The following is a 243,547-nucleotide window of genomic DNA, read 5'->3' on the forward strand; positions in this document are numbered from 1 at the left end:
GGAAATATGGTGTAAATGATCAGGCAAGAACAAAAAAAGTGGTTTTCATATGATACAATGTTTAGTTTCTTCCGGAGATTTGTAGCTGTCTTTTCTTTCGGTTAAAGAGAGTGTCTTACTCTCCTGAAGAAACAGAACCAATAGTATATATGGATCAGCAACAGCAAGCTGGAGACCCAGGAGAGTCCACAGGATAGTTCCAGAATGAAGACCAACAGGCCCAAGACTCAGGAAGAGCTGAAGTTTGCATTTGAGTTCAAAAGGCAGGAATCTGTTCAATGCCACACTTGAAAGGGTGGCAGGCAAGAAGAACTCTTTCATGTTCAGAAGGAGGTGAACCTTTTTAATTCTAGTAGACCTTCACCTGATTGCATGAGGCCCACCCACATTAGAGAGAGCAATCTGCTTTACTCATGTACTAACTCAAATGTTAATCTAATCCAAAAACTTTACAGAAACACCCAGAATAATCTTTGACCAAATATCTGGACATCCCATAGCCCAGTCTAGCTGACACATAAAATTAAGCAGCACAGGGAGCCATGGCTAGAGAATGCTATCGCTGAGAAAGCCCTTGGGTTGCCGGAGTACTGAGTGACCACCCTGTCCTGAAGGGGAGAGGAACCCTGGCTGAGGTTGGCTCTCTTGATGGAATGCAAATAGTCCTGCGGCTCAAGCCATTCCAAAGACATGTTTTTGTTAGTTTATACAATGTTTTGTAAATTTATGCCAACATTTAAAGATTAAAAAGTTCACTCTAGAAATCTGAATATCCAGCTTCTCATGAAACACTAGAAGTGGGCCTGTGGGGCTTAGGTGTCCATTTTTCCATGGCAACCATCAGCAGAGGTGCCTTGAGTCCTGGTAGGAAAACTCGTTCCCCTCCAGCTAGGGAGGCACTTCCTAGACCATGTCACCCTGTCCTGGATGCTCAGAATGAAGACTCAGCCTGCTCCTTCCAACACCTTCCCCCTTACAGGACAGCCATGCCCCACTAACCCCAAGACTGTGACCAAGTCTGATCACCTCTCTGAGATTTCACATTCAAAATCTCGTGAAGAACTAGAAGTGGTCACATGGAGTTCAAGCATCTTTTTAGGTCCAGGTCCTATCTTCTTCATGCTTGACTCTCAGAGATGGGCCTTAAATGAGATCTGCTAGAGCATGGAATCGCAAAAAGCTTGATTCTCAACTTCTGGGGCACAAGGAAGGAACTGGAGGTGTTTAGACAGGAGAAGACATGCCCCTAAGGGAACCGAGAACTGCTTTGAAAATAGCTGAAGGGTTGTTATATTGAAGAAGGAAGGACTGAGCTCATTTTGAATGTCCCCAGAGGCCAAGATTCCAACCAGGGGCCAATAGCTGAGAGAAGTCAGGTTTGTGGTGAGCATAACACAGACTTTTCTAGCTCCTTAGAAGCAGAGAAGACTGGTGCCTAAGGCAGTAAGACCCCATGGGCTGAGGGGGCCGTGGGGACCGTGAGGGTCATTCCTTTGCCAGACTGGAAGTTGACCAGGTCAGGGTTTCCAAACCTTTCCTGTGGGAGGTATACACAGACAATGAATGTATCTGTACATCACATGGGAGATAGACTTCCGGGGACGTGAACCCCAGAAGGGGTTGCCCAGGGGCCTGGAGGTAAAGACCACGGCAGACCTGATGTGAGGAGACTCAGGATTTGTTTTAAGCAGAATTTGTTTGGTACAGCTTGCAGACACTGAGATGATTCTTGGAGGAAGTTTATACTCACGAGTCCCAAGAAACAGGAGGCAGAGCATACAAAGTAGGGGGATCCCATTGAGAAGCCCCAGTGTAGGTCAGGGGCCACAGGGAGAGGGGAGAAATGTGGCCATGAGCCTCTAAGGTGTTTTCCTTGGGAAGGGATGGTGAAGCAGGGAAAACAGGTCTAGAATTATTAGCTGGTTGGAGTAATTCCAGCAGGCTCTGGGGCACAGGGACTGTCCCTAGTTGTCCCAGGGACAGGGGTGATTAGAGCAGGTGGCTTGGTCCAAAGAGCGAGAGTCCAATAAACGAGGTGATGGGTGGTGGAGCTCCAGATTAGTTGGTTTGCAAATGAAAGTCATGCTCTGGAGAACTGGCTAGCACAAATCCCTCCAGAGTCAGCAGGGCCCCGGAGGTCAAAACGCCAAGCATAGAAACTAGGAAACGTGGTTAGGACAAGGCCCAGCCCACACACCCTGAGGGGATCCTTTTCTCCAGGTGTGCCAGGAAGAAGTTTCCATGGCCTTCCAGCCCCGAGGTGCTATGGTCAGCACCTCCAGCCAGAAACACCCTGAGAGTTCAGGCTTTCTCTCTGTCTGTACAGAGGGGACTCTAGGCTCAGAGAGGTGAGCAGACTTAGTCACAGTCTCGGGGTTAGTGGAGCATGGCTGTCCTGTAAGGGGGAGGGGACTGGAAGGAGCAGACCGAGTCTTCATTCTGAGCGTCCAGAACAGAGTGACATGGCCTAGGAAGTGCCCCTAGCCTGCAGCATTGGAGTTCTGGGGCAGTGGGAAGGGGGGAGCACTGCAGTCCCTACCAGGACAGTTCTTCTGGTTCCCCATACCCTGCCCCAGATGCACAAGGAAGACTTAGAGCCAGAAGCAGCCTGGACAAGGACACCACAGCTCAGTCCCAGCTTTGTCTGCCGGGCATGGAGCATTGGACTTGAGCAGCTCATTTCCTTCCTTACATCAGCCTCATCGGCTATGATGCATTCCTTCTCAACCTGCAATATAATACCCTTCCTACTGGAATGAAGATTCCTTTTCCATTGTGTCCTCCCTGCCCCAACACACCATCATTTATTCTGATGGGTGGATCTTGAATAGGCCTCCTGTATTTGCATACCCCTGGAAAGCAACCAGGGTTTGGAAACCACCAGACTGGGAGATCTCCTAGACCCCCTCCAACGTGAGATCCCACCCCATCCTGATCCTCTGGGCTGGTCCCTGTGGGGCCATTCGGAGCACCATACCGGGGAGGTAGTGGAGTAGAAATGACTTTCGGGGTTCACAGCTACCAGTTAGGGGAGAGGAGGAACCAGAAGCCAGATCTCCTGCTTGTGTCATGCTGACAAGATACCACTGCCTCGGTGACATCAACACCAGAACTTTGTTTCTCACTGTTCCAGAAGCTGGAAGTGCAAGATCAAGGTGTCCGCAGGGTTGGTTTCTCAAGAGGCCTCTCTCTTGGCGCACAGATGGCGGTCTTCTCACTGTGTCTTCACCCAGGTCTTTTCTCTATAGGCAGCTGGTATTTCTCTGTGAGTCCAGATTTCCTCTTTTTATAAGGACACCAGTCATCCTGGATTAGGGTCCACCCGAATTAGGGCCTCCATTGACCTGAATCACCTCTTTAAAGGTCCTATCTCCAAATATAGTCAGTTCTGCGGTCTTGGGAGTTGGAACTTGAACATGCAAAGCCCAGAAGCCTGCCTGGTGGGGTGGCATTCTTTCCTCTGCTCCTCACACCTCTCCCCTAGCGGGCCTCTTCTCCCCCACTCCATGGGATGCGCTCAGTGCTGCAGGTGCAGGTGAGCCCTGCATTTACTGAGTGAACTGTGCCCATCCACATCCAGGGCCGTTCTACCCATATGACCTGTTGGTTCCCAGCAGGGCCATGGGCCCTGGCAGTGAGCGGGGCAGCCTGTGCTCGGGGTTCATTCCCTTCACCTGGCACATGGCCATGTGCAATTAGACACATGACAAACAATGGTGATGCTGATGGCGGTGATGCTGACAGCTGAGAATAGAACCCAGGAGTGGGAGGTTAGTCTGCTCCGCCCATGCTATGGGGACCAGCCAGCTCAGCACAGGGATGAGCAGGGACTAGAGTTCAGAGTAGACTCAGTGGCCAAACAGGAGGCACAGTGGTGATTGTAAGACTCTAGGAGAACATCTTAGGGGATGCACCTTCAAAGCCTGTGTGCAGCTCTAAAGTCCGAGGAACCTGAGACCAGAGCCAGAGAGCTGGGAACTTCAGGACTGACCTGGGCCAGCTTGACTGCCCCCCTACCCAGTGCCCCTGCCGAAAGACTGAGTGGCCTCTGGGGGTGTCCGCTTGCCATCACTGATGTCAGCCTGGCTCGTCCAAACTCATCCATTGAGGTGGGCGTTAAAATGTATATGGACAGCAGGCAGTCCTGGTATGAAACGATCTAGGAACAGCCCACCCCACCTCAAATCGTCATGTGTCTCTGCAGTCTTGTGCTGAGAAACAGGACTGGCCGTGCAAAGAAGGGGTGAGGGGGTCGCGGCTCGGGTGAGGCAGCTCCCCAGGCAGCGCCGGCACCTGCCAGGAACAGCTGTAGGAAAATTCCTTGACCACATCATAGAAAGGGACTCTCTGGTACTAAAAATGCCCCAAACTGGAACCAGCGGGTTGCCTTTGACAAGACTGAATCACTGTCTTTGAAATGCTTGCGTAGACGCTTGAACCAGAGGAACACAGATGAGTTGTGATCGTGACCAACCCTTGAAGTTAGGGGTTCCAGGTTCACCAAGTGTGGTTCTATACGTTATTTGTGTTAATCTTCCTAAAGGTTCTAGGGAAGATAGCGTTCTTACGTCCAACTTGGGTGGGTGAGCTCGCTGAGGTTCAGGTTGATAACAGGATTTGTTCCAGATGTGTTGACTGGGGAGGAGAGACCTGGAAGTTGTGCTTCTTCTGCTCCCTAATGTGGCACAAACCTGCCCCTCCTGGAAACCTCCTTTGGCTGCCAGTTGGGAGGCCGTTATTCTGACCCTTTTTCTGCATTCTGTTGAGCGTGGGCCTGCACCCTTTCGGAGCCAGCATCCCCTGCCCTGTAAAGGGACCAGCACCCCCTCTAGAGAGGAGAGAAAGGAGACTGGGCAAGTGCTTTGTGAACTGCCTCTCGGTCCTCCACGTGTGAGGAAAGAGTCCCTATTTAAGGTCACCTTTGAAAGTAGATGCCCTGTCTACCACATTCTGGGCAGGCAAGCACCTAGGCTCAGGTTGGAAGAAGCTTCTCCCTCATGGTGGGCAGGGTGAGGTAACCATCAGAGAGGTATTGGGTTTCGGTATGGAAGGTTCTAGAGAACAAAGGCTTCCACCCGTGTGTGACTCTGTACCTGACCTGGCTGGTGTCATCTGCATGGTCGGTCTGTAAGGGATTGCTCGGTCTCTTGTACTTGCCAGGGCATTCACCCGGGTGACATGGGCCTCCCAACAAAGGTTTCAGGGCTGTGGTTTTACCCTTCAGAGGGCCTCTGTGCTCGTTCCCACAATCAAGAGTCCAGCTCTGTGTCTTTGGGGAAGTCAACATCTCTGGTCTCATCTACAAAACAAAGGAGGTAAAAACCCGATTAATTATAAGGCCCTTCACAGATGATTCTCATCACTGGTGAGTTTATCATTTTAGTTGATCTGTTTTGCCTGATATCAATATCCCAAGTCATTCCTTTTTTTTTTTTTGGTCTCTCTATTTTCCCATCCCTCACATTTTTTTTTCTCAGCCTCTCATTTCCCCTGCAAAAACCCAGGAGATTTCCTGTAGCTAATGATTTTAGCTCCCAGAATTTTAGATCCAAGAGGGCACTTTGGGAAGCATCTAATCTGGTCCTGCAGCTTTACCCTGGAGTTCAGGGCCCCTGAGAAGTATTTTGGGGGTTCCGCCAACATTGAAGCATTTTCCACCAGACAATGAGGAGTTAAACTGCCTCAGGAATCGGGCTATCACTTTTAACAGTTTGAAATATTCATGCTTTCGACTTTGTTGGAAACATGTTCCTGTCCCCTAATCTCTTCGCTTTCTCTGATGAGAAACCTGAGGTCCCCACAGGTGAGGTGAGTTGGCCACGTTATCAAAGGATCATTCTGGCTTTGAAGTTGAATGTGATTCAAAAGACTTAAACATTATTGTTTTTTGTGTGTGCATGTAAAGGATGAGAAAATTCTCAGTCAACAGAAGGAAAGAATAGAATGAGGGGTGGGGGGGGCTCTGGAGGCTCTTGAAGACCTCAGTGTGGACAGAACAGCCACCATGAGGGGAAGGGCCCCAGGGCTCGCTCCTCTCACCCCCTGCCACAGAGCACTTTCTGGGTTCGGCTGCGCTCTCTCTCTCCCCCGCCTCAAGTCTGTGGTGAAGCTGTGGAGAAGTGGGTTGCTGTTCTTTTTTCTGACTTCCTGTGTGCTTCGGAAACCTCAATGAAATAAGAGCTAAAGGCAGAAAGGGCCAAGCACTGTTATGTCAAACATAGACTTATCCCTGGCATGGAGGGTGGGGGGCCCAGGTTTGTGATTTTTACTGACCAGAGCCCAGGATTGTAGCCTCTGGGCTCCCCACCAGGCTGCTAGGGAAGTCGCCTGGGGCTGGTAGTAGGTGGTGGGCACCTCGCTCTTTTCAGGTGTGGCTCCAGTATAACTATACAGATAGCCCAGGTGATTTTTAAGAACTATTCATCATTGAGGCCAAACCCATTAAAAAGGAAAACTCAATTACCTTTCCAGTACAGCTGGTGCATTTTCTCCGTGTCTCCCTTTCTGCCTACAACCTACTTGAAACCATGGCAGCGTGTTTGTGTAGCGGGTATGCGTATAGTTCTACGAGTTTTTAATATGACCTTGATTGCAGAAGCCTAAGTGGGTTCCTTATCAGTTACCTTTCTGGGCAGACAGGAATCAATGAATGAGTACAGTTCTGTACCTCCGTGAGAAGGACAGAGCTATGGGGAAACACCCTGCATTTCTTTTCTCTTTCTATTCCTTCTTTTTTTCTTTTTAAAGATTTGTTTATTTGTCAGAGAGAGAGACGGAGCACGATCAGGGGGAGCAGCAGGCGGAGGGAGAAGCAGACTCCCCACTGAGCTGGGAGCCCCATGTGGGGCTCCATCCCAGGACCCTGGGATCATGACCTGAACCCGAGGCAGCAGACACTTAACCAGCTGAGCCACCCAGGTGTCTCTCTCTCTCTCTCTCTCTCTCTCTTTTTTTTTTTTTTTTTTGATGACATGTTGCTGAGCCCATAAACCCCCATTCTCAGGGCCTCCTATTCAAAAACAGTGTCCCACAGCAGACCCTATGGGTCAGTTCTTTCTTGGCCTAGGCTGGACACCTGGCTTAGTTTCTATGCCTGACGTGGGATCCATGAGACCTTTCCCTTCCATGGCTCTTTTAAAAAGGTAACGGTAATTTTCCCTTCCTTTGGGCTCAGAAAATTTGGGGTTGGGTTTTCCCTTTGTGTTTTCTTTTGTTCTTCTAAGCAGGGAAGAAAAAGATCCTTCCCCAGTTGGAGTAGTGTTTGGGAAGATGACTCTAGGCTGGGGGTTTTTCTCACCGCCGCACTCGGCATTCCCGACCATGGCTGGAGTTTTAAAAGACCAGGGTTCCCTCAAATTTTCTGAGCTCTGAATAACTGAAACCACCTGTTTCTTCTCTTTCTGTCCATTTCCCAATAATGGGCTTGGGTAACAAGAGACTGAAACAGAAACCACTCCTGTGCTCTGAAGTAAAGTCTCAGAGACACCCAGGAAGTTCGCATGTTTGAGAACGAGTTCTAACTATAGGACCTGGCCTGGTAATGAGAGGCCTCCAGACAGGGAATCAGGAGACCATGGTCCCAGCCATGGTCTCCTGACCAAAGAGTTTCAGCCTCTTTGAAACTCAGTTCTCTCCAGTGAGACAAGGGCCAAACCGCTGTCCCACCCGCACCTCTGCTGCCTGGGGGTGAGTATCAGAATCACCTGGGATGTCAGTAAAAAGTACCGTGGCTGGACCCAGCCCCAGAGGTCTCTACTAACTAGGGTGGGACTGAGCCTTGCAACATGTCCATCTATTTCTGTCTACATTGTTACCGAAAAATTATTCAGATCCTTGTTAAAGACGGTAAGGAGGACTTTATTTAGGAGGATATAGCAATGGGGTTTTGCTGTAGGGGAAAGTCATGAAAATAAAACGAGGAAGAGTAGGGATTGATAGCTAAGAAGCAGGGTGGGGAATCAGTGGATGGAAAATTTGCTCAGAGTGCAGGGTCATTCTTTTCTGAAGGGACGGAATAGGATTGCTGCTGACGGTGGGGCCAGGGCCATCCGATATTACCTAGGTGATGGGGATGGACGGGGGGCGGTGGGAAATTCAATCAGGTATCAAGAAAAATCAGCTGCAGAAGGTGGGGAGTTCTGGTTAAGGCCACCTAGCAGGAGTCTTGCTGAAGACGGACTCCATGAGGACAGAGACGGAAGCCGAAGCTCAGGGCTGGTCGAGCGGAGGGCTCAAAGGAAGCCGACTGAAAGGTGGCCAAGGAGAGAGTCTGTCAGTATACATACCGACATGTGCGCACGCAGCCAGGGTGACGCAGCCGTGGGACCAGGTGCTGTCTGAGACCGTATTGTATGTCCAACAGTCTGGCCTTGTCACTATTAGGATCCAGAATCCAAAGGACAGTACCAGGAGGTGTCTATGGGCTGAGCAAGGCTGCCTTCACAGGCAGCCCAGGGCCCTGCATCACTGCAGGGTGTGGAGGTAAAGAGCCCCAGCTCTGCTCTCTACTTGCTCTGTGGCCTTCCGGAAGTCACTTGGCTCAGCCTCACCTCCCTCGTCTGTGGGATAGATGATAACAGTATGTTATGAGTGTATAACAGTGTGTTATGAGCACTGAATGGGCTCAGTGTGCATGTGAGGTGTGGGCCTAGGGTCAACCTAAGGAAATGCTATTAGTTCTAGGAAGTGAGCTCCTTGGTGTGCATGCAGCGATGGAGGAAGGAAGAGGACACGCAGTCAGGGTCCCAGGGGCATGGGGCTCCCTGCCGTGCGGCCCACGCTCTGCTCTCTCAAAGGACTGTCTGCAGTTGCAGAGAACTGTCTAGTCCTAGGGCTCTCTCCACAGATTATACCGGGCTATCTCTTCTCCCTATTCACCCCCGATCCTGAGTGTAGAGAAGATCCAGAAATCTGGATTTCCAGGGCCTGTTTGCTCTCTCTAGTCTCGCTTTTGAGGCCAGGGATTGGCCCCCCATTCAGGGCTACATGCAGAGCTCAGAAAGGAGGGTTGTGTCACAAAGGCAGGTCGAGGTGGACAACGGAGAGAGGGCTGGCTCCTCTCCCTGTGGAAGTCACTGATTTTTTTTCACATAGTTAACCAATTGAACAGTCGAGGAACTTAGGATCCTTTATCTGTATGTCATTCTAAATCTAGATGCGTTTTTATGTCATTATAATCAGGATGTGAACTTCGTTCCCTGTCACTTCGCATCTTTATACAAGTGTTTTCATGTACTACCAGTGCTCATATTTTAATCGAGTTTATTGTTATCGATAGTGCCTAGAATGCCCGCACCCCCCAGGCAGTGCTCTGAGGATTTTGTTCTGATTTTACGATCTCCCTGCTATAAATAGTACAGGTGTGAACATCTTTGTGCACATGATCCATGCTCTCCCCTATTGGGGATAAGGGGTGCGTTTCCCCAAGTTGGGGGACCAGATCTGTACATGGGACTCGCTTTATATTTTAATCAGCTTGCCTTTAGAAAGCCAGTTCTGAATCACCTGGCAATTGTCCCGGCTTCCTTTCAAGGCCGTAAGCATAAGATTTTATTCTTTTTCTCTTGGTTTCTTGGCTTATATAGCCGATTTGTAGTGGTGCCTCAAAGTTGTCATTAGCATTTTTCACTGCTGAGGATTTTTCCATCTATTTTTAATTTCCTCGAGCCTCACACACAGGTGGCATCCTGTTTGCTTGACGGGGCATCTAAATTGCCGTTTCATCCAATCCGCATTAAAACGAAAGCTGATGGCTGCAGGGTGCACGTGGGGGCCCGTGTCATGTTTAATGGCTTTGATATCTGTTTACATAAAGCAAATTTGTGTCCCAGTTGTGCAAAGAGGAGCAGATCGGGGATTGGCAGGTGGGGAAGCTTTTTCAAGAGGATGTTTTAGCTGTTTTCAAGGTGGTACTAGACAAGGGGGCCAACTGTTAGCACTGACTTTGTACTTTCCCACTGGAAAATAATGTCGATTTTTTTTATTGTCCATTTTTATGGTCGTTTTTTTTCCTGTTTATTAAATGTGTCCCAAGAGATAACTTAAAAATAAAAGTGGATGTCGCCATCATTATTACACATATTAATATATCAAACACTGGTGTTCCTTTTGGTGCTGCCTGGCTAGAAGGTGATAGGCTTACATGTAAGTTTCTGTTTGGGGCCACACAGAAAAGCAGGATTCACCGGAGCTGTCATCTCTGGCGCAGAAATACCCTGGATGTGAGGAGACAAAGCCAGAGTGGGGTCGGGGGGGGGCATGGGCTCCCAGCTGGGATTGGAGCTGTCAGCGCCAATTTGCATTTGTTGGGTCAAAATGGGAAATCCGAGTTCTGGTCCTGCCTTTGCCACTTAATAAGGGTGAGCCGAGGCAAGCTGCCCAGTCGCTTTTCCTCATCCTCAGAATGGGAATGACTTCTGCCTTGAGAGATGTCAACAAGATAGCAAGAGGGCAAATACCCTGGAAAGTATGTCCTCTGCACACGCAAAGACCCTTTTCCCTCCTGTCTGTCTGTCGCACATCTTTTAATCCTTGACTTGGATGAAAGAGTGGGGTCCCTCTTTTTCATTGGCAGCCCTACAACCATTTGAAACCAGCAGTCCTGTCCTCACTTCCCAGGACTCCACTCTCTTGTCCCTCCTGTGTCATGAGACAGAATTCCCAGGCTCCCAGGGCTCTGGATGTCCTCCTCCTAGAATGTGGCAGCCTATCAAACCTCAGGGTCCCTGGGCCAGTAGTGCTGTTGATGTGGTCATCAATGCAGAGCCCCGGGAAAAATCATCGTCCTTATTTTAGGGATTTTTCTAGTAGCCCCAAAACTGCATTGATTTTTCTGGCAGCTGTATGTATCATAGTGACTAACCATGAGTTCACAGACAGCTTAAACCCCATTTTTGTTTAACCCATGCTATTGCTAAACCACATCTTCCTCACCCCAGATTGGGGAAGTTTTTTGTTGTTTTTTTTTTTTTAATCTACGCAAAGAACCTCACGTTTATCCCATTTCGCCACTTGTGTTTTGTTACACTTGGCGTGTCTTACCAACCTGTTGCAGATTTCAGGAGTCCTTTGTAGCCGGCATTGTAGTCATAGTCTCTCCCCATCCTGTGCTTTGCTTGGAGCTTCTCGCCCGATAACCACAAACTCTTTAATGTCAAATTAACAGGTGTGAACAAAGGCCAATTAAAATAGCAGTCAGTCCCCAAGTGAATACATACACTTGATCAGCAGTTGATGGAGAAACCGCTTATGAATTCAGCTGCTTGTCATCTGCCCCCCTCATTAACCACTCAAGAAAATGGGGAAGAACTCAGTCAAATGCCTAACTGAAGCATCGACTCGTCACGGCACCAAATTTCCCTGCTCAACAACCAACTCTGTAATGCACGCAGCCGGGGAAATGAGATTAGCTGGCTTCATAGGCTGGGAGAAAAGGAAAGAGTTGAGATCATGACTCAAAAGTGGAGAAGCTGGGAAAGAATTTAGTTTGGGGTTAGAGATGACAAAGAATGTGGTTTTGAAAATTACAACCTTTAGGAGATTGGAGAATAACAGAAGCTCCTTGGAGGGAGAAGCACATCTTAAAACTCCAGGCTTCTGGGCACCTCGTATGTTGCCATCTTGAAGTGCTGGATGTGGGTGGGGGAAGCCTGCAGGGCCAGATGTGGAGGGTTGAGGGTCGGGTCAGAGCCGGGCTGGAGGCTGGTCCTCAGAAATGTGCCCCTGCCCCAGCCCCTGCCCAACCAACTCTCACAAGCTGATGGCACCCATTTCTCCCCCAAAGCCACTTCAGCAAAGTCACATAGGCAGCTTGAAATCAGCCTTGGAAGCATTTACACCAGGGACATTGGCAAAGGCTGCAGATCGGGTCCCTCTTCCCCTGCGTCACCAGTTGGGGGGTCATGGCCCAGGGGCTGCATCATCAGAACTGCCCCGCAGCCCCCCAGCTCACACCTGCGATCTGTCCTCTAGCCTGAAGTAGATCTTTTTTTTTTTTTAAGATTTTATTTATTTATTTGTCAGAGAGAAAAAGCACAAGCAGGGGGAGTGGCAGGGAGAGGGAGAAGGTGGCTTGCCGCTGAGCAAGAAGCCTGATATGGGGCTCGATCCCAGGACGCTGGGATCATGACCTGAGCTGAAGGCAGATGCCCAACCACTGAACTACCCAGGCACCCCGAATTATATCTTTTAAATGAAAATCTGCTTCCCCACAGGGCGATGTTCAAATTCCTTAGCGTGTTGCCACTGTCTTGTCTCATTTCCCAACACCCCTCACCACCCTTCTCACCAGCCTTATGCCATGTCATGTGGTTTCTGATCTTGCTGTGTCACCTCCCGAGATCCTGGGGCCCTAAGCCAGTGCTCTTCCATGCTCCTCAAGCTCCAAGCGTGGACCCTGTTAGATCTCATCCCATGCTGTGGCTAGATCATGTTCCTCTTTTTCCTCCTTTTTTTTTTTAAGACTTTATTCATCCATTTGAGAGAGAGAGAGAGAGAACAAGCAGGGGGAGAGGCAGAGGAAGAGGGAGAAACAGACTCCCTGCCGAGCTGGGAGCCTGATGTGGGGCTTGATCCCAGGACCTAGAGATCATGACCCGAGCCAAAAACAGATGTTCAACCAACTGAGCCACCCAGGCGCCCCTCATCTCTTTCTTCTTTACTGAATTATGAGTCTCTGTTGGACAGGGACCCTCTTCCCCTCTTCTGATTAGCTGTGTATCTCTGGAGTCTGGCATGCCTCCTAAAACATAGGAAGTCAGACAGGCGGGGGAGCGAGAAGGAGAAGAAGGGAAGAACAGGAGAGGGGAGGGAGGAAGGAAGGAAAACTGGGAAAGGAGGGAGGAAGGAGGGGCAAAAGCAAAAATCACTCATGACCTGGCAAATAAGGAGCAAGGGGCCGGGGATTTTCTCAAGGGTTGGGGGAACAGTGGAGCCCAGAGGGCATGCAAGAAGTCTGCCTAGCTCTAGTAATCAAAGTCCTTGAACTAGCGAGGAGAAGAGGAACAAGGAAGGACAGCCTCACGCATCTCCGTTGCTCCCCTTTCCCCCCTGCCAGCCAGCCCCATGTCAGCTGGCCTCCGGGTTAGTAGGTGCTGGCAACAGAATGATCCCGAGTGGGTGATGTGCGTGGGCATGGCGAGCTGAAAATGTGCTAGAGTCTCAATAAATGCTTTTTGAATTACATTGAATTCTAGCTGGGGGATAATCACCACCTTTCTGGTTCCTTCCTTCCAGAGGTAATGGGGAGGGATGCTCGGAGCGGAGGGGAAGGGATTAACCCAGTGATGGACTGGGGGGCCTGGAGCGGGCACCATGCTGGCCCTGTGGGAACTGGGGGCTGAGAGGGCTTGGGCTGGGGGGTGGGGTACACCGAGTGACCCCAGCAGGGCACAGCTCACCCAGAAACACAGGCCTGGCTCCCTGAGATGGCAAGGTCACTGCCAATTAGTTAAGTGGCTGCTCCCAGCAGGCTTTTGCAAAGGAAAGGCATGTGTTCCCCATTTCGTTGGTGTGGAAACAGCAAGAGGAAGTGAGTCAGAGACAGAGTGGAAATAAAGCGTGTGTCTCGTGACATGCCGGCTTCTGCTAGATCCAAAGGGCTTATATTGTGGCTGTCTCGCGTGAGGCTTCCTTCCACGCTACTGTGATATTCTCAGGACAGATGATGGCCCTGTGTGTGTGTGTCCAGAGTGGGAGATAGGGCTGAGCTTTCCCGGTGGGCAGGCGGGTGGAGGAAGGTGGGTGTGGGCGCAAAGGTGGCATCAGAAAAGCGGGGACGGAAGGAGCTGATCCTGGACTCACTGGGCTGGTCTAATGTTTGGCAAGTAGGGACTGGTATGGAGTTTCTGGTTCTTGCTTCTGCCAAGTCACAGGCACTTAAAAAATACATGTACCAGGGAGTTTACAGATCAGTCTTCCAGAAAAATCTGTAGGCCAGATAGTGTTAGCCCAGTCCCCTGAGAGAGGAAACTGAAGCTTAGCACGGTGAACTTGTCCAGGTCACACGAACAGTCAGCGGCCAAGGCTTGAAGGCCACCACGTTGCCTGACCCCGAAGCACACGGTGGGGAAGGCCCCAGACTTACGTGACAGGGCAGCCCAGGGACAGGAGTTTGAAACCCGGGTTTGATGAGTCAGGCGACTGACCTCGTCACTCAGGTGAGCGCACCTTCTCCCTGACAGTGCCCCCTCTCTGAGTAATGGTCCCTCCCCGGGCTCCCTCAGATCATGGGCAGAACTTTCAGCCCTCAAGACAGTGCGTTTTATACCCAGGATGCCCACCTCCACTTCCACATCTGACTCTCTGAGAGGCCCAGCTTCAAGGTCATTTGCCAAAGACAGTCATTGTCGCTTGATAAACAAATGAGTGCTGGAAAACCAACAAAGGTCAAAAGACATAATGTTAGAGTAAAAGCCTGCCCTTCGAAAAGAATACATTGAGCTTAATGACAAATTCCCTGTAGCACCTGTATTTTTCCCATTTTGCCGCAGTCACTGGAAAATATCCAAAGCTATCATCCACATACCAGCCGCTGTTCGAGAACTCTGATCCACCTGGCCCGATGTCTCCAGGCCTCAGAGCCAGTTGATGGCAGAACTGGGTATGACTCCCTAAGCATGGTGGCAGGACACATCACCAGCCCCCTCGTCTTTGGCAATTGCTTACGCAAATTCCTGGCACAAAGGATGTGTTCAGTTAAGACATAATATTACCCGACATTGTCTTCAAATGCAAGATTGTACTTTTCTGTGACGTCGACGCCCGTGACCCTGTAATCTTCCTCTGCCGGGAACCCAGCCCTAGGCCCAGAGGTAACCCAGAGGATCCGAATGGGACTTAATTCTGTTTTAGGACTCCCTCCTTTCGGCAGGTGAACGTCTTGCCATTCAGGAAGAGTGTCATTTATTTTCTTCCTGAAGACTTCAGGGACTCTGAGATTGTACAACCTCCCTTATTACCCTTTCCAGGTTTTGGCTGAGACATTCTTATAGCCAATCAAAACTCTTCCTGTTTTAATTGAAGCCCATTTCCTTGTGTTTGTTGTTCTTTGATTTGGACTTGGGCAGACCTGGATTGGGAAGCAAGCTGGAGCCCACGATGGCTCAGGGCCAGGGTTTCCACTGGTGCTGTGAGAACTTCTCTCCTCTGACACTGTTTGAAGGGGCTAGTGCACGCTGGGATGCAGGGAGGGATCGCCAGGCTGGGGGGCTCATGGTCTTGACTGGAAAAAGGAGCAGCATGCTTGGCTCACAAGTTGAGAGTCAGAGGATTTAGGGATCATCAAAACACAGAGACAAGCCAGTGATGAGAAATTCATGTCGTCCAGCAAAATATGGAGAAGTAGACAAGTTCTGTTGTCAGAAACAGAAGCTAGAGGCAGCGGATTGTTTTCCTACCGCCCGTCTCTGTGCTCAGTGATGGATGTTGGCGGTTTGAAATCAGCCATAGTGGGAATATTTACACCACAGAAATTGGCAAATGCAGCCAATGTGACCTTCCCCTGCCCCACCCCCTCCTCCAGAGGGCCATTGGCAGGGGGCACAAGATATGGGGAATACAGATGGTCAGACAAGATTTTGGAAAATAAGCAAGTGCTAACCATGCTGATAAAGCCTTTTGTCGGTGTTCTGCTTTATTGCTTACAATGAATTTTCACTTGCATTTTTGCCCTTCGTCCTCACAAACCAGATTCTATAAGGAAAACAGGGTGAGTGTCATTACCCCCATTTTACAGGTGAGGCAGATGAGGCCAAGAGAGGTTAAGTAACTGGCCCAAGGTTTTAGAGCTAGCCAGAAAATGAGCTGGCAGAGGGACAGTGAGAGAAGCCTGTGAGTGAGGTCATGGGCTGTGTACTCCTTACATCACACCTTTCAGTTACTCTGCTCCAGAGAATTTGGGGGGGATCCCATGGCAGGCCAGTGCTGACAGGTGGGAGTTCAGGGTGCCCTTGAGGAAGTTGCTATGTACCCGTGGAGACAAGGGCCCACCTTTCTGGGCCCTCGTCTTTGGTGGGCCCTCATCTTTTAACCAAACACATGAATCCCTCCGCACCAGCACCCTCCCTCCCTTGACCAAGTCCTAGCGCAAGGAGAGTTACGCTCCCTAAACCAGAAGACCTTGGGATTCTTCACAGACTGGGGATAGTCAATGCCAAGTTGACACTTTCCTCCTTCCGTGGAGTCTATGCCAGCCTCAGTAGTATCGAGAGATACCACCTTCTTTGAAGGCAGATGGGAAAGTGGGAAAAACTTGGCACTTGGATTCAGATATGCTCTGGGATCCAAGCTGACTGCTCAATAAGCAGGAATCCTTGACCAGATGGCTTAAACCTTGTTTTCTCATCTGTATAATGGGCATACTCATCCCTGCCCATCTCCAAGGATGGTGGTACAAAGCACTTACGTTTTTGGAATAAATAGCCAGAGGTTACTGCTGCAAAGGATTAAAACAGACCTACAGGTCTTACCTCAGGCTGAAGGTGAAGTCCAGCTGGGATGCCTGGGTGGTGCAGTTCGTTAAGCAACCGACTCTTGGTTTTGACTCATGTTGTGATCTCAGGGTCATGAGATCAAGCCCTCTGTTGGACCCCACACTCAGCATGGAGTCTGCTTAAGAGTCTCTTTCTCCTTCTGCTCCCCCCCACCCCCACCCCCACACACGCACTTTTTCTCTCTCTCTCTAAGGGAAATAAATAAATCTTAAAAAAAAAAAAAAAAAAGTAGATCCTGAGTGAGCAAAATGGTTTTGCAAAAATATTTCAACTGGAGTCGGTCATGTTGACCACTAGGAATGATAGCCCCCGAACCAAGGGCCTGGAAAAACTGATGAAGATAAGAAACCAGGGTCTGCCAGGCATGTTGACATCAGTTTGGGTGGGCTGTGCTCCACCCGACGTACACTGTGAATGCTTTATTTGCTCAGGGTAGAGGTGGGTGCTGGCTCCTGAGTTCCTGAGTGGGCTGGAGAGGAGGTCAATGATCCCACTGTGGTTTCTCATTACATTTTTTTCTTTCTTTTTTTAATTATTATTTTATTTTATTTTTTAAGATTTTGTTTATTTATTTGACAGAGATCACAAGCAGGCAGAGAGGCAGGCAGAGAGAGGAGGAAGCAGGTTCCCTGCTGAGCAGAGGATCGATGTGGGGCTCGATCCCCGGACCCTGGGATCATGACCTGAGCCGAAGGAAGAGGCTTTAACCCACTGAGCCACCCAGGAGCCACTTTAATTATTATTTTTTATTATGTTATTTTTTTTTTCTTAATAGACTTTATTTTTTGGCCCAGGGTTCTGTTCACAACAAAATCCAGAGGAAAGTCTGGAGCTTTCCCATATACCCCCACCCACCACATGCGTGCCCCCCCACACTGTGGACACCCCCCATCAGAGTGGTACATTTACTATGATAGATGAACCTACATTTCACATAGCTATCACCCAGAATCCATAGTTTATGTTAGTGTTCAGTCTTGATGTCATACCCTCCACGAATTTGGACAAATGTGTAATGACGGGTATCCATCAGTATATTATCGCACAGGGAGCATTTACAGTGCCCTAAAAGTCCTCTGTGCTCTGCCTATTCATCACTTCTTTCCCTCCCAGTCCTTGGAAACCACTGATATTTCTACCGTCTCTGTAGTTTTTCCGGAATGTCATGTAGTTGGAACCATATCGTGTGTTGCCTTTTCAGATTGGCTTCTTTCAGTTAGATGCATTTAAGTTTCTTCCCCGTCTTTTCATGGCTTGATAGAGCATATCTTTTTAGCACTGAATAATATTCCGTCGTCTGGATGTACCACAGATTATTTACCCATTCACCTACTGAAGGACATCTTGGTTGCTTCTAAGTTTTGGTGTTATGAATAAAGCTGCTATAAACATCCATGTGTAGGTTTTTGTGTGGACATAAGTTTCAGCTCCTTTGGGTAAATACGAAGGAGCACTATTGCTGGATCGTATGGTAAGAATATGTCTCGTTTTGTAAGAAACCGTCCAACTGTCTTCCAAAGTTTGCACCAACAATGAACGAGAGTTCCTCTCTCTCCGTGTCCTCATCACGTGCTTACATCCTCTTGGCTGATCAAATCTGAAAGCGCCACGTTTCGTGGTGCCACCGGCTGAAACTGCTGAAAGTACCTTGGGGACCTAACCCCTTTCCCCCTGCCAGACTTGGCCCTGGCCTCTGTCCCCAGCAAAGATTTCTAACTCACCTGCTCTATCTCTGTCCCTTGCTCTGCCTGCCAGAAAGGGCTTACCTGCTTCACTCCTAACTTCAGCCAATGGCACACAGAATTTGGGCAGATGGGGGTTCTTGGGCTGCCCCAGATCTTTCGACTTTTACTGACATGTTATTTCTACTTAACTCTTCTCTCTCAAACTCTTCCCCAGTGTGCGTGGGGCGTCCTGTGTGTGCTCACTGGCACCAGCACTTCAGATGAGAATGCAGTCTGGGTGGGGAGCATTTCATCCCATCCCCTTCATCATGGATGCCCAGAAGCCATGTGGTGTAACAAATAGATGTGGGCATAGCTCTTCTTCCCAGCTCTGAGTCCACGTCCCCGCTGGTCAGCATGACAACACCGATTGTGCCCTGGTTTCTACATGCCTTCGGAATGATGGGCCCTGTGACTTCGATCTGGTGTATGGGGACGGATGCCATGTGCTACTCCATTTCCTTCCTACCCCAACACCTGTTTTATAAAACTGCTTCATGAATCCCCTGCCTGAAAACGAATTTATACCAACAGATCCCCAGGGGTCGTGGACCCGTGGCTCAAAAGACACAGCAATTCCTAAATCTGGGACTGATTTATGTGTATGTCTGGTGCAGTGCCCACACACACACACGCACACGAGTGTGTGTGTGCATGCCTGTCTCTACAACCAGAGTGTATACTCTTTAGGAGCAAGACACCCTACCCTCATCTTCATTCATATCCTATAGCAGATCTGTCATTGTCCCATCTATTACCCTTGGGGCCTTAACGTTCCAATATTCTCCTGCTTACTTCTATCTACCAGCATCAGCATCTTTGTGCCTGAGGACTTTCTCTGGCTCCCGAGTCCAGTCTGCCCTTGTGCAGAACTGGCTGGTAGTGCTGGGAATGATGGCTGTAAGAGGGGCTGTGTAAATACCCCGGCACGCGGCACATCCTGATTCCCAGAGTTCCCAGCAGGATGGCCCTACAGCTGCCCAAGCGATAAGTCTATTGATACCCCTCCTTAGGCTGTCTTCCCTTCCCCGTCACACATCTCCCCCTCCCTCAGTGGGCTTCCTGGGCTTGCTTCTCAAGCTCTTTCCTCTAGACTCCTTCTTGAAGGTATGGGGAAACTGAGGTACACACTCAGCACATAGCAGAGTATTGGCGCACAGGACATGTTCAGGCGATATTTATGGGGAAATGGCATGGATGCTTCTAGAATATACATATTAGCCTCTAAACTAAAGCAGGCTAGATATTCTTTTCTCCATCTGTCTTGTCCCAAATTCTGGATTCAGACTGGTGCTGTGCCCCTTGTCTGCCTGCCCCTGATGGAAGGGCCTTGCTCCTGCCCTGGCCCTCACAGCATTTCCTTTGTGCCCTCGTAATACATACTGCCTCTTGAAAAGGAACAGCTCCTTGAGGCCAGTGACTGTCTCCATCTTCCCTTCTAGTGTCCAGCACAGTGTGAATGGGTAAACGTAACTTTGGTTCCACTTCTAAAATACTTGCCTCTACAATAGCCAGTTCCATCCTTTTTGCTCCCAACTCCTGGTCTAACAGTGTCCCCCTAGAATCTGAGTCTCTTGTTAGAAAAGAGATCATTTTTCTGTAAGAATGGACTTAGAATGAGAGCTAAAGTTAGCCTAGAAAGGTGGCCCCCAGGCCACGGCTATATGTTAGAAAAATCCTTGGAAACTTAAAAATACCAATACCAGGGGTGCCTGGGTGGCTCAGTGGGTTAAGCCGCTGCCTTCAGCTCAGGTCATGATCTCAGGGTCCTGGGATCGAGTCCCACATCGGGCTCTCTGCTCAGCGAAGAGCCTGCTTCCCTTCCTCTCTCTCTGCCTGCCTCTCTTGTGATTTCTCTCTGTCAAATAAATAAATAAAATCTTTAAAAAAAAAATTTAAAAAAATACCAATACCAGGCCTCCCCATAGGCCAAGTCAGAGGCCATCTCTTGGCACAGGGCCTTGATTTATGCTTTTTTAAAAGCTTCCCAGGGGGTTCTAGTGGAGCCAAGGTTGACACCACGAGTCATCAGATAAAACTTCCTATTGTTTCCTTGGTGTGATCCTGCTTCAGACCAGTGGGAAGTAAAGTCCATGGGGTTGTGTTGGATCAAGAAGACAGGACCCGGGGCGCCTGGATGGCTCAGTGGGTTAAAGCCGCTGCCTTCAGCTCAGGTCATGATCCCAGCATCCTGGGATCGAGCCCCGCATCGGGCCCTCTGCTCAGCAGGGAGCCTGCTTCCCTTCCTCTCTCTCTGCCTACTTGTGATCTCTCTCTCTGTCAAATAAATAAATAAAATCTTTAAAAAAAAAAAAAAAAAAGAAGACAGGACCCATTTTGTGGAGACTCAGGGAGAACTGAAGTTTCCTGGGATTCTTATAGTCTATGTAAGTGTCAATCAAACTGTCATCCAAACTGGGCTGGGTGTTCTAGGGGCCCAGCCCAGCCCTCTCCCACCTGGCAGAAAGACCTCCCAACTGGGCTGTGAGAGTGCTGTTCTTCTCGAATTCTCCTGTGCACCATGAACAATGTGTCGTATGATGAGTTCCTGTGGGACTGAGGCCTCCTGCCCAAAAGTTAGGGCTGGCAGTGGCAGGTGGGGGCAGACAAAGCCATCAGCTGATGGACTGGCCCCCCACCTGGGCCCTTTCCTGCCTTGTCGGTTCCAGCTCCCTCCAGGCCACCCATTCTCCCCTTCTGCTTCTTCTCTTGTCCCTGTTTCTCTCCTGCTATTTTCTAGTGTCTAACTCTTTGCTTTTTCTGCTCAGCTGTGCCTTGGAACCATGCTGCGGCCGCCCCCTCTCACAGCTGCCTTTGCAAAGTGTGGGCCTCTTGCCTCGGAGCCCAGTGTGGGAGGAGAAATGTGATGGAGAGAGGGGGCTTCTAGAAAAGAGAGCTCACAGCCTGGGAGCTCGAGGGCCGGGTTTCAGACCCGGATGTTTATACGAACTGCTCCTTTGTGCTTCTGCTTCCCCCAGTCCATAAAGCTGGATGCCTTGAAGGGGAGTTTTTGAGAATGGGGGGATGTGTGGTTTGCTAGGTCCTGGAGCTCAGTGGGAGCCGTCCCTGGCGCACAAGGCATGTGGGCCTCCTCGGACTCATTTCTGGGCTGTCCCTCTGCTGTCTCCACAGGACTGCGATGTACCGGTCCTAGTTGCCGTCCGAGAGGATGTCTGGGGTGTCCGAGCCCCTGAGCCGAGTGAAGGTGGGCACATTACGTCGGCCTGAAGGCCCCCCAGAGCCCATGGTGGTGGTGCCAGTAGATGTGGAAAAGGAAGACGTGCGGATCCTCAAGGTCTGCTTCTACAGCAACAGCTTCAACCCTGGGAAGAACTTTAAACTGGTTAAATGCACTGTGCAGACAGAGATCCAGGTGAGTGTGGCAGGCAGGACCTGCTCTCTTGATGCGTCTGTCTCTCCCTCTCCTTCCTGGGCAGCTGAGCAGCCCTCCTTCAGCCCAGCAGGCTGTCCTGTAGCCGCTCCCTGGGCTGGAGACACCTGGGAAGACGTTCTCAGCCTGCTGGGCCAGGCCTCCTCTCCAGGGCTCTGCAACCAACCTCCTGGAGGGTGGGGGGGGGGGGAGGGATAGATTTTAGGGGCTTCATGTGAACCCCAGATCATTTGCCTTGTCTTGGATTCAACTCATTTCAGCTCATTAAAGATTTATGGCATTTGGAGCTCCGTGAGGGATGTAAGAGCCTTCACCCTCAAGGAGTATACGCTCTGATAGAATTGGGATTCGAGATATACACAAGTGATTGCACGGAAAACAGCGCAAAAAAAATGTTGTAAGACATGTGCTTGGCACTTAGAGAAAGGAGGTAGGAGGATGATAATGAACTAGAGATGCCCTAGACCAGGTGGATGGTCACCAGGTCCTTTATGAGGCAATACTTCCATTGGCTTTTTCTCGTCCAAGGCTATGGAATCTGTTTTGTGGGTTTGGGTGGTCAGTATCATCCCAGCACCCAGACACCAGAAAGCTAGTTCACCGTAAGCAAATGTGTAAGAGCTTGTCATTAAAAGCAGAGTTACAATACACTGATTGTTTATTATTATTATTTATTTGAGAGAGAGAGAGCATGAGTGGGAGGGAAGAGCAGAGGGAGAGAGACAAGGAGACTCCCTGTTGAGCAGGGAGCCCAACATGGGGCTAAGTCCCAGGACCCTGAGATCATGACCTGAGCTGAAGGCAGATGCTTAACCGACAGAACTGCCCAGGCACTGCTACACTGATTTTAAACACTTATTGAACAATTACTCTGTACAGCCTGGATCCAACCCTCAGCACACATTACCTTCTTGACTCCTCCCAACAGCCCCATGAGATAGATATAATGAGGATATCCTTTTCCACTGCCCAGAGTATCCCTTTCTGATGATGTCCAAGAAACCCAAACTGGTTTTCAAAGGGTGGCTTTTTCATTTGAACAAAAGAAGCAGGGGACTTTTGGGAAAACTAACCACATTTGAGAAAGCTGGATGAACCATTTCCAATCCCTTCATCACCTATCCTTCCTCTGTCCCAAAAGTCAGTATTCCTCAAATTGAGTGAGTGTCTCTTCTAATTGGTGCTGGTAGCAGCCTCTCCACCTGTCCATCTGTCTCCTTAACCATCTTCCATCTATTAGAGTGCCTGCTGGGCTTCAGTACACCAGAGCAGAATGTAGTTGATTATGTCGCCGCCTTAGCTGGTCATTACAATTGATCATGGTTTGGTTACTCCCTCTGTTTCCAGTCACTGATTTGATAAGGGTATTATTTGTGTATCTTATGGTTCCAGATGTGTAGGTAGAGTTGTGCCCTGAGGGTGAGCTCTGGGCACCTTCTTCCTCCCTTCCAGGGAGGTGTTTTCATATCTTCTTAGCTCTCTTCTTCTTGAGACTGACTTTGAGTGTATCAACTTCACAGATAGCTGATGCCATCCACTGTGGGTTTTACTAGTTAAATTTTCAGAAGTTAACCTGCTTTCCAAGTTTGGAGGCATCTCCCTGACCTTTTCTGCTGAAAACCTGCGAGCATGCGATTGGTCCTGATCAGGAGTTGTTCAACGGAATTCAGTGTGAAGGGACCCTAAAGGATAGGTCCTTTCCAAGAGGAGGGAACATCAGGAACAAAAGCAGGGAGACTGCTAAATGCTGAGTAGTTCAGGTGGGGTAATATGAGTAATATTTAGAGAAGCATCAAAGTCAAGATCAGAAGGGAACGTTGAGGGCAGATAAGAGAAGGCCTAGAAGATTAAGCTAAGAAATTTGGACCTGGACAGGCACTTGGGAAAGACATAGTTTTTAAGCAGGAGAGAGGCTTTTCTGGAACTGATGACTTGCTCAATGCATAAGGGGGAAAAATACAGTGGGCCTCCAGGAAAAGCAATGAGACGCAAGCTTAGGAAGAATGGCCATACTCAAGGCATTATCTGGGCATGAGAACAAAGGCGAAGAAGAACGAAAAAAGAAATGATGGCCTTCTAAGAATTTATGTCCTTAATAAAAGGCTTAGACTTTCCTACTTCCTATCTGTCCTGCAGGGAAACAGCCATGGCTCTAGAGTCACCTAGACCTTGAGCTGGATACTGCTCCACCCTCATTGGCTACATGACTGTAGGAACAATACTTGACCACACTGGCTTCAGTCCCCTCACTTGGGGATTATGCCCACCCATAGCCATGTTGTAAGGGTTAGAGATGAGAAACACCTAGCTGATCGTAGGAGCTGGATCATTGAAAGCTATTGATTGCCTGAATGTTAGGTCATTTCCCCACTTAGGAATCTCCAAGGATTTTTCATTGCTCATAGAATAAAGTTCAAATTGTCTTCCATTAGTGTTTAACCACATATCTTTCCTATTTTTCAAATAGAGCAGAAAGATGACCAGACTGATGTTTTCAAACAGTATATAATGTTCTGCAAGATATTAAGAAGTATGTCCAGGAGAATGGGTTTTAGGGTCAAGGGAGTTTGGGAAATACTTGCTTAAACAATTCCAAACAGATCCTCTGTGACAGGACTTCTCAGAGCCTTAAATATGCTGATATGCATGGGATATCACTAAGAAAGGGCTACAGAGGGGATGTTTTCAGAACTAAGCCGTTTCTTATTTGCAAAGAAACCCTTCTTTTGAAAGGTGGACCACTAGTCCTCTCGAAAATCATTCAAGACTCTGTTTTCCCTAAACTGACAGCCATACAGAAAGGGCAGGAGAGAGGAAAGGCTGGAGACAGGAGATGGATTAGGGAGCTGTGGCCATAGTGCAGGCGGGAAATGATGAGGGCCTGAACTAAGGGAGTGGCATTGGAACAAAGACAAGTCAACACATCTGAGTGCATCTAAGGAGGCAGAGTTAAGAGAATTTGATGATTAACTGGAAGTAGGGAGGGAGAGAAAGGAAGGAGACAAGAATGACTCAAGTTTTGCTGGGGTAACTGACTGGTTATTGGGGCCACTCACTGAGATACCAACAGAGACAGGAAGGGCGTTGTGAGATTTCAGCTTTACAAGTGTTGTGTTTGAAGTGTTTGTGAAACACCACCATGGAGGCACATGGGCCTGGAGCTCGGGAGGGAGGAAGGACCCAGTGAGACAGATTTGGGAGCCATTATGCAATGGATACCATGTGAATGGATGGGATCACCCATAGAAGCATGAATAGAGCAACTGAAAAAGAGTTGCAATTTGGAAAGCCTGGGAAAGCATATTCTAAAAGGCTGATAGAGACAAGGGGGCAGATGAAAGAAAAAGAAGAATTATCCAGAGAAAGATGAAAAGAACCAAGAGAACAGGCAGCAGACACAACTGCAGAGGAAATTTTGAGGTAAGAGTGGTTAGTAGTGTCAGACACTCAGAAAGGTCAAGTGAGATAAGGCTAAAAATAGGTTCACTGGCTTCAGTAACAGGTGCCATGATCTTTTGCGGGCCAATTTCAGTGAAAAGTTGGGGGAGGGGGACAGAAGCCATTGTAAAGTTGGTTGGACAGTGGAGATGGAGAGTATAACCAACACTCCAGAGAGGTTTTTATCATAAAGGGAAGGAAAGAAGAGAAGGCAAGAGGAACAGTGTTAACGGCAGAGGGAACAGCAGAGGAATATATAGGCAGATAACCAAGAGATGCCAAGGTTGGCTATTTAAACTAAGCTAAAAATTTTTGGTTTTATCCCATCTCTTGTGGAAAGCCAGTGACATAGTTTAAACATATGAGTGACATGAGATTGCATTTTTAAAAGATCACTTGTGTTACATAGTGGAAAATAGATTGGAAGAAGGCAAGAATGATTGTGAGGAGATGTTAGGTGGCTGTTGCAGTGATCCAGATAAGAGATGATGGTAACTTAGACATGAAGGTAATGATAATGATGATCTTAGTGATGATGTGTTGATGGTGATGATGGTGACAGTGATATCAATGGTGATGGTGACAATGAGGATTGATGATGGTGGTGGTGATGGTATCAATGGTGAGGGTGATGGTGATAGTGAGGACTGATGATGACGGTGGTGGTAATGATGATGATGATGGTAGTGATGATGGTAGTGTTGGTAGTGGTGGTGATGTTTGTGATAGTATTGGTGCTGAGGGTGGTGGTGAGGAGGGTGGTGGTAATGATAATGGAGATGATAGGATTGATGGTGACAGTAGTGGTGGTGATGGTAGTGTTGATAGTAATAATGATGATAGTGGTGATGATATTGGTGGTGATGGTGGTGGTGACAGTGAGGATTGATGATGACAGTGATGATGTGTTGATGGTGATGGTGCTGGTGACAGTGAGGATTGATGATGACAGTGATGATGTGTTGATGGTGATGGTGCTGGTGACAGTGAGGATTGATGATGACAGTGATGATGTGTTGATGGTGATGGTGCTGGTGACAGTGAGGATTGATGGTGACAGTGATGTTGTGTTGATGGTGATGGTGCTGGTGACAGTGAGGATTGATGATGACAGTGATGATGTGTTGATGGTGATGGTGCTGGTGACAGTGAGGATTGATGGTGACAGTGATGTGTTGATGGTGATGGTGCTGGTGACAGTGAGGATTGATGGTGACAGTGATGTTGTGTTGATGGTGATGGTGCTGGTGACAGTGAGGATCGATGGTGACAGTGATGTTGTGTTGATGGTGATGGTGCTGGTGACAGTGAGGATCGATGATGATGGTGGTCATGGTATCGATGGTGAGGGTGGTGGTGACAGAGAGGACTGATGGTGAGGGTGGTGGTAATGATGATGATGATGGTGGTGATGGTGATGGATGGTGTTAGTGATAGCAGCTAGAACTTTTGAAAGCACATCACATGTATTATGTCAGTGACTTCTCAAAAGAACTCTATGAAGCACATACTAAATTATCTCCAGTTTGTATATAAGGAAACAAGGTGCCAAGTAGTACAGCAAATTGCTAGTACGTAGTGGAGGCTATATTCAAACCCAGTCACCCCACTTTCAGAGCCTGCACTCCTAACCACCATGATGTATGGACAGAATGATTATAATCCAGAGAATTTGGGAGATGTAAATGAAAGGTTTTGCTGATGGACTGGAGATGCAGGAATGAAGAGGAGGGAGGTGTCAAGAACCAGGCAGCCCTGGTTCAGTCGAACAGGGTCTCACTCCCTAAGATGAAGAACATTTGAGGAAAAACCAGTTGGAGAGGGGGTAGTTCACAAGTTCAGTTTTGGACCTGTTAAGTACAGTGTAGATGCTCTAACATTTTCACTTGAAAACATGGAGTAGACTTCTTGATACAGGATTCTGGAAGAGAGAACAGGGCTGGAGATGGACACTTGAGTATTGTCAGCCTCTGGGTGGGGGTTGGAGCCCCAGCTATGGGTGAGATCATTAATTCAGCATCCCAAATAATGTCATGGTCCATTCCACAAATATTTGTGGAGTACCCCATGTACCTGGCACCATGCTGGGTATGGCCTGGGGTTATCATCATACTCAAAACAGAATAAGCTTAACATTGACTCACACTAATGAATGAACCTTTACAAGAGGCAAGTGCTCTGACAGGAAGAAGGAGGGCCTGGGAGAGCATAAAATACAGAACAGTTTGGTCTAGATGTCCAGGAACAGCCTTGCTCTTCCAGGCCCGTTTGTGAACTCTGTTTCCAGCTACATAGAGGTCCAGACCCAGCTTTCCTGCCTGAGACTCTTGGGCCCCTCTACCCTCTGCTCCGACTACTTCCTGCACCCTCCTTCCCTAGGGGGGCTTTGTGCTTTGAAGGGTTTTTCAAAACCAGCTCCTGTCTTCTTTCACCAGCCTCCCTGTGCTCAGCTAGCCAAGCACTTGTCCTTCCATAAGAACACGTCTGAAACGCCAACACCCCCACTTAGCTGTGTCTGATTCAGTAGAAGCAACGGAGAATCACTCTGGCACAGTCCAGAGGTGGTAACACCCCTCCCAAACAGAGTTACTGCATGAGCACTTGCTGATTTCATGTTTTCCTTCTTATTCTCAACGGCTTTCTCTGAGACTGTAATCGCCTCGTGATGTGTTCTCCAGGCTGTTAAAAGTCCTGTAAACAACACTGGCCCTTGGGCCGAGGATCCAACAGAAATCAGACAGGTGTTGAAGGGAACTGGGCAAATGCTGGATGAGAAATGTATTTTGCTCTTCTTGATTTTCCATTTCCCTTTTGTTTGATATTCATAGGAAACTGTGTTTGTTTGGGAGCTCTGAATCTCTGTTGCAAGTGGAGGCTTAGATCATTATATCCTTCTCTAACATGCTAATTTGCTTGTCTGGGAAAGAGGTTAAGATAATACTTCGTAAACAACTTAGCAGAGTGCCACCCAGACGTGCCCACACAGGGCGTCTCTCTTTGACTCTTAATAGCTTCTCCTTCATTCCCATTCTCCCTCTCCCTCTCTCCTTCTCTCTCTCCCCTGCTCTCCCCTTCCCTTCCCCATTCTCCTCCCCCTCCTCTCTCATTCTTTTCTGTGTAGGTTGACCTTACATGCTGATTTGTCAGACAGTCCTGGTTTACACACCCTGTCCAGAGATGATTATGGACGGTGCCCCTGCCAATCTCAAGAGCATCGTGATTCGGAGGATAAATTACATGGTCACCTACTTCTAGGTGCCATATTCACTCCTCTCTTTGCCCGATATCCTGACTTGTTGGCTCATGGTGTTTTTCTCTCTCTGGCTGATGTCGGCTGACCCATTCTGTTCATGGGCCTATCTACTCATCCTGGGATTTCTGTGTCTCACACAAGAGGGCCTCAAGCAGAGAATTAGGCACTTGTCTGTAATGGGGTGTGGTTAAGAGTGTTGGGGGGAGGGGAACCCCACATCCAAAATCCTCTTCCTCAGCTGGACTTTATCCTGCTGGAAAGACCTGTTCAAGTTTCATCCTTGTTCTGTCCTGAAGCGTCCCTCTACTAAGAATCCACATTGATATCCCTAGGAAGGAGAGAGCCTGAGCCAACCTTTTCCCTGCCCTTTGCCCCTGGTCCGGCTAAGTCCCGTCCCTTCAAAGCAAGGCTTCCCGGCTGTGGAGTCAGCCTGTGGTGCTTCTTCCCTGGTGTGTGAGCAAGGCAGAATCCAGCCCCAAGTGCAGCCTGCTCTGCACACACTTGTACTCACTGACCTCCGCTAGAAATCCAGGACTCATTTTTTTTCAAAGATTTTATTTACTTGAGAGGGAGAGAGTGTGTGTGTACACAAACAGGGGGAGGAGGGGCGGAGGCAGAGGGAGAAGCAGACTCCCCACTGAGCAGGGAACCCCCTGTGGGGCTTGATCCCAGGACCCTAGGATCACGCCCTGAGCAGAGGGGAGATGCTTAACCATCTGAGCCACCCAGGCGCCCAACAGCGGTCATTGTATATATGATACATTCAAGAATATTCCCAGAAAGGCACATTTCAGATATCGAGACCCATTGTCCCCGCCCGACACTTGTTAGTTTCAAGTTTGAACCCATCCATTAACCAGATACGCAGTGCTATGGACTGAATGTTTGGGCTCCCCTGCCCTCCACACATCCATATGTTGAAGCCCTAAGCTGCAGCAGGATGGTATTAGGAGATGAGGCCCTGGGGAGGTGATTAGGTTCAGATGAAGTCAGGAAGGTGGGGCCCCAGGATGAGATCAGTGTCCTTTCAAGAACTGGAAGAGAGCAGAGCTCTGCCCACCATGCGAGGACTCTGCCCTCCGTCTTCGAACCAAGAAGAGAGCTCTCACCAAGAACCAGATCTGCTGACACCTTGATCTCGGACTTCCAACCGCTGGAACTGTGAGACCTGAATGTCTGTGGTCTGCAGCACTCGGTGACATCAGCCCACACTGACTACCACATGGAGCCAACAGCTTCATGCAGCCAGAAGCTCATGGTCTCGGTTCTTCGTTTCCAGAACAATCCCTGCTGCCCTCCTTCAGAAGTCTCTAGAGGCAAGACCACAAAGTCGACATGCGAGAGAAAGGGATTACCTGTCCTGGGAAGTTGCCGTTTCTCAAAGAAAGGTTGCTCTAAGAAGAAGGAACGAAGCCACGCAAGGCGAGCCCGCCACGTGTGAGGACTGTCCCTGAAAACCCAAGGGGAAGGGTTTCAGCTGGGAAACCAGATGCTTCCCACGGAGCCACTCATGGAGATATAAGAAAGAAGGCAGGGACACCTGGGTGGCTCACATGGTTAAGCCTCTGCCTTTGATTCAGGTCTTGATCCCAGGATCCTAGGATCAAGTCCCACATCGGGCTCCCTGCTCGACAGGAAGCCTGCTTCTTGCTCTCCCTCTGCTACTCCCCCTGCTTGTGCTCTCTCTCTCTCTGTCAAATAAATAAATAAAATCTTAAAAAAGAAGAAGAAGAAAGAAAGAACAAATTTGTCTCTTTTATTAAAAAAAAGGAAGAAAGAAAGAAGGCAGTTGGAGAAGCCCCTCCCCCTCTCTGCACCCCCTCCCCATTTCCTGTGCAGCAGGCCTACCGGAGGCCCACCCACCCACCCACAGACGCCTGCAGAAGTGAACTCCGGGCCAACACACGGAGTTCTCAGCTTCTCTGTATTTATCTGCAGGCCTACATTCATTACATCGACAAATTAGCAGGCAGGTGCCTGTGCTTACGTTTCTATTTTTAATCTGCCGTTGCGCTGCTGAATGTCCCTGTTAGAGAGAGGCTTTTGTCGCATCAGAATGAACGCTCTCAGAGTGATAAGTAATGCTAACTTTTGTTATTTTGTTCTTCAGTCCCTCTTTTTAAATTATCCCTTAGTTGTATCGAGAACTTGGGACTGGTAGAGCTATTGTATTTGTTTCCGAGGGCTGAGGCAACAAATCACCGCAAACTCTGGGGGCTTTAAATAACAGAAATGCGTTCTCTCCAGGTTCTGGAGGCAGGAAGACCCATATCAAAGGGTTGGCGGGACTTGAAGGCAGACCCTTCCTTCGCCTATTGGAGCTTCTGGGGCTCCAGGCTTCCTTGGCTTGAGGCTAGAGCACTCCAGTGTCTGCCCGGGCCTTCTTTATTTACTCCTTCTGCTCTCCGTGTGCTTCTCATCTGTGTGCCTTTTAGAAGGACACCTGTCATTGAATTTAGGAGCCCCCAAGAGAGTCTAGAATGATCTCCTCTTGAGATCCTTAACTTAAATACCTCTGCAAAGCCCCTTTTTTCCAAATGAGGTTCCATTCACAGGTTCTGGGGACCAGGGCAGGGACATATCTTGGGGGGCGTCATCGTTCAACCCTGTGCATCAGGTAGGATCATAATGTCTGTCACTGGTACCTCCGACCCATGTGTACAGTAAGCAATTGACTATGAGCACTTGGCACACATACGCACACCCACGCTGAAGCAAGGCTAGTTGTCGGGAAATGACACAGAACATGGACTGATGCCACCTCTCCCCACTGCTGTCCGGGGTCCTCAATCTCTGGGCACCCTGCGGCCAGCCTGTGCCCTGGTGGGATATTTCCTGTGACACTGTCAGGCTATGTGACACCACAGGCTGGTCGGTCCCTCGCCCGGATCTCATCCAGTCACACAACTTGAAATTGGGGACCAACTTTGTAGCGCTAGCTCCGTGACCTCCTCCTGTGCCTCCAGCTCGAGCATCCACCTGGTTCCTTGCTGTCTCCACAGACAGCTGATCTCCTCTTCAAACTCTGCTTCCCTTCCCATCTTTCCCAGCCCCATAACTGTGGCTCTGTTCTCTTAGTTGACGGTGTCTCAGGCTGTAGATCTCAGAGTCCTTCTTGAGTTCTTTCTTTCTCTCACCCTCAGTATTTAGTCCATCAGGAAATCCTGTCAACCCTGCCATCAAAACACATCCGGGTTCTGACCACTTCCTTCTCAGCACCTGCCACCTCAAGTGACACACTTGCCTCCTGTCTGCTTCTGCCCGTAGCCCGTTGTGTTCCATTCTGCAAATAGTGACAGCGGGGAGTCTTTAAAACATTGCTCAGCTAGAGAGATATATTTGAGGTCTAAGTTAGAACATATCCACTGCTCTCCTTTATTTATTTTTTTCCCACCACTCTCCTTTAAAGATTTGTTTATTTTTGAGAAAGAGAAAGACTGAGAGTTGGGGGGGGGGTGCGGAGAACAGAGCAGGAGGGAGAGAATCTCAAGCAGATTCCCCGCTGAGTGCAGAGCCTGATGGGGGGATCAATCTCATAACCCTGAAATCATGACCTGAGTCGAAATCATGAGTCCAGTGCTTAACCAGCTGAGCCACCCAGGTGCCCCTCACTGCTCTCCTTTAAACTCTCCAGTCTCTGGGCTCTCCAACTCTACCTGTCTCACTCATAGTAAAATCTATAGTCTTACATCAGCCTACAACAGATGTTGGCAAGTGATAGCCTGCAGGCCAAATATGGCTGACCACCCATTTTTGCAAATAAAGTATTATCGGGACACAGCCACACTCACTTGTTTACATAGTGTCTACGGCTTTTGAGCTACAACAGCAGAGTTGAGAAAGTGCAATAGAAACCACATAGCCCTTAAGCCTAAAATATTTACAACCTGGACTTTTACAGAAAAGGTTTGCCAAGGCCTGGCCTAGCTCTCTCAGGCCTTTCCTCCTGTTACTTTCCCCAGGCCTCTCCACTCCAGCACCCTGGCCTCTTCACAGTTGCTCAAATGCAAAACGCTCTGGGGCTGCACACCTTAGGGGCTCCATGTGGTACGGTTTCTTGGGCCACCCCCCTCTCTCTCTTATTTCCTTTGGGGATCATTCAAATGCTCTTTATCAAAGAGGACTTTGCTGGCCATCCCCATGTAAAATAGCAGCCCCCTCTCATTCTGGTGCCTGTATCTTCTTTGTCTGTCTTCTTAACACTTAGTAGAACCTGAGATATTATTATATGTATTTTTTTTTGTTTAACGCCCCCCCCCCCCCGTAGAAAATAAGCTCCAGGAGAGGGGGACTTGTTTTTGTTTCCCCAAATAGAATTAATTAATGAGTAGTTGTTTAACAATGGATGGATGGATGGATGAATGGATGGATGGATGGATGTGTGGAAGGGTGGATGGATGATGGATTCCAGTTATAAAGCCAACAGAGATTTATTGGCTAGAATTCCACGTCTCACTTCCAAATTCCAGCAGAGAAGAGAGAGTTTCTCATTGATCTGGTATTTCCAGGGGGTAATGTCTTTGGTCTGTGGCAGTATATGCCCAAGAGGTCCTATAAATAGGGCTGGAAGTCTGGTTTATATAACCACTACCACGATCTTCCTATGTGAGAGATGATCCGAGTCACAAGGGAGTTTTTAAGTACCAGTTTTCCAAATCCCATCCCAAATTCACTGAATTAGAATCTTGGGGTACTGGGACTGGTCACGGCCTCAGAGGACCTCTGCCAGCAGAATACCCATCTGGCTCTCATTCCCTAAAGGAGGATTATCACAATCACTTGGATGGTGGTGAGCCCCAGGGTATGAGGTCATGTTACAGGGTTTGAGAATTCACAAGATACTCAGCGTGTTGAAGAGTCTATGAAAGAGTGACAGGAGACAGCTGGGTGGGGCAAAAGAGAAGAGAAAGCCTGTGGGTGCGCATCAGGTGGTTGGAGGTGACTCCATAGCGGCCATTTCCCCTATCCACACTTGACAGGCTATATAGTAACTGCCTCTTGTCCATCCCTAAGGAAAGGTAGCCTCTTGGAGAGCAAGGACTATGTCTTATTCACCATTATATCCCCAGTGCCTAAACAGAGCCTAATATAAAGTAGATGTTCATGGAATGAAGGAAGGAAGGAACACATGAACTAATGTCTAGAGAGTACTCAAATGAGATCCATAATCTTCCAGATCACTTGACATAGAGACCAAGTAGGAAGTTGACTAGAAGGAAGATTGGCATTCGTAAATAATAATGTGTAGGAGGGGTAATAGAATTTCAGCTGGCTTAAAACAGAATTCCCTGTATCATCTTGGGCAAGGCTCTTGACCTGTCTATGTCTCACTTTCTTCTTTAAAAACAGAGACAAAGTAAGTGATCTCTAAATTGACCTAAGGCTCCAGAGTTCCAGCCTAAGGTTTATAAGCTTAATCATCATTTCAATGTTTGAGTGTCTGTATAATTGGAGATTATATTTTTGTGGCTATATCAGTGAGGTCTGCTTTCTAGGATCTAGAAGCCAAAATACCTATTCAAATTCATTTTCATCAGGACCTGAGTGAATTTTGGTCATTCTTCTTCAGTCTGGCTCTGTGGCATTTACTGTCTAGCCAGCATTTTAATTTTAGAGTTTTATATTTTACAAAAGTTTATACAAGTGCATAAGTTTATACTTATATTTATATAAGTATAAATATTTATATATAGTATAAATATATATAGTATATATAAATATATATTTATATATAAAATATATATTTATATATATAAATATATAGTATAAATATAGTATAAATATTTATATAAGTATAAAATATTTCTATATAGATATATGTTATATATATCTATATATAAATATATCTAATATATATTGTATTTATCTATATATAAGTATATCTATATTTATATAGAGAGTTTATACAAGTGTATAAACTAAACAAGTTTATACAAATGTATAAACTCTTGTAAGGGCATGAGGTCTCCACTTGGTAATGCATGAGCCAAGCATGTAGGTATACACTACAGCATTTGTCTTGGGCTCGAAGATGATGTCTGCTCTCACCATTTAAGTATGACTTTGTTATGCCTAATCTGCATAACTAAGTCTATTATAACAGTGGAACTAAAACATTTATTTTTGAAGAGTTTTTTTTACAACTCTATAATGAATTTATGAACAATATATATGAAACGAAAGCCATTGACCAGCACCTCTCATGAACATAAGTGCAAACATTTTCAACAAAATGTTTGCAGATGGAATCCAACAATTTATAAAATGAATGCACATTCATCCAATATTAATAATAGCTTTTTATTTAACACTACTGTGCACAGGCACTACACTAAACTCTTCATATATATTGCCTTGTTTAATCCTCACGAGAATTCCAAGAGATAGGAAAATGTTTACATTTTACAAATGGGAATCCAGAGCAAAGAAATTAATTTGTCCAAAGTAGCAAAGTGAATCAGAAATGAAACAGTTTCTGACACCCCTAAGGCCATCCTCTGAACCACTACATTGCATACAAAAGGTCGAACACAGGAAACCTGGAAGAATAAAAACATATGTGTGGCCATGCTGATGTGCCTCACCCCAAGACAGCACTGTTCACATTTTGATGTACCTCATTCTGGATTTGTTTATTTCAGTTTCTAGCCACTACCATTCTTTGTATGTGATTTCCTATCTTATACCCCCCTTTTATTACAATGGAAGCATTTTCCAAAAGTTTTCCAAGCTCTTTAGACAGTTTTTTTTAAAGATTTTATTTATTTATTTGACAGAGACACAGCGATAGCAGGAACACAAGCAGCGGGTGTAGGAGAGGGATAAACAGCTTTCCTGCCAAGCACAGACTCCCACACAGGGCTCAATCCCAGGACCCTGGGATCATGATCTGAGCTGAAGGCAGACGCTTAACCTCTGAGCCACTCAGGTGACCCTCTTTAGACAACTTTGAAAACCAGCAAGTAAACCCTCCGTGGTCCCCCTGTTATTTCCAGGGCTCTTTTAAACTATTTCCACTGACTGCTTGCTGGGGGGATTTTGCTACTTAAAAAATGTCCACAAGTGAGTTTCTTGGTAGAACAGGGTTTTTCTGTATTTTGAGTCATGTCTTCAGTACCTGCTTTTTCATGATCTGCTCTAGCCACAGTAACAAAATACCACAGACTGGGAGGCTTAAACAACTGGAACTTCATTTCTCACAGTTCTGGAGGCTGGAAGTCCAACGGCCTTCTTCCAGACCTGCAGAAGGTCACTGTCTTGCTGCGTCCTTACATGCCGGAGGGAGATAGAAAGATCTCGTATCCCTTTTGTCTCTTTTAAGGGCATTCATCTCATTCATGAGGGTTTTCAGGAACAGAACCCTTTTTGGAGTGTCACATTGTCATTATTGTCAGGATGACCAGGCCACGGTGGGGGGGAGGCGTGCCCTGGGTGGCAGCCACGGGTGTTGAATGGTACCACACTGCCCAGAACCATCCAGCCCTGAGGGCCAGCTGCGCCCGCTGAGACTCATGGATGTGAGCTATGAAGCATTACCATGACGTGAACGCCCAGAACCCATCCCCCTGTGTGAGAAGTAAAATGTCGCCAGTCATGTTGAAGTGACCCGTGTGCCACTACATGCCACAGACGTGAATCGTAAATCATTCCTTAAAGGGGCATTTTATGAGGGATGTTTTCGGGGAAGTACGTGGAGTCCTCCTGGTCCTTTCCTGTCATGCTCTTCACTCCTCCCAGACCTCAGCTGGGCACCAAGAGCCCTTCCTCCCTTGTGGCTTATTAGTAAATCCAAACATTTGACCCAACAGTTTTCTTTTTAACAGAGTATTTTCATTACTCAGAGACACCTCTTATGTTCTGTTCAAGTCATTTAAAGAGAAGGTCTCTTGTTGCCCTTTTGACCCATTCTGTGCACTTCCCTAGAGCTTTACTTCCGGCTCTACATGGAGCAGGCAGGGAAAAGGAAGGAACCTGCTGTAGTGAGCTCTCACCCCCGGAAACGTAAAACCCTCCGTGGCTTTCTTGCCCCAAGCAGAAGGAAGTCATTTTTCTCTGCATTACTTCTTCCCAGCCAACTTCTTCATGGCCATGACCTGACATCCTGCAAAGTTCATTTATCACACATTGGCCTCTGGCTGCTGCTAATACTGGCTTCAGCATGAAACAGGATCAGGTCCCTTTTCCAGAAAGGACTTTCTTCAGTCACCTGTGCTCCTTGTACAGAGCTCCGTCACTGTCGGCATAGTGGCAACCGTGGCATCCTTCTCTTCCCTCCGCCATTACCGTGGAGGTGGGTTTCCAAAGGTCCCAGTTCCCATTCAGGCAGTGGCATCTGAGGAGCCTCTGGCCCGTGCATCTTTGGACTCCAGTTCAGGCTCTCCAATTTATATCTCAGTTACAGACTTCTTGAGTTAATGAACCCAACTCTCCAGGTTGGCTTGCCTCTTCTGGTCCCATGTGTCTCCCTTCTCCTTTGCCTGCCCGTCATGATCATGGTCACCATCTATTAAGACCTACTGTGTGCCAACCCCTGTGCCAAGTTCTTGAACCCACGTAGAGCTGGCCAGCTTGCTTTTTCCTTGAGGCCAGGCTCAGTGCAGTGTCACGTTCCAAACGATATTAGTCTATCCTCCAAAAAGCACTGAAAATCAAGTAAAAATTTTATTCTCTTCAGGAGGAAAATATCATTGGGGTTTCACTTTCAAGATAGCAAAATTTCTTAAAATTCTAACGCTTATTTCTTCATATCCATTTGGTTGTCTGCTGTCCAGAAAAACCTTTACTTGCATTTTCGGATTCCTAAATTCTGACCCATGCAGGCTCTTCTCTTCCTCCCCTCTGTTGTTCATTTCAAGATCTATTCTTGTTCTTCCTTCAATCATTCTCTGCTTCTTTCAGTGTAAGTCAAATCCAAATGGATTGAGACCTCTCCACTTTTACCCTCCCCATCACCAAGTTTATGCTACAGACGTGCAAGAGTTGGGTGGTGCACAGAAACCCCTTAGAAAATGAAGGAAGGGACAGTTAGCATGCTTATAATTTAATATCTGCTCTTTTTATTTATACCACTTTCTATCTTATCTAGTCCCACCCAAAATCCCACAATGGAAGGGGTTCTTTCCCATTTTACAGATAAGGAAATGAGGTTAGGTGACCTGGTCAAGACCACACAGCCATGGCGGGATCCATGGCCTGACCCAGACCATGCTCCTGATCTCTCAAACATTTTGAACCATGGGTCACTGTCCTTTGTAACCCCAAGTTGTTATCCAGAAAGCTGACTCCTGTTCATTTACTCATCCATCCGTTCTTCAAGTATCTGTGCCAAGCACTGGGCTCAGAGCAGGGGATGATATTGCATGTCAAATTTGGCTTCTGACCTTGGACTTAAAAGGCTAGGAAGGCCAAGATGGACAAATGTCTTAGTTGTAACTAGAAAATGTCGGTGTTAGTTCCTTAGGACTGCCATAACCAAGTCCCACAAGCGTGGTAACTTAAAACATCAAAAAGTCATCATCTTACAGTTTGGGAGGCTAGAAGTCCACAGTCAAGATGTTGGCAGAGCCATGCTCCCTCTGAAACTTGTATGTTCCTCCTTTTAGTTTCTAGTGGTTTGTGGGCCATCTTCTGGCATTCTTTGGCCCATAGACGTATCATTCAAATCCTCCACCTTCATATGGCCCTTCTCCCCGTGCGCATGCCTCCCTTCATGTCCAAAATTCACCTTCTTATAAAGACACCAGTCCTGTTGGATCAGGGCCCACCCTAATGACCTCATTTTAAACTTAGTCTGTAAAGACCCTATTTCCAAATAAGGTCACATTCTAAGGTACGGTGATTAGGATTTCAACATATCTTTTTGGGGCCACACAATTCAACCCGTAACAATATCTGACTATATGGGTGTGCACAGTTCTTTGGGGACCCAGGGAAGGAAACAAGCCCTATCATTGCAAGTCAGGGAAGACCTCACAGCGCTGACTGTCCCCAAAGGCTCGCCAGGAGGAGAGCACGGAGACAGGGGAGCCAGGGGTCCTCCAGACAGGAAGAGCATGCTGTGCTTGGCAAGGGAGACTGGAGCTGACAGCAAATCGTGGGTGAGGTGGGAGATGAGACTTCGATGCCTCAGGCTAAAGAGTTTGGTTTTAAACCAAAGTCATCTGTTTAACTTTGCCCCAGTCTCAAAGTGGAGCCTTTATAAATAGAATTTAAGCAGGATTTTTTCAAACTAAGGCTTTAATTTATTAAAACTGTAAATTCAGTCATCTTTAAAAAGAGGAACATTGTGCCTTTCTTAGGGATGCCTGGGTGGCTCAGTAGGTTAAGCGTCTGCCTTCGGCTCAGGTCATGATCCCAGGGTCCTGGGATCCAGCCCCACGTTGGGCTCCCTGCTCAGTGGGAGTCTGTTTCTCCCTCTCCCTTTGTCCCCGCCCCCAGCTCATGCCCTCTCTCTCTCTCTCAAATAATAAATAAAATATTTAGAAAAAAAAAAAAAAGGAGCATTGTGCCTTCCTTAGAACAAAGAGTAAGGAGAATGAGTGAGGTCAAGATGAGAAAGCAGCTTGGAGGCCGGGGCCCCAGGTGGGGTCCCTGGAAGCCGAGCGTGCCCTGTGCATTTGCACGCAGGAGGTGTGTCAGTGCGTGCTCTCGTGAAACTCACCTGGGGAAGTGACTGAAACTGGATTGGGCAGAAGGAGAGAGGGTGGGCTGCGAGGTGGCCACCCCCCAGGGAGCTCTGGTGTTCGGATGAAAAGACAGGGCCTTGAAGTCCCTGAAGTGACCAGTCACCAAATACAGGCTGCACCCAGTAAGGGCTGTGACCCGAGACGGGGTGTAGGTGCTTTGGATGGGGGTGCCAGGCTGTCTGCTCAGTTGTTTCTAAAAACTCAGCCACTAACGTGAATATATTTAATAAGCTCAAACAACAACAACGAAAGTAGGTGTTTTGTGTAAAAAAAAAAAAAAATAGGTGAACCTGAGAAAGTCATGGGACTACTAAAGAAGTGATAAAAACCATGACTGAGGTATAAAGATAGACCTTTAGATGAAAGGAACAGAAAAAGACACAAGAAACAGCCCAGTACATACAATCACTTAATGTTAGACACCCTTGTGAAAACAAGTTAACTTCAAGCTGTGTACCTCACACTATATACAAAAATCTGTTTCAGATAGGAAAAAAAAATTGTGACCAAGAACCAAAAAAGAAGAGAGAAAGTGGCCTGAGTACTCGATTGCTTGGGTGACTTTTTCTCTGGGGAAATAAATGTTCCTGGACATGGGACAGCATTCAGTCCTGTCCCTGCTTTGTTGCTGCCTTACAAGAGGAAATGCCAGAGAATCGAGAGGCAAAGGTGATTTGGGGTCTTCACACCTATTTGATAAAGCAAATAAGTCAATGGCAGCCAAGCGGGAAGAAAAGCCTTAGAAATTCCACTGTGTGCAAGAAGGTGTGAGCCAACGGCGTTCCGAGGGCTTATTTCTCAGTCACAGTCAGAAGGGCAGAGGTAATGTTTTCCCTATCGCAAAAAAAAAAATGTGTGTGTGTGTGTATAAATACATCCTGGGCTTATATCAATAACAAGTGATAAAATTAAGACAGCTTTTTTTTCTGTTATGTTACATATGGCAATTTAGTGACTAGGCAAACATCTCAAACTCTTGTTCCTAAAAAATGATTTATTAAGAGAGAAAAAAAATACTGACTCATTAATGGCAATTTATGAGCCATGGGCAGTGGGCTGCTTTTACGGCTCCCACCGTTTGCTGGAGAAGCCGTGTGAAGGCAGTAAAGGGGAGGGCAGGGCTGATACAAAGGCTCCCAGTGTGAGATCATGTCAAAACTTGAGTTTTCTCTTCTTTTACACGGATTCCCCACCCCCAGTCTGGGTCCCCTCAAGAAGCTGCTTTCTTCCTTTTACCCTAAAGAGAAGCTCCTTGAGTCCAGAGTTGGAGGGTGCTCTGTGTGTGCACTGGGGCTCCCCACAATGCTTTGCAAAGTGGGTACGTCATAGGAAGTTGCTGATGGTTTGAATGAAGGAAGTGTTCTGTGGCTTCATATGACAAGGGTAGTGAAGAGCAGGAAGGAGACTGACTCCGGGAGCTTGTCATCCTACTAGAAAGTGTATGTCAGAACTGGGTTGTCGTGACTTCAGAATGCGTGCTCTGTGTCCCCCCGGGGTGGGCAGCAGTGTTTCTCCTGCCTGACGGATCTGCACACTTTGCAGTGCAGTTTTGACACGAGGCAATTCTGGAACTGGCACAGACTTGGCAGGTTGAGAGCCCGGTACCCCCACCAGACACCCCTCCTCAAAACCCAGTCACAAGCTCCCGGCTTCCCAGACCACTGGCACTTTGGACCAACTGGCTACCAACTTGGGAGTTCCTGCTTACCACCCTGCCCCAGTTTTGTTAATTTGCTAGAATGACTTGCGGAACTCAGGAAAGTGCTATCCTGATGATGACAACTTTATTATAAAAGAAGCAAACCAGGATCAGCTAAATGAAGAGATTCATGGGATGGGCTGTAAGAGGGTCCCAAACATGAAGTTTCCATGTCCTTAGGATTAAGGGTCACCCTCTGGGCACGTCGACGTGTATCACAAACCAGAAAGCTCATGTGAACTGGAGTTTTTATTGGGGTTTTGTTACATAGGCAGTCAGTTGATGGATGGATTGGTTGAACCATTGGCTGTGTAATTGGACTCTCCAGCTCTCCTCCTGTCCCTGGAAATCAGGCTGATATCATGTGGCTCAAAGTTACGAACCTCTAATCACACAGTTGGTCCTTCCAGCAAAGCGGGCCCCCATCCTGAGACTATCTAGGTGCCCCACCCTTGACTCACCTCATTAGCATAAACTCAGGTGTGGTCCAAGAGGCCCACCATGAACTACAAAGACTCTACCACTGAGGAAATCCCAAGGGCTTAGAGGTTCCCACCCCAGAAACAGGGACAAAGACCCAGCCAAGTTCTTTATTATCTAACATACTTTCATTAGTAACCAAGGAGGTGATGGTGGTGGTCGATGGAGGTGCCTCTCTCTAGGACCTTCTGGTTTGCCCCCTGGGAAAATTGCTCCCCACATAAGAATCTGCCAGCACCAGGCAACCTCACAAATAATGCACTTTATGTTTAGAAGACACCCAACTTCTTCCTTACCACAAGATGAAATCTAAATTCCTGTGAAAATCTGTTGGACAGAGCCTCAGTGAGTTTCAACCTCAAAGACCTAAAATGATCCCACCACCCTTACAACAGAAATTTGCTGCTTTTTAGAAAGCAACCTAGGAAAATGTCTTGACAACCTGTGCCTTGGAGAGTTTCACCCACCACAGAGCGAAGAGCAGGATTCAGTCCGGCCCCTCTCAGAGACTGTGAGTGCAAGAGAAGGAGTGAGACCTTGTCTGGGCTGAAAGAAATCTTACTCATTCATTTGATGTGATCCCTTTACATATCGTCTGCCTGGGGGTCGCCCTCACCAGAACTTCTCTGTTTATTCTGAAATTATTTCAAACTTTAAAAAATGTTGAAAGAACAGTACAAAGATCTCCCATAATGCCTTCACACAAATTTCCGCAGGAGTTGTGTAGCTGGCGTGCCTGGCAGTAGGAGCACCTGGCTCCAGGGGCCCCACACAGACCAGGTTTGGTCCTTTGCCGCCCACTGACAATATCCAAAGGTGGAGAAATAGTGGTGGCGAAACAAGGAAGGGTTTTATTTCAGAGAGGCCAACACTGGGAAGACAGCGGACTAGCATCTCTCAGACTGCCCTCCAAAGTGCTGAAAATACTTCTGGGTTGATGTAAGGAAAATGTGGGGCAAGGTAGATGGGTACCGTGCAGGTGGGCAGTGAAGGTCAAGTGGATCACTGTCTTGGGGTCAGTTAAGGGTCTGGCTGGCTCAGGGCAGGTCCTGTTGCTTAAAGGAGGTAGTTTCTCTTCCCATCAAAGGATGCTTTGCCCACAGAGTCTTTTTCCCGAGTTAAGAGATACACTGGGGTGGGGGTGGGGGAGCCGTGGGTCGAGATCTGCTGGGAAGAAAGACTTAATTTAAAAGTTTGAAGTCACAAAGAAGGAAGTCCTTTCTCAGTTTAGATCTATCACATGCCATATTTAGTAGCTCTGTCTTTTCTGACACACACATACCCATTGTCACTATTCTTTTCTGATTTATTTGAAAGCAAGTTGCAGCAACGCTACTGCCTCACCCCAAATACCCCAGTGTTTGTTTCCCCACAAGGACACTCTGCCACAGAACTAGCCTGCAGCCATCCAAAGGAGAAAGCCAAGACTGCTGGGATACTTGCCTTTGCACCAGAATATCCATTCAGATTTCACCACCTGTCCTCCCAGTGTCTATTTTTCCTGTCTAGCCCAGAAGCACACACCGCATTTAGTCATCATGTCTCTGTGGTCTCCTCCAGTGCAGAAGAGTTCCTCGGTCTGAAAGATGGCAGGCCTTTTCAAGACGATGGAACAAAGGGGACTCCCCCTCCCCCCCTCCTTAACATTATTGACAGGAATGCAAGCTGGGGCAGCCATTCTGGAGAAAACAATATGGAGCTTCCTCAAAAAGTTAAAAATAGAACTACCCTATGATCCAGCAAGCCCACTCCTGGGCATTTATCAGAAGAAAATGAAAACACTAACTCAAAAAGATATATTCATCCCCATATTCATGGCAGCATTATTTACAATAGTCAAGATATGGAAGCAACCCAAGTGTCTGTCCATAGATGAATGGATGAAGAATATTGTGGTATATATACACAATGGAATATTACTTAGCTGTAAAAAATGAAATCTTGCCATTTGCAATGACATGGGTGGACCTGGAGTGTATTATGCTGAGTGAAATAAGTCAGAGAAAGACAAATACTATATGGTTTCTCTCATATGTAGAATCTAACAAATTTAACAAACCAAAACAAAACAAAAGGTCAAGCTTATAGATACAGAGAACGGACTGGTGGTTGCCAGAGGGGAGATGCAGTGGGGAGTGGGCAGAATGGGTGAAGGGGGTCAAAAGGTACAAAATTCCAGCTATAAAATAAATAAGTCATAGGATATAAGATACAGCATGATGATTATAGTCCATAATACAGTATTGTATGTTTGAAAGTCACTAAGAGATTAAATCTTAAAAATTCTGATGGCAAGAAAAAAATTTTTTAATGATGTGTGGTATTGTGGTAACTAGACTTTTGTGGTGATCATTTCACAGTGTGAACAAATACTGAATCATCTATATGCCTGAAACTAATATAGTATTATGTCAATTACACCTCAGGAAAAAAAAAAGGTAACAGTTACCAAAAAAAAAAAAAAAAAAAGTATACAGACCTTTTATTTTAGAGGTCTCTGGGAAGACCCCTCACCTCGGGTCGTATAACTTGACTTGGCCAGGAACTCTTGGCAGGAATCTCAGAAATCATTCTGCACTCTTCTTGGTGCATCAAGGTAGGAGGCATGCTTTGTTTACCTGTCCTATCGATGATGTTAACCTTGATAACCTGATCATTTGCGTCTGCCAGGTGTGTGTGTGTGTGTGTGTGTGTGTGTATGACTAGAGTCTGAGGGAAGAAGATACACTGAGACTATGTCAATATCCTATTCATCATCAGACCTCCACCCTCCAGCTCTGTCATCCATTAATGAATCATGCCTAAACCAACCAATACTGTTTGTTGCCAAATGGTGATTTCCCATTTCCATCCTGTCTTCTACTACATTTACTAGTTGGCATTCTACTTTAATGAAAAATAGTCCCTTCTGCCTCATTTATTTATTTGTCTGTCTCAGATTCTGTTTTATTCAGTGGGATGTAATCCATTCCTATCATTATATTGTATTATATATTTTTGTTTTTAGGTTTTTTTACTGTTCTTTATTTAAATTCAATTAATTAACATATAGTGTACTATTAGTTTCAGAGGTAGAGTTCAGTGATTCATCAATCTTATATAACACCCAGTGTTCATGACATCACATGCCCTCCTTAATGTCCATCACCCAGTTACCCCATTCCTCTCCAGCAGCCCTCAGTTTGTTTCCTTTGTATTCCTAGCATTAGATATTTTTGTACTTAGGTGTCCCAGATCTGTCCTATGCCAGCCCCTTTAAACTAATACTGTTTCCTTGTTATATATCCCAACATTCTCTAAATACTTCCCTTTTTTCTAGGACAAAAAGATATTCCAGGCTTATTTTGTACTTTCTTTGCCTCAGCCTCAGCCCTGGAATCAGCCATTTCTCCAAGGATACCTGGATCTTCTTTTTATTTTTTTTAAACATTTATTAATTTATTTGAGAGAGAGGGAAAGAGAGAATGCACACAGAGGGGAGGGGCACACTCCCCACTGAGTGCAGAGCCCGACACTTGGTTCCAGCTCAAGACCCTGAGATCATGACCTGAGGCAAGATCCAGAGTTAGATGCTTAACCAAGTGAGCTCCCAAGAGCCCTCACACTCCCACTGTCATTGTAGTGGAGAAGGGTATTTGGAAACTAAGACTCAAAGTTTGGTCTGCAAATGACCATCTGGGTTCATTGACTTCAAGCCCTTTCAGTACACATAAGACTCTGAATGGTGCATGCTCACGTGCCCTCTGTCTCCAGCCCTCTAAAACCATGAGTCCTCACCAATTCTTTCAATTCCGATCCCTCACCCAAGGGTCCACTTTAGCCTTCTCCTCTCCATATTTGAAGTACTTTCTCCATCATTAAGAAGTCCATTTCCCATTATCTTTAATGTATTTACTCTTTGGCTGGATCCCCTTATAGGTAAACATGGTCTTCACTGCACCAGCATCTCTACCCCTGGCTCCACCTCCTCCTTTACTCTGTTCCTGGCTTTGCAGCCATTGCCAGCCCCTCTGCCTCTCGACTTTGGCCTTGGTCATACCATGTGTTCCAAGAGGAGGAAAAAGTAAAAGAGACAAAAAAAGTAGAAGAGGACATCAGGGTTTTGTTCTTCAAAGCTTTCTTTGTCTTTACAAAAGCACCAGAATCACCAGTGGAGGTCTAAAGGGAGCTCTCTGCCTCCTAACTCTCTTCCATTTGCAGAAAATACAGATTTATTCATTCATTTAATTTTTTAAATTCATTTATTTTATGTTACTCATTTATTCACTATTTTGTACGGATACTTCAAAAATGGTGGAAGCACTTGGCTGGACTGATCTTCCTGCAGATGACAATGATGCAATCTGGACAAAATAACAAGGAAATGATCTTGAAAGCCCTGAAGAGTGACTAGAACCAGCTGAGACTAGAGAGAAGACTGCTCTTGAGAGCAGAATGTCTGGCTTTTTGCCTGAGGGCACTTTCCAGTCTGGGAGGGTTGGGAGGGGCAGCAAGCTTCAGCCTTATGGGCTTGAGGCATCATAGGATATAATTTAGGGCTGACTGAACAGCCAGAAGATGTAGGAAAATCCTGGAGAAGAGGGAGCCACCAGAGGAGTGAACCCTGAAATAGAAAATTAATTTTAATTTTTAAAATTTTCAGAAATATCGAAATACTTAAACTATTTAGAAATAAATGTAGCAAAAGACTTGCAAAACTATACACTGAAAAGTGCAAAACGCTGCTGAGAAAAATTAAAGAAGAAGAAAATTAAGTGGAGTGGTATAACATGTTTGTGGTTTGGAAGACTCCACTCTAAGATGTCAATTCTTCCCCACTAAGCTATATATTTAACACAATCTCAATCATGATTCAGCAGGCATTTTAAATAGAAAGTGACAAACTGATTCAAAAATGTATATGGAAGTGCAGATACCCAGAATAGCACAATAATCTGGTAGAGGAGATGGTAAAAGGTTTGTGCTATTTGACTTTAAGATCTCCTCTAAAGCTACAGTAATGCAGGCAGTGTGGTAGTGGCAGAGTAAAAACAAAGATTAGTAGATCAGGATTGAGAGTCTAGAAATAAATCTAAACTTATATGGCCAATTGGTTTTGACAAAGGCAGCAAAACAATTCAATTGGAAAATGAAAGTCAACAACCACTGCTAACAATCATAGATCTTTAAGAAAAAAATAAATTTTGACCCCTACCTCACACCACATATAAAAATTAATTCAAGATCGATCACAGACCTAAAAGGAAAGTGAAAACTATAAAGTTCATAAAAGAAAAATAGGAGAATAGCTTCATGATCTAGAGGCAAGCAAAGATTTCTTAGACAATATGCAGAAAGCACTGACCATTAAAGAAAATTTTGATAAGACTTTACCCAAAAAAAGTGACAAGGAAGTTAATAATAGGCACAGTACAGACCTGGAAAAAGTATTTATGAAACACAAACAAAGTACTTTGATCTAGAATCTATAAGAATCACCTACAACTCAATAATAAAAAGACAAGACAGAAAAATGGGCAAAGGTTTGGAACAAACACTTCTCAAAGGAAGATACATGAATGGCCTTATGAAAACGTGCTCGATATCGTTAGTCATCAGGAAGATGCAAATTAAAAGAACAATGAGATACCACACATAACCATCAAAGTGACTAATATTAAAGAGATATCCAACACCAAATGTTGGTGAGGATTTTGTGTAATGAACATCTCATATATCCAGTAGAAATATTAAAGAGAATGATCATAGCAGTTTCTTAGAAAGTTAAACATACATCTACCTTTGACACAGTGATTTCCACTTCTAGGTATTTGTCCAGAGGAGATGACAGCATATATACACCAAAAAACCCGTACAATAATGTTCATAGCACTTTCATTCACAGTAGCAAAAAATAAGAAATAGCCCAGGTATCTAGAAACAGGGGAATGAATTATATATGCTAAATGTTTCCATCATATGAAGTTCTAGAACAGGCAAAACTAAGCAAACCTGGGAGGAAAATTGGTTGCCTGAAATTGGGGTGGGCATGGGCATGAGAGTTGACTGAGAAGGGATAAGAGGGAACTTTCTCGGTGTCTTGAAAAGTTCTGTATCTTAATTAATGGCATGTGGTTTACACACAAACTGTATAATTGACATGTGTGCATTTTAATGTCCATAAATTCTACCTTAAAAGAACTGTAAAAAGTGGTAATAGTTGAGTGGCAATTGGGTGTCAGAGGCAGAATGGATGAAGCAAGAGTGGTTGAATGTTGATAATTGTTGAAGCTGGGTGTTGTGTACGTTGGGATTTATTATACTCTTCTCTCAACTTCAGTGTACTTAAAATTTCCAATAACTACAAGGGTTCCCAGTCCTGGAGAAATTAGACATAGACCAGTAAGTTTCATGTGGGGCAGGGAAGGCTCTACATTTAAAAACACCAGAGGTTGGGACTCCAGGTGGGGCTCAGGAGTGACGTAGGGGCTCTGGATAATATAATCATATGAGTGGATAGAGCAGTACAGAGGGTCAATGGCAGGAGAAATGGGTGGAAATAATAACAAAATGGTCAACTTCCCATCTGTGAGCTCTCCTTTTGCCTGTGTCCCTCTTGCTATAGGTCCCATTGATCACAGCCTTCTTCCCCATTCCAAGACCACAGTTCTGATTTCTGCACTGACTTGTAGCAACTGTTACCGTGTGCTTTCTGTGCCTCAGTTTCCTTATCTATCCCACAGAGTAAGAGCTGACTGCTCTGATGGTCATTTGCTTCCCTAATGGAGAAGGGATCTTTTAGCTTGGGGTCATTTAGCTTCTTCACTGCATAAAGTTGAAGAGGGCTGGCAGGAGGCAGAGTTGGACCAAGGCATGTGGGTACCCAAGCAGACTAATAATTTGGCATTCCTTCAAAACAGCACTATTTAAATATGAGTTTAACATTTTATTGGTGAAAATTCAAAGAGTTTTTAAAAATCTTCCTTTGATGGTACTTTCTGCTTCATTGGGAATGGGATCAATTCACCAGTTACATGTGCAACCATACGAGAAACCTGAATTAAACTGAAACTAATGTGATTTCAGAATGAGGCGGGACCTTATAGATGGGCTTCTAGGCGGCTGCCCAGTGGGCCTCTTCTTGATCCAGCTCTGTCTTGAGGCCAGGAAATGATGGCTTCAGGCTATGGGCAGGCTGACTTCTACCAACAGGAAAGCAAGAATAGTAGGCTTCCCGATTTCTTCCCAACACTCTGTTTCCTGTGGCCATGCTTCTTATGTGTAAACTGGGCCACTTAATCCATAATGGGAGTCTCATGTTCTGGCTTGCCCAGCCCCAGGACCCCATGAAGCAGCCTGGCCTAGTAGAAATTCTCAGAGTCCACTGGCCCTGGGTTCAAAATCCCAGGTTAATTCCATGAGTTGTGTAACCCACATTGGTTTGATCATCAGCCAAATGGAGTTGTAACACCTACTCCCCTGTGTTGTATGGGATGTCATGAAATAATAATGTATGCAAGAGGTCTGGAGTGCCTACCACAGACCCTCAATTATGCTGAGGGCAATTTTACATGGCGGATGCTCATTAATTATTCATCGGTTTGGTTGGAGTGGGCTACAGAAGCACAGAGTCTGTGCTCTTTGCCTCAGCTGCATTTTCTCCCACCCTGGTGAATCATACTTCTGGGGACTGCATGAGGACTGTGGGAACCTAGCAGGGGGCATCCCTGAATCATGTCTCTCTGTTCTCCTCCCCAGGATGTCATCGCCTCCATCCTGATGAGCGGACGGATCGGGCCCAACATCCAGCTGGCTGAGTGCTATGGGCTAAGGCTAAAGCACATGAAGTCAGATGAGATCCACTGGCTGCACCCGCAGATGACAGTGGGGGAGGTGCAGGACAAGTACGAATGTCTACACGTGGAAGCCGAGTGGAGGTAGGAGAAGAGCCCTGGGTTCTCAAATGGGGGGAGAGGAGTACGGAGTGGGGAGGCCCTGGGAAGTCCTTCCTCAGAGCACTTCCCAACGTCTAAGAATCTTCTAGAAAATCTGAGTGGCATTTTAGGCCTAGTCCTCTTGCAGCCTCCAATGCATGTATTGGCCAAGGCCTAACATGGACTCATAGCACTCACCCGGCAGATATCAGGAACAGGCAGGATGCTCTTAGAACTATGGAGAAGGAGGAACAGTAGGGCAGAGAGGATAGAGAACCAGGTCAAGTGCTGATCTGCAAACCTAAGGAAAACAATTGCCACGAGGGGAAAGAGTTGGAGAGTCAGGATTAGCGTTGACTACCACCTGCTGGGCTCCATGGTCCTCCACGCTCCTCCATCCAACCACAGAGGAGGGAAAGAAGAAGCAAGTCCTGAATGGGTGGTCATCAGCCTCATGGGCAGACCCATACATGACTAGCTTCCCTGTGTCAACCAGAGAGTCTGAACTTCCCGTCCCAGGTATGACCTTCAAATCCGCTACTTGCCAGAGGACTTCATGGAAAGCCTAAAAGAAGACAGGACAACGCTACTTTATTTTTACCAACAGGTAGAAGTATTTTATTTTTCTGTTCCCAGGATCCTATTGATCATCTTCTCTTCAGGAGATAGAAGGACAAAGCCCAGATATGGGAGGTCCCAGTCTAGGAAACTTCTCGTGGAGACATACATGCCTTGGTCCCTGGTCAGCAGTTCCAACCCTAGTTCTCTCATGGCTCTTTGAGGGCTGGCTCACCCTGCCCCATGTGCACAGCTTCTTTTGGACTTTGCTGGTGGCTATTTACTGCCCAGGAGACCTGGTGGTGAGCAGACAGTGTAGGTCCAAAGAAAAGGGATAGTCTTAGCACACAGACTCTCGCACACCTGGCTTCTAGCCCAGTTCTGCCACCTACTAACCCAGGATCCTCCCAGGGCTTAACTTACCTGCCTGAAACTGTTTCCTTTTCTAGAAAATGGAGGTGATAAGAATAATATTTACTTTATAGGGTTGTGGGGAGGGCCAAATGGTATCATTAGCAGGGTGCTAGTGAACCAGCTCTCTGCAGAAAAGAATCTCTGATTTATAGCACGTGCCAATTTCCATGGTATAAATATTGCCCCACCATGGGTGGCATTTTGAAGCTACCGGTATGATCATACAGCTTGCAAAACTTCAGAAGCTTTAATACCTGGCTTTCATGGGCTGTTTGGAGCTGCTGTAACACGCCACTGCCTGTAATAATGCAGGTAGCATGCCTAGCACAGGACGGGCCACAGTGAGCACTGAGGATGTGTGAGCCTGCTGCCACTGTAGTCTGTCTGGTCCCTGGTTTGCTGGACACAAAGCAAGACCCTGATTGTAGAGTGGATGACATCTGTCACTATTTACCAACAAGCTGTGGAATAAATGATTGGCTCATACCTGAATGCCAGTTTCTTTATCTCTAAAGTTAAGAGTGGAGAGAAGAATTTGAACTCCAGCCTCATAAAGCCGTGAGAGCATGTGTCTGGAAATGCTTCCAAAAATTGGAAGGCCTTGGCCTGTAGGGACATGATTCTAGAGGGCTCTGGAGGGATGCAGAGGCTACACGTTTGTGCATGGTGGGGTGTGTGTGTGAGAGAGAGAGAGTGACAGCTTGGGGCTGCAAGATTGCATTCAAAGCCCCCACCATCTCCTGGGGCCTCTGTTCAGGGAAACAGGGAAGGAGGGCGTGACTCTCAACCTTGGCCTTTCCCCTCACCAGCTACGGAATGACTACATGCAACGCTATGCCAGCAAGGTCAGCGAGGGCATGGCCCTGCAGCTAGGCTGTCTGGAGCTCAGGTATGTGGCCTCAAGGATCCCCCAGGGACTGGAGTTCTTGGCCGTCTTTGCTTGCATCCAGGTTGAGAAACAAGAGTGGGTACATGAGGGTGGGGTGACAAATGGTGGCTGACATAGGGTAAAGTGCTCACTGTCTTGTCCTTAGAATAGAAGGGCCAGTCCCATCTCTGGTCAGGGTCCCCTGCTTCCTTTGGCTGCCACTGCTCTTGCCTCCAGGCTGCCTGTTTCTTCCATCTATCTGCCATTCCAGTGATTCAGTAAATGTTTCTTTGAGCAGTAGGCAAGGTCCTGGGAGATATTCAAATGTTGGGTTTCCATCTGTGTTGTTCACTGCTATGTCCTCAGTGGCAGTAAGCACCGATAAATATGTAAAGAATTAGCAAGCCATGCAGAGGTGCCCTCAGACTTCCAGGTCTGGTCCAGGAGGTGACAGGTGTGTCCACGGTTGCTTATAATACAGAATGAAACAGGTGCCAAACATTTCTCTCCTTGGTTAAAGCTTGCAGGATTTCTCCATCTCAGCACTAGGGACATTTAGGGCTGGATAATTCTTTGGTTGGGGGACCATCCTGTGAATTACAGTATATTTAACAGCATTCCTGGCCTCTACACACTAGATGCTGGTGGGACAATCCTCCTCCTAACCCGATGTGACAACCAAAGATTTCCAGACATTGCTGAAGGCTTCCAGGCTGGAGAGGGAGGTGTCAAATTGCTCCTGGTTGAGGACCACTGAATTGGGCCATATACCCGAGCCACCGAATGCTAGACATTCCAACAATCAGTGTTGGCTGCCTTGGGTCATTTATTTTTAGAGGACACAGATAGAACTGCCATCTTCCTCCTCTGCCCCAAAACTGGGCAGTCCCAGAGCTGGGTCTCCCAAAACATAGGGCAGGAGCCCTTCTTAGGAATGAAATTTGTGGGTTTTCCTTTTCTTCATGGTTTAGTAAATAACATTTTTTTAATTCTCATACTGTTCTCCTTCCCATTGTTTACCACATTTGGCAGGGGAAAGAGAGCTTCTAGACCATTGTGTTGCTTTGGGTGGCCTTGTACTCCAGCCATCAACCTATTTATGACTTCTCTCTCTCCAGGCGGTTCTTCAAGGACATGCCGCACAACGCACTTGACAAAAAGTCCAACTTCGAGCTCTTGGAGTAAGTTTGACACTGGCCCTTGCCTCTCCTGCCTTCCTTCCTTACTGCCCTGCTTTTCCTATTCACTCCCTACCTTGTTCATCCCCAGACCAGAGCCAAGCAGGACCCATCTCCCTGTTCTTCAGGCCATCTTGCCTCTTCCTGATTGGACTAAAGTCCTGAGTTGGGGGTGAGCGGGAGTCAGATGTCACTTTTCCCCTCCTTCTTTCAGGAAAGAAGTGGGGCTGGACCTGTTTTTTCCAAAGCAGATGCAGGAGAACTTAAAGGTGAGGCAACCACTGGGCAAGGGGCCTAGAGCGACCCCCTTTGTGTTGGCCTCCAGAACTGGAGCTAATGGCACCGGGCTGGGGGTACTTGGGAAAGCCAGGGTATCTGGGCTGTCTTGGGCCATCTGGGCATAGGGCCACTGAAAGCACCTAGCGGGTCCTTTCTGTGGCTGGCCATTAGGAAACCAGGCTCTGTTTCCACATCAGAGGCCAATTAGCTTTGTGGCCTGGGGATGCTACTTCCCATGCTTCCCTGCCAGGGCTACGGTGAGCCTCCCTTGACAGAGTAGGTGTGTGTCTTAGTCATAGATCGCTGTTGCTCTCATGGCAAAGGCCTGAGGACCATCCTCTGGCAGCAGACAGGCTCTTGGTGAGATCAGGGAAGGCATCAGAGCCTGGAGGAGCAGGGCCCGCTCATCACTGGCCATCCCCCCACCCCCCAGCCCAAGCAGTTCCGGAAGATGATCCAGCAGACATTCCAGCAGTACGCCTCGCTCAAGGAGGAGGAGTGCGTCATGAAGTTCTTCAACACCCTCGCGGGCTTTGCCAACATCGACCAGGAGACCTATCGCTGTGAACTCATTGTAATGACACGTCCTCTTTGTTCTCTCCCTGACCTGAATTCCAGGCCTCTCAGGGAACCGGCCCATGAGGCCAACATGGGGGGCAAGGAGGGGTGTGCTTACTTGTAGCAGCCCACATAAGCCAAGCTCCTCGGGCAACTGGGCCTCACCAACATACCGTCAAACACAACCAATGTTGACCTACTTGCCGGAAGCAGGGAGTGGAAATCTTGGCCACAGATCTTGGAGGTGGGCAGAGTAGGCAGGGTAGGCAGGGAGGACGGTAATCTGTTGGAAGGGTTTTAAGACTGAAGGAGCTGGAGGGCCCAGGAAACAGTGGCCTGTGTCTGACTCAGTGAGCTGTTTTGCAGATTTCTGAAATAGGAGGGAGACAGAACTGAAGCAGCAATCTTCTCTCTCCTTTTATTCCAGCAAGGATGGAACATTACTGTGGACCTAGTCATCGGCCCTAAGGGCATCCGCCAGCTGACAAGTCAAGATGCCAAGGTAGAGGGAGGCATGGGGCAGGCTGCACCCAGCACCGGGCTAAGCAGTCTTCCCCTCTCTGCTGCCTCCTGCCTTTCCCTGCGTTTCAGTTGCTCCTGCCCCTTGCTGAGAGCAGAGAGGCCCTTGGTATGAGAAGCCGAGAGAGTATTTGGAGCCTGGGGCAGATGGTTCTTTACTTTCCTGTGATGATCCCCTGCACAGAGGCTGGAGGGGTTGGGGTGGGGAGAGAAGACAGAAGGACACTATCACTGCACTTCTGGCTTAGATTAAATTGTTGCTCTTGTAATGGCAAGATGGGGCAATCATTCCCCTGGGAGTCAGAAGACCTGGGTCCGGTCCTGGCTCTGTCACCATCGTGGCATATGACTTCGGGCCAGTCCCTATTCCTAGATTCATCTTCTCTTCTGCAAAGTGAGAAGCTTAGACCAGATGATGCTTTCAGTCTTCACTGTCTTTGATTCTGTCTTCATCCCATGGAGAGGCTGTCGGTGCTTCCTTGCAACCCCAGACTGGCCAATCTTCACGGCCCCACCCCAGGAGTGGGAATGTCTGAAGGGCCCCCTCCTTTCTTACAGCCCACCTGCCTGGCTGAATTCAAGCAGATCAGGTCCATTCGGTGCCTGCCCCTGGAGGAGGGCCAGGCGGTTTTGCAGTTGGGCATTGAAGGCGCCCCCCAGGTGAGCATCTCTGGGCACCTGGGAGCTCTGAAACAGGCAGCCCCCGAACGCAGTCTTTCTTGCTTAGGTCAGCCTGGCTTTGGGGATCTTGCTAAGAAAACTGCACCTATTTCTCAGACAAGGTAGCAGGTTGACAGTAAAATTGTAAGGGAAATGCATCAGGAAGCAAAGCTGTCTAAAAATGTCAAGAAATAAGTTGGGGGTGTTTTTAGGGTGGGTGAAGTGCCCGGAATTCAAGGTACATAGGAGAGCTCTAACTTTGAACAAGTGAATGATGACTCAGTAACAGGATCTCCGGGGACCCGGGTGGGCTTTTTGTGGGTGGAAGAATCAGATAGAACTCAGACAGCAAACCGATTGTCTATATCCCCTTTTATCTGTCTGTCCCAAGCGCACTGCCTCTTCTCCTAGTTTCTGCTCTTATCTATGGAGGTACAAGGAAGGCATTGTGCTATGCACTGAGAGACCAAAATAAGTCCCAGCAGACACTGGCCTTCCTAGGGTTTAGGGTCGCCAGGTGGGGAGGGATGACAAGTGCGCCCCCTGGTGGTCGTGGAGGAAGGCAAGCCAAACCCCAGGACAGGTGCTGATGGATTCTATCATGGGAATGGGTGGGTTGCGACGTCAGCCCCTTCTGAGGCAGTTTCTTCTCAGGTCTTGTGGGGCAGACTCTAGCCAAGGCTCTTGGGTCTCATCCTTGGCTGGTCTCTTCTCTGCAGTCCTTGTCCATCAAAACCTCCTCTCTGGCAGAGGCCGAGAACATGGCTGACCTGGTGGACGGTTACTGCCGGCTGCAGGGGGAGCACAAAGGCTCTCTCATCATTCATCCCAAGAAAGGTGAGTTTCCATTCAAAGGCACACAGGCCCAATGGGCAGATGTGGCACAAGCCCCCAGAAGCAGAGCAGAAGAAGCGAAACCATTGACCAAGATGGAAAGGAAGAGGCTCTGGAAGTGGGACCAGGTGCTGGCCCACCTCTTCTTGGGTGCTCCTTGGAGATCTGTCCTGGGTCCTTCACTGCAGGCCCTGGCCGAAGGCAGCTTTGGGGGCTGGCTTCTGGAGTGGTGGTGTTTGTAGCCCCAGGAAGAGCAAAGATAGTGCTAGAACACGACTGGTCCTTCCTCTTAATATGTGTCTGTTTGGGGATGGGATCAGGAAGCAGGGGTCCAGTTTGGAACGTGTGGGTGGTGGCAGAAAGACACTTGAGAATTTCTTCCACTAAGAGGACTCTAATTCAGGCCAGCTTCCACTCCATATTTCAGAGGATACATAGCGGGAAGGGGGTCTGCCTTTTGTTGGCTCACAGGAGGTGTGAGGTCAGCCATCCATCCAGGACTCTGTGTCCTCTGGCTCCAGCTCCCCCTCTTTCTGCCCTCTCCCCAGATGGTGAGAAGCGGAACAGCCTGCCCCAGATCCCCATGCTGTGAGTACAATGGGAAGACGGGGAACAAGGACTGCACTCAGCCTATGTCTTCCTGGGAGGAGGCAGAATGAATAGGGTACCCCACCGCCTGGTTCCTGGTTTCCAGGCCCCCGGGGGAGAACATGGGAACCCTGGCAATTTCTCACCAGTAAATTTCACCCCATCAGTTCCTGCAAGGGTAGTCCCGCGTCCTAATGCCATCTGGCCTCATCTTAGGGAGAATGGCTGCTGTCCCCTCTTCCCTGGCCCCTGGCAGCGTGGGCTGTGCTCCCAGGCTGGTATCATCGGGACTGTCTGCTCCTCCCTGGGGCAGGCAGGGATACCAGGGCAGCTGGCCTCCGGGAGAGGCGGGTGGGAGAGGGTGGGCTGCCAAGGCCATCCTGGGGCCACACTGCCAGGCTCTGAGTTCACCAGGCTCCTGCCCTTTCGTCTCCTCCTACAGCAACCTAGAGGCCCAGCGGCCCCACCTCTCAGAGAGCTGCAGCATAGGTAAGCCTGCCCGTGTCCAGAGTCTCCCTTCTGCCCGCTCTTGTGCTGTTGTCAAGGATGCCCTCAAAGCTATGCAAAGACAGATTTCCCCTGTGGCTTCACTGTGACAGCTTAAAGCGTCATTAATCCTAATAGCTAATGTGTGTTCGCCAGTTATAATGCTGGGTGCCATGTTTGTCTGAGCTTGGGCCACCCTAACAAACACCACAGCCAGGGGGCGCCCTACTCCTGCCCTCATCTAACCCTAATCACATACCCCCAGAGGACAGGCCTCCAGATACCTTCCCACGGGGTGGGGACGGGGGGTGGGGGGCTGGGATTTCCACATAGGAATGTGGGGGAGATACAAACATTCAGTCCACAGCAGGGTCAAATATATAATAGGAATTATTTTATTTGATCTTTATGACATTCCCTGGAAACATTCCCTTCATAGAAAGAAAAACTGAGGTTAAGGGAGGCTAAGGAACTTGCCCTAAATGATGCAACCAGGCAGTAGTGAGCAGGAATTCCAGTCAAGGTGCCCTAGGCTCTGTGGCCACGCCAGAACATGGGATGGGAGCCCTGTTCTTGCCTGGCTCCCCCCACACCCTCACTCCCCTCCCCAGGTCATCAGGCTTGGTTTTGCTGCCTGCATGTGGGAGCCCCGTGCCCAGTTCCTGGAAGTGCCCACTGAGGCATCTTACCCATAGGATGTTCTCTTTCTGTCATTCCAGAATCAGACATCTATGCTGAGATTCCTGATGAGACCCTGCGAAGGCCCGGAGGTAGACCTCTGGCCCCACCACAATGGCCACAGCTAGGGCCTTATGAAGTGACATTGTGGGGACACCTGTGACACCCTGGGGGGACTTTGTTTCCTTCCTTTGTCCTCTTCCATGTGTGCCTCAGACAGGGACAAACCGAAGCAAACCACCTTTGATTTGAAAGCTGAGACCATTCTTTTATCCCCACACTATGGACCTTTTGTGTGCCTGTGTTGTGGGGGGGGGGGGATCCTAAGAGTTTGGATATGAGGCCCGGCCTTCCGAGGGAACAGGGTGATGGTTTTCCCCCAGGTCTGAGACGATGGAACCTTCTAGAACCCCTTCTCCAGTCCAACTCTTAGATATTAGCGAGATGTTGTTGAGGGGTCTGGTGGTGCCTGGGTAGGAGGGGAGCAGAGCCTGGCACTGGGGCAGGCAAATACCCAGATTCCCAGGGGCAGCAGTGGCTTCTGTGCCCTGAGACTATCTGCTCTCTCCATCTGCCCAGGTCCACAGTATGGCGTCACACGGGGAGATGTGGTCCTGAATCGGATTCTTGGTGAAGGCTTTTTTGGGGAGGTCTATGAAGGTGTCTACACCAATCACGTGAGTTCCAGACTCTTCGCGGAAATTCCTCTCCTGCTTTTCCATAGGACAAAAGGGGAGTTCGTATATTCTGGGTTTGGAGTGGCCCCCATGATATGTGGGTCTTCCCCCACTCCACTTGGCATTTGCAGTATTTATGAAATACCCAGGGAGTGACGGGAGCAAGAGTCATTGCCCAGAAGGCTAGCAAGCCCATGGAGTAGAATGGAGGCAGGACCTGGGGAAGGGCTGGCTAAATCTTGGAGGGCAGAAACGTGAGGAAGTGTGAGAAAATGCAGCTCTGAGATGAGGACAAGCAGTATCTGGGGCAGGGACGGGTTTTGAGGCCCCAGTAGGGGCAGGAACCACAGAAAGGGTAGAGCCAGAGAAAAGAGGCAGCAAATATGTAAAAGCCAACAATAAAAACGGAGAACAGTAATGAAAAGAGAGAAAGAGACCAGAACGCCGCATTGGATGCCATTGCACACACTCCACCATGTCCACGAACATGGGCAGAGCACAGGCGCTGAGCCTCAGTGTCCCGATCTGGAAGGCCAGAGGCTTTTCGTCTCAAAGGTTCCTTCTGACATACCCCAGTCAAAAAGCAATAAAGTCAGGGGGCGCCTGGGTGGCACAGTCGGTTAAGCGTCCCAACTCTTGGTTTCGGCTCAGGTCCTGGTCTCCAGGTCGTGGGATCAAGGCCTGTGTTGGGCTCTGCACTCAGCATGGAGTCTGCTTGAGATTCTCCTCTTGCTCTCTTCTGCCCCTCCTTCTCATGTGTGCTCTCTCTTTCTGTCTAAAATAAATAAATAAATCTTAAAAAAAAAAATGAAATCAGGTGTCAGGAGTGGAGAAAGAGTCGGGGGAAGAAGGAGGAAAGGGTGAGAGGTGCTTTGTAGAGACCAGGAGGCCCAGACGTCACCTGTCTTCTCTCAGCTGTGAGTCACGCCTGTGGGATGACTGTGGCAACGCCAGCCAGGGGACCCTGTCTTTTGAGCCCCAGGCTGGCCCAAGGGGCTCTGAATAGACTTTCGTTGCAGAAAGGGGAGAAATTCAATGTCGCCGTAAAGACCTGTAAGAAGGATTGCACTCTGGACAACAAGGAGAAGTTCCTGAGTGAAGCAGGTGTGTGTCCCCTGGGAAGGGACCCGGCCTCTGTGAGAGGGAAAAGACCCCCCGGGAAGACACAGACCTCCGAGATGGGAGAGGAGCCTGGAACCCGGGATGGGAGGGTGCCAACAGCACAGGGAGCCCCGACAGGAGAGGGGGTTTCCCTCCACATTTCTCCCACTGGGGACAGCCTAGCCTGTTTCCCCCACGTTGGACCTTAGAGTCACTCGGGCCCACATCCCTCTTGCCCCCAATTTCAGTGATCATGAAGAATCTCGACCACCCGCATATCGTGAAGCTGATCGGCATCATTGAAGAGGAGCCCACATGGATCATCATGGAATTGTATCCTTATGGCGAGGTGAGCTGGGGATGGCAGAAGGGGAGCCCCGTGGCGACAGCTAGGCCACGGTTGAGCAGGGCCTCCAGCTGGGATGCCTTCAGAGCCTGGGCCCTTAACTCCCAGCTTCCCACCCCCTGTATTCAGCCCAAACAACCCCGAGATCGGTCGTGGGGGAAATTTCTGGAACGTCTTGCCAATCTGGGTTTGCCGGGAAGGGCTTGGCAGCTGCCTGCAGCGGCTGTGCCGGGGTCTTGAAGGCATCTTCCCCCTTCCTGCAGCTGGGCCACTACCTGGAGAGAAACAAGAACTCCTTGAAGGTGCTCACTCTCGTCCTGTACTCGCTGCAGATCTGCAAGGCCATGGCCTACCTGGAGAGCATCAACTGTGTCCACAGGTGGGCCTGGGAGGAAGCTGGGCTCCTCGAGCTGACCCTGACCGTGCAGAGGCTGGGGTTGTGCGGGCTTCGGAGTGCCACAGACGAGTGTTGAGACCCTAGCGTTGATCCTGGCTCTTGTGACCATTCGAGCACATGCTAGGAGCCCATTGCTTCATATGAAAGGTGGACTCGCCATACATATGTCACGGCGCTGTTATTAAGACTAAATCCAAAGTGCGGGGCATCCAGCCCGCTTCACAGTGGGGTCTGGGAAATTGCTCCCCTACTTTCATGGACCTGGCTCTCCTCAGGATCACTCATTTGGTGGCACACAGCCCAGACAGGAGGACTGGACTGGGGCATGCCGGGAACATCCTGGGGGCTGGGCCTTTCCCAGCCTGAGCAGCTGGCCCCTCACTGGTCCCTAGCACCCCTGAATTCTCAAGTCCTCTCTTCCCCCTGGCTGTGGAGTGGGCCCCTTCTCCACAGGAAATGTTCCCATTCCCTGAAAGGAGGTTCCAGCCACAAGGGATGGAATCCCCTGGAGGAGACAAAGAGGTGCTCCCAGAATATTGGGGTGACAGGTGAATGCTTCCATCCAGCACCAGGGACGTGGGATATGTGGCCTTGTGGGCGATACTAGCAAAGCCGTGGTGGGGATATAAATGTTCATTCATTCGTTCCAGTCACTCATTCAGCACATCTGGAACTTCTATCCTGTGTTTCCAAGTGCTGTCCTCGGCTCTGGGATCAAGTCGTAGTTAAAACAGACCCAAACTCCCTTTCCTTATGGAGCTTACTTCTAGCATCGGGGTATGCTAGAATTTGAGATATAAACAGTCATGAGAGGAAGGCGATCGGATAATCTGTTTCCCTTGTCTGTTTGGGTAAAGTTGCCTTGCTCTGATGTCAGCTTTTTCAGTAATAAGACAAATGATAGGGCACGGAACCTGCCTGTAAGAAGCGAGCTGACAAACCTGGGGTTAGAAATGACGCCAGGAACATGAGGTAAACTGAGTCAGTGAGCACTTCCCCAGAGAGGGGTGAGAGCTCAGCTCTGGATTTAGGCTGCCTGGGTTGACCCCAACCCCCGCCCCCACCCCTGGGGAACCTACTGGACAATCTCCTTCAGCTCTCTGTGCTCCCGTCTCCTCTTCTGTGGGGGTCTGAGGGTCTCTCTGTCACAAGGCAGAGTGTGTAAAGTATTTGGGTGATCCTGACCATCCTAATGCACCCTGGAGGGTTTCTGGGAGCTGTTGCTCTTGGCCATGACAGAAGCCTACAGTCCAGTGGAGTTGCAGAGGCAGGCGAGAATAGTGACTGGGAAAGTTGTTGGGGCTGTCCCTTGAAGAATCAGCAGGGTGACAACATGCCTGGCAGAGGGGAGGATACAGCCCACAGGGCAAGCATGTGGAGCGAGTCCTGGGAACCTGAAGTTGGCTTCACACTGGAGAAGGGGTGATGGGAGATAGAGCTCCCCAAGGAGGTGGGAGAAGGTGGCTGAGGGCCTGGGGCAGGCGGACCTGGACGGCCAGCCCAGCCTCCTGGGGCCCTGGCCAGCACTCTTCTCCTTTATTTCTCTGTCCATTTGTCTGTCAGAACAAAACATTCTGAACCTTCGCATCTCTCTTCCAGGGACATCGCCGTCCGAAACATCCTGGTGGCCTCCACTGAGTGTGTGAAGCTGGGGGACTTTGGCCTTTCCCGGTACATTGAGGATGAGGAGTATTACAAAGGTGAGGGATGTTCAGCCGAGGACCTGTCCCTGGAGGGGTCGCTGCAGCCTCACCCCACCCCCATAAAGAAAGAAGAAAACACTACAGTTGGTCAAGCCCAGGCCAAGAGTCTCTGGAGAATAGGCTGTAATTCTGGATAATTCTGGATCTTTCTTTGCTAAATAACCCCTGTGAATCTCTTTGCCCACCCAAAGCCTCTGTGACCCGTCTCCCCATCAAGTGGATGTCCCCTGAGTCCATCAACTTCCGCCGCTTTACGACAGCCAGTGACGTCTGGATGTTTGGTGAGTGGAGTTTCCCGAGAGTATTGGAAAGGGTTCTGATTCTGGAACCCACCCCTCGGTGGCAAGGGTTCTGTTTTGCTCTAGCCACTGAGCAGTCCCAGAAGTAGGGGGGCTGGTGGTGTGTTGGGGACAACATGGGCTAAGGGCCTTCCTGGGCAGTATTGGTTAATCTTCCTGGCAAAGTCTCCTGAGGGGGGCATGCACTCCAGCAACCAGTCCCAGGGACTGACGTGGGGTCCCCCGTCCTAGAGGGGATCAAACTCTGAGGTTGGTTCTGAGGAGGCATAGGAATAGATGACAGGTGATAGATGGACAGCCACTTACAAAGCACACAGCCATGTAGATTACACCCCTCAGTTCTCCACAGCAAGCCCAATAAAAAGTCATTATTATTATGCCCATTTTCCAGATAAGGACACTGAGGCTCAGGCAGGCCAGGGGCTTGCGTAGGCAGCAAGTTGCTGGTGCTAGGCTTCAAACCCCAGCTTTTCCATGGTCTTCACCCCCTCTTGAGGGAAAGCACTGGTGGTCCCAACAACATGCCTTTGACAGCCCCCTCCTCCTCATCGCACAAAACCCAACAGCTCCATGTGGAAGGGGTCTAGGGAGGGGACCCTCCATTCACTTGCAGATGTAGGTGGTGGGTCCCTCGGTGGACTCCCCCCCCCCCCCACCGAAGTGAGCAAGTCCCCAGGGATGGTAGGGGTGAAGACTGGAGAACTCAAGAGGACCCTGGCAGGGTTTTCACCGGGGAGAGTGGGCTGGTGTCTCCAGACAGGTGTCCTCCCCAGTGCGGGTCCTGAGCCCTTTCTTCCTGCCCTCAGCTGTCTGCATGTGGGAGATCCTGAGCTTTGGCAAGCAGCCCTTCTTCTGGCTGGAGAACAAGGATGTCATCGGGGTGCTCGAGAAGGGGGACCGGCTGCCCAAGCCCGACCTCTGCCCACCTATCCTCTACACCCTCATGACTCGCTGTTGGGACTATGACCCCAGTGAGCGGCCCCGCTTCACTGAGCTCGTGTGCAACCTCAGGTGACCATGGAGCAGGGGTGGGGGGCTGCCGGCGCCAGGATCCCAGGCAGCAAGTCTCCTCTCCCACTGCTCTTAGGGGCTTACAACAAGCGTACGCCCCTGAAAGGGATGCAGTTGGTGTCCTCGTAGCCACCATAGTGATGGGAGAATTCAGGCTCAGAGCTGTGGCTATGACGGGGTGGGGGGATGGGCCTTGCGCCAGGACCTCCCCTCTGACCAACATGGAGCCATGTGTCCCAGTGGAACTGGCTGACCCTCCCAGCAGAAGCACAGTACCCTGCATGTCACAGAGGTTCAGTGGCTCGGTCAGAGGACAGGGGATTGAAACCGAGCTCATGTCACATAAGAACACACAGACAGTGAGCCTGCGTAAGCCTCACCATCTTGGTATCTGTCAACCCGGAGCTCGAGGTGTTGCTCCTAGTATGCACTCCAGAAATATTTTTCAGGTTTGAGCCCAAAGTCTAAAGCAGATTTTCACCAATGTGCCTGTGCTCTTTGCACAGAGATTGGGGGTGTGCCTTACAAGTGGGCCAGCTCGGGCATGGGACCCGAATTCCCAGCAGGACCCTTGAGCCTCTGTGCCTTTCTTTGATCCTTCCTCCCAGATAGCAGGGAAGGGGTGATTGATGTTTGACCATTAAGACAGCGACCCGGGGGTCACCTCTCCCTTCTGAATGAAACATTGGCAGCCTGAAGTTCTGATGTTTCATCCAAGAGCCATTGTTCTCTCCTGGTGAAGGGTGCTGTCAGATCACATTTTAGACAGTCCTCCTGTTTCCTTGGTGGCTTGTGTGCCAACAGCTCCTCCTCGGGTGGTCTGACTTTCTTTTGGCCTCCTTTAGGGCAGGGATCAACAAACTTTTTCTGTAAAGGGCCACTAGTAAATATTTGGGGCTTTGCAAGCCATATATGGTCTCTTGTTAAAACGACTCAACTCTGCTGTTGAAAGTTAAGAAACATCCATAGACAATGCGTCAACCAATGTGTGTGTTGCTGGGTTTCAGGAGGACTATTTAGGACTATTTGGGGCAAGAGGATTTGAGTTTTATATAATGTTCGCATGTCATGAAATTTCTTCTTTTCATTTTCTTCAATCGTTAAAAAAATGCAGTAGTTTGCTGACCCCTGCATTCGGGAATCGAGTGCTTATTTAATGTTAAAAACACTGACTTTAAACACTGCAGTCAGTGTGTTGACATTTTTTTAAAGAAAGAAAACAGTCCCTGGCAACTGCTCTGCGGGGAGGTACCCCAAGGGGCAAGCTGGAACTGGCCATGCTGGAGCAGTGAGAATGATACTGAATGTGCTTGTGGAGCCGGGGTTCCAACACAGTCTGCAAGAGCTTAGACCTCTCTGTTCCTGTCTCTCCCTTTGTTGGCCCCCAATTAACTCTAGTCTCATCTTTGGCCCTTCGTATGGGAAATTTGAGAAGCCAAAGGGTTCCAAGAGAAGTATTTCAAAGATGTCATTTGAAAGGGCCAAAGCTCTGGGGTGTTAAGGGGAGAGGGAGACCTTAATTCATTCAAGGGTCTTAAGAACCATGGGGAGTTGTGACAGGTGCTTGTCTGTGGGCTGAGAAGGATGCCCCATTAGAGGAACCAGACCAGCCCCCACCATGGATGGAGTTAGGAGCAGGCTTTCTGTGTAATTGTGAAGATATCCAAAGACCCCCCCCCCCAAGGAGCCCAGGATACCCGCCTCAAGCTACAGCCTGGCAGTCCTCCATTAGAGCTAAGAGAGGATTTGATGAGTATTTCCTAATCATGTAGGCATAAGAAGGGCCCTTTTAATGTCAAACTTTGAAAATTCCTCCCTGTGACAATAGTTACCTTTTCAGAATTTATTGATTGGCAAAATGTATTGAGCTACATAATGACTTTCTTATATGGTGTACAGTGTAATTCATGTACACTTGAAAATCCAATACAAATATCATATGTTCAGTAGCATACAATACCTGGTCTACAGACAATGAATACATGTGAATATAATGAATATAGACTATGAACAAGTGAATTCAGGGACCCCCTGTGATCATTCCAGAGTCCTCTAGGGTCTGTGACTCCCAAGGTGGGAAACACTGGGTTGAATAAGAAAGGCAAGAAGCACATACATAGCTAACCTGGGAGTTGAATCCACAATCATTACTCATTAGTACACATGAGGAATGTGTTGGTGGGTGGTTTAATGAAAAATAGGAGATGCAGAACACAGGCCTTGGTCATGAAGTTGGCTGGGATTTCAGATCTCTCCATAGGGGGTTGGTGCCAACAGCAGGCACAGGAAGGCAAGATGCATGGGGAGGTGGTGGGGAACACACTTACACTACCCTGTAGGACTGACTCTCCAGGGACTTTTTTCCCACCATAGATCCATTCCTGTGATTCTCCAACTTCACTGTTGGGGAAGCAGCCTCAGGGTCCATCTTTTAGCCTTCTCAGGGGGGGTTCTCCCCAGCCACTCTTCTGAGGAAACAGAAATGGGACCCAGCGGTCCTTCTTTGGGCCTCTCCAGGCTTCAGAGGAAGGAGTACAGAAAAGAGGCTCCAGGAGCATCTTTAACTTTGTTCCTGACCTGACTCCTTGGCAGTGACATTTATCAGATGGAGAAGGACATCGCCATAGAGCAGGAGAGGAATGCTCGCTACCGACCTCCCAAAATCTTGGAGCCCACAGCCTACCAGGAACCCCCACCCAAGGTAAGCCAACCCCTGGTCTCAAGGATCCTATGAATCAAGCAGAGCTGGGCCTCCATGTGGCCCACTCCCGGCCTGACTATGGAACTCCTCCGTCTTCCCCCAGCATAGGCAGGATGTGTTCCTGTGGTCCTCTTGGCCCTCAACCCAACTGTCCTTCAGCACTAAATTTAGGCTGCATCACCTGGGTGCCCTGGCAGGTGTGATCTGAGGCCCCAAGAGAGCAGACCCCTCAGAGGGCAGCTAGGGCGGGGAATCACCCTGAAAACTCCTCTCAAGGATCTAGAACACTTTCCTTTCTGGTGTTTTTCACGAACAAATTAGATGTCCCCGAGGGCACATGAATGGGGAATGTCCCATGATCCCTTCTGGCCAGCCTGTATGTCCACACCCTCCCTGGCATCTCCGGACTCAGAATCCAGTGCCCTGCTACCATGCCATTAGGTGGGTGGGTTCTGAGGGACCATATCCATATTAGGCAGCTCAGACTGCCCTAACAAAATCCCATAGACTGGGTGTAGAGGCTGGGAAGTCCAAGATCAAGGCACTGGCAGATTCATTGTCAGGGAGGGCTCTCTTCTTGGCTTGCAGATGGCCACCTTCCAACTGTGTCTTAGCACAGCAGAGAGAGCAAGAACTCTGGTGTCTCTTCTTAAAAGGACACTAATCCCATCATGAGGGTCCCAGCCTCATGACCTCATCTAACCCTAATTATCTAGCGAAGGTCCTACTTCCATATGCCATCACACTAAGGGTTGGGGCTTCAACATACAAATCTGGAAGGCGGGGGTACACAGAGAGTCCATAAAAAATTCCTGTCTGCTCCAAGGCCTTTTCTCACTGTCCCTCCTTGCTTGGCATACCCTGATCCTTCCCTCAGTCAGAGCCCACCTCAGTTTTCACCTCCTCCACGAAGCCTCTACACGTGCCTGAGCCCTCGGTGACTCGTTACCTATGGAAGTATGTGGCTCTTGACAGCTGATTTGACAGGTGTTCCCATATCTAAAGAGGTTACACACCAAAGTTCAGTAAACCCCTCCATTGGTGATGTACCCCAGGAAGGCAGAGAGACTGGCTTCTTGTACCTTCTCATCACTCAGCATATAATGGGTGCTCAGTAAGTGAATACAAATGATTTCAATGATCACTTTGCCCCTCATCTCTCCTACATTCTGAATAAGCCTGACCTGTGTCCAACCCAGGATTCCCCTTGGTGAGCTATGCTCACTCAAGGAGAGAGGCATGGCCTGACTCATCTCTGTGTTTTCTCTCCAGCCCAGCCGGCCCAAGTACAGACCCCCTCCACAAACCAACCTTCTGGCTCCCAAGCTGCAGTTCCAGGTAAACATGTGACCAGAGGGCTGGGAAAGTTTGGGGCCATTCCTCATCTCAGACCTTCCTGAATTTCCATTCTTGTGCCTTTGAGGACTAGCAATGACCTGCTTGGGTTATGGGGATGGCATGCACTGACTCTTTCTTGGTACCTACAAGAGAATTTGAACTCAGAGTGCCCAGAGAGCAAAAGAATCAAAATGTAATTCCACCAGGCTGTCCTCAGCTAAGACTCACCTTAAGCTCAGTCCATCTCTCCATAGTGTTTGTTGCTCCGTGTGCCTGCCTATAGCTACTTCTCTATGCCAAAGGCCTTCCTGGCCCCCTACCCAGAGCAGAGCTTTCTGAGAAGGAATTTCGGGCAGTTGGGGACAGTTGGTGTTCTCCAGAGAATGGAGCTGCTCCCCATGAAGACTATAGGCAGGACCCAGATGGCTAGCAGCTGAAAACAAGTTTCCATCAGAGCTTTCCTTGTGCCTCCGTCATTACCAACCACAGGATCTTCCCAAGATGTTGGTCCCTATCTGAGAACGTCTCTGTCTTGTGTCTCTGTCCTGCATCTCAGTCATAGGGAGCCAAGGCCCATCTCTTTTCCCTTACAACCCTCAGTTCAGAGTCAGTGTTCAACAGTGGAGCATCTCAACCAACAGACACAATGTCTGTTCATCTGGTACTCCTTATGGAAAGGTGGTGTCCCGTGATCATATATTTCTCAAGGAAATGCTCCAGTACCAAAATAAGGCTAACCAAGAACTAAGAGCTAAATCCCTGTGTGTATGAAGGAGAAAACCCATGCAGAAGATAGAAGCAATATTCCTAAGAAGAATCATACCTTTCTTTGATGTTTAAAACAGTGATTAAATATAAACACACACACATTTCTGTGGGCTAATCATATCTCTCAGTTTGTGACATGCTTATGTAATGGAACTCCTTTCTGAAGAGTCCTGATGGGAGGAGACAGGGACTCAGTGGGTCAGTAATGTATGTGGACCCCATTGTATGCAGAGCTTCATCTGGCTGGCTGTCAGATGAATGAGAGGCCACAGGACCCATGGGCCCCCACAGGGGCTGCACTGACTCCCAGCCAAGAGTCATGTGTGTCGCTCTGCCACGTCTCCCAAACAAGACCAAGGAAACACCCACATCACATTCTTTGTGAGCTCCTGAAGAGCAAGTACTATGTCTCCAGTGGTGCCCATGATTGTTTCTCTGTGCTCATGTTTGTGGCAGCTAATTGTCTACCTTCTTGTCTTGTCCCTGTGCTGGTGCTTCCTTGCTTCTCCTGAATAGGTTCCTGAGGGTCTGTGTGCCAGCTCACCTACGCTCACCAGCCCTATGGAGTATCCATCTCCTGTAAACTCGCTGCACACCCCACCTCTCCACCGGCACAATGTCTTCAAGCGCCACAGCATGCGGGTAAGAGGGCTCTGCATGCTGGGTCCTAGCCCGAACTCAGGAGGCTGCTATAGGGAGGTGTCTGGGACACCAGGAACCCCACATCCTCCAGCTCAGCAGCCCACCAGGAGGCTCTGTAACTTCCTCTCCTTTGCAAAAGCATTGGAAGTTGGGGGCCACGTCAGGCTGTGCTCCCAAGGACACTGGTTGGACCTGGACCTTCCCTGTCCATACTTTGGTGCTATGTTTCCTGAGCCCTGGGGAGGGGGGGGTAGTGTGGCAGCTTGTGGGCAGAGGGCAGCCAAGCTTGATGGTGCCAGAGAATAAAAGATCCTGGAGGCTCTGCCCAGTTCTGCCCTTCCTGCCTGATTGTTTCGGTTGCTAAATGTCTCCACGGTCAAAGGAAAGGTTTCCTTGTGACTGGACTCCTGCTGCTATTGTAAAAGCTGATGTTGTGTGGGAAGGAGCTTTGGGGCTAGTGTGGGGCTAAGCCACTCTTCCCAGTCATGTCTTTGTGTAACTGCCAGTGAGGCCCTGAGTACTTCATGGACTAGCTTCTCATTGTCAAGTTTTATTGGGGGAAAAAAGGGCAGCTTTTCTTGTCACACTTCTCAGCACCCATCTTCTCTTTCAATGGAGCGGTGGTCATCTGGCATGAATATCTGATATACCTTACTAAACTGAGTCTTTATATGTGACAAAACAAACCAACGGCATTATTTTAGTTCTAACTCTAAATATATAATATATATTTATATATAAATATATATAACTCTAATATACTAACTCTAGTATATATGCATGATATTTCAGGCTCAGTATACAGGACTCTAAAATCTTTTGGATAAACTCCATGTTTATTATAATAGATTTGAAAAATATGGGAAAGTTGTGTTGATATATTCTGTACCATTATTTTTAATTCAGCAAAATTTTGAAATGTGTAAGGTAACTTAGAATTCTAGGCAGTGAGATCTATTGTCGGCTAAAATTTCCCCTAACCTAGCTCATTTTCCTCTTTCAAATTAATTTAACCAATTTATATCTTAACATATACTTAACAATAATAAAACTGCATTTTAAAGTACGCACTATAATTTAGGCAACGTGCACTTCCTCCACCTTCCTGTCCTTGACTCTGTTCGTAATTGAGTTTTAGTGAGTTTTGCTTTAAAATGTGTCCTTTTAGAAAAAAGCAATTTTTCACATTTCCAGGGTGGCACTGCCTTTGTCTAATCCCTGCTTCACCATAAGACTTTGTTCAGTTCCATAAAGACATACTGTGCAGTAGAAAAAAAAGGATCTTTTGTGTCAGGGATTTAGAAGTACTTGTCGTAAGGAAGGTCTGCCTAAAAGAATATAATGAGTGTTTCTTTAAGTAAACAAAAAAAGGTAAAAAATATAAAATCCATTCTATGATGTACATCAGAAAGACTGAGAAAACCTCTTTCAGGTAAAATGCTGAGGAAATGTATATTAGGCTTCCTACAAAGCATCTGAAAGCATTTAACACAAATCAGAAATGGTTTCCCCACAAAAACAATTTTTCTACTGACTGACTCTCTTGCCTGACTCATCTGGGAATCTGGCATTCCACACAAGAGTCAGGATGGCAGCAATCTCCCTCTTGAAGACCTCACAACTGAGGTTTAAAATAATAATAAAATTCAGTGAAGGACCTTGTGCAGGAATGCTTTTCCCGGGCACTGTCCTAGGTACTGAAGAAAGAACGATAAGGTTCTGCTTTCAGCGAGCTTCAGGCAGCTAGAAGGAAAAGGGCAGGTGCACACTCACCTGTACTGCAAGCCGTAGAGCGGTGAGTGGCACACAGAGTTAAAGCGAAGGTGCGATGGGAGTTCAGAGAGAAGAATGGCTCTTTTTAGCTTCTGTTTTTTCAGCAGGGCCTCAAAGGGTGGGGAAGATTTGAACAGGAAGAAACAGGGGTAAAGGGATAAAAGAGGCAGAGGCATTAGTAGGAGCCAAGACTGAGCGACGGGAAACCACAGGGCAAGTGTAGGAGCTGTTTGGCTAGCAGGATGCATTTGGAGGTGGAAATAGAGCTGGCAAGATGGGAGCGGGATACTCAAATTATGGAAGGAGTCACAGCTTGCAAGAGTCATTTTAAGACACCACAGAAAGTTGATTCCTTTTTAAAGTGACCGACAGTCTAAGTATCCATTGCCTAAAGGAATATCTGAGGTACCTTGTAGACAAGTAAGCTTTAAAGTGACCAATGTTTTAAAATCTTAATTTCTCCTTGAGTTTTATTATGAAATGGTAAGACATAGGAAAACATTCCCTACCCAATACACGTTAAAATATTTGGTGAGATGGTGATCGGGCCTGGGGCATCCTAGACAGTTGAGTAGTGGGAATTTTCCTTTAACACTTAAAAAACAATACGGTGTTTTCTTTTCTTTTCTTTTTTAAAGATTTTATTATTTATTTATTTATTTATTTGACACACAGAGAGAGAGACAGTGAGAGAGGGAACACAAGCAGGGGGGAGTGGGAGAGGAAGTAGCAGGCTTCCTGTCGAGAAAAGAGCCCAATGCGGGGCTCGATCCCAGGACCCTGGGGCCAGGACCTGAGCCAAAGGCAGATGCTTAACGACTGAGCCACCCAGGCGCCCCATATCCGTGTTTTCTTGAGTCTAATAACTTCTTCTACCAGTGTTTAATCTTCTCAGTCCGGTCTAGACTCACCTGGAGATTCCTAGCTCAGTATTCAGAATATTTGACCCTTAGTTCCCATGTGCCACTATTTGTCAGTAGCCCGGGGTAGCCATACCATTGTGTTTGGAGGTTATCGACATTCCGTAGCAGATATTTATAACCCTCAAATACCCTCATTTTGGAGTATCAGCCTCTGGGAAATATATCTTGTTCTATAAATTCTATGGTTGTAAAAGACTCTTATGTCCTGCAACTTATTTTTTTAAAAATAAGATCTAACTCAGTAGCCTTCAGCTAAGAAGATCTTGCCTCTGAGAGGACATTTGCTGAAGTCTGGAGGCATTTTGTTACAACTGGGGAGATACTAAAAGCCTCTGTTTGTGGACCTGCTGCTGAGTATCCTACAATTTACAGGACATCTCCCCCAATACAGAATGATCGGGCCCCACATGTTCATGGTGCTGAGGCTGAGAAACCTGGTCCAACTGTTGCTTACTTCACCCCATGAGAACAGGGACATTGCATATTTTGTCATCAGTGCCCTCCCAGCATCCAGCCCTATGCCTGCCACATGGTAGCTGCTAAGAAGTAGGTGTTGAACAGAGTAACAAAGAATATTTCAGCAAGAAATCTAACTTGGTTGGGGGGCGGGTTGTATTGTTAGAAATCGAGAGCCGTGATTGAAGCTCAGTGAGCACTAGGCAAAACAGCCCAATATAACTAATTTGGAACGGTGTTGTTATAGTCAAGTGTGTTTTAAAGGGTTTGGTGGGGAAAATCTTTTTTAGAGGCTTGGCAGAGATGATGGCTTGCTAAAGTAGAGAGAGAATAATTTTTAGCATTCTGTGCTAGTGACTTGTATGTAAAATGCCCATTTTAAAAGCAAGGATCTGAAGAGGCTGCTGGTCTGGATGTCACAGAAGGGTCCTGCCCCTGACAAAGGTCACCCAGGGCCATGCCATCAAAAGAATGACAACAGCACACTTGAGTCCAGGAGGCCAAGGTGATCGTGTGCGGCAGAAAAAAAAAGCCAGAGTTTGAAGGGACGAGCAGATACTGATATAAATGAACTCTGGGGAAGACTGAAGGGAAAGGAGGAGTAAGAAAACATGTAACACCTTCTGTTTCAGAACCCCCAGAGGAAACTCTAGCTCCAGAGCCCTTCAAATGAGTTAAAAGGAGGGTTAAGTTAAATAAAGCTAGGGAAGGCGAGTGTATACTGCACATCCATATGGCTTTAAATTTCATTCTTCACTCTGCTCTTAGCTTATGCATTTATTTTAGCCTTTGGTTCAATCACCGAAGCTCCTACTAGCTTAACAAAGAGTACGTTTTCATAAAAAGGCTCCATCACATGGGTGCGTGCTGTCGCCCCTTCCCTCAGCCTGCGTCCAGTCCCTCGGTGGACAGCTCTGCGGGATGGCACACCAAGAGACTAGAGGGAGCACCGCGCTCCTCAATGCTCCCAGACCCCCTGCCGCGGGGTTCCAGTGGCGATAAGCGCTCCAGGCTTTCCAGGGGGCTGGCTTTGCGTTTTTAAATGTATGAAGTGACCATAACGTGCCAACTGAGAAAATACTGTTGGGGCAGGAATTTGAAAATGAAATCGTAGGAGCAGATCCTGGAATGGCTTAAATACGATGCATGTTCAATTGCCATGCTCTCGGGTTTGACACGACACTGCCGCACAGCCACTTGCTCAGGGCTGGGAGACCCCGTAACCGTCTGCGTACAGGGCTGAGGATTTTGGAACAAACTTCGCGAGAAACCAAGCAGCCGTGGAGGCCGAGGCCCATGGCTCCTCATCCTCTTTAGAGGAGTGCCCCCCTGGGTGTGGGCCCTGGACTCATCGTGTCCTCTCCTCTCTCCCCGCGGTCCTCTCAGGAGGAGGACTTCATCCGACCCAGCAGCCGAGAGGAGGCCCAGCAGCTGTGGGAGGCGGAGAGGCTCAAGATGCGGCAGATTCTGGACAAGCAGCAGAAGCAGATGGTGGAAGATTACCAATGGCTGAGGCAGGAGGAGAAATCCTTGGTGAGCAGCCCTGAGCCGTTGGGTACCAGGGGACCTCACTCTGCGGCACTGCCCAGCACCGTGTGGTAAAAGTGCCTGAATGGGAGAGAGGTCCATAGCACTGTGTCCTCTTGTGTCCCCAGCTGATGAGAGGGAATGCTCTCCGGGCATCCTTAAGGTTTTCAGTTCTAGAATCCTAAGTATTTGCTTCGATTTCCTCCCCTGCAGGACCCCATGGTGTACATGAATGACAAGTCCCCGCTGGTGAGTCATCAAGAAAGACCTCTGCCTTAAAGTCAAGGCCTGGGAAGGCGTTGGAGACAGCGGGACCCCAGCGCTGGGCTCCCTGCCTGTCCATCCCTTCCCTTTTGGCCTCTCCCCCTGGAGCTCGACTTCTCTCTTTACTTTGAGCTCCACAAAGCTCTGCTCCTGGTTCCTGAGCTCCGGCTGGATCTCCAGCCATAGCACACGCCCTGTCTGCCACCGGGCCCTTCAGGCTCTGAGACGGGGCGGGGGGGGGGGGGGGGGGGGGGAGCACCGGCCCCCTGGCCCCCGACCTCTGAGTGCGAGTACGCAGCTGATGGTGTGGGGAACAGGTCAGGGTGGGGAGCGGGGTGCCTCCAGAGGTGGGCTGGTGACAAGTTCTCTTTCCTGCCTTCCAGACCCCAGAGAAGGAGGCCGGCTACAGTAAGTGTCTGCGCCCTCCCTTTTGGTGGGAGTTTGCTCTTGACCGCTCGTGCGGAGCCACCACGCATGCTCGCTGGTTGCCCACGGCAGAGGCTGCAGCGTCTGTTTGCCGTTTTCAGAAACTCTGTCTGTTCCAGTTCAGAGGGTGCAGGGAGGGCCCTTTTGGAAAAGGATAGCTACCCTCTGCTCCGTCTACCACCCCCGCCCTCTCCCTCCCTCCCCCTGTCTCTCTCATCTCTCCCCCTTGCCGGGTCCGCAGCCCTCGCCTCCGTGTTTCTCCTCTTGCCTTTGGAGACCTTGGTGGCTCTTCCTTCCTGTCCCCTCTCCCTCTGTTGAAGGCTGTCTGTGGGAGAGCGTAGCTCCACCCGCCTCTCCCAGCTGGTACCTGTCTTCCCTATGCCCGGGGGGATGGAGGAGAGAGGGCAGGCAGGGGCAGCTGAGACCACAGGGCCTTTCCAGAAACTGCTGCTAAAGGGGAGCAGGAAAAGCCAGCAGTGAGCCAGGCTCACCACCCTCCCTGTAGGGAGGGTGCTGCTGATGGTGTTGGCAATGCGGATGATGACAGTGATGACAAGGACAGCGACCAGTGACAGTGACAACAGTCACAGGAAACTGAACACTAGACAAGCATGGGCCCAAGTTGCTTGCAAATGTCAGCTCCAACCTCACGGCAACTTGATTGGGTAGATACAATGAACCATGTCCATTTTACAAAGAACGTGAAACTAAGGCACAGAAAGTTCAAGTAATTAATCCAAAGTCACACAGCTAGTAAAGAACAGAGCTGTGATTAGAGCCCAGGCCATCTGGTTCCAGGGTCCCTTCTGAGCGAACCCTGCTGTTTAACAGATGAAAAGGGTAGGCCAGGGAGTGTAAGTGAGCTGCTCCAGGTCATACGGCTGTCTGGTGGCAGAAGGTTAGAAAGTAGAACCAGTCTTCCGGCTTCCAGTCCCGCTCAGTCTTCCAGCAACTCCACAGGGCTTGCGCGTGCCTTTGCTTTTCAAAATGTGGAGTGAATAGAGTGGCTTCTCTGCTGTTTCACTTGCGGACCCCCAGATGCTCCAAGTGGACCATCAGCCCCCTTAGCTGCTCTGGCACTGGTGAAGTTCCTTCCCCAGGATGTCAAAGCCAGAGTTTGTGCTTGGGGCCTCGATGAACCCTGCAGAAGCTGGAGCACCTTCTGTAATCATCCCATCTCCACCGCAACTGTGGCTTTTTCTGTCTATCAGATGGACAGCAGTGCTTAACTGTGGGGGGGCCAGGGAGCCCAGAGGTTATTTTCCGGAAACACCTTCAACCTTAGTTTCCCTGGGCCTCCTGGTAGCTTAGGAGAGGGGATTGGCTTGGTTATCAGCCGGCAGGAAGGGAAGGGCCAGGGTGCCCAGACCTCCCCACCACACTCACTCTCCCTCCCCCTTGCAGCGGAGTTCACGGGCCCACCACAGAAGCCACCCCGGCTGGGCGCGCAGGTATGTGTTGGTGGGGCCAAAGCTGGTAATGACTCTGAACCAGGGATCCCCAAGACACAAGGCCAGGGGCTGTGAAGATTTCAGAGGCCCTCAGAAGTAATCCAGTCCAGCACCCACATTACATAGCTGAGGCCCAGAGAGAAATACCTTGTTTAAGGGCATATAGTGAATTCGTGAAAAAGCAAGGAGAAGCCCAGTCTCCTCATCTCCTGTGCCCCCTCCCTGACCTGGAGGAAAGCTCATGGACCCCGCCCTAGGAGCGGGAAGTGTGGACTCCCTTCCTGTCTCGGGCTGTCCCCTTGGCTTCCTGCACCCACACTGTTCTTGCAATAGCCTGAGACTAGGTGCTGGCTTTCCTTACTCTGGAACAGTGGTTGTGAGCCTGGGCTCCCATTAGAATCATCTGAGAAGCTTCGAAAACCGCCCGGCCCCCAAACCCAGGAACCCAGGTAATTGTCTCATTGGTCTGGTGTGAGACCAGCCACCAGTACCATTTCAAGGCTCCCTGGCTGACTTGTCTGAGAACCACTGCCCTGAAAGCAGAAGGGAGGGATGCACCCGCCCAGGACAAGGCATCATTATTTCAGAGAAGAGTCTTTTCAGATTGGGCTGGTGGCTGCGTTGCATCAGTAGTGTCTGCCCAAGAAAGAATCTCAGTGTCCCCCAGACTCACGACCCTCCCCTCTGGCCACTTGCTTTCCCCTCCCCCCAGTCCATCCAGCCCACAGCCAACCTGGACCGGACCGATGATCTGGTGTACCTCAATGTCATGGAGCTAGTGCGGGCCGTGCTGGACCTCAAGAACGAGCTCTGTCAGCTGCCTCCTGAGGGCTACGTGGTGGTGGTGAAGGTGACCGCCGTGGACAGGGCGCGTGGAGGCTGCCCCTTCTGGCCCCTGGGTGGGAGGAAGTGGCACTGGGCTCCCTTGTCCGCCCAGCAGGTGCCTTTCCCAGAAAGTCTCCCTTTCATGCAAAGTGGCCGGTGGGAATTTAGTGCCAGGGAAGTGAGGGGGGCAGCTGCCGTCCCAGGAGTGTTCCCCCCAGGGAAGCACAGCTTTCTCCGAAAGCAAGAGGTGATAGTACGCCCACCCTTCTCTCCCACAGAACGTGGGCCTGACCCTGCGGAAGCTCATTGGGAGTGTGGATGATCTCCTGCCGTCCTTGCCGTCATCCTCTCGGACAGAGGTGGGTGTATGTGTCCCAGACAGTGCTGTCCGCAGTCACTTCTGCCCTTTGCCTTCACCTGCGCCAGCCACGCTTCACACAGAACACTCAGGAGGACCACAGGGCGGCCTCCTTTCTGTCTCCCCAGCCTTCCGCACGTGGCTCTGCACGGCAGATCTGAGCGGGACCACGGGGAGGGCGGGGGAGCAGGGAGGGTGCAGAGCCGGTGCCCAGGAACCCAGCCAGCCTCCTAGGGGGAGTCTCCCCCTTTAAGTCTTAGACAGTTGCAGTGATTCCGTAATGCACGAGGGTGTGCAAGGGAGGACAGACCTTCCCTTTGCCTTTTCCCTTCCCATGACCCTTTCTCTAATCACCTGCCACACTAAGGCTAAGTGTGCTACAGTACTGGGGTCCTGCACTTTGCAGGTGTGATTAACTTAAGGATCCTGAGATAGGGCAATCGGACTATGCTGCATTATCCAAGTGGGTGCAATGAGGCCCAAGGGTCCTTGTAAGAGGGTGTCGGAAGCGGACATCCTTTAAGAGTCAGAGAAGGAGATGGAATGACAGAAGCAGAGGTTGGGATAACGTCACTGCTGGAAGGATCCACAAGCCAAGGAGAGCAGCAGCCTTTAGAAGCTGGAAAAGGCAGAGAACGGATTCTCCCCTCGAGCATAGGAGGAGCGTGGCCCAGCCATCCCCTTGACTTTAGCCCCATAGGACCCATTTCCAGCCTTCTGGCCTCCAGGAGCGGAAGAGACTAATCTATGTTGTTTTGAGCCACCCCACTGGTCCACGGGCTGTTACGGCAGCCATAGGAGACTCTGAACACAGTCAAAAGCTGAACACTAGCGTCTCGGAACATGGGTTGGTTGTCTGCCTGGGAAACCAGTCATGGGGCTCAGCAGAACCCACGCCCTCCCTCCAGGCTGTGTGAGCCACTGACTCCTAGCGACACAGCTCAGGGGACGGCCGCATCCCATCACTGTCCCCACAACATGTGAGTGTCAGAGACAGGACACAGGAGGGCTTGGGCATTTCCCAGCCTTCCTCTGGGTGGCAGTAGCAGCCCATAGAGGAGCCCCAGCGGGTGCTGTCCCTTCCCTGTTAGAGGTCCTCACCCTCCACGTGATGGCTCCATCGTTCCTTGCACTGGGGAGTATCTTGGGAGCTGAGTCTGTGCTCTTAGCAGTGTGCTATGCACTGGGATGTGGTGGTAACCCAAACCCTACGGCTCAAGCCACAGTCCCGGGTTCTTAGTTGAAGGTAGACAGCTAACTAATGAATAAGGACACCTGTCGCCCGACGTTCACTCTACCCTTGGGTCAGCAGGAGGGAGTACAGCAGTGAAGGGACGGTCTGTGGGGCTGCATCAGGTGGAGCTAGGATGGAGTGGGCTAGGGTCTGGGGCATCTGAACTTCTGTCTCCAGGCCACATGGGGCCTTGGATCAGACTTGTCCCCCAGAAAGCTTGTGACTGCCTCGGCCAAGCCCAAACAGGATACTTGCACGGCTTCCCCATTCTCCAAGCTTAAACGTCATCGCCGCTCAGGCTCCCAGCCTCTCAAGCATTCTTTGCTTACAGATCGAGGGGACCCAGAAACTGCTCAACAAGGACCTAGCAGAGCTCATCAATAAGATGCGCCTGGCCCAGCAAAACGCCGTGACCTCCCTGAGTGAGGAGTGCAAGCGGCAGATGCTCACGGCCTCCCACACTCTGGCCGTGGACGCCAAGAACCTGCTGGATGCAGTAGACCAGGCCAAAGTTCTGGCCAATCTGGCCCACCCACCCGCAGAGTGATGGAGGGTGGGCGCCACCTGCCTGCATCTTCTGCCCCTGCCTGTAGTGTTCCCTCCCCTGCCTCCCCCCCGGCCCCCCGCCTTGCCTTCGGTCATGTGGGTCTTCTGGGGGAAGGCTGTGGGGAGGCCTCCCCTTGCCACTTTGCACGACCCCCTCCCCCCACCCAACGCCAGACTGGGCTGCTCAGGCTGCAGCTGGACAGAGGGGACTCAGGGCTCTAGATGCCGGGGGGCGGGGCAGGGGTGTGTGACCAAGAGGGCTCAGAGGGAGCCCTGCTGCGGCTGGCCACTCCCTCCTCACACCCACCTGCTCCGCTGTGGTCACACTGGTGCCCCTATTGGTCACGATGGCTTTCTGCAAGGACATGGCAGGCCTATTGGAGCCAAGCTACTCCTTCCTCTTCCGCCCACGGAGGTCTCCGGATGGACCGAGGGGCTGGGGAGGGGCCTTCCTTTGGAGTTGGGCGGCTGGCGAGATGAGGGATGGGCCTGGCTTTCTTGTACAGTGTATATTGGAATTTATTTAATGTGAGTGTGTTCTGGACTAACAGCCGTGTGCCCCCTCCGAGGGGGGGCCTGGGACCCAGTCCAGGAACAAGCTATTGGGAGTCTGGGCACAAGGCGCTGTGTGGTCTACACGCCAAGCTTTGGGGGGGAAAGGGGGAGATGAGGCCAAAACAGGGCTCGGACCACAATCTGCTCTCTTCCCTGTGCCCTTTCTCTCTTCCCTGACTTGGCCCCTTCCTTCTCTCCCTCTTTTCTTACTTCTCCTTGTTTCCCCCACCCCCACCCCGCTTTCCCGTCGGCCCCACCCCTCCCTTGTGTTTGTGCAAAACACTCTTCTACCTTCTTTCTATTTGACTTGTGGATGAATTAAAATTGTACCATTTGCTTTGTGGTTTGGTTGTTTTGTTCGCTTGACCTGCTCTTTGGAGGGAGGGTGACGTTGACCTTGGGCCACTGCCCTGGAAGAAATTGATTGTGCTCTGTTGGGCACAGGTCAAGAGCCGACGCCAGGCTAGAGCACGGAAGGGTGCGTGGTGACACTGGGGGCTGTAGGGTAAGGTGTGGGCTCCAGGCTCTTCACCCCTGCGCCCAACCCAAGGGTGACTTTCCAGTGGGGACCCAGAGACCCCCTCTTGTGCCGCGTGAGGAACACCGATGGCACTCTCCCAGCTGGTGTGGGAGCCACTGGAGTGCAGGGGGCTTTAATGGTCCTGGGAATGCTGAGGAGGGGTCCCGCAGCTGAATGAGCACCAGCCTTAGCTTTATTTCATCTTTTTACTCACATGCAAGGTGGGTGGGAGATGGAACAGCATGAAGGAACAACACTGCACCAGGAGATGGGGTCTGGGAGAGCCAGGATGGACCAGAAAGGAGGCTGGGAAGCTGCCCCTGTAGGAGTCGGGGGAGACGGAAACCAGATGGGCCGCTGAGCAGGGGAGTCTTGGGAAGAACTGAGTAGGGGCCTGGCCTGGGTGTTGCACGTTTTCTTTGTGTTTGTCAAGGAGAGGTGAGTGGAGTACCCCAAAGGCCCAAAGAAACCAGAAGTTCACCCCACTCGTCTTCCTATCTGTGATCCGCACACCATCCAGAGAGCCAGTGTCCGCTTCTGTTAGTGGCTGAGGTTCTGCTCTCTGAGGGCTGGATAGGCAGGGTGAGGCCTGACCCGGGGGCAGGAGCTCCCCCAGGCTCTGGCATGTGCCTGCTGGCTGTGGATTGCTGGATTCTGAGGTGTGAGGATTCCCGGGCTGCCCAGAGAGTCTCAGAAGCCACTGCTTTAGGAAGGACTGGGAGGCCAGGCTGGGAAGGGAAGCCGTCCCGCAGCTTCTGTATTTCCACAGCAGTCGAGGTGCAAAGCAACCCAGCTCATCCACTTCGGTCACTCCGAGCCAAAGTCCTGCGGGCTGGCCATCACTTGCCCCGTGAGTGGGTGGAGGAGCAAGCTGCAAGCTTGAGTCAAGGATGGCCCAGGACACCTTCCTGGTTTGTCAACGTGCATTCAAGGACAGATGGCAGGGACCGCAGAGTGGCCAGACCTCTTGGGACCAGCTAGTGCGGAGCCCGTTTTCTGCGGGAAGGTGAGGGGGTGTGCTACAGGTGAGGGAAAGCAAGGGGTTCAAATGAGCTTCTAGGCAGGTGGGATGACCCAGCTACTTGCATCCAGCCACACATTCCTCTGCCACCCAAAAGGTCTGACCTGTACCTTTTACCCCACTGGGGCCCTGCTTCCCCCTTTCCTTCTAGAGAGGGTCAACCAACTTTAGACCTGCAGGATCAGACTCAAGATACCCGAACCTGCCTTTCCAACCTCCTCCCACGGCTCCCACACTGGAGCTCCATCTCAGCCTGCCTGTTCTAGACACCTCGGGCTCATCCTTGAGTCCAAAATGCTGTTCACAGTCCTTCCACCCCCTGAAGCACCCTCTCCTCTCTTCCCCATGCACCCATCCCTGGAGGTCTGTGCATCTGCCCCCTGGATTGCCCCTCGTGGTCCTTCTGTTACTCAGCATCTTCAGGGCTCCTGCAGGAGAAACTTACATGGTTTCACATTGTCATCACCTTCTGCAGAGCAAATTCCTCACTTGCTAGTTGCCCAGCATCCAAAACCGGGCTCTGCGCCCGGCAGATTCTCGGCACATAGTACAATAAGGTCAGTGAATTGACCCAAGGAGTCTTCGATGATGGGGCCAGTGTAGGGACTCCACAGAGAGGCGCTTGTAGTCGGCTGGCCTTGAACCCGAAGCTGTACTAGAGGGGAAGTGCTTAAAGATGGTCAGCAGGGTCACCTTCGGGTCCAAGCAAGGGACAGGAGATCAGATCATTCCAGCCAGGAACGGAGGCAGAAAGAGTCCAACCGTCCCCAGGAAGCAGACGACGATAAACAACCAGAGGAATATCCTATCAATGACCATGGCCACATACTTCCAGTCTTCCTTGACCTGCACGTGGAAATGAGCTCACTGTGACAGAGGCCAGGCCTTGGGAGAGGGGACGTGTCCCACCCAGGCACAGCCTCTGCACGGATGACACCGGGGGCAGCCGTGGCCTCACCGAGACCTGGGGAACCTAAGGTGGTCTCAATACCCAACCAAGCCTCTCCTAGTGATCCCTGCCCTATCCCACTCCTATGACGTGACCCAGAGCCTTTCCATAGACTCTCAAATTTCAGATAAGGGAGGCCAGATGTTCTAGAACCACCAAAGGGCATGGACCTTCCGGGGGGGGGGGGCGCAGTGATTTAAACTCAATCCCTGGCAGTTACAAAATGGGGGAGACTGTGCCCCCCACCACAGATTGCCTCTCCCCCACCCCACCCCCAACCCCCCACCCACTGCAGGAGGTGGAACCATGGAAGTAGGTGAGGATAGGTGTGGCCCTGGGGAAATCTGGGCCGGTCAAGGGGCAGGGCTTTGTGGAATTTGGCCTCGTGGCCCAAGCAAACAGGCGGGGATTCCTCCTGCTCGCTGGTGAGATAAGGATTAATTTTTCCTAACCACTCAACACCGCCACCCACAGACCTTCCATCCTTCCCTAGGTTGGTAAGAAGAAGTCCGTGATCCCGAGCGGTGCCTGCTGACCTACCTGCTAATGCTGGGCTTGACAGGGGCTGGGGCGGGGAGCCCACCAGGTATAAACAAGGTTCCTCAGGCTTTGTGGGTGAATAGTGACTTCTACAAAATGCCCAGAGCCCATAAACGAATAGAATCGGGAGGAAACCATCAGGACAAAGAAGGAAGGCTGAGGATGCAGCAGGCTAGCTGACTTGGTTTATCGTCTGGTGATACTCCCTTTGCTTCCCTCTGTCCCCTTCCCCCAGCACCTATAGGGTGACTGCCAAGAATGGCATGGGGAATTTCAGCCTCTGAGATTCCTCCCTCTCTAGCTTGTTATTAGCTGGGGTGTTCTTGGCTGCTGTTCTGCCACCTGCCAGCTAGACGTCCTTTATCACAGTTTAGTCTAGACTCCTGAGGGCCACAACAGAGGGAAACGGGCCCCCATGGAGTGGTCTAAACACCTTGGGATGAGGGACAGCCACCCAGAGGAAGAGCCCCTCTCCCAGCCAACTCACCGAAGAGTCAGCATCCTCAGATCGCAGGTGATCGGCGATATAACGCACACCTTCCAGCGCCTTCTGTATGCGAGGTGACAGCAGAAGCCCACCCTGCTGCCACCGGGAGTCTGCCTTGGGACCCAAAGCCCCTTGGTGCCGACCACTGTGGCCGCAGAGGACACCCAGGCAGGGCAAGGACTGGGCTGCCCACACCCATCTTTCTTCCTCCTCTTCCTCCTCTTCCCTCTCATCCGCATCCACGTTGGTCTCCAGCCAGCGGTAAGAGGAGCTGGGCTTCAGATCTGGGGGGTCCTGGGGCTCCAAGAAGGGCAGGGGCCGGCTCATTAGCAGCCACCGGGGCACACAGCCCAGAAAGGCCACCCGCACCCAGTGGGGCATCGTGTGGGTGCTGGGGGAGCGGTGGTGGACATTGAGGACAAAGACCGTGATGACAATGGAGAGCGTGACGAAGATCATGGTGAAGAGCAGATACTCGCCGATGAGCGGGATGACCAGGGAGGTGGAGGGGATGATGTCGGTGATGAGCAGGAGGAAGACGGTGAGCGAGAGCAGCACGGAGATGCAGAGCGTGATCTTCTCGCCACAGTCTGAGGGCAGGTAGAAGACGAGCACGGTGAGGCAGGAGAGGAGCAGGCAGGGGACGATGAGGTTGATGGTGTAGAAGAGCGGCAGGCGCCGGATGACGAAGTAGTAGGTGATGTCGGGGTAGATCTCTGCGCAGCAGTCGTACTTCTTGGTGTTGTAGGTGCCAGTGGCGTTGATGATGGCCCACTCTCCGCTCTCCCAGTAGTCCTTCAGGTCCACTGTCTGCTCCATCTGCTCCAGGTCGATCTTGGCCTTGTCGTAGGTCCAGGAGCCAAACTTCATCTTGCAGTTCTGCTGGTCGAAGGGGAAGAAGGTGACGTCGATGCTGCAGGAGCTCTTGTAGATGGCGGGGGGCACCCAGTGCACGGTGCCCGTGGAGAAGACGTGGGCCTTGGTCATGTGGGTCACCGCAAACTCCCCATCTGCACTGGGGAGAGGAGAGGAGCTGGGGGGCCCGGCTCAGCCCACCTGCCAGGGCCAGGCACCCGAATAACAAAGCCGGACCCGGCTCAGTTGTCCCGATCTGTGCAAGTGCAGGAGGCTCTCCCAGCACACCCACGCTCAGAGCTACCTGAGTTGTCTTTCAAACACTATCCTTTCAATGACAAAAGCAGGAGTTTTGAAGAATATAGGAAAAGAGCAAGAATTTTAGAAACAACCGCTATTAACATTCTGATGTTTTATATATATATATATGTCATATATATTTGATTGCCATGCACATCATATATATAATTTTCTACATATTTATAAACACATGGGACAGATAGTCGTAAGGCCTGTTTGTGCTCACTTAATATTTTTGGGTGATTATTTATATTTTCTCCCCACAGCAGATGGGGAGCAAGGCCCTCGTCTAGGGCCTGAGATCCTTAGCTCCTGGCTCAGAAGAGACCTAACACCTTTGCTGGTGAAGGAAGCAAGCTCCTCGGCTCCGTCTGTGTACTGGGCGTTTCTGCACCAGCCTCATCGGGTAGGGCCTCTACATGAGCTGTGGGAGATGGAATGTGAGGCACAGGCCTGCCCTTAAGGAACCACAAGGAACCACAAGGAAATGACATGCAGCCCAAAACACCTATAACCCAAGGGAGTGGCAACAGCACCCCAAGGCAGCCCCCTTGGGGTGGGGCAGGGTAGGGGCGGACATCCCTCCTGGCTAGAGTGAGCAGGCTCACCCTTAAAGTTGCCAGTGGGATGGGTGGAGAGCTGGCATGGAGAGCACACTGGTGGAGCAACGGCAGGGAATAAGGAACAGAGGAGGGGAGAGACAAAAAGTGTGTGCTCAGGCTGGGGGTGGCAGGGGGAGGGGGCAGGGCATAGGAAAGGGTGGTGGGAGATGACATTGTGGCATCATGGGGCTAGGCATCCAAGGGCCCACCAGGGCTCTGGAAAAACTGGGGGAATAGTGACCATTCGCTGGGACTTCCTGAGAGCCTGTGTCCCTGATTCCCCCCAGGTGGGATGGTGCTGTGGGCTCTGGGCCCTAGTGTTCAAGGAGCCTTCCTTCTCCCTCCAATTCCTTAAAGTCAAGGGAACCAGAGGAATACACGGAAAGACAGACTTCTTTTCTATGGAAAAGTGCCAGATTAGGGATTGGAAAACGGGAAACTCAGAAGGTTGGAAACAGGAACTTTGACAAACAGGAACGGATCAGGCCAAAGTTTAACCTTTTTATTGTCACCACACAGATCTACCACTAGATGGCGACATGTGCCCCATTTGGAGGAAAGAAAGGGGCAATTTCTTTGATCCTCCTATTTAACCTGGAGTGGAATGTCTGGATGAAGGAGACCCTTCTTTAAATGTCTGCAAGAATTTGGTTTGGACTTTTGTCCTAGCCAAAGAATCTCCTGTTATTATCAAGGAACACTGGTCGAAGCTTTATTGACGGTCCAAACTTCAGGTTGTATCTGATGATAGGACTTTGGTCCTGACTTTCCTGCCAGGTGCAAAGGGAGCAGAACTAGAAGGATCTTGGGTGCTGGCTCGGAGTTATGGCTCCGCATAAAGATATGCAGGAAGGGGTCCGCGAGTCCAGTGACAGCTGCCAACACCAGGCACCTGCAGCTAGACCTTCTGGTAATCCGTGCTGTTCTGTGTGTTTATGGACGCAGCTCAGGAAAAAAGGGCTTTGGGTCTGACCAGGACTGGGCTGTATAAAGGAATCATTGTCATGACTTTCTCCGAAGACACCAAAACTCAAAAATGGGTCTGTCTCCCTTTATTTTTTTGTTTAAAGATAGTTCTTCCAAATTCAGGTCAAATGAATTAGAAAACCTAGACTGCATGTGTATCTTGGCAGCACAACTTCCAACAACATTGAAAATGCTGTCTTGTGCTCACAGTTTCCAAAGGACTGGGGCTGGGGTGGAGGAGTTATGGACATACAGTCCATATCTTCCAAAATTATTTGACCACACAACTGTTTTTCGTATCTGCTCGTAGATACACCGTCAGACAAGCATAACATCAAATACCTTTTAGGTTTTGCTTTCTAAGTGAGATTACCTGACACGAAACAGACAAATGAAAGACTAGGTCTCTCTATCGTTTTTTTTTTTTTAATTGTGTTGTTGGTGTTCACTGGGACTCTCTTTCGACTCCCCTGCCTTTTATCAATGTCTCATCATTGTGCTCAAAGATGGCTCTTTTTTTGGTCCTGAATGCAAGACAACTATAAATAATGTGAGTTTTACAAAATTCCCATGCCAAGTGAGTTCGCCCCTTGAGGGTGCTCCCTGGGGATGCTGCTTAACGGTTCAACAATACCACCATCCCGCAAAACGCCCACCCCTTGGCATTGCTTTCATAGTCTACACCACCCGATTTTTCAAATACCACTTCATGTGAGCAAATCCGTGTTCCATACACACAGCACCATGTGCTAATTTACACTGGGGGCTCAGTAAGTTTTGGTGGACGAGTGAGAGAACAAAATGGAAGAAACTAAGGAATCAAGAGGAAAGGAGGAGGGGTGAGGATGAGTGAGAGGATGAGTTGAGAAGGAGGCAAGGAAGCTGAGACACAAGGGGGGACCCCCACGTCCAACCCAGCCAGGCTTTATGATACCCGCCCTTCCCAGGAGCCTCCACCCGGCTTCCTACTTGTTGTAGAGGACAATGTCAGGGATCCAGATCATCTCCGAAGGGACCCGGAGGGATGTGATGTTGCCGAAATCAGCCGGGTTCCAGTGCAGCTTGTAGTCGTTCCACTCCTATATGTGGGGAAGGAAGTCCCGTCACCTGGCACCGCCTGGCTTCGGGAGCACCACCCCCCACCAAGGGCCTCCCCATACCCACAGAGGAGAAAGGGCCGTGAGGCCAGGACAGGGCTCGGAGCTGGGAATAGGGAGTCCAGTCTGGGATAACCAACCCTGTTTTGCCCCAGCTCTGGTACTCAAAGTCCTGGGAACACCTGGACAATAGGTCCCGCTAGTCCCGCCTCCAGTCCTCCTTCTGCCCCCCTAGTGGGATGACGCTGGAGACCCACCTCACTCATTTGTAGGAACAATGTTTTTTAATGCCTCACCATTTACAAAGGATTAGTACACCCTCCATCTCAGAAGGGACTTTATGGGAGAGCTGGGGAGGGGGTGCTGGGCAGGCCGGAGTAGTTCCCATTTGAACAGGTAAGGAAACTGAGGACCACAGAAGTGAAAACACCCAGCTGGGGTTATGTGGTTGAGACCGGGGAGTCCAGACCGGGAAGTCCACAGTGACTGATAAACTGTGTTCCAGAGCGCCCCCCTGCCTTGGGAGACCCAGCAGGAAGGGGAGGCTCTGGGCCCCAGTCTTGGTTCCAGTAGCAGGTCCAAATGAATTTCCTCCCCAAAACCAGGATAGTATTATTCACTCTCTGAAGTGTTCCTTCTCGGCATCATCACAAGTGGTGATCAATGTGGATTTGCCTACATATTTATTTAAAGCTTCTGTAAGTTCTACCAGCCAGGCACAACAGCTGATTCACTCTGGCTCCCTAGCACCAAGCCCCGGGGAAATGCTCAGGAAACAAGCCCCAGGGAAATGCTCAGGAAACGGTGTAGCTCATCAGTGAAAACAATGCCTCCTCCCTCTAAAGCTGTCTGGTTCTAGTTCCGGGACAGAGGGCTTCCCATCTCCCTTCTGGACCTGAAAGAAACAACCAACCCAACAGATAATGACTGGGGTTGACCCACAAGTCTGTCTTTGCCTCCAAGGGACTTTTCATAATTAAAATAATAGCTACTAGCATTTATATAGCTAGTTTTGTTATAGGCCCTTCAGATGGTTCTTTCCAATCTTCACAACAACCCTCTGGATAAGGATGAAGAGAGTCAAGTGTGGAGGGTACGCTGCTAATAAGTGGCAGCACGGTACTTGAATCCTGGCCTCGCCAACTCCAAGCCTGCCCTCATTCCAGGGGCCATTTTGCTTTTGCACATCTTCACTAAAATAGTGCCGCAATGCACCCTTGAATAGGATTCCACGATGGAAGCCTTTTCCCTTCCAAGGATAGTTGTGTGACGTTTACACAAAGCATCAACCTGGTACGGGTCCAGGAAGGAGTAAAGGGAAATAGCATTTTCAGGAAGCAGATGCATGCGAGGAAGACCACTGGTCTAGCTCAGTGGTGTGGTTCCCAAACTCCAAGCACTCAAGTCCCAGGTTCATAATGTTTGCCAATATACCTGTGCTGTCTGTATTATCATGTACTCAGTTTTTTCCTTCAAATTTGTTCATTAATTTTAAGATCACCTGAATTTTGAAATTTTACATCAGGGACTTCACTAGAAAATCAAAAGCATTTGGAAATATCCACTAAAATATAAATGTAAGATGATTACAAAAGGATCAGCAAGGCAAGTAAAACCATGTCACGGAACACTGCTCTTGGTACCCAGACCAGGTTTGGGGAGACACTGGCCCAGCAGTGGTATTGACCGCTCACCTGTAGGGGGAGGCTTAGGTGCGCAGAGGACCCCAACTTGCAAAATAAGGAAGGTTTAAAAATTTGTAAAATTGTCAGGACTTCTCAGGACATTGACGAACAATTTTGAAAGGGATTGGGCCTCATCATTATATTCCCTTTTCCCAAGTCCGTCATCTCTCAAGCTTTCAGGCTTCAACCAACATTTGGAGGGCCTCTGTACCCATGGGTTATAGTAATTGACAATTAGTTGCCCATGCAGGCAATGGAGGACACTATCCGCATTTAACAGATGAGGAACTAAGACTCTGATAGGCTGAATAACTTGCAGAACATCACAGGTTAGTCAGAGGGGCTGCTGGTTGGCCTGACTCCAGCTCTCACGCTCCTTCCTCTGCTCTCCATCCCAGCCCTTGAAGCCAAGGACACCAGCCCCGGGGGGTGGGGGACAGGATAGCAACCTATCCCAGAGCTGGTCCCTGCACTGCAGAACAGTGTGGCTTCTCAAGTCCCTTACCGCTCTGGGCCTCAGTTTGCAAATCTGTAAAGATGAGCCGTGTGACCCCCTGGCAGCTGCAGGGTGAGCAGTTGTCAGAGCGATGGGCTCCATGGCCCTCTCCTAAGCATTCAACTATAAACTCCATGGCCAGTATACAGCCCTGGGGTCATGCAAAGCAAGGCGTTCATTCAAAAGACTCAAGATAGTGATGACAATCCCAGTTTCTATTGCCGTGGTTTTCTGAGTGCCAGCCTCTGAGATAGGAGATGGTCAGGTTTCTAGCGGGGCAGGAAGAGGAAGTCGCGGGGGGAAGAAGAATGAGTCCTCTTTCTCATTTTCTCCCACCCGTCTACGTTTCTGGGCCTGGGGAGGGGCTGGGCAGAATGTGAACAAGGTCAAGTGGAAAAGAATATATTCAGCCTCTAATAAAGCCTGTGCCCCCATGAGCTGCCCCCGAGAATGGTACATCAAAAAGGGCCACACATTCTTTGCCAGGAGTGATGCTGGGCCAGTTTTCAGACCTTAAGAAACCAGCAGCTTAATTTCCTATCTCTTGGGACTCTTGATCTGGGGTCTCTGAGCTTCCAGGTGAGGCAACCAACTCCCCTGCTGGAGAAAGACACTGAGTATGCCTGAAGAGGGTGAAGGGCCCAAGTGGGCCCAGCTTCCAGAACCTTCCAGAGCCTTCCAGACATCCCCACTAAGGAATGGACATAAGTGACACTATCTTAGACCCTCCAGAGCAGACCAGCCACAGGTTAAATAGCACCAAGTAACACCAGTAGTTGCCATGCAAAGCGAAAGAAAAGGCCCAAACTCCTCGCCATAAAACTGTGAGATAGGATAAACTGCCACTTTACGCCATTATGTGTTGGTTTGTTAAGCATCATAGACATGGAACACCCAGCATTCTCCTGCAGAAGGAGCCTGGGGTTCCGAGTTGAACACAACTGGGGCCCCCCTTTTCTAGCTGAACTGCACTCTGCTTCAGGCTTTCCTTAGCTATAAAGTGGGCAGAATGAAAACTTCCCTGGGTTTTCAGTGACTACTCAGAATGAGCTGATCCGCAAACAATGGCCGGCATGCAGGAAACGCCTACCCCCAGAAAGGGGATGCCTAGGATCTTGTAGGTTACCTTCATGGGTGCCAGACTCAGAGTCTCAGGGCACACCCCCTACCAAAAGCCATCGGCAATCAGCCAGCTTTGGGAACGTTCCAAATGACAACTCTCCTCTGAAACGTGAAACATGAATTCAGAATCCCTCTGTTTGTGAGACAGTCCTGGGAGGGTCTGGGGTCCATGGGTTCCCACCACGACTCTTGCCTCAACCAGGGAAGCGGTTCTCACCTGCTTTAGCCAGACGTTGGTGGTCATCATTTGGTTCTTCTCATCCTGCCCAGTGGAAAGAGTAAGAACAATAGAGAGATGGAGCCAGACCCCCAAAACAGGGTGGAGTGGGATGGGCTGATGCAGATCCCCTATACCCCAGAAGGACCTCTCACATGACACCCCCCCCAAGCCCAGCCCAACCCTCCACCCCCTCCTGACCCTGCCATCCTATATATCCTTCAGGAGCACATGGGCCCCTTGGGTCCTCTGGGTTTGTGTTGAGTGGAACAAACAGGGCACCCAGACAACCCATTGCTGTGGATCTGCACCCTCTCAGGAGGGTCTCCAGGGCTGGCACAGTGGGACGGAGAAGGGCTGGAGCTGGGAAGGAGGGGAGAAAGGACTCCAGGAAAGGGACCTGTGGTCTGGGGGCTGATCCCAAGGGGGAGAAGCATGGGGGGACAGGCGCACCACATCGATGAGCTGGGCAATCGACAGCCCAAAGCGCACGATCACCACATCTGAGGTGTTGGGCACTGGCCGTGCCCAGCGGTTGTAGCCCCTGAAGAGGTGTTTGAAGAGGCGGTCCTCAGCTTGGGTAGGGGAGGCTCTCTGTGCCGACCCTGTGGATGGGAAGGAAGACAGGGGTCTCCGGGAGTCCATGGTGGTGAGTACCTGGGTCCCTCTCCCGTCAAATCAAAGCCACTCAATCTCAGTTTCCTCATCTGTAAAATGGGGATGCTATCCAGAACCTGTCTATCTCTAAACACTGCTGAGGATTAAATATAACAGTATCTAGTGGAGCTGAACAAAGCAAGTGAGGCATGCTTGGAGCTCACGAAATGGCGCTTACTCTGTGACTGTTAGGTAAGAAGGCAGGGGGAAATGCTGGAGAGGGAGGCAGAGGAGTGGGGAGGACCCAACCTGGAGACAAGATGCAGCCTTGAACTCAGGAGCCCCAAGGGACAGCAGTATGGCGGAGACACCTGGTCCATGTGGGGTGAGCAGAGGGAGAAGGGCTTCACGTGTCCCAGTGAGCCCTTCACTTCCATCCACTTGCCAACAGACTTCTGGCTAATGCTAACCACAAAATCCTCTGCCACTTCAGGTGTCTCTCGCATTTTTGCTGAAGCTGGAGAGGTTCAAGGCCACATGCTCAGAGCTGTGATTGCCCGGCCACCTTCCCACGGTGCAACGAGCTGCTCGGAAGTCCCCCATGGCTTTGGCAGCTGCTGTGAGGTCCCTGCAGGAGATTCCCCCATGCTGCCTGAGAGCCCCCAGGTGTGACGTGATGTCCTTGTGACGACACCCACTCACCTGCCGGGATCAGAAGGAGCCACCACAAACCCAGCTTTGTCATGGACAGGACCGCAGAGTGGGAGGGGCCCATGACTTCCGAGGATGGGTCTGGCTTCCCCTGGACATCAGAAGGAGGGCAGACAGGGCTGCACTGGGGCTTGAGGCTCAGACCCTCTTCCCCAGGGAGAGTTCCCGGTGCTAACACGGCAGAGCTCCCGCTGGATTCCACATGGCCCCTCTCACTGTGGAACCTGAGCAAGCCAGAGAAAGGGTCTTAGGGTCCTGCCTCCTTGACACACACGTGCTTTTGTTCCTCATGCTTTATAGAGCTGAGAAAGGCAAGCAAACAGGCCTCCCGGGAGTAGAGGGCTTGGGGCTCAATGAGGAGCTAACATCTCCCTCTTCCTCTGACCTGACCTGCTAGACAGAGGAAGGTGCAAAGGAAGGTGCAAATGGAGTCCCCATCGTTCTGGCCTGGGTGCGGTATCTCTGAAACGGAGATGATCTTACGACCGAGGGTGGTCAATGGAAGAATTCAGGTGCTGTTTATAGCAGCCCAAATTTGAAAGCAGCCAAATGCTGGTCAGCTGATGAACACACACGTGACAGATGGGCACGTTCATAGGATGGAAGTCCAAGTCATGAAAAGGAACATAGTGCCGACACCGGCTACGATGTGGACCAACCTTGAAAACCTGCCAAGTGCAAGACTCCAGACGCACAAAACTACACGTTGTGAGATTCGATGTGTATGAAATACCCAGAGTAGCTAAATCTGTGGGCTCAGAGGGCAGATGAACTGTTGTTGGGGGGGGGGGATGGGGAAGGGAGAAGAGGGAGTGATTGCTAATGGTAGAGGGTTTCTTTTGGGGGGGGGATCAAAATGTTCTGCCGTGATGTAGTGGTGTTGGTGGGACAATTCAGCAAACATACTAAAACTCACCAAAACGTACATTTTTCAAAGGACGACTTTTATGGTAATGTGAACTGTCTCTCAAAAGAGCTGTCATTAACAAGATAAATAGGCATCATCTGGATTAGTAAAATAAGTAAGTAAGTAAATAAATAAATGGCCAACTCTCTTTAGTCTCTAGGGACAATGATGAAGGCCAGAACATGGATAGGTAGGGTTCCAGTGGCAAGAAGGACAGTGATGTGGAACATGGGAGGGGAGGGTTGAATGTTCCGTAGCAGAGAGAGCTGGAGAAAAGGGCGGTGCCCTCACGGGTGCGATCTGTGCTCTTACGAAAGAGATCCCAGAGTGCTCCCTCTCCCCTTCCACCACGTGAGGACGTGGCAAGAAAGCATTGTCCATGAACCAGGAAGCAGGCTCCTATCAGACACCGAATCTGCCAGCACCTTGGACTTGGACGTTCCAGCCTCCAAAACTGTAAGAATAAATGTCTGTTGTTTACAAGCCCCCCAGTCTCGGTGCTTTCATTACAGCAGGCCCCATGGACTAAGACAACCAAATTGCTCTTTTCCCATCTTCTGTTCTGTGTATATACAGATCACCTGTGTTATCTCCAGGTGCAGAAATTATAGGCAATTTTTCCTCTTCTTTTTTTTTTTTAATTTTATTTATTTATTTGTCAGAGAGAGAGAGAGAGAGAGCACAAGCAGGGAGAGCAGCAGGCAGAGAGAGAAGCAGGCTCGCTGCAGAGCAGGGAGCCCCATGTGGGACTCAATCCCAGGACCCTCAGATCATGACCTGAGCTGCAGGCAGATGCTTAACTGACTGAGCCACCCTGACGTCCCAATTTTTCTTCTTTTTCATACTTCGCCATATTTTCCAAATCTCCTACCATACGTACCCACTGGGTATTTTATGTGCCCTCCCTGTATCTCATGGTGGGGGGTGGGGAAGCAACTCTCATCCCCAAAGTATGTGTAGATTTAAGACTCCATTTCTCTAGCACTGGGTGTTGTATGTAAGTGATGAATCACTAAATTCTACCCCCAAAGCCATTATTGCACTGTTAACTAGCTAAAATTTAAATTAAAAAATTTCTTTAAAAGACTCCATTCCTCCAACTGAGTGGAGCGCAAGTCATCAAAATCATCTGTGAAAAATGTGGAAGCAACCCACATGTCCGTCTTTGGACAGATGGATAAATGAATGTGTTGTATACATATAGCGAAGTATTATTTAGCCTTAAAAAGTGAAAAAAAATTCTGACACATCTACGGATGTGGATGAAACTTGAAGACTTTATGCTAGGTGAAAGAGGCCAAACACCAAAGGACAAATCTTGTGTGATTCACTTATTTGATTACTGGAGTAGTCCAATTGATAGATCCAGGATAGTGGCTGCCAGAGGCTGGGAAGAGGCGGGGAGGAGAGCTAGTGTTTAATGGGAGCAGAGTTTCAGTCGGGGAAGATGCAAAGCTCTGGAGACGGGTCATGGTTGCACAGCGAAGGGAATGTTATCAATGTCACTGAACTGTGTACTTAAAAATAGTTAAAACAGGGGCGCCTGGGTGGCTCAGTCATTAAGCATCCATCTTCAGTTCAGGTCGTGGTCCCAGGGTCCTGGGATTAAGCCCTGAATAGGGCTCCCTGCTCAGCGGGAAGCCTGCTTCTCCCTCTCCCACTCCCCCTGCTTGTGTTCCCTCTCTCACTGTGTGTGTCTCTGTCTGTTAAATAAATAAAATCTTAAAAAAAAATAGTTAGGGGCACCTGGGTGGCTCAGTGGGTTAAGCCGCTGCCTTCGGCTCAGGTCATGATCTCAGGGTCCTGGGATCGAGCCCCACATTGGGTTCTCTACTCAGCAGGGAGCCTGCATCCCCCTCTCTCTCTGCCTGCCTCTCTACTTGTGATCTCTCTCTCTCTCTCTCTATCAAATAAATAAATAAAACCTTAAAAAAATAGTTAAAACAGTAATTATACATATTTTGCCACAGTAAAAAAAAATACTTGGGGAAGAAAAACAGGTAATAAATACTCAAAACTCACCCCAAAAAAGAGTCAGCTATGTTCATGGGAATCACCTCAGGGCTGAGATAAAAAAGAGAACAGGAAACAGATCCTAGCACTGAACTGCCCCCATGGGCTCGGAAGTGAAAGGTCCCCCAATAATGGGTCCGTGATTAAAGGAGCGGGACTGATACAAAGTGAAGGTCAAGCAAAGCTTTATTTTGCACCAAGCACCAAGAATCAAACCGAACATTTAGGGCCGCGCCTCTTACAGAGAGGGCCACCTCTCTCTGCTTCACAGACTAGCTTTTAAGGGCAAAGGCCATGTGGTTGGGCTGGCCAATGAAATTGTAACACACAGAGAAAGCTACACAGTCATGCTAGGTCACACATAAGTGACCAATTGAATTACAATTTACCCTAGTAGACATTTGAACTAGCCTATCACCTTGGTCAGAATTGGCGCCCAAATGGCGGGGGGGGGGGGGGGGGGGGGGGGGGGGGGGGCATACACCTTGGTAGCTAGGGAGACAGTATGCGCCCCCACTGATTGGATGTCTCCACCTGGTCTGACCCACCCTTGTATTTGGGCTTTGTTACCTGGGACTAGTTTCCTGGGCTTGTTTTAAAGTAAGTCCCCTGGGGGAAAGGGATCAGGGACAGTTTAAGTTTTACTGTATTGTGGGAGGCCGCGATATGGCTTGAGACGAGGACCAAACCAGGCCCTGCCTTGTGTCTCCTTTAAAGTCTGAATAGCCTAACAAAAGGTTTAGGATGGAAAAGTTGAGTAGCACTGAGAAAGGGTCTGTGCTATGTGTTGTGCGCTCGCCTACGCGATTTCCCACATGTTTACTTGTTAAATGAGAGCAATTTGGTTGGGGTCATAAATTCATAGCTGGTCCTTGCTGTTCCAGCACAGCTTATGAATCACTCTCAGGTTTGTTGTTACTTCTTGTATGTTTTGAGTTACTTTGGAGTCAGTGCAGCTGGTGAAGGAATTATCTGAAGACAGAGAGCACTGGCCTTGGAGAGTCTGCATTTAGACCGTGAGAAGTAGATAATGGGGAAGTCTGGAGGGTTTTTTGTGCATGTAGTAAGTTCTTTTGTAATCAGTTAAAAATAGTTATTGTTGGCTATATAATACCTTGCTGCCTTGAATAAACTCGGCATTTGGTGGAAATCATCCCCTATGCTCCTCTTGCCCCCATCTCTTTGTCTCTTTAATTTTTTTTTCACCATCCTCTTACCGTCGCGCTTCCTGGTCGATTTGTCATGCGGGCCGTGGCACTGTATAAACAACAAAATGACTGTTTAATCCAAGATGGAATCGCTCTGGCTAAATAGGCCCTTACAGGAAGTTGAGACGACAGTTGACGGGGGCTTGGGAAAAGAAGCAGAGGTCACTACTGTGAGCTCCTTGTGGATGAGAAGCTGTGTCTCATTCACCTGTTATCTCAGCCCCAAGTACAGACCTTAAAACAGGGGTTTGCTTTGCGGGTTCTAGGTACGTAAGATCACCCATGAGTGGTGCCCAGGAGTGGAAGAGGGTTCTGGAAGAATGTATGAGGGAGACCCAGGCTCATGGCTTAGTTAAAGGAGCAAGATGACATTGAACACTTTTTCCATAATCTGATTATTTATTCTTTTCTTTCCTCATTCATCTTTCCACTGCCTCTTCCATGATGGAGACAACAATGTGCCGGACATTAAGGATGAAGAATTGAGAATGTGTGGCCTTGAGGGGGACACAGTAGAGAAGAAAGGAAAGAAGAAAACTTCTGGAATCTCATCTGCTCACCCACCCCTGCTGTAAGTCATGACTTTACTCATTTCATCCCATTGGTTTCAACGCCATGCAGAGAGACCCCAAGTTCCCGGAAGTCCCTTCTGGACTCTTTCCAACTGCTCACACTGGGAAGCTGTTCCTTGAGTCAAAGGTTGTGTAAGCACCCAAGAGCCGCTTGAGTTGAGTTGGGTTGAAGACCCTGGTGTTGCCAGCAGAGAGGAATTTCATCAATCCCCAGGGGAAACTGCGGAAAAGGTTTGTTTGTGTTTGTTTGTTTGCTTTTCCTTCTACACTCATTCAAAACCTTTTCTGGTTCCTTTTCTCTTTCATTCTCTGCCCGGGATGCTTTGGGATTCTCACGTGTCCCACGCCTCCCTAACTGACCTGGAATGTCAGTGACAAATTATTACGACACTGTCTCCACCATCTAGAAGTTTCATTTGCTTGTTAAAATGAAGGGGAGCTAGAAAACTGAATTGTTCCTCTCCACCAGGACATATCTGTGAAGATTCACGGCTTTGTTTTTGGTTGGGGTGAGAGAACAGGACAGGCAAGCATAGGGAACGAAGATGCCAGGGTCCCCTGTGATGTTAACACCTAGATCTTTCTAAGAACAACTTGCACGTGTGCGATTTTAAGGTTTAGAAGGCACTTTCACACCTTTGACCTCATTGGAGCCTCATATCACCCCAGGAGGGTAAGGGGAAGAGATTTTATTATCTCTTTTGTATAAATAAAGGAAATAGTGACGTTCAAAAAAGATTTGCTCAGGGATGTATAGTTCAAAAGCGGTAATAGTCGGGATTCAGACTCAGGTCTTCAGCTTCTAAACTATAATCTGGTAAAGTGCTACCCAGTGCCACTGGCAACTGCCACTGGGCAACTTATGCCCATACTTAGATCTACAGATCCTTGCACTGTTGACTGTCACTGCTGAGCCACTGTCAGGACTGAGGTCGAGGGCAGGAAGGTGGTGAGAAGGCAAAGGTATCCCACCCCACACCCATGTTTGCCTGGATCTAGGGTTCTGAGAATTTCCTCTATATGCAGACCTACTCACTCCTCCTTCCAACCCATATCATGGTCACAAATCCCAAGGCTATGTATGATCTGTTCCACCTTTCAACAAAGTGCACTAAATAAAAGATTTTCTTTCCCTATTAGTGACAAGAGGAGAAAAAGAAACAGAAATCCAAGCATGCTGAAATTACATGATATAAAAACCAATCGGAGATATGTCAGACCCTCTGGAAAAATGCGCAAATAAAAGTCAATCGATCCTAGAGGATACAATCCTACAAGGTGCCTCAAATTTGCATCCTTTGTAATTAGCCCATGAAGATAATTTCAGTACTTTGTCACTGGAAACCAAAGGAGAAATTATCCCAGTTAATTGACAGTAATTAGAGATACCTTCTGCCTAAGAAAGATATTAAAAGAGAAAGAACCCTGGAACCTTTGATCTTTTAAGTGGCTGGATTGGCAGATTTGGGGGAGGGGATGCCTGTGGTGTGACTCTCTGTAAAGTGGGTCTGGGTGAATGGGACGCAAGGGAAATCTACCCAAAAGACACTGCGTATGCAAAAGGCTCAGACACCAACATCCCCACTATTGTTGTTGATGCAATCAAATTACCAGACCACCCACCCACCCCTACCCCGACCTCCTGAGTCCAGGTCCCCTGAAGTCAAAGGAATTTGACCTCTTCGTCCAAGTTCCTACTGCAGCTGACTTTCGGCTTCCCACCCACCAGGTCCCATTCTAGTCTTTTCACAAACATCACCTTCTCCAGGAAGCCCGCTTAGACCCCACCAGCTCCTCTCTGCCATCCAGCACCCCGTCCCCCCACATGAGAGTCCCAGCTCTCTCCCCTCTGTCAATACCCCAACAAAGGCCCCTTGATTAGAGGAAATGATGCTGTTTCTTCTTCCAAATAATTTCATGCCAGGGGCTTAGGGGGAAAAGGCCATATTTCTAGCTTGTGTATCTGCTCTGCTCCATACCCTGATCAACCACAGAAGCCTAACATCTCAAGGTCAGGTAGAATCTTAAAGGTCATCTGGATTAGCACATCAGCCTGTGTAGGAAACCTCGCTGACAAATTCCAGCCTCAGAAAAACCCCAGCAATGAAGCACTTGCTACTTTTGCAAGTCAGTGAGTACCACTGATGTCTGTTAGTCTTTACTGCAAGATACAGAATGTTTACTTCATGAGTAAATAAAGGAAGGAATAGTACATAGAAGCAGATTTGATACAGTAACACCACTAACCCCTGAGACTGAGCTACCCCAGTAGAAGGGGTTGACTGTCACTGGGCTGTGAACTGCCCTCTGAGGGATAACCGGAAGATGAAAATTCTTCTAGAAGCAGGTGACTTCCAGCATTCTGACATGCTCCCCTCCCAAAGTACCTGGAAGCCACTCATCCGCTAGTATCCCCCTGGACCCCACCCCCACAATGCCCTACCCCACATTCCCCGCTGCAAGCTTTGGGGGCACCTTTCTTACCGGTGGTGACAGAAGAAGAAAGGCCTTTGAGAGAACACAGAACCAGCCTGGCTTGGAAGTCCCGGTCAGCTGACAAAAGTCCCCCCCAAATGGAAGGGCAGGTGCAAAGCAGAGCAGGGCAACTTCATTTTATGGTCACACTGATGTGGAACAGGACCCACATTGGCAGACGAGGGCGACCTGACTCTGAGGGTCAAGCTGGCTTCCTGGGGAGGGCTGGGTAAGTTCTGCAGGCTGGTCAGTTTGCCTGGGCTTCCTGCTCTGGCGGCTGGAGAGGGAGAGGCTCCCTGCAGGTGCTAACGGGGGAGGGCGTCACGGAAAGCCCGGCACAAAGGCTTCTGCAGGTAAAAGCCAAAGCCAGTCCACAGGAGGGACTGCTGACTCGGCCAGCACACAGACTCATGTTCTCATTCTCTCTCTCTCTCTCCCCCTGTCTAACACACACACACATCTTCTCTGGAGGGAAGAAGGAGGAGCCTGTACTATTCAGCCTGTGTCCAGTGGGGACAGATAACAGATTTGCTCTTCTCTGTCCAGTACTTAAGATGCGTCTCTCTTTGCTCGGAAGGACCCTGTGCCCCGGGATCACTGCTGGACCCCCTGACCTGACAGATGGGGGGATCTCCTGTGTCCTGGGCCTGGAGGTCAAGAAAGCAGCATAACTGCCAGTGGAATAGGAAGGAGGATAGAGCCCTCAGCAAGCCAGCCTATAGATCTCTCCTTCCCCTTATCCTCTGGAGGAGAACCCGTCTCCCCCCGCCGGCTGTCTGCAGGACGCCCCGCTCACTCGTGCCCCTGCCTGGTTTGGCTGCAGCTTGCCTGTCCCTTCCTCAATCTCCTTGCCAGTGACTTTGCCTTCAGTTCCCAGAGAAGCAAGGTCATCCTCCAAATCATACACAGACCCGTTGCCTCCTTCTCTGATCAGGAGTCGTGTTCTTCCTCCCCTTCCTTCCCGCGCAGGGAAGCTTGGCCCCTGTGATTTTGATGGAATCCCCATCTATTAAATATCCCCAGGCTTTCTCCTATCTTCACCACTTCTCCTGCTGGATCCTTTCCCTCAGCCCATAAATAAGCTCATCCTCCATCCTAAAAACACCCTTCGAGGTCTGCCTCCCATTCAAGTTACTTGTTCTCTCATTCGTCTCCCTTATTGTTAAAAGCAAAGGCCCCTAAATAACCATGAGGATTTGATTTCTGATTTTCTCCTTAAAAGCTGTGTGGGTTTTTTTGCACAGTGAAGCAAACCATCAACAAAATGAAAAGGTAACCTACTGAATGAGAGAAGATATTTACAAATGATATATCTGATAAGGGATCCAAGATAGATAAAGAACTCATACAATTAATAGCAAAAAATAAACCAACAAAACCCCCCACAAGTAATCTATTAAAAACAGGAATCAAATAGAAATTAAAAACAGAAATCAAATAGAAATATTTTCAAAGAAACATATAAATGGCCAACAGACACACGAAAAGATGCTCATTATCACTCATCATCAGGGAAATGCAAATCAAAACCCCAGTGAAATATTACCTCACACCAATCAGTATAGCTAGAATCAAAAAGACAAGAATTAACAAATATTGGTGAGGATGTGAAGAAAAGGGATCCTTTGTGCACTGTTCGTGAGAACGTAAATTAGTCCTGTGGAAAATGGTATGGAGTTTCCTCAAAAAATTAAAAATAGAAATACCTTACAACCCAGCAATTCTGATTCTGGGTATTTACGAGAAACAAAAAAAGAAAACACGAATTGGAGAAGATACATGCATCCCTATGTAGCCTTACTTACAATAGCCAAGAAATGGAAGCAACCTCAGTGTCCATCAATGGATAAAGAAGATGTGATATGTCCATACGATGGAATATTACTCAGCCATTAAAAAGGAATAAAATCTAGCCATTCACCACAACATGGATGGACCTAGAGGGATTTATACTAGGTGAAATAAGTCAGACAGAGAAAGACAAACACCATGCGATTTCACGTACATGTGGAATCTAAAAAAATGAAACAGACGAACAAGCAAATGGAGAACAAAACAGAAACAGACTCATAAATATAGAGAAGAGACTGGTGGTTGAAGGAGGGGTGGGATGGGGGATGGGCGAAATAGGTTGAGGACGTTAAGAGTTACAAACTTCCAGGTATAAAATAAGTCGGTCACAAAGTACAGCATAGGCCATAGAGTCAATAATTTTGTAATACCTTTTATGATGACAGATGGTGACAGATGGTAACTACACTTACTCTGGTGAGCACTTTATAATGTATATAATGGTCTAATCACTATGTGGTTCACCTAAAACCAGTATAATATTATGTGTCAAATATACTTTTTTTAAAAAGGCTGTATAGTTTTCAATAGGACTCTAGAGATTTTTACTTTAAAAAAAAAAAAGGCTGTGTAGTTTTCAAAAGGACTCTAGAGTTTTCAGTTTCTTTATACGTAAAATGAGGATGTGGCTATTGGTCCCCACTTCACCTGCTTGCGGTGAGGAGTGAATAAGTTAGCATAAATAAAGGGCATAAAATAGTGAAATAATGCATGATATATGTGTGTGTGCGTGTGTAAATAAATGGGACATTTATGTGTATAAATACATATATTTATACATATATACATGATTGCTAGTATTCTAAGAAAATTGAAAGGCATAAAATACAAAAAAAATTCTCTAAACACCTATGTTCTCACTACCCATAATTAACAAAGGTTAGAATTTCACCTTATGTACTTGCATATGGAGGGGTGTATGTGTGTGTGTCTGTGTGTGTGTGTGTAAGGAAGGAAATAATCATAGCTTATACCAATAGGGTTCTTGGCTGCAAGCAATAAAAACCTATTAATGAATTTAAGCAGAAATGGCTTTTATTAAAAGACAATGGGTGGTTCATAGCAGCGCTTAAAAAGCCGGAGAAGCCGCTCAGGGCACAGGTAAAATCAAGGGAGACATCAGCCAGACGAGAGCCAAGATCACAAGTCATTCACCTGCAGGGAGGGCCGGGGGCTGCTGTGGGACTGGAGGGAAAACCTCGCAACGTCTCTCGCTGGGACTGCTGTCACTGCTGTCCCTGGAAACCAACCTCTCCTCCTGCTGCCAGAATTCATCCTCCTCTGTCCCTGCTTCTTTGTGTCACTAGCTCCCAACACAAAGGTGGGGACAGATGCTTCAGATTAATCGTGGGCCCATGAACGAAGTGCAAGGAAGGTTGAGGAAGCAGGAATCTGGTGTTTGATCTCCTGGTAGAAAGTGGGCTCTGCCACCTTCAAAGTGGGAACATTCCCAAAATATTGGAAAGAAGTTTAAATGCTGGAAAGCTCCCCCAAATCTAGCTTTTGGGCTCCTAACATCAGTGTACACCCAGCTTTCCATAATTACACTTCCCCAAAAAAATTGTTTACGTATAACTGTTCTAGAAGTTGTCCCTAGAATTTGCTTTAATGCGGCATGGCAATACATACGGACACGGGAATGATTGTCGAGAAGGAAGAAGTTTCTACTCACAGATCCCTGGAAATAAAAATCCCGGTGGACCATGCAGGGCCACAGAGGGAAGCACCAGGGTTTGGCCAGGGTGCAGAAAAGGCAAAGAAAAAATCATTGCCCAGAGTATTTTTTTTAAAAGATTTTATTTATTTATTTGTCAGAGAGAGAAAGCACAAACAGGGGGAGTAGCAAGGAGAGAGAGAACTGGCCCCACGCTGAGCAAGGAACCTGATGTGGGCTCGATCCCAGGATGCCGAAGGTGGATATCCAACCGACTAAGCCACCCAGGCACCCCATGGCCCAGGTGTTTTTTGGCGTTTCTGCAAGAAAGGCAAGGCAGGCCAGGGTAAGCAGCTTAGAATTGGATAGTTTGAGTAATTTTGGCAGGCTGTGGATATAGGGACAGTTTCTAGTTATCCAGTACATAGCCATGGGGTGTTTTTGTGCAGGAGAACGTTGGCTTGATATGCAAGAGATAAAGGACGTGGTTGGGGTTATTGACTGGGGACTGTTTGGATGGTTTGTAATATGATCTTTGTACCTCCTTGAAAACTGGATCACAGAGATGATGTAGATAAGTGTGGCCATTAGTTTGGCCCAGTGAGTATTGGTTGCCAACTAGACAAACACAGAATCTAAGAAAACACATTTAGAACACTAACATGAGGCAGCCATTCCTTACAGAAATAAAAGTCTCATCCTCACCTCATATCCCTAGGGCTCATCAGTTACTCCCTCCAGCTCCATAGCTAGCCTCCCTGGGCAATGCCCATCCCTGCTCTCATCCTGACATGACGCCACCTAGAAATTCTGTCTCCTATGGAATAAATCATAAAGCTCATCAAAAGCATACTGCATGTAAAATAATAGGGTGGTCAGAAAACAAAACAAATTAACCAAGTAAAGAAGAAAATATTGCTGGTACAGCCCTCATTGTTTTAAAATATCATTAGGTTAGAGTTGGTATTTACAACTTTCCCCTTCCCCCATTCTCCAAAAGAAGCATCTATTCCATAAAAGACAAATTGCTACCCCCTCTGTTATGGAAGGAGCTCAATGTAATCAGATTGCCACCAGGGGACTAATTTGAGCCTCTGGGCTCCAGCACACTATCTAGGAGCTCAGGATTTGTCACTGCTGTTGGGGAGCTGGGCATTTGGCAATGGTAGCAGTAGGAATCACAGTGGGAATGGCATTTGCAATGAGAATCACCTAATTAAGTTTACAAGGATGACTTGACACTTGGCAAGACCCATCCATCTTGGGTAGAGTTTGGTGGTAACCAGAAGTTCCTGCATAATTCTGGTCTTCGAAGGTTTTTGATGGTGATTCTAACCCTTGGGATTCTCCCAGAGACATAGGGATTTTATTACTTTGTTATAGAGGCTTCTTCTTGGTTCTTCCTCTCAGGACTGATAATGATGTGTCATGTACGGAGAAGTTGCCTTAACAAGTCTCATCACCCAAGGTCCAAACCACTTCCCACGGCCCCTATAATCAAGATAATAGTCTTCCCAAATAGGAGGCCTATCTAGGACTATCTATTAAGTAGGAACACCAATGTGTTTCTCAAAGCCTTGGAGGAGAGTCTCATGAGTTCTCTCACATGAGGAAGAAGGTGGAAGGTCAAACATAAAAAAATCCATTCCAACATTTGCATTTTGCCAAGTCTTCTCTTCCCCTATACTAATGTCTGGTTGTCATAGTAACTTTGCATGGGCTGCCATCGAACAAACTGTGAATACCACCCCGTGATATTTAATTTTTTTTAAGCTTTTATTTATTTATCTGAAAGAAAGAGACAGAGAGAGAGCATGAGCTGGTGAAGGGGCAGAAGGAGACAGAGAAGCAGACTCCCCACTGAGCAGGGAGCTCGATGCCAGGACCCTGAGATCCTGACCCGAGCTGAAGGCAGACACTTAGCCTACTGAGCCCCCAGGCACCCCTGACAATCCATTTTTATCTATGATCACCAAACTGTGGATATCAATGAGTAGAATCTTGCAGTTCGGTAGAGTGTTTTTGTGTCCTCCTAGGTTTGTCCCTGGAACCTGCCTGCTGGGACACGTGGGGACCTTAACCTGGTTCAAGTCTAGAGGCAATGGGAAGGTATTGGGTGGGGCATGAAGAAAGCTGGCTTATCTGGCCGGTGATAAGTGCTTCAGGTGAGGTAGTTGTGGGAAGTTCAGCAAAGGTAGCAGCAAGTTTATCAGCTAGGGAAAGAAAAACATCTTCTGCTTTCTGGCTTTTGTCATGGGACTGTTCCCAGTTCTTACAGTCTCACGTCTTCCCCATCAGTGCTGTGAATTGAACTGATGCAATAATGAGGCAAATCACAGAATTTTGAAATCAGTTTCTTTTGAACTTGGATTGGAGCCGTCTTGTCGGTTAACCATTGATTGCCTGTCAACTTCGACTGTACCATCAATATATGCTTTTCTAAGCATTTCTTCTTCTTCTTCTTTTTATATATTTTTAAGGGTTAGATCTCAAGTAGGCAGAGAGGCAGGTGGAGAGAGAGGGGGAAGCAGGCTCCCTGCTGAGCAGAGAGCCCGATGCGATGTGGGGCTCGATCCCAGGACCCTGAGACCATGACCTGAGCTGAAGGCAGAGGCTTTAACCCACTTTTAACCCGCCTTTAACCCAGGCGCCCCTAAGCATTTCTTCTTTACGGTGCACACAGTAGTAAACGTTCTCAGTGAGAAACACCAGAGGGACACTGCAGGAGGATGAGAGAGAGGTTTCCTGTGATTTGTAGCACAGGTGGGTGCACCTTTCAGCCTCAGCCTGGCAATCGCATCTCTGCAGCCATTTTGACACACAAACCCGGGGAGTCTGCATGGAGCCACCTGTGGCAAGCCCCCACAAGGACTTCGTGCAGCCGACTGTGGCCAGAGGATCCCACATGAGGAAGACTGCAGGACAAATAATTTCATGAAGAGAAGGCCAGTTGAGATAAGCAAGAGAGTGGTTGTAAATAAAGAAGAGAAGAGGCCCAGGACTGACTTCAATTTAGAGATGAGGAAAACGAGGAGGAGCTAGGAGAGGAAACCAAGCAAGGACAGTTTGCAGAGTGAGGCTCTGAGGAAGCTTGGAGAACCGAACTTGGAAAACTAACAGTAGAGAGGGCTGACACCAAAATCATGCATCAGAACCAGACTTGGGAACACACCACTCTTCCTGTTGCTGAATGCTGAGACCTGCATCGCCCCAGCCAGCTGGGAACCCTGGATACTGCTGCTGTCCCCAAACCGTCAACCCGAACTCTCTCCTCTGTCCCTCCTCCCTTTACCAGCTCCCACTATCACGTCTGGGCTGGGTGCATCTGATTTGCTGAGCCTAACTCGCAGACCTTCACCCTACCTCAAGGTAGGCTCACAGAATCTCAGGGAGGAAAAGGGAAGTAGGCTTCAAAATGACACAGCCAAGAACAACGAGGTGACAGCAAACCATGTCGTGGGACAGTTTTTATGAAGCCATACTCCCATCTCCAGCCAGGGGCTGATGGGCAGAGTCCAGCATTAAGGAAGCCCAGGAAAAATGGTGTTTGTAGAGTCTAGCTTGAGAAGTTAGCATTCTGAATGGGAGAACTATCAACATAGATGCTTGAAGGACACTGTGCATCTCTGAATGACAGATGTCCACTGTACAGTAGAATTTTTCAAATATACAAAGAAGTTACAGATGTTTGGCAGTCAAAAAAAAAAAACCGACTAAGAAGAATGACAAGTAGCCTCCATAAATATTTCTAATGTCATTCTTATTGCCACAGAAGCAACTAGAAATTCCTTGATTTCATCATTCTGCTACAATGGAAGCTTCTTAGTCCCCATTTTTGTCTGTTGCATTTACACAACGAATCCCAAGAACCCAGAATGTGCTTAATACATAATTTTCTGATTGAATTGAAGAAATTCATTTGCTGCACTACAGAAAGACAAAGTTTCAGGTGGAATGTGGGTTTAGAAAACTTCCAGAGCCAACTTTAATTTAGCTTGATTCAAACACCTACAGCAGGAGAGGCAACCATGTTGAGATCCTTTCTCGACCACCAGGAATTAAATCGAGTTTTAAAATAGGGTTGGAAAAGCAAGGTCTAGCAGGTGGCCGGAAAGGGTGTCCATGGCAGGAAACCCCAGACAAAACCAAGGTAAGTTTACTGGTCATTGCAGATCGCAATGACTGTAATCTGCAGATGGTTCACTGCACATACAAGTTCAGTGCAGATCTAGCGATTGACCTGAGGTGTCTTTCTGCATTTGGACCCCTACATTCACCATATTTTCATGATTCCTGCTATCACCTCCAATGCATTTTATAAATATTAAAATTAGCAGACATAAGGGTTGTGACTTACATTTCCAAAAGATACCCCATTTCCCTAGCCCAGCTGAGTAAGCTCTTACTTTTCTCCAGGTTGGCTGGCAGAAAACCTAGGGGAAGCGTGACCCATGAGAAAGAGCAGAGCACAGTCAAATGCGACTAAAACCTCTAAACCTTGCCTAAGCAGTTTGGCCAGGAAGTTACATAACTGATAAGGCATTATAAAATACTCCAGACTAGGTCAGGTTCCCAGTGTAACCGCCATGAATAAACAAAGGGCCATGTGAGAGCTTCATAGTTTCCTCTTCACACGCAATGATCTCGATCTTAAGACAGAGCCTCATGTTCTGTGTTTCTTACTTTCCTTCCCGAAAGGGGGATTTCTCCCATCCAGCTCTGTCAATGTGTCCTTTCTCTTTGCTTTGTTATGTTTACAAACACATACATATATGCATTCCTAAGTAGTCCCATATCCGTCAGCCAGCAGAAATCCCTTTAGTTATTAAATAGAAAGAGATTTAATACAAGATATTAAGAACCTACAAAACCTTTGAAAGTAGTGGAGAGGGGAGCTCCTGGGTGGGCCTTTAAGAAAGACTCCCCCAAATCACCACTGAACCAGAAGCTATTACCTCTGCCCTAATCCACCAGACTCCCCTGGGATTGAGGTCAAGAACACACAGTTTCATTGGCAATGGGGAATCCAGGAGTGACTCCAAGTTCTTTGGGCTAAGTTACTGAGTGAATGAGTGCCACCGACTACGACTGGGAATGTACTGGAGAGAACAGGCTTGAGAGGTGGGAACGCAGCAAGAGTTCTGTTTTGGTCATGATACATTAGAGACCCCTGTCAGACATTCACGAGGAGATGTGGAGTAGGAGGTCGGATATGCAACTCTGGAGACCAAAGGGAAGTCTAAGTTGGAGATTGAATTTATTTTTTATTTTATTTTTTTAAAAGATTATTTATTTGACAGAGAGAGCTGCAATGAGAGAGGGAACACAAGCAGGAGGAGTGGGAGAGGGAGAGGAAGGCTTCCCACCAAGCAGGGAGCCCGATGCGGGGCTTGATCCCAGGACTCTAACACTGAAAGTATTCTGAAAGAGGTCGCCCAGGGTCATCCAGGTCCAAAATCAAACTGCTTTTTCCAGTTCCTCTGCTAAATTTGGCTCCGTTGACTACATACTTCATGCTTCCTACTTTGTAGGAGTGGATTTCAGAAAGCACTAGTAACAACAGCCTCAGGGAGATCCCAGAAGAGGTTATGAGGCAAGAGACATAAGCACGGTCATAGTTCGCCGGAGCAAAACACCCAAAGCAGACTCATTTTCTTCTTCACCAGACTGATGATTGGTAGCTACAAAGAGTTATAGATGAATACTTCTTGATTTCAGTAAGGTATCTGATGATCTTTCACAACATTCTTCTAGCTAAAGGGGGCAGAATATCCTGCATAAATTCACAGAGGACACATTCCACAGAGAAGTCTCTGGGGTCTGTGTCTAGCAACATGGTCCTGGCAAGCTGGGACACTGAGCCCAGAGCATGTTTTAATTCACAGAGCTACACTGCAGGCATGAGAAGCCTGAAAACCCTTTGGCAAATACAGCTCAGACACTCCTAAGCAAACTCCAGAAACAAAGGAGTCAGCAGTGTGGAATCCATGATTTAAAACAAAGCTGTGGAGTGCCTGGGTGGCTCAGTGGGTTAAGTCTCTGCCTTCAGCTCAGGTCATGGTCTCAGGCTCCTGGGATCCAGTCCTGCATCAGGCTCTCTGCTCAGCAGGGAGCCTGCTTCCCCCTCTCTCTCTCTGCCTGCCTCTCTGCCTACTTGTGATCTCTCTCTTTCTGTCAAATAAGTAAAAAATCTTAAAAATTTAAAAAAAAAAAAAGCTGGAACATTTTTAGGCAGCATTAGTACAAGGAGAAGGTACAAAGGGGTAGTAAGTACTCCAAATTTCCTTCTAAGCCTCATTCCAACAAAAGATTAGAATAGATATAGTCTGAATAGGCATACGATATCCGGAGTGTATTTTACTCTTGAAACACATTTTGCCTTGACAGGTAAGTGTGTGATGAGGGGAGCGTGGACAGGACAGCATCGGATCTGTAAATATACGCACTAAAAGGAGGGGCAACAAAGCTATTAGTTTAGTAGATATGCCCACCGCAACAAACATGAAAGGATCCAAACACTGAATGAAGCTTTTGGCCACCCACACTTTAAAGGGTCAGTGGTCCCTGGTTCCTCCTCAGCCCCCTTCTCTGAGGCCCGCCCCCGGACCGGTGACAGTCTGCCAAGTTTTCAGGAAGCGGTCAGGACACTAGCAGGGCGACGGGATACCTGGAGGCCATGGAGACAGGTGGGTCGCGGCCCCTGCTGGGCCCGGACCGGAGCGGGGCGGGGCGGGGGCGGGGCGGAGGCGGAGGCGGGGGCGGGGCCCGGCTGGACCTGGGCGAGGGAGGCCCCGCCGCCCGCGGCTCCCGTCGCGCTCCGGGCCTCCGAGCACCGCCGGGAGCTTTGGGCCTCGGTGGGCCGCCATGGCGCTCCGTGCGGCCGTGCTTGACCTGGACGGGGTCCTGGCGCTGCCCTCGGTGGCCGGCGCGCTGGACCTCACGGAGGAGTTGGCGCTGCCCAGGTAAGGAGGTCAGCGCCCTGCCGAAGCAGAGGTGGGGAAGGGGGGAGCCGGCGCGCCAGCGGGCGAGCCCCGCACTGAGAAGCGGCCTCCGGGCTCCCCCAGCCGTGGTTTCGCGGTGCTGTGGGGCGAGAGCCTGCAGAGGTTAAGACAATTACCCGGCCCTAAAAATACCCGTGTACGCGACTAGACCCATTGTCTTTGTAAACGCTAAGTGATTAAATCTCTAAAGACTCCCAAATTGCCCTCTGTGTTGGATTCTTTTCCTAAAGTGAGAGGAGCTGCTCGCCGGGCTCACTGCTGCCCTCTAATTCTGTGTGCTGGAATGGATCCGCCGCCGCCCGAAGTTGATGAGGGAACAAAGTCCTGTGCTTTGCGGGCGCACTTGCTCTCAATCGCAAACTAGGGAAACAGCCCCAAAGCCTCGTCGCTGGGAAATGAACTAGGAAGCGTCACCAGGAAGCCAAGAAACAGGATGTTCAAAACGAGATTTCAGGTCAGAAAAGACCTGCAAATGAGAATTGAAAAAAAGAAACAAACCCACCAGAATGTAAAACAATTTTTTACAACATGGTTTCAATTATAGCGGGGTAGGGGGGAAGCTACCTGCAGAAAAATGTGTGGAGGAAATATCCCAGAATATGTTTGGGATTATTAATCCCAGATGAGATTATGAATGATTTTCTTCATTTTTCTACTTTTTGGCATTTTCAGTTTATCTCTTTATGAACATATGCTTCTCCTATAGTCAGAAGGAGGGAAAGCATATTTGTTTAAAAGTTAAGAAAGAGGGTCGCTCCCGTGGCCCAGTTATTTAAGTGTCCGCCTTGGGCTCAGATCATGATCTCGGGGTCCTGGGATGCCATCCTGCTTTGGGCTCCCTGCTCAGCGGGGAGTCTGCTTCACCCTCTGCGCCTCCCCCCACTTGCCTACCGGCCCACGCTCACTCTTTCTCAAATAACTAAATAAATTTTTTAAAAATTAAGAAAGAAAATAAAAGATCACCCTGGCAACACCCAAAGAAGACTAAATTCTAAATTCCTGGCAAGGATAAGGAGCCCGAAGGAAGCTTTGAGAGTTCTGTCCATATTGTTTCAAGGCAAATTAATGCTCAGAGACTGTTTCTTTTGGCAGCAGTTTCTGTAACCTAGGTTCACTGCGGGTGTTTCACAAGCCAGTAGCACACAGAATAACGGCCTTCATAAACCAGTACACTACATACTCCCAAACAATGATAGATTGATCCATTATTGTTCTAGTCAAGGGGGATCTGAAAGAAGTAAAGCCCAAATTTAGTTGAAGTGTACTTTCCCTTATTTTTTAAAAGATTTTATTCATTTATTTGAGAGGGAGTAAAGGAACGAGCGAGCCTGAGCTAGGCTTAGGAGTGGGGAACGGTGAAGGGCAGTGGGAGAGGGAGAAGCAGACTCCCTGCTTAGCGGGGAACCTGACAGGGGCTCCATCCCCAGATCGTGGGATCATGACCTCAGTTGAAGGCAGATGCTTAACTGACTGAGCCACCAAGGCGCCCCTCTTTGTATGTTCTTGATACAAGTCCTTTGTCATATGTTGGTAGTTCAGGCATATCCATGTGTATGGCTTATTCATTCACTTTCTCAGTGGTATCTTTGATAAACAGAAGGTACTGATTTTAATGACAACTGATTTATCTTTTTTTACTGTTTTATGGTAGCGCTTTTTTGTGTCCCTTTTTTTAAAATGGGCATGAACCCACGATCCCAAATCAGGACCTGAGCTAAGATCAAGAGTTGGACACTTAAATAAAAATACAATCTTGGGGCGCCTGGGTGGCTCAGTGGGTTAAAGCCTCTGCCTTGGGCTCAGGTCGTGATCCCAGGGTTCTGGGATCGAGCCCTGCATCGGGCTCTCTGTTCAGTGGGGAGCCTACTTCCTCCTTTCTCTCTGCCTGCTTCTCTGTGATCTCCATCTGTCAAATAAGTAAATAAATAAATCTTTAAAAAATAAGTAAAAATAAAATAAAATCTTAAAAAAAACTGGGTGGCTCAGTTGTTAAGCGGCTGCCTTCAGCTCAGGTCACGATCCCAGGGTCCTGGGATTGAGCCCCACATTGGGCTCTCTACTCCATGGGAAACCTGCTTCTTCCTTTCCCATTCCCCCTGCTTGTGTTCCTTCTGTGGGCTCTCTACTCCGTGGGAAGCCTGCTTCTTCCTTTCCCATTCCCCTGCTTGTGTTCTTTCTGTCACTGTGTCTCTCTGTCAAATAAATAAATAAAAATAAAATCTAAAAAAAAAAAAAAAAAAGTCGGACTCTTGGGGGGCCTGGGTGGCTCAGTCGGTTAAGTATCTGCCTTCGGCTCAGGTCATGATTCTGGTGTCCTGGGATCAAGCCATGTGTCAGGCTGCATGTTCTGCAGGGAGTCTGCTTTTCCCTCTGCCCCTCACCCTGCTCTCGTGCTCGCTCTCATACTCTCTCTCAAATAATCTTGAAAAAAAAAAAAAAAAAAGAGTCAGATGCTTAACTGACTGAGCTGCCCAGGTATTGCTGCCTTTGGTGTCCTTTTAAGAAATTTTTGCATTCTTAAAGATCATGAAGATATCCCACTTTCTTGGAGAACCTAGATCGCTTTAACTTTCACATTTAAATACATGATCCACCTCAAAACAAATTTTGTATATGGTGTGGAGTCTCCCTGCCCCCTGTGGATATCCAGTTGCTATAATGTCATTTATTAAAAAAAATCTTTCCCACATTAAATTTCAGTGGTGCCTTGTAGAGAAAATCAAATGGACCATGTATGTAGATGTCTATTTCTGGACTCCTTATTATGCTAAGTTGATGTATATCTCCATGCAATAATATCACATTGTCTTAATTTATAATAAATTTTAAAATCTTGTAATATATATCCTTCATATTTATTCTTAAATATTTGTTTGGCTATTCTGTGTCCTTTAATTTCCAGATAAATTTTGTAATCGATGTGTCGATTTTCACACTTATACACAAAATCTGCTGGGATTATGATTGGAGTGAATTAAATCTTTATATCCGTTTGGTGAGAATTTTTTCCCAAACCATATTGTCTGCTGATCCATGAACTTGATATAGAGATCTTTCTTAGTTTTGTAGTTTTCCAGGCAGAGGTCTTAGACCTCTTTCATTAGATTTATTTCTATTTTTTCTAATGCTATGGAAGTGGTATTTTAAAAAATTTCATTTCCAATTTCTTTTAAACCACATTTGTCCTGTTCCCAACATTTTATTTTCATCTATCTTTAAGTTGACTGGAAATCTTCCTTGAATTTTTTTTCTTTTTCAGGAGAGGCATGTGATGGTAAACATTGGTTTTATATGCTGAGACTTTCTGTTGCCTTGAAAAATGTATAATAAGTTATCTGGGGACACAATTTTGGAGCCATTGTTTCTTTTTCTCTCAGTGTCTACTGAGTATTGTTCCCCAATCTTTGACATCTAAAGTTGCAGATGAAAGACTAATGTCACTCTGAATTGATTTTTGTTTGTGTAGAACCTGTTTTTCTACACAAAAGGTTGTTACCCTTTGTTATCCTAGGAATTGGCACAGTTCCCCCACATACGCCTGTTGTGGAGGTTTGTTTGTTTTTTTTGTTAATTTTGCTTTGGTAATTGGTATGCTTTTTTTTTTTAATTTTTTTTTAATTTTATTTATTTGTCAGAGAGAAGGAGAGAGAGAGAGAGCACACAGGCAGGCAGAGGTGGAGAGAGAAGCAGGCTCCCTGCCGAGCAAGGAGACCATGCGGGACTCGATCCCAGGACCCTGGGATCATGACCCAAGCCGAAGGCAGTGGCTTAACCCACTGAGCCACCCAGGCGTCCCGGTAATTGGTATACTTTTGATCTAAGGTGTCGAATCTTTCTTCGGTACAGAGAAGTGTTCTGTTATTCCTACTGCTTCTCTGATCAATCCTGGATGGATTTTTTTTTAAGATTTATTTATTTAATTTGGAATTACTAATAAATTATTTATTTAAATTAAAATTTAAAAAATATTTTTAAAGATTTATGTATTTAATTTGAGAGAGGCACAGAGCACATGAGTGCACACACATGTGCATGCACACATGAGTTGGGGGGTGGGTAGGGGCAGAGGAAGAGAGAGAATCCTTCGAGCAGATTCCTTGATGGGCAAGGAACACAATGCAGGGCTCAATCCCACGACCCATGAGATCATGACCTGGGTAGAAACCAAGAGTCGGACACTCAACCGACCGAGCCACCTAGGTGCCCCAATCCTTTTGGAATTCTTACTGCTTGTTTATTGAAGGAATTTGACCTCCCTAGGTCTTATCATTTTGCTCATTAACTTTAATTGCTTCCTTGTTTTACTCTTTGTTCTTGAAAACTGTATCGTGTCTTTTGATTCACTAATTTCATTTTGTGTGATAGCCATTTCACTGCTCACTGCTTTTATTAGCCCCCTTAAAATTTGGAATTCGTGTTTTCCAATCCAACAGTGTTCATATTTCAAATTGCTTCTTCTGTTATTATCATTACTGCCTGATTTGCTTTATAGATACATTGGTATCTCCTTTCTCTGTAGTTCTAATCTTCCCTCAGTTAACCCATTCTGCTAGCAGCCCTCATTCTCCAGGCAGAAAAAATCATTTTCCCTTTGCTTTCTCCATCCTACTCCAGCATGTTATAGTTACTTATGTGTTGACTCCCTTGTTCCCCTGTGCACTCCCGAAAAATACAGTCACATTTTCCTGCCTTTGTATCTCAGCACCCAGTGCAATGTCTTGCACACCTCAGGTGCTCAATACAAGACGGTTGAGTCGAATTGTGTATTGATTCTTAAAGCTGGAGACCAGCTGCCAAAGGGCATGAGGAACCTTTGGAGGTGATGGAAATGTTCTAAAACTGGAATGTGCTGATGTTCGCATTGATATCACAGAATTACACAGTCTGTAAATTTACTACAAATCCTTGAATCATACTCTTAAAATGTGAATTTGATGGTATATAATTACAACATAGTAACCCTGTTTAAAAAAAAAAAAAAGACAACCGGCAGGGCAGTGCCTGGCTGGCTCAGTCAGTGCAACATGTGACTTGATCTCAGGGTTGTAAATTCAAGCTCTAGTTGGATGTAGAGATTACTTAAAGATAAAATCTTCCAAGTAAATAAATGAAAGACAAGTGATGCAAAGGTATGGCAAAGCCGTTGCTTTTACTGGAATGTTGAGCAAGGCTACAATATTAGGTATGTATCTTTTTGCATGTTGTGTGAAGTTGATAATCGTTACCTGCAAGAGAGTTAGTTGGATAGAAGAGAGTTGCCTGTTTTCAGAAGTGGAACTCCCAGAGTAGAGATATTTGTTGTCTTACTTGGGAATGGTAAACCATTTTAACTGGCCTGCTGATTCCCATCCATTATAAATATTTGCCCGGGGCACTGTATTAAGAAGGATTGCACATCAGTGCCTGGACTGAGTGGACTCGGATGTGGGGATGGGTTGTCAGGGGTGCGAGGGAGCAGAGGTGTGTGTGCCTGTCACATGTATGCCATCCTTTATCCGTCTCATGTCTCCTAGCCAGCCATGTGAAGGTAGCTGATCCACCATGGGGGTTGGGAAATTACCAAGAAAGCAGAATGGAAACTTTAATTTTGTAATGTAAGGAACTGACAGGGTGATGAGCTGCTCTCTCCCTATGTGGGTGCTATTCCTTGGGATGAGTATGAGCTGAGGTGTGTTCGCTGGCTAGGGCTGTCATAACCAAGTACCACAGACTGGGTGGCTTTCACAGTAGTTCCAGAGGCTAGAAGTCCAAGATCAAGATGGCGGCAGGATTGGTTTCTCTGAGGCCTCTCTCCTAGGCTTGTAGATGGCTATCTTCTCCGTGTGTCCTCACATGGCCTTCTCCTAGTTCAGTGTGTGTCCTGATTTCCTCCTCGGGACACTGCTCATTAGATAGGGACCACCTTTATGACCTCATTTGAATATAATCACCTCTTTAAAGGCCCTATCTCCAAATACATATTCTGAAGTACTGGGGATTAGGACTTCAAGATATGAATTGGAGGTGGGGCAGGGGGTTACAATTTAGCTCATAACCTGAGGAAACTTTTTAAAAATTAAATATGGTTAAAATGAAGTAGAAGCTGTATGTTCAGAATCAAAACCAGGAAAAAATATTTCATTCCCTCTGAAGAATATGTACTAATAAAGCAGTCCTTTGGAGCAATGCCTTGTGCAAATGAGCTGAAGACGGGAATGAATGTGTATCCAGTCTTGAGTTTGTCTCTTAAGTGGCAAAGCCAGAAGTACTGGCAGTTGAAGAGGCTCTGCTGGGTGGTCCCCGTGAGCTGCTTCACCTGCCAGCATATTCGTCATTTAATTTGTGGTCTCTCATCCAGGTTCGATTGCTCTTATAGCCTACGATCGTGGCTCGAACATTGCCTTTCCCCGTCCATGGCAGAATGCCCTTAGAACAGCAGTTTGTCTGTGGATAGGAATAGTGGCTGTCCCCGACATGCTGCTGTGATGAAGCCCTCCAAACATCCATGCTGTTGTTTCTTTGTGTCTTCCAGAGGCTTTCTGAGAGAAGCTTTCCAGAGAGGAGGCCCAGATGGCTCCAGTGCCCGCCTCATGAGGGGAGAGATCACATTTTCCCAGGTAAGGGGACACTTCATAAACCCCCTTAAGAAGGCATTCTGTGCCCACATGCCCATCTCCCGCACTGACTCGAAGCTCTCTCAGGGCAGACCCACCATGTTTGCCTCACCTAGTACTAGTACTTTCCTCCCAGGACTGGGATGGAGGCTTTGAGACACACAGAGGGATATTTAAGACTGGTTCATTATCTCTTTGGCCCAACCCGCAGGATTCGCCCCGGGAGTGGGAAATTACCAATTTCTTGCCAGTCTGTGCCGGGCAGAATAGCCTGTTTTTCCTCTTAAATTGTGGTAAAATACACATAATACAAAATTTGTCATCTAGATCACTTTTAAGTATATAATTTTGTAATGTAAAAGTATATTCGCATTGTGAAGCCATCACCACCGTCGATCTCCAGAACTCTTTTCATCTTGCTAAAGTCCTATACCCCTTCAACAAAAACTCCCCATCCTTCTTTTCCCCCAGCCACTGGCAACCATGACACTACTGAATTCCTGTCTCTGTGTATGAGGCTACTGTAGCCACATGAGATAAGTAGGATCCTGCAGTATTTGTCCTTTTGTGCCTGGCTTATTTCACACGTGATTTCTCCAAAGATCATCCGTGCTGTGACCTGTGAAATGATTTCTTTCCCTTTTAAGGATGAATCGTTTTCTGGTGTATGGATAGATCACATTCTGTTTATCTGTTCATCTGTCGATGGACCCTGGGTTGCTTCTATCTTTTGGTCATTGTGAATAATGCCACTGTGAACTTGGGTGCACAAATATCTGCGGGACACCTTGCCCTCAGTTCTTCTGGGTATAGACCCAGAAGTGGGATTGCTGGGTCATAGAGTAGTTCTTAATTTTTTTAAGGAGCCTGCATCCTGTTTTCCAGAGCGGCTGCCCCAGTTTGCATTTCCCTGGGCAGTGCACAAGATTTCCATTTGATCCATATCCTTGCCATTCCTTGTTAGTCTTTGTTTTGTTGCTTTGATAGTGGTCATCCTTACTCTAGCTGTTTTCGACAGGACCAGTTGTGGGGAGAGGTTGTTAATTAATAACTGGATAACGGATGGGCTTTGGAGGCAGAGAGCAGGATTTAAATCACAGCTCCCACTTACAGACACAGGTTGCTTACCCTCCTAAGGGCTCAGTCTTGCTATCTGTAAAATGAACGTGATCTATTGTCTACTTCATGGGTTGTTAGGAAGCTAAGAAACTGTCTCGCACGGTGCCTGGCACATAGCAAGTGCTCAGTAAATAGTAGTTATCGTTGTGACTACAACCTCCATTGGTTTTTAACAAAGCAGTGATCTGAAACCGCTTGGATTCTCAGTCAGTGTCTGCAAGAAGAAAGGCTACTAAGAATCTATTCTATAAGCACACCGAAATCCGCAAGTAATATTGTCAGACGAGAAGGAAAGAAGGGAGTACAATGTACTTTCAATGAACATAGGAATTATAGAGTGAATTTCTAGTAATTGCTGTGAAGACCCTGTACCCATTCTGACTTTCTTCGTCTGTGTACCTTCTAGGTAACTTGAATAGTTAGCAGATGGGGTCTGAAAAAGCACATTACAGTTGATCCTTCAACAACATGTGTTTGAACTCACGGGTCGATTTTTTTTTCAATAAATACACATACAGTGCTGTAAATGCATTTTCTCTTCCATAGGATTTTCTTAATAACATTTTCTTTTCTCTGGCTTACTGTATTGTGAGAATATAGTATATAATACATATAATAATATATGTTACATATAAAATATGTGTTAATTCTGTGTGATTGGTAAGGCTTCTGGTCAACAGTAGGTTATTAGTAGTTAAGCTTTGGGGAGTCAAAACTTACATGTGGGTTTTCAACTACGTGGGTGGTTAGGGCTCTCAACCCCCACATTATTCAAGGGTCACCTATATATTATGACAAAGGCTACTTAGGTTTAATTTGTCTTCAAAAATTATATCCTGGGGGGTAACAAGATGGCAGCGGAGACGGTGAAGCTCCATAAACTGAAGAGCACTTCTTAACCTTTTGGAGGTCACAGATATCTTTGAAACTCTGATGAAAGCTTGCTGAACTTAAGCAGGAATGTCTTGCTCGTGGTTTGGAGACCAAGGGAATAAAACAAGATCTCATCAACAGGCTCCAGGCATACCTTGAAGAGCATGGAAGAAGAACCAAAGCCCATAGAACTGCCTGTCAAAGAGGAAGAACCCCCCGAGAAAACTGTTGATGTGGCAGCAGAGAAGAAAGTGGTAAAAATTACATCTGAGCTACCACAGACGGAGAGAATGCAGAAGAGAGCTGAACGATTCAATGTACCTGTGAGCTTGGAGAGTAAGAAAGCTGCCCGGGCAGCAAGATTTGGGATTTCTTCAGTTCCATCAAAAGGTCTGTCATCTGATGCCAAGCCTATGGTTAACCTGGATAAACTAAAGGAAAGAGCTCAAAGGTTCGGTTTGAATGTCTCTTCAATCTCCAGAAAGTCTGAAGATGATGAGAAGCTGAAAAAGAGGAAAGAGCGATTTGGGATTGTTACAAGTTCAGCCGGAACAGGAACCACAGAGGATACAGGGGCAAAGAAGAGGAAAAGGGCAGAGCGCTTTGGGATTGCCTGATGAAAAGCTCTTAATGCTTTCTCTTCTCCAGTGGTTTCCATCTCTCTGACTTTTCTTGGTTATATATATACCTAAATGCACTGTCATGTGCCTAGGTCCTGCCTTGCAATGAGATAGCATGTACCCCGGGTACATCCAGGAACTTCAGCAGCAGTTTGACTCATTGCTGTTCCAACTTTAAGGTTGTTGTTCTTGTGTTGTTGTTTTTTAATTATTATTTTGCTTGTTAATAAAAAACAAATAGAAAAGAAAAAAAAATTATATCCTGGAAGTGAATGTCGTCTTTTAATTTTTTATTTGTGTATTCAAGGCACCTGGATGGCTCAGTTGGTTAAGTGTCTGACTCTAAATTTTTTTTTCTTTTCTGTATACAGTACAGACAGAAAAGTGCACAAAGTATACAGTTTAATGAATTTTTGCACAAACTGAATGCACTCAGTTCACCAGCACCCAGAATAAGAAATAAAACATAATTAGCACTGTAGGCACCCCACCTAACACCCCTTCTGACACTACCCCTCCAAGAGTAACTAACCATCCTGATGTCCAACCTTAGAGATCACTTTTACATATTTTGTACTTTGAATGGAACTGCACAGATGAATCTTTTCTATCTGGACATCTTTTCCTCAACACTGTATTTGTGAGAATCATAGATACCATTGTGCACAGTCCTAGTTTTGTTCTCATTGTTGCATGATACTCCATTGTATGAAGATACTCTGATCTCTTTATCTTTTTTTTTTTTTTTTTTTTTTTTTTTTTTTTTCCCTGAGATGGAAGGGCATTGGGAGACTTGGAGCAGTGAAGTGACATTATGTATATATATTTGCAGCAAGGGAAAGGTTTAGAGAGTGAGCGAGCACAAGCAGGGGGACTATTAGGCAGTGGGAGAAGCAGACTTCCTGCTGAGCAAGGAGCCTGATGCGAGACTCAATCCCAGGACACTGGGATCATGACATGAGCCAAAGGCAGGGAGACTTAACCCACTGAGCCACCCAGGCACCCCAAAGAAAAGGCTTATTCAGGAGGCAGCCAGCCAGATAAGGAGATGGGAAGACAAGCCTCAAATCCAGTACCTAACTGATATTTTTAAAACCTCACTCTTGCTGCCGCATAAATAGACGAAAAGGGCAAGGATCATTATAGACTAATTAAGGAAGCTGTTGGGAGATTAGGTGAGAGATGGTGGTAGCTTGGACTAAGGTAATATTGGGGGAAGTGGTAAAAAGTGGTCCAAACCTGGAATATTTGATAGTAGTTTCCTCAGGCTTTCCTGATAGATTAAGTGTGACTATGAGAGAGGAGTGAAGGGTAACAAACATTTCTGACCAGAACCAACTGACAGTATCAGTTGCTATTTGCTGCTGTGGGGCTGGGAATCATGTGCCTGACTTGGGGTATTTTAATTTGAAATGCTTATTTTTTTTAAGATTTTATTTATTTATTTGAGAGAAAATGAGTGAGAGAGAGCATGAGAGAGGAGAAGGTCAGAGGGAGAAGCAAACTCCCCAAGGAGCTGGGAGCCCGATGCGGGACTCCATCCTGGAACTCCATGACCTGAGCTGAAGGCAGCCGCTCAACCAACTGAGCCATCCAGGAGCCCTTGAAATTCTTATTGATCTCCAAATGGAGAGTGCAATAGGCAGCCTCATATACAAACCCAGAGTTGACGGAAGATATCCAGGCCGAACACACACATAGCATATAGATGGCATTTTTATGTGTCACTGGACTCAGTGTGATCACTGGGAAAGGGAATATAAATGGAGAATCCAGAGTCCCAGGTACTCTAATATTAAAGATGGGGTTGATGAAGAGGACCCAGATTGAGAGATGGAGAATGAATTTCGACCAGTCTGAGAAGAATCAGGAGAATGTGTGGACCCTGGCAGCCAAGGATTTATCAAGTTTCAGATGAAGAGAGTGGCCCTCTGTGTTGGTGCAGCTGATGGGTCAGGCAAAACGAGGGGCAGTGAGTGCCCATTAGATGCAGTAACACAGCATGGAGGTCATCAAGAACCTTGACAAGAGAAGGTGGAATGTGGAATGTGGAGATAAAAGCCTGTCCGGACTATGTTCAAGAAACAAGGAGAGAAAAGGTTTGAACACTATATGAAGTTTTGATACAAAGTGGGACTGAAAAATGGGGCAGTAGAAGGTGGAGGGGATAAGGTCAAGAAAGAGGTTTACTTTATGGTAACAATGTGCTTGCACGCTGATGGCAATGATACAGTAGGGAGGGAGACTGCTGATAAAGGAATAAGGAACCCCCTGGAGCTATGTCCTTGAAGCAGAAAGGGATGGAGTCTAGATGGAGGGGTTGAGCTTTGGTAAGAGGAACGGACCATTATCTTGGCAACAGAAGGGAAGATGGAGTTCTTGGCCACTAATGCGGGTAGGTGGATAGTGAAGGTGGAACTTGTGAAAATTCTCTTCTAATTATTCTCCCTTCCTCCAATCCTTCTCACTGTTTCTGGGATGACCTCCCTAAAATGGAAATCTACTTATGTAACTCTCCCACTAAACTATATTTATATATTTTTTACTTGTGTAACAGTCTAAGGCTGGAAATGTTTTATTGTTTTTATAGAAAGGTGAATACTTCCATTATTTTTCCAATTTCATTAATGTTTTTAGTCTACTCACATTTTATATTTTATCTTGCATCAATTTTGGCATTTGTATCTTTTGTTTTCTTTTTATCTTTTGACCCCCTCTTCACCCATTTCTCTCACCCCACCGCCACCATCTGCCTCTGGCAACCACTTTCTCCGTATCTATGAGTTTGGCTTTTTGGGGGGGGGGAGTTTGTTTTGTTTCTGTTTTGAATTTAATTTCCACATATAAGAGAGATCGTACAGTATTTGTCTTTCTCTGTTAGACTTCTTTCACTTAGCATAATGCCCTCGATGTTCATCTAGATTGTCACAAAGGCAAGATTTTGTTATTTTTTATGGCCAAATAATATTCCATTAAATTTATATACCATATTTTCTTCATCCATTCATTCATCCATTGATGAGTACCTAGGTTGTTTCCATATCTCGGCTATTATAAATAATGCTGCAGTGAACATGGGGGGGGTGCAGATATCTTTTCGAGTTAGTGTTTTTGTTTGCTTTGGATAAATACTGAAGTGGAGTTGCTGGATCATATGGTAGTCCTATTTTTAATTTTTTGAGGTATTTGCATACTGTTTTCCATAGTGGCTGCACCAATTTACACTCTACCAACAATGCACAAGTGTTCCCTTTTCTCTACATCCTCACCAACATTTGTTATTTCTTATCTTTTTGATAATAGCCAGTCTAATAGCTGTGAGGTGATATCTCACTGTGGTTTTGATTTGTGTTTCCCCTGATGATTAGTCATGTTGAGCATCTTTTCATGTGTCTGTTGGCCACCTGTACGTCGTCTTTGGAAAAAATGTCTTTTCAGGTCTTCCATACATTTTTTTAATCAGGTTTTTTTTTTCTTTTTCTTTTCTTTTCATTTTTTTTTTTTTTTGCAGTTGGGTTTTATGGGTTCTTTATATATTTTGGATATCAGCTCCTTATCAGATATCATTTGCAAATATATTCTCCCATTCGGTAGGTGTCTTTTTGTTTTGTATGGTTTCTGTTGCTGTCCAGAAGGTTTTTATTTTGATGTAGTCCTCATAGTTTATTTGTGCTTTTGTTGTCAGATTCAAAAAATCATCACCAAAACCTATGTTGGAACTTAACCACCTACGTCTTCTTCTAGGGGTCTTATGGTGTTAGGTCTTGTATTGAAGTTTTCCATGCATTTTAGTTGATTTTTGTGTATGGTGAAGATAGTGGTCAAGTTTCATTGTTTTGCATGTGGCTGTCCAGTTTTCCCAACACCATTTATCAAAGGGATTGTCCTTTCCCCATTGTATATTCTTGGTTCCTTTGTTGTATATTTACTGAGCATACATGTATGTGTGGGTTTATTTACGATCTCTCTATCAGTCTGCTATTGGGGTTTGGATATTTTTCAGTTGGAACTACTCCAAATAGTGCTGCTATGGTAGTGTGTAAACATGTCACAATCCATTTTGCTGCTATCAGCTAGGGCTGCCATAACAAAATACCACAGATTGTGCAGTTTAAACAATAGAAGTTTGTTTCCTCATAGCTCTGGAGCCTAGAAGCCCAAGATCAAGGTGTTGACAGGATTGTTTTTTTCTGAGGCCTCTCTTCTTGTCTTGCAGTGGCCATTTTCTGTGTCTTCACAGTCTTCCCTCTCTGTGCCTGTGTGCGTGTATGTCCTAATCTCATTTTACAAGGACACCAGTCAGATCAGATTCGGGCCTCCTCATGACCTCATTTTACCTTAATCACCTCTTTAAAGACCCTATCTCCAAGGACAATCGCTTTCTGAGGTGCCAGGGCTTAAGACTTCAACGAGAATTTTGGGGGAACACCATTCAGGCCATAAACAGGGACATTTGTGTAGTTTGTAGTTTGGGGCTCTTGGAAATAGTGCTGCTGCATGTGCATAGACAAACATGTCTTTTTGGTGAACATATGTGGACATTTCCGTTGGGTGCAGGTCTAGGAGTGGAATTGCTGGCCCACAGAGAATGCATATGGTCAGATTTAGCAAATGCTGCCAGAAGCTTTTCTGAAGGATTATACCAGTTGATCATCCTCATCAATTCCTTTCCACAGTGGGTGCCACTCATGGAAGAAGAATGCAGGAAATGTTCTGAGGACTCTGGAATCCGCCTCCCTGAGAATTTCTCTGTAAGTCAGTTCTTTGGCAAGGCGGTTGCAGCAAGAAAGATCAACTATCCCATGCTTCAGGCAGCTCTTGCGCTCAGAAAGAAGGGTAAGGAGTCAATACTGGCTGTTCTCTCAATCAGCCGCACTAGAACCCTTGGGAGGGTTAGGTCAGAATACATCCAAATGTGTTCTGAGAGCACAGATCTTCTGGACTTTGATGGAAAGCCATTCTTAAAAACAGCCCCGAAGTAAGTTTTATCAAATGGCCAAAAACAGCACTATCAGAATAGTTGGGGAAAAAAATGAAAGTATTTTACTTACTAGAGCAGTTTGTGCCAGAGACTGCCTTGTGAGCAAAATTCTCTCCCTCTGGTGACACTTAGTAATGACCAGAAGGACCCAACCTCTTGTCACAGTGATTGAAAATCAAGGCCTTTAAAGCAACTGTGATGGTCTCAAACTCTAAATGTCAAAGCAACTGAGCTGTGAGCTGGCTGACATGAACCCAGAGGGTGTCAAATGGTCTGGGACGTGAGATCAAGTTCATCCAGTAGTCATTTACATAGTGTCAGAGCCCAGCTCTTTGTCACCGGCATATTTGAAATCATTCTACCCACTTAACAGTAGACTTACAGGGTCATGGCTAAGCCGCCCCATGTCCATGTTTCTCACTCATGCAAAGGGTCTCACCACTGACTCATCAGTGCCTTATTTCCAGCATCCCCTGCTTCTTCCCCTTCTTGGTTAGGGAGAGAAAGCCGGAGGAGTAATGCTATCTTTGCCAACATTCCTCTAGTTTTGAAATGGGAATGCAGTCTCCAGAAGCCAAGGCAGGAATTTTGAAAGAGAGTGGAGCAGAATGTTCAGTAACACCGACTTGGCAGGAGCCCTGGAGGGCCAGTCCAAAGGCAGGATTCCGAGCCTGGTCTGGTTCTGCCTTCACTGTGTAGCTCTGGGAAGCTCATCATTGGTCCGAGCTTCTGTTTGCTCATCTGTAAAAGTGGATGGTGAGGTCTGTCCTGCTTACTCCCAAGGTGGCCAGGAACATATGAGCTGATGAAGATCACAATCTCTTGCTCTACGGTTGCAAGGAATCAAGAGATGTTGTGTTTCTATCAGTGCTTCTGAAATCCCTTCACGTACCTGGTTTGCTTACTCTCCTGTCTCAGTGTCAGGAGGTGCTTATGGATAAAAATGGTTCTTGTCCTGCATGTCAGTTTAGAAGCTGGGCATCGAGAAGTTGATGCAAAGAAGAACCCTGTGTGGCCCCTTCTTTGGGGTTGCCTGTGGGGGTATCTTGAGCTTCTCGGAGCAAAGTTCTGTATCTGGTCCAGTCACTGGTGACTTCTCATTCAGGCTACACCACCTGCGTCCTCACCAACAACTGGCTGGATGACAGTGCTCAGAGGGGCAGCCTGGCCCAGCTGCTGTGTCAGCTGAGGCCGCACTTTGACTTCCTGATAGAGTCGTGCAGGATTGGAATGACCAAGCCTGATCCTCAGATCTACAAGTTCGTGCTGGAAACCATGAAGGCCAGCCCCAGTGAGGTATGTGGACACTTCCTTTGAGTGAAAGAGAATGTTCTAGAGATAGTGCACGTAAGAAAAATGGAGGAGCAAGCAGCTGGAGGACTTCTGGGGCCTAGTGGTTTGATTCTAGGTCCAGCGGCAGGTTCCCATTCTCCCAGGCAGGACTTCCATGAGCATGGGCTCCTCTCTGTGGCTTTTATAGGTCAAAACAGGTATTGTCAAACTGCTAGACCAGCTGCCTTAGTTTGCCTATAAAGAAGCATAGACCCTGGGAGATTGTCCCAAGACCACAAGGCTGGTAAGGGTCACCCTACCAAAGGGTGAGTTCCAATATTAGAGCTGCCTCCTCTAGGCACCCCGAAGTTCTGTCTCATACTGTCTCTATCTATTCTAAAACTTTGTTTTCCTTGTATGCCCCACCTCCAGTTTTCAAAAAGGCAGTTAGACCATCCTTAAATACCTTTCCCTGATGTTTCTAACCCTCTCTTGTTGGCTCCACCCCCTCCACAAGCTGGTGGGTAGAACCCTGAACTCCCTCATGGGGAATCCTTACAGGAATCCCTACCAGGGTCAATCCTAGAACCCGTCCTCTCTCCTTTTAAACTTTGCTCCTGCTCTTCTCAACCCCTGGATTAAGCCTTGCCACAGTGCTCTGAATTTTAGTATGCCTATTAAATAAAGATCATCTCACTTCTGGCTTTTGGGTTGGATGAGCTTCTTAGAAGTCTGGGCCTGCACTAATCCAAGATGATAATGCACTTCTGATTTCCTCTGTGGCTTTAAGGATTTTTTTTTTATTCTAAAATTTAAATATTTGATCGGTTCAGAGTTTATTTGTGGGGAAGACGATGTGAAGGAAGCATCTACTGTATTCCCCCAAGCAGTTAAAATAATTATATAATCTTTTAAGTACCATTTTTCCTCACGGGGCGGACAACACAAATTGTCATTTATAATTGGATTCATTCCTCAGCTCTCTTCTATTTAATTGATGTGTCTATTTCTCTTCTAGCACCCCACTTTTTAGTTTTACCTTTTGTAGCTTCATAATTTGTTTTAGTATCTGCCCTTATTACAGTGCTTTTCCAGATTTGGGGGGGTGGTTCTTTTCATACATGTTGATTCCCTAGATGAATTTTAATGTCACCCTGATAAGTTTATATCCATCCTTAATTTTTTTACAGTATCAGAATTTAGGCTGAAACCCACACATGTCTCTGGGAATCTGTACATCTCTCTATGTGTTTATGGATATGTTGATGTAATTCAGTATTTTTAAGAGTAAACAAAGACATGAAGGAAAAAGTAATTCTTCACCTTGTCATCACAAAAAACCCACTATTCCCATTTTAATGTGTGTCTTTCCGGTGCTATCCCTCCCGGGTGAGTTTTGCTTTGGATGAGAGTGATGCTAGCGTCCCTGCTATTTGGATTCAGGTTGTGTTCTTGGATGACATCGGGGCTAATCTGAAGCCGGCCCGTGACTTAGGGATGGTCACCATCCTCGTCCGTGATACAGATACAGCTCTGGCAGAACTGGAGAGAGTAACTGGGGTGCAGGTAACTCTTGGGGTTGTGCTGGGTTGGGTTTCCCGCCCCTCTTCCGTGTTGAGGGGTGCAGGAGACACAGTGAGTGAGAGGGAGACCATTTCCAGGAGTTCGATGCTCCTGGCGCAGGATCCTAGCTGCTCACCTCCTGGGTGGGTGGCCACTCCCCACTGGGCCATCAGCACTGCTGTCCTTGAAGAACTTCTTTCTCTGCAGACATGAGCAGAGACGCAATGCTCTGAGAACAACAATCTGTACTAGTCAGAGTCAGAGGAACCAAGACCCAAGGGAGGAGCGGAGCCTTTGAAAGCCTCCAGACTTCACTGTATTTATTTATTTATTCTTACTTTTTTGAATTAAAAAAAATTTTTTTTAGACGTGACCTTTTAGAGTAAGTATTGAGAATTTAGCTATTAGTTCTGCCCCAGTGGGGATAGGGAGCACAGTCCCCTCCTGGTCTGGCTGGTCATACTGCTGGTACACTTGAGTGGTTGAAACCATCTGTCACAGAGAGGATGGGGTGCCCTTCATGATGCCACAGGAGGGCTGCCTGGGGATTATCCCCTTCTTTTATTTTGAGTTTGCCTGAGATCTCCATCCCACTGGATCGCATTGAGCCCCAGAGTCCTGGTGGCGGTTACACAAGGCTTTTGCAGGAATGCAGTGCTTGGGAGAGGGGTCATACACATGGCTGAGACAGCTGGATGGCCCAGCCTTCCCAACGTGCTCTCAGAGGGCACTGTGTCCACCTCCCTGAGCTGCCGTAAAGTACACAGACTGCGTGGTGGAGACAGCAGTCTCACCAGGAGGCCAGAAGTCCAAGATCAAGGTGTTGGCAAGGGCAGTTCCTTTTGAGACCTCTCTCCTTGGCTTGTGGATGGCTGCATTTTCCCTGCATCTGCACATGGTCTCCCCCGGTGTGTGTCCAGATGCCCTCCTCTTTTATGAAGACACCAGCCAGGTTGGATTTGGACTCCAAGAGGCTTGCTCCAGTGACCTCTTTTTTTTAACTTTAATGACCTCTTTTAAAACCTTATCTCCAAACACAGTCACATTCTGAGGCCCTGGAAGTTTAGACTTCAACAGGTGAATTTGGAGGGGACACAGTTTAGCCCCCCACGGTAGGGACAATTGACTTTTCATCTTCTTTTTTTTCCTAAGATTTTATTTATTTATTTGAGAGAGAGGGCAAGCATGAGTGGGGGAGGGACAGAAGGAGAGGGAGAAGCAGGCTCCCCACTGAGCAGGGAGCCCACTGCAGGGCTGGATCCCAGGACCCTAAGATCATGACCTGAGCTGAAGGCAGAAGCTTAACCAACTGAGTCACCCAGGTGCCCCTGACTTTTCATCTTTAATGAATAAATAAAAATGTCTGTCTAATGACTTCACAGTCATAAAGTGTCTTGTCCAAGCTCCATCTGTCCTACAAGCCTGGAAGTCTTGTGCAGCAGAGGAGAAAACGTCCCAGACTTAGAATCCCAGCGTCCACCTGCTTGTCCCACTTACTAGTTGTCCCCTCGTCGTACGAGTCACAGATAACTGTCCTGTAATTGGGAAAGTAAGCCATGCCTCACCTGTCTTCTCCAAAGTAGGGAGAAGCTATAAGGAAGGATGAAAATTACTCCTTTTTATTAACATATAATGTATTATTTGTTTCAGGGGTACAGTTCTGTGAATCAAAAGTCTTACACAATTCACGGTGCTCACCATAGCACATACCCTCCCCAGTGTCCATCACCTATCCACTCCATCCCTCGCTGCCCCCCAGCAACTCTCAGTTTGTTTCCAGAGATTAAGAGTCTCTTATGGTTCGTCTCCCTCTCTGGTTTCATCTTGTTTCATTTTTCCCACCCTTCCCCTGTGATCCTCTGTCTTGTTTCTCAAATTCCTCACGTCAGAGAGTAAGACATCCATTAGGAAGCCAGGGATACCTCAGCAGAAGGGCCCCAAGGGACTCTAGTCTTTTGTCCATGTCTTGGCTCCCTCAGGCCAGACAAGGCTCCTTGCCATCAAAGGACACCCAGCTGCCCATCCCTCCTGCCACACCCTGAATCCTCTCCAGGAGCCACGGTCATAGGGGCTTGCCTTCTGATTCCCCCACTGAAGACGTCTATGCAAGCTCTTCCATGTTTAAAAAAGGAGGTACATTTCATAGTTTATTTCTCGTACCTAAGAAGTCGGAGCTGCTTCCTTAGTTCACACCTTTGGGACCAAAGATGAGCGATCTAGCAGTAGGAGTCGCTAATATGTCACTTCCTGTGAATAAGTTCACTTACTGTCCTTTGTCATTTCTCAAGACACCTCACATGGATAAGGTAAAGAAGCCCCTTAAGGATCCTTTGTTCAGGGATTTTGTTCTTTAGCTAGATGTCATATAAGATGTTATCTGTCCTCCTGGGACTCCAGACAACCCACCTGGGGCCTTCGGGCAGAGGGCTCTTACTGGCTGACCTCTGCCCCTTCCCACCCCAAATTCATTCATGTTAAAGCCTCAGGACCTCAGAATGTGACTATATTTGGAGATACAACCTTTAAAAGAGGTGATGAAGATAAATGAGGTCATTGCAGTGGGCCCTAATCTAGTACAACTGTTCTCATAAGAAGAGGAGATCAGGACACAGACATAGAAGAAAGACCACGTGAGGCCCAAGGTTGGAGGTGCAAAGCCAAACAGAGAGGACTCAGGAGGAACCAAGCCTGAACCAACCAAGGTGTTGGACTCCCGGCTTCCAGAACTGGGAGACGTAAACATCTGTTGTTTCAGTCACCCAGCCTGTGGCATGTGGTTATGGCAGCTGGAGCAGCCTAATACAAAGGCCCAGAGTCAGATTTTGGCTGGCGTGAGGGAGGGACCCTTCAGCAGAGCCATTCAGTGATGCTCCGTGAACTTTGCATTCCCGATGGTGTCCAGCATGAGCCTGGGTGACTGCTTGAGGAACTGCCATAGGGAAGAATTATAGTTGCTGAAGTACGAAATCTCAGCGTTTTAGAGCAGGTGGTGTTTATTTCTTGCTGATGTAAAAAAGTTCGGGTGGTGGTGGCCAGGGCCTTTGCTTCAGGCAGCTATTCGAGGACCCACTGTTCTCCCCCTGTGTTTTCCTCAGTCGCACCAGGCTCTCAGCCGGAAGCGGGGGCAGTGGAGAATACAGAGAATCGTGTGGGGATTTTAGTGGGTGTCCGAAGGACTCGATCATGGGCTGCACTGAACTGAAAGGGAGGGGGAGATGAATACAGCTGTGTGCTCACAGGAGAGGGACGGGGCTGGGCAGGGAGGACTCAGGAGCCCACGGCACAGGCGCCTGTGCCAGCACTCCGGACTTCTGGAAACTGTCTCTGAGAACGTCTCACAGAAGGAGGCTGCCGCCTCTCTCACTGTCCGTGTTTTCCCTTCCAGCTTCCCCGCACCACAGCCCCTCTTCCGATCCCATGTGGTCTAAGCGACGTGAGCCATGGGTATGTGCCGATAAAGGTATGTGAGCGCTCCCTCCCAGTCAGCTGAGGCCTCCCTCACCAGCCCATCTACAGTGAGCTGCAGAGACATTTGTTAAATGTCAAGGGTAGCTGAACACCCACTGTTTACAGGGAAATAATATTTCTCCATCTACTCATTCTTTAAAAATCAGAAGACAAGGGTCATGCCTTAGGATATGCAAAGCAGTGTACAGATGTGGTCAGACTCCCGTGGGAAGACAGGTCACGTGGGGCCTTGAGTAGCCCAGAGTGCTAAAGTGTGTGTCTGGCCTGTGTTCTGGGGAGAACTTGTTGTCATCTAGCAGATACTCATCAAGCACTGCCTTGGTGTCAGGCTTGGACCAGATATGAGGGAGGCAGTGAGGAATAAGACAGACCCATCCTCAAAGAACCCATAGCCAGGATAAAGAGACAGAAGTGGTCATTAAAACATCCAGTGGTCAGGGTTATGGCAAGGCCACGTGCAGGGGGGCCCTGACTCCTGATCAAGCCAGGATACAGAGTAGGGTGTTAGAATGTCTTCATGGATTCACCCTGGAATCTTTCTTCATTTGTCATTGGTCCCATTTAAATGGGAAGCGACCTAGAGCTACAGGTCAGCTCATACACAAAACAAGATGGGATGGTTGCTTGGGGCCGGATGGAACCAATGTGAATCCTGGCTTTGGCACTAAGTTTACAGATTTGGATACGTTTTCGTCACTCTGAATGTTTGCGTACACAGCTTTATAACGAGGTGATGCTGATATGTCCCTTCTGTGTTCTTGTGTGGAATACACTTGACCCTTGAACGACATGGGTTTGGATGGCGTGGGTCCACTTCTCTGAGGATTTAGTAGAGTGCAGTGCTGTAGATGTATTTTCTCTTCCTTGTGATTTTCTTTTTTTTTCCCCCCTTGTGATTTTCTTAAGAACATTTTCTTTTCTCTAGCTCACTTTACAAGATTATAGTATATAATATACATAACGCAAAACAGGCATCCCTCACCTGCCATCAGTAACACTGCCAATCAGCAGAAAGCTAGTAGGAATTGAGTTTTTTGGGGGGGTCAAAAGTTATATGCAGTTTTCGACTATGCAGGTGGGCGGTCAGTGCCCCGTATCCCCACATTGTGCAAGGGTGGACTGTCATTGAAGTACTGCGTACGGACCACAGGCATTGTACCTGGTGACTCCATGCTCCGTCAACTGTAGCTGATGAAGAGGAGAGCTGGTGGCGTGAGCGGGCAGGTCTGCAGACCCAGGGGAAGCCCTGCTGCCTGGAGGACAGCCCCTCAAGGATTTATTGAGTATTTGTTTGCGGGGCACAGAGAGAAATACCGAGATGAGTGGAGTGTCTAAGACCTCAGGAATCTTGTAGTCTACATGAGATACACGTTCCCAGCTCCTGCAGTTCCAACCAACCCAGGACAGGGTCCTTGTCTGGTAGCGGTGCCCCCGGCGCTCTTGGGATGGGCTCCGTGAGGGTGGAGGCTGCACCAGGGAATGTTCAGTGGTAATGGTGAAGTGGGCGGGAAAGGATGAATGGGAACTGGATAGTAAGAAAAGCTGAAGCTACAGCGAGCATCAACCCAGCCCCTCCTGTAACCCTGGGTGCTGCTGAAGGGGTGAACGCTTCCTGAGGTCCCTTAAGATCTCGTCCCCAGTACCAGTGAGGATCGGGGGCTCTAAGCCTGTGGCCTGGGGTCTGGCCTGTGGCCTTGTTAATCCTCTTGAGCTTGTAGGTCTGGTCAGTTTCAATACATTTCTCATTTGACCTTGAAGGAGGGTGGTCAGAACCGCTTTATCACCCCCTCTGTCCTCACCCCAAATGAAAGGCCTGGGGCAGTGACCTCTGGGGAGTCCCAGCCGAGCCCCACTCTGCAGGGTGCTATTCCATCGATCTCCATGGAATACTAATGCCACCCAAGCTGGGTTAGGGCTTTCTCGTTTTCTGGCTTTATGGCAATTTTATTAACATATCATTTAAAGGATGGGAAAGTACATGCATTTGCTGAGCTACTCGATGCTGAGCAGCAAAAAGGAGTCTCTTAGTTTAGGATCCATTTAGAGCAGGGGCAGGTTAGGATCATGTCACCAGACCTCAGTACTGCAACACTTTGCAATATAAGGAATAGAATTAGATCCTTCCTTTGCCAAGTACTAATAGACGATGAAACAGATTCTGATAAGACTGTAGACCACTATAGAGTTTGTGAAATGTCAGCCTCATGTTTTCTCGAGCAGAATAACTCACTGGAAATCATGAATGAAACTTCCGGTTTGGAACACGAGCTTGGAGTAGTCTGAGATGCAGCTCCGTAGAATTCTTCCAAGTGAATTTCCATATGCAAAGCTTATTTCTCCCAGTTATTTCCATTAGAAAGTTGGAGATACATACTTTTGAGGGAAAATAGGGCACTCTGATTGGATACTGCTTTAGTTCGTGTGCTTAGACCACATGGTAATAATTGGAGGAGATTAAGTACTAAAACAAACCATCCCCAGATTCCGTTGGCTCAACATCAGGTTCATTCCCTGCTTGCCAAACAGTCCAGTGTAGGGTAGGAGTGGGCTCTCTCCATGCAGTCGACAAGGAGCCCGTTTCTTTCTGCTGTCTCTACCTTGCCCAAGGCCCAAACTCTCCAGGGACAGATGGGAAAAGAGGGAGGGCCACCCGTGGGAGGTTTATGTGGGCCCAGTTGTAGCATACATTTCTTCATTCTCATAGGCCATTGGCCAGAACTCTGTCACATGGCCACACCCATTGCAAGGAAGTGGACGGAGGTCTGGAAAATGTTGTCATGGGCCAGGGAGGGGAGAACACAGACATTGAGCTCTTAGCAGGCTAGGCCCCACAGCCCAGAGCACTAGAAATGTAGCAAAGCTTGGAAAAGATTTTGCATTCAAGAGAGAAACATTTTTTAACAAAATAATCCTAATATTCTACATGTTAACATGAATATTGCCCTTCTGTGTTCCTGTAAAAGGCTTTATTGCAGTTTGGCCAGTGTGTCTTCTTGAACATCTTCTGGCATCGGGGCCTTGAGCTGAGAAATTATGAGGTCCGGCAGTACCCGGAGGTGGCCCAGAGCGGTCTGTGGAAGACAAAATGGTTCTGTCCAGCCTGGCGCTGTGGTCACTTCCTGTTCACCTCTCTTTGCTACAGCCTGGGGTGCGCCTGCATTTTGTGGAGCTGGGCTCTGGACCTGCCATATGTCTCTGCCATGGATTTCCCGAGAGCTGGTTCTCTTGGCGGTACCAGGTAAAGGAAACTGGGGGAAGGTCTGCTCCAGTCAAGGTGAAGGGAGAGGAGGGTATAGATGGTGTGGCCCAGGGTAGAATGCCATTAGGAAGCTGAAACCTTGGGGCACCTGGGTGGCTCAGTCCGTTAAACGTCTGTCTTCAGCTCAGGTCATAATCCCAGGGTCCTGGGATCGAGCCCTGAGTCGGGCTCCTTGCTCAGTGGTGAAGCGGCTTCTCCTTCACCCTCTGCCCTTTCCCCAGCTCATGCTTGCTCTTTCCTGTGCTCTCTGTTTCTCTCTCTCAAATAAATAAATAAAATATTAAAAAAAAAAAAAAAAAGAAGAAGAAGAAGCTGAAACCTTACAGTGGAGCTTCATCTCCAATGATGACTGTGATACCTCAGAAATGTTGGAGCCAGAGATGGGTCCAGACCTCAGAGCTGTGCTAGACCACATGCCATCTTTGCAGATGAGAAAAAGGCAGATTCTTCAGTACACTTTATGCCACCTGCTGGGAAGTCTTTGTAATGAATATAGAAATCTCCAAGGTCTTTGCTAGGAAACGTGCTCTCTTAGATGTAGTATTAGATGCAGTACACAGACCCTACCAGTGTCCAATGCAGCCCTGTCCAGGTGGGCTCATTCCAGCCTCATGGCAAGGATCCCAGATAGTGCTATGTGGCACTTTGAGTTGAGTCATTTACAAGACCGTAGATAGGAGGAAGCAAAGGAGTGTCTGTAAAAGACTGATGAGACCACTCTTGAGTGTCCCTGAACTGTTTGTTTTCCAGATCCCTGCTCTGGCTCAGGCGGGTTTCCGGGTACTAGCTCTGGACATGAAAGGCTATGGAGAATCATCAGCTCCTCCTGGTAGGTTAGCTTTCTCACAGCTGCCCTGTGTTGGTTATTCCCTCTGACTGTCTGAGCTCTCCAACTGTACTGTCTCCCCCTGGTCCCAGGTCAGAGTGGACAGCCCTTAGAGGGAGTCTGACTTTGCCCTTCCACTCTCCTGTAGTGACCATTGTCTGTCTGGCACTTTGGGCTCAGATGTCTCTGCTCCGTACTCTGAATGAATACAAGAAACCCAGTTGCCTGTGCCTTGAGGAAGTCTTGTGCTGGATGTGGAGTATAGGATGTACCATCCAGCCACAGAACTTTTCCTATCCTGCAGAACTCTGTACCATTAAGCACTAATTCCCCATTCCCCTTTCCCTAGCCCCTTGGCAACTACCCATCTGCTCTCTAGGAATGTAACTACTCCAGGCATCTCTAAGTGGATCATAGAAAATTTATCCTTTTGTGACTGGCTGATTTCACTTAGCATAATGTCTTCAAGATTCATCCATCTTGTAGCATATATCACAATTTCCTTCCTTTTTAAGGCCAAATATTATTTCATAGTATGTACAGATCACATTTTGTTTATCTACCCATCCACTGATGGGCATTTGGGTTTCCTCCACATTCTGGCTGATGTGAATTATGCTGCTATGAACATGGGTGTGCAGATATCTGCTTGAGTTCCTCCTTTACAATTCTTTGGGCTGTACACCCAGAAGTGTAGTTGCTGGATCTTATGGCAGTTGGTAGGCTAGATTCTTTAACCCAGTGTCTGTGGATCCCAAATGGTGTCTATCCAAGGATGGACATTGGGGACCGATGAACCTAAGTCCAGGTGTAGGTTTACAAGCACTTTCCTGGGGTGAGGGAGTCTACTGCTTTTATCGGTTTCAGAGAGGGTCTCCGTCCCAAAATTGTTAAGCTCCCCAGGTGGAGAGAGGAATATGATGCAATCAGACATGCAACAGAATCCTAGTGTCAGCCATGCTGCTGGCAGCGGTGCCCAGAGAGCCAGACCATCTGCTCACCACCCCTTCTCTGAGCTGCTCCCCCCATGTTTAGGGCAAGCCTGTCGAGTTTGAAGCCAGCTGATGGAAACTGGCACTCTGGTAACCACCAGCCAGACCATTCAGCCTGTCATGACTGGGGAGTGCCGCCATGACTGTTCCCTAATTGTCATGGTTCCTACTCTGCGGCTGCTTACTACCTCTTCCATGGTGCATAGGCACTTCAGACAAAAAGAAAGCTTCTCGTCCAGACAGCCAAGAAAGACAGTGAAGGTTTTTTTTTTCCCCCAATTTAATTATTAAAATGTCTATTTTCATTCATCTAGACTATGATCTTCCCTGAATCCCCGAGGGATAACTTAGTAATTAATTTATCATTCAAACCAGAACACCATTAAAAGCAAAAGGAACACTATGAGTAATAACACACATAAACAGAACTGTTCTGGATGAACTTAGACTTATAGTTATCTGTACTTTAATTATAACTACTTTTTAAGAAAACAATTTACAGTGTGCCTTGTTGGCTCAGTCAGTTGAGTGACAGACTCTTGGTTTTGGCTAAGGTTGTGATCTCAGGGTTGTGATCAAGCCCATGTCAGGTTCCATGCTCAGTGCAGGCTCTGCTTGAGATTCTCGCTCTCCCTCTCCCTCTGACCCACCCCCCATCCCATGCTCAAGTTCTCTCTCTCCCCCTCTCTAAAATAAATAAAATTTAAAAGAAGAAAAAAATAATTTACATGTTAACTATTGCTGAAGGTTATATGTAACATGAGTTCTAAAGCCAAGCATGATGATTTGGAATGCATTCATACACACTACAGATCATTTGTGTATACATTTTCTATCATTTGGCAATACATTTTTTTTTCTTTTTTAAACAAGTCTTAGTACATTTAAGATTTTTATTTATTTATTTATTTGACAGAGAGAGATCACAAGTAGACAGAGAGGCAGGCAGAGAGAGAGAGAGAGGGCAGCAGGCTCTCTGCTCAGCAGAGAGCCCAATGCGGGACTCGATCCCAGGACCCTGAGATCATGACCTGAGCCGAAGGCAGCGGCTTAACCCACTGAGCCACCCAGGTGCCCTCATTTGGCAATACATTTTAAGTAACAAATTGTTTCCCCTTAAAACTGTGAAGCTGTTGTCCCACTATTTTCTATCTTCCCTTGTTGCTCTTCAAAAATCCCATGCCATTCAGATCCATGAGGCTTTCTATGTGACTGGTTTTTTTTTCCCCTGTACCCTCAGTACCTTTAGGATCTTTATCTTCTTGTGTTATAAAAGTTTATGATCTTGTGCTATGACATGGGTTTCTTTTTATCCACTTCTCTGGGTACATTTATCTTTCAGTTCTTGAAAGTTTTCTTGAATTATTTCTTTGATAATTTTTTTCTTCTGTTTTTTTCTTTTTTGCCTCATGGAATTGCTATTATTGTTAAAATAGTCATACTACCCAAAATGATCTACGGATTCCAGGCAATCCCTATCAAAATCCCAATAGCATTTTTTACAGAAATAGAAAAAACAGTTCTACAATTCGTATGGATCCACAAAAGACCCCATATAGTCAAATCGATCTCTAGAAAGAACAAAGCTAGATGACTCACATTTCCTGATTTCAAAATATATCACAAAGCTACAGTAGTCAAAACAATGTGTTATTGGTGTAAAGACAGACGTATAGCCAATAGAACAGAGTAGAGCCCAGAAATAAATCCACACATGTACAGCCAGTTGATCCTTGACATAGGTGTCTAGGACATACACTAGGGAAAGGACAGTCTCTTCAATAAATGATGCTAGGAAAATGGGTATCCACATGCACAAGGATAAAATCAGACCCTTACCTTACACCATACCCCAAAATCAACTTAAAATGGATTGAAGACTTAAATGTAAGACCTGAAACTAAAATTTTTAGAAGAAAACAGTCTCATGACATTGATTTTGATGATGATTTCACAGGCATGATACCAAAAGCACAGGCAACAAAAAAATAAACAAGGAGACATCATCAATCTAATGATTTAAAATAAGATACCTATTTTTGGACAAAGGGGGCCCTTTTAGTTTGTTGATAATTTTCAATCATGTGAATTAACTATATTTCTTTTATTTTTAATTGCAGAAATAGAAGAATATTCCATGGAAGTGTTATGCCAGGTAAGATAGATCTCTGGGTAACATTTGTGACATTTTGTCCATCCTGGTGTTTTTACTGATGTAAGATAGAAGTGTGGGTATTCATTTGCCAACCTAAGAAAGGATTTCACCGCATTTGGGTATAAAAGTGTTACTGTAAGTTAAGATGGCATTTCAAAATGATAGCCAACATCTACTGTCTATCAGTTACTGTTCTAAGCCATTGGATGGAAGAGGAAACTGAGTCATGAGGAGGTAAAGTAATTGCCTGAGGTCAACAGCTAGTAGAGCCAGGTCTGAATCCTGAAAGAGCTCCCATGTCCCTCCTCATGGCCACTCCACCATCTTGCCTTTCTGTCCTGAGAATTGCAAAAATCACCTTATTTTGGTAGAGATGTTGTTGGCCAGAGTCTGGGGAGTGTGTGGCTTGGCAGCTGTGATGGCGCTCCCATTCTAAGTGAAGCATGAGCACCATCGGGAAGGGGCCCTCATCTCAGAGCTTGTCACAGCTGAGGTGAGGAGACTGGTAGCCAAGCCTCCATCAGCCAGGGGACAAAAGCCAAGACTGGAAGGGCCAAGGGGAAGGAACAGTGTCTTGGTTGGCCATAAAACTGGCGATGCTGGGGACGCCTGGGTGGCTCAGTCGGTTGGGCGCCTTCAGCTCCAGTCATGATCCCAAGAGTCCTGGGATCGAACCCCACATTGGGCTCCCTGCTTCACGGGGAGCCTGGTTCTTCCTTTCCCTCTGCCCCCTCCTACCACCCCTCGTACTCTCTCTCGTTCTGTCTGTGAAATAAATTAAAAAAAAAAAATCTAAAAAAAACCCTAGCGATGCTGCTAATTATGCTAAATGTACAAAAAGTCTCCTTGTAGGAGTCATAGTTCTTTTCGGACTGCCCCCCAACCAGGCCCACACATAGGCTTTTGCGTCTTATAAAAGGAGCCTTGATAAAACCTGACTTTCCAGTTAGGGTCTTTCCTCAGTTTCCACGTCCTTACCTCTTCTGCTCTGCCACTTCTGATCTTGCTCATATCTCCCCTGAAATCCTGCCAAGATCTCACCAGCAACCCTGGGGGGGGGGATCTCTCCATCCCCCTAACATTCCTTCACTGGACCCCTGCTTGTTTCAGTTCTTAAGACAGGTAAATCAGGTCACTTCAGGTCACTTGACATAACTTCCCTGCTGAAGAATGTCCTTATACTAAGACAAGCAAGATAAAACTGTGATGCTCCCGTCCTCCAGCTCCACTCTTGAAAGTGATTGCTATGTCCACTACTAGGTAGGTGTTCACCCAAAAGAATTTAAAAACTATGTCCACCAAAAGCCTGGACATGAATGTTCATTAAAAAGTGTAAACTGCCTCAGTGTTCCATCAGCTGATGAATGGATAAAAAACGTGTGGCATATCCATGCAGTGGAACATTATTCACCATAAACAGGTGTGAAATCATGACGCATGCTTCAACATGAATGAACCTCACAAACCTTATGCTAGGATAAGCCAGTCACAAAAGGCCACGTGTTGTATAATTGCATTGTTATGAAGTTTCCAGAAGAGGTCAATCCATGGAGACAGAAATGAAATTAGTGATTGCCCAGGGCTCGGGGGAATGAGGAACAGGAATCCCTGTTAATGGGTATAAGGTTTCCTTTTGGCGTGATGAAATGTTCTCTAACTATATAGAAGTGATGACCTCACAGCTCTGACCACAGTAAAATCCGGTTTTACTGTGAATCTGAATTACACATTTTAAAAGGGTGAATTTTATGGTATGTGAATCATATCTCAGTAGTGCTGTCCTTTGAAAAATTAGTACAATATTTCCATGTAGAATTTTATTTTAAAATACCCTATATAGGGCGCCTGGGTGGCTCAGTTGGTTAAGTGACTGCCTTCGGCTCAGATCATGATCCTGGAGTCCCAGGATCGAGTCCCACGTCAGGCTCTGCTTTGCCCTCTGACCCACCCCCTTTTCATGCTCTCTCTCTCTCTCTCTCTCTCTCATTCTTTCTCTCTCAAGTAAATAAATAAAATCTTTAAAAATTTTTTTCTAAAAAAAAAATAAAATACCCTATATAATCTTTTCTTTAAAATAACCCGTAATCTTGAAATGGAGGGTTATAGGAAACTGAATGAAGAACCATAATAATACTTATCCTCAAGCATGCACAAAAACCCTTTTCTCAACTGTCCCCCCAAAGATATTGAACCCTCTTTTTTCTCAACCATAATTCCGTAATGTTGTGTGCCAGTCCATCATATAGCTGTTACTTATTTTAGAATAGGTACCTTTAAGGAATCATGAACCTGTTCTCTGTATGTCTGTAGTCTTAGGATTCCAACTTAGGGGTGTTGTAATGTAGGGCAGAGGTTAGGGCTTCCACATGGGAGCTTGGGGAAGACCCAGTGCAGCCCCTAACAAAAAAAATATAGGAATTCGCCTCAGGAGGCAGCTGAGGTGGGTGTGTACAATTTCTGATTGTTTGGCCTGTTTTCTTTCTTAGGAGATGGTAACCTTCCTGGATAAGTTGGTGAGTAATTATTTGGACCTGATCTCTGGAGACTTCTGTTTGGGTGGGCAGTTCAGGATGCAGATTTTGAAGGTGTCCGCTGGTAGAGCCCCCGAGGAAAGTGGCGAGGGCAGGAACGAGGACACTCTGGGGCAGTGGGAGCCAGGGTCATTGGTCAAGAGGAATTACAAGCACAGAAGTCTCAAAGTGTGTTGAGAAGAATGTAGTCCAAGTTTGTTGTGTTGGTTTGTTTCATGGAAAGCATTTTCCAGGGAACAGGATACCTCTGTCGGCTTTGAGTCAGGGTAAAGAACTTTGCTTGTGCCCAGAAGTTTGGAAACTACCCTATATCTTATAGGCTAATATGTCCCAACTTTTAAAGATCAATACCGCTTTAGAAATACCTCAGATCAAATGCCTTCAGGTAACCTTGTCTGGAGTGACAGTGCCAGCCACAAAGCAGGTCAACTATGGTGATGGGAGACTGTACTTTTGCTTTTTACTTATAGGAAATAGAGATTGCAATGAGGTAGTCCACTTCTCCCACCCTGAGTTAGGTCACGGTGGTGGGGTGAGGACACAGCAACCTGAACTGAGGGGGAGAAGGGTTAAGCCAGGATGGTGACAGTGGAGGGACAGCTGAGAGAGAACTGAAAACTGATATGGCACCTGTTCATTGGAGGTGAGGGTCAGGAGGAGAATTCCAGATGACTAAGGGCTTCCATTCAGTGGCTGGGCATGGGGGTAGACACTGTAAGAAATGAGGCAAAGACGTCACGGTTCTTGCCCTCTCCAGATTCTCAGTCCCACAGAATTGGCTTTGGACCCTTTGAGAATGCTAGGGACATCTAGGAGGACATGGCCCGGTGTGACCACCACAGTTCTGACTCTAGAGTGACCTCCATCTAGATTTCCAGCTGGCTGAGACAGTCTCTGACTCTCTTGGAAAAGAGCCATTGGGGTTGCTGGCAGGCTGGGGTAGGTTTTGCCCCATGGCCCAGGCACTCCTGGGACACAGGGGGAGGAAGCTGGGCCCGTGATGGGTGAGGTGGCCGTCCTCCACCTGGAGGTGGTGGCTGAAGCCATGGGAGTAGATGACAGGACTGAGGGCTGCTGAGCCCTGAAGTGCTCCCATGTGACAGGAGAGGAAGGAGTGGACTCACTGAAGGGAGAAAAGAGTCTAGAAAGAATACTGTCACAGAAGCCCAGGGAAGAACATTTCAAAGGAAATGTCTGATGCTGCAGGATGGTCAGAAGAGTGAGAGCTGAGGTGGCGGGGGGAACTATTCTAAGTGATGAATAGCCTTTATGAGGAAGTTTCAGTGGACTCGGGTCACAGGGAAAAAACCAGGCTGCAGGGACTTAGGAAGATTGCCAGAGAGGCCACTAGAGTAGATCATTGTGAGAAGCTGGGCACAGAGAAGGCAGAATCATGGCAGGGACTGAGCCAGGGAGCCACTTTTCACGGTTGTGTGGCGAGACTGACAAGGCCCTGAAAGGCTCTGGCGTGGCTGAATGTGGTCAGCAGGGTGGGGTGGTGGTCGGGAGAGCCTGATTTTAAGTTGGAGAGGCCTGGATCTGAATGACCATCCACATGGCCTTGGGTAAGTCGCCTAACCACTGCGAGCCTCTTTCTCTACTGGTGAAGTGTGTGAGAGAAGGTTATGGAGGAATTCCAGACAATCTCAGCCCAGTGCCTGTGACATAGTAGGGCCACTACAAAAGGGAGCTGTTGTCATTCATTGTTGGCAGCAGCATTAGAAAGGAGGCTGCAGGTAGAGAGGGAGGGGTTAAAGATGCCTTAGAGGTGTCACTGGTTAGTTAAGGGAGGGAAGATCCCAAAAGAGTGGAGAGTAGAATCATTATCACTCAATGAAAGACGGACATGGAACACAAGGAGGTGAGTCATACCAACTTTAAGACAAAAAGTGGAAAAAGAGGTGAAATGAATTTCGATTTGAGGGAAGGTAGAGAAGAAGAGGGAATTTGGAGTCTGAGGCCTTAGGCTTCTGAGAAAATAGAAAAGATGAATCATCTGTAGAGTCTCTGTGGGGCCCGTATGTGTGGGAAGGGAGGCTTGAAGAGGGTGGACATTGTAGTGTAGGTTGATGGAGGAGGAGGAGTCCTAGGAAGTGAACAAAAGGTTTGCCGACTGAGGGTTTGGGCCTACAGGGAGCACAAAACCTCAGGGCTCTCAAAATCCCATCTTGGAAGCCTGCCCACATTCATCTCCCATCTCTGTCCTTCTCTAGGGCATCCCTCAAGCAGTGTTCATTGGCCATGACTGGGGAGGCATGCTGGTGTGGAACATGGCTCTCTTCTACCCTGAGAGAGTGAGGTAATTAGGCCTGAGGCACCAAGAATTTGGATTTGAATTCCTATTAGTATTCTTCCTCAGGTTTTAAACTCCAGTAAACTTCTTGAAAACATACAGGTTATCTGGGAAGGCAACAAACACCTAGCTTCTCAGTGCCTGGTGACCCATTAATAAGGAGAGCTTAAGGAGCCAATGTCTTAGGAAGCAAGGCCTGTCCCAGGTACTGGTATTGGGACAGCTAACTCAGGGCCTGGGTCGCCAGTGGAAATGCAGGAGAATGGTGGTAGACTTCGTGGGGAGCGGGTGAGGCAGCAGGGGTGGTGGGGTCATAGAATGGAGTGCCAGAAGAAACTTCGGTCCTGGGCTGGGAGTCAGGAAACATGGCTTTCAATTTTGCCCTGAACTGGCTTTGTAACATATCACTTCATTCATTAGGCCTTGGTTTCCTCAACCACAGAGCAGTAATGGTAACTCCTTTCAACTGTATGGCCTGCAAAATGCTATGTCAGATTAGGATGGCATTTTGTGACTGCCGTGATATCATTCCTAATCATTCTTAGCATGGCATCAGGGCTCTGGCAGCAGCTTTCAGACCCAGAGAGGCAGGTGGTCTTCGTGGCTGGCAACTGTGGTGGAAGCCTGCATCACCTCCCATTTCAGCCTGGGATCTTAGCAAATTAAATAAATACCATGCTTCCCAGCCACCAAACTAATCCAGTTACTTTTTACCTGGTGGCATTTATAAGAGCAGAAACACTGGGGATCTTGGTTCAGCCCAGCATCAGTTCACAGAATGATATCAGAGCCCAAAAAGACTCAAATACCTCCCAAAATATTTAAAAGTTTTTAAAACTTTTTTTAAAAGTTGTTGCACTCTTGTGTGTCTGATCTCTTTAGCTTCTCTCTCTGTCCTCTCTTTCATTCAGAGTTGACATAAGAGCCCAGCTCTTAGGAATCAGGTCACTAGAAAGTTACTGTACAGACTGTATTAGATGCTTCTTGAAGGAGCAAAGGGAAGTAGAGCAACACGCTTATGATCTCTACTTTGAAGGAAGTGAAATACCTTCTTGGTTTTTTATGAAACCTTGTCTCTGTCTCTCCCGTGAGAATCTGAGAATATTTAACATGAGCCCAGTGAAGTTGTACCCAGGGTAACATTAGGTCTGAGACACGCAAGTGTGGGGTGCATTCCTGTTCCTCTTCTCATTGTTCTGTTTCTGTCCCTTCTGCCATTGGTTTGGTAGTAGTTGCTCCTTCTCCATCTGCACTCATCAAAACGACCCTGTTACTGCCTTCCTGGGGGACAGAAGGAAGCCAAGACTCTCTTCCAGGGCTGTCTGTGGTGGGACACAGCATCTCTCGCCTGGGCAAAGCTGATTCTAAGAATATTGTTGACGTTGATCTTCACCTTTCTGGCCAGAAAATGAATGAAGGGGGGGGGGGGGGGAAGCCCACCTTTAATGTGGACTATTTCTTTAAATCCTTGGTTTTGGCATTCTACTGAGATTAACTGCAGGGACCTATTTAATGTAAGGGTCTACTCACGTGTTTGGCCAAGAATACCTTTTTTATATCCTTTCTTCGACAGTCATCTAGAGATTCTGTTTCCAAAAAGAGGCTGTGGTTTAGGATTTTCCAATCTTAATGCTGTTGGCAGCAGCATTTATATGCTAACATCTCTATATGCTAACATGTGATAATTTTCTTATACATGGAATAAACTATGTCAAGGCAATCGAAAAGAAAACTGTAGTCTGCTCAGAATATTTAGAAAAAGCTAGAATTTCTTGAGTTGTGATTTAAGTAATGCTTAGAATAGGTTCATTCTGGTAACATGAGAAACCTTTAGGTATTGGTATAACTTACTTTATAGCCTAATTTGCACTGTCTAATGGTGGCTACTGAACATTTGAAATGTGGTTGGTTCAAACTGAGATGACTATAAGTGGGAAAATACCTTCCAGATTTCAAAGAGTTAACACCAAAAAAAAGTGAAATATCTTATTAATACTTGTTGAATTGATTACTTGTTCAAATTATTAATATTTTAGAAATACCATGTCAAATATTAAATTATTCAAGTAACATTAGACTTTAGTATTAATTAACATGTAATTGATATTAAATACTCTTCTAGATTTCATCTCACATGTTTCTTTTTATGTGTTTTAATTGACTAATGGAAAATTTAAGTGATATGTGTGGCTTACATTATGCTTCTGTTGGTTGGCACTGGTTAAATCTCAGCACTTCTTTCCCTGATGATTTCATTTGTCCTTGTTATCCCATCCCTCCTAGTTTATGTCTCCCCTGGACATTCTCTTCTCCCCATAATTATCTCTTGGGAAGGAGTTTCGCTAGGATCAGAGTGGGCATGGGATCCCTTACTGATGAGCAAGGCTAACCATGGTCCTGGTTGACTTCTGTCATCCCTGCCCCCTCTCAGATATACCCTTCTTTCGTTTTCCTCTCACTGCCATTCTCTTGCTCTTGGGTGACTAATGCAGCAGTGTGCTGGCCCTCTCCCTGCTTCTGGTGTCCCTCTCTGCCTCCATGTCATGTATCACTGCTTGATACATCACTTCCTGATTGCAACTTCAGTCTGCTTCTCCCTTCTTCTCAGAAGCCCTCATGGTTTTCTTGGTTGTCTGGTAGCATCTAATCCAGACTCGGGGCCCTTCATGTCCAGGCTCCCACTTGCCTCACTGGCTTTATTTCATAAGATGCCCCATTAAACACTTGACCTCTGGCCATATAGATTCTTTGTGCAAACTTAGCTGCAAGCTTTGCCCCCTTCTAGAATTTCTTGTACTACCCCATGATGTTTCCCTTACAGTATAATTTCCACTTCACTCTACTCTTCCACCCCTAAAAGCCAAGTTCTCTCTTTTCCATGAGATCTTCCATGATATCCAAATCTAGAAAATCTTGGTCTCCTTGAACTCCCATGGTACTTAGGCTATTCTGAATGGCTCATATCACAGTCTGTCTTGTAATATAGTCACGGGCATATTTGTCTAACTTTTTAAAATTATAATAAGCTCTTCAAGTATTGATTTTTTATCTTCTTTCCCCTAGAATATAGCATGGAATCAATTCAACACAGAGTTAAGTGAGGGAAGGAAGGAAGGAAAGAAGGAAGGAAGGAAGGAAGGAGTGAATGCATTTTTAGAAACTATAATCTAATGAAGGTTGATCTACTGCACATAATGTATATGTTTGTGTCTATGTGCCTTTGTCTCAGACAAGAAGGTGAGAAATGCTACAGTTTATTGTGAAAAAACCACTGGGCTAGGAGTCAAGAAATCAGAGTGTTGACCCCCTTCTCGCACACGGCTGGTGTGAGACCTTGTGCACATCCCCTTCCTGCTCTGAGCTTCCTTTATGATTCTTACAGACTGTCTTCTTACAGGGTCTGTGTCTTGGTGTCTTTTTTCCACAGGGCAGTGGCCAGTTTGAATACTCCTTTCATACCAGCAAATCCCAATGTGTCCCCAATGGAGAGAATCAAAGCCAATCCTGTTTTTGATTACCAGCTCTACTTCCAAGAACCAGTAAGTTTGGGACCCTGAGCACAACAATCCCAGCAAGGTTTCTGTTCTTCTTTCCCCTTTGTCTTTCCTTCTCCCTATTGACTTGATTTTCTCCATGCCCTTTAATTTTCCGTGGCATTAGTCAGAGATCTTACACATGGGCTCAGGTGAAAGGCACTCCATAGCTCAGCTGGTCCTTCCCAGGTGACGAACGGTTTCTGTGTGTGCATATTTGGGGTGGTGAGGGGAAGGGAGTGGGGGTGATGGTGCGGTGCATTCTCCTGTTTCTCCAAAATTGTAGAGTGGGAGGCCGAGTGCTGGTTTGGAGCTGTTCTCCCTCAGTTCTGTGGCTGAGAGGCTGGTGAAGCCCACCTCTGGTTGGGGACAGCTCCTGGACTCTTGCTGGAGACCTGGTCCCTCACTTGCTGAGGAGTGGTTTGTGATTACAGGAGCACCAGAGCCTAAACACCCTATTCCAGGTCCCATGTGTGCTTTGAGATATGTGGGAGATTTCTGGGTATCACCTCATGGGACACAAAGCCCAAGGTGCCCCTCAAAGATTCCCCCTGGACCTTGGGTTGACACCGTGATGGGGTGTCATTGTCATCTTCAGGGGGATTTGCTGAGAGCAGCACTGGGGTAAGCATCATCTGGCCTCATTGGGGGAGGACACCTGCCACTCATTCACTCGTGGACTCTGGACCCTAATACCCAGCTACATCTGCATAATTCCAGAAAGGATAAGAGATGCTTCCTTCACACACCTAAGAGAGAAGGATGAATTGAGTTAATAAAGAACACAAGAGCATCCCCCCACTTCTCTCACCCAGACCGTGCCCTTGCTGCTCACAGGAGGTACCATCCCCAGCGAGGGCCACAACCATCCCAGTTATAATTTAGGAAGTAACTGTTCTCTAAGAATGATTTCATGGGCGCCTGGGTGGCTCTGTCGGTTGTCTGACTCATGATTTTGGCTCAGGTCACGATCTTAGGGTTGTGAGATTGAGCCCCAGTTCAGGATCCATGCTCAGAGTGGAGTCTCCTTGAAATTCTGCCTCTTCCTCTGCTCCTCCCCCACTCTCTCAAATAAATAAATCTCTGGGTGCTTGGGCAGCTCAGTCGGTTAAGTGTCTGCCTTCAGCTCAGTTATGATCCCAGGGTCCCTGCTCAGCAGGGAGTCTGCTCCCTCTGCCCCTCCCCCCACCTGGCTCCTGCTCTCTCTCCCCATTTCTGTCTCTCAAAAATAAATAAATAAAAATTAAAATATAAAGAAGTAAATCTTAAAAAACAGCACACACATACACACAAAGAACAATTTTAATTGATAAGATGGTGCCTTCGAAGAGAAACATTTTTTAAAAGATCTCATTTATTTATTTATTTATTTAAGAGAGATAGAGAGATCACCAGGGGAGGGGTAGAGGGAGAGGGACAAGCAGACTCCATGCTGAGCACAGAGTCCGACACAGGGCTGGATCGCACAACCCTGAGATCATGACCTGAGCCATAACCAAGAGTTGAATGCATAACTGACCGAGTCACACAGGCGCCCCTGGAAGAGGAACTTTTTGATGCAGCAAGACTCACTCAGTAAGACACCAGAAGCCCCCAGCAATGTCATGCACCGTGTAACACATCCTTCACTGAGGCCAGCCCCTACTGTGCCCAGAGTGTGGGAAGTGGTGAGCTCCCTCCGGCTTGAACTGAATCACATGTCTTTAATTAGTTCAAAGTCATCTTGAGCTTGAAGGATGGATTAGGTGGTGTGTTAGTCACCTGGGGCTGCTGTAACAAAGTACCATAGACTGGTGGGCATAAATAATAGAATTTATTGTCTCATTGTTCTGGAAGCCAGAAGTCTGAGATCCGAGTGGCTGCATAGTTAGTTTCTTCTGAAGTCTCTCTCCTTGGTTTGTAGATGGCCCCCCTCTTGGGGTGTCCTCCCAAGGCATTTCCTCTGTGTCTGTGTGTTCCTGTGCTCAAATTTCCTGTCCTTACAAGGACACCGGTCCTAGTGGACGAGGGCCTACCCAAAGACCTCATATTAATTACCTCTTTAAAGGTAGGATTTCTTAGGAATTGGGAGGACACATGGTTCAGCCTATAAGAGATGGGTAAGGGGAAAAGGAACATTGCCCCTGGTGAGAGAAATGGGAAGACGGGGACAGGACAGTGAGGGGAAAAGGGTGGGGACTATGAGAAGCACCCTCTTTGGAAGGCTAGGACAAGCAAGAAAGGAAGGAGGTAAGTGTCCCTGTGGCTTGGACACTAAGCTCTGGGCCTGTAGTTGATGTCAAAAGTAGTCGAGTAGAATCCTTGTAGGTTCACTGCCTGGTCAAAGATGGCCCTGTGAAAATTCTTCCAGCTGGACTGGAAGTCAGAATCCCAATGTCAGGTGTGACGTACTGTCTGCCACCCTTTCCCAGGTGCTTGCTTCACCCCTTCTCACACTGGAGAAGCCTCTGGTGGTGGGGAGAGAAACAAAGTCTTGGTGCCAACTGTCTTGGTGATAGCTGCCTTGGCCTTTGAGAACTGGGAAGGGAACAGGGGCCCATCCAAAACTGGGAAGCTGGTGTCTGGATTCCTTTTACTTCTTATCTGGCCCTTTCTCAATCTCTGCCTCTGCTTGGCCCCCACCCACCAAAAGCCCAAACCCCACTACCACCCTCTATGTGCCCAGAGTACACCCTTCCAGAGGAATCCCCCCATAGACACTTCCATCACCAGCACGCCATGCTTCATAGTGACTTGTCACCCTCTTCCCTCTGCGCTCACCCAGCCCCCATGCCCCAGGTATGGGCAACAGGCCCTCCATGCTCAGGCCCCAGCTGCCAGGCTGCACCGTGTGGGGGATGCGGAGGGCAAGGGAGGGCTCGCGCTTTCACGCCCGCTCCTTTCTCTTCCAACCTTTTTTCCTTTTTCCTTCTCATCCCTTCTCATCCGTTTGGAGTCAACATTCGTAAGAAGACTCCTGTCTACTGCAGAACAGAGGTGCCCCCTGATGGGGCTGATGGGTTGAGCATGACAGTGTCAGAAATATCAAGAAAAGACTCAGTATCCGTGAATTCATCCAGCACATGCTTCTGCTCTTGCGGTGTTTGCCAGTGTCAGAGCTGAGGAGCGACGTCTGAGGGTTGGAACAGTTCTCGGAGAAGCAGGCCGGTAACACGTCCCTGGAGAGGCAGGCAGCCACACAGGACCTTCATGCATACTCTGGGAGCTCATAAGAAAACACAGTTCATTCTTTTTTTTTTTTTTAATTTTATTTATTCACTTGACAGAGATCACAAGTAGGCAGAGAGGCGGGCAGAGAGACGGGGAAGCAGGCTCCCTGTGGAGAAGAAAGCCCCATGTGGGGCTCGATCCCAGGACCCTGGGATCATGACCTGAGCAGAAGGCAGAGGCTTTAACCCACTGAGCCACTCAGGCGCCCCAACACAGTTCATTCTTACCAGACAAGAGATGTTTGAACCAGCCCTCGAAAGACCGATAGGATCCGTGTGGGTGGCTCGGGGAGGGAAGGGCATTCCAGCCTGAGGGGACAAAGGGCTGAAAAAGCAGACAGAACTTGCTTTAATGCAGGCAAGTTATTTATCTTCCATAAATACCATGGGACATAGGAGAGCTCCTAACAAAATACTCAGTGATCCGTACGGTGGGTTTCAGAAGGTCTGGAACATCATGAAATTGCCTGCACCATGCACTGTGTGCACGCATTTTCCCAGGGCAGGAATTCCTTCTTCATTTCCTTCAGAACCGTTAAGTGTTCAGTACAAGCTAGGAGCAGCTGGAGCCGAAGGGCAGGACCTCAAAGAGCTTTACTTAATGTGGGTTGTGTCTCTTGGTCTCTACCATACTAGATTCTGAAATTTTAAAATATTATTTCACTTAAAAATAATAATATGCCCAAGTTGATGTAAATAACACATTTTTAAAAAATAATATCTTCCTTTAAAATTTAGTGAGGGGGGAGCGCCTGGGTGGCTCAGTCGGTTAAGTGTCCCGCTCAGGTCGTGATCTCAGGGTGGTGAGATGGAGCCCCATGTCGGGCTCTGCGCTGAGCGTGGACCCTACTAGTGATTTTCTTTCTCCCTCTCCCGCTCTCCCAGGCATATTCTCTCTCTCTCCCCCACCCCTCAATAAGTAAGTAAATAAATATGAAATGAAATGAAATAGGAAAATAAAATAAAAGCCACAGGCTCAAAATGGCATCACTCAGGTGAAGGCCCCAAGTCAGTAAACCAACACTCAGTGCCCAAGCTGAGTGCAGTTTCAGCCCCCCACAAACGTAACCTGTAAGCGGTCAACATGGGGATTTCCTGGTCGGCACGAGGAGATCACTGAGGGGCCCCCTCTGTTCCTCCTATGGGCGATCTTGCCTAGAACAAGGGCTTCTCTGCCAATCATTCCCAGCTTAGCACTCTGCCTTTAAAAACCTTGCCTTTTCTGTAACCCTCGGAGCGCCCTCTACTGGCCAGACAGGGTGCTGTCCGACTCAAGAACCGATTAATAAAACCAAATAGATGTTCAAAACATAGTTGGTTGAACTTTCGTTATATAACAACACACATAAAATTTATCATCTGAACCGTTTCTAAGAGTACAGTTCAGTGGCATTAAGTACATTCGCTTTACTGTACAGCCGTCACCCCCATCCATCCCCAGAATGTTTTCATCATGCGGATCCCCAGCTGTGCCCAGTGAACACAGACTACCCCTTCCCTCTTTCCTCCAGCCCCCGGCATCTAGCGTGCCACTTGCCATCTCTGGGTCTGACTACACCAGGTACCTCCTCGAAGTGGAGTCACCCAGGATTTGTCTTTCTGGGTCTGGATTATTTCACTATATACAACATTCTATGGCTGTTCCATGTTGTAGCATGTGTCTAAACTCCCTTTTTAGGACTCAGTGATGTTCCATTGTACGTGTGGACCACGTTTCTTTTATCCATTCATCCTTCCTTGGACACTTGGCTTGTAGCTACTACTGTTTTGTTTTGTTTTTTAAGATTTATTTATTTATTTGGCAAAGAGAGAGTGAGCACAAGCAGGGGCAGCAGGTAGAGGGAGGAGGAGAAGCAGGCTCCCCACTGAGCAGGGAGCCCGTGCAGGACTCTATCCCAGGACCCCGGAATCATGACCTGAGCTGAAGGCAGACTTAATGACTGAGCCACCCAGGCACCCTGCACCTGTTACTTTTTGTGAGCATGGTAAGCCAAGTTCTGTTCACAGGTGCACTTTGGTGTCCTCCTGTCTTTCAGCTGAGCTGAAAGAGACAGCGCCTCTGGGGGGGTTCACTCACTGGTCCAAGACCAGGTACTGATTGGGTTTGACCTAGCTTTGACTTCAAAACCTATGTGCCGCCCCCTAAGCCAGCCACACTGTGGGGGGTGGGAGTGGGGGGGCAGTTTGGACTTTGTGGTGTGTGCCCTGCTCATCCAAACAGCTGAAGAAGGAGCAAACCCAGATAAGCTCAAAAGCCGGATAGACAAAAGTGACCTCAGGGGAAACTGCTTATTAGCTGGCCCTAGCAGGATGACTTTTTTTTGGTTTCAAAGGTTATTATAGTCATTGTAGAAAAATCAGTAACCCTATTGTTATGTTGTAGCTGCTGGATTTAAAACCTGCAGGAAGGGTTGGGAGAATGGTTTTGTTCTTAAGAACAAAGCCTCTTGGTAGAGAAATGTTAAATATTCAAATGAGCAAAGACTTGGTGGGGGATGTGGATTTGGGGCCAAGTCCACCGCTGAGGCTGGTCTGGATGGGCGCAGGGCTGGGTCTCATGGGGAAACCGTGCATAGGGGTCCTGCCAGCATGTCTGCTTCCCACTCATCAACAGGGCAAGTCCCTTCTGACCTCGGGCACTCAAAAGGGTGGTCTAGTTGGATGGTTTTCAAATAGTAACAGCTTCAAACTGAAGCTGAATCCAGGTCAGGAAACACAGCATAAGGTGGAGAGCACATGTTTCATTCAGGGCTGGGTGCTAGAACCCCCTCCCACCTCCCTCCTGCCTCCCAAACTCATCCCCACCACTCCCCAGCCAGGAGGAGGCACCGTGATCACACAAGGTCAGGGTGGATAGTGGCCTGTGACTGTCCCTCCCACCTCTCCTTTACATTTGCTGAGCCGGACAGGGTGTGGCTTAGGTAAACCCCAAGTTTAGATTCTGTTCCTCTAGCTCTTTGAACTTTGAGCCAATGTGTTCACTGTCTCGTCCTGCAAATTTGCCAAGTCTGGTGGAAACTAAAATTAAAAGGTGTGTGTGTGTTCTAGGCAAAGAGATGACAGGCTTTGCATTTGTATAGTAGGAAAGAGGAGGAGGCAGCTCTGGGCTACAAAGACAAGTAGAATTGGCTGGGTAATTTGTCGGACAAGTTCCCTGTTTTAATTCTTAAGATTCTTCACGTCCTTGCTTAGCCTCGGGAGATTTCATAGCCCCTCCGCCCCAGAAATCAGAGCATAGTTAGTGCACTCCCTCCTCCCGTGGCCCACACCTGTCCCTTTTCACTCCTCCTCGGTAGTATGTGTGTATTGTTACTTCTTGGGAGAAGGGTGTGCGGCGTGTACCTGTGTGTGTGGCATGGGTGTCTGGAACTGTACAGCAAGCTATCGGCTGTATATACCAGGGCAAGCCAGAGCCCACTTTTAAGTAATTAACCAGCTGAGAAAGGAGATAACAGAGAAAATGTGGCCAAAGGAAATTACAGGTAGCAGTCAAGAAGAGACAGTTTTACCAGTGGAAGGGCCCCCCACCCCAGCCTGCACAAAGGATTTTCTTCCTTCTCCCTCACGGTGTTCCGAGTCTCCCTTAATCCCCAGAACACCCTAGTAATGCATCCCCCCGCCCCCCATCAGGCACCAGACTACGGGACAGCTGGTGACTTGTTACTGCCTGTATTTTGTAGATGATTTATACTTGGTGCTTTAAAAAAAAAGTACTCACTTGTATGAGATAGAACGTTGGCTCCCCCTTCACTCATCTAGAAGTAGGTACTATGAATAGTTCTGTGAGTATTTCCCAGACGGTTTTTTATAAGATGCTTTTAAGTGTGGCAGGGACGGGTGTATGTATGTGCATATGGGCGGACAAGTAATTTTTATAGAACTGGAGTCGTGCTGCCTTTCCATTTACTAGAGCTTGGACAGATTTTCTCTCCAGTATGTACAGATTTACCTCACCCGTTGTAGTGGCCGCTCAGTGCCCCAGAATATAGGTGGCCCATCAGTTATTGAGCCAGTCCTCTCCCGAGGACATTATTCTGGTGGTCTGTCCCAGTGGAACAGTACCTTTTAAAAGACAGCCCTGCTGTGTGCTTCCTTTCTCAGCCAGCCTTCCCTCCCGTGGTCTGAGTGTCTATGCTGCAGAGGCAGGAACCCTTCTCATTTTATTTGTGTTTTCTTACATGCGTAATGTTACGTTCTAGTAAAAAGAACCAAATACTAAGGGGTTTGAAGTCGAGTTCTCGTCTCCAGCTTGGGTATTTATAACACCCGACTTTGAAGGAGGTTACACTCCCGCCCGAGAGTCTCCATCTGTAAGGTGGCCTCCCCAGCTCAGCGCTGTGGGAGAGCAGAGGACCCCCCACCCCCGGAGGGAGGTGGCGTCAGAGACCCTCAGGTCTCCTTAGGGACCTCCCGTGGGACCTAACTCATCTCTCTCTCTCTTTCTCTCTCTCTCTTTCTCCCCCTCCCTCCCTGCCTCCCTCGTGTGTGCATGCCTGGCTGAACACTGGAAAGTAATCAACCATTTTCTCTTTTTGCCCAGATTTTGGATAACATTTTCCACTTCCAGGGACAGCCCTCCCCTCCTCCCCCACCCCACCCCCAGCCGTGGTTTCTGGCCTATCTTGAGAAAACTCTGCCCCAGAGTTTCAGAGGAATCTGAGTATTTATGATCAAGATAGACAGAACATGAAGCAGCATTGCTGTCCCCAAGCCCCTGAGGGGAAGGATACTTCCTTCTTCTCTTCCAGACGCATCTTCTAGGGTTGGCCGGAGGGGGACAGAGGTGGCCCGAGCGCCTGCTTTGATGGACCTGCTGTTTGGTTAGGTGGCTGTCTCCACGGTCTTAGAAATGAAACCATAGACCCAGTTAAGTGCCTCTTCTGAGGCAGACCTGTTGTACATCTTGGAAGGAGCAAACTGGGAGATGAGTGAGGAGAAATCCCATTGCGTAGGAACGTGGTGGGAGGATGCCTCTAGGAAGAGGTCTGAGTTCGAGAAGGTGGCTGCTGTGCCCTCCCAGCTGGGGAACCTCCCTGGCAGGTGAGGTGACTGACGGTTCCTCCCCTGTCCAGACTCTGGGTGAAAAGTGTACACAAAACTTGGTCTTCTGGATGGTCTCAGATGGTCTTAGTTTTGGTCTTGGATGCCACATTTCTGGGTTTCCTCAGTGAGTGAAATGTGTGCCTGGGGAGGAAGCTGGGCTGGGGGACATGTGCCGAGATTCGGGAGCCAGATCCCACACCCTGTGCCCAGCACACCCGACAGCCTCCTGGTGGTGGGGAGGGAGGCAGGTGCACGGCCCCCCTGAACCCGGAGGCTAGGTAGGCCCTAGTCCCTTTCCCTCCTCACCTACCCTCCAAATCAAGGAGACTTCCTGAAGTGGTATATTATTTTTCTAGGGCTGCTGCAACAAATTACCACATACTTTGTGGCTTGAAACAACAGAAATTTAGGCCCTCAAGTTCTGAAGGCTAAAGTCCAAAATCGCGGTGTTAGCAGATTTGGTTTCTCCTGGGGGTTCTGAGGGGGAATCCGTTCCGTGCCCCTCTCCTAGCTTCTGGTGGCACCGGAAACCCTTGGCCCTCCTTGATGTGTAACTCGTCACTCATCCGAGATCCTAATGGATCCAGCCACAGAGACTCCATCGCCATACAAGGTCACATTCACAGCTGCTGGGCATTAGATCCTTGGACGTGCCTTTTTGGGGACCACTCTTCAACCCACTACAGTGCAGTGTGATAGCGCTGGGGTAGGAATGAAAATAGATCTCACCAGAAGCTCCATTTCCTTCATTGGTTCCTCTTCAGATCAGTTTTAAGGGTCAGATTGAGGAGTGTGACAAGAGCCGCACAGATTTGTTTAGTCAGCAGTTGGAAATAGGTCTGAGGAGTAAGGGCAAAGTGCAGGGTACTAATCTAGAAAGCAAGGAGAAGAGAATTAGAAGTTTCCTCACAGCTATGAGCTTCTGTGGTTTCAGGTTTAAAATAGAGGGAGGGAGGAGGCAGAGGTGGTTAGTTGGAAAGGCCAAGAAATTCTGGTGAATTCTCCCAGGTGGTTTTCCTTATACTTCTAGTCATTCACTCTATTAAGTCCTTCTTACACAGCCTCTGAGTACTCTGGAGACAAAGCTCCAGGATTCATGGAATTCCAAAGCCTTTGTTCTAGGGGCTTCTTTTTGAACCCAGAGCTGTCTTCAGTTTGCCTGCCCCAGTGAGAGCTTTGGGTCCTAAGACAGCAGATTCCATCATTTGTCTCTCTTCCATAGGTTACTGCCCACCTCCAACTTGATCCAGCTGGGGCTGACTTACCTTGTCTGGTGACTGTGAGCTCATGGTGGGGGGGGGGGGCGTGGAGGCAGAAAAATAAAAGCCACAATCATTAGAAGACACTTCCACCAAAGTCTTCCTCTCCTCTTCCAGTCTCCCTTTTTCCCCTCTTCCCTTTCTCCTTCCCACCACCTGGGTGTCCGCTATTACCATGCTGTGGCCATGAGAACAAGAACAGGAATAAGATACACTGTGTGTCCATAAGAAACTCACAGGCTGGTGAGGGTACCAGATCCCAGAATAGACATTTCAGTTGCAGTCCAGTAATTTTAACAATAGGGATCCTAATAAACCAGTAGTTACCACTTACTGGCTTTTCTCCCACATGTCAGTTATTGTAAGAAACAGGCATTATCATTCTTGTGGAATCCTTGCAAAACTCCCATTTCATAAATGAGGAAATTGAGGCTTGCCCAGTTGAGTATCAGGAAAGGGGCTTGTAGCCTTGTTGGCTGGATTCCAGAGCCCGTCTCCTAAGGGCTCCACTTGGGAGCACAGAGGGAGGAGCCCCTTCCCGCTGGGGCAGACGGGAATCTTGTCATTGGTCTGCGGGACTTAAAAATACGGTATCACCTTTGAAAACTTAGAGTCGGGTGATAGCAGCAGGGCGCGGGACCAGAGTACAGATGTTATCATCCTCTCGGCTTTCTGGCCCTCACCTTTGTCCTCGTTCTCCCTGTTGATCCCTTGTCCTTTCATGTGGGTGTACAGACTTGTTTACCTTTCTGATCCCTCTGATTTTTTTATTGACCCACCTGGCATCCATCATCTCTTCTAAGGACCGTTTGCAGGTCAGAGCCCTGTCCAGACCTCTGGGCCTGTGGAGACTCTTCTAGGCCCTGGGCTGGTGACCTGACCGGCAGCTCTTTCTGGATGAGGACGCTCCCAGTAAATAAAAGCCCTGCCCCATGTGACAGGTGGGGCTGACCACGGTTTATCGATCAGTTAAAAGGCACTTCCTCCTGTGGCTTTTTTCTTGCCGGGGTTCATCACAGAGCAGAGGGTCACGACCGAATCTCCATCATAATTGAATCTGACCAATGGGAGGGGGGTTGTAATGAACTCTTCGACCTTGCTCGCTGCAGAAAATCTCAAACTGCAGACCCAGCTGCCAGTGATAAATGTTTCCTTCCGTGCCTGCTGCCGCCTCATAGATCAGAGCCCTCACCGTGTCGATGTGCAGAACACACAGAGTGGGCTATCCTGGGGCCTCCTAAACATGAGCAGGACGGAGAGAGCGGCGGGGCCCTGGAGAGACCTGGCCTATGGCTCCCTCCTCTCTTGAGAACATGAAGAGGAGGAAAGGACCCAACATCTATGTTCAGCCCCTGCTCTGTCCTAGGACCAATCACAGAGGCCCCCAAGTGGATGCTCCCCTGTCCTCAGGGTGGCCCCAGGAGGGCACGCTAAAGCGCTATGGGATCCTACAAGAATACAGTTAATTTAATGGGATGCCCAAAGGGGGACTTGGTTGACAAGGCAATTTTGGGGACAGATGTTAAAGATTCTTTGAAGGCCGCACTAAGGGAGCTAGGTATCCTTTTTTTTTTTTTTTTTAAGATTTATTTATTTTAGAGAGAGTGTGTGGGAGGAAGGGCAGAGGGAGAGAATCTCAAGCAGACCCCCCTCTCCCCACCCCCCGCTGAGTGCAGAACCCCACCGGGGCTCAGTCTCAGGATCCTGAGATCATGACCTGAGCAGAAACCAACAATCCCCCAGGCGCCCCCAGAGCTAGGCGTTCTTGATGGAAGTTTCTGGTCTGTTAAACCAGGGAGTTGAGAAGGTCAGGACGCCTCCTCAGAAAACTTCCTGTAATCCATTTCAGCCTGTGCCTGGGTACGTTCAGGTGAGCTGCTGGAAAGGAGGAGAAAAAAGTAGATTGGCACTGTGCTGTAGACCGAATGTTGAAACCCTGATCCTCGCTGTGGGGGTGTCAGGAGATGGGACCTTTGGGGGGGCGAATAGGTCATGAGGGTGGCGCCCTCGTGAATGGGAGGAGCGTCCTCTTCAGAGAAAGCTCTGTTGCCCTTCTGCCATGTGAGGGCCCGAGTCCCAAGACAGGGAGTCTGCAGACGCCTTGATCACAGACTTCCTAGCCTCCAGACTGAGGAATGAATGTCTGTTCACAAGCTCCTTGATGTATGGGATTCCGTTCCAGCAGCTGGAATGGACTAAGACACTGCCACACTCTTTCTCTGTGTCCTGCTGTAGCCTGGCCTCCTCGGGGCTGTGTTGGGGAAGGATCTTGATTCCTTCCTAGTAGTTGCCCTTGGGAGGTCTCTGCCCTGGGAATGGCTATATTTCTTTACACAGGTTTTATAATAGCTTTCAGGTCCAAGGGCTTTCAATTTCCAGAAAGGAAAGACTGGATTAAAATGTTCCTTTCATGCCCTAAAAAATCATGTCCCAGGAGACTAGCCAGTAAATTAGCATCCACTGATGGATCTCAAAGCCCCCTGCCACCCTGTCTTAGTGTCTGGACGTGCTCCTGGATGGGGGATTTGGTAAGAGGAAGGGGAGGTGGGGAGCTGAGGTATCCAGACCCTGAGTTTCCAGGACGAGAAGGGGCCCAGTATCTATGGAACTGATGAGGCAAATCCAAGTCGGAGACCTGGAAATGACCCAAGAACCGTGTGGATGAGTCATCACATGGAACAACGCTCCCATGAGCGGGGAGACCCGGTAATTTGTCACCATAAAGGATTTAGGTCCCAGCTCTTTGCAAGGCAACCTTGCTGCCCTGTTCTTTGGGAGATCATCCATGGGCATGGAATAATAATCGGTCTATAATCATTTAGGCTCAACTCAAAGAGGTTGGGTTTGAAGTTACCATAGCAAAATGAGATGCGTGCATGGAACACCTTTTGGCTTTTCCACTTGGAATCCTTGGAACCGTTCCCTTCTCACCAGCAATTAACTACTACTGTCCAGCCCCCCACCCCCACCCCACCCCCCGCCATTCCCTTAGAGGGCTTATTACAAGTAAGACATTCTCACTGCAGGAATTTCGAAAAACAGAGAAGAAAGCAACATCCATAAACCCACCTCCCAGGGAGGGACCACTGTTAGCATCTTGTGTTTTATTTGAAGCTTTTTTTAAAAATGTGTGTTTTCAGTCGAAAAATCCAGACTGATGCACTTCTAACAAAACGTGGGCTGAATGGGACAGACGTTGGGGGCTTTCAGCTTTCGGTAAGATTTCTGCAGAGTCCTTCCTTTTGCTTTCTTGATTTGTTTTAGGGAGTGGCTGAAGCCGAACTGGAACAGAACCTGAGTCGAACTTTCAAAAGCTTCTTCAGAGCAAGTAATGACATGGTGAGTGTTGGAGAGGGCAGGGTAGTGGGGGGCACAGGAGGGGAGGAATGGGGAGCTGCAGAGGCTGGAAGGTCTCTGGAATGTTTCCGTGGGAGGGGAGGCTCCTGGAGTGTAGCCGGGTCTGGAAATGAGCACGTGGCCTTCTTTTTTTTGACTTCTGTAGTCAGGTGCTGGAGGTCCTCACTCCGCCCTCTCAGCCGATCCCCTCGTCGTGGGGAAAGCTTACATCCTCCCTGACCCACACCAGTAGGGCTTTGAGATGAAGATCAAAGACGGATTATAAAGGATTTTAATAGCAACAGTTGAGAAGTTGTGCTGTGACTGCTGCTACCATTGTCACATGCAGAGTTGTCCAAGTCTCAAACCAGTTGAGATCACTAACGCTTGTGTTGGAAAGGAGCCTAGAACGCTTTAACTCCATATTTGCAGTCTGCTGTCTTTTTTTTTTTTAAGATTGTATTTATTTATTTGAGAGAGAGGGAGAGTACTCGGGGGAGGGGCAGAGGGAGAGGGAGAAGCAGCCTCCCTGCTGAGCAGGGAGCCCTATTCGAGGCTCAATCCCAGGACCCCAGGATCATGACTCAAGCTGAAGCCGATGCTTAACCAACTGAGTGACCCAGGTGCCCCGCCCCACCCCAGCCCACTGCCTTATGTATAGGTTGTCCTGTCATTGCCCTTGTTCATTCATACAGTCAGTGCTGCTGAGATGTCCCCATGTTTGCCAGCATCCTTGCTGGTCACACCTGGCATCTTGCTTCTTTCTGTTTCGTGCCATTTTTTCCTTCCTGAAGTACCTTCTTTGGTAGTTCTCTCCATAAGAGTCTATTAATAATAAACTTACAATTTTTTGGCCTGAGAATATTTTCATTTTGATCTTCAGTCCTGTAGACTAGTTTATCCAAGTATGGAATTCTAGGTAGAAGTTTCCATCATTGCTTATGAAAAACCAGCCCAAGATCTGCCCTTCTCCTTGTATACAGTGATGTCTGATCTGCCATTCTATCCATCTTCGAAGTTTTCTTTTTTAATTTCCAGGAACAGGGTTTTTGTTTATGTATGGACGTTGTAGTTGGTTCTTTTCCAAACCATTCTAATCTTTTGGATTCTTGTGTTCTTGTTCCGTCTTTTATGTCTTTAATCGTGTTAAGCATACTTATTTTTTTCATTCTTTCTCTCTCACTCTGAAAGTCCTATTATTTGGTATTCTTGGGAGACTGGGATTTTACTGTTTGCTGCGTTTGCTGTCTCACGGTGGGGCCTGTGTGTGTGCGTGAAGGGGGTGGAGGTGTGGGGGAGTGTTCTGTAGTTTTGCTTTGTGAGCTCATCTTCAGCGGCACTGAAACTGCACCAATCCGCTTCTGCCGGGCTTGAGAAAAGACCCTCCTGTGCTTTAGCATTTGCTGCTTCTGCCTGGCGTCCATGGGCGTGACCAGCCCAGGCCTGCTCTTCTTGTTGTTTACCTCGAAGCTTGGGGGTTTCCAGAACCCGCAGAGAGAGTAGGCTTAAACCTGAGCACCTGTGAAGGCAGCCTTATGGCTGTGAATTCCTAGAGGAGCTTTCTGTGGTTTCCTCTTCGTACCAGACTGAAATGAAACAACTCCTTTGACATTGCTCTGCCATGACATCATCCACCATGATGGGTGGATTTTTTTCTAATGCACCTGCATTAGACTGCAGATTTTCTGGGTTTCTGGTAGAGGGGCAGGGAGTATCTCCTGTTTAACTGCCCCCCCCGCCCCCGCCATAGGTCTAAGGTCTCATCTGTTCCCCGTGGGTTGTATCCACTCAAATTCTTATGTGACTAAGGCCTGCAAGCACCCAGGAGCAGCCTTGGTGCGGAGCTTTGGTTCTTAACTGCTTTCTGCTTTGACCTCCATGCTGACGTCTCTAGCTTTCTTGGGAGTTGTGCGTGTTTGCGTAACCTGATGGCACTCATAGACCTTTGGTTGTGACAGGGTTTGCACATGACCTGTTTCAACATTTTTCCTTTACTTCACCCAAGACAACATTTCTAACCTTCCCTTTTCCCCACAGGCTTTTCTCAGCGTGAGCAGAGTCCGTGAAATGGGTAAGAGAGGTTCTTAGGAGGGAAGGGGGATGGGAGTGTCATGGCAGAAATCAGCTAAGGGTTAAACAAGTGTCCATCTGACTGCTCTGAGCAGAAGCAACACCCCCACCGCACACACAACCACTAGCTCTGAACTGTGATTTAACAAAACACCCCCCATTCCCCCCTCCTCCCCCCTCCTCCCCCCCTCCCCGGCCCCCGCTGGTGAATAACCAGCCCTCACCCTAGCCCTGGGCTGACCTGACGACCTTGGTTCCTGCCCCCTCCCCTAGGGAACTCTGGGTCCAAGATCTTAAGCGGTAAGAGCTTAGGGGAATCTTAGAGCTTGTCAGGGCAATCCCACCCTCTGCTGATAAGGACCAAGGCCCAAGGTAGGGACTAAGGCCCAAGATAGGGACTGACCTTTGCAGTGTCACCTGATGCTCGAAGAGCCCAGGTCAGCTAGACCTCAAGCCAGAACTCCTCTGTCATAATCCACTGGCCTTTCCTCCCTCCGAACACCTCGTTCCCGTTCTTTCCAGTTCCTCCACATGAAGACCATCCTTGTTCTCCCTCCTGGGTTGGATGTAAGTGCAGAGTTGAAGCCCTGCACATCCCCACGGCGCACAGATCCAGCACAGCTCCCACGAAACCTTGCTTTTGCCCCCGCCTCCCCCATGGAGGCCCTGCCAGTGTGCACTTATATTAATAAGGATTGTTGCCTCTCCTTTGAGCACCTGCTGTGTGCATCAGACACGGGCCTCACCCCCTTGAGATCTACTCTTTATCATCCTCATGACATCCTTTAAAAATCCCATTGTTACCACTCATCTGCGGAGGAAGAGAATGGATCTCAGAAGAGTTAAGGAACTCATTCAGAGGGACAAGGCTGGACTTAAACTCCTCCTACCCTAAATGTCATACTCCTCTCTCTGGTCAAGAAAGCCTCCTCCCTCCCTCTTTCCCTTCCTCCTTCCTTCTCTCCTTCCCTCGCTGTCTTCCCTCTTCCAGGCAGTCACTTGTTTGTTCCTTCATTCCCCGAGCACGTGGAGCTCACACTTGATGTGACACAGGGACAGCCAGTCAGATACACGAAGCATGGCCACTGCCCTCAGGGAGCCTACAGTCTTTTCGGGTGGTGGATTGCAGTAGTCACAGGAGGAGAGCAGGTGGGGGCTCTTACAGAGAAAGCCAGGAGCCCCAGGTCAAGGGGTCTTGGGGAGGCACCCTGATCACATACCCCTTTGATAACATCTCACGAAAGTCAGCCTCACCCAGAGAGGCTTCAGGAGCCTGAAAATGGTGAGTCAGCCCTGTTCAGGCACTGGCGTCACTAGCCCTTCTGGCTGTTCCCTGTGAAATAGCAGCGGTCTGCAGGCTGCCCATTGTCATCGCAAGGTGGATGCCAAGGGGACTGGGGACTGCCAGGACACAAGGTACACCTCTGAGGACAAGCTAGGATTCCACACTGTGCAGAGGATCACGAGATCATGTTGTAGAAGGCAACAGAACGCGTGCTCCCTGTCCTGGATTTTCCTCTAGGCTAAGAGAAAAATCAGAGCACACTCTTATGAAAATTCTGAGTCTCAGAGGAGGTATCTAAAGAGGGATGTTATTAGTTAAGCTAACAGAGGGGTGAGAGGGGTAGCCGGAGGGCTGATGGGGCCTGGTAAACAGTAAATAGTGTCCTGGAATTAAGTCGTGAGTTTTGAGGAAAGGGATAATTTTTGTCCCCAAGTTTGTCCTGGAAGGGGAGGTGCATGTGCATGATATCACTGGGTTCCAGAACGACAGCAAGGGCACAGATTCACAGCTTGAGAGGAGATGAGCTCGTTGTGCAGAGAGAGAGAGAATGAATGAAGGAGCACAAGACCCTTCCCCAAGAGTTAAATGGGCCAGGGGAGGCAGTTTGGTGCCCAGCCTCAGCTGGGAACACGCCAGAGTCAGAACTCCGGCGCCTGGCCCTGGGCTGGACGCGAACAGGTGGCTGTTTGCAGGAGGACTCTTGGTGAGGGCCCCGGAAGAGCCCAGCCCCAGCAGCATCGTCACCGAGGAGGACATCGGGGTCTATGTGCAGCAGTTCCAGAAGTCCGGTTTCAGGTAAAGACAACAGTGCCCCAAACGCAGAAGAGAGACGATTGGCCAAGAGGGGCTCTTCTGCTGTCAGGGTACAGGGTGAGGCCTGCTGTGCTTCCTGGGGACACGTGACCAGCTTCTGCTTGAACTCCTCTGCTGTCCGGAGGCTCACTCCTGAAAATTCTTGGCCTGCTCTAGTGTGGGGTAGATAACCCAGCTTGCTTCCCCCTTGTGCTGATGGGCCCCCTCGGAACAGACGATTAAAAACATTCTTTCAGTCATAACTCCTGAGAGGATCAGAGGACAGCTCTGGGTTCTTTCTCAGAAAAATACAAAAGCCTAGAGACACTCAGAAGTTGCATGTGTCTTCAGGGGAGGGTATCAATGTCTCCTTTTCTTGGTGTTTGTTGGTTGGTGGGTTTGTACTGAGGACTGGGAGAGTGTTCAGGTCCAGCCCCTGGCCATCCTTACCTGTCCCGAGAGGCCTCTTTGAGCCACCTGCCTATGTCCCACTGGAAGGAGGTCACCTCCGCACCACAGCCACTCCCCGAGTCCCTTTCCAAGAGGTTCCGGGCAGAGGAGTGTCTTCTGGCTGGCGGGGGAAAGAAACAAAGCTCCCCACCCTCCGAGAACATGGAGTCCTGTAGGGCCAGCATCTGTGTGTTTCGGGAAGCCCCCTCCAGTGGCTGTCTCGGCCAAGCCCTGAATGCCCACACTAGGCCTCGCTCGTTAACGCATGGCGGGTGTGTCAGGCAGCCAGCTGGGACCCCTGGGCTCTGTTGGGCTCTTCCCTGCAGACACCTTTGCTCCCACTGGGAATAGCGGCTCTGAGCAGAGCTGGCTCCCTGTGAGGTCTGCAGCGTGGTCCTCTCCTGAGAGCTTTCCTGTTCTTGTTCCCTGATCTCCCCCGCCCCCAGAGGTCCCCTGAACTGGTATCGAAACATGGAGCTGAACTGGCAGTGGGGCTGCAAAGCCGTGGGATGGAAGGTGAGTGCTGGTTCAGTGTGGTTGCCCTCCCCTGTGAGCCCCTCTGGGGACTCCTCATTGGTTCAGTGAGTCTGGCTTGGGGTCAGAGCTGGGGGGGGGGGGGGGCGATGGGCAGGCCAGTCTGACTTGCCCTCTTTCTCCTTTCTGTCCTTTCCCTCCACTCAAGGGGGTCCTTGGAGGACTTTTCCTGATGCTTTCCTTGGAATGGCTGAGAGCGGCTTTGGGGCAGGGCAGGGGTCTAGCAAGGTGACCCCAGTGCCACCGGGGAAGACCCCAGGTCTACTGACTGTGCCTCAGGTCAGGGCAGCAGAAAGTCCCAGAAGACTCCCAAAAGGGAGAAGGATCATGGAGCCCCCATGTCACAGAGCAGCATGAGGTCCTCTCAGAGACACCTCTCAGAGAGCTTTAGCCGCTGGCTACGTCAAGTCACCCAAGTCAATCTGAGCCTCCATGTCCTCATTTGCCGAGCAGAAGATGCATTTCCAATCTCTGGGTCTGCAAAGGGAGTAGAAATAGACCCTGCTTTTTTGAAAGTTCACTTTTACAGAAGACCTACATTAGTAATAGGTTTTCAGTGACTGAAAGAAATTGAAAGAGGATTTTCGCTTTTAGGGGAAAAAAAGGCAAAAAAGCAGAAAGAGCATTCAGCATTTCTTTCACAGTGAATCATTAGAGAGAGGTGGTTCACAAGCCAGAGGGCCCCGCCACACCCCTTCCCCAGGAACTCCCCTCTGTGCCTCTGCGGCAAGCCGCCGTGGCTTTGAACCCCGTCTCTGAGTACTTGGGCTTGACATTGCTCTCTTTTGTGCATCCATTAGCAAGATGTTTCCTAAGGTATCAGAGAAGCCAAAAAGAGGTTATTTGGGGGGTCTGGGAAAGTTCAAAACTGTTTTCATATAAATTAATGGTGATTGCTTCTTCACCTTTCACCGTTTCGGCTTACAGCGGTTTTCACAGGAATGCTGTACATTTGGGCAGCCGGGGAAACCTGTGACAGGTGTCCAGGGTGCATTCAGAATGTGAAGAAAACCTATGGGAAATTTCATTTTCACGTTCCTCAGCTCAGTCAACTGCCGTGGTTATTGTTGAATAATAGTGAATCTTATTGATTCACTAAAGCGTGAATGCCCTCTGTGTGCCAAGCACTGTTCTAGACCTCGGGGATCCCGTGGCAGTTATAAAGGATGAGGTCCTGACCTTGTGGGGTCAGGCAGTAGAACATGGAGCATGTAGTTAAGAGCAGGCTGGGCAGCAAGTTGGCCTGGGATCTAATCCCTGTGTGACCTTGGGTCAGGCACCTAGCCACTCTGTTCTCTGTTGCTGCTTCTGTAATATGGGAATGACAAGAACAGTGCTTACCTCCTGTGTGAGTAAGGATAAAATGGATTGATGCGCACCAAATGCTTAAACCAGCGCCTGGCACATACCGGTCGTTCCATTAAGGCTCATTATCTTTGTCTCTCTCATCTGTGATTGACTGAAACGACAAAACCACAGTTTGATGGGCAGACATCTCTCCCAGCATGGAGGGGCATGATGACAGTCTTTGGGAAGGTGACGCCAGAGGCGCTAACGTTGGAAACCCCATTCTTCTACAGCTGCCTCTCAGATCTCCCTCCTCCCCCACCTCCTCTTGTTTCCCCATAACCAGTTTACATTGTGACTTGGAATATTCTAGAGTGTACAGCAGCCCCACAATGGGTTCCCACAACAAAATCACATCCGAGTACCCCCTGGTTCTTCATCGTTTGGTGACAGGGCTGCAATGAGAAGCCCCTGGTTGTGCACATAGGGGAGGAACAGGGCAAGTCCCTTAAATGGGGACAGACCGAAACTCTTTGAAAATTATAATGGTGGAGGGAGAACGAGACACGAGAGGAAGCCAGTATCCGTGGTAGTATCTGCCAGCAGGTGAAAGCAGAGCTGATGTCACGTTAGTGGCAGTTGTGGCTGACCCATTCACTCTGCAATCCTGGCTGACCTTCTTAGGCATTCATTGAATGCAAAGAAAAGGAATATTGATCTCCACTCAAGGGCATCTTTCCTCCTTCTTGGTGTCATCTCTTCCGTTCTGTTAAACCCCAAAATTCAGCTGAGTAAATTTGAAGACCTAATTGGCTTTATTCAGTGATTCCTGAATCAGGCAGCCTCCTGTCCAGCATGGAGAGGGGCGCTCTGAGGAGCTGTACCAAGGGGAAGGTTTTAATAGGAAGGAGGGGGTGGCTAGAAAGTTCTAAGTGAAAGAAAAGGGAGGATTGTTTCTGGCAAGGTCACCTTCCCTTAGGGGAAGGGTCAGGGGTCTTAAGCACATTCCCTCACCTTCCTGTGGGGGGACAGAAAGGGCCCGTGTGACAGATGACCTCATCAGTGCCAATCAAAAAAATTCCTGCCTGGTGAATGAGGCATTTCTGGGGGAGGTCGAGATGCAGTTAGATTAGGTATTAAGCTCTGGTTTAGTGGCTTGACCTGGCCCAAGTGACACCATTTGGGGCCTACGGTTTTCTTTTTACTGTTCTGTGAAATATCAGTCACGTAGAGTGGGTCAGCACGCATGTTCTTACGTATACACACACACACACAACACCACCCCTCTGACACTTCTGGTCGCCAAATATCTGGGGGGTCCCCCCCCCCACCAAATAATTCTCTGCCACACCAACTGAGTGTGCTGCAATTCACATCCATTCTGACACCGTCTCCCCGGAGATGGCGTTGGGTCCCACACACAAGGGTCCCCCCAAGACTTTCCCCACCTCAGATGCCAGTCAGCAGTCCAGCTTGTCACCTGTGCTTCTGGTGGACCAGTGGTCCTTCCGCGGTTCCCGCAACTCCCTGCTCAGGTTTGATTAACTTGCTGGGGTGGTTACAGAACTCAGGAAGGCGCATTTGCCGGTTTATCAAAGGAGATGGCAGAGGGCTTCGCTGCCTGCAGAGTTGGGGGGTATCGCCCACCCAGGGTGGATTGTATTCACCAATGTGAACACCCCCCATACTCCAACCTATAGGGATTTGGGGGGTTTTATGCGGGCTTACTCATGTAGCCACAATCAATTATTAACTCCATTTCCAGCCCCTCTGCCCTCTCTAGAGAATGGAGGGGATGGGCTGGAAATTCCAAGCTTCTCATCATGGCTTGGTCCTTCTGGTGACCAGCCCCCATCCAGGAGCCGGCCCAGCGATGCCTCAACAGAAAAAAGATGGTCCCAGTGCTCTATCCCTTTGGAATTTACAAGGGTTTTAGGAGCCCCGTGTCAGGCAGGGATGGGGTCCAAAGACCAAATATCAGAACAAGATGGCTCACGATGTCCTTATCGCTTAGGAAATTTCAAAAGGGTTTTAGGAGCTCTGTGCCAGGAATCAGAGCCAACACAAATACACATATTGTCTACCCTCTCACACCACCATTTTAGATCTGCAGTAATAGCGATGCCTTCTTCCTTCAAAGCCTGGGGAAACAAAGCCAGGACCAACAGCAGTACCATAGTGGGCCCTTGTGGGGGTGAGGGGAGCAGTGTTAATAGTGGAGGAAGGCACAAAGCATGAACATGAAGGTACTGTGTCCTCGCCCTGGGAGAGGGGGCCCTGAGTGGTGGAGGGGCACGAGTCGGGTACATTTCCTCCCTCCTGTGGTTGCTCCCACTTCCTGTGACCCTTCCGCAGATCCTGATTCCAGCCCTGATGGTAACCGCGGAGAAGGACCCTGTGCTTGTTCCTGAGATGTCCAAGCATATGGAAGACTGGGTAAGGGACCGGTCCTGCTCTGGGGTCATTGGTGCTTCCCAGCCGAGGGCACAGGCGTCATGGAGAAAAGGTGGCAGCTGAGGACACAGCAGGAGATCTTCTTGAATCATGGGCTCCACCGGGTTCCCTGTCAGCATCACTGTCACCTCTGGGGGGCAGCAGTCATCACTGGGGCTTCCTTTCTCCCGCACCAGTGTAGCCTGTCACTCACGCATGCGTGCATGCATTTAATCATTCGTCATTCGTTTCATGGGCTTTTACCATGCACCTGAGTAAGTGGGCACAGTGCCAGATTCTGGGCCGGGAAGGATGGATAAGAGACAGAGCCCATCCTTGGGGAGCTCACTGTCAGCAGTTCATCCTGAACCCAGGAGAGTTAGGAATGAGGTCTTTGCTGACCTTGGTGAACAGTAGGCTTGCCTGGCAGAGAGAACAGGAGACAGGGTGAGAGGCAGGGAACATGCAAGGCATGCTGGGAGAATGGCAGGAATTCTGTAAGCCTGCAAGATTCTGTGGAGCCCACTGCGCCAGGCTGAGCTTCGTACGTCCATGGGCATAAGCCACTGAAGGGAATTGGCAGGTGACAACCTTGTGGGTTGGAAGCTCATTCTGCTACAAACGTGGAGGCTGGTAGGAGCTGGGGAGGCTTCCAGGTGGGGTGACTGTGGGCTGGCTCATTTATCCTGCCTAACTGCTGGGAGCAGTCTGTCCACACTTGACTGTGGCTTTGTGAGCCTCAGCAGACACAGCAGACAGTGTGTTAAGTGGGATCCTGCCAAGGACACTCTCTGTGGGTCCTAGAGCCAGCTGACCAAGAGCTACAGAAAGCCGTGAGCCTGTTGGGAGGCCAGAGGAGGGACTCATTCTCTCTCTCCCTACCCTTTGAAGGTTTCTATAGAATTTCTAGTTCTTTGGCCGGCCCTTTCCAGCCCTGGCAACTGACTGCTAGCCTCATTGAGGTTTATGCTTGGAAGGGGTTGTGCTTGGCTCTGGGAGGAAAGCCACATTTTCCCCCCAGCGTTTTCTGCATTGTGTTGCACAGTTCAAGGCTTGTGTCGGGAGAGAGCGGAGGACAAAGCTGCCACTTCCTCCCTGTCCCTGGGGCTTGTTGCTGTGACCCACTGTGGGGGTTCAGAGTCCAAAAAAGGGAGGCTGAATAGCCCTGCATGCAGACCACTGGGGAGAAGGGAGGCAGCCTGCAAGGGTGCGGGGTGGCGGGGGTGGGACTCAGTCACGTCTGTGTGCACTTTCCAGACCGTGGGCAAGCTGCTTCCTAATAATTCTGAAGCGAAGCAATTTGTGGTATCAGGACAAGTCAGCCCTGAATTAGAATCTTAGCTCCACCACTGTCTGTGTGACCTTGGGCAGGTTACCTAACTTCTCTGTGCCTTCATCGTACCCCACAGGATTACAGTCAAGGTTAGAGAAGGCAAGGCACGTAGACTACCTGGCACATATGAGGAGCCCCATAAAAGCCCCTTCCTTTCCTAAATGATGCATGGTCTTCAGGGAGTGGTCTGTGGGGAGCGCTAACCAAAAACCAGACCCATTTGCATTCTGCCATTGACTTTTCTGGGTGGGGTTTTCTTGCAGATCCCTAACCTGAAAAGGGGACACATTAAGGAGTGTGGACACTGGACACAGATGGAGAAGTAAGGAGATGTTGGGCGGGGGGGTGACCCCTGGGTGGAGGAGATCAGAACTTCTGTTCACCTCCATTAGTAAGGCCTTTCCCGGCTTGGCCATGCCCTTCTTCACCTCTGCTTTTATGTAGGCTGAGTAGGTCTGGACAGGTGTGAATTGCCCTTTCTTCCCTTTCCAGGCCCACCGAGTTGAATCAGATCCTCACTGAGTGGCTGGAGACTGATGCCAGGGACCCACCAGTGGTCTCGAAGCTTTAGGCTGTGGCTCATGCCGGCCCCCAGCAGGTGTTCAAGCCCTTCTTCTGTTGGGCGCTGCCCTTGGAACCCAGGCAAGGCCTTGCCCACAGCTCTTAAAACCAGCAGCGTCGTCCCAAAGGGCTTTACTCCAGAGTGGTTTTCTTTAAATGAAGGGAGTCAAATCTCACGTAACTACAGATATAGGAAAAGTCGTGTATGATTCATTCTCTAGGTATAAAGGTGTTACTTTATCTCTAAGAGTGGTTCGTGTTCTCTAGGGGACAGCATAAGACAGCCGGGGGTGGGGGGGGGTGATTTCTCTTTGACTAACCAATTCGCAGTTTGGCGGCAAAATCAGCAGCTGATTTTGAGGCACATCTGACGTTGGAGCTCGTTTGTTTAATAAAGGCACAGCCACAGTGGTGCTTGCGTCTGTGTTCTGGGAGGAAGGCAGGGTCAAGGGCTGTCACCTTTGAATGCGTGTGTTTCCCTCGGCTCTTCAGTCTCCAAGGCACAGCGTGATCTGGACCAGCACTGTCCAGTGGAACTTTCTGTCCTGTGCTATTCGATGGAGAAGCCAGCAGCCCCATGGAACCGCATGCCCTTTCTCCCTGCCGCCCCAGAACCCTATGCCCACATACACGCATATGCCCTGAGCACCTGAATGGGGAAAATGGGCATGAGGATGTGAATTTCTCATTTAATTTTAATTTATATGAGTCTGAATGGTCCTGTGTAGCAGTAGCTGCCAGGGCAGACCCAGGGCACACTCAGGGCAGACCCAGACCTGCCCTCTAGCCATACCTTCCCCAGCCATGTCCAGAAACCACGTCTCTCTCTGGGTATGGCACCTCCTCTGGGCTTCAAGCCCTCCTCATCTTCTGCCCAGAGCCCCGAAGCACTTGGGTGGGCAATGTCATGCCTCACTGTTCAGAGGAATCCATCTAGCCACAAATGGTAAAATATTTTCTTAGCAGCTGTAGAAGTTTCTCCAGAGTTGGCTACCACACTCAGTTAACCGTCTGCCCCTCGAGACAGGAGGGCCCGTGAGAGAGGCAGCTGCCTGTTTAGGTGATTCATCCTTGATCCTAACTCAGCAGATGCCTGCCATTTTGCAGAGGCTCATTAGGTGTTTGCTGAATAAATCAGGATGGAAGCATGGATGCATGGATGAATGGGTTCGTTTCAGATTCTTGATTTGGTTGTCCTACCGGGTGAGGCAGATGGCCAATTGCATGACTGTGTCCATCATACCAAGCCTTCATGGAACAAGACTCTTGGGGCACCTGGGTGGCTCCGTCGGTAGATCCTACGACTCTTGATCTCAAGGTTGTGTGGTCAAGACCCATGTTGGGCATGGAGCCTACTTAAAAATAAAGAACGTGTAAAAAAAAAAAAAAAAAGATTCTTACTGAGACTCCTGACTTATCTGTTATTAGAACTAAATTCCGAAGGAGAAGACCTCCAGAAGTTAGTTCTCTACGAATCTTAGCATTAACTGGATAAATTGCAAAAATACACTAGTGGGTTTCTGCTGCATGGACTAGAAATGCAATCATCTTTGTAATAACACAGCTGAAGTATTTACAGTTAACTGTAGATGCTTACAGTTTTAGTATTTATGAGTGGAATCACTTCATCAGTTTATCTCAGTACATTTTGTCATGTATGTACAAGGGTTCTGAGGCTGGGTTCTACATTCAAAAGAATATCAATGATGTCTGTACTCCTGTAAGAGCTCTTTTTTTCACTGTGGTAAAATATACGCAACATGAAATGTACAATTTTAACTGTTTCCAAGTGTCCAAGTTCAGTGGCACGAAGTACACTCACTTTGTTATGTGACCATCACACCATTTCCTCCAGAACGTTTTCATCGTCCCAGACATAGAACATGCCCATTGAACACTTAACTCCACGTTCTCCTCCCTATCCCACGGCAACCCCCATGCTACTTTCAGTCTCTATGAATTTGACTATTCTAGCTAATTCACATAAGTGGAATCATATGGTATTTGTCTTTTTTGGGAATGGCTTATTTCACTTAGTGTAAGATCCGCAAGGCTCATGTATGTTGTAGCCTGTGTTAGATGTTCTCTTTTGAAGGCTGAATAATATTCCATTGTCTGACCAGGCTACATTTTGTTCATCCATTCATCTGTTGGTTGACACTTGAGGGGCTCCTGCATTTTGGCTATTATGAATAAGGCTGCTATGAACATGGTGTACACATACCTCTTTGAGTCCCTGCTTTCAGTTCTTCTGAGTTATATACCCAGTGGTGGAATTGCTGGATCATAGGGCAATTCTATGTTTAATTTTTTGAGAACTACCGTACTGTTTTTCCAGAGTGGCTGCACCTGCACCATTTTTCATTCCCATCAGTGATGCAAAGAGTTTCATTTTCTTTACATCATCACCAGCACTTGTCATTTTTTGAGTTCTTGATCATAGCCCTCTTCATGGTCAAGTGGTGTCTCACTGTAGTTTTGATTTGCGTTTCCCTCATACTTAGTGATGGTGAGTGTCTTTTTCTGTGCTTGTTGGCCAATTGTATGTCTCCTATGGAGAAATGTCTAGTCAAGTCCTTTGCCCATTTTAATTCATGTCTGTTTTCATGCTGAGTTGTAGGAGCTCTTTATATATTGTGAATATTAATCCCTTATAATACAATTTATAAATATTTTCTCCCATTCCATGTGTTATAAACCCACTTTTTTTTCCCTAAGGTTTTATTTATTTGGGAGAGAGAGATCACAAGTAGACAGAGAGGCAGGCAGAGAGAGGGGGAAGCAGGCTCCCCACTAAGTGGAGAACCCGATGTGGGGCTTGATCCCAGGACCCTGAGATCATGACCTGAGCCGAAGGCAGTGGCCTAACCCACTGAGCCACCCAGGTGCCCCCATAAACCCACTTTTAATCAATTAAAAAATAACTCCCATATCTAAAAGGTCTTGCTTAAGACCTAGCTTGTGTTTCTTACGCACATCATTGTTTTCCATGTTCGTGCCAAACCCCTCAGAATGGGACGAGATGTATCAACGTTGGGGAGTAGGTCTGACAACTTGGCTTATGTCAGAATTTCAAAGATAAACAATTCTTGTTTTATGCAACTCAGAGTAAGAAAATTCCAGAGAAAGCCCCCCAAGCAGTAGTCTTTTTTGCCTTTTGAATAAATTGAGGAAGATGAATTATTTGGTCTTTCTCTTCATTGATTTTCCTGGATTCAGATGGAAAAAGGACTCAGAGAAGCAGGGGACAATTTAGACTGTGTGCCATCCCTCTTTGTCTTATGTATTGAGTGAACTTTATGCCCCACATCACATTTTAAAGAGAATGAGTAGTACAAGGCAGTAATATCTGCAGATCAGAAATCATTAAACACACTTCCAAATGTTCACACTATTTCAGAGAAGTGGTCAGTTACCACGTACCAATTGTGTATTAAGGAAATCATTCTGATTGATGAACAAGTATGAGGGGAGAAAAGGTCAAAAAACAAGCTTCAGTGACTATTGAAACAATCACATTAATTTCCCTTGCCAACCAGTGTTTGAAAAAATTAAGACTCAGCGATTATTGAACTAGCAGAGCCTTTCAGGCAAGAGGAAATTAGCAATAAACCATCACCCTCAACCACAGATTGGTGGCAACGCAGATTGAATTAATTGACACACACACTGTTTTTGCTGATTTTTATATTCCATTCCTATACCATTTTATGTTTCTCAGTAAAGGCAAATTATAAGATTGATGTGACTGGCTTGTGGAGTGGGGAGAAAAGCCTTCCCTCCAAGGGCAGTTAGCAAGAGACGAAGAAAGAAAACTGCATGACTCTAGGCTCTGGGAAATCTCAGCACCGTGTGTGTGTGGGGGGGTGTGGGGAGCCCCTGGGCAGTTTGGGGCACACTCCAGGCCCATCCTGCACTCCATAGCACCTGGGTTCCAGAATGTCTGAGAGCAGAATGCATTCACCAGAAGGAGAAAGCATGAGTCTGACTGGGATTGAATGGGGACATTTGTGGTGGCAGCAGGACACGCTCAGCCTGAAGTTGTGGAGACACGGCTGAAGGGTGAGTGGGAAGCAAGTTACTTATTTAGGGTGACACCCGGCTGACTCTCAGTGCTCCCTCTCCTCCCTGCCATGGGCCTCTCTGTCTGTCCCCCCAGGCTTGATACTCACCCCATCTGTGGGCCGAGGTTCCCAGGCCTCCTTCCAGGGCTTCGGGACAGTAGCCAAGCCAACCAGGAGCTTTCTCCACCCCTCAGTGCCAAGGCCTCCAACCACGGTGCCCCTCACCAAGCCCTGACGCTCCCAGGCGGCAGTCTGAGGTTCTGTGGGAAGGCCTCCAAGCCCAAGTTTGCTTCTCTCAGACAAAGAAGCCGCAGCCGTGGAGGGTACAGGCCCTACCGCTTCCCTCAGGAACCACCCAAATGAACGAGGCACACACGTGGGAGCCAAGAGCCGGGGCTTGCTCTTCTGTCTCGTGAAGACTGAGTGACTTCGGCAGCAGAGACTGATGCTCTCACGTCCCGGAGGCCTAGAGTCTGCCATCAAGCTGTCGGCAGGGTTGGGGTCTCCCGCTGGGAATCCTGGTTTGGGAGATGCAGGTGTGACTCCGACACTCCCCCTCTCCAGGACTTTTCTCCAGCATCTCTGACCCCAGTTCCACTCCTTCAGCCCGGCCTTTCCCCCTCCCCAACCCCAGAGCTGTCGCTCCGGCTTCCCGCTAGACCCCAGCCCTTGGTTTGGAGATATCTGATCAGCCAAGATGCTCAGTGGCCAGTCTGTTTGTTCACTGCACAAATGTCCTTTGGGTGCTGGATCTGTGCCAGACACCAGCTAAGGGTTGGCAAGAAGACAGTAGTGTCCCCAGAATCCCGCCACCAACAAGCTCACTGCTGGGGCAGGTGCAAGAGTTTGTGGCCCTTTCAAGCTCCCATGGCATCCCGATGCTCCTTATCCGTCTGCTCTAACCTTTATATACACCTAAGGAATTAGGCCAAAGTGCCCCAACTTTATTGAGGAAGAAAACAAGACGCGTGGAGATGAACAGGCAAAGCGCGGTTAACGAACACGGGTCTATCTGCCCTAAAGCCCGGGAAAGAGAAGGCCCCTGCTAGAAGACCCTGCCTGGGCTGAGTGGCTTTTGTCTCCCCTCCCCCAGCCTGTGCTAAGCCACCAGCCTCCTGTCCTGTCTCCCTACGGCGGCGATGGGCGGCTTGCTGTATTCATGCCCTAACCCCAACGGATGAGCTAAGTAACACAGACGCAGAGCCCATTCGTCCCAGGATGCCACATGGACCTTCCTCCAAGTACAGACCAAGGGAGTCCCTATTTAAAACCCCCACAGGTCCCCCACATCACAGCCTCCCCTGACCTATGGAATTAGGGACCCAGCTTTGAAGCGGCAGGGTCCTCTGGTTCCAGAATGCGTAGAGCTGAGTTCAGAGCCCAAGCAGCCTCCAGCGACAGAACAGCAGCCTCTTTAACTCAGCTCTTCGCGTCCCTCGCTAGGAAGTGCCCCCCAGGCAGGGGGCAGGCCTGAGCTGCTGTTTGTCTGGGTGGAGCCTGTCGCAACACTGTTTACCCACCTTTGCCGAGGCCCGAAGCCCCTTGGTATGCAATAGATACAGAGCCCGCGGTGAGCACTGAGGTCGCTGGTGCTGTCTGCTCCAGACCCTCGCTCCACCTCGCCTCTGCACCCCGCTACTGGGCGCTCTGCCCCCTGAGGAATCCTGAGGCCACTGACCCACTCCTGAAGCCATGGTATGGTCGGCCCAGCAGGGCGGCGCTCAGGCTGGGCCCGGGAACCAGGCATGGGAGGACAAAATTAGGTCATGTCTGCGGCAGGGACCCTCTTGAATTGGACTTGAGGCTCTAGGGGCGGCACTGGGGTGTTGGGGAAAGCGTGCGAGGGGAAGACCTGGGTTGAACTCCAGTGTCTTCACTTGATTGCTGTGTGTGCTTGGGGAAGTTACTAAACCTCTCTGAGCTTCCATTTCAGCTCCTGAAAACGGGAGTACTGTTACCTATTTTGTGCATTATTAGAAGGTCTAAATAAGATACGATGTATAGAGGATCTCAATACAGTGCTGGGTACACAGGCCGCATGCAGCAAATGGGAGGCTTATCCCCAGCGCTCCCTGCTTTGGTACAGAGGCCAGGAAGGCTGCTGGGGAGTCTCCCAGACTTGGCTCTTCCCGGCAGGAGAAGTCTGGTGGGAGAGGTGACCGGCAGTTCAGAGTCCCTCTCGGGTCACCAGGCAAGCTCAGGCTGCTCCTTCTCCGGTCTCCCTGCTCAGCGGAGTCCACCTTCTGCTGGGTTCCTCTGAGAGGTGCCCCAGCCAGAGAGGGCACAGAAGAGCCAAAACCTGCTTTCCCTGGCTCCACTCCTGACCCCGTCCCTTCCATTGAAAATGGACATTTCTTGCGTGATCTGCCCTGTGGCCGCGAGGGTTCAAGGGAGATCACAGGAAGCCCCACACGGAGCTGCTTGGGTTCAGAGTGTCCCATGCGTGTGGCATCTTCCCAGCGGCCCTAAGGGGTGACCCGGGCAGAGGAGCCTGGCTTGGCACCCAGACCCCAGCCTCCCACCCTATGATGGCGGGAGCGTGGGAGGGCTTCCGGGCAGCTCGCGGCCACGGGTCTGTGGCCACCCACCTCTTTTCCTCTCACAGGTCCATGGGTACAAAGGAGTCAAGTTCCAGAACTGGGCTAGGACCTACGGCTGTTGCCCAGAGATGTACTATCAGCCCACGTCCGTGGAGGAGATCAGAGAGGTAAGCCACATTCAGGGCGGGAGACCAGACCCGCCCCGGTGAGGAGGCAGGGACCAGGGACGTGCCTGGCTAGAACCACCGCCCCACACACCTCCCGCCCCACGCACCTCCCACCCGGAACCGCCAGCCAGGCAGTCCAGGCTGCCTGTTACAACTGACCGGGCCACCACTGACGATCAGCATTGCATACACTTCCAGCTCAGACCTCTCCTCTGGGTGCTCTCCTTGTGTGTCTCAAGGCCATCCCAGACTTCCATGCCCCAGACGACACTTCCAGTGTTCTGAGACTCCTTTGTTTTTTATTTCAACCTCGTTTATGACTGTCTCTGCGTGAGGCACCTGCTTGCTCAAACTGGAAGCCGAGAAGTAGGGCAGTGTCTTTTCTTTCCCTTATCTGGCAACAGCAAGTCTTGCTCCAGAAGTTTCTGGAATCCATCCCCTTCTCTTCAGCACCATTGACGCTCTCCATGCCATTGCCGCTCTCCATGCCCAGTCCACCCAGTCCCTCCCTCACCCACCACGACATGACCTGGGCGGCCTTGTTCCTGGTCTCCCGGCTTCGATTCTTTCTTCCTTGGAATGTAATTTCCAAATCAGTAGATGCGGGGTTTTTTTTTTTTTTTTTAATGTAAATTGATGGGGCTACTCCCCTGCTTCAAGCCCTCTGGAGGCTCCCTATTGTTTGTGGAGTAAAACTGTAACTTGACTCCCAAGGCCATGTAACACCTGGCCTGGGTTCACCCTTTGTTCCTAAAACAAACCAAAACTTTTCCTACCTCAGGGCAATTGTATTTGCTGTTCCCACAGCCAGGAATGCTTGTCTCTTCACTCTTCGCATGACTAACTCCTTTTTATCCTTTAGATCTCAAGGTAACCTTCAGCTCCTCAGTGGGTTCCCACACCACCTTATCTGCAGCAAGGCCCCAGTGTTCTCTGTCTCTGCCCCTTGCTTGTTTCCTTCACAGCATATTAATAATCGCTTGGAATTACTCTGTTTCACAGATGGGTAAACTGAGACTAATAGAGGCTTTGTTATTTTCCCATATTAATAAGTATCAGAGCCAGGATTCATACAGGGATTGTTTGATTCAAAGCCCCTCTCTCCTCCTGCAGGAAAAGTGGTTGAGTTAGGCCCAGGAGAATGGATAAAAGCTCCACAGGGGACTGGGGAAGGGCACTGTGAGCAAAGGAAAGTGAGGGGCATGGCCTGGGGAGGCACTGGACAGATGGGGGGTGGGAACAGATGTGCCTGGAGGGGAGGAGTGGGCAGAGGGCAGAAGAAGAAGGCTGGGAAGGTGGGAGCAGAGGGCCTTGAAGGCCGAGGCAACTGTCTTCCTTCTGAGCTGAGGGAAAAGCTGGACGTATGCTGAGATGGCCATAGGCCAAGGCCGCCTTCAGCTGTACTAGCCTACAAAATTGTGAATTCCCAGCAGGCTGAGGCTACTGTGGGCTGATGTCTCCCTGGAGGGCTAATAGGGTCCCAAAACTAGGTTCTATGGTCAGGAGGCTCACGGAAGATGATGATAAACAGATTCCTTTGTTGGAGAGCCTGTAGTCTTAAACATGTCGCAGGCATCCTGGATTGAGAAAGGAACCAGCGAAGACAGAGCACTTCCCAGTCTTACTTGCTCATGGAACCCCTGTGGTACCCATTGTCAAACCAGTGTTCCATGGACCAGACATGAGGGTTTTGAGCAGGGACCCGCGGGTGAAAAGGAGTGCATTCATTTGAGTGATACCATGCATTGATTGATTTACTGATTCAGTGATCACCAGAGACTAGTGGGGCTGGACGTGGTACCGACACAGGCAGGTACCAAGTCAAATCAAGCCACTGTCTGCCCCAGGGGCCTTCATTCCAGCTCAGGAGGCCGCCGAGCCCAAGTAGGCCAAGATGAGCCTGTGGCATTCAGGTGCCCTTGAAAGGTTTTGTGCTGGGGAAGAATGCCATCAGGTGTACCGAGAAGATCCCCCAGCGAGAGCGCACGGGGACCCCACCCTAGGCTGATTCCTCGGTTTTCCATCCCGCCTACTTCCTGGCCCTGCACTCTGGCTCCCTTTCCCTGAGTGGAGTGCACAGCGGCCTTCAGCCAGGCAGGGGCCTTGGAGGCCGCGGGGTGCAAAGCCTGGGCGGCCCACCCCGCTGTGGCCCCACCAAGTCTCAGCTGCCTGAGGGAGAAGGGCAGGAGCTGGTGCTGACTCGGGCATCCTCTTGGCAGGTGCTGGCCCTCGCCAGGCAGCAGAACAAGCGGGTGAAGGTGGTGGGCGGTGGCCACTCGCCATCAGACATCGCCTGCACTGATGGCTTCATGATCCACATGGGCAAGATGAACCGGGTTCTCCAGGTATTCAGAGACTTCGGCTCCCACCTCTGCCTCAGTCTGCACCCCAGCCCCAGGAAACGCCTCAGCTTTTGACATCAGGCTTGATCCCCTCCCTGCCCCGAATCCAAAGTGACACCCCACTTCCTAACTACCCGTGATCACCCCTGCGCAGAGCCCTCCATGGGCCACCTCAGGCCTCTTGTCAGGTGTGCGCGCGCCTCCTTGTGGCCACAGAGAGGATGTTCACCCCGTTCCGCCAGGGCCCCCTCTCTGCTTTTCTGTAACAGCAAGTCAGACCCTACCAAGATGCACTTGCAATGACAAATCTGGAAGGATTGGTGCTTAATTCGTTTTACATATGGGGAAACAAGATCTGAGAGGGTAAGCGACTCGCCTAGGGTTGCACAGCCAATCAGTAACAGAGCTGGGTACAAACTCAGGAGTCGGACACCAGCACTGTGCTGAGATACCGTCTGTGCAGTTCAGCCAGCACTTGGGGAGCGCCCCGCCCAGGCCTCCTGGACACCTGCCAGGGCGAAGAGGTCAGACAGGTGCCTGAGAATAGGAGAGCTCCTATTCTCCCCTGCTAGGGCCTGTGGCCCGGAGCTGTAGTTTTTGCCAAGTTTTGCCTCTTCACCCAGCCCTGCTAGCAGAGGTTCTGAATTCCCATTATTTCCTTCTTTGTTCAGGCTGACAGTCTCCACGCTGGTCAAGATGTCAGTCATGGCAGTAATTAACTCTGATTGCTAATTAGTGAGGACTGGGCTCCAACAATTGATTTTGCCGGGCTCTGTGCTCAGGGTGGGTGCAGTGAGCTTGTGCTCTGGAGTCACACGTGTGAATTCTCTCAGTTCCACCCCACCCCCACCCCCACCCCCGCCTGCACCATGCTCATGTGACCTTGGGGGAATGACTTCAAGTCCCTGAACTTGGCGCTCCTCCCTGTGAAAGAAGAGACTCTGCTCTAACCTCCTAGGGCTGCCAGGAATCTTCTAGTGCCCTCCTCGCCCATGGCAGGAACCTCCCGTCCCCTGCCAGTTCCCAGTCTTTGGCTCAGACCTGCCCGGGTGAGAGTAAGTGGAGAATTTGGACTCCCATCTAGCCACTCAAGCCCCCTACAGGATTAGACCCTCCCTAGTGGGTGACTCTGCATGGCTCTATGGGAATACCACTGTCCTGGTCTGGGGGCGGGGGGTGCGGTGAGGTCGGAAGAAAGCACAGTAGTGGCAGTTAGGAGACCTGAACGCTAACCCAGTTCTGCCAGTGACATCGAGCGAACCCCTTCACTTCCTTGCTCCTCATTTCCTTCCCTTGTGAGAAGAAGGGGTTCCATAGAATGCAGTAGCCCCCACTTACCTACAGTTTTGCTCTCTGTGGTTTCAGTAACCCACTGTAAACTGCTATTGGAAAGCAGATGATTGGAAGGGAATAGAACAGAAGGACGTAGCATCAGAAGGTCAACAATAGCCTAATCTTACGTTAGAGTTCTACGTCCTTTACCTCACTTCTTCCCATCACATGGGCATTTTACCATCTCACATCCTTCCAAGACAAGAAAGGCTGTGCACAGTGTGATAAGACCCCTTTAGAGAGTCTGCAGTCCTGTAATCTTCATTACAGTATATTGTTATAACTGTCCTATTTTATTTTTAGTTATGGTTGCTATTCTCTGACTGCATAATTTACAAATTAAACTTTATCTTAAGTTGGTCTATATAAAAGTCAGTGTTATCTGCATTTTCCGGCATCCACCGGGGGTCTTGGAACACATCCCCTGTAGATAAGAGGGGATGACGGTATTCCTAGAACTCCAGCAAATCTGGGGCTCTGCCCATCCTCCCTTTGGTTGCCTGCAGCAAGCGGTGGCTTGAGCTGACCTCAGGCTGGGACAGATAGGTTCCTATTCATGGGGCAGTAGCTGCCAGGTCGGGGCTGGGTGAGAGCCTGGCTGACCCCAGCCTATGTTGGTCTCTTGCAGGTGGACACAGAGAAGAAGCAGGTGACTGTGGAGGCTGGCATTCTCCTGGCTGACCTGCACCCACAGCTGGGCAAGCATGGCCTGGCCTTGTCCAAGTAAGAGCCACCTCTCCCATTCCTGGTGGGCCAGCGCTGCCCTCCACCCCTTGCCTGGGGTCTTGGCCAGACACTCAAGGATCTGGCAGGAGAGAGAGAAATACTTCCCAGTGCACACCCCCTTTCTCTAGACCCCTGTTCTTTCCTTTGTGGGGTACCTGTCTCCCACCCCCCATGAGTTCAGGGACTGTCATGTGAGAATACAAAGAAACAGGTCAGAGACAGGCTGAGCATTAAGGAAGAGTCTTGTAAAGGGGCTGGAAAACTATGGACTAAATTGTTCTTAAAACTTGCAGTAGACAGTTGTAAGGACCCAGACAGAAAGATATGCCAAGTAAGTGCAGAGGAACCGAAGGACCTGCTGCCTGAGCCACAGGACTTTGGGGCATCCTTACCTATGGGTGTACTCATCTCTCTAGCCAAACACCTCAGTCATAGCCTGGATTTAGTATCGGGGATTTCCACTGAAACAGGTGTCAGATGTAGCCAAAGGATTGAATGTCTAACTGTGGAATTTTAACCACTGGATAAAGGTAACAGGTGTTTTGGATAGTGGTGTAGCAATCTCTTTGCAGCTGGAAACTGCACTCATGGAAGCCTGTTGTTTGCTTTTAAGCATGGGTGGTCCATTTGCCTGAGCTCTCTTACCACAGGCCTGGAGGCACTGCTACATCTTTTTACTCTGGAAATCGTCTGTCCTGTTCCTGCTTCTCCAAACATAATGGCAACTCAAACATTTATGAGGTGTCTACTACATGTAGGTCTTATTCAGGCCCTTAAGAGGCAAAGATGAATAACACCCAAGGAACTCTGGTCAAGGGACAGGCCAATACCCAACATGATAATCATAATGCAAGACAGTGGGTTCAAGGCAGAGAAGTGTCTGGGGCACTGTGGGGCTCTCGGCCTTGGCAGGCAGGGGAACGTGTGAGGGGATAGGAATCGGGGCCCGCAGAACGGGCCCCTGGACTGAGTCCTGAAAGGTGACCAGGTATAAATCAGAAGAAAAGAGGAAGGGGATTCAGGCAGAGAAAACAGCATGAGCAAAAGTACTGGATGGGGGTAGTGGGGGTGGCAGGGCACACAGGTGCCCTGAGCGGATAGTGGGACAGAATCTGTGACCAGTGATGACAGGAGGAGACATGTTCTAGTCATGATGGGCATTAGCTTCTGGACTCTGAGGCTTGTTAATGGTCTGTCTCTGTTCCCCTCTGGGGACCCAATCCTCCTCAAGTGGATGCGTGCCTGGGGCCCTTTGCCACTCAGAGGGAGTCAGGAGTCTTACCCTGTGTATCGCACAGGAGCCTGGGTAGACAGCTCCAAGGATGCTGTGGGGACTCCAGGAGTATCTGGCTGGGGGGCTAAAGAGAAGAACAGAGCTGAGTCAGACCCCACGCTGGGTGCTTGACAGGTGAGGAATAGAAGCCTGGTTCCAGAGGAAGAAACCAGGGTCTGAGGCTAAGTGGCTTATCGAAGTCACCCATCTGGAAAATTCTGGAATATTCCCCCATGTGGTGGACTGGAGGAGGCACGACAGCAGCTTGGTGTAGACCCCAGCTTCAGAAGCAGAGGGCCTGGGTGCAAACGTTGCTGTTTCCTGTTAGTCAAGCTCCTTGACCCGTCTGGGCTTCAGGTATAGAAAATGGGTCTGAAAACAGGGCACTCAGAAACCTGGGTGAGTTAAAGATGGCCCACGTAACGGCTCAGTAAAATCTGTGCTCACTGACCTTCTGGCTCCGCGGTGCCTCACTCCTCAAGTTCTGAGATGATCATTCCTCTGGCCGTGTTCTCTCCAGCCTCTCAGATGCCAGGCTGACCCTTCCTTCCTTGACCCCTCTCCCTCAGGGTCTCACTGTAATCCAGTTTACTTCTTTGAACACAGTGGTCACAGGCCCGTTTCCATAGTGCTTTTTAGTCTGGTAGGCTACGTGGAGAAGAGGAGACACATTGAATTCCATGAACCACCCCTTTGTGGGCACTGAGGTCCTGCTCAGGTGGTCACGATTCTACATAAGGCTGCGATGAACATCTTTGTGCTATGCCTTTCCTCACGTTGGAGGATTTCCTGAGAGCAGGAGTCCATGATCCTCTTTTAACATTCTGGTATTTTCCAGATGCCTAGGTGGCTCAGTCGGTTAAGAGTCTATCTTTGGGGCGCCTGGGTGGCTCAGTGGGTTAAGCCGCTGCCTTCAGCTCAGGTCATGATCTCAGGGTCCTGGGATCGAGTCCCACATCGGGCTCTCTGCTCAGCGGGGAGCCTGCTTCCCTTCCTCTCTCTCTGCCTGCCTCTCTTGTGATTTCTCTCTGTCAAATAAATAAATAAAAAAATTAAAAAAAAAAAAAGAGTCTATCTTTGGCTCAGGTCACAATCTCAGGGTCCTGGGATTTACTCCCACATCAAGCTCTCTGCTCAGCGAGGTGTCTGCTTCTCTTTCGGCCTCTGACCCTCCCCCACTCCTCCCTGTTCCTACTCTGTCTCTCTCTCTCTCTCTCAGATAAGTATATAGAATCTTTATTTTTTAAAAAAAAATTCATTCTGGTATGTTCAGAAGTAACCCAACTCGTGGACAGAGAGACAAGACTAGACACAAACGTGGTAATGGGGATGAGTAAGTGGAGGCTGGAGAGGCTTGGGTTTCTTCGTCCTCTCCCCGTTCTGCCAGGACGGCCCCCCAGGTCTCACCGCCTCTACAGGAAGGTCTGAGGCTGGCCTTCCTCATCACTGCCTTCACCGCAGGTGTCCTGCTGCGCCTTTGGGAGTCAGGGCCCACCTGCTTCAGAGACCCTCGGTGTGTGCGAGGAGCGCAGGTGCATGAGGCGGTGGGCACACGGCTTCAGCCGCTAAGCCCATTTCTCACGTGGGCTGTGCTGTCGTGGTGGTGCTGGGAGAACACACTGCTCCCTGCCACAGTGGCACCCGGGGGCCTTTAGTAAAATAAACACCAGTTTCCTTCTCCTTTCAGCTGTGGCTGGGATGTCTCAGAGGACACTATTAAGAAGTAGGATTTTTGAGCATGCTTTTTTCCCTTGACCCTGAGTTCTGGGCACATCTTTCTAATTCCTGCCCCCAGAACACGCCTCTAGAGGGCTCCTGCTCCCCCTCAGGACTCCGGTCCCCGGGTTCACACGCAGTGCTGTGTTCCTTCCAGGGCCCAGGACTCTGGGCTGAGAGACCTGGGCTCATCCTGGAGACCCCGAGGGGTGACCAGCTCCTCCTCCTCCTCTCCTGTGGGTTCAGGGAAGCGCCTGCCTCCTCATACCTTCCTGGGACACCTGTGTGAGCCGTTTGAACCAAGTCACTCCCTTAGGGACTCTGCGGGCCTTGACAGGCTGGGGCTAGAGGTGTTTGCAGGAGCGTTTGGGCCTTCGCTTGGTGGAGAAGATACCATTGGCAGATGGGGCCCGTGGAAAGGCATGGTCCCACACTGCAGAAACCCCAGAGCTGGGCAGCCAGGCCGCCTCAGAGCTGGGCTGTACCCCCACCAGCTTAACTGACGAGCCTTTGAGACGAGGAGGCAGAGGCTCAGAGAAGGGAAGGGCCACCAAGTTAGACAAACTTAAGTCACGGTACATTTGGGGCCAGAGCCTAGACAAGAGATGAATTTATTATTCTGCTCTGAGGGGCCTCGTCCTGCAGCCCAGGGGAGGGAGAGGGTATGGTCCCAGGGAAGCCTAACCACCAGTCCCTTGTGTCCCTTTCACTCCCTCCTGTTGAGCTCAGCTTGGGAGCCGTGTCAGATGTGACTGCAGGGGGCGTCATTGGGTCTGGAACGCACAACACTGGGATCAAACATGGCATCCTGGCCACCCAGGTGAGTCCCCCAATTGGCTGCTCCATGACTACCACTGATGGCCGTGGGGTGGGGATGGGATGAACACCTCTTCCAGGCAGCCCCACGAAATCAGGGGCTCTGTGGGCAGTGTCGGCTCAGCTCCACGTGGGTTTCAGCCAGCCCAGCTCCCTCCCTCCGGCAGGTGCCCTCCACCCACTCTCTCTCCTTTAAGCCTCATTTGTCTGCAACAGACAAGAAATGATGAGACACCCCTACCTCTCAGGAGTGTCCGGGCCACCCTGTGGAAAAGGGCAAGTAGGGGGAGAGGTTCCATCCCCTCTGAACCAGACAGAGCAAGAGGTCTTCCGAAGTCGGCAAGGGAGGGGAGGGGCCAGGACCGGAGCAGGGGGCCTCCTGGAGTGGAGTCCAGCAGATGTGGGCCCAGATCTGCCCCTGATCACCATTGAAAAGCATTTCTTAAACTTTAGGAGAGACCGGTGTGAGGAACTGGTTACCAACACAGACTCAGGACTCGGATCTGGGTTCAAAAGCTGCCTCCCACATACAGGAGGCATGCGCCTGTAGGCAACTTCTTTAACTCCTCCATATCTCCATGTTTTCTTCTGTAATTCAGAGAGAAGCCAGGAGGACCAAAGGAGGTAGCTTATGTTACTTACATGGCTGAGCCGAGGACAGTGTGTGATTTCTGTGTTGGGAGCTTCCCATTTGAGGGGCTTCCTGACAGGCCCGGCTGTGTGCCCCGGGGAGGCCAGCCACTCACTGTTGGGGCCGGGAGAGATCCCTGTCTCTACCTCTGGCTACCTCAGTTTGCTCACCTGGAAAATGGGGATGGTCACAACTGCAATGCATCCGGGGTACTTACAAGAGCGTACACAGTTAGTGCTCAGTAAATATTCGTGACGGGTTTTGCATGTAAGACAGGGCCCTTTCTGAAGCTCCCACTCTGTGCTATAAAAGCAGTTTCAGGGTGGCTGGGGATTGGACCACAGGGTCCACTTAAGTGACCCCTAGTTAACTATCCAGGTGTATGGCTGTCTCCTGAGGTAAGCAGACGCCCCAGCAAGCATTGTCTGCGTGTGACTTCTGGGGACTGGATCCCATGTGCTCTGGTCTCAGAGCGGCTCCGAGATCAAAGGAAAACAGCCCAAAAGCAATTTCTAAGAGATTCCTTTTTTTTTTTTTTAAATACATATTTGTTTTCCTGTATACCACGAGGGAAACCTAATTCACACTTGGCCTTAAAACTTCGCTTTCTCATCAGCATTGTGCACAGACTCTGGTTGCTCTTGTCCTTCTCCCTTCCCTCTTTCTACCACAAAAGCCCCACAGAATCCCCAGGCAGGTAAGGGATGTCCTGGCCTGAGCCAGGAAAGGGGAAACTGACAAGGGCACTTGTGTTCATCGCGCTCGGCCCCTCCCACAGGCAAGAGCTGTCTCAGCAAAGCATGCTGGTCTTTGTGGGACCTGATCCTCTGGCACTTGGAGCCCTCTGTGGACATTCCACAACCCTCTCCAAGCTCGAGGGGGAATGTTCAGCAGAGTATGAAATAATTCTGGGTGACCACAAATCAAAATGCGCAGGAGATTTCCTAGCCCCTTTTCTTAGGGAGCTCAGCTGGAAAGGAGCGGGAGAGGCCTATTATTTTATATTATGCCAAGGGCCAGGAACGAGGGGAGGGGATTGACATTTCAACGTCCACTGTACAGCGGACACTCAGCTGGATATGGCACACACTGTCTCTGAGACAGTTATTGTCCTCATTTTGCAGATGAGGAAACAGAGAGGTTGGATAACATGCCCAAGGTCACACAGCTAGTAAAGCGGTGCCTACCTTTATCTGTGGCTGGACCCAGACGAGGGGCTTCACTGGCCAGTTCTTTCTCACAGCCCTGGATCATGGACAAAATCTGGTTTCTACAAAAATGATTCTGATGCCCTCGCTCCTACCGATGGCCATCGTGCCCCATTCCTGCCAATTTCTCCCTCTGGAATTGGTCGCTGGTAATGGGAATTAGTTCGGATTGTCCGTTCTCTCACCCCAAGGCTCTAGCCGCCAACTACACATGTCAAAAGCAATTTCCATCCCAATTAGCAGGTAGCAGGGTGTGGAGAAGTACTTAAACCAGTGAGAAAAGAGGATTCCTCCAGAAATGGGCCCCGGGGGGTAAGAGCTCGGGGACAGAGCCTCCCGTTCCCCATTGCCCTGTGGCCAGGTGGCATTGATCTTCTGGGGATAGGCAACTCCCCTCCTGGCTTCCCAGGACATATAGGGCAGGGAGGGCCTCAGCTGGGGTCTATGGGAAATGCCGCCGGGGTTCTGAAGCACCACTCTCCACGGCTAGGTGGTGGCGCTGACCCTGCTGACCGCCGACGGGACCATTCTGGAGTGCTCCGAGTCCAGCAACGCAGAGGTGTTCCAGGCGGCGCGGGTGCACCTGGGCTGCCTGGGAGTGATCCTCACCGTCACCCTGCAGTGTGTGCCCCAGTTCCACTTGCAGGAGGTCTCCTTCCCCTCCACCCTGGAAGAGGTACTGGCATCTTGCTTACCCCCGCTCAACCTCAGGAAATAAAGGGAGGATGCTGACAGGTAGGTCATGCTCCACTGACGGCCCCGGGGGGCTCTGCAGGCCCCCTGAATAGGGGAGTGGGCTGACCTTTCTAGCTCTTCCTTGCCCCAAGGATGCTGTGGCCACGTCCCTTTCTGAGCAGGTCAGTGAAGCTCAGAGGAACTGCCTGGGGTTGGCAGACATCTGGGTGAGAAGGGAGGTTGGGTGCTCTGGGAAGGCATTAACTCTCGACTGCACTGAGCTGTAGCAGGTGCCCAGGATTCCCTTTACAATGGCTTCTCCACAGCCAAGCAGGTGGGCCAACTTTGCATTGGGCTGGCTGCCCAAGGTAACACACAAGGAATGTGGATCTAGATGATGGAGGGTGGAAAGGATGACTTCTGACTGATAGCGTTGTTTTGGGAATGAACGAAAAGCATGTTGCCTGACTGGCTGACTGGAGAGATGGGTCAATGCATGGACGGATACATGGATGGATGGAGGGATGGAGAGGGATGGATGGATGGACGGCTGGGTGCATGGATTCACAGTTGCACAGACATACGGATAGATATGTGGGTGGATGGATGGATGGATGGATGGATGGATGGATGGATGGATGGGTGGATAATTGGTTTCATGAATACACCGATGCACGGATGGACGCATGGATGGATGGGTAGCATGCAGCAGCCCTGAAATGCCTGATAATCACAGTCTATGGGAGTCAAATCTATGGTTTCAAGGTCCTTGGTCTTTGAGTGCCTCCACGGTCATCTCATCATTCAATAGGAGTAGACCCTCTGCACAGTTGAAATAGTGAATGATGTAAGCATTACTGACCCAACATGGGTAAGGTGGGATTGGCTATCCAGTTGACCTGGCCTTGAATGCTGGCTCTGTGACCTTGGGCCTGTCATTTAAACTTACTAAGCCCTAGTTTCCTCATCCAAAAAGAAAGTTGGTAATATCTACCTTAAAGTAATGAATCCGAGGATTGTATCAGGTAACACATAAATTATCTAATTCAGTATTAAAATATGTCCCCAGTGGCACCTTGTCAGTGATAAAAGAAAAATACAGTTATTTAGAACCAGGCCTAAAATCCTTACCTCAGAGTTTTTAATGCATGAAGCCACAGGGCAAAGCCTTATATTCGGAAGGCCTCCTTACTCAGAGGCATGGTGTTTGGTGGACATAGATCCCCAGATCTCCCAGTTGGTGCTAAGAAAGGGATTGCACAGCTATGACGGGAGGTGGCGTTGATCCCTGGAGTACCAGGACTGAGTCTGATGGGAAAATAATTGGCAAGTGAACTGCCTGATCCTTGACCCAAGAAAGCAGGACTATTTTGGGACAAGGACATTTCATGGAACTGTTCAGCAGGGACAAGGTGTGGCTAAGCCAGGGAGGCCCACCAGAGTCTGGCTGGAACTAGCCCAGACTCGGAGCCTTTGGGGGCCACCTAGGCCTGGCTCAGCCAGCTACAATCTTCCCCACCAGTGCTAGAGGGCAAGTCTAGACCCCTGTTCACTCCAAGTGGGGTTCAGAAAGCATCTTACATCCTGTTCAGTGCCAGGCATGTTGACTGAGGCCTCCTGTGGGGTCCGCATTTGAAACTCTAGGGTAATTCCTGAGACCACAGAATAACATTCTGAGCACCCGCTGCAAGGATCGATTTTCCCTTCAGCCCTGGTGCCTCCAGAATTCTCAGGCTTTCCCTTCTCTACTTCTTGGGTGGGGGGGGTGACTCCTCCATCCGGGTCATGGGGCAAGATATGGCAGGGACTCCCACTGAGATGCAACCCGTGCCTTCCTCTCACGCTTCAGCTGGGAAACCTGGGTATCCCCTTCTTCTCCTCAACAAACCAACAGACCAAGCAGCCTGCTCTGGGACTTGACACAGAAGACAGTAGCCAGTGCAGACGGCGCCGCCAGGAGCCAAGGAAGTAGTTCGTAACAACCGCCAAGTCCCAAGGGAGCCTGGCAGAGAGAGCTCTGACCAGAGTCCGAGCTGGGGGGCGGGGAGATGTGGGAGAGAATGAGGTAGAGTGGGCGTAGCCTGGAGTGGTACTCAAGGGGCTGAAATACAGAGCCAAGTCCACTTTTTTGAGGGCCCAAGTTCAAGAGATACTTAAGATGAGGAGCCAGTAGGACTTGGCAGCTGAGTGTGGAGTTGAGGGAGTCAGAAGCGGGAGGCAGAAAGAGCACTCCCATGGAGGTGGAGAATCCAGGAGGCACAGCGGGTATGGGGAGCGAGATGATGAGATTAGCCCGGGAACTCGGGTTTGAGGTGCCTCACGTGGAGGTATTGGAAGGCGGCTGGTACTGGAACTCGGGCAGGAGGCAGAGGCTGGGGTAGAGATTGAGGGGTTGTGTTAGTCTGTTAGGGCTGCTGTGACAAATAGCATGGACTGGACCAAGATGTCTACAGGGTTGGTTCCCTGTGCGCACTATCCCCTTGGCTTCTAGATGGCTATCTTCTTGCGGGTCCTCACATGGTCTCCTGTCTGTATCTGTGTCCTAATCTCTTCTTACAAGGGAGTTAGTCATGTTGGACTGGGACCCACCCAATGACCTCATTTAACCTTAATTGCTGCTTTAAAGTTCCTGTCTCCAAATACAGTCCTATTACGAGGTCCTGGGGGTTAGGATTTTGATATATGAATGTGGGATGGATACGGTTCAGGCCAAAGCAGGGGTCGTCCACTCCCTAGGTGGTCACGGGATAGGCAAGATCACCCAGAGGGGGTGGGTTTGGGTATGAAGGGAGTGGATAAGAAGATGGAAAGGGTGTCAAGAAGGAGGCCAAGGAGGATGGGTTATAGAGGAATGAAGCCAATGAGGAGAGGTTGGCCACAAGGGCAAGGGATGCCAGGAGTCCGGGACGGAGCTGGCAATGGGGTCCAGTTCCATGGGGAATTGGAGTGTTAACCGGTGTGGTCATGAGGAGGTTGTAGCTGACCTTGGTGAGATGGTTTCAGTGGAGCACGGGGCAGGTTAAAGGATGGACGTGCAGCACAGACCGCTTTCAGGCAGGAAGGGGCTGCTGTCATGTGCTTGATAGTTGAATCTTTTTTCCTGCCTCTCACATAGGTCACCACTTGTTACTTTAAGCTGCAGGTTTTGACCTGGAGATTTTTTTTTTAAATGGCTGCTTTTTGCCAGTAGGACCAGCCCCCAGGTTCCTGCTAAGATACTACAGCTGAGTGGATGGATGGTCTCCTGTTACCTGGTCTGTTCTCTTTCTGCTCCTCTCCTGACCCAGCTGAGATCGACTAATAGTAATTATAGCCAAGTCCTGATTCTAGGGGAGCCTGAGCTCAGGCCTCTACCCCAGCACACTCACACATGGGTGTGCACGTGCACACACACACACACGCACACACACACACACACACACACACAGGCTGGCCTCTGTGTCTATCCAGAGCTCAAAGACTTACCTCAATGTGGAGACTTCTAACTTAGACGTGACATCCTTGAAAATTCTAAGTGACTCTAGGCAATGGGCTATGTTCTCATAGCTTCCAACTTCTTTGGTTTTCTTTAAAAAGGTTTTATTCATTTATTTGACAGAGAGAGGGCATAAGCAGGGGGAGTGGCAGGCAGAGGCAGAAGGAGAAACAGGCTCCCTGCTACGCAGAGAACCTGATGTGGAGCTCGAACCCATGACCCGAGCCGAAGGCAGACGCTTAGAACTGACTGAGCCACCCAGGCGCCCCCTGACTTCTTTGATTTTGAAAGGTTGTGATGACACGTGAGAAATAGCAGTGGAAATCTCCTCTCCTAAAAGACAAAGTAGCCCCCCGCCCCCCACACACAGTCACACACCAGTAGACACTCAACAGGATGTGATGAAAGGTCTCCAGGGAGGGAGGCAGAGCCCGCCGAGTCTGGCTGTGCTGCCACCCTGTTTGAATAGGGTCCCCTGCCACCATGATTGAGCAAATCCCTCAGATTTGGATCCCCCAGTTTCTTTACCTTTTAAAAGAGCAGATGGCCCCTAAGACCTTTCTCAGCTCCGACAATCTGTCAGAGCAGCGCTTGGATTCGAAGCTGTCCCCCACCTGCTCGCCACACCCTGGAGACAAGAGTCCCCTCTGGCATTACTGTTTCTCTCCTTTGGAGCATCTGGTGAAGTGCCTGGGCCCTGCCCCTGAGAAGAGGCATGAGTCCCGTAAGGAACATCCCCCCACGGCTCCCACATAGACCGCTGCTCACTCCAAGGGGGCTCATGGAGCAGGAGTCTGTGAGACAGCAAGCCCTCTGTGGATCTCCCCCTTTCTGTGAGCCGGTGACTGCTGCTCTCCGCCCCGCCCCCCCCCACTGATGCAGAGCCCCCCTTCCTCCTTGAGAGACCCATCATCAGCTTCCTTGGAAGCCGCCCACAGCCCTCCCCACACTCGCACAAGCAGAAACAAGGACTGCCGCAGAAGGTCAGCGGCATCTGCCGCCCTGTGATTTATTCCAAGGGGGCTGTGCAATAAACAGCCCCATATTTAATTTGCTTTTGCTCTCTCCACTCAAATCAGCCTTTAAAGGGCACCTTCGAGAGGCTTTGAATGCTTAGGAAAAGGAGCTAAGTGGATATGGAAAGCCACACAACACGGACCTTGCGCCCCTCAAAGGAAACAAACCCATGGAAGCAGAGGGAAGGACCAGAAAATGGTCATTAGAACAACTCCCCCTTGCTCAGCCTGGGATGTTTTCCCTCTCATCTAAAAGAAATACTAATTGGACATAACCTTCCTGAGGCTTGAGTTTTTGAGAACCAACGGGAAGATAGGGCACCCTCCTGTTCTGGCATTGGTAGCTGCTCCTGGTTTCTGGCCGTTTAGGTTGCCAGGAAATTCCTGCCTCCGTGGGGGTGGCGAACTGCTGCCTTGAGTATTTGCCTCTGTGTCTGGGCGGCTCCAAGATGTGCGCAGCTCCCCAGCTCATGTCCTCCCCGACCACGGGCTTGTCCCTGATGGCCAAGCCTTCCAGGTTGACTGGTCCTGGGCTACAGGAGGAGCATTTGAGCAGCAGGAGGACAGGGAACCAGGATGAAGGAGAATGACAGTCGCTTCTTGCACATAAAGTTAGGTTTGAACACCTAGCTGCTCCGCCATTTTTCCTTCCCTTATTGTTTCTTTCCTTCCCTTTTCTCCTCTTTCCTGCCTTCCATCCAGCATGTGTCTATAAAATACCTACCGTGGGTCTTCTAGCCTTGAACTTTGGAAGAGCCCAAGTAGACCCATCATGAGGGGTGCGGTGAAGAGCTTGGAAATATCTCTCCAAGTCAGACTACCAGGTTTGAAGCCCCGAGACTTTGCTGACACTGTGTGGGTCTGGAAAAGTCTCCAATAAGAGCTGTCCACTGTCCCTGTGAGATGTTGTCAGGACTCAAGGAAACATAGCAGGTGAACCCTCTGCCCTTTTCTTTAGAGCCTCAGAGAGAGGAAATCCCAGTGCCTCCTCTCTCTGACTTTACTCACAGAGAATATTACCTAGAAACACCTGCTGTGTGTGTGGATCCCAAAATTTAAGTCAAAGCTGCCTTTCCAGGCTGGGGTGCTGGTCACCTGTTTTGCTCCTGGACATTGTGACCACTTCTTGAAATGTTCCCCCTTCCCTTTGGCTGCTTGGTGACTTGTTTCTGGAGGGCAGGGATTTTATCTGAGGCTTCTTACTCCCCAGCACCCACAAAATACAAACCAGTGCTCAATGCAAGGTAATTCAAGGTCACTTGATCATCAGTTTATTGAAAATCCATCCTTCCTGGGATTTTCCTCATCTGCTCCCATCTTCAGAAGGCATGAAGATCTTAGAAATTGTTGTCAACCTTTTTGCCCTTTATGCCACCCAAAGCATAATGAGATGTGATGAGGACAACTGGCTGCCACGTCACTGCTTCTGTAGGGCCCCAGGAAGCAGGATTGGTTTTAGTGTGTCACCAGTCTGTCCAGATGCCAGCCACTCTGCTGAGGCTGAGTAACCCCCCACCCCAACACACACCCGATCGACTTGGAGCCCTCTGCTCCCAAGCCTCATAGCCAGTTCTCAAAAGCCAGCTCAGCAATGCCACTACATCAAAATCTGGCGGGACAGAATCTGCTAGAATCCTTCATGCCTGTAATGTGCCAAGGGAGAGATTCCTCTGGGACCCAAATTGTTGTGATAGTGCTCCCAGGAGACCTAAGTCAGATTAAGGAAGTTTGTGATCCTAGGGACCATCTTCCTCCAGATAGGATGGTTTGTGGGTCCTGAAGGAGAGACTTTAATTTACAGTGTGTGTGTGTGTTTGGCAGGGGCAGGGGTGTCACTCTTCCACCACCGTTCAGCAGCCTCTTGGTGCCATGGAGAGTCCAGAGCTTCATTATGCATGGTTCGTGCCTCTAGAAGCTTAAAATTGTGTGTTGGGCCGGTGAATATATGCCTTGTTTCTCTCATGCAAGGAGGAAAACAAATGACTGGTGTCAGGAGAGAGGCACAAAATGGAATGAGGGAGCTGAGTCTCATCACTCCATTCTGTGTAGGAAGCTGGATTCCGGCCCCAGAGCTGAGAAGGGCATCATTATTACATTTACAGTTGGGATTCTGGGCAATAGAGGGGGTTTTCTCCTTCCCAGTGTCCCAGCACCATCCTCCAGGCAAAACCAGCAGGCTCTGTTCCTGGCTCTCCCAGGGAAAAATTAGCTCTGTGCAGAGGCTCCCCATATGTGAGTCCTGTGGGCCATGGGTTCATCACCCTATCAGGATGGAAGTGATAGAGACAGGGGCCCTGGGATTTCATCCTGAACTTTTCCTGGGCCTTCAGCACAGCAGGAAAGGCCTTCCTCTTCCAGTAAGGAGTGATAGGGTACTCCAGCATTTTCTGTGTAAGGCATTGTGTCAGCAGCAATAAGGCAAGGGGTTGAGAAGGCACAGCCTGCAGACAAAATCTGTCTCACTGCCTGCCTTTGTAAATAAAGTTTTATTGGCACACAGCCACGCCCATTGTCTATGTATTGTCTGTAATGGCTTTCACGCTACCACAGCAGAGTTCAGTAGTTGCAACAGAGACCATATGTCCTGTCTGGTTCTTTACAAAAATTGTACTTATCTGTGCTCCAGCAGGAGGAGTCAAAGCTGGGTGAGACAGTCCCTGACCTGGAAGAGAATGCTTCCCAATTTCAGAGAGAGATGGATGCTTCAATAACAACAGTCTAGTTATGAGATGAATGCAGTGTATGTAGAAGCCACTTAGAATGGGAGGAGATGGCTTTATGAGGAGCATTTGAATTATATACATCACCATTCAGATACGACACTTTTCAGGGCTCAGTGGCCACGTGGGGCCGGTGGCCATTGTATCAGACAGTGTTCGTGGACGGAGGTCATGGCTGCTGAACGAAGTTGTGTGGGCTTTATTCTGTAGGAAACAGAGAGCTGCTGGGGATTTCAGAGCTGTGCTTTGTATGTTGTCTGGAGAGATGAGAAAGGGGTGCTAGTATGAGGCCGTGCAAGAGTATGGGTGACGGGGCACCTGGGTGGCTCGGTGGGTTAAGCCTCTGCCTTCGGCTCAGGTCATGATATCAGGGTCCTGGAATCGAGCCCCGCATCAGGATCTCTGCTCAGTAGGAAGCCTGCTTCCCCCTCTCTATCTGCCTGCCTACTTGTGATCTCTCTCTCTGTCAAATAAATAAAATCGTTAAAAAAAAAAAGTATGGCTGAAAGCTAAAAAGGGCGTGGACTACATCACAGCAGCAGCAGTGGGTCACAGGAGAAGGCTAGGGAGACATTTGCAGAAATACAACAAGGGACCAACAGACTGGAGCCAGGGTGGGGTGGGGGAGGGTTAGGATGACAGCCACATCACTTGAATGCCAACAATCGTCCAACCCATCCTTGTATCCCTGGCTGTATCATGCACTGGCTAGCAAGTCAGGGGGCCTCCCTGACAGTCATAACAAGGAGCCAGAATTCCAGAGTTCCACTGCTCTCAGACACTCCAAACTCAAGTTCTAGATGGGTTCATCTCAGTGCTTCATCTTGACTTCACCTTCCTTCCTGAACAGATGTGGCCATCCTTCCTCAAGCTCACCAACCTCTTTAGACACTGGATTGACCCATGATTGGATCCAGTCATTTGTCTATGCTGGGGACCAAATTCCCCACAGTGTGTTTGGGCAGTAAGCTTTTTTTTTTTTTTTTTCCCTGACACTCTGTCCTCCCTCCCTCACGTGTTGAGTTTATAGCTTATAAAGTATTTTTATTTTTTAAAAATTTTATGTATTTATTTGTCAGAGAGAGAGAACAAGAGAGCAGTGCAAACAGGGAAAAAAGCAGAGGAAGAGGAAGAAGCAGGCTCCTTGCTCATCAGGGAGCCTGATGTGGAACTCGATCTCAGGACCCTAGAATTATGACCTGAGCTGAAGGAAGACTTTTAACAGCTGAGCCACCCAGGTGTCCCTATCAAATACTTTTAAATCCATGCTCTCCCCTATCCTTACAACAGCCTTAGAAGGAAGGAAAGGTGTTACTGTCATCATCCCACAGGACAGTCACTGAACTTAGGAGCTTTGATGTAGATTATGTCATTTCATTGCACAAATGCTCACATGTTATGGATGGGAAAGCCAAAGCTCAGGGCACACGGCTCCTCCAAGGTCATGCAGCTGGTAAGCTGCATACCAGGGCTCAAATCAGAACTTACTCCAAGACCAGTGGTGCTTTTCCTCAACCTCCCAGCTCCCTCTCAACCCTCAGTCTGTCTACCCCGGTCTCAGAAATTGTCCTATATCTGCTTGTTGGGTTTTAGGGAGACATGATTTGCTCTGTGATGTCATCCCCAGGAGTGCAGTGATGAGTCATATTAGAGCAAGATTCTTCGTTCATCAGGCTTTATGGGGATACAGGATAATGATAAGGATGATGATGATGGCAGTGATGACAATGTGAGGGTAACAACAGCAGCAGCTTATACCTGTCCAGCGCTTACCATGTCTGTGACACCATAGTAAGCACTCTCTAGGCATTCATACCAGTCCTGACATGGGTATTGTGATTAGTCCCATTCTATAGAAGAGGAGCCTGAGGCACAGGGATATTACATGCCTTGCCCAAACTCACATAGCTAAGAACTGTTCCAGCCAAGACAAATCATTTCTTTCCTCTGAGCTGCTTGGGGAAGTCAACATGCAAAAAGGACCATCTTCATGTCCAGCATATCATAAGGCACATTCCATGTCATTTGGCAATGTTAGGACAATTGTAAGTATTTTCCTTGGTGGGAAGAATCTGATGCACCCCCAGGCCCTGACCCCGGTACTTCCCCCACCGTCATCCTGTAACCAACATGGTCTTCCCTTTCTCCTTCTGCGGGGGTCAGGTTCTTAACAACCTGGACAGCCACCTCAAGAAATCCGAATACTTTCGCTTCCTCTGGTTCCCGCACAGCGAGAACGTCAGCGTCATCTACCAGGACCACACCAACAAGGTAGCAACAGCAGCATCCCCATCCTTAGACACAGCCTGCAGTCCCCAGGGTGGCTGACGTTTGTCTTCGTCCCGATGATCAGTGAGGTGTGAGAGGGAAAGCAAGAGTGAGCATCGCTGAATGTGAGGACAGAAGCAGGGTGGAAGAAGGAAGGAGAGTTGGCCCAGTAAGGGTCCAAGGTGACCACTGGTAGGGATGTGTGGGAGTGAGGTCAAGGGACAACCTAGATGTGGGAGAGGGGAGCAGAAGTATTGGCAGGACCGGCTAGGATAACATAGGGTGCAAGGCAGCTGGGCTGTACCTGGACAAACCATCTAATACACCCCCTCCTTCCCTCCAACTCCCCCATCTTTGCCACCCCCAACTGGACAGGTAAAGGAATCAGTGGTTTTGTCTCTCCCCCATGTCCTTAGCAAATGGGCTGCTTGTCAGCAGAACACAAAACCATCCCTTTAGGATGAATGTTCAAGGGACAAGTCAAACAAAAGCAGTGGCACTCATTGTGTGTTAGGGGCTGGCATGGGGCTCCTAAAGGACGATCGCTGGATACCTGCCTCATGGGCTCGGAAGAGGAGGGACCGATGCACATCTTTGTCTTGTGCAGAATAAATACATACAGAGATACATGAATACACGTGACATGAAAGGGGCATGAGATTTGGCTGCGTCACCAAGAAGTGAGGCTTTCAGTTGTACTGGTAGGTAGGTCACTCCCAAATACACACAGGCATCCTGTGACACTCCTGGGACACATAACTCTCTAAGGGGACACTGTGATGCATAGGTCAGAAAGCAGCCACTGAATTCTATAGAAACCAATATTACACTGTCTGTTAACTAACTAAAATTTAAGGATATGTATACATATACATATATGTAGGAAAGCAGCTCAGATCTGCCCCTGTACTGATCACAGATTCTTCTTCCCAGCCCCCCTCCTCCTGTGCCAACTGGTTTTGGGACTACGCCATTGGATTCTATTTACTGGAGTTCCTGCTCTGGGTCAGGTAGGAATGCAAGGGTACCTTTTCCCGGCATATGCTGTATGCTGTTGAGGATGTGGTCCATCAGAACAACACACTGGCCTTTATGCATGTAAACTGGGTTTGTCTCCTGGGTCTAGAGCAGTGATTTTCAACTGTGCCTGTACATTCAGATTACCTGGGGAGCTTTTTTAAAAATACCAATGCCCAGATGATGTAAATCTTCTCTCATCCTATTTTCTACCACCTTCCCAGCCTAAAATCTGTGCTCCTGGGGTGCCTGGGTGGATACGTCATTAGACGTCTGCCTTCAGCTTGGGTCATGATCCCAGGGTCCTGGGTTGAGCCCTGCATTGGGCTCCCTGCTTGGTGGGAAGCTGCATTCTCCCTCTCCCACTCCCCCTGCTTGTGTTCCCTCTCTCGCTGTGTCTGTCTCTGTCAAATAAATAAATCTTAAAAAAATAAAATAAAATAAAATAAAATAAAATAAAATAAAATAAAATAAAATAAAAGCTGTGCTCATGCTCAGGGCCCATGCTGTGCCTGTTCATGGCAGACATGGAATGCTGAGTGATGGGGAAGGTTTTTATGGGGACTTCAATGGTAACTCTGCATCCAGCCAAGACATGGGATGGCATCATATAATTTTTTAAAAAATATTTTATACATGCAAAATAATACAGAAAAAATTATAAAGAATCATGTAATAAGCACCCACGAGCTTACCAGCAGCTTAAGAAATGAAACAAGACACGTACAATTGGTGTGCTTTTCGTGAAGTCCCAGATCACAGCCTCCAAGGGGTTACCAAGAAGTAAACACCACCCGGAACTTTATACTTATCATTCCGTTGCTTTTATTTATACTTTAGTTTTATGAATCCTGAAATAATAAATTTATAATTCAGCTTCCATAGTGAGAATTACCCATGTTGATACGGATAGCTGGAATTACTCATTTTTCACTAGAGGCATTCATTTACCATGTTGTGTTTATCTATACTTGGATATTTGGGTTGTTTCTAGGATTTTTTTTTCCCATTACAAACAACATTGCTGTGAGCGTTCTCAACCATTGTTCCTGGTGCTTTTTTATTTTTGTCTTGAGTGGAGTTTGTCATGAGGGGAACACTCAAGAGTGGAATTCCTGGGCCATTGAGCACGAGTACCTTCAGCCTTGTCCATCCAATCGTCCTCCCCAAGTTTCCTCGCTGAGCCCTGTCCGATGCTCTGTGCTCCGCAAGCCGCTCAAAGTTGGAATTGTCAGGCTTTTACACTGTCAGGTGATGTGTATTAAATAGTAGCTTACTGTGGTTTTGAATTCTTACTTCCATGCTTACTAGGAAGAGTGCCCAGTTTTCCATTTTATGGACCCGTCAGATTTCTTGCCTGTGAAGCACCTATTTATGCTTCTTACCCTTTTTAAAAATTGGGCATTTTTTTAAATTTTTCATTTATTTTTTATTTTTTTATAAACATATAATGTATTTTTATCCCCAGGAGTAGGCATTTTTTTTTTCTTACTGTTCCATAGGGTTTTATTGGTCTTGAGCACTCTTGAGTCCTTGAGTACTCGGCTTTTGCGTTGCAACATCTCCTCTCCTTGTTTGTGTCGTCTTTCATTTTTATGGCTTTTTTTTTTTTTTGGACATGTAGATGTATTTAATGTTCATAGAGTGAAATTTGGCCATCTCTTCTTTCACCTTGGGGACTTCTGTGTCTTGTTAAGAAACCCTTCCCTACCAAAAGGGCCGAGAAACCCATCATGGGTGGCACGGATGACAGGACATGCAGAACTAGCTGGGTTCTTGCTGCATCCTGGACGCGGCTGAGACCTTTGGTTCTGTAGGTCTGCATCCAAGGATTTGGGGAAGGGTTGGCCTTCCCGGTAGGTAGGGAGCTGCAGGTGGCACCAGAGGGGACCCATGCCCGGGTGACTAACCGCCTGGAAGGTGTTGGGAGAGTGAAATGCAAGCAGGACGCACTGCGTCTGCACAGGGAAGGGCAAGGGAGATGTGAGGAAGCCCACATGGGGGCCACCGCTCCAGCACAATACGGATGGGAATGAGTGGAAACGCCGACTCGGGCTTTCTCTCCACCTTCCATCACAGCGTCTTGGCAGCTTTATGTGTGTGTGTCTAGGGAGCCCAAGCCCAGTGAGCACTCAAATAAATTGGGCTCTGAATCACTGCTACCACTTCCTGGCCTGAGTGGACGCTCTGTGAGAGCTCGGCAGACTCTGAGTTCAGCCCTTGTGGCTCTGGTTTAGCTGCTTCTGGAAACCGCGTCCACCCAGCTCACCCTGGCCGCTCTCTGGTGCTTGCTAATCTGTGGCCCGAAGGTGCAGGAATGAGAAGGGAATAACCGATGGTACTTGGTGGTTTAATGGCTGCTTCACAGCCAAACTCACCATGTCCCGACAAGGGCAGGGACTGTCTTTCCCATAATACTCGGACCCCAGTGTCCCAAACAGTGCCTGGCACCTGAGGGAGGTTCCTAGATATCTGTGTAAGAAATGCCAAATGAAGGGGCACCTGGGTGGCTCAGTGGGTTGGGTGACTGCCTTCAGCTCAGGTCATGATCTCAGGGTCCTGGGATCGAGCCCTGCATCGGGCTCCCCCTGCCTGCTGCTTCCCCTGCTTGTGCGCGTACGCACTCTCTTTCTCTCTCCCTCTGTCAAATGGATAAATAAAAGCTTAAAAAAAAAAAAAAAGGATTGCCAACTGAAAAGCTTGGTGCCTGTCTTTGAAGAGTTCAGTGAGGTTCCACTGTAGGAGTGATACTGCTGGCCAGAGGTGACCAGGACAGAAAGGCAGGCTGTTGGGAACAGGTCCCTGGAGGGTGAGCCAGGGCCAGGGCCATGTTCAGCAACTCTGGTTAGAATAGCCCCATGCCGGCGCCTGGGTGGCTCAGTGGGTTAAGCCTCTGCCTTCGGCTCAGGTCATGATCTCAGGGTCCTGGGATCGAGTCCTACATCCGGCTCTCTGCTCTGCAGGGAGCCTGCTTCCTCCTCTCTCTCTCTGCCTGCCTCTCTGCCTACTTGTGATCTCTGTCTGTCAGATAAATAAATAAATAAATAAATAAAAGAATAGCCCCATGCCCAGGAGCCAGTGGGAGCCCCACCATAGCCCCTGGCCTCAGAGACAACAGAGAGCATCTGCCTTGAAATTGACAACACCGTCCCCCAACCCTACCCCTGCAACAGGTACCCGGGGACCCTTTCTGAATCCCAGGAAACTCGGCAGCTTGGGCCCATGAGAGGAGCATGCGCTGTGGATTCAAGTGTACTTGAACTCTGGTCCTCGCTCCTTCATTTTCCTGCTGTGTGACTCTGGGTAAATCGCTCAGCCTCTCTGAGCTGTGGTTTACCCATATATAAAGTAGAGCCTCTAGCAACAGTTGGCTTGTTTGGAGGATTCAACATGGGGTCTGCATGAAAGGTGTTCAGTAGACCTTACTTCCCTCCCTTCTCACAGTGGTTTCTGGCGCCCCACCTAAGTGCATCCGCTGTTTATCTGTAACAGCCATGGGGTGCTCTGAGCAGCTGAGATGGATTTTCGACAGGGAATGAGACCGCAGGGATGCCACAAGGGACAGGAGTATGGTAATGGTGCTTCTAAGCAGAGGCTACCCGCAGGCAGGGAGAAGCTAGGCAAGCCCTGTTACCAGGAGGCTCGAGTGACTCCAGGAGAGGCACGAGCTGTGCCACTAAGGTGAGTAGAGCCAGTTCAGCTCACAGGAGCCCGAGCGGGCAGGAACCGGGTTCATGAACGGGATGACGGGACAGGCCCCTGCAGCCAGCCTCAGGGTCTGGCTCCTCTTTGGGTATGTATCTAAAAGAATTAAAAGCAGGGACTCAAAGAGATCTTTGCACACCCATGTTCACAGCAGCGTTATTCACATCAGCCGAAAGGTGGGGGCAGCCACGTGTGCGATGGAGGAGTGGATAAGCAAAATGCAGTCTCACTGAAAATGGCATATTATTAATATGCTGTATATTATTAAAAAGGAAGGCAGTTCTGACGTAGGCAGCAACATGGATGAACCTTGAGGACAAGATGCTGAGGGAAAGAAGCCAATCCCAGAAGGAAAATACTGTACGATGGTACTTCTGGGAGACCCCGAGAGGGGTTAAGTTCATGGAGACAGAAAGAGGCTGGGGGAGGGGCAATGGGGAGATGTTCACTGGGGCCAGAGTTTCAGTTCTGCAGGATCCCAGAGATTCACTCCAGGACAACATGAATGTACTTAACACGGCTAAACTTTATACTTAAAAACGGCTAAGATGGCGGATTTCATGGATTTTTTTTTTTTTTACCACAATTAAGAATGAAAAAACGCCAAACAGGGGTGCCTAGGTGGCTCAGTGGGTTGGGGCCTCTGCTTTCGGCTCAGGTCATGATCTCAGGGTCCTGGGATCGAGCCCCGCGTCGGCCTTTCTGCTCAGCGGGGAGTCTGCTTCCCTTCCTCTCTCTCTCTGCCTGCCTCTCTGCCTACTTGTGATCTCTGTCAAATAAATAAAATCTTTAAAGAAAAAAAAATGCCAAACACTGAAAACAAAGCTAGTCCTCAGTGGCAGAGTCGGGGCACGCATGTGGGTTGTTTCCAAGAGGCTTCTGGCAGGGTTGGGAGGGTGATGTGGAAGTGACATCTGTATCCCCGGGAAGGTGTCCGAGCTGCAGAGACAGTGAAGCGGCAGTCTGTAGGGAACGAGGTTTTTGGGGAGCTTAGCCCATAGTTTGTAAGCACACCAGCAGGACTCACTAAATGCTGGAGAATGATTTTTTTTTTTTTTTTAAGATTTTATTTGTCAGAGAGCACAAGGAGAGCAGCAGGGAGAGGGAGAAGCAGACTTTTGTTGAGCAGGAAGCCCGGCGTGGGACTCAGTCCCAAGACCCCGGGTTCATGACCTGAGCGGACGGCAGACGCTTTACCCGCTGAGCCACCCCGGTATCCCAGTAATATGATTGTTCATTGCCCCTCTGCGCTGTCCCTCCAGCACCTTCCTGCCGGGCCTCGTGGGCTGGATCAATCGCTTCTTCTTCTGGCTCCTGTTCACCAGGAAGAAGGAGAGCAGCAACGTCAGCCACAAGATCTTCACCTACGAGTGCCGCTTCAAGCAGCATGTCCAGGACTGGGCCATCCCCAGGTAGGGGCTGTGCGGGCCGGGCTGTGGGGGTCAGGGTCGAAGAGACCCCCTTGGGTCCTTGCTGTAGCCCTAGCACAGAAACCACGTTCCCAGTCCTACCCATTGTTAGGAGGGGCAACGCCAGAGGCCAAGTCCCCTTCTGGCACCGTTGTACCCAGCCGTTCTGCCTCTGAGGGGACATCAACCACGGAATCCCCTCTGTTCTCCTGTCGGTCCCTCTCCAGCCCAGAATGGGTCACAGCATATGGGCTTGGAGTGTGGGGGTTCCTGCCCAGCTGCTTGTTTGTCTGAAAGACTGTCCCCTGCATTCCGTCCATCGGGGGGCAGAGCCCACCTAGCATGCCAGGGGCAGGCACTCTGCCTTGGGAGGAGTGTCCAGTGAGGACCTAGGCTGGGTCCATAGCCCCAGAACTCATTACAGATTCTCTCAGAATGGTCCCCTCTTTTTGTCTCTCTCCAGGAAAAGGGAATGATGATGCCCAGGGCTTAGGGGATGCCCCTGTCTCTGTGTTCATGGGCTGGGGCACTGCTCTCCTGGGAGGATATTAGAACAAGTGGGGGTATTAGAAGCGTACTGACTTTATTCTGTCAGAAAAGGAAGAGGCCGGGGGTGTGGGACAGCTATTTCCAGACACCTGAGGGGAGCCCGCGACTGGGTGGGGGTCCGGGGCTGAACCAGGAGCCAGAGAAGCTCCCCACATTCTCAGGCCCGCCTTCCATGAGAAGGACTTGGAGAGCAGCCAGCAGCATGGAGCTCCTTCGGCGGTAGGAGCCCCCTGTCCCTGGGTGTGGGCTGTGGGGCTGTGCGGGGCCCTGCGTGAGGGCTCCAGGAGACCCCGCCCTGAGGTCTGTGCCCACTCCCCCGGCCGAGTACAGAGAGAAGACCAAGGAGGCCCTGCTGGAACTCAAGGCCATGCTGGAGGCACACCCCAAGATGGTGGCCCACTACCCTGTGGAGGTCCGCTTCACCCGCGGGGATGACATCCTGCTGAGTCCCTGCTTCCAGAGGGACAGCTGCTACATGAACATCATCATGTACAGGTGACCGGCTCAGTGGGAGCGGTGGGCTGGGGGTGGGCTGTGCGAGGCGACCTCCCGCACCCCCTCCCCCTGCTTTGCAAGGACCCGTCTCCTCACCCATCGTTCAAGGCCGGTTCAGATGCTCCTATCTCCGGGGAGGCTTCTCTGATCTGGCAGCAGGAAGAAGTCTCTCTTTCTCCTTGGGCTTCCTACACCTATAGCAAGTGAATCATGTGAATTAGGGTATTATGTTAATGAAATAATGAATATTAATTAGTAGGTCATGTGACTATGAATAGCTACCTTTTATGAGATAGACATTACTCGGTGGTGAAGGCAGGGGATGCTGTGTGCCTACTCTGGTCGACGGTTCTGAGAGCCTGGAGCGCTGTGTTGAGAAGGATTCGGAGGCTGGGTTTAGGTTAAGTGGAAGAGGGTCATGCTTGATCCAAGCTGCCTTCCTGGCTGCATTGGCCCATCCCAACCAGCCCCTCCAGGCTCTGTGCAGACACCGTAGGCTCACGGCGGCATTTCCTCTTTCCTAGTTAGTTATACGTGGCAGTCTCCAGAATAAGGCTTATGGACATGCACGGTTTAAGAAGTTAATCTCTTCGAAAATGTCCTGTGCAAAACGTATCTTCCTTCTGCCTCTTGTTCCCGCCTCTCACTGATAATTACCCTCCTCTGACTTTGCAAAGGAAAAACATCCCTCTTGCCCAGCTTGAATCTTAATATGGTGTATTTCTCCAGCCTGTAAAAACCTCAAACCTAGAGGCTGCCCAAGGGACAACTAAAGAGTGCCCTGTTCCAGAAAGGTGTCCTGAAAAGCCGGAAAAGAGAGTTTCTGAAGGATGCACTGAATGGGAGGAGGCAGCTGCTCTCAGGAACGGACAGACTTCTGGCAAGGCTCAGACCTTATCTATCTGTCCCTCTATCTCTCTTCTCCCTACTTGTGAATGCAGATAAGAAGTGAGAAAGTTGCCATGGGTGTGCATCATGTTTATTTGAATTTTAAAAAGTTTTGACTGAGACTTTGTCTGCCAGTAAGTCTGACTTGGCTGATGGGCGGTGAGGACTGACCCACCAGTGATAACGGCCATGCTTTCCACACATCAAATGAAGAGATTCAGAGATTCCTAGGCTTTGTCAAAAAGACGGCATATTTAGGGGCGCCTGGATGGTTCAGTCAGTTAAGTGTTTCAGTTTAGATACTGGCTCAGGTCGTGATCTCAAGATCGTGAGATCAAGCCCTGCACAGGGCTCCATCTGTGCTCAGCGAGTGTGCTTGAGATTGTCTCTCCTCTCTCTCTCCGTCCGCCCTTCCCGCATTCTTCTTTCTTACTCTTAAATAAAGAAAGCTTTAAAAAAAGAAAAGAAAAGAAAGCAAAACTGCACGGCATTAAAAAAAAAAAAGATGGCATATTTATGTGTTACCTCATAAAGATGTGTGCGTGTGTATGTATATTTGAATTTAGGATAGTTTTCAGATACCAGCTATAAGACCTGTGAGAGGAAGCAACACTTTCTGAAATCCCTCAGGTGATGAGGAGTGAGCAAGACCCCTCAGGTTGCTTGATTACTGCCGTCCAAGTCCTGCGGGCAGAGCCACTGGCTTGATCTCCGTACCACATGCCGCATGCTGGGCATGGCACGAAGACAGTGCCGCGTTGCCGCGGCGGACGCTTAGGGCAGGGACAGGGCCTCACCTCCTCCTGTTTCCCACCAGGCCCTATGGCAAGGACGTGCCCCGGCTGGATTACTGGCTGACCTATGAGACCATCATGAAGAAGGTCGGGGGCAGGCCTCACTGGGCCAAGGTAGGATTTGCCAGCGAGAGGCTCTGGGGCCCTTGGCAGGGCAGCTGTGATGAGCTGGGGGTTCCCCAGAGGGCGACTCTCTTCCCTGGTCCTCGGCCTGCCCAAGGCTCAGAAGTTGGGGTTCGGGGTGCCGAGCAAGTTACGGGAAGGAAGGGTTCCGTCGTCTTACCCAGAGCCAGCTTCCCCCCGCATCCACGTTCCAGCAGCTCAGTGATTGTATTGGGTGACCACTCCCTCGGTGTGTTCTGAGAATTTAGGATCTTTCTGAGATCCTAAATTCTGAGAAATTTGTCATCTTTCACTGTATTTGATTCCCATAGAAACCCCATGAGTAGGGTAAGGCAGGCCGTGAGCCCCTTTAACAGATGGGGAACTGAGAGGCTCTCAGAGGCGATGGGACTTACTAATTAGCAGTACAGTTGGGGCCAGAGCCCTCTAGGCTCTCTCACTGTGGGGTGCCAAAGGGAAGGGGGCGTTTCCTGTTAACACTGTAACACCTTCCTCTACCTTCCCAGAACATCCTGTCTCCTTGGGTCTTTACATTGTGTGTGTGTACGCATACGTGCCCGTGTGGCTAGGGGTGCGTTTTGCAAGCACGTATGCACGTGTAGGGAGTGCACACGGGCATGTGCCCAGCAGTAGGAGTGTTACGTATGCAGACCTACAGACTCAGGGTTGCCGGGTTGCAGCCCCACTAAGACGCCAGCTCCAGGGAGCAAGGCCTGTCATGTCTGGTTGCTTCCGCAGGCCCACAACTGCACCAGGAAGGACTTTGAGAAGATGTACCCAGCCTTTTCGAAGTTCTGTGCCATCCGAGAAAAGCTGGACCCCACGGGGATGTTCCTGAATACATATCTGGAGAAGGTGTTCTACTGAAGCAGGAAGAAAATGAATTGAGCCCACCCCATCACATCCCTCCATCAACGTCCCACAGGCCTGGAGGGGAGCGGGCCTCTCTCTGCAGGCCCTCAGCTGCTGCCCCCACAGCTGCTCCAGTCCCCAGCGATAGCCTGGGTCTTTGCAGGGCTCCCTGTTCTCCTACTTCCTGTGTCCTCACAATACCCGCCCCCGTCCCCCAACCCCCACAAAGAAGAGCTCCCAAGTCTCCGTGAACATCATTTACATGCAGCAGTCTGTTTTCCTGAACCTAAAATCACCACATTGTTCTCCCAGGAAATAGACCCCAAAATGTTCTGTTTAAGAGGTCAGGGATTCGGTCATTCACAGGTTCCACCTGTCAGCTAGGGGTCTGTAACTCCCAGGCCCCCAGGAACACATGTTTGGGCACAGTTGCCATGGGTCTGTGCTCTGCCTCCTTACACCCTGAGGGGTTCTCAGATTCCCTGGTCAGCGCCGACCTGCCCCAAGGCTGCCCTCTCCCAGTTTCTGTCTGTCCACCTGACCTCCCATAGGCTGACCTTCAAGCGTGTCTGTTGCAGGGGATGTGTGGGACGTGGGCCTACTGCTCCTTTCAAATAAAGACCAAGAATTGTTCACTCTCTGCCCTCCCACCTCTTCATCTCCAAGTAATCCTTGGGGAACAGGAGCCTCACTCATTTCCTGGCTTCTCCCCAGAGGTAATGGGTCTTGGGCAGGCCTAGAAAATGTTCTTCATATTTGTTTTGCAAATTTAGTTTCAACTGGTCTCTGGCCTATCACCTTTTGTGGCCATTCTTTTGTGAGTATTCACTGAGCATCTACTAGGGTATCAAGTGCTTTGGGAAATCAAAAGAACATTAAGACAGGTTCCTGGCCTCAAATTTCTAATCTCATCTCTCATAAGAGTTAATATCCACAATATATAAAGAACTCTTAGAATTCAACAACAAACAAAAATGTTTAAATGGGCAAAGGACTTGAGCAAACACGTCTCCAAAGAAGATCCAAATGGCCAATGAGCCCAAGAAAAGATGTTCCACATCCCTAATCATTTACAAAGCGCAAATAAAACCACAGTGAGATTATCATTTCATACCCACTAGGCTCATTATTACTTAAAAAATTTAAAAAAGTGTTGTGAAGGATGTGGAGAGGAAATGTTAGGCATCACTGGGAACGTAACCTGGCGCAGCCATTCTGGAAAACAATATGGCGGGTCCTCAGAAAATTAAACCTACAATTACCACGTGATCCAGCCATTCCGCTTCTGGGTATACGCCCAGAAATCCTGAAAGGAGGGACTTGAGAGATTTGTGCAGCATGTTCAGAGCAGGATTTATTCACCATCATCAAAAGGTGGAAGCCAGCCAACTCAGCAGAGAGGAATGGAAGAGCACAATGTGCAGTGGACACACCGTGGGATATTACTCAGCCTTGAAAAGGAAGGACATGTGGACCCAGGCTGCAAGATGGATGAACCTTGTGGACATCATGGTAAATATGCCAGTCAGAAAAAGACAAACACTGTATGATCCCACTTAGACGAGGCAACTAGTGTAGTCAGATTCACAGAGACAGCGGAACGAGGGCTGCAGGGGGCTGGGGGTGGGGGAGTGGGGAGCTAGTAGTCACTGGGGACTCGGTCTTGGACAATGGAAAAGCTCTGGAGGAGGCTGCTGGTGGTGTTTTCATGACAATGTGGATAAATAAAAATGTCACTGAACGGTCTGCTTGACAATGGTTAAAATGATAAATTTGTGTTAGAGATTTCTTACTCCAATAAATACGAAGAGATTTATATTCAAGTTCAGGGAAACGAAATTAATGTGCATAGGACATTAAGTAGCAATATCAGGGAGGAATAAGATGAAGTGTCGGGGAAATGGCATAGTTGGGAAGACCCAGCAGGCCCAGCGGGACGAAGATTCCTCAGGGAGGCTCCCTCAGCCAGAATATCCAAGTCCGTGGCCAGACCCAGCCCTTCAGCAGGGCCCAGAGCAAAACAAACGTGTCAAGAGAGTGACAGCAGAGCAGAGATTAAATGAAGCTTAGGGTCCTCCTGAGCACCGCTCAGGTCCTGCCCTCCCTGGCCCTCCTCAGAAGAGCACATCACAGGCGTGACGGCGAGTTTTATGTTGTCAACTTACTAGACTCCAGTACTGAGCTATTTAATCTAGGTACTGATCTGAAGAGGTTTTGTACATGTGGTTAATATCTACAATCAAGTGACCTAATGGAAAGGAAATTACTCTCAAAAACATGAGTGGGCCTTGTGCAATATTTGAAAGACTTAAAAGCAAAAATTGAGGTTTCTGGAAAGAAGAATGAATTCTGCCTTGAGAGTTTCTGAGTTTCCAGACTGTGGGACTGCCCCCATGGATTTCAGGCTTGGGAAAATCACAATAGCCAATGTCTTAAATGGATATGAGCTGTGCACTGGTTCCGTTTCTCCAGAGGATGATGCTGACCGATACATAAGGGACGGGTAAAGTTAATAAAAAAAAAAGCATTAGGGCACCTGGGTGGCTCAGTGGGTTAAGCCTCTGCCTTTGGCTCAGGTCATGATCCCAGGGTCCTGGGATGGAACCTAGCCTGGGCTCTCTGCTCACCAGGGAGCCTGCTTCCCCCTCTCTCTCTGCCTGCCTCTCTGCCTGCTTATGATCTCTGTCTGTCAAATAAGTGAAATCTTAAAAAAAAAAAAAAAAAAAAAAAAAGGAAAGCATAGCAGGCAAAACCCTGAGGCTTTGGAAATCCTGTCCCTCTCAGGTTCTACAGATGAGGAAACCAAGTCTCGGAGAGGTGAAGAAACTTGTCCAGCATCACAGCACGTTAGGAAAAGCAATGTCTTCAAACCTTCTGAGGTCTGTCTTGCAGCCCTAAGTTTTCAAGAGTTTGAATTTCATTTCTAAAATCTGTGGATGTTGAGCTCTATTTCATTACGTAACTGTGTTTTAAACTTTTGAGTAAAATTCTACTTTCCAAATCTTTAAATGACATTTCCAGTCTAGGAAAGATGGCACCCTTGTTCTCGGGTCTTCTGGAAGCTCATATTGACCCCCCGGGAGAAGTACAGATCCTGAGGGACACACAGTGAAATGTCTTAAGTCTGAAACCTTGAGATTCAGTAAAACTTCAAGTTCTGGAATGCTAGGGCAAAAGAATGTTCTGGAAATAGACTTCCTAATTATTGGAGAACCCAGATGTCTTTTCTGGCTCAGACTTTTCATTAGTATAATTTATTCTTCCTTTGATTTGGAATCTTTTGAGGCCCGAAGGTCATCCTTCCCAAAAAATTATCATTGCAGGGACACCTGGGTGGCTCATCTGGTTAAGCATCTACCTTCGGCTCAGGTCATGATCCCAGGATCCTGAGATTGAGCCCCACATTGGGCTCCCCGCTCAGCAGGGAGTCTGCTTCTCCCCCTCCTTGTGCTCGCTCGCTCTCTGTGTTAAATAAATAAATAAAGTCTTTTTAAAAAAAATTAACATTGCAGAATCCTTTTGATATTGAATGTTGTGTCCCAGAGATCATAAACTGGGCTCCTGAAGGTATTGCTGGTACAGATACCTTTTTCTCTCCTTCCTGGATTCCTCCTTGCGACTTCTGTCGGAGATCCCCACTGGCTGGCTTTTCTTCTCTCCCCGAGTCAGCCTTAGGTAGAAGGAGCCGGCTCTGCCCCGTGTTGCAAGCATTCTCATCTCAGGAGATTTGGGAAATCCTGGGTGCTGAGGCCTGGAACCTGTGTTCTGACCCTGGAGGGTGACCACCAGCAGCAAAGCCCATCAGCAGCAACACAACTTCAGTCCTCCTTTCAAGGTCAGTCCGGAACAGGGACTCATGGTGCCCCCTGATGGCAGCTGTCCCTAACCAGCCAAGGCACCCAGGCAGCAACAAAGTAGCCTGTCCCTGACCTACATCGTGTGGCCAGCTAGTCCCCAACTATAAAGTGGCCAGGAGCACCACAGAGAAAGGAACAGACCCCGAGGGAAGGAAGCCACTGGGGGGTTGCCGAGAGAGAAAGGTTCTCTATGCAACCTCACGTTTCAAATTTAGAAGAGGTGCCTGTGCGCCATGCAAGAAAGAGCTCACCTGTAGGTCTCCAGATACTAAAATGAGGCCAAAGGTAGGAGCTATCCAAGGAAGGGGGAGTGGAAGCTAGAAAAAGAGCTACGAGCACCCTAATCCCAGGGGTTCTTGAGGAATCCCCTAGACTAAGAGGAAAGCAATGCAATAAGGCAGGGTCTGAGCAAATCTGAGCTAAAGCCAGTCTTATCTTCGTTTTGACGCTGCTTCTCTCCCATGTGGCAGGGCCTTTCGGAAGATCAAGTGACACCTAGACAGTTCCAGAAAATTATCCAAATGTGGTGACTCTTTTTTGCTTTTGACATCCACAAATTAATGTCTTCACACACGCAGAGCAAGCTAACCCTGTCCTGAGTTCAAGATCTTTGCAGGCTATTATTTTAAAGGCCAACCTCTTGCACACTCCACGCAGGTGGGCTGGCGATTGGATGCAGGCTTGAGCTTGGAGAATGAATGCTGTCCTTTGACGCTGTTCCCGCATCTCTGTGATTTTATATACCTGAAGTCCTATGTGAAGAAGTCTTCTTGTGGTACACGTGTAAGGCTGAATGAAGTAGGTGGCCCACCCGTCACCCCACCCTTGCAACATGCCTTCTCTGAGGTCAGACTGAGTCAGGGGTTCGTTTTTACTGCATGGGGCACCAGAGACGGACTGAGATCAAGAAGAGGTTGTGGGCAAATGTTTGGTGCTTGTTCAGCGTCAGTGTCTTTGCTCCCCGGGGTGATGAACAGAAGAGGGCAGGCAGGTAATAGGGTTATCCGCTCCGTCCTCTTTCCTAGCCTGAGTTAGCGCCTTCCAACCCTGGAGGGACCGGATGGATTGAAGGCAAATGTTGACTGTGAGGGGATGGACCTCCGGACGGCCGGCACGGGTGGACGGGCGGAATGGAACCGGCCCAGTGGCTGTTGCCCACGCTGCTCTGAGCCACATTCTAGACCTGGAAGATTATGACCAAGGGGTTGAGAATATCCTGGAGGCATACGGAGAATCCATTACTCACCTGGTCCACTTGTCCCATGCGGTCTGGCTTTTACTGATGGTGCCCTAATCAATTTGCCTGTCATCGGTTACCATCGGTTACCATCGGTTCTATTGGTAAAGCTCTGCAGACCTGAGAACTTCCCACATTGTCTTTAGAACTATTTAATAGTTCCTGGGTTTGCCAAACTGCTCTCTTATAGTTAGCAAATGCCGGCAATGCTGGGTCTGGATAGGAGATTGAGGTAGGAGGCCCGAGCTGCTCAAAGGAGGTTCCCTGGGAGCACTAGAATTAGACCCAAGTTCGATCCCAACTCTGCCACTTTCCAGCTGCACAACTGTGAATATATGGTCCCTATTCTCTTTGCCACTCCCTGCTGGTGCCCTCTCCCCAGCATACTCCAGATCTGAACTCCAGTCTCCCCCCGGGGTTCTAAAAGTCCAGAGCACAGTAGGAGGGGACAAGGTGTGGCTCTGGGACCCTCCACCCTGCCACTCTCCCTGCTCAAGCTGTCTGAGGTTATCTGAGGTGAGGTGCTGTCTTGCTTGGTCTGGTCACCGAGATTGCTACTGCCAGTTGGCCTCCTCTCCTTATAGACAGAATGATGGTTTCCTGGGGATGGCTTTGAATTTCACTTGGGCACCCTTAGAGAGCGGCCCCTGTGTCCTCCTTAAGTTCCCACCAGCAGTCAAGGCCTCCAGCCCACTGCCGGAGGTAGGTGAGACAAGAGTACTGTTACATGGTGAGCGTATTCCTTCAACCTTATCATTGGAACTTCGTGACCAAAGTGTAACCCCACTGGAGATGATGTCAAAAGCCTATCTAGAGACCCTTCAGGAAAGTGAAGCAGGAGCCAAATGGTCTTTCATTGACCCACAACCCCACCACTTAGTGTTGAGCTCTGCTCTGCACACAATGGGCAGCTTCCTGGCTCCCACCCCTCCCCTATTCTCTGCTACTTCCAAGTGAAGAGTAGACAACCTGGGGTCCCCTTCAATAGCCTCTGGGGGCCACAATGAACAAGGGTCAGATGTTCTTGCCTCTAGGCATTCTGGGTCACATGCTCTTCTAATAAAGGCTACTCCTAGAAGCCTTTGTAATGTGGGGAAATAACCCCTGCCTAGAGAGAAACTATGAGACATAATGAGATGACATGAAGCAATCGGCCAAGTGACAGAGGGCTTCAGCTGGCCTAGGGGTACTGGTACAGTTGCACAAGCTGTACACTGCGTAATTCCAGTATCATTTCACCATGTAGTGAGCAGAGATTATTTTTTATTAGTTTTCTGGCTGAAGGCCATTGAGGGTCACCATAGGGCTAACCGCAGGGTTGGTGCCCCACCCCCTTGCCAGTCAGGTGCCAAGCCCTCTCTTTTCAGAACATCCAGTCCTGCTCCCACTTTGCCATGAGCTTCCCAGAGGCCATAGTCTTTCATTAGCCATGGTCTCCCTGCCACAGTTCTTCATGTCCCTGCACCTTGGTGATCTTGTGCTCTACCTTGGTCTTGGTAGCGCCTCAGGCTAGGACTCCTTTCAGGGATGGAGAGACATCTAACTAAGCGCCCTCAACGAGGCCACTGTGCAAAGGGGGAAAGAGGACGGACACATGAGCTCCCAGCAAACCTCGGAGTCAGCTGTAGTCTGTCTTTAAGGTGGTAGCCTAGGACAGTGTGAAGTAGATTGCATAAAAAAAGCAACATTTGGATATAGTGGCTGCCAGAATCTAGTGACACAATTAGAAAATAAAAAGTAAATTTTGAAATAAGGATGTGACATTAATGTGATGTATGATTTACATGATGGTCATTTTAGCAAACGCCTTCTGAACCCACGCCCCTAATTAATCTCTGTCATTAAATGAACCACACTAACTTTATTCTGAATTTCCTTAAGAGCAACACGAAAATACCAGTTTCTTTGATGAGCTAAGCCTTGGGGTGTCACTTGTGTGCCAGAGGTACTTAGAACTTGAAGACAAGTAATGGTGACCTAAGAATACTTTTTAAAAAAAATTTTTTATTAACATATGCTGTATTATTAGCCCCAGGGCTACAGGTCTGTGAATCGTCAGGTTTACACACTTCACAGCACTCACGATAGCACATACCCTCCCCAATGTCCATAATCCCACCCTCCTCTCCCAACCCCCCTCCCCCAGCAACCCTCAGTTTGTTTTGTGAGATTAAGAGTCTCTCATGGTTTATCTCCCTCCTGATCCCATCTGTGACCTAAGAATATTCTAAGCGTTTAATTAATATGTGGACTTTGCTACAAACCTGGAATGCAGCCAGATGTGTTTTCCTCATGTGAAGTATATTTGATGAAAAGAATTCTGTAGTCAAGCAGAGAGAGTTAAGTATCATATGGTCTCACTTATTTGTGGAGCATAACAAAGAACACGGTGGACATGGGGAGATAGAGAGGAGAGGGAGTTGAGGGAAACTGGAAGGGGAGATGAACCATGAGAGACTATGGACTCTGAAAGAGGGTTTTGAAGGGGTGGGGGGGTGGGGGGAGGTGGAAGGTTGAGGAACCAGGTGGTGGGTAATAGGGAGGGCACGTACTGCATGGAGCACTGGGTGTGGTGCAAAAACAATGAACACTGTTACGCTGAAAATAAACAAACAAACAAAAAAAAGAATTCTGTAGTTAGAAGATACTCAGAAATGGTAAGGCTTCGTAACTTAGCGTTGGTGGGGATGAACCACGGTTAGGCAGGGCCATCTGCTGGCAGTCTGGGGTACTGCAGCCCAACTATATCAGACCAAGAGGTAAATATGCCGTCAGGAAAAACTCAAGTAGAGGAGAAATTGTGGTGGAGGGCAAGATAGGAAAGTCGTATGAACTGACAGCAGACAAACAAGGCCACGGCCACAAAGGTGCCACAGGAATTCCAAACCCTTACAAGTAAAAAGGAAATTGACTCATTTAATCTTTGGGGGACAACAGATTCCAGGAAGAAAATATCAACTGGGTATTAAAACACCCAGGATGCATTATTACTATCCCTTCTTCAATCTCATTTTCCGTGTGTTCCTTCAGGAAATCTCACCCACCCCAATCACAATACGGCCACCATTTTATAATGGAATGGACAAGATTCACTTTTCAGATATATATTTTACTTGGCCGTTAGAACACATTTCTGCTCTGAAAAGCCAGAACTCCTTGGTTCAACTCTGTCACACTCCTTTTATTCTCAATTACAGGATAGTCCTTATACCATCTGAGCTAGTGCTTTTCTTTCCTACATCTTTTTTTTTTTTTCCCCATGCCAAAATGAAGGCCCGTGGGAGGTAGAAAAACCCAGCACAAAAGGAGGACACCACAGAGAATTCAGATTACTGGTGGTTTTATTGAGTTAGTGGCACACAGGAGTTCTTCCCATGATCAGCGAACACGGTGTTACGATGCAGAGTCCAGAGGGAGGACAGGCGGGGTGAGGGGACAGGAGGGCCTCAAGGCAAGGCCCGGTCACTCGGTGACATGCGGAGCTCTCTCTAGGGGCCTATCGCTCATCTCAGGGGTGATGGAACTCAGACACCCGCCATGTGGAGAGGCTGTTCCCATCTCATTCCTCCCTGAAAACAAAACAAAGGAGAATGGAAGGTAAAGGCTGGACACTCACGGATAAATGCTTCTCAAAAAAGAAAGAACATCCTCCAAAGGAAAAGTAACATTTCCAGAGATTTTTCTGGCTTCCTGCCTGGTCTCTGGCTGCAGGAGGAATCATTCCCAGGCTGGACCCGAGGCCTTTTTTCTGGCTCCCGGGGAACTGCTGGGCCCGGAAGGAGCACAGTGTGGCTTGTGTACTCACCGGCTCTTCTGGCGGTATTCCTGAAGGGCTTTCTCTGCCACGGTCTCCATAAATTTAGGATTGTTCCTGGAGAGGTCTTCTGGGAGGATCACGGTGATGGGGTCGGAATCGAAAAGCTTCACAACCACCTTAGTGACGCCAGAGGGAGCACTGGAGTCAGAAGTCTGGGAATTCACCTAGGAGGAAAAAGGGTAAGAGAAGGACTGAAATATTGGTCAAAATGGACTCCTTTTGCAACGAAAAGACATCCGGACACGTGACCCCTCTCCTCTGCTTTTTACTAAGTTTGACAGCCGTTCATTTCAATGAGCAGAAAGGCCCAAATTCATTTGTTTGTAGGTGTCAGTCGTATCCGCAAAGACCAAACCAGGGGGGTGACCACTCACCCCCGCAGGGGAAAAATGGTTTCTAAGCCACCATGTTTTCTTTGGGCAGCTCTTGGCTGGGCCGGCAGCAGAAAAGGAATCAGAGAAAGAAAAACAACCAAAAAAGGGTTCTCAGCACTAGAGAGAGGCTTTCTATCCCTGGTAAAGAATAACGCATCAATTCATGGGCCAAGCTACAGAGTGTAGGGCAGTGAGGCAGCTTTGTGGGTAGAGCACAGGCTTTCCAGCCAGGCGGATAGGTTCAAGTGCCCAGGTGGGTCACCCAAAAGTTATTAAACCTGGGGCAACTGTTGCATCGCTCACTTTCCTCAACCATCAATGGGGTCACGATGGCGGAGGGGGACACCCAGGCGGCTCAGTCGGTTAAGTGTCTTTTTTTTTTTTTTTTTAAAGATTTTATTTATTTGACAGAGAGAGATCACAAGTAGGCAGAGAGGCAGGCAGAGAGAGAAAGAGAGGGAAGCAGGCTCCCGCTGAGCAGAGAGCCCGATGCGGGACTCGATCCCAAGACCCTGACATGACCTGAGCCGAAGGCAGCGGCTTAACCCACTGAGCCACACAGGCGCCCCAAGTGTCTGACTCTTGATTTGGGTTCAGGTCATGATCTTGGGGTTGTAGATCCAGCCCCACCTTGGGCTCCACGCTGGGCATGGAGCCTGCTTGAGATTTTCTTTCTCCCTCTCCCTGTGCCCCTCTCCCCTCATGAGGCTTCCTTGTGTTCATGTACTTCACAGTAGTATGTTTCCTGTCACATGACAAACGCTCCATCAAAGCGCAAGTGCCCCCTTTAACATCTCCATCCCATTTTGCTCCCCGGGGAGGCTCACATCACTGCCAGACATACCCGCCCACCCCCCAACCCAGATCTTCAGTGTGTGGCCAGGATGGGACTCACCGTTGTGACCTGGAGATAGAACGGGTCCTCGGTCTGAGTGAGATTCGCCAGCTGGGACACCCAGCTAAACTGCTCGTCCAGCTGCTTCAGCAGGGAGGACGTGTTGAACATCTTCTCCTGGTAGGACTGCAGCAGCTCGTTGTACAGCTTGGTGAACTTCTCGGCAATCTGGAGGGAATTATTAAGTTCCTGTCGCAGCTGGTCCTGAGCGGGGTTGTTGGACGAACAGTCTGCCCGGAGATAGAGGAAAAAAAGGAAAAAAAGGCGGAAATGTGAAGGGAAGCCTCAAAAGGAATAAAAACACGACTGGAAGTCAGTTCATGGAGCCAGGACCTAAAGCACAGCGGCTCTAAACGCCCAGCCATACGCGGTGTGCAGTCACTTGGTAACAAAATTCAGAGCTCACCCCAGAATGTCAATCAACATGCTGCTTCCTTCATCAACAAAGTCTTGCTCTGGAAAACAATGTCACCTGAACTAAACAGGGTCCTTAGTGACATCATTGATTTACCTTTGGGGGCAAGGCCCTTACCTCCTTGGAGACCGGTGACAAAGGGCACTGACCACACCTTGAAAAGCACTGATCTCAGTCTATATGGCTCGGACCCCGAGCAGCTTTCGCTGTGCTAGTCCCCCAATGCATCGTTTCCAGAGAGAGGGAGTGTTACTTACAGGTCCTAAGTACCAGACATTACACGAGCGCTTTGGATACCCACTATCTCCAAGAATCACAGCTCTTTCGCCTCAAGTGTTACGAGTGATGAAATCGAGGCCCACAAAAGTAAATTGCTTGCTAAAAGACACAGAAGGATTTATGGGGCCAGGATTGAATCCAAGGCTTTAACTCCTAAACTTGGGCTCTTCCTCCTCTGAGTCTGTGGCTCTGGAAAAATTCTCCAAACCTGTCTTTCGAGCATATCCGCAGAGCTAGAAATCTAGTGCCAAGAGTCCATGACACACAAGAGCTGGCCAGGATCCTTGGGGTACAGAGCAGAGTAGCTTGCTGACTCGGGCGCCCGGCTGGCCCATCTGCTCACCAGAGCTGGTCACCCCGCTCACTGGGGGAGCAGAGAAGACACAGGGAACTGCTCTGGGTCCTGGAATGCTCACCGCAGTGTGTATGATCGATAAGAGCAGGCAACCATCCACTGTGTCTTTAAAAACCACTGATTTTCTTTCCCTGGTTTGTTTCAAAACTATCCCAAGGATGGTACCCCAAAAACCCGAGCAAGCCAGGAGAAGACAGACCTTTGCATGCTGCATTTACTGTAAAGGGTCCCCATAAGTGATTATAAGTAGATGTAATCATTTATATTAAAATCTTAAAAATGGTAGGTAGGGCAGGAAATAAAAGCCAGGTTGGAAAGATAATATAATGAATAATCTTAACTCTTTCACCAGGGGAAAATTAGAAATTGAAAAAAGTCACTGAGAACTGAGATTCTGTCTAGAGCAGTAGCTCTCAACCATGGGCTCTGCTGCCCCCAGGGGGATATTTAGCAAGGTCTGAAAATAGTTTTGGTTGTCACACCTGCCGTTGGGGACGGGTACCGGTGCCTCGTGGGTAGAGACCAAGGGAGCTACTAAACACCCCACAGAGCACAGGACAGCCCCTCCCGACAAAAGTGATCCATTCCGGGGGGCGCCTGGGGGGCTCCTTCGGTTAAACGTCTGCCTGCAGCTCAGGTCATGATCCTGGGGTCCAGGGATATAGCCCCTCGTCAGGGATGGGGAGAGTGGGGAGGTGGTCCCTGCTTAGCGGGAAGCCTATTTCTCTGTTTCTCCCTCTCCCTATGTCCCTCCCCCTGCTGGTGCGCGCGCGCACACACACACACACATACACACACACACTCTCTCTCTCTCAAATAAACAAATAAAACCTTAAAAACAAACAAACAAAAAAAGCGAGCCAGTCCAAACTGTCCATAATGTCAGTAGTGCTGAAGTTGAGAAACCCTGGTCTAGAGCGGTCAGGCAGTGCGTGCTCGTTTGGCAGTCGGCGCCTCAAAGGAGAGGTGGTCACTCTCTGTCGGGGTAGAAGGGCAGGCAGCGTGGGTGAGCTGTGATCGGGGACCGTTAAGATCCATGCTCAGGGCACCGGTGTGACCCGGGCACCCATGCTCTCTCCTTCTGGCTCTGCATGAACTTGCTGGCGGTGAGGAACCGCGCCCGTTATCCTCTGTGGATAACAGAGGGTTGAGGACTCCTGTCCGCTTCGGATGTCTGCCCCTCCCTGCACTTGGATTTCTTTCCCCGGTGCCTTTGAAACTTACAGGAGTGGGGCTGGGCATATTTAACTGGACTCCGAAGCCTTGGCCCAGCAAACCCAAACATATTAAGTAAGAGCAAAGCCACCAGAGCAATTGGCTACACCCAAGGAAAACAATTAACTCTTTCTGAGCAGAGACGGCTATGTGTCAGGAACCATTCCAGATGCTTCTACAGCTGTCACTCGAAGTAAGAAGAAATGAGCCAGGGAACAGATCTGATAAAGCTGAGGGGAGCCGCTGAAGGGAAGTGCGGTTGACCCTCAAATAACACGGTTTGAACTGTGTCTGTTTACATGCGGTCCTTTACAGTGTAGTACTGTGGGCATAGCCTTCTCTTCTGTATCATTTCCTTGTAACTTTTTTCTCTAGCTTACTCTAAGAATGCAGTATATGGTACACATTACATATGAAATACGTGTTGATATCGCCTCCCCTCACCCCCTCCTGGTTCAAAGGTCAACTCTATTTCCTTTGCTTTGGGGACTGACCAACCAAAGTGTATTTTGCTGGGAAGCAAAGGTACCACGACCAGTGACCAGGGACAGAACACTAAGAACACATCAGTTAAGAACACATCCCAAACACCCAGCTCTCCAACATATGGGTGTCTTATCATCTTGGGAAGTGACTCAAGCTTCCCGTGACTATGAGCTTTTTCACCTCGGTAAGATAGGGAAAGTCACTGTACCCAACTCAGGGCCATTCTGAGGAAATGACTAATGTTTGCAAAGTGTTTACAACAGTACCAACATGGTAGGAGTTTGCTAAACAGAATACATATTATCAAAAAGTCCATCTGCAGAAAAAAGTGGGGACATCTATCCAGCATGGCCCTGGGGAAGAGAGTAACTGGGGAAATAAAAAAAAAAGATGTCTCCCAACTTCAGGGACAACCTTACCTCTTAGCCCTAGCATGGCCCTGGGGAAGAGAGTAACTGGGGAAATTAAAAAAAAAAGATGTCTCCCAACTTCAGGGACAACCTTACCTCTTAGCCCTTGTCTACAGATGGGGGCGCACGTGGAGCAGGGCCACGGACCTCCCCCAGCGCCACAGCTAGAAGGCAGCAGAGATGGAATTTCAAGCCCTACATGTCTGACCCCATTAAGGGAGCCCTGGTGAGGTACCAGGGATCCAAGGCTCCCCGACTCACCCACGGACAAGATCTCCTGGCACTTTTCACACTGGTCCTTCATCTTCAGGCACCCTGTGGAGTTGTGACGGATCTCCTTGCACACGGCACCATCCTGGTTGTCTCCTGGAGACATACGAGGGAAGAGAGCGTCATGCTAAGGGACCACATAGAGTGATATAGTGACGGGCCTCCCCTCCAGCTCCTTCCACACTACTGTTTGCCTCTTTGAGATGCTTCTGTGGGCAGAGTAGGTTGGGAATGAGTTGTCTGCCTGCAGACTCTGGCCTCTCTGATCAGGGCTCCCTGTGGAGGGACGGGGAGGGAATTCCTGGGGTTCCCTCAGCTGGGTGTGGCCTTGCCTCCCACCGTCTGCATCCAATGAGCCCTTCCTGCCTCCGTTCTCTTTGGCATCAGAACCCGTTCTGCTCTGCATTCTATCTGGCTCATCTCTCCCCTAGGGTCAGCAAGCCTCCTGAAGAAGGGAGTGGGATCCTCTTAGAGCCACCTTATAACACAATGCCCCTCCCCCCCCATTATGGATATGCAGTAGACGCTGTTCAATTCAGTGTCCTCCTGTATTTCCAAACCGATTCAAGCCAAACTGGGTACCAAACGGTAGGATCCAGGAGGTGGTATTGGCTAACTATATCTACTAGTTCAATGAAGGAAATCACCTCTGAAAGTACTGACTTTTCATGTCCACAGTAGACCTTATTCATTCAAAAAATATTCATGCATGCCCATTCTGTACCAGGCCCCAAGGCGATAGCCAGAAACAGCTTTCTTAACTGTAGCATGGACAGATTATATAATTTGTCACCACTGCTTGCATAGCATCCACATGAAAGCACCTGCCTTCCCAAGACAAAGGGGTCTGGTTCTCTAGAAAGGAGTCATCCACGTCACGCCCCCCAGTGGCCGAAAGGGGCACCGTCAACTTGAACGAACACAGATTTCAAGTCCGGCAGGGCTACATTTGACCGGGTCCCCCTTTATCAGCTATGAATACTTGGACACATTCCTTCACCTGTCATACTTTTCTCCTCCACAAATGAGGATAATACCGCCTTCATGGGGTTGCTGGGAAAACAGATGACACACGCCAAGCCCCTGGCGTAGTTCTTAGAATCTAATAATGGGTTTCTCAATAACCTGCTTGTTCCCATCCCTTCTCATGAAGAATGAAGGAGATGATGGCCTTCTAACCTTCTGTGAAGTCCGTTGGGAAGTGGGGGAGTCTGTGCAGGTTGACATCCATGGCCTGCTGAGCCTGGTGTATCATGTCGAAGAAGGGCTGAAACATGTTGTGGAAATTCAAGGGCTGGTAGCCAGGGAAAGGCATTATGTTCCGGGCAAAGCGGTGCTTGATATTGAAGGAAAAAGGCCTCCGCTGGAATGAGCTGAAGGGTGAGAAGTGGAAAGGGTCCTGGGGCTCACGGGTGAAGAATCTGTCCTGGAACAGCTCATCCATGATGCTGGACGCCCGGTTGAAACTATCCTGCATGACGTCCAGGGCGTGGGTCTGCTGCCGGTCGTTCTCCAGCAGGGAGTCGATGCGGTCGCCGTTAATCCAGAAGTAGAAGGGAGAACTCTGGTTCAGGAACTCCTCAACCTGTGAGGGGCAGAATGGGGGAGTTAGGAGAAGCTCAGTGAAGTCCCAGCCTCCTCCTGCGTCCCCTCGCTGCCCCTCGGTCACCTCAGTCACATAGCACGTGACCAAAGCCCCCGCTGGGACAGGCTCCCTGGCCCCCCAACTGTCAGGCCAACCCCCTTTCTTTCTACCCACCCAACGGGGAAGAGTTTGAGAAGACGTCGGAGGCCAAGAGATGCACAAACCCCCGTCACCCGAGACAAGTCTTCTTTCTGGTCACCAAGGATTCCCCACATCCCGACTCAGCCAAGGGCCACTGGAGAGGTCTTCAGTTCATGAGTCCCAACCAGGCCAGGCCCGCAGGGGAGGATGGGATCAACATTACTGTGCTAAAATTCCTAATTCCTTTTGCCTAAGTGGACCCAGGGGTGTGCCACTCCACGAAGTCATTTGTTATGTCATCCAGCTGATCATTTCTGGATGAGAATCTTCTAAGAGACGGCACAGGTGCTTTGGGTGACTTCAGATTTGCACACTGAGAGCAAACGTTACCAACTGATCGTGGCGCTCCAGGCCTCAGCGCAGCCAGGACAAATCAGTTGCATCTGGCAGGTGAAATGAAGCCGTGATACTGTGATTTATAGTAAGAAGTGTCTATTTGGTCTTTGTCCGGTTCCTAAAGCCCTTAGAATTTCCTGTGAGGAGAGCAATAAACTTATATGCTAATAATAAATTTTAAAAATAATAAATCTATGCCAATGAGGTGGCTTTTGGAAAGCACCTGAGGATGGAGGCTGGTTACCTGCAGAACCCACCGAGGTTGGAACGATGGAATTTTTTATCCCATCTCCTGATTTCTGGGGAGGGGAGAGGGGCTGGAAGTTGACTCCATCAGCAATGGCCAATGATTTAATCAATCATGCCCGTGGGAGGAAGACTCCTTAAAATTCCAAAAGGACAGGCTTGAGGAGCTTCTGGGTGGCCGAACACGTGAAGATGGAGGTGAGTGGCGCCCTCTCAGAGGGCATGGAAAGTTCCCCACCGCTCGCCCATACCTTGAGCTATGCATTACCTCCCTTTGGCTTTTCAGAGTTATATCCTTATATAATAAACCAAAAACCCAGTAAGTCAAATGTGTCTCTGAGTTGTGAGCTGCCCCAGCAAATTAAATGAGCATGAGAAGGGGGTTGTAGGAACCTCCAAACTATAGCCAAGGCCAGGAGCCCAGGTGACAAGCCAGACTTGTGATGGGTACCTGAAGTTGGGGTGGGGTGGGGAGGACAGGCTTGTGAACCTGAGCTCTTAGCCTGAGGGATCTCCCATCTCCAGGGAGAGAGTGTCAGAACTGAGCTGAAATGAGCTCTCAAAAGCAAAGAAACCTTCCCTCTTTCTTAACTACAATCCCAGAATCAGCTGGCACTAGCTTGAGAGGGCCCAGGGTCACCACGGCAACCCAGCAAGGCACCCAAGGGCACACCAGGCACCCAGCTGGTGTGGGAGAACTGCCCCACGGGTTGGAACAGGGTTGGGGGTGGGGGAAAGGACCAGAGAAGAAGCATATTTCCCTCCATTCCGGCCTCCACCGCTCAGAGCCTGGCGGCGCTCAGCAGCCCGACCCCTTTCACCTGGTGGCCAACCAGCCCCGTGCCGCTTCTGCAGACGCGGGCGTAGAACTTCATGCAGGTCTGTTTCAGGCAGGGTTTACACTCCTCCCAGAGGGCCATCATGGTGTCATTGCACACCCCCTGTGATGCCTTCAGCTTCGTTTCTGAATCCTTGGTGTCATTCAGAGCATCCTGCAGGAGGACACGAGGCCGGGTTAGCCACATGGAAACCACAGGCTTCATGCTCTCCAAGCAGGCACCGTGGTGCGGGGCCCTCCACCCCCTGAGGCAGGCCTTCCCAGGGCTGGCCACACCACATGCCTATTTCCTCCTCTGGCTCCTGCGTTCCCCCGTTTGCCTGGAATTCCCTCCCCACCCCACTTTAAGCATCTTCTCAACTTTGAGACCTGGCTCTTCTTCCTTCTGCTCCTTCTTCCTGGTCTTCCCCGTCCACTAGAAGCCACGTGGATCTCACTTTCCTCTGACGCTGCACTTAGTCTTGACCCCAGGACTGACCTCTCTTTTATACCCTATTTTCTATCCTCAACTTCTGGTGTTTAAATGTTGTCTTCCGAAGCTTCCAGAGGCGCTCAGAATCTTATTTGTCTATTGCAGCCCCAGTCCCTGGCGCGCCATCAAAAATCAAAGTCACAACAGCTACCAAAACTCTCTAGCACATCCATGGCATTTGGCCAGGTAATTCTGTAAGAATCTGCCCCCAAAGAATTTCTGCCATAAAGGGGAAATCCAATGCATGAAGACTTCTGATACAGTGTTCTTTAGTGGCGCAGGGTGGGTGGGGGGGAATACTTGAATCAACCCGAATGCTTAAAAATAGAAGGCCAAGGCGCACCGTGGTTTGGTGGGTTAAAGTCTCTGCCTTCAGCTCAGGTCATGATCTCAGGGTCCTGGGATTGAGCCCCGCATCAGGCTCTCTCCTCAGCAGGGAGCCTGCTTCCCCAGCCCGCCGCGCCTCTCTGCCTACTTGTGATCTCTGTCTGTCAAATAAATACATAAAATCTTAAAAAAAAAATAGAAGGTCAAGCAAGTCATTGGTCTACACAGAGGCCGGAGACATGCTTTTTGAGGGGTTCATTGTTAACTTTTAGATAGTATAACAAGCATTTTTCATGTTAACAAGGTTGATTTTGAATATAGTGACTATCAGAAGAGTATAAAGGAAAACAAAGGAGTGAGAAACAGATCAAATGCTAACAGTGAATTGTCCATACGTAAAAGGGTGACGGAAAACTTTTCCTCTTCCACTTTTGTATATTAAAATCGCGACAAATGAACGTGTTAACCTTTCGAAGAAGAAGTAAGTAGACCATCCACACCCCAAAGCAAAACTACAGGAAGAGCGGACCCGGAGGAGCTTGAGTTCTCTGAGATCGCTCTCCTGTTCCAGGTCCCCTGCTCCTGCTGGGAAGGCCGCCCGGCCTCCCACTCAGCCAACCCACAAGCAAGCATCAACTGCGCTGCCCATTCACAGATTTGGGAACCAAGGCGTCATGGAGCCTTGTCCTAAACTTGATATGCTTTCTCATATCATATTTAGTGGAGAACACTAAACTGATGATAACCCCAAAAACTCAAGAACAGGACTTGCCTGACACTTCTCTAGGAGCTCCTTGAGGATTCTACCAGAGTGGTGAGGAAAAACACTGATGCCAAGGAAGGGCACTGTGTCAAAAGAAAGAGCGGGATCCAGGCCAGCATTTCCCTAAGTGGCCTCCAGGGAATTGTGCTGAACGCTATCATGGGGAGGGGGGCGCCTGGGTTGCTCAGCTGGTTAAGCTCCTGCCTTCAGGCTCAGGTCATGATCCCAGGCTCCTGGGATCCAGCCCCACATTGGGCTCCCTGCTCAGCACAGAGTCTGCTTCTCCCACCATGTGTATTCTCTCTGTCTCTCTCACTCCAGCTCAAATAAATAAATAAAATCTTTAAAAAAAAAAAAAAAAAACTATCATGGGGAGAAAAAAAGGATTCCCTGGTCAGTTCGGTTTGGAAAACACAGGGTTAAATGAAGTTCCACAACCTTCTTTACTTCAGAACTTCTCAGAGCCTTTAAAACACTTTACTGGGTGTGGTGCATAAACAATGAACTTTGGAACACTGAAAAAAAATTAAATTAAAAACAAACAAACAACACTTTTGTATGCATTATGGGTCAGGAAGGTGGCAAGGTGAGCCATCTTAGCCTCTCCTTCATTAGGGGTAGGGGGACAATGGGAGTAGGTTTTTAGAATACCCTTAAGGAGACTGCTGATTTTTAAAATTAGTCGTTTACTCCATTATGGTGTTTTAGTTTTGTTGAATCACTAAGCACAGGCTAGACCCGCATTTTCATTATCCGACTTAGATGTCTCTTTATGAAGGAGTCAGAACTCTAGAAAGCCATGGGGGCACTGCAGTGTGTATCTGCCTTCACCCCAAAGTTATTGCCCTACTAGATAAGCTTCCTGAAGGTGGGGCGCCACCCCCCTCCTGACCCAGGACATCCCCGATCCGAAGCCTACCTTGGAGCTTGCATAGTCAGGGTTTAGAAAAATCTACTGAAGTGAATCGGTCATCAGCAGGCCCTGGGCCAAGCTGGCAAGAAACCAGATCCAAGATCCTACCCCTTGAAGCTCTCAAAAGCAAAGAAACCTTCCCTCTTTCTTAACTACAGCCCCAGCATCAGCTGACACTAGCTTGAGAGGGCCCAGGGTCACCATGGCAACCCAGCAGGGCACCTGAGGGGCGATGGCCCCTCCCCTCCGCAGAGGGGGTGCGGTCTGGTCCGCTGGCTCCTCCTTACCTCTTTCTTCTTCTTGGCTTCTTCCAAGTTGGTGAGCAGGGATTTGCGCTCCTCGTTTGTTTGTTCTATTAGGGTCTTTATCTGCTTCACCCCCTTGAGAGCATTTTTAATTTCCCTATTAATGTACTTACTCCCCTCGGTGGACATTTCTGCAAGAGAAGGGCAGGCAGAGAGAGTGAGGAGAGAGGCAGAGATGGGGCTGGGGATACCACCATAGAGCCAGCTGGAATGGTCAGGAAGGTCAATTCAGTCCAGGGGCTCTCCAGGCTGGGAGCACCCACCCCCAATTGGGTGGCCTTCTGGACCCCAGCTTTGCCCTGACTGGGGTAGGAGAGGGGATCACGGGGCTTATTGTGGACCCAGTCCCCAAGTAGGGACTAAAGCAGCTTTAGAGAAGGAGCCTGCCCAGCTGCAGGAGAACATTTTCTTTTTTTTTTTTTAAGATTTTATTTATTTATTTGACAGACAGACATCACAAGTAGGCAGAGAGGCAGGCAGAGAGAGAGGGGGAAGCAGGCTCCCTGCGGAGCAAAGAGCCCGATGTGGGGCTCGATCGCAGGACCCTGAGATCATGACCTGAGCTGAAGGCAGAGGCCTTAACCCGCTGAGCCACCCAGGTGCCCCTGCAGGAGAACATTTTCAAGGGAAAAAAGTCCTGAGAAACAAAACAGGAGCATAGGGAAAGGGAAGGAAAACTGAAACAAGACAAAATCGGAGAGGGAGACAAACCATGAGAGACTCTTGATCGCAGGAAAGAAACTGAGGGATGCTGGAAGGGAGGGGGGCAGGGGACTGGGGTAACAGGGTGACGGGCATTAAGGAGGGCACGGGATGGACTGAGCGCTGGGTGTTAGATGCAACAGATGAACCACGAATCTCTACCCCTGAAGCTCATAATACATTAGATGCGGCTTAAACTGAGTTGAAATAAAATAGTTTTTAAAAATATTCTGGAAGCATAACCATTTAAACATCAAAATGTAAAATCTTATATTGGATACAAGCGTTTCGGGGACGCCATTTTACCAAACATCTGAACTTCCTTCTCCTACGACTCCATGTGATAAGGGACACAAAGATGAATTAATGGCACCATTCCACAAGGAAGCTGTGATCAGGACACAACGCCCTGGGGCCAATGCAAGGAGACAGTTTCACCGAGGTAGTGAAGGTGAAACAGCTAAGGCTCCTCTAGTGGCTGTCCTAGGCCAGGCACTGAGCCGCCAGGGCATATGCCTTTTAATTAAATGCTCTCTGCACTGCCTATATCATCCCCACTGCAGCCCAAGGACAAAACAGCACAGTGAGATCAGATCCTTGTCCCGGGTTAATACAGCCGGGGGGTCACAGGGCCAGACACATACCCGAGTCTGATTTCCAAGCCTGAGTTTTTAACAAGACCCCTAGGAACTAATCAGCTTGTAGTACCAGGGTGGGGAGGAGGAGGGAGGGAGGAGGGGTTTCAGGAAAGGCCTGGCAGAAGAGTACACCCCAAAGCTGGGCTCTGTAGGAGGACGTTTCCCCTTTCCTGGATACGGACCACTGGGTTTCTTGGTGGAAAGGTGGAGGGGACATAGAGTAGGTGCCATGGGGACGCAAAAATGGAAACTCATTAAGGCTCAAATGAGCCAGGCTTCCCAGAGAAGGTGTGGGCCCCAGGACAAGCAAACTGGTGAAAGGGGACACAGCCACCAGAAAGCGCTGGGGATACACCTGAAAAATGCCTAGAAGCCCACCTGACCGCCAAGAACCTAGACCAGGTAGCTGCGGGGAGGAGGCCCGGAGAGGGACCCGCCTGAGGAAAGCAGATGGGTCTCTACTGCTTCGGGCCCTGGCAGAGAGGAAGTGGCCTGGGAGGGGACACCTGTTCCACTTACCCTGGAGCTCAGTGTCTGAGACTATCTGGTCTCCCAGAACCCGTCCATTCTCCCAGGTCAGCAGCAGCCCCACCAGCAGCAGGAGAGTCTTCATCGCGCCTCCCTCTCCAATTCTGGAATCCCAGCGGGCCTCTGTTTGTAGAGAACAGGAGACTGTCATGGTAACAGCTAGCCAGCCTGCTGGTCTCCGGCCGGCCTGCAGCCTCCAGCAGCTTCCCCGGAGCCCCATGGAGGCCCTGCCCCCAGCCAGTCCCTCGGCTGGCATTACCTTGTTTTTAATCCCGGGGAAATTGGGAAAAAAGATCAGACTTGCCACTGGACCCCTTCAAAAGAAAGTGGAGGCAGGGGGTACAGAGGGGAACCACAGAAGCAGCCTAATACAGAAGAAACGAGAACTCTGGAGTCAGAGCCTGGGCTCAGGTCCAGCCCTCCCCTTCCTCCTCCTCCTCTTCCCCCAGAAATTGCTGACTAAGTCTGAGCGTGTGTTTTCTGCATCCAGAAAGGACATCTATCTGATGCCTGCTCCTATCAAATAATCACTCAAAACACCTCTCTAGGCTCTGCCCCTCTCCTTCCCCAGCCCTAATGTGGGGACTTTCTTGGAAGCCCCTGCTGTGTGCAGTCACTAATCAGGCCCACAGCAGGTGTCCCCCAATCCGTCACAAAAGAAAAATCCCCTTTTTGTCCACCAAACCTCAACACCCCCCAAAAAGTCCTTTAAAAAAAATTTTATTTATTTATTTATTTGACAGAAAGCCAGAGGGCACAAGTAGGGAGGGCAGCAGGCAGAGGGAGAAACAGGTTTCCAGCCAAGCAGGAATCCTGATGTGGGACTTGATCCCAGGACCATGGGATCATGACCTGAGCCAAAGGCAGACTTTTAACCGACTGAGCCACACAGGCGCACCCCAAATGGCCTTTCAAGACAGGAGGCAGTGACAGTCAGGTTGGGAAAGGAAAAGAAATGCCACTTGCCACCCCTGGCAGGAGACCTAAGATCTAGATCCCTGCATAGATTTGGGGTGTGAATGTAGCAGAGCAGGGGACAATTGTCTTCAGAGAGTAGAGAGAGGGGGCAGAGTCAAGAGGCTAAAGGGTGGGCCCTATGCCTCCCCAGGAGAAGTTCCCTCTGGATGGATGGGCCCCTTTGTCACCAGGTCCCTTTCCCATGGCTGCCCTCTTTAAGCCCACAGTAGGGTGCCTTGCCAAGTTGCCCCCCCCCCCCCCCACCGCTCAGCTGACTGCTGGGAGCCTAGGACAGCCCAGTGTTACACAATGGACCCTTTCCCAGAAGCTGGAGTTGTTACACCAAACAGAACCCCTCACCCCAGCAGTCCCCTCCACCACAATGCTTATCTGATCTCCCTCATTTCCCCTAACAGAACAGAGAGGTCGGGTCCCCCCTTCCTGAAATTGTGAACATCGGAAAAACTGCCCTCGGCTCAGCAGACCCATAGAAACCCTTGGTAGCACATGAATAAAGGAAGCCTCTCCTGGAAAATAGTAAAGCAGCCAAGCTGTGGGTCCCAAACTAGCCGCACAGCAAAGGCGCAGCGTGGGAGAAGAGAGTGGGTCATTGCCTTCCCCAAAGACAGGGTGGGTGGTTGAGTCGGGGTGCTATTTCAGGCCTGCCAGAAGGCCCAGGGCTCAAGAGCTCTGCCCTAGCTGCTCACTGAGGCCTGAAAACGCCTCAGAGAGAAACAGAGCTTTTGTGATGCCCGGGAGAAAAAGCCAGCAAGAACACCCACCTCTCCCCGAGAGGCCCCTGGATACTTCTCAGAAATTCATACAAGAGCCTCTGAAATAGGCCTAGACCAAGAGACAGGGCATTGGGCCCTAAAGAAAAGGGAGCTGGAGGCAAGAGCACTATGGAGGAGTCCAGAAACCCAGCAGCCAGTACCGTCTCCCACCAGGAGCCTGGGCTCCATGGGGCACCCCGGGTCCCAAGGGGAGAAAAATTAGTCTCTTGCTCCAATCCTTGGGCCTCTGAGGAAAAGCCAAACCCAGAGACAGCATGGGGCTCCCAAAGGCCTGCAGCAGGCTGGGAATGCAAGGATGAGAACCCAGCTCTCCCCAATCTCTAGTCCAGTGTCCTTTCCCAGACACAAGGTCATTTAAGTGTGACCCCAGTGTCTTCATCTGTACAATGTCCCCAGTGTGGACCTCCGAGATGTGACGGCCTTCTGCAAACACAGGGGTCTTAGATAATCACAGTAAATTCTGGCTGTTTCGAAATCTGACCTAGGACCCATTGTGGGCACTGGCACTATCCTTCGGGGAAGTGGGAGGAGGTGGCATGTTTGGAGAAGGGCAGAGGAACCTGTGACCCCTCCCAGTGTGGCTTTGCTCTGGTGCAAGACTCAGCTCCCTTAGAGTACCTAGACATCACCTGGGGCGGTGGGGGAGGGGTGACAATGCTGACTCTGACTCATAACATGATATTGATATTGCCCACCCAAGGGCAGCACTAGAACTCTCCTCTCCTGTCGGCTCGGCCTGGGCACCCAGCTCCCGATGCCCTGCCAAGGTCCTCCTCTCCCCACCCACCACCACTATGCAGTAGCCCCCCCACCCCCCATCACCACCAGGAGGCTTCACCTGCAGCAGACTGAGCCATGGGAAGGATGCAGAGACCTAAGCCAAAGAGTCACACACGCAGCTAGCGTGCTGCACGGTTTTTAACGCCCAAGACCCAAGCTCCATCCCACTGCCTCCCCAAATGTAGGAACGAAACCGAAAAGAAAAACAAGGCACTGGTAATTCATACCATCCAGAGACAATTACTAGCACTGTTGTAGATCTCCTTCGATTTTCTATGCATTTCTGTGCAATCTGATCCCTTATATCCACTATCTTCAAATAGTTCTTTAAAAGCACACCTTTGGGGCTGCAGAATGGTGCATTTTCTGGTGGCCTCTATTTTGCCCTCCCACAAGGTTGGGCATTTACATGGTATGTAATTTCCCAGTGTTATTATAATGAAGAAAATAAGAATAATAAACAGCTTCTTCTTCCTTTTTTTTTTTTTTAATTTAATTAGGTCCAGAAATTCTGGAAGATCAAGGCTTCAGTTCTAGTCCTGAGTCCGACACCTACATGCTGTTTATCTTGGGAAAGGATCCTAAACCTCTCCAGACCTCAGATTGTCATCTATAAAATGAGACATTTGGAGTAGACGTCTGCGATCTAATGGCAGTTGTGACTTTTCTCTCTGATGTATCCTGGGCATTAGGAAGCAAGAAAGAGTGCGATTTAAGTGGTTGCAACATGTACTTAAATCAAAACATACTTATGATCATCCTTTTGGGAGAAGTACGGAATTTAGGAGCAGACCAGACGACTCTGGTCTGACAGGCAAACTGACAACCACAACAGAAGCCCAGTACCTGGACAAGAAGGACGCCACAGAAGGTCTGGGCCTCCCGCAATACGCATTAGCTCTCCAAGCCGCACTTGCCCATCCTTGCAAAAGGAGGTTCATTACACCTGTCCTAGTTAACCCACAGAACTGTGGCTGGAGCTAGCGAGCACGGAAGCTCCGGAGTCCTGGCCCGAGCGCCACCCCGCAGCAGTTCTGCCTCCAGCTCGGCGGCCCGGTGACCGGGCTCGAGCCACCTCCCTTCCCTGGTTCCCCGATTCCATCCGAAGCGCAGCTCTGACAGCCCCGGTGGTACCAGCGATCTTCCGGTCCTGGTCCTCTCTCGGTTGCCATCCCCGGTTGCCACCCCCCGCTCGGGTCCCGGTGGGGCTCTGCGCCGGGTAGGAGAGGGGGGGACATCTCACCGGTCAGCGGCACCCGGCGACCATGCGCTGCTCCTGGCGACGCCGCGTGGTGAGCACCGTGAGGCGCGCGTATTTATAGCGCTCTGTCTCGTCTACACCCCCTTTGGGGCTGGCTGCAAACCTGCATGACTCACGCCCAAAGAATGCTGTGGAATTCTCCAGGAGCTTTCTGGAAGCCGGGGCCGGAGGGGACGGGGAGGCGGGGTAGGGGGGCGCTCCCGGGCAGCACCCGGCGGGGGCGCGCGTAGGGCGGGTGGGGGAGAGAGGGCCGCAGGGCTCCTGCACAGCAAACGGCCACGCGGGGGTGCTGCGGTGTGCCGCTCGCTGCTCGCTGCTCCCCACTCCCCGGCGGCTCAGAGTTGGGGGACCGTGCCCCCAGGAGGAGAGGGCTCCAGTTAAGGTGCGCAGTTCGGGGACCCCTCCACGGGGTTCCAGGGGTGCACTACGCTCCAAAACAAAAGCGCACAGTTCTTTCTGATTGAACGTGAGCCTTGTTCCACTTCAGTAGAAAAGCATCAGAAATTATTAGGGTGGGCTGGAGAGGGTGTTGTGCGAGAGAACACAGAGGGAGAAAGAAATACCACTTCTCCAGCCATCACAGTGACCCCCGTGGGCCTTTGGTGCACCTGCTGGCCAGGAGGAAACAGGAATGTTTGGGGGGTGAACTGAGCATACATTGAGGGAACCACAACATCCTCCTGGCTCCTTGATTCCTGAACCTTAAACAATTATTGCCCCTATCCACTTCTGGCCCACTTAAGCCGGGTGGGCTTCACGATGTGCGACTCGGCAGCCCCACACTTGGCTTGAGGGCTTTCCCTGCAGTGTTGAAATTCCTCATCGTTGTTGAACAAGGGGTCCTGAATTTTCATCTTGCACCTGGCCTTGCAAATTATGTGCAGGTCCTGTTGGCAAGGGAAGGTAGCGAGGGGGGATGTTCATTTAGCTTGATGGGTCTGTCTCAGTTCCTTCTGCTGACAGAAGGAGCTTATTTCTAGACTCCCTTTGGCGGGGGGCTATGAGATCCCAGAGAGATGGGAGCCTGGCAGGGAGGGCACCAACCCAGATACCCCTCAGGTATAGCTACTTCTTGGGAAAGAAACAGAGACACCTGCTCTGGAACCCCAGGATATTTGCACTCCAGGTGAAAAGTCAGGTTGCCTGCTGGTGGTTCTCACAATGATGGGGGGAGATGGGCAGGCAGGGGTGAAGGCAGCCTGGTTTGGGTGGCCAACTTTGAAAGATACTTGAGACATAAGGCTTTAGGGGAGATCTGTATGGTCAGGGGCTGAGTTTTTCTGCCCACAACTTCCAGAGCTATAGCTTGAGGCCCAGTCCCTGGTGGCCCAAGGTCCGGGGACAACTGGGACCCCACTCTTTTTCTGGAGGGAGCACAAATGGAGCTTCTAGGCCTATGAAGAATTGGGGGCATTTGCGCTGGGTGCATGGATTTCTGACTACAGTCTTAGTTCTGCCCTAAAGTGCTGGGTGACCTTGGACTACCACTTTGCCTCAGTTTCTTCCAAGTGGACAATGAAGAATTGGGAAGGTAGGTGTCATCTCTAAGGTCCCGTTCAACCTAACCTGAGACAATGCCAAGTGTTGAGAAAATCAGCCCAGAGGGGAAAAAAATCCGGTGAAAATGTGGAATAATATTTCTCTCTTGAGGCTTCCTTTTATTTCTCTTTAAAAAAAAAAAAAAGTTTAATGATCAGTAACAGCTACATTTTCTATGGAAACTGCCTCCTCCTTAGCATATCAATGACTGAGGTCACAGGAGCTATTTTTGAGCACTCCTTGTAACTTTTTTGTTCTGTGCACCCCCCCCCCAACATCCGGCACAAGAGACATAAATCTGTGATAATTATATTTGTAAAAATCAGACTTTGGAGGACAGACAAGGAGATCTGCCTTAGTCAGCTGAAGTGGGGGAAGGGAGGAGAGGGAGAGGAGATTTGGAAGAAAATAATCCTGTGAATGATAACTTGATCACTCCTGCTACTCAGCAAACAAGGGTCAGCTGATTAAACTTTAAAGGGGGAAATTGTGAATTTTGAAAGCTATCACACCAGACCCCAGTGCTGATTCCCCACCACCACCAGTAATGCTCCTCCTCTCCCCTGGTGATCATCCTGCCTCTGTTTGAATGCCCCCAGTGACTGAGAGTTTACTACCTGTATGCAAACAGCTGTCTAGAAAAGCTATTGATAGCACCAGGTTCTAAGAGTCTGGCCCTTGCAAGGGCAGCCCCAAGCCTGGTTCTGTCCTTCGAAGCCATACAGGAAAACCCAATCCCTCTCCCTCCTGCTAGTCCTTCTGATATTTGAAGGCAGCTAGCTGCTTCTCCCAGTGATCTCCAGGCTTGTGGCTGCCTGCCCTGTCCTTGTTTGCAGATTCCTCCCCAGCCCTTTGGCCTTCTGGACCTTGCCTCTTGCTGCTCTGAGCCCAGCCATGAACCTGCCAATACCAGGGAGGGCTGACCACCTTTCCCCTTGCTCAGATGTTCTAGACAAGGTTTTTTTCACTGCTGAGTCACTTGGCTGATTCACATAGAATTCGTCATCTTTTTGGCAGATTCTGCTGTTTAATCATTTTGCTCCCATCTTGGACTTACGCAATCAGTTTGGGGTTTGTAGCTTGATTTTTTTTTTTCCCTGGAACATGGGACCATGGGGTGGGTGTGAGGGGAAAGTAAAGGGCTCTATGTTTATCGATTTATCTGGTTTATCTCTGTATGCTTTTCCCCACCGTCTCTCCCCTGCTATGTACTATCTTTGTCATGCACCCCCATCACCACCACACAGTCCAGCTCAGTGCCACCAGCCCGACCACTGCCGGCATAGCTGGAACAAGCTAGAAATGGACAAGAGCAGTAAGTAGCCCGTGGCCTACTATTAATCATACCTCTCCAGGCTCTAATTATTGAACAGGTCTGTTCCATCAGTTACAGACCTATGAAAAAATCATGCATGATAAAAATTGTATATGGTAAACTCAGCCCACAGCAGGTGCAGAAGTCTCCTGAATGCTTTTTCAGGACCTCCCTAACATAACAAAAGTGTCACTCCATCAGGTGCGTTTCTCTCTCCTTGCATCTAGGGAATACGTTTTTGGGAAAAGATATGAAGCTAGCCTCCTCCAAGATGCTTATCATGGACCTCTGAGTAGACAGATATTACTTAAATTATCTTCACTGCTGCACTTGCTATTGACTGACTCCATGGTCTAGATGTTACTCCAGAATTGGTCAACTCTAACATTTAGCTCTAATTCTTTGGTTAATGGGCATTTTAAAAAGCTTTATTTATGTATTTTAGAGAGAGAGAGGAGCAGAGGAAGAGAGAGGAGAGAGAGATTGCTAGAGCAGACTCCCTGCTGAGTGCAGAGCCTGACATAAGGCTCGATCCAAGGACCTCGAGATCATGATCTGAGCTGAAATCAAGAGCCAGCCGCTCAACAGACTGAGCCACCCAGGCGCCTCAGTGGGCATTTTTTTTTTTATTTAGCCCCCAGATCTGTCTCAGGGCAAACCTAATTTTTCCACAATCACCTGGAATCCAACTAGTAATTATTTTAGATCAGTGATTTTCTATGGAACTATACAATGAAATCTCTTGGGGAGCTTTAAAACTTACCAGTGCCCGAGTCCCACCACCAGAGGTTATGATGGAATCGAGCTTGGATACAGCCAGAGAAAGCATCAGGACTTCTCGGATTCTCCAGGCATTTTTTTTTTTTAAGATTTTATTTATTTATCAGAGAGAGAGAGAGCAAGTGTGAGCGCACAAGCAGGGGTCGTGACAGGCAGAGCAAGAGGCAGGCTCCCCACCAAGCAAGAAGCCTCATGCGGGGCTCGATCCCTGAACCCTGGAATCATGACCTGAGTTGAAGGCAGACACTCGACCGACTGAGCCACCCGGGCGTCCCTCTCCAGGTAGTTTTGATGCACGGCCAACATTGAGGATTACTGTTTTTACAGCTTATAACTTACTGGCTTGCACTGTGCCTGTTGATCCTCACCCTACCTCTACGTCCCTGTTAAGAGTATGTGGTATTCTTCTGTTTCATAAAAGAAAAACTTAGGGGTCAAAGAATCTTAGCAGATTTTGCTTACACTGAACTGAAATCTGCCCCTTATCACTTCTCTGTCCCCCGTCTTATTTCTAGGGTGCTGTATGTTATGTTACCCTCCCATACAGGACGGCCCTTCAAACATTTGAAAACACTGATTCTGCCTCAACTTAGGTACATTTCTTTCTTTTCTTTTCTTTTAAGATTTTATTTATTTATTTATTTAGAGAGAGCATGAGTTGGGGGAGGGGCACGGGGGGGAGAGAGAGAGTATCTCGGGCAGACTCCCCGCTGAGCACAGAGCCCAACAAGGTGCTTGATCTCAGGACCCTGAGATCACGACCTGACCGGAAATCAAGAGTTGGACGCTTAAGCGACTGAGCCACCCAGGCGCCCCGACATATTTCTTTGTATGGGTCCTTCACTCCCTTCTCAGAGAGTGAGGTTGCCGGATACCTACTCTGCTTCTCCCTGTCCCGAGAGTGCTCCATTTTGTCCCTGCTCCTCTGGTGTGGCTTTAGGAACAAACACAAGACCCAGCTTTGGGGAGCCAGGCGGGAGGGCAGCGAGGCACAACTTGGGGGGATTTAATACGAAGCTCCCTGTGCCCCCGAGATGCCCTCTGCTTACTTTTATATTATATCCTAACACACTGTGCTTCTCAAATTGGTTTACACTGACCCCTGGGGCAGGCTGCCAGGTGCTGAGAGTACACAAAGACACAAGTAACTGCAGTTTTACTCAGATTTAAGAAGAAAAGTTAATATTTAGAAAGTCATCAACTTCCCTTCCTTTTCTACCTTCCTTTCTTTCTGTCTTTATTCAATTTCTCCCTAAATCTCATGTTTGGAAAGTAATGGGTGTCTATTCATACATAAACTTATATTTAGAATGTATGCCTGTGTATATAATATCAGTACATAATATATATTATATGTATAAACAAGGGATTTTTGCCTTTTTCTTTTCTTTTTAAAAAATTTTTAAAAATAGTATTATATATATTGCTTGCTCTTTTCCACAATATCACGGATATTATGGATATCCCTCCAGGTCATACATAGCTAGATATGAACCATACTTTTCCGTAGCTACATGTTTTATTCAGCTGTTCCTTTGTTCCAGCTTTTTTTCTGTCACTATAAACTGTGCCACAATAAACAGCCTTCCACAGGTATCCCTAATATGTTGGTGCCTTGACTGGCATAAAGTAGACTCCAAAATTGGGATTGCTGAATAAAAGGAAATGTGTAGGATAAAGGAAAATTATAGTCTTCACATTCATATATTCTTCCTGATGGTTTTCCCAGAAGGTAGTGGTAACTCCCACTCTCTCTGAGGATGTCCTTTCCCTGTGTGATCATCAGATTGGATGCTGCTGGACTTTTGAATCTGGGCCAATCTGGTTTGTGAAAATGACGTTTTGCCACCTTAAGAGTGTCGTGCTCCACCGACTGAGCCAGCCAGGTGCCCCTCAACTACTCATTCTTTTGTTTATTTATTTATAAATGTTTTATATATTTATTTGACACAGAGAAAGAGAGATCACAAGTAGGTAGAGAGGCAGGCAGAGAGAGAGGGGGAAGCAAGCTCCCCGCAGAGCAGAGAGCCTGATGCAGGGCCTCGATCCCAGGACCCTGAGATCACAACCTGAGTCAAAGGCAGAGGCTTTAACCCACTGAGCCACCCAGGTACCCCTCAAGTAATCATTCTTGCATGAAGTTTTCTCTTCTGTGACTTGCCTATTCACATTGTTTGCTCATTTTATTGGACTTTGATCCCTTTTTCCTATCAATTTATAGGAGCACTTTAAAGGAATAAAGTGATTTTAAGTGCATTGCAAATGTTTTTATCAAGTTATTATGTGTTTTTTCCCTTTGATTATGAAGGCTCTTAAAATTTTTATGTAGTGAGGGGGCGCCTGGGTGGCTCAGTGGGTTAAAGCCTCTGCCTTCGGCTCAGGTCATGATCTCAGGGTCCTGGGATCGAGCCCCACATCAGGCTCTCTGCTCTGCAGGGAGCCTGCTTCCTCCTCTCTCTCTGCCTGCCTCTCTGCCTAGTTGTGATTTCTCTCTGTCAAATAAATAAAAATAAAAAAAATTAAAAAAAAAATTTTTATGTAGTGAAATTGGTTTTTCCCTTTATAAGTTTTTAGGTCTCCTGAACTAACAATGTCTCACTAAAATATAAAGAGTTGTTCTCCTGATTTTCTTCTAGCTTCCTGTTAGTTTTTATATTTAGGTATTTAATCCAAATGGAATGTGTGTGTGTGTGTGTGTGTGTGTGTGTGTGTGTGTGTCATGGTGCGAGTATACGAGTGTGTGTACGTGTGTGTTTATGGTGTGTGTATGGTAGGGTTTTTTTGGTGTGTGTATTTGTATGATATGTGGTATGTGTGGTGACGGGTGTGTGTATGTGTGTGTGTGTGTGTGTGTGTGTGTGTGTGTGTTTGTAGGAGGAAGGTGAGGCAAGGATCTAACTTCATTTTTTCCCAGACCTGCAGCCAATTATGTCAACATGATTTATCAAATAAACTACCATATTCATGCTGAGTTGAAATGCCAGTTTGTCATCTGTGAAATTTCTCAGATAAATTTAGATCTGTTTTAGGACTTTCTAGTTTATTCCTCTGATTTATTTTTTATTCCTGTGTAAACATATTGTTTTCCTTACATAGCTGTGAAACAATAATTAACATTGAAAAGGTAATTTCTCCCACCCTTCCTTTACAAATTCTCTTGGCTCTTCTAGGACATTAATTCTCCAGTATGAACTCTAATTTCGTTCCAGTTTGAAAAAAAGATGGTAATTGTAATTATAATTGCACTGAAAGCACATACTAGTTTTAGAAGAATTCACATTTTTATATTCTTTCTTCCTACTTGGAAGCATAACATAGGTCTAGAAGTAAGTGAAACTATTATTTTTATCTCTAAGTAAAGTTTTCTTTTATCAAAGTGAGATATATGTATAATTTGAAAATATCAAATAGTACAGAAAGTACCAACAGACAAGTCCCCTACCTCATTCCCCACCCTCCCTCCTCTCAAGGCTGCCGCCACGCCCACGCCCAACCCAGAAAAACATTACTTCTGTATTCAAACAAATACTGTTTCTTTGTGATACGGCACGCAATTTTACATCGTTTTTCCAAGTAAGAGGAAAGATTTCAAAGACGTTTTTACTACTTCTGTCATCGTGGTGGTGGAAAGGTTAGAGAAATCTTGATGAAGCATAAAAATAACTGAAATTCATCCGATCAGAATTCAACTGCTTACCCACTTCCATTCAGCTTTGTGCTCCCATTCTCTAAGACATGGCCCGGCATGCAGTAGGTGCTTAGTAAATACTTTTTAAATCACCTGAATCGATTCTTCGATTATTGAGATCTGAGATCTCAGGTTTGTTTGTAGGTTTGTTTTGCTAGTCTTATCCTATTTTTGATCCATCTCAAAACTGTAATATCCACAAGGTTAGGGAACCTATCCCCGGCACTAGCACAGATCCTCGCTATGTGTTTGTGGAATAAGGGAATGAAAGCCATGCATTTGCAAATGTCAACTACATCCTTTTCTCTGTTAGCTTCATCCTTGGTGCAACTGATGGTGAATCCACATGTAGGGCTTAAATTTATTCCTCTTGAATTTTATCTTTGTTTTCCTTGAATACTATCACGTGTGTACTGTGGACACCTGTCCAGGTAGTTCTGAATTTTGTCCTTGAAGTTTTGAATGAGAAACAAAGAAATAAGCATGCCTTCTGGGTCTCCTCCATCCAGAGTATAGATTGGAATGTCCATGAGGACCCTTCTTCTCACATTAAAATCTCTTAAAGGCCTGCTGTAAATAAATTGCTGTGTATCAGATCCTTTGGAAAATATCTTCCTCAAAAGCGTTCATGTCCCTCCAGTTCTGGTCTTTCCATTTTAATATGTACAATTCTTCTCTACCTGGATACAGGGTTTTTTCTGGTCCTCTTTGCAGTAATCCAAATTACAGAATCTCTGCAGGGATTCCTTCCCATTATCCAGCGGATGTTTGACTAAAAGAGGCTTCTCCTTCCTACACATCATCAAGGGTCCTTTTTTCAGCCATATCCAGCCCCAAATGAAGTCAGCCACGTTCTTCCTGAAGTCATAATTGATTCGGATGAAAAGTTTAAGTACTTTATCTTTGTTAATACCTTATTATATTAATCTGAAAGATTTGTTCAAGCTCTGAGTAATTAAATTGCTTTAGGGGCGCCTGGCTGGCTCAGGGTGTAGAACATGTGACTCTTGATCTCGGAGTTTTAAGTTCAAGCCCTGTTTTAGGTGTAGAGATTACTTTAAAAAAATAAAATCTTTTAAAAAGTAAAAATAAACTGCTTTTCTTAGAACTTTGCCCCTACAGAGTTCATAAAATAAGGTATTCTTTGGACAATGTAAAGCTCCCTTTAAGAATTTCTCGGGCTGGGCGCCTGGGTGGCTCAGTGGGTTAAGCCGCTGCCTTCGGCTCAGGTCATGATCTCAGGGTCCTCGGATCGAGTCCCGCATCAGGCTCTCTGCTCTGCTCAGCAGGGAGCTTGCTTCCCTCTCTCTCTCTCTGCCTGCCTCTCTATCTACTTGTGATCTCTCTCTGTCAAATAAATAAATAAAATCTTAAAAAAAAAAAAAAAGAATTTCTCGGGCTAGAAAAATTCATATTATATAGCATCACCTACTGATAAAGAGTGGTATTGCAGGGCACCTCTTGGCCACACTATGTAAGTACGTTCTCTAGTACTGATTCTAGTACTAAAATTCTAGTACTGATAAATGAGAAGTAAGGCAAGAATCCATAGACATGAGGAAATCCTAGGTGACCTTCTGGGGGAAAGCAATAAAAGACAGGAAACTTAAGAATTGTGAAAATAGCACCTAGTTCAGAGAATGGGCCAAAGAAGCCAAGTTAACACTTCTCCCACCAAACATCTTCAACCTAAAATATCAATGGATCCCCCCCCCACCCCAGGAAATTCTATTTCTTATTTTAAATGGAATCCAACAGGAAAATGGGTTTATATTTTCCTGTACAGCCCATATTGCTGGAACACTGCTAAGAAATACCCTGGACTGGCCCTCTGGGTACTTTCAAAAATTTACTCTTGGGCAGCATTGATGATATGGTGGTGAGCATATCGGCCTTCCAGAAATATTTCACTCCTTAGCTTTCGGGGAATGATTATCTGGGTGATGAACAAGGTGGCATGAACAAAGTGGTAACACTGTGGGGAGTTTCAGTCCATGGCATTACAGAGTTTACTGAGGGGTAAGGGCAAAATCTTGCCAAGGTCTGGGTTGTAGAGGGGTTAATGCACCGGACGTCTCACCAGCATCCACGTTTCCCCCTTTCCTGGTGGTGACCAGGCTAAGGGATATTTCCCTGCCCCCTTGCCTTCGGTTGAGGTCATGTGACTGAGTTCTGGCCGCTGGAATGGGGCTGACAGTGAGTGTGCACCTCTTCTAGGTCTGTGCCGTGCTCACCTCCAAACCACAATCCTCCCTTCTCTTTCCATTCTCCATCAACCTGGGATGCTACTTACTGAAGATGGCAACATCGCAGGACAGAAGAAGCCTGGATCCCCCAGCCAACATTTATAAGAACCAGCTAACCTGCAGCAGATTGCGAAATTCATGAGAAATGAACTACTGCTGCCTGTCCTTGAAGTCTTGAAGTTATTTATCGGAGCTAGCGCTACTTGCTCTAACTACTACAGAAACTCTTGAAATGGGATGTCACGATAACAACAACATAAATATGTGGCATAGCTTAGCAACATTTCTACTAAGGCTCAGGGGCATTTGTTGGATAGAATCAAAATGAGAGTGTATGTTCTCTGCTATTAGCTGTATGTGGCAAAGCAATCTAAGAAAAAAGATGAGCTCAGGAGAAGTGGATGACTTGCAAATAGAAATGAAGGGAAATAGAGAGAGTTCAGAAAATTTAAGTCTAATAGGGAGGAAAACACCAAGGGCTTCTCGATCCCAAGCAGCAGAAAAGGCCCATTAAGACCCAGCCTTGGTGAAAAGATCAGATAAAGGATATGACATTCCCAGTCAAGTCTTGTAGCATCCAAGTTGCAACCTGCCCCTTGAGAGATAGAAAGAAGCACAGGGGACAGAAACAAGGAAATAAAAAAGGTTTGGAAACTATGTCTAGGAAAAACTCTAGGTGCGGTCACTAGCCCATGGAATCGACTAGAAGTAAATGGATAAGACTTTGCTAAAATTTTGAGGGACTTTGATCATATACAAACAGACACCAAAAAACCCAAAACCAACCGAATACATAAAAACCCATATGCCCAGACTTTTACCTTTTATCTCCACTATTAGAGCGATAAAATAACCCTGCTCCAGAAGGAAGTGTGCTCGGAGAACTGAGCAACTTCAGGGAAGACTCAGCCCCCCAGCACGCACTTCAGATGTATACAAAACAGGTAGTGGGCCAGGAAGAACCTTCTAGAGAGCATAACCTAGGTTGTAATAAACAAGAGAGATCCTCCAGAGAGTTGACAAAGGGCCTAAACAAAGACGTGCCCCCATCCCAGGGTTAGGGGCCTTTTCAGAATCTGGGAGGGTCTCAAAATATCCACAGACCTTTAGCTACTCTGTCTCTCTCTCTCTTCCCTTTTCCAAATGGGTGTTTTTACTGTGGTGATCTGATCCATACTGCTCCATGTGCGACTGGAGCTACTTCAGACCTAAAGAAATACAGAATTACAGGGAGGCCCTGGACTGTGAGCTGCTGGGATGTGGGGTTGAACCCCACGCCACCCCTGGCGAGGAGGATGAGCTTTATGTGTGAAGACAAGGAAGCAAAGCAGTATTTGGTGGCTAGTGGGGTGGACTGTGTAGAGAATGCCAGTGCCTGCTGATCTTGCTTCATTCTCCATCCATAGCCCACAGCTCACTATGTTTTCAACCCCTTGCTGTTAGGTAGGCTCTGGCCAGTGAAATATGGGTCAAAGTGCTTTACACCAGCCCAACCCATAAAATCCTCTGATGCAGGGCCCTCCATCCTTTCTTTCCTTTTGCAACAACCTTAGAGCCACATGTTGAAGACAGTGGTAAAACAAAATGGGAGGTCCCTGGGTCCCTGAGTCACAATGTGGAAGAGAACTGCCCAACCCACCCAGGACTGTGATGTGAGTGAGAAATAAACTTTTGTTGTATTAAGATAGTGGGATATAGGGGTTGTCACCGCAGTGAGTGTTACTTACACTGATTAGTGTCAGGATAGGGAATGCCTATATTTATTTAGAAAATATACCAAATAAGAGAAGCTACCAGAGAAAGAGAAGTCAAAGAAGCTTAGAAGAACCAGGAGTATGTAGGATCAGAGAAACCAGGGGAGAAGAGAGCTTCAAGAAGAAACTGCTGGGGCGCCTGGGTGGCTCAGTGGGTTAAAGCCTCTGCCTTTAGCTCAGGTCATGATCCCAGGGTCCTGGGATCGAGCCCCGCATCGGGCTCTCTGCTTGGCGGGGAGCCTGCTTCCTCCTCTCTCTCTCTCTGCCTACCTCTCTCCCTACTTGTGATCTCTATCTGTCAAAAAAATAAAATAAAAATTAAAAAAAAAAAAAAAAGAAACTGCTGCTGGTGTTTATGATGGTTAATTTTACATGTCAACTTGGCTAGGCCATGGTACTCAGGTATTTGTTCAAACATTATTTTAGATGCTTCTGGGAAAGTGTTTTTTCAGTTGAGATTAACATTCAAATCAGTAGACTTTGACTCAATCAGATTCTCCTCCATCCTGTGGTGGACCTTATCTAGTCAGTTGAAGACCTTAATAGAAAATAGAAACTGACCTCCCCCAAAGAAAGGGAATTCTGTCAGTAGACTGACTGCCTTTGGACTTAAGCTGCAACATTAACTCCTCCTGGGTCTCCCGCCTCCTGGCTATTTGTTCTGTTTCTTTGGAGATGCCCGTCTAATACAGTGTTAAGTCTACAAAATGGTTGAAGAGGATACAAGTTTCAAAAAGGCTATTATTCTGGCAACTCAGAGGAAGGAAGCAATTTTAACAAACATTGGGGCTTGGAGCTACAACGAAGAAGGAAAAGTGGAAGCAATGTCCTAATGCTGGTGAAGAACAGGATGGGAGAGGAAGAGCTCAAAGGCACAGAGGGAGGAATTGAGCTTTAGGAGAAAGAGATGTTTAGTGCCTGAAGTAGAAAAGACAAAAGCAAGTCTGGGGGAGCTCCCTGGGGGATTTTGTTCTGAGCAAACCACAGCACTGCTCAAGAACTGACGTGGGACTCTCTAGTTTCTTAAATACAAAGGGTTCCAGCATTAGTCATCTGGTTTGTTTTGTTGTTGTTGTTTTCTCCTCTAAATGACCTCTGCCCTATAGCAATTTCCTTTGGCTTCCAACAGAAGTATGGCTCATGTGTCCCAGTCAAATGCATCCAACCCCAGCCCCAGTTATAAACAGTATTAAGCATCTCTCTCTATCCCACCCCACCACACCTGCCTATGCCATCTGTGCCTCTGTGCTCATGTCCCAGCCTGAGCCCCTTCCTGATAGCCCCCATCTTCTGGTCTGTTGGGGCAGGGCTGGGGTGGGGGAGCTAAGAGTTTCTTTTAGTTGACCCTGGGTCCATCCCTCTGGCTGTTTATGGAAGGTACCTGAAATTGAAGCTGAAGGCTTTCACCCAAGGGCTGGTGTACTCTCCAGGAAATCACTGTCTCCTCCCTTCTTGATCTGTGGTCTGTGATCATCCTGTAGTCTCATCTTTCTGCTTTCCCTTTGAACTATTTCAGAGCTGTGACCCCTCCTGCCTGCCAACTCCTCTCCAGCGCTTTCCTGCCACTCCGCAGGGCTTGGTCCCATCTCCCCTGCGTCCTTTTGGAACTGGGGCTCATCCCCTGAACATCTTCAGGGCTGGAGTCCAGCCCTGCTCACCCAGGGCCCATTTGCAGCCAGACACAGGCCTATTTCATTTCTTTGCTGATGCATTTGCAAATCATAACAATACCTTAGACTATACACATCTTCAGAGTCCAAAGGGTCAGGGACAGGGGTAGGGGCACTCCTTCACATCAGGGTTAGGACATTTTTGTCACTAAACATCTTGGATCAAGCCAACTAAAGAAAGCATGGAGAAGACCAAAGGTCATTTGCTTGTTCTTCTTGTGGATAAATATTTGAGTGCCTTCTGCGAGATGCAGTGTGGTAGCTATACACACAGGTACCGGATTTAGCCTGCCTGGGTTCAAGTGCCAAGATCTCCACTTCCTAGCTACGTTCCTATGGTAAGCACGTGATTAATCTCTCCTTGTCTCATTTCCTCCACTGAGAAGTGAAGACAATAGTTGTGTTTGTCTCCTAAAGCCGCTGGGAAGATGAAATACATTAACACACAGGTAACCTACAAATCCTACAAAGGATTCCTTTGATGTGACTACTCCCCTGGTATTTACGAAGCAGCTCTCCTGGTCCATGCATGCCACAATCCTGGGAGGCTGAGGTGGACACGGAATCCAGACTCAAGGAGTACAGTGTGAACTACTACCAGGTGGGCAACAGCTTCTCTGAACCTCAGTCTCCACTTCTGTACAATGGGCACCATTGTTCCTGGCCTTGGCTCTAGAGCCTGTAGTGTGATCTGTCTTGAGAGAATGTGCTTTATAAACTGAAACTTGCCCCCCCACTGGGTGGGGCCCATTAGAGATAGCTGAACATCACCCTTTCCTGATGGGCTGGGATTCCTGAATGGTAGCTGGGGCCCCTTCTCGGCTCCTGGCTTAGAAAAAAGTGTCTCTGCTTGCGCCCTACCTCCTTTACTCTAAGGGCCAAATGGAGGTGGGCATGGAAGTGTGGGGATGTGGGGAAAGGCCAGGTGGGGTTGCCCCCACGCTGGGGTCCCCTGTCTCCCTGCACTT

At 48.7% G+C, this 243,547-nt stretch overlaps 5 protein-coding genes and 1 pseudogene across 9 annotated transcripts; 4 read left to right on the top strand and 2 right to left on the bottom strand.

Annotated features, from left to right (window-relative positions):
* Positions 1–21,383: 21,383 nt before the first annotated feature.
* Positions 21,384–78,357, top strand: PTK2B (protein tyrosine kinase 2 beta). 2 transcript variants are annotated; one of them, XM_045986849.1, is made up of 30 exons: positions 21,384–21,587; positions 48,898–49,076; positions 49,593–49,680; positions 50,855–50,934; positions 52,032–52,094; positions 52,306–52,360; positions 52,804–52,944; positions 53,356–53,430; positions 54,006–54,107; positions 54,827–54,944; positions 55,490–55,529; positions 55,972–56,018; positions 56,735–56,785; positions 57,273–57,370; positions 58,390–58,474; positions 58,720–58,820; positions 59,081–59,196; positions 60,814–60,914; positions 61,109–61,198; positions 62,023–62,227; positions 64,820–64,928; positions 66,201–66,266; positions 67,551–67,676; positions 72,215–72,361; positions 72,569–72,604; positions 73,003–73,027; positions 74,450–74,496; positions 75,209–75,346; positions 75,600–75,680; positions 77,245–78,357. In XM_045986849.1, exons 1-30 carry the CDS (start codon positions 21,384–21,386, stop codon positions 77,458–77,460), a joined length of 3,030 nt encoding a protein of 1,009 aa, XP_045842805.1. In that variant the 3' UTR covers positions 77,461–78,357. The 2 variants fall into 2 exon arrangements, with proteins under 2 accessions (XP_045842805.1, XP_045842813.1); XM_045986857.1 differs by lacking the exon at positions 67,551–67,676.
* A 1,584-nt stretch (positions 78,358–79,941) lies between these two features.
* CHRNA2 (cholinergic receptor nicotinic alpha 2 subunit) lies at positions 79,942–97,726 on the bottom strand. Of its 2 annotated transcripts, XM_045997149.1 has the most exons (7): positions 97,364–97,726; positions 90,171–90,403; positions 89,325–89,476; positions 88,872–88,916; positions 85,224–85,333; positions 81,532–82,546; positions 79,942–80,401 (listed from the first exon to the last, which is right to left on the bottom strand). In XM_045997149.1, exons 2-7 carry the CDS (start codon positions 90,241–90,243, stop codon positions 80,276–80,278), a joined length of 1,521 nt encoding a protein of 506 aa, XP_045853105.1. In that variant the 5' UTR covers positions 90,244–90,403; positions 97,364–97,726; the 3' UTR covers positions 79,942–80,275. The 2 variants fall into 2 exon arrangements, with proteins under 2 accessions (XP_045853105.1, XP_045853106.1); XM_045997150.1 differs by lacking the exons at positions 88,872–88,916; positions 89,325–89,476; positions 90,171–90,403; positions 97,364–97,726 and having other exon boundaries at positions 81,532–82,410; positions 85,224–85,803.
* A 9,906-nt stretch (positions 97,727–107,632) lies between these two features.
* Positions 107,633–167,941, top strand: EPHX2 (epoxide hydrolase 2). Of its 2 annotated transcripts, XM_045991437.1 has the most exons (19): positions 107,634–107,821; positions 114,372–114,456; positions 121,742–121,901; positions 123,152–123,342; positions 124,762–124,884; positions 128,267–128,341; positions 131,492–131,587; positions 132,359–132,437; positions 135,547–135,581; positions 138,068–138,094; positions 140,326–140,411; positions 143,833–143,944; positions 156,714–156,788; positions 158,823–158,856; positions 160,833–160,935; positions 161,829–161,898; positions 165,559–165,639; positions 167,233–167,291; positions 167,462–167,941. In XM_045991437.1, exons 1-19 carry the CDS (start codon positions 107,724–107,726, stop codon positions 167,538–167,540), a joined length of 1,668 nt encoding a protein of 555 aa, XP_045847393.1. In that variant the 5' UTR covers positions 107,634–107,723; the 3' UTR covers positions 167,541–167,941. The 2 variants fall into 2 exon arrangements, with proteins under 2 accessions (XP_045847402.1, XP_045847393.1); XM_045991446.1 differs by lacking the exon at positions 124,762–124,884 and having other exon boundaries at positions 107,633–107,821.
* LOC123932545 lies at positions 116,424–117,339 on the top strand (annotated as a pseudogene).
* A 5,192-nt stretch (positions 167,942–173,133) lies between the features above and the next one.
* LOC123937150 (L-gulonolactone oxidase) lies at positions 173,134–204,971 on the top strand. The gene is made up of 12 exons (XM_045997759.1): positions 173,134–173,289; positions 174,200–174,301; positions 176,521–176,646; positions 178,604–178,698; positions 182,420–182,510; positions 184,836–185,021; positions 194,395–194,502; positions 195,433–195,509; positions 200,484–200,633; positions 201,510–201,674; positions 203,380–203,470; positions 204,218–204,971. Exons 1-12 carry the CDS (start codon positions 173,287–173,289, stop codon positions 204,344–204,346), a joined length of 1,323 nt encoding a protein of 440 aa, XP_045853715.1. The 5' UTR covers positions 173,134–173,286; the 3' UTR covers positions 204,347–204,971.
* A 7,777-nt stretch (positions 204,972–212,748) lies between these two features.
* Positions 212,749–229,724, bottom strand: CLU (clusterin). 2 transcript variants are annotated; one of them, XM_045997102.1, is made up of 9 exons: positions 229,570–229,724; positions 225,787–225,918; positions 223,910–224,058; positions 221,131–221,301; positions 219,121–219,526; positions 217,933–218,037; positions 214,512–214,741; positions 213,231–213,406; positions 212,749–212,994 (listed from the first exon to the last, which is right to left on the bottom strand). In XM_045997102.1, the coding sequence occupies exons 2-9, from the start codon at positions 225,878–225,880 to the stop codon at positions 212,985–212,987; spliced, it is 1,341 nt and encodes a 446-aa protein (XP_045853058.1). In that variant the 5' UTR covers positions 225,881–225,918; positions 229,570–229,724; the 3' UTR covers positions 212,749–212,984. The 2 variants fall into 2 exon arrangements, with proteins under 2 accessions (XP_045853058.1, XP_045853059.1); XM_045997103.1 differs by lacking the exon at positions 229,570–229,724 and adding an exon at positions 226,055–226,076.
* Between the last annotated feature and the right edge of the window lie 13,823 nt (positions 229,725–243,547).

The sequence above is a fragment of the Meles meles genome, chromosome 2 (genome assembly GCF_922984935.1).
Source record: "Meles meles chromosome 2, mMelMel3.1 paternal haplotype, whole genome shotgun sequence".
Classification (NCBI taxonomy): domain Eukaryota; kingdom Metazoa; phylum Chordata; class Mammalia; order Carnivora; family Mustelidae; genus Meles; species Meles meles.

Excerpts from the sequence above, each read along its gene's own strand:
- CHRNA2 (XM_045997149.1), bottom strand. The coding sequence starts at position 90,243 with ATGGGCCCCTCCCACTCTGCGGTCCTGTCCATGACAAAGCTGGGTTTG. Across the intron at positions 89,477-90,170 it reads GCTCCTTCTGATCCCGGCAG|GGTCGGCACAGAGAGCCTCC; the intron begins GTGAGTGGGTGT and ends TCCCATCCACAG. Across the intron at positions 80,402-81,531 it reads CTGAGGATGCTGACTCTTCG|GTCAAGGAAGACTGGAAGTA; the intron begins GTGAGTTGGCTG and ends TTCCACGTGCAG.
- CLU (XM_045997102.1), bottom strand. The coding sequence starts at position 225,880 with ATGAAGACTCTCCTGCTGCTGGTGGGGCTGCTGCTGACCTGGGAGAAT. Across the intron at positions 221,302-223,909 it reads AAGCCAAGAAGAAGAAAGAG|GATGCTCTGAATGACACCAA; the intron begins GTAAGGAGGAGC and ends GTCCTCCTGCAG. Across the intron at positions 219,527-221,130 it reads CGGGGCTGGTTGGCCACCAG|GTTGAGGAGTTCCTGAACCA; the intron begins GTGAAAGGGGTC and ends TGCCCCTCACAG.
- EPHX2 (XM_045991437.1), top strand. The coding sequence starts at position 107,724 with ATGGCGCTCCGTGCGGCCGTGCTTGACCTGGACGGGGTCCTGGCGCTG. Across the intron at positions 124,885-128,266 it reads AGAGAGTAACTGGGGTGCAG|CTTCCCCGCACCACAGCCCC; the intron begins GTAACTCTTGGG and ends TTTCCCTTCCAG. Across the intron at positions 161,899-165,558 it reads GCAAAGCCGTGGGATGGAAG|ATCCTGATTCCAGCCCTGAT; the intron begins GTGAGTGCTGGT and ends ACCCTTCCGCAG.
- PTK2B (XM_045986849.1), top strand. The coding sequence starts at position 21,384 with ATGTCTGGGGTGTCCGAGCCCCTGAGCCGAGTGAAGGTGGGCACATTA. Across the intron at positions 53,431-54,005 it reads TGACAAGTCAAGATGCCAAG|CCCACCTGCCTGGCTGAATT; the intron begins GTAGAGGGAGGC and ends CCTTTCTTACAG. Across the intron at positions 66,267-67,550 it reads CTCCCAAGCTGCAGTTCCAG|GTTCCTGAGGGTCTGTGTGC; the intron begins GTAAACATGTGA and ends TCTCCTGAATAG.
- LOC123937150 (XM_045997759.1), top strand. Across the intron at positions 176,647-178,603 it reads AGATGAACCGGGTTCTCCAG|GTGGACACAGAGAAGAAGCA; the intron begins GTATTCAGAGAC and ends GGTCTCTTGCAG. Across the intron at positions 182,511-184,835 it reads ATGGCATCCTGGCCACCCAG|GTGGTGGCGCTGACCCTGCT; the intron begins GTGAGTCCCCCA and ends CTCCACGGCTAG.